The sequence below is a fragment of the Scyliorhinus torazame genome, chromosome 8, assembly GCF_047496885.1.
Source record: "Scyliorhinus torazame isolate Kashiwa2021f chromosome 8, sScyTor2.1, whole genome shotgun sequence".
NCBI classification, from domain to species: Eukaryota; Metazoa; Chordata; class Chondrichthyes; order Carcharhiniformes; family Scyliorhinidae; genus Scyliorhinus; species Scyliorhinus torazame.
Genome location: NC_092714.1, coordinates 114,222,397 through 114,510,754, shown reverse-complemented (window position 1 = coordinate 114,510,754; position 288,358 = coordinate 114,222,397). Strand labels below are relative to the sequence as shown.

The 288,358-nt window shown below is 45.9% G+C and overlaps 4 protein-coding genes across 10 annotated transcripts; 2 read left to right on the top strand and 2 right to left on the bottom strand.

Moving 5' to 3' along the window:
• Positions 1–664: 664 nt before the first annotated feature.
• LOC140428768 (large ribosomal subunit protein P1-like) lies at positions 665–994 on the bottom strand. Of its 2 annotated transcripts, XM_072515465.1 has the most exons (2): positions 924–994; positions 665–848 (listed from the first exon to the last, which is right to left on the bottom strand). In XM_072515465.1, the coding sequence occupies exons 1-2, from the start codon at positions 992–994 to the stop codon at positions 665–667; spliced, it is 255 nt and encodes an 84-aa protein (XP_072371566.1). The 2 variants fall into 2 exon arrangements, with proteins under 2 accessions (XP_072371566.1, XP_072371565.1); XM_072515464.1 differs by having other exon boundaries at positions 665–994.
• A 60,627-nt stretch (positions 995–61,621) lies between these two features.
• On the top strand, positions 61,622–120,304 carry zdhhc23b (zDHHC palmitoyltransferase 23b). The gene is made up of 5 exons (XM_072514055.1): positions 61,622–61,753; positions 69,142–69,299; positions 95,988–96,686; positions 107,730–107,897; positions 116,682–120,304. Exons 2-5 carry the CDS (start codon positions 69,163–69,165, stop codon positions 116,947–116,949), a joined length of 1,272 nt encoding a protein of 423 aa, XP_072370156.1. The 5' UTR covers positions 61,622–61,753; positions 69,142–69,162; the 3' UTR covers positions 116,950–120,304.
• Positions 120,305–125,451: 5,147 nt separating this feature from the next.
• Positions 125,452–211,247, bottom strand: ccdc191 (coiled-coil domain containing 191). 3 transcript variants are annotated; one of them, XM_072514052.1, is made up of 17 exons: positions 211,155–211,247; positions 206,695–206,733; positions 206,467–206,608; positions 188,963–189,118; positions 186,972–187,150; positions 186,438–186,661; positions 179,510–179,678; positions 169,664–169,854; positions 159,419–159,659; positions 157,052–157,554; positions 150,398–150,486; positions 142,599–142,681; positions 139,848–139,949; positions 137,213–137,356; positions 131,914–132,066; positions 126,043–126,197; positions 125,452–125,816 (listed from the first exon to the last, which is right to left on the bottom strand). In XM_072514052.1, the coding sequence occupies exons 1-17, from the start codon at positions 211,239–211,241 to the stop codon at positions 125,678–125,680; spliced, it is 2,796 nt and encodes a 931-aa protein (XP_072370153.1). In that variant the 5' UTR covers positions 211,242–211,247; the 3' UTR covers positions 125,452–125,677. The 3 variants fall into 3 exon arrangements, with proteins under 3 accessions (XP_072370153.1, XP_072370154.1, XP_072370155.1); XM_072514053.1 differs by lacking the exon at positions 211,155–211,247 and adding an exon at positions 211,028–211,150 and having other exon boundaries at positions 125,453–125,816; XM_072514054.1 differs by lacking the exon at positions 211,155–211,247 and adding an exon at positions 211,028–211,149 and having other exon boundaries at positions 125,453–125,816; positions 188,963–189,132.
• A 9,717-nt stretch (positions 211,248–220,964) lies between these two features.
• On the top strand, positions 220,965–282,827 carry qtrt2 (queuine tRNA-ribosyltransferase accessory subunit 2). 4 transcript variants are annotated; one of them, XM_072514057.1, is made up of 9 exons: positions 220,965–221,101; positions 230,082–230,414; positions 231,978–232,033; positions 233,749–233,825; positions 234,499–234,708; positions 256,243–256,442; positions 261,672–261,823; positions 268,954–269,053; positions 279,145–282,827. In XM_072514057.1, exons 2-9 carry the CDS (start codon positions 230,215–230,217, stop codon positions 279,374–279,376), a joined length of 1,227 nt encoding a protein of 408 aa, XP_072370158.1. In that variant the 5' UTR covers positions 220,965–221,101; positions 230,082–230,214; the 3' UTR covers positions 279,377–282,827. The 4 variants fall into 4 exon arrangements, with proteins under 4 accessions (XP_072370158.1, XP_072370159.1, XP_072370160.1 ...); XM_072514058.1 differs by lacking the exon at positions 220,965–221,101 and adding an exon at positions 221,118–221,176; XM_072514059.1 differs by lacking the exon at positions 220,965–221,101 and adding an exon at positions 229,404–229,423.
• Positions 282,828–288,358: the final 5,531 nt, after the last annotated feature.

Below are 288,358 nucleotides of genomic sequence, written 5' to 3'. Positions count from 1 at the left end.
GTATTAAACAGTAGCATTGCCCTCTGTTCTTCACATATCATTGGTTCCTCTACTTCAACGTTTTCTCTCTAAGAATTCCTGTTGTTCAGAGTATTTGATTAATGTGGCAAAGTTGATACATTACCACTTGCGTATCGTGTGAAATAAAAAGCCAACTGCAGCATCTTTGACTTCTGAGAAGAGCTGCATCAGACCAAGAATCAACCTTGAGACCTACTTGTTTGTACTACACAAGATGGTGGATTTCTCCAGCTGTGTTATTCTCTATGCACTACACCAGTGTTTTTCAAACTTTTTTTCCGGGGACCCATTTTTACCAACTGGCCAACCTTCGGGACCCATGCCAGCCGACCTTCGGGACCCACGCCGGCTGACCTTCGCGATCCACGCCAGCCGACCTTCGTGTCCCACCATTCTCTCTTACCTTGTTTGCTGCTGACAAAATGGAGGAATCGCAATCACGCCCAAAGCCTGTGATGGCGACGTTCGGGGGCCGTGACCTGCTCTCTGCCTCCCTTAGGCAGGAAGATTACATAGCATTTTTTAAAAAATCTTCTGCGTCTCTGATTGCGCAAAGTCACAGTCTTCAGCCGCAGCAGCTGGCTTTTATATTCAATTCTTATTTATTTTTTGTAAATTGTAACAATGTTGTTGCACAGCACGTTTAATCAAAGAAACCAAAGCCCATGTCATTGTCAGATTCTTCAGATTCTTCCTGCTTCTTCTCTTTGTTTTTCTCTTCGGCAGGAACAGGGGCAGCGGTGGAAACAACTGCTGCAGCAGCTGGGGCATTGCTACCAGCGCCAGCGTTGCAGATCAGACTATTGACGTCAATATTAGCCAATGCCTTGGCAAAAAGACTAGGCCAGAAAGGCTCAATGGTCACACTAGCTGTTTTAATCAGGGCATTGAGTTTGTCTTCGGTGACAGTGACCTCGTCATCGTGCAGGATGAGCATGCTGTAGATACAGGCAAGTTCCGAGGTGGAGGCCATGGCGCTGGATCTCTGCGGGTGGGTCCGATGGTGCTAGTCGCCGGGGGGGGGGGGGAAACTCAGCCGAAGCTATGTTCAGAAGAACTGAGCACTTCCGAACCGGGCAGAGCAAGCAGCAGCCGGCTTTTAACTGTGCCGGCTGCGAGCAGCCTTTTTACCATATAAAAAAACTGCGGCCGCACTGCGCATGCGTGCCCACTCATCGGTGGCTCGCAGCCGACATAATTAAACGCCGGCTGCTGGGGCTGTTGCGTACGAATTTGCGCAATCCGGAGCGCAGCGACAGACGGCTCCGCGACCCTCCCGACACACGCCCACGACTTTGAAGACCACTGAACTACACTCCTCACTATGGGTAATTCTACCTACAATGAAATAAATTCCAACAGAGATGGAAGCCCTTCAGCATGTCATTTGTGCCAATGATAATTCTTCAGCAGGAGTTACTTAATCCCATTTTGTTGCCATTTGCCAATGTTATTGTGTTCTTCCTTTTGAAATAGTTGTCCAATATCCTTCTGAGTGTTATAGTTGCTGTATCAGTAAACATGTTCTCTGAATGAATATCTTCTAAATTCAAGGAGTTCTTATGGTACAGTGTGTAGCATCCCTGCCTCTAGGTTCAAATCCCACTCCAGGACTTGATGGCCAAGGAAGGTACATTCAAGGTGTTGCCAAACAGGCTGATTATTAACCTGCAAATCTCCAATCCTTCCAATGCAAATATCGCAGGCAGTGGGATGGAAGAGATTCATGGTCAGCCATGCCTGAAGCAAGGTGGCGCCCTCAAGCTGTAGCTTCGGGTTGGTGACCTGTTCCAGGAAAAAACAGCTACGGAAACAGATATAAACATGTGCTTTGCCAAGTTGCTGAAGTCACCCTTCGTCATTTCTAGTGATAAGATCCAGTCTGTGCCCTTGCTATCAATTTGGTGACTATCATTTAATTTCCCTTTTAGAAATTGTCAATAGGCTCCATGTTGATCTTTTATGTTCTAGTTAGAAAAGCACCCATTTTTAAAATAGTAATGATTTGTATCATTCTCGAGCGAATCTTTCCCATAACTCTCACATCGATCTTCTAATGGGCCATCAAGAATTTCAATAGTATTGGGCGACATTGTGGCGTAGTGGTTAGCACTGCTGCCTCACGGCGCTGAGGACCCGGGTTCGATCCCAGCCATGGGTCACTGTTTGTGTGGAGTTTGCACATTCTCCCCGTGTTTCCGTGGGTCTCACCCCCACAACCCAAAGATGTGCAGGATAGGTGGATAGGTGGATTGGTCTGACTAAATTGCCCCGTAATTGGAAAAAAAAATGGGAACTCTAAATTTTTTTAAACACTTTTAAAAAAGAACTTCAACAGTATTGCAATTGTCACTTCACCAATTCATAAAAAGCACTAAAAGCGTTAAGCAGTGATTTGTGTACTTTACTGGGTTTTTGTGGCTTGCATTGTGTGAGCTGAGGCTGGGCGGAGTCAGGAGGACGCTAACATCATGGGGGCAGAGTTTGGTGTCATTTGGGGCAGGGATTGATATCAGTTGGGGCAGGCCGCCATGCCATCAGAGGGCAGGGCGTGACGTGGGAGCACATCAAAGGTGGAGAGCACAGGGCCTCCAAAAGTCTAAATCCACCTCTGGCCGGCCCTCATGTTAATGTACATCAGTAACTCTCACTTATGTTTTACATGAATTATTTAATGACAGTCGTACCTTCCCAGAATAATCTTGTAAAGAATGCCACCATAGAACACGGTTAATTAACAATTTAGTGGAAGCAGACTTGTTCCAATGATATCATACAATATTAATATAGTGAAACAATCACAGGAGATGTGTTTGGGTTCTGCTAAGCTTTCACCTTACAAACTGACTGGGAGTAGTGTCATGTGAGAGTACCTTTAAGAAATGGATGTTTAAGCAATGTACCTTTAAGAAATGGAGCTGATCATATTACTGAAGTGATGTCAGAGGGTGGGGGGAGCTGAGCTCACTTCTGCTTTTTGAGTTTCAGTTTGAGAAGGCAGCTGGGAGTGTCTGTGTGTTTTGCTGCGAGCTGCATGAAGAAACACAGAGCTTGTCTATTGATTTCTGCAATCCAAAGACTATAAATATATTGAATGTAACCTAATGTGCTCCTATTTTTGAAGGTTTGACGTCTTTTAGATGTTTAAAGAAACAGTTTGAAGGATTATTTAGTGTTGTAGTCTTTTGAGGTTATCTTGGAAGTAATGGGTGTTAAGATATTCAATGTTTGTTTTTAAAAGGTTAACTTGAGTTCATAGAATAAACATTGTTTTGTTTTAAAAACCACTTGTCCATTTCTGCTGTATCACACCTGGAGAGTACGCCGTGTGCGTCCCACATCACAATCTATTAAAAGTTGTGGGTCGGTTGAACTCCATGAAACACTTTGGGGTTCTGTAAACCCGGACCCATAATAATTGAGGGCTCAAGGGGGATAAAAACCTATCGATTGGATTGGCTTAACGAACTTAAAGACAGTGAGGGTTGAGCATATTGTGGTTGCTTTTCAGGTGTGGTATTTTAGTTTAAGTAGGGAGTGTGTTGTGGACAATGGCTCTTTCAGAGGCTCAGACGTTTTTGGGGGTGCAGACAGTCACACGTAGTACCTTACGGACAGAGACTAAAAGCAGACTGTTGGATTAGGCAAAAACATTGCAGTTAACATTGCCTGGAAAAATGCGAAAAGGTGAGGTACTTACCGCGGTAGCTGAGCATTTAAATTTGCTTGAGATACATTCTGACTCATCAGAAATAGCAAAGCTCCAGTTGCAGATTAAGCAATTTGAACATGAAAAAGAATTAAAGCAGCTTGAATATGCAATGAGAGAAAAAGAAAAAGAGAGAGGAAAAAGAAACAAAGAAAGAGATAGAGATAGAGAGGAAAAAGAAAAGGAGAGAGAAGAAAGAAACAAAGAAAGAGATAGAGAGGAAAGGGAAAAAGAGAGAGAGTTTGAACTTCATAAAATAGCTATGAAACATGAAAATCAGTTAAAATTGGCAGACGCAAAGGGAAACATACAGTTGGATGAGATTGATGAGGATAGTGAGACAGAGCGTCATAGTCGAAGACGCGGTGGGGATCTATTTAAGTATGTCCAAGCATTGCCAAGGTTTGACGAGAAGGAGGTAGAAGCCTTTTTCATTTCATTTGAGAAGGTAGCTAAACAAATGAAATGGCCACAGGACATGTGGGTATTACTGATTCAAACAAAGCTGGTAGGTAGAGCTAGTGAAGTGTTTGCACCACTACCGGAGGAGGTATCTGGAACGTATGAGGAGGTGAAAAATTCCATCTTAGGTGCATATGAGTTAGTGCCTGAAGCTTACAGACAAAGATTTAGAAATTTAAGGAAAGAATTTGGTCAATCATACATGGAGTTTGAAAGGCTCACAGAGTAATTTTGAGAGGTGGATAAGGGCTTTGAAAATAGACCAAATGTATGAAGCTCTCAGAGAAATTATATTTTTTTCTAGGAGTTTAAAAATTCAATTACTGATATAGTGAGAACTCATGTGGAAGAGCAGAGGGTTAAAACTGCGAGATTAGTAGCAGAAATGGCAGGTGATGGTGAATTAGTTCATAAATCAAGGCTTGGTTTCCGACATCAGTTTCAGCCGGTGAGGGATAGAAACTGAGGACATGAGAAATACTCAAGTGGTAAAGGTAAAGGTGATCTCATGGGAGATAATAAAGAGAGTGTACCTCAGATTAAAAAAGAAATCCAGGAGGGTGGAAGAGAAATGAAAAGTTTCAAATGTTTTCACTGTGATAAACTAGGCCATGTAAAGTCACAGTGTTGGTGGTTGAAGAAAAGCACTGGGAAGGCTGATGTGGTAAAACAGGATAAGACAGTGGGGTTTGTTAGAGTGGTATAGGAAAGCTCAAGGGAAACAAAGGAGGTACAAACGATTGTACAGCCTGTTCAAGAGGTGATTGATAAGAAGGTGCCAGATGTCTTCAAAGAATTTACTTGTGAGGGTAAAGTTTACTCATGTGTATCAGGAGGAGCAGGTAAAGAAGTCACAATTTTAAGAGATACAGTAGCTAGTCAATCTTTAATGGTAAGAGATGAGGAGTTATGTAGTTTGGGAAGAATGTTGCCAGAAAAGGTGGTAATGTGTGGAATTCAGGGTGAGAGGAGTAGCGTTCCATTATATAAGGTAAGGTTTGAAAGTCCAGTGAAGAGTGGTGAAGTGGTAGAAGGAGTAATAGAGAAACTATCTTGTCCAGGAATACAGTTTATCTTGGGTAATGATATAGCTGGATCGCAAGTGGGAGTGATGCCTACTGTGGTTGATAAGCCAATGGAAAATCAGACAACTGAAATGTTGAAGTACGAATATTCTGGGATTTTTCCGGATTGTGTAATAACAAGGTCGCAAAGTCACAGGTTAAGACAAGAGGTGAAATCAAACAGTGAAGATGAAGTTGAAGTGCAATTATCAGAAACAATTTTTGATCAAATAGTTGAAAAAGAACAAGAACAGGTGGAGGATGAGGTGGATATTTTTAGTTCAGGAAAATTGGCGGAGTTACAACAGAAAGATGTAGAAATAAAACGGATATATCAGAAAGCATAAACGGAATAGGAATCTGAGAGTATACCAGAGTGTTATTACCGTAAAAGTGATGTCTTGATGAGAAAATGGAGACCTGTACATATGCAGGTGGATGAAAAGTGGGCAGAAGCTCATCAAGTAGTATTGCCGATAGGGTATAGAAAGGAGGTGTTGCGAGTGGCACATGAGGTACCAGTGGGAGGTCATAAGGGGATAAGGAAAACTCAAGCTAAAATCCAGGAACATTTTTATTGGCCTGGACTACATAAAGATGTCGTTAAATTTTGTCAATCATGTCACACATGTCAAGTGATAGGGAAACCTCAAGCAGTGATAAAACCAGCGCCCTTAATACCCATTCCAGCATTTGAGGAACCTTTTACAAGGGTCCTAATTGATTGTGTGGGACTGCTTCCTAAAACAAAAAGTAGGAATCAATATCTTTTGACTATCATGGATGTGTCTACTATCTTTCCAGAGGCCATTCCAGTACGTAATATTACAGCTAAAAAGATTGTGGAGGAGTTACTTAAATTCTTTACTATATATGGACTACCCACATAAATTCAATCGGATCAAGGGTCAAATTTTACCTCAAAGTTATTCAAAGAAGTTATGGATAGCTGAGGAATAAAACAATTTAAATCAACTGCGTACCATCCAGAATCGCAGGGAGCGTTAGAAAGGTGGCATCAGACAAGAAAGACAATGTTGTGGGTTTATTGTCAAGATTATCCAGAGGATTGGGATAAAGGAATTCCATTCATACTGTTTGCAATTAGGGATGCACCTAATGAGTCAACCAAATTTAGTCCTTTTGAACTAATTTTTGGTCATGAGGTAAGAGGACCACTGAAATTGATTAAAGAAAAATTGGTGGGTGAGAAATTGGAAATTACACTATTGGATTATGTGTCAAATTTTAGGGAACGATTAAATAGAGCAGGTGAATTGGCTAGACAACATTTGAAAGTTGCACAAAATGTGATGAAACGGGTAGCGGACAAGAAATCCACCGTTCGTAGTTTTGCCAGTGGAGATAAAGTTTTAGTGTTGTTAACAGTTGTAGGGGAGCCTTCAAAAGCTAGGTTTTGTGGACTATATCAGATTGAAAGGGAATTAAGTGAGGTGAAGTATGTGGTTAAAAACACCAGATAGAAGGAAGACTCACCGAGTGTGTCATGTGAATATGCTTAAAAGGTACTTTGAAAGGGAAGGAGAGAAAAAGGAGGTTTTAATGATTCTAACTCAAAGTGACGAACCAAATCCAGATGACTGTGAATTTCACATACCTCAAATTAAATTGGAAAATTAGGATGTTCTTAAAAATTGGGATGAATTGTTAAGTTACCTTCCAGAGGAAAAACAAACTGACCTGAAAGAGTTATTGATATCACATGGGCAAGTTTGTAGAGATAAATTGGGAAGTACTAAAATGGCTATACATGATGTAGATGTGGGAAATGTTGTTCCTATCAAACAACACCCATATAGACTTAATCCTTTAAAATTGGCACAGGTTAACAAAGAGATTGAGAGTATGCTTAAAAATGGCATAATTGAAGTGGGTTGCAACCAATGGAGCTCACCTCTAGTGATGGTACCTAAACCAGACGGTACCCAACGGTTGTGTGTGGACTAGGTGAATGCAGTTACAAGAACGGACTCTAATCCTATCCCACGTTTGGAGGATTGCATTGAGGAAGTGGGACAATCCGCTTTTATTTCCAAATTGGATTTACTTAAAGGTTACTGGCAGATACCTTTATCCGAAAGGGCGAAGGAGATTTCAGCTTTTGTGACTCCAGATGGTATGTACCAATGCAAAGTTATGCCATTTGGCATGAGAAACAACCCAGCCACATTTCAACGGTTAACTAATACAGTTGTTTCAGGATTACCCAATTGTGCGGTATACATCGACGATCTGGTCATTTTCAGCCAGACATGGAAAGAACATTTACAACATCTGATGTAGTTATTCGATCGACTTCAGGTGGTGGGTTTGGTGACAAACCTAGCCAGAAGTGAATTTGGAAAGGCCCAAATTACCTTCCTTGAGGAGTTTCCGATACCCTCAAGACGAAGGGAAATAATGCGATTTCTTGGCATGAGTGGATTTGATTGAACCTTTGTGCAAAAGATTTGTAGCGTGGTTGCTCCACTGATGGACTTTCTGATGAAACGTCAAAAATTTCAATGGACAGCGGAGTTTCAACATGCATTTGACTGCCTGAAAGCTGTGGTAACCGATGCTCCTGTATTGGAGAATTGCAAGGGATTCTGTGATCAGATTGATCAGATCTAACTTTAAAGAGAAATCCCGAGGCGTAGATGAATGGATGGATCGTGAGAGACTTTCTTGTTCAAAGAGACTGTCAATCGAGAAGGATTTCGGTTGGAGGAAGAACGGGAAAAAAATGGACTATATTATTGTACCTGTTTGCGTGGGGTTTTTTTTTTGAACTGGTAAAGTGTTTTTACTGTGTGCATTTCTTAATTGATGGTGCAAAGGTGAAAAATGAAACCATCTTGAAGTTGATGGGTTTTTTTTTCTTGGGGGGAGGTGTCATGTGGGAGTACCTTGAAGAAATGGATGTTTAAGCAATGTACCTTTAAGAAATGGAGCTGATCATATTACTGAAGTGATGTCAGAGGGTGGGGGGAGCTGAGCTCACTTCTGCTTTTTGAGTTTCAGTTTGAGAAGGCAGCTGAGAGTGTCTGTGTGTTTTGCTGTGAGCTGCATGAAGAAACACAGAGCTGGTCTGTTGATTTCTGCAATCCAAAGACTATAAATATATTAAATGTAACCTAATGTGCTCCTATTTTTGAAGGTTTAAAGTCTTTTGGATGTTTAAAGGTACAGTCTGTAGGATTATTTAGTGTTGTAGTCTTTTGAGATTATCTTGGAAGTAATGGGTGTTAAGATATTCAATATTTGTTTTTAAAAGGTTAACTTGAGTTCATAGAATAAACATTGTTTTGTTTTAAAAACCACTTATCCATTTCTGCTGTATCACACCTGGAGAGTACGCCGTGTGCTTCCCACACAACAATCTATTAAAAGATGTGGGTCGGTTGAACTCCATGAAACACTTTGGGGTTCTGTAAACCTGGACCCATAACAGTAGCTTGCCATTATGTTGGGCCCTTGTAGAATTGCAGGGAATGCATTGGATGCTATTTATAAGTATTATCAGAAGGCATTTGATAAGATGTCACTATAAGATTTGTTAAGAAAATGAAGGCACCTGGTAATAAAGGAAAAGAGGCCACATAGAAATTTAGCTTTCCGAATCTGAAAAAGGTAAGTAATAAAACTGTTTCAATAAAACCAAAATATTATGGACACTGGAAATCTTATATGAAAACAGAAGATGCTAGAAATCTCAGCAGGACTGGCAGCATCTCTAGAGAGAGTAACAGTTAATGTTTTGAGTCTAATATGACTGTTCATCTTGACCCTGTTATAAAAATGTTTCCACTGGTCGGTGAGTCAGCAATAGGGTGCATGAACTCAAGACGATCACAGCGCCAGATAAGATGGGGAGTGAATGCACCTGCACTTTATTGACCCCATAAACACCACTGAAAAGTAAATTGGATAAGTATTTGAAAAGAAAGTGTATAAAGGCACACATGAAAAGAGAAATGAGGTCTGGATAGATGGCTCCAGAGCATTTGGTCCTCAAATGGTCTTCAATTATATGTTCAATAACTGGAGTTAAAAATCTTCATGTGTAAGTGATGTGGTTTTCTAATCATCTAACCACATGTGCTTGTGGAATGAGATGCCCACTGAAATCGTACCAATGCAAGCATTCTGCCGTACGGTGTAGTAGGAATAAGACATAATCTGTCATTTGTATTTTTATCACTCTCAAAAATAGAGAACAATGAAATAACCCCAACATCTTCACTGGTCCTTTGTACACTCTAAGTAGAATACTAGTACAATTTTGTACATAATTTTCTAGTTTGTTAGCTACAGTGTACAATGAAACACAGTGCTGTGGTTGAATGTGTAGTCACTGCTGGGAAATCAAAGGTTTGTGCTCTAAGCATATTTGTTGTAACAATTTTTGTCTTCTCCATCTGAAAGCATTGCATGCAACATAATTCTATAGTTATACTGCGAGAGGACACCTCAGAGGGCAATGAGGCTATATGGGTAGAGATCAGGAATAAGAAGGGTGCAGTCACAATGTTGGGGGTATACTACAGGCCTCCCAACAGCCAGCGGGAGATAGAGGAGCAGCTAGGTAGACAGATTTTGGAAAAGAGTAAAAACAACAGGGTTGTGGTGATGGGAGACTTCAACTTCCCCAATATTGACTGGGACTCACTTAGTGCCAGGGGCTTAGACGGGGCGGAGTTTGTAAGGAGCATCCAGGAGGGCTTCTTAAAACAATATGTAAACAGTCTAACTAGGGAAGGGGCGGTACTGGACCTGGTATTGGGGAATGAGCCCGGCCAGGTGGTAGATGTTTCAGTAGGGGAGCATTTTGGTAACAGTGACCACAATTCAGTAAGTTTTAAAGTACTGGTGGACAAGATTAAGAGTGGTCCTAGGATGAATGTGCTAAATTGGGGGAAGGCTAATTATAACAATATTAGGCGAGAACTGAAGAACATAGATTGGGGGCGGATGTTTGAGGGCAAATCAACATCTGACATGTGGGAGGCTTTCAAGTGTCAGTTGAAAGGAATACAGGACAGGCATGTTCCTGTGAGGAAGAAAGATAAATACGGCAATTTTCGGGAACCTTGGATTACGAGTGATATTGTAGGCCTCGTCAAAAAGAAAAAGGAGGCATTTGTCAGGGCTAAAAGGCTGGGAACAGACGAAGCCTGTGTGGCATATAAGGAAAGTAGGAAGGAACTTAAGCAAGGAGTCAGGAGGGCTAGAAGGGGTCATGAAAAGTCATTGGCAAATAGGGTTAAGGAAAATCCCAAGGCTTTTTACACGTACATAAAAAGCAAGAGGGTAGCCAGGGAAAGGGTTGGCCCACTGAAGGATAGGCAAGGGAATCTATGTGCGGAGCCAGAGGAAATGGGCGAGGTACTAAATGAATACTTTGCATCAGTATTCACCAAAGAGAAGGAATTGGTAGATGTTGAGTCTGGAGAAGGGGGTGTAGATAGCCTGGGTCACATTGTGATCCAAAAAGACGAGGTGTTGGGTGTCTTAAAAAATATTAAGGTAGATAAGTCCCCAGGGCCTGATGGGATCTACCCCAGAATACTGAAGGAGGCTGGAGAGGAAATTGCTGAGGCCTTGACAGAAATCTTTGGATCCTCGCTGTCTTCAGGGGATGTCCCGGAGGACTGGAGAATAGCCAATGTTGTTCCTCTGTTTAAGAAGGGTAGCAAGGATAATCCCGGGAACTACAGGCCGGTGAGCCTTACTTCAGTGGTAGGGAAATTACTGGAGAGAATTCTTCGAGACAGGATCTACTCCCATTTGGAAGCAAATGGACGTATTAGTGAGAGGCAGCACGGTTTTGTGAAGGGGAGGTCGTGTCTCACTAACTTGATAGAGTTTTTCGAGGAGGTCACTAAGATGATTGATGCAGGTAGGGCAGTAGATGTTGTCTATATGGACTTCAGTAAGGCCTTTGACAAGGTCCCTCATGGTAGACTAGTACAAAAGGTGAAGTCACACGGGATCAGGGGTGAACTGGCAAGGTGGATACAGAACTGGCTAGGCCATAGAAGGCAGAGGGTAGCAATGGAGGGATGCTTTTCTAATTGGAGGGCTGTGACCAGTGGTGTTCCACAGGGATCAGTGTTGGGACCTTTGCTGTTTGTAGTATATATAAATGATTTGGAGGAAAATGTAACTGGTCTGATTAGTAAGTTTGCAGACGACACAAAGGTTGGTGGAATTGCGGATAGCGATGAGGACTGTCTGAGGATACAGCAGGATTTAGATTGTCTGGAGACTTGGGCGGAGAGATGGCAGATGGAGTTTAATCCGGACAAATGTGAGGTAATGCATTTTGGAAGGGCTAATGCAGGTAGGGAATATACAGTGAATGGTAGAACCCTCAAGAGTATTGAAAGTCAAAGAGATCTAGGAGTACAGGTCCACAGGTCATTGAAAGGGGCAACACAGGTGGAGAAGGTAGTCAAGAAGGCATACGGCATGCTTGCCTTCATTGGCCTGGGCATTGAGTATAAGAATTGGCAAGTCATGTTGCAGCTGCATAGAACCTTAGTTAGGCCACACTTGGAGTATAGTGTTCAATTCTGGTCGCCACACTACCAGAAGGATGTGGAGGCTTTAGAGAGGGTGCAGAAGAGATTTACCAGAATGTTGCCTGGTATGGAGGGCATAAGCTATGAGGAGCAATTGAATAAACTCGGTTTGTTCTCACTGGAACGAAGGAGGTTGAGGGGCGACCTGATAGAGGTATACAAAATTATGAGGGGCATAGACAGAGTGGATAGTCAGAGGCTTTTCCCCAGGGTAGAGGGGTCAATTACTAGGGGGCATAGGTTTAAGGTGAGAGGGGCAAGGTTTAGAGTAGATGTACGAGGCAAGTTTTTTACGCAGAGGGTAGTGGGTGCCTGGAACTCGCTACCGGAGGAGGTAGTGGAAGCAGGGACGATAGGGACATTTAAGGGGCATCTTGACAAATATATGAATAGGATGGGAATAGAAGGATACGGACCCAGGAAGTGTAGAAGATTGTAGTTTAGTCGGGCAGTATGGTCGGCACGGGCTTGGAGGGCCGAAGGGCCTGTTCCTGTGCTGTACATTTCTTTGTTCTTTGTTCTTTGTTTAGTTGGTTTATAGGCTGGAAACGATAGATGCTCCTCATTTCTAATTCTTTTAAATGCTACAATTCAGCTAATGCAAACAACCATTTCAGATTCTCTAAGTCTCCAGTGAGGTGTACTACAATTCATGTCTCAGAATTTCTCAAAGCTTTTGTACTTTGTCAGACACCCAACTTCACCCAGACTTCAAGGGATTACTGCATTGTGTTTTGCTCCTAACAAATTTCCACAAACCATGGTGAAGTCATTCAACTACTAGAGCACCAGTATTTTCACAAGATAAAAAAGAAAAGTACTACGGATGCTGAAAATCTGAAAGATGAATTGTGCGATCAGGCAATGTCTGTGGTTAGAAAGAAGAGTTAATGATTCAGTTGGATGGCCTTTCAGCAATTCTGATTTGAGTGCTTTCCACCATTTTCTCTGTTCACAAGATGTGTTGTTTGTTGATAATTTTACAGTAACATTTTATTAATATTTATAACGTAAGAATTTTGTCAAACAAACTGTAAATTGACAGCTTCTTAGATGGGCAGAATATTGTAATATATCAATGAATATCAGAATTTTTCTTATAGTTTAGTGATCCACACTGGATTAACTGAAGAAAAAAAACATGTTCTGAGTAAGTTGCTGCAACAACCTTTTAAAGGTTGAGAGGCTTCCCACCTTTACTACCCTCCCAAGCAGTGCATTCCAGACTCCCACTACCCTCTGGGTGAAAACATTTCCTGTCCCTCATCTTAAAACTATGTCCCCTTGTTATTACCTTTCAACTAAAGGGAACAGCTGCTTCCTATCCGCCCTGTCCATATCTATTATAATCATAGAATTTACAGTGCAGAAGGAGGCCATTCAGCCCATCGAGTCTGCACTAATTCTTGGAAAGAGCACCCTACTTAAGCCCACACCTCCACCCTATCCCCGTAACCCAGTAACCCGACCTAACCTTTTGGACACTAAGGGGCAATTTAGCATGGCCAATCCACCTAACCTGCGCATCTTTGGACTGTGGAAGGAAACCGGAGCACCCGGAGGAAACTCACGCAGACATAGGGAGAAAGTGCAAACCCCACACAGACAGTCACCCGAGACTGGAATTGAACCCAGGACCCTGGAGCTGTGAGGCAGCAGTGTAACCATATCTTATAATCTTATACATCTGATAATCTTATACATCTTATAATCTTATACATCTCAATCAGGTTCCCCTTCAGCCTTCACTATAAAGAAAACAACCCAAGCCTATCCAACCTCTCATCATAACTCAAGTGCTCCATCGCAGGCAACAGCCTCTCCAGTGCAATCATATCCTTTCTATAGTGAGAACTGCACACAGTACTCCAGCTGTGACCTAATCAACGTTTGTACTGCTCCAACATAACCTCCATGCTCTTATAATCTATGTCATGACTGATAAAGGCAAGTATCCCATATGACTTCTTATTAACCTACCCTATTAACCTGTCCTGCCACCTTCAGGTATCTGTACAAGCACCCCAAGATCCTTCTGTTATTCTGATCTTCCTCATGTCCTGCGATTCAATGAGTGCTCCCTTATCTTTTTACTCCTTCCACTTTTCAAGGTTAAATTCAATCTGCCATTGATCTACCCATCTGACCAATCTGCCTATATCTTCTCACAGACCTTCTTCCTCACTATTAACTACCCTGTCAATTTTTGTGTCATCCGCAAACATATTTATCACCCCCCTACATTTTCATCTATATTGTTTATATATATCACAAACAATAAAGGACCTAGCACTGAATCCTATGATATGCCAGTGGACACCGGCCTCTAGGCACACAAATAGGCTTCTACCACCACCCTCTGTCTCCTACCACTAAGCCAATTTTGGATCTAACTAGCCAAGGTACCCTGGATCCCATGCGCTTTTAACTTCTTTATCAGTTGCCCATTTGGGATCTTGTCAAAGGCTTTGCTGAAATCCATACAAACTATATCAACTGCACTACCCTCCTCGACACACCCGATCACTTCCTTGAAAAAGTTTATCAAATTCATTAAGCATGTCTTCCCTCTGACAAAGTCATGCTAACTATCCACTGTAATTTACTCTTTGCCTCCCACAGCAGCTTGGGATATAACCCATCCGGACCTGGGGATTTGTCCACTTTTAAGCCTGCCAAAATTCTGTTACCTCATTACTCCCTATATCAAACTGTTCAAGAACCACACAATCCCTCTCCCAGAATTCTGTATCTACATCCTCCTTCTCCCGAGTGAAGACAGATGTGAAGTATTCATTTACACCCTACCAATGTCCTCTGGCTCCATGCAGAGATTGCCCCCTTGGTCCCTCATGGGCTCTTCTCTTTCCCTGGTTATCCTCTTCCCCTTAATATACTTATAGGATATCTTGGGATTCTCCCTAATTCCACCTGCCTGTGCTTTTTCATGCCTCTTCTTTGCTCTCCTTATTGCTTTCTTAAGTTATCCCTGGATTTTTTATACTCCACTAAGGCCTCTGCTGATTTGCTCTCTTTGTACCTGCTAAAAGCCTCTCTTTTCTTTCTTATGCAGTCCTGAATATTCCCAGACATCCCAGGTTCTCTGGACTTGTTGCTCCTACATTTCACCCTAAAGGGAACTGTTGGGCCTGTACTCTCTCCATTTCCATTTTGAACTGCTCTGCTGTAGATTTTCACACAAGCGGCTGTACCCTGTCTATTTTGGCTAGGTGCAGCCATTTTCTAATAAAATATGTCTTCTCCCAATCCAAAACCGTTTTTTGAAGACCATTGTTTCTCATTTCCATAACAAACTTAAATCATACTGTGCTGTGGTCACTATCACTAAAATGCTCCCCCACTGCTACCTTGAACACCTATCTAGCCTCGTTTTCCAAAATTAGATCCAGCATTTCACTGTCCCTTGTTGGACCTTCTACATACGGACATAAAAAGCTCTTCAAATATCCCCCCCCCCTCCCCCCTCCCCCAGATCCCTTTAGATTATGACAATTCAAATTAATGTTGGGGGAGTTGAAATCCTCCAATATAATTACCCTCACATGTCCAACGAATAACATCTGTGGTGGAAAATGGGGCAGGAATAGAAGACTATCACACATCCATAGGACCACATATCTTTTATTTAATTCATTCATGGGCTGGGAGTAATACTGCAAGACTAACAATTATTGCCTATCCCTAATTACCCTGGCAAAGGCGATGTTGAGTGACAACTCCTTGCATTGAGCAGTCTCTTAGTGTCAGCAATGCAAGCACATCAGTTCCTAAACAGAATGATCCTTCAGCTGGTGATGGTAACATAGCAGAAGTTACACCCAGCGTGGGCATCAGAGAGGAAGATGGACTATTTGTGAATGTATTTATGACTTGCTGCCATTCCACTTTTGCCAAGGGATTGAAAACTCAGGGAAGGCGCCTTCAAATAGAGAATAACAAATTTTGGGTGCAGAAAGAACATAATTCTTTGGAGCAGAGCGTACGAAAATATCCAAGTACTAGATAGTTGTGGATATGGCCAAGGTGTTCAATATAGGATAATCGATTAGAACCTTGGAGCAGTGATTCTGCAAGAGGCATGCTGCACAAAAGATCCTCAGTTTTTGAGAGCATAGATAAAGCATATATATGCTTACAACCTGTTTTCTGAACAATCGAGGTGCATTGGGTCTCAGAATGCAGGAACAAATCAAAGACAATTGTCACCCTTTAACATAGAATTCCTACAGTGCAAAAGGAGGCCATTGAGCCCATTGAGTTGGCAGCGGCCCTCTGAAAGAACACCCTACCTCGGTCCAATCCATATCCTATCCCCGTAATCCCATCTAACCGCTGGACACTAAGGAGCAATTTAACATAGCCAATCCACTCCACCTAACCTGCACAGTGGGCGGAAATCCATGCAGAAATGTGGAGAACATGCAAACTCCACCCAGACAGTCACCCGAGATCAGAATCGATTTCAGGTCCCATGCGTTTTGAGGCAGCAGTGCTAACCACTGTGCCACCATGTGACCATATTTAATCAATGTGAACATATTACATCTAAGATCAACAGAGAACTGTCAATCAAATATTCCCTTGAAGAGTCCAACTTTCCTAAATCCACTGGTGGGCATTTAAATAATTGGCAGCGGCATTCTAGTATGTAGCAGATTGTCGGTTCTAAAATGGTGGGCAAGAACATTGAGTTAATTATGAAGAGAAACCTTTTTTAAAATGAGGGAATTCAAATTTGAACACTGACATAGAACATACAGTGCAGAAGGAGGCCATTCGGCCCATCGAGTCTGCACCGACCCACTTAAGCCCTCACTTCCACCCTATCCCTGTAACCCAATAACCCCTCCCAACCTTTTTGGTCACTAAGGGCAATTTATCATAGCCAATCCACCTAATCTGCACATCTTTGGACTGTGGGAGGAAACCGGAGCACCCGGAGGAAACCCACGCAGACACGGGGAGAATATGCAGACTCCACACAGACAGTGACCCAGCAGGGAATTGAACCTGGGACCCTGGCGCTGTGCAGCCACAATGATTGTGCTACCGTGCTGCCCATTTATTTAAAATATTTAAAATGCATTTATTTAAAATATTGAACCTTATTGTAATATTATTAATTGTAGTAAGTAGTGTGATTTAACTTTGCAAGCTGTACAAATTTAATTAAAGCATCATAAGAATATTGTACTTGCAAAAGATTACATTCAGAAACAAACAATAATTGCAAAGTACTCAACGCAAAATCTACTTTCTCCAAATAAATCTGAACTTCATTTTGTTTGCAAAACTTCCACAGTCTTTGAACAAAATTTTCCTTGATGTATTTAGCATTAACATTGGCTACCACAGGTTTCCTCATTCCTTGATATTCTTCCAAGAGTTGCATCCTTGTAGCATGTTACTCCTCCGCAGCATCTGTTTTGTATGGAATGCCATCTGCATTTCAGTCACACTACAATATTCCTGAATACTATTTGTTCTTTGGCAGATCCCTAGGATACTACAAATGGCACATCAGAAGGTGCTGCAATGTAAATGAGTGACTGTTGAGTCTCATGCTGTGACTATCCATCTAATCTACAGTATAGATCTGATCTCAGCCTCTACATTTCAATGAATATGAATTGAGGAAAAAGTCATGAGAGGAGAGCCATGTACAACAATAGACACCTGGTGATAAGAGCATCCATTGAATCAATGAAGCTGGTGAGTGTAAGTCAGCCATTATCGCAAGAGATCTGGAAAAGAAGAGGTGAAAGTTATGTTATAGTTCTATAATGCTGAGGACCACATTTTGAGAGCTCCTTTCAGTTCTGGACTTCAGGAAAGATTTTTAGCCTTGTAGGGTTGCAGTGCAGGTTCAACAAAGTGATCAGGGGGACTTCCGGTGGCGGGATATAGGTGGAGGTCACACGTTAGGTGGCTCTTGCTAGAGTATCTGGTTTTTGGATTTTTGTGCCAGGGATAGCTTTTGGATGAGTTGTTGTGGGAAGTCAGAAGGAGGTTGGGAAATGTCGAAGTCCCAGAAGAAAGGTACTGGGAAGAGAGGGTTGAGCGGAAGTCCATGAGCGAGTGCTGCTATGAGTCCTGCAGGAGGAAAGATGGCGAGGGCTAAGTTGTTGGGTGGAGCAGCTCCCCTCACGGTGGAATCTCTGACCGAGGTGATGTCGGTGGAGTTTGAGAAGCTGTTTGCTAAGCATTTGGAGGTGCTTCAGAGGGAATTGATGGCTTCGCTTAAAGAGTGGATGGAGTAGGTGATTGCCCCGGTAAAGGCGGCAGTGATGAGAGAAGTTGAAGGGGGTGGAGAAGGCTCTGTCGCATCTCAGTGACAGAAGGCTCTGTCGCATCTCAGTGACCAGTTCACCTCGATGGATGAGGAGCTGTGGAGGGTGGCGGAGGTCAACAAAGGACTCAAAGCCAAGGTGCAGGATCTGGAGAACAGGTCAAAGAGAACAACACTTGAGAATCGTGGGCTTGCCTGAGAGGTGGAGGGCCTGAGGCTGATCGAGTACTTTGCAAAGATGTTTGCTGAGTTGATGGGGGAGGGGGAAGAGCCCTCCCGCTATGGGTTGGACAGGGTGCATCAGTTGCTCAAGCTGAAGCATAAAGCGAATGAGCCACAAGAGCGGTGAAAGTCTGCTTCCACAGCTACCATGTGAAGGAAAAGCTTTTGAGCTGGGCGAAGCGGAGATGAGATGCGAAGTGGGAAGGCATTTGTATATAAATATATCAAAATTTGACGGCGGAGTTAGCAAGAAGATGGGTGGCCTTTGGACGGGTGAAGGCGGCATTATACGGCTGCGGAGTGAGATTGAGTTGAATGACTCACAATTTGAGGGACATTTATTTTGAGACAGTGGAGGAGGCGGAGTCGTTCGTTCAGGCTGAAGGACTGGGACTGCGATGAGATTTGGGGTTTGGAATTGGTTGGTGGGGCAGAGAATGTTTTACTTATTGAGTTTTATTTCTTGCTTTGGAGCTTTGTTTCTGTCTCTTAATGGGGGGAGGGATTATTTACATGTATTTTGTTTTTTTCTTATAGGTGCGGTTCTGTATTGTTTCCTGGTTCGAGGGAGGTGGGGTTTAGGAACGTGGAGCCGAGTTACTGGGGAGGGGAGGAGAGGGGGGTTCTGTCAGGGATCACCCCACTGGCAAATGCAGGTTGGCTAGTGAACGGGAGTGTGGTGGGGGAGAGGCCGTGGTCGTAGGAGCCATTGGGGTCGAGAAGGTTTCAATGGACCTGGAAGGTGTGAATAGTGGGGGAAGTGAATCGATACTGGGTGAGGTGTTTGCAAGAGGAAGTGGATGGGGGGTTTCTCTGAAGGGAGGGGGTGAGGGTTGACTGTAACAAAAGGATGAGGCAGGTCTGGCCAGATGGGTGGGCCTGGGGTAATGGTGATGATGGATAGGAGTGGCGGTGGGGGGAGACATGGAACGTGAGGGGGTTAGGGGGACCGGTGAAGAGTGTCCGAATTTTTGCGCATTTGAAGAGTTTAAAAGCCAATGTGGTGATGCTGCAGGAGACCCATCTGAGGATGTAGGATCAGATGAGGCTAAGGAAGGGGTGGGTGAGTTAGGTGTTTCACTCGGGATTTGATGGTAGGGCTCGGGTGGGTGGCGGTTTAGGTGGGCAAGCGGGTGAGGTTTCAGATGGAGAAGGTGGTGGTGAGTCAGGGGGCAGGTACTTGATTGTAATGGGTGCGTTGGAGGGAAGGCTGATGGTGCTGGTAAGCGTATATGCCTCCAATTGGGGTGATGCGGGATTTGTGAAGATAAGGTGGGTGCCATTCAGGATCGGGATACCCATGAGTTGATAGCGAGGGAGGGGGTTGGAACACAGTACTGGAGCCATGGATGGATAGGTCCCAGCCATGCGTTCTGCCCCCATCAGTTTGGGGGGGAGTGGTTCATGAGGGAGATGGGAGTGTTTGATCCGTGGAAATTTTTACACCTGAGGGATCGGGAGTATTTGCTTTTCTTCCCGGTGCACGAGGTGCTCTCAACGATTGACTTTTTTGTGGTGGGAAAGGTGTTGTTGGCCAGAGTTAAGAGGGCAGAGTATTCAGCAATTGTGATTTCAGATTATGCTCTGCATTAGATGGACGTGATACTGGAGAAGGGGGCATCCCAGAAGCCAGGGTGGAGGATGGATGTGGGGCTCAATTTCATGGGCGAGGTCTCACCTTCGGTGGTTTGAGAGGCTCTGAAGGTGGTGGTAAGGGGGAGGTGATCTTGTTTAAGGCCAAGGTGAATAGGGAGGAGAGGGAGGAATGCCAATGATTGATAGAAAAGGAGGTGGATGGGTGGTACACGGGGGGCCCGGAACCGGGGCTCCTGGCAAAGAGGAAGGAGTTGCAGGTGAGGTTTGGCCTTTTTTCAGTGGGAAAGCAGTGCGTCAGTTGAGAAGGGTGAGGGGGTGTTTACGAGTATGAGGAGAAGGCAGGGTGTATGCTGGTAGGTCAGCTTCATAAGAAGGCCGCGGCGAGAGAGATGGTTCGGGTGCGGGACAAACAGGGGGAGTTGGTGGTGGCTCCGGAACAGATTAATGAGGTGTTTAAAGCCATAGAATTTACACTGCAGAAGGAGGCCATTTGGCCCATCGAGTCTGCACCGACTCTTGGAAGGAGCACCATACTTAAGCCCACACCTCTACCCTATCCCCAGTAACCCCACCTAACTAGTGTTTGAGGAGTTTATAGGAATCTTGTATAAGTCAGAGCCACCAGAGGATGAGCGGGAGATGAGGGAGTTTCTGGGTGGGTTAGAGGGCCCGAGGTTGGATGAGGTGGAGAGGGCAGGGCTGGAAGAGTCGATAGGGGTGGAGGAGGTGAAGGTGGAAATCGGGAGGATGCAGGCAGGGGAGGCAGCGGGGCCAGATAGTTTTCCGGTTGAATTTTATAAAAGATTTAAGGCTAGGCTGGCGCCCTTGATGGTGAGCATGTTCGAGGATGCGGTGGCAGATGGTGTCTTGTGGCAAAAGATGGGGCAGGCCTCCATCTGGTTGTTGCTTAAGATGGACAAGGACCCAGTGGAGTGTTGGTCATACAGGCCCTTATCCCTGCCGAATGAGGATGGCAAGATATTAGCAAAGGTGCTGGCTTTAAGGTTGGAGTGGTGCCTTCCGAAGGTGATTGGGGAGGACCAGACCGGTCCATAAAGGTAAGACAGTTTTCCTCGAATGTGTGGAGGCTGTTGAATGTGGTACCCTTTCTGGAAGAGGGAAAGGAGTCGGAGCTGGTGGCAGCGTTAATGCGGAGAATGCATTTGCTCGGGTGGAGTGGAGTTAGTTGATGGTGGTGTTGGATAAATTTGGGATTTGGGCCGAAGTTTGTGGCATGGGTGCAGTTGCTGTATAAGGAGCCAATGGTGAATGTGTGCATGAATAATATGAATTCAGAGTACTTTGCATTGCACCAGGGTACAAGGCAGGGATGCCCCGTTGTGGAGGGGGAGGGGGGTGGGACGCATGGAGCATAGTGTGTCCTTATATGCTGCTGACTTGTTGAAAATTTCAGAGCCAAGCTCTTCGGTGGGGAGCATAATGGGGTGGCTTCTGATGTTTGGGACATTTTCAGTGTACAAATTGAATTTCGGGAAAAGCGGGTAATTTATGGACTCCTACCTGGGAATGGGAGCAGGGGTGGGAATGGGGCTGCCATTCCGTCTGGCAGCATCTCACTTTAGGTATCTGGGGGTGAAGGTGGCCCAGGATTGGGCAGGTCTTCGGAAGTACAATTTCTCTAACTTTGTGGGGAGGTTGAAGACGGACTTGTTGAGGTGGAATAATCTTCCTGTGTCGTTGGTGGGCCAGGTACAGGCAGTAAAGATGAATATTGTACTGTGATTCTTGTTCCTGTTTCAGTGCCTGCCGGTCTTTTTGCCCAAGGTCTTTTTTAGTGGGCGGGGAAGGTGGCTAGCTTTAGGAAGGTGATATTGTAGAGGGGATGTTGCAGAGGGGGCTTGGCCTCCCAAATTTGATGTATTACTATTGGGCAGCAAATGCACAGAAGATTCAGGTGACTGAGCTAAGGTAAATAAACAAAGTTGAAGTACAGGTCAGTTCTGATATGACCGAATAGCCTTGAAGGGTTGAATGATCTACTCCTGTTCTTATATTCCTGGGACTGAGCACAAAATGGATAGTATAGACACAATTTCACTACATGAGAACAAAGTTCCAGAGCGAGCGCGTTTAGCTGTATGTTTCCCAGAGCTCGCAGCACAGAGAAACGCAACATTATCAAACGGCACTCGGGTTAGATAGGGGGCCCCAGCGGGGAAAGCTGCTCATAGTCCTATTTTCTCCACTGTGGGGCTCCAATCTCTGGAGCCCCTGCGTGATCACTGACCACCCCCCCCACCCCACCCATGCCCCAACTCACTATGAAGGGGTCCCCGGTGTAATGATATGTATGCATGTATATAACTAAAGGGTTAATTATAACATCTAACTGTAACACTACCACGAGAGAGCATGACTAGATCCCACTCTAAGTATCAGATCCCAGAGGATCTTGGTCTCTTTTCAACCCAGGAGTGACTAGACAGCAGTAGTGTACGATAGATAGATCACAGCATAGTTAGTACTTGTAGTTTTGAATCAGTTAATACAATAATGTTTAATTACTTGATTTCTAGTGATAGTTCTGTGGCGTGTTGAACTCAAATATAATGGATCGTTACTTAATAAATTAGTTTGCTTTAAGTTGAAGACTCGAGGTTTCTTCATGATCACACCATCAGACCATCTGCATCAACAGCAACTAGTAACAGGACATATTGCTAGACTCAGTAATATAATATGGTACCAAGATTGGCTACAGAAACTACCTAGTAAGATTAGAAAAAAGTAAAAAATGTTTGCAGCTATTCGGCAACAGAAGCATCATCTCCCGGCAAACCTTTGATGGACAGAAAACAAGCTCCTCGACACCTCAAAATCACCGGTAACTTAAATGTGAACTCGCGTTAGTTTAAACAACAATTTCAGCTTTACTTAGAAGCCTCAGACTTAAATAATGCCACAGATGCTCGTAAAATAACTCTGTTATTAACTATGGCTGGTCCACACGCGATAGAGATCTACAATTCATTTCAGTACACTGCGGGTCAAGACAAAACAAAATATGAAGTAATCCTTGAAAAATTTGATAGCCATTGTCAGATTCAAACCAATTAAACATTTGACCGCTACATATTTAACAAGAGATTGCAAGGAAAAGATGAATCCTTTAACAGCTTTGTAACAGATCTCAAGCTGCTACATTATCCTGTAACTTTTCTGCGCTTAGTGATTTGATGATTCGTGGCCAAATAGTGTTTGGCATCACTGATGAACATTTAAGGGAAAGATTACTAAGGCAAAAAGAATTGACTTTAGAAATCGCAATAGAAATGTGTATGATTCATCAACAATCAAAAAATCAGTACAAAGAGTATTTTCTCTGTGAAAATGGCACGAAAATTTCCCACGAGGCAGAGTGTGAAAAGGCAGTGTCGCAGATGAAGAAGATGCATGTTTCGAATGGCAGCCATCTTGCGCGCACGCATTCCAGTCTTGCACATGCGCACTTCGCTCAGAAATGCGAGAGGGCCAAAAAACGATCTGCGCATGCATGAAGAAGTGTCGTGCGTCATGATGTCAACGCAATGACGTGTTCAAGGTGTGGACACTCCCACTTTCAGAAAAAATGCCCTGCCAGCGAACAATGCTCACAATGTGGCAGATTAAATCATTATGCTGCACAGTGCAGATCCACACTCCCTTTTAAATCTTCCAAACCGATTTCAAGGCAGATTAATGTTGGAAGTGTACAATCAAAAGAAGAAGAGTTAGAGCAAGATTTTTTGACAGATTCAGATAGTTACTCCCTGGAAAATACATTCTTTGTAGGTATTGAAAAATATGAAAACTCCACTGAAGTAACTTAGCCAACCAAATCAATTAATTCCATTACTTCTGATACTGAATGAACACAGTGCTCAAAGTAAATGAATGCTCAATCAATTTTAAGTTGGACACAGGTGCTTCAGCTAACTAGTTATCCAAGCTCGACCTCTCAAGGCTCAAGCAAACTCCTAAAATTCTTCCAGCTGCTTGTAAACTAACAGACTACAATGGCAATGCATTCTCGTCAATGGGATTGTGCTATTTAGTAGTTTCCAACAAGGATATTGAAATTAAACTAAGAGTTGAGATTGTTAAGTCAGATAAATCATCACTCTTAGTGCAGAAGCCTGCAAGGAGCTATGCCTAATACAGCAAATTTATACTGTAACTTTGTCTCATCCTGTTCTACATAAGGATATCCGAAGTGTCCTTGATCAATATCCAGACGTATTCAAAGGCATGGGCACGCTCCCATGTAAGAACAAGATTTTACTTCGAACGAATGCTAAACCTGTCATACATCCACCGAGGAGAATTCCTGCTCCACTAAGAGAAAGGTTGAAGTTGGAATTAGAAAGGCTACAACAACAGGGTATAATATCAAGATTCACTGAACCGACTGACTGGGTCAGTTCGATGGTTTGCATGAAGAAACCATCAGGTGATCTTGCGGATATATGTCGATCACAAGGATCTGAATGAGAACATCATGAGGGAACACTATCCCATCCTAAAATGAGAGGAAATCACCAGCAAGATGGCAAATGCTCGCACCTTCACCAAGTTAAATGCATCGCAAGGTTTCTGGCAAATTCAATTGGAACGCTCAAGCAGAAAGCTCTGCACCTGAAATACACCTTTTGGAAGATTTTGCTATAACAGGATGCCTTTCGGAATAATCTCTGCGTCTGAAATATTCCACCGCATCATGGAACAGATGACTGAGGGAATAGACAGTGTTCGTGTCTACATAGTATTATGGGCCAGAGTTTAGAGAACCCCAAAGTGTATCATGGAATTCACCTGACCCACAACTTTTAATAGATTGTGGTATGGGGAGCACATGACCCACTCTACAGGTGTGGTACAGCAGAAATGGAAAAGTATGTTTTAAAAGCAAAACAATGTTTATTCTATGAATTCAAGTTAAACTTTTTAAAACATAATTCAAATACAACCCCAAAGAATACAACAATAAGTAATGCTCACGCTGTCCTTTTAACATCCAGAAGACTTACAAAAGAAACACCTTTTAACTTAAGCACATCAGGTTAAAGTCACTACTGAAAACATTTATAATTCTGAATTCACCAAATGATCAAGAGATAGTCGTTTCATGGCAGAGAGATCAACAGTACAGCTGCTCTGTCTGGCTTCAGCTCCAACACTGAGAACAAAACTAAAACACACCCTGCAGCAAATAGCCTAAAACGAAAGTAAAAAAAACTGACAGACAGTCCAATAATGTAATTTCTGATTTCTCACACCAATTTTTCCTTAATCAATTTAAGTGGTCCTCTTACCTCATGACCAAAAATTAGTTCAAAAGGACTGAATTTGGTTGATTCATTAGGTGCATCCCTAATTGCAAACAGTACGAATGGAATTCCTTTATCCCAATCCTCTGGATAATCGTGCAGTAAGCCCGCAACATTGTCTTTAATGTCTGATGCCACCTTTCTAACGCTCCTTGAGATTCAAACTTTGGTATCTTTTTCATAAGAACTTGGAGCAGGAGTAGGCCATCTGGCCCCTCGAGCCTGCTCCGCCATTCAATTAGATCATGGCTGATCTTTTGTGGACTCAGCTCCACTTTCCGCCCCGAACACCATAAACCCTTAATCCCTTTATTCTTCAAATAACTATCTATCTTTATCGTAAAAACATTTAATGAAGGAGCCTCAACTGCTTCACTGGGCAAGGAATTCCATAGATTCACAACCCTTTGGGTGAAGAAGTTCCTCCTAAACTCAGTCCTAAATCTACTTCCCCTTATTTTGAGGCTATGCCCCCTAATTCTGCTTTCACCACCAGTGGAAACAACCTGCCCGCATCTATCCTATCTATTCCTTTCATAATTTTATATGTTTCTATAAGATCCCCCTCATCCTTCTAAATTCCAACGAGTACAGTCCCAGTCTACTCAACCTCTCCTCGTAATCCAACCCTTCAGCTCTGGATTAATCAAGTGAATCTCCTCTGCACACCCTCCAGCGCCAGTACGTTCTTTCTCAGGTAAGGAGACCAAAACTGAACACAATACTCCAGGTGTGGCCTCACTAACACCTTATTCAATTGCAGCATTACCTCCCGAGTCTCAAACTCCATCCCTCTTGCAATGAAGGACAAAATTCCATTTGCTTTCTTAATCACCTGTTGCAACTGTAAACCAACTTTTTGCGACTCATGCACTAGCACACACAGGTCTCTCTGCACAGCAACATGTTTTAATATTTTATCATTTAAATAATAATCCCTTTTGCTGTGATTCCTACCAAAATGGATAACCTCACATTTGTCAACATTGTATTCCATCTGCCAGACCCTAGCCCATTCACTTAACTTATCCAAATCCCTCTGCAGACTTTCAGTATCCTCTGCACTTTTTGCTTTAGCACCGATTCTGGATGGTACGCAGTTGATTTAAATTGTTTTATTCCTCAGCTATCCATAACTTCTTTGAATAACCTTGAGGTAAAATTTGATCCTTGATCCGATTGTATTTCTGTGGGTAGTCCATGTCTAGTAAAGAATTTAAGTAACTCCTCCACAATCTTTTTAGCTGTAATATTATGTACTGGAATGGCCTCTGGAAACTTGGTAGACACATCCATTATCGTCAAAAGATATTGATTCCCACTTTTCGTTTTAGGAAGCGGTCCTACGCAATCAATTAGGACCCTTGTAAAAGGTTCCTCAAATGCTGGAATGGGTATTAAGGGCACTGGTTTTATCACTGCTTGAGGTTCGCTATCACTTGACATGTGTGACATGATTGACAAAATTTAACTACATCTTTATGTAGTCCAGGCCAATAAAAATGCTTTTAGATTTTAGCTTGTGTTTTCCTTATTCCCAAATGACCTCCCACTGGTACCTCATGTGCAACTCGCAACACCTCCTTTCTGTACCCTACCGGCAATACTACTTGATGAACTTCTGCCCACTTTTCATCCGCCTGCATATGTAAAGGTCTCCATTTTCTCATCAATACAATACTTTTACAATAATAACACTCTGGTATACACTCAGATTCCTCTTCCATGTATGCTTTCTGTTACATCCATTTTATTTCTATATCTTTTTGTTGTAACTCCGCCAATTTTCCTGAACTAAAAATATCTGTCTCATCCTCCACCTGTTCTTGTTCTTTTTCAACCATCTGATCAAAAATCGTTTCTGATAATTGTACTTCAACTTCAACTTCACTCATTGATTTCTCCTCTTGTTTTAACCTGTGACTTTGCGACCTTGTTACTTCACAATCCGAAAAAATCCCAGGATATTCGTCCTTCAACACTTCAGTTGTCTGATTTTCCACTGGCTGATCCACCACAGTAGGCATCACTCCCATCTGCGATCCAGCTATATCATTGCCCACGATAAACTGTATTCCTGGACAAGATAGTTTCTCTATTACTCCTACTACCACTTCACCACTCTTCATTGGACTTTCCAACCTTTCCTCATATAATTGAACACTACTCCTCTCACCCTGAATTCCACATATTACCACCTTTTCTGGCAACATTCTTCCCAAACTACATAACTCCTCATCTCTTACCATTAAAGATTGACTAGCTCCCGTATCTTTTCAAATTGTGACTTCTTTACCTGCTCCTCCTGATACACATGAGTAAACTTTACCCACACAAGTAAATTCTTTAAAGAGATCTGGCACCTTCTCATCAATCACCTCTTGATCAGGCTGTACAATCTTTTGCATCTCCTTCGCTTCACTTGGACTTTCCTTTACCACTTTAACAAACCCCACTGTCATATCCTGTTTTACCACATCAGTCTTCCCAGTGCTTTTCTTCAACCACCAACACTGTGACTTTACATGGCCTAGTTTATTACAGTGAAAACATTTGAAACTTTTCATTTCTTTTCCACCTTCCTGGATTTCTTTTTAATCTGAGGTACACTCTCTTTATTATCTCCCATCAGATCACCTTTGCCTTTACCACTTGAGTATTTCTCATGCCCCCAGTTTCTATCCCTCACAGGCTGAAACTGATGTCGGAAACCAAGCTTTGATTTATGGACTAATTCATAATCGTTTGCCATTTCTGCTGCTAACCTTGCAGTTTTGACCCTCTGCTCTTCCACATGAATTCTCACTACATCAGGAATTGAACTTTGAAACTCCTCCAAAAGTATAATTTCTCTGAGAGCTTCATATGTTTGGTCTATTTTCAAAGCCCTTATCCACCTATCAAAATTACTCTGTTTGATCCTTTCAAACTCCATGTATGTTTGACCAAATTCTTTTCTTAAATTTCTAAACCTTTGTCTGTAGGCTTCAGGCACTTGTTCATATGCACCTGAGATAGATTTTTTCACCTGCTCATACAACCCAGATACCTCCTCCGGTAGTGATGCAAACACTTCACTAGCCCTACCTACCAGCTTTTTTTGAATCAGTAATACCCACATGTCCTGTGGCCATTTCATTTGTTTAGCCACCTTCTCAAATGAAATGAAAAAGGCTTCTACCTCCTTCTCGTCAAACCTTGGTAATGCTTGGACATATTTAAATAGATTCCCACCAAGCCTTCGACTTTGACGCTCTTTCTCATTATCCTCATCACGATTATCCAACTGTACGTTTCCCTTTATGCCTGCCAATTTTAACTGACTGTCATGTTTCATGGCCATTTTCTGAAGTTCAAACTCTCTCTCTTTATCTTTTTCCCTGATCTGTATCTCCCTTTCTTTTTCTTTTTGTTCTGGTAGGGCTATTCTTTCTGTTTTCCTTTCTTCTCTCTCTTTTTCCTCTCTCTCTCTTTCTCTTTCTTTTTCCTCTCTCTCTCTTTCATATTCAAGCTGCTTTCATTCTCTCTTATGTTCCATTTGTTTAATTTGTAGCTGAATTTTTGCCATTTCCAATGAGTCAAACTGTATCTCAGGCAACTTTAAATGCTTAGCCACCGCCATAATTACCTCATCTTTTCGTATTTTGTCAGGTAATGTTAACTGCAATGTTTTTGCCAAATCCAACAGTCTGCTTTTAGTCTCTGTCCGTAAGGTACTACGTGTGACTGTCTGCACCCCCAAAAACGCCTGAGATTCTGAAAGAGCCATTGTCCACAACACACTCCCTACTTAAACTAAAATACCACACCTGTAAAGCAACCACAATCTGCTCACCCCTCACTGACTTTAAGTTCACTAAGCCAATCCAATAGATAGACTTTTAGCCCCCTCGAGCCCCCAATTTGCTATGGGTCTGGGTTTAGAGAACCCCAAAGTGTATCATGGAGTTCACCTGACCCACAACTTTTACTAGATTGTGGTATGGGGAGCACACGGCCCACTTTACCGGTGTGGTACAGCAGAAATGGAAAAGTATTTTTTAAAGCAGAACAATGTTTATTCTATAAACTCAAGTTAACCATTTTAAAACATACAGTGAACATTTTAGCAACCATTAATTCAAATACAACTCCCAAAGAATACAACACTAAGTAATGATTAAGCTGTCCTTTTAACCTCCATAAGACTTAAAACACCTTTTACCAGGAGCACATCAGGTTAAAGTCACCACTGTTATTAGTTTTAAATCACCAGAATTGATTTACATTCTTTAGATTACAGAGAGAGACTCTAATACTGTCTGGCCGTGACTGCAGCTATCCAGCTCGGAAAACGAAACTAAAACACACCCTGCAGCAAACAGCCTGAAACAAAAGTAAAAAGCTGACAGACAACCCAGCTCCACCCACTCTTTGACTGTAGTAATAAACACCCATTTCTTAAAGGTACTCTCACTACAGATATTTATACACATACCCATTTATAAACACCCATTTCTTAAAGGTACTCTCACAAGACAAACCGGCATATTAAAGTTCCATAACTACGTCTATGGATTACCCACTTTCACTGTGGAGACAGACCGCAGACCATTGGTGCATATTATTCAGAAGGATCTCAACAACATGACTCCACGATTCCAAAGAATTCTAATGAAACTCTGACGATACGATTTCGACCTCATCTACACACCTGGAAAAGATCTGATGATAGCAGATGCGCTATCACGCTCCATCACTTCGCTAAGTGAACCACTGGAATTCATTCAACACATTGAACCTCAGGTACAGCTATGTGCAGACAATATTCCAGCATTGGATGAAAAAATCAACTTAATTCGAGAGGCAATTAAAAAGGATGCATTGCTACAACGTGTCATTCACCACATCAATAATGGGTGGCCGAAAGGGCAATGTCCCCTGTTTCAATGTTCAAGCAGGTTGGACGGTGATAAATGGTCTACTCTGAGACTCGACAGGGTAGTCATTCCACTACGTCTTAGCCCATGATACTAAGTCAGATTCATGAGGGACACCTCGGGATTGAAAAGTGTAAGAGACGGGGTAGACAAGCTGTCTACTGGCCAGGCATAAACCGGGACATCACTGACATGGTTTTGGGATGTGAGACGTGTCAGAAGTTCCAGCCTGCCCAGTGCAAGGAGGCTTTACAGCGACACGAGTTGGAAACCTCTCCTTGGGCCAAAGTAGGCATTGACCTATTTCATTCCAATGGTCGTGACTACATACTAATTATTGACTATTACTTGAACTATCCAGAGGGATTGAAGCTACCTGATCTGACCTTCAAGTCTGTAATAAAAGCAAGCAAAGAAACCTTTTCCCTCGACAGCAATGACTGGGCAGAGTTTGCAAGACTCTACAATTTTAAACTCATAGCATCTAGTCCATGTTACCCAAAGTCGATTGGGAAAGTAGAAAAAGGAGTACATATTGTAAAACAACTTATTAATAAAGCTCTGGAGTCTGTGTCAGACATTCATCTTGCGCTGTTATCATACTGAGCAATTCCTTTATCAACACGTCTGTCACCAGCATAGATGCTAATGAATAAGGATCTGAGAACAACGTTACCTGCGTTGCAGTTTCCAAATCCTGATCATCTTCCAGTGATACACAAAATGCAACAGCTACGTGATCGTCAAAGATTACATTATGATATGCATGCAACCAATCTGGACTCATTATCTCTAGATGACACCGTTAGGATCAAGATACCTAATGGAGGTTGGTCTGCTCCTGCCAGAATCATAAGACAAGCAGCACCCAGATCATATATAGTCAAGACAACTGAAGGTAACATCCTACGTAGAAATCGTAGAGCACTTAAGAAAATACAACCACAGAACATTTTTCCAGACCTACAACTCAACAAAACTATCTTTCAAGATACGCTAGCAACAATCAAATTACCACTAACACGCAAAGAACTGTCAGGACATCAGAATCACCACCTTGTTCACTTAGAAGGTCATCGAGACGATGAATGAAACCTAATAGACTGAACTTGTAAATAATTAACAGTCAATTTGTGTAATCGTTACTCATTTTGCTCTGTGCACAGTTATACATATCATGTTTTTGGTTGTATTATTGTTCTACATTTTCCTTTGTTAAAACAAAAAAGAAATATTAAAAAGGGGGGATGTAATGATATGTATACATATAGATAATTAAAGGGCTAATTATAACATCTAACTGAAAAACTACCACTAGCGGGCACCACTAGATCCCACGAAAAGTATCAGATTCCAGAGGATCTTGGTCTCTTTTCAACCCAGGAGTGATTAGTAAGCAGTAGTGTATGATAGATAGCCCTCAGTATAGTTAATACTTGTAGTTTTGAATCAGTTAATGCAATAATATTTAATTACTTGATTTCTAGTGATAGTTCTGTAGAGTGTCGAACTCAAATATAATAGATTGTTACTTAATAGATTAGTTTGTTTAAGTTGAAGACTCGTGGTTTCTTCATGATCACACCATCAGACCATCTGCATCAACAGCAACTAGTAATGGTACATATTACTAGACCCAGTAATGTAACACCCGGCAACCCCACACCTCCCCCAAAACCCGCACAGGGCAACCTCCTATCCCAAACGCCACCATGCGAAAAATGCCAGCTTGGTACCCTGCCAGTGCCAACCTGGTACCCTGCCAGTACCACTTGGGCACCTTGGAAATACTAGGCTGGCACCCAAGTGGCACTGCCAGAGTGGCACCAGCAGTGCCAGGATACCACCCTACTCAAAGAGCAGGCACCTTGGAGCCTCTGATCCCCTGGGGGACCCGATGAGTGCCATTCTGTCTGGTCCCCGTTTGTGGAGACCAGTACTGAAAAGCGCTAAACCAAAGTCTCCAAGGCAAAGGGGATAGATTCCAACGCCTCGGGTGCTTCGGGAAACTGTCTATTAGAGTGAGGCTGCTGTCCCGCTCTAATATGCAGATTTGCCAAAGGCGAGATTTACATCATGACATCTAATATGATCTCGCGAGGCGGCACGAGCTGGGCAGGTCCCGGGAGCGGGGCCTCCCGGTTTCAGTCAGCCACCTTGCGCTGTGGCGTGCTGCTTTTCGGGCACTGTGTGGTCATTCAATTGCGCCCTATGCCTTTCTGATTGCTGGTAAATGTTATAAATTATAAGTGGTATGAGAGGATTATATTTTGGATTGTTTTTTTAATTAAAGATAAAATGGAGAAATGAAGTGGATCATGTGATCTCCTGTGAGTACTGCCCAACAACACGCCTGTTCGGCTTGGTTAGCATGGGGATCAGAAACCCAGATCATGTATCATGTGCAGGTTGTAACACCCGAAAACAAAGGCAGAAGCAAATATCCTTGTTATTGTAGACTTTCTGCCTCCGAGACTTTGAAGAGGAACAGAGAGAGAGAGGACAGCAGTTTCTACAGTTTGCAGAGCGAAGAGGCTGTCCTCTATGTTAGATACCATCAGAATGCAGGGGAAAGCTCATCCACAAGTCAAAGAGAAGGAACCCGCAACAATTTAAGGACACTGGAAGATTCTACCTGGGAAAGCCAGGAGAAGGAATCACCAGAGTGGGCCTTACTGTTGAAAGTCAACTGAGGAATTCTCAGATGACTGAGGAAAAGTCCTTCAACAGCCACTGGATGTAATAATTCAGGGAAACAGGGAGATGTGAACCCGTTAGAAGTTGCAAGCGACTGGAGTCTTTTACTGGTTGCGTTGAGACATTAATAAATTCTGGGTGGGATTCTCCGTCTAGTGACGCCAGGAATGCGATTTAGCGGAGAATCGCGCGCGAGCTGGAAACCATGGCCGGCACTGGGTGCCCGATGAAATGCCATGCTCCGATGCCTAGACAGCGACGTCAATGTGTTCTACTCTGCACGTACAATAAACGCCGATAGAATATCATTAACGGGCCTGACCCGGTATTCTCCAGGGTTTCCGCAATGCTCCGCTTCGGCCAGGAGGAAATGCAGACGCCGAGGTTCACTTGTGGTTTTAAAAATCGGGAAGAAAGAACCGTGGCTGCTGAAGGAGAGAGGAGGTAGAACATGTTCCCAGGGGCGTGACCGTGGGCTGCCGGTCCTGCTGTAGGCATGGCTGGCTGGAGGGGAACGTCTTACAGAGCCGTGAGGTGTAGTGGGGGGTGATGGGGGTGACCATCGGATGGGCCGTGGTGTCAGGGTGACCCCCGGGACCGGGGTGGTGTCCAGGCATGGACTGCCATTTCTGCAGCCTGCAAAGCAGCCATCTTGCTGTGCACCTCACTGTCCGCCCACTGTAGACCGTAGTTGCGGAGAGTGACACTGGCCGTCTGGATGGCATGGGTAGCACCAGTCATCATACTCCTGCTGGCAGGGATGGAAGCTGTGGCCAGAGGCCTCGCGGTGCCTGGCACCGATGGACCAGGGGTGCAGTGAGGAGGGCAGTGTGCCGGGGAAATGACTGGGGTGGTGTGGAGTTGGGAGAGGAGGGAGGAGGAGAGGCTGGGGGGGAGGGACATGCGGCGGCAGGGGATGCAGTGCTGGCCAGAGCCACCATGTAGCCCATTGGACCTGGCTGGGCACAGGGGTGTGCAACATGCTAACATGTCTGCCTTTCATCCCTCCAGACAATGGACTTCGGAATTCAACCAGGCATGGCTGCCATCATCCTAGCCGCAACCCTGGGGAATGCACTCAGGCTGCCCAGGGGGGAAACCCTGCAGCAGCGGAGCCTGCCCCAGAGGAACAGGAGTGAGCCTTTCGAATGGAGAGCAGGTCGCCCAATAAGCTGAGGAAGAGGTGGGAAGGAGGCACTGCATTACGCCTCGTGTATTGGCAGCGCCTGTCATTCGAGGTCCTGCTGGACTAGGCATGTCTTTGAAGACTCCGGCCGAGCAAGGAGACCATACGGCATATCTGCTCTATCATGGGGCACCTGGAATTGCGGGTTATGGGAGAGGACACCCACTCCTGGTGGCTGTCAAGGTGATGATCGCCTGAACCTTTAAGCCACAGGGTCCTTCCAGATGCCGAGTGGTGACCTGTTTGGGATCTCGCAGACCTCGGTGCATAGATGCATCCATTGTATCTCAGAGACCATGTATGCCTGCTTGGCACAATATATCAACTTAAATGTGGGCCGGGCCCACCAGGATGCCCGGGCAGCGAGATGACTCAGATCCATGAGGTGATCGATGGGAAGCATGTCCCCCTACGGGCACCGACGCACGAGAGCCGGTCTTCACAAACCAAAAGGGGTTCTACTTGATGAACATGCAGCTGGTGTGCGAACACAAGAGGCAAATCATGCACGTCTGCACCTGATATCCGGGCAGTGTGCACGACCCCTTCATCCTGGCACACATGACGGTCCCAACACCTTTGAGGTGCACCCCCGGGTGAGGGTTTGGTTTCTGGGCGACATGGGTTATCTGCTGCGGTCATGGAGGTTACAAACCAACGGGGAGACTCACTACAGCTACCGCGACAAGGGGCCACGACGAGCGATGCATTGGCGTCCTGAAGATGCGATTCAGGTGCCTGGACCACTCTGAGGGGCCCTCTACTATAGCACTAGGAGACATTGCGGTGGCCTGCTACATCCTCCACAACATTTGCCATGATGCCTTTATGAATTCACATCAAGCTGTAGCTTCTCTTTAACTTGGCCATATTTCCCAGTATGCTTTGGGTCAGGACTACACTGGGGATCTCCCTACTGCTGCATACTCCATCCTCCATTGCAGCCATGGATATCAAAGGAGTATCTTCTGCCTGATCCATTGAGGACTTGTTTTGGACTGCATTTTGTCTGATTCATCCCCTCCGACCTTACCGTCATGGATGACCCTGCAAAAGTGTAAGACTCCCGCCTGCATCGCTCTAGGGATCAGTGGAATGCTCCAGCTTCACCGGCAAGGTGGCAATCCAACAGAAGGTCAGTTTATTTGAAACCATGGATATTAGAAGCTTTTGAAGTAAGGTTTTGGAGAAATTAATAATAAGTGAAATGACTCAATGCATTCTATGCACGTTTCAAGCATGAAAGCAACAAACCATTGTCAATTGCCCCAACAGCCTCGGACACACCCATACCTACCGTCACAGCCTCCAAAGTCAGATCGGCCTTCTTTAAAATGAATCCTCGGAAAGCAACGGGTCCTGACCAAGTCCCTGGTCATACACTCAGATCCTGCGTGGACCAATTGCCGGGTGTGTTCGCGGAAATCTTCAACCTCTCCTCACAGTGCCAGAGATCCGGGTTCGATTCCGACCTCGGGTCACTGTCTGTGTGAAGTTTGGACATTCTCCCCGTGTCCGTGTGGTTTTCTCCGGTGCTCCGGTCTCCTCCCACAGTCCAAATGTGCAGGTTAGGTGGATTGACCATGCTAAGGTAGGATTATGGGGGTAGGGTGGGGGATTGTGCCTAGGTAGGATACTCTTTTAGGGGGTCAGTGCAGACTTGATGGGCTAAATGACATCCTTCTGCACTGTAGGGATTCTATGATTCTACGATACTCCATTCTGAGGTTCCCACCTGCTTCAAGAGGACCGGCATCATAACGGTGACAAAGAAGAACCAGGCAACATGCCTCCACGACTACCTTGACATCTATCATGTAGTGCTTCGAGAAGTTAGTAATGAGACATATCAACTCCATATCCCCAGAATGTCTTGATCCACTGTAATTCGCATACCACCACTACCGGCCCACAGCAGATTATATCGCCCTGGCCCTACACTCATCCCTGGAGCATCACAACAACAAGGACTCCTACATCAGACTCCTTCCTATTCATTGACTACAGCTCCACCTTTAACACCATAATCTCAGCCAAGCTCATATCGAGACTCCTTCCTCTGTAACTGATTCCTCGTCTTCTGACCCATAGACCCAATCAGTAAGGATAGATAACAACACCTCCTCCATGATAGTCCTCAATACCGGGACCCCGCAAGGCTATGTACTTAGCCCCTACTATACTCCCTATAAACACATGAAACATTCTTCCAGCCCCCCCCCCCCCCCACCAACTCTCACCCTCACAAAGACACTCTCCATGTCCCATTGATGTCAGCCCATGCCACCTCATGCCCGTATCAACCCAATTGCCCTTTATAGCCACCATGACAACGTATACCCCTGTACCTGCTTCCATGATCCCTCTTATCCTCCATGCCAACCCATTCCCCTGTACCCTCCTCTTATGGTCCTTTATAACCCCTGTACCTTCTCACCACCCCCATGGCCCTTTTTAGCCCGATGCTAACTTTGTACTGACTCATGCCAACCCATGTGCCCAACACACCACTCTTTGGCCTCATACCCATTATTCCAACTCACCGAGGGTGCACCATGGCAGACCTCAAGCCTCATGCAGCGTTGAATCTATGGCAGACTTCACTGTATTTGAAGCATTTCTTTATTTATATTCCTTCAAATACATAAAGCCGAATGACAAATAAAATCAAGTGTACAATCCCTGATAACAACAAAAATTGGCATTCAACCTCACATCAAAGAGTTTATCAACATTTGTTGCTATTAATCAAACTTTGAAATGGAAGGTGCCTTATTGTGATAATGGGTAGTTGTGAACTAGGTGATAAAGCACAAATCCATTCATGGAAGTCTTCAGATTTATGTCAACAAGCAGGGTGAAATAGCAAACATTTTGTAAAACACCTTTTTCAAAGATTTAAAGGGCTGTGCTTTTAAGTGCCTTGACAGCATAACAGCTCCTTTTGATATGTGCTTCTGACAGTTGATTTTTACAGATCTGTCAACAGTTCAATGAGCTTGACAGTAATAAGTATTTTGCACGTTTTATGCACATTTACTTATAGCATTTCCAAAGGACAACTACCTACTTCAAAAGGCATTATAGCTTTCCTGAAGGCGTCCCAGGACCAGTTGAAAAGGGGTAGCTTACCTCTCAAAAGGGGTGCCCTGGCTATCCAAACAAATCCACCAAGTTCAGAATTCTCTTACCTGGCCTAATCTGCACACAGCAGTTTCCATAGTTCTGGCCTACCATTTTAGTGAAGGCAGTTGATGATTTAAATGGTCAACTGCCTCTGTAAACCACACATATACATGTAAAATGTGCCCCACCCCCATTCCCGCGCTGCAAAATTGGGAAGTGCCTTGTTGCAGGGTGGGATTTCCTTTTTCTTAGGCATTTCTACTATTTCTTCCATGACTGAGAACCTGTCCTTGAAAGAAATGGCTCAATGTTTATCCCAAACAAATTTCACTCAATATGGCACCATTAATGTAGAAAAACACCCCAAGATCCTTTCCAAAATCATAAAACCAACAAATATCAAAAGCTGGCCAAAAAAAGGGTGACATTAGGACCAGTGACTAAATGTTTGATCAAAGATGTAGGTTTTAAGGAGGAGTGAGCTGGAATGTTGGAGAGCTGTTGGAAGGGGATTCCAGGTTTTGGTGCAGCAGGCACAATTGCCAATAGCAAAGAGAAGCATAAGAACATAAATATTATGAGAAAGATAAATGTGGAAAGTTACTGTAAAGTAAGATTCAAACTAGTCTCAGCTAAATAAGTAAAAGGTAAAATTAGGGCTAATCTCAAAAGGTTCACCTTCACATAAAGAATGGTCAATATGTGGAAGTGTGCAATGTAGATATGGCAATGAAGCTTAATACTGGAATAATTTTTTAAAACACAATGGTGATAGACTGTAGAATCCTTCAAGGTGGCTGAACTATGATCTTCATCGTCTGTAATTATCTTTTGATCGTGTGAATTCTAAATGGCTAAAAAGAGAACAAATAAAATTCTTACTTAACTTCAATTTTTTTAAATGTACTCGCTCAATATTTGATTTCTTGCTTTATGAAAATATCTCCAGCACAGCTCATTGAAATGGATGGAAACAAAAAAAGAGGTGGAGGTGAATAATGCCAAAACTCTCAATTAGCTTCTCCAGATGAGATTTGGATAAACATCTGGATGAGCATAGCAGAAGGTCAGGGGTTCGGAACAAATAATCAAATGGGCGAGCAGACTTTCAATACAAACATTGCTGGTTTTAGACAACATATGCATTGCCAAGTACTTGAAATATAACTATTCTTAATGTAAAAGTATGTAATCCAGTGTACAATTTTCTTTAAATTAGGTATGTATATTTTTTTAAATGCCAATCGTTGTGGGACAATCTGGCCATGGTCTTTGAATTAAACATTTTTGTCGTAAAATGAAAATCAATGGACTCATTGGAATAACTGTTTCAGTAGTATTTTCAGTACGTGCTAACTCGTGTTATTCAAAACAAACAGTCTAATATAAAACATTAATAATAGAAGGCATACAGAGACAGGAATGCTATTCCCCATGCCCTTCAAGTCAATGTGTCTGCAGTTGCAATTTAGAAGAATTAATAATTGAAAGTTCAAGACAATAAATACATTAAATTCTGATCCTTACCTCCTGTATAAACTGATGATGGAAGGTAACACAACTATTTGCACCATAAAACACTAAAACATCCTGAAATGTTCATAGAAAAAAAACAATATTACAACAAATGGGTGACAGTTTAAGAGTGTTTTCTAAAGCTCGCATTAAAGATGTTTTAAAGAGGCTGTTGAAGGAGTGAAGAATAACAAGGCAGGAGAGCTTAGGGAGAATGATTCAGCTTTAGTAAACTGCCGAATAGGGGCAGAGAAATTAAATTGATGTGAGAGGTTTTGGTGAGAGTCGAATCTTTGATCTTGTTGACGTAGATTTTAAGGAAGCTCCTTTGAAAATAATTAACTTCCACCTTGAAGGAATTTTAAATTACACTTCTAGACAATTGTCTAAAATGCAGCCTGGAATGGAGTCATCAGATTTGTGCACTGGAGAGATGTTCAGTCATTGCGCCTTTAGAACAAGAAATAATAATATTCTCACACCATATCAAGAGAATACCAGCCATCCCAAGATGCATCTTTTTTTGTAGAATGGCATGTGGAATGATTTGTTATTTCAGGCCTGATGAAAGAACCGTGTGCCCCTGAAAGTTGGTGTACTTGAATTTTTCCATAAAAGCTATCAAACTACTCACTTTAGCTGCCGCATGGTTTTGTACTGTTTCAAGAAATGCTGACACAACCTGACAGCAGATTTGACTCTTCAAGGTGTCTCTATACTGTGCGGTCTATGAATGTGATTCTTACAACAATAAGTGAACTTTAATTACAGTTTACTACAGTGGTTATTTTTGTTTCCTGCGTTTGTTACATGTATGCTGTTGGTTATTTGCGTTTTATGATTTTTCTATTTAAAAAGAACAGATAAACAATAAGAATATTAATCGCTATATATTCAATTGGAAATCCCAGTAGTTCAGCATTTACGATGTGAAAGGTCTAGTATTTTATGTTTTAATTTTATCTCTGTATCAGCCATGGTGCATGGCTTAAATATCCATTGAATTGAGGAGCTAATATTTTTAACTGGGGCTAGATATGGAAAGTTGGGAAACAGTTGCCTAACAGAGAATAGATCTGAATCTGTAAATGGTATGGAGTACATACTGTCTCTGTATATCGCCATATTTTATCTGGTAAGCCACCATAATTGCATTTATTAGAAACTTAAACATGTGAATCATCAACATTGTAAGTTAAGATGTGAATATAACATCCCACAGAGCCAGCTACCTAGGATCCCAGTACAGAACTAATTCCACTCAACCCAACTATCCTATGTAATGCTTATATTCCACACAAGGTTTCACCCACTCTAATCTCAACCTGCCATTGTATGCCCCGAGTCTTTACTCTCTTTTGGGCATCTAACCCCTCCTTATGCACACCAGGCTATCTGCTTCAATGAGATATCCATGCGATATCATGTTCCACATTCTCATCATTCTCTGTGTCAAGATTTTCTCCTAAATTCTTTGTTTAATTTATTAGTGGCTATCTTATATTTATGCCTCTTTTTATTCTGGACTCAACCATGAGAATTCACAACTCTACAAGTGGAAACAATTTCCTCATGTTCACCCTATCAAACTCCTGTATAAGTTCTCCAGAGAAAAGAGCCCAATCGAACTTGCTCAATCTTTCCTGTTATTTGCAGCCTCTCAATTCTTCATTTTCTCCTATGCTTCAATATCCTTTTTGCATTTTGGAAGCCAGAAATGCACATAAAACTCCGAGTGAGGTGAGGTTCTAGAAACATTTAACATTACATGAATGGCCTAATCAGCTGCTAACAATGTATGTATCTGAATTCCCAGATCTCTTTGCTCGTTTCTTGCGTCCCATAAAATAAGTGACTTTCTTATTCTTCTTACCAAAATGAAGTACCTCCCACTTTGCTACATTAAATGTTGTAATTTATGCACCTGATCCGAAAGACCCTTTGTCTTTCTCTATGTTGGTGCAGTCTTCCCCTCTATTTGCTGTAGCCCCCACAATTTGATATTAGCTGCAAATTTTAACATCATACCACCCAGTTTCTGAGTCCAGATCGATTATGCACATGGTAAACAACAGTTGTCCCAGCACTAATCTCTGTGGCACACCATTTTGTACCAGTCTGAGAAACGCCTCTTAACCCTTACCTTTTGTCCTGTCTTCTAGCCATCTTTTATTCAACTCTGTGACCTGGGTCCTCATTCCACATGTCCTGACCGTAGTTGAGTCTCACGTGTGACACCTTATTGAAGGTCTTTTGAAAGTCCACTGAATTTCTCCTGTCTACTCTTTCTGTTTCTATTTTTAACATAAAATTCAATAAGATTGGTGTGGTGGCGTGGGCCCTTTAAGGAAGTGGGTCTGACAGAACATGTGACTGGCTCGGGGAAATTTGCGCAGGGCCCTGGGAGCAGTGAGGACCCTGGAGCCAAAGAGACAAGACCCACCCTATTGTGTTTTGTGCCTGTATTCTTACCGGCCTTCGCCTTTCATCAATAAACCCCTTTGTTAATACTGGAAGCCTCCAGATGTGTTTCTCGAGCCACCACACTTGGTTAGACATCACCTTTCTTTTAGATATCCATGTTGACCTTTTACTGCAGTCTCAATCTCCGGATGTTCTAACGTGTCACATTTTAGTGGAAACTCTAGCATATTTTCTATTGCTGATTTTAAACTAACTGGCCTATAGTTCTGTAGATTAATTTATCCCCTTTTCTAAAAGAAAGAAATGACATTTGCTGTTCTCCATTCCTCTGACACTTTTATTTGAGGCACTATCTTTTTTTAATATATCTGAATGAGTTTTATTTCATTTGGCATTTTGCCTCTCTTAGCTGTACTTCATGATAATGGCCTTGAAGGGTGACCTTACTAAAGCTTCAGTAGTACTTACAACACTATCACATTACAACCAAATTTACACTGCAGCTGTTTGATTTTATATTATGGTAGCAATTGTTTTAAATATACTGGGACTGTGTAAATATGTGAAATATTCTGACGCAACTATTTTCCTGAGCAAAGATCTCCCCTCCAAGGTTTGGGCTGAGCTTTGCTCCACAAAATGGTGAGATAATCTGTTTATCCCCGACCCCCACCATACAAAATTATCTGGGACGTTCAGAAGCAATAACCAGTTATATCACAGCACAGTCCAGGAAGGTGTTATCCACTTTACCATAGTTGGTTATTTGCACAGTCTTAAACCAAGTTAATTTCTGAGAGAATTATACAATAGTTGTGGCCTCTGGTATTATACTGCTCTTTCACAGAATTATTTGTGACAGTCAAGTATTATTGCAGCAGTCACTCCATCTAAAATCCAAACTGAATAAATCCATCAGGTGGAAGGAGCAAACAAGCCAATTCTGTGACACTCAAACATCACTGGAAAAAAACAATCAAACCGATAAAATTAGTCATTAGAAAACAAAAGAAAAAACCTACAGATGCTGGAAATCTGGAAAAAAGAATTCTGGATACACTCAGCACGTCAGACGGCATTTGTGGGGAAAGAAAAAGCAAGAATGACCATTTCAGGTTGATGACCTTTCCTCAAAGATGTTGGAGATTTACCAACGTTTAATTGACTGCACAGCCGGGAAAAGAGTTGGGGCTAATGGCATGGGCAGCTTTCGAGATTCCGAATGAAATATTTCATTGATTTATGGAATCAGCGCATCATCATTACTATTACGATCCCAATTGATGTTATAACTGGATGGGAAGATCCCAGAATGGAACCCTGGCTCAAAAGACCATCGGCGGGATTCTCTGTTCGTGAGACTAAGTGTTGACGTCGGGGCAGGAGTCGTGGACTTGCATGACAGCAAAACTGGTGCTTCACCTGGACCGATTCAGCGCTGTTAAGGGGCAAGCACCGGTGCCGCCTGGAACACAATCAATTCCAATGAGAAACTGTGCGGGATTCGCAGGTTTCGCCATTAACACTCAGGAGGCTGACAAGCTGTAGCCGCATATACACACTGCACTCCCCACACTCACCATCCCAGCCACCAAGATGGCAGCGAGGAGAGCAGCACCCCAGTTCACTGATGCCGAGGTGGAGGCGCTCCTAGACGCAGTGGAGGAAATAGAACATAGAACATTACAGCGCAGTACAGGCCCTTCGGCCCTCGATGTTGCGCCGACCTGTGAAACCACTCTAAAGCCCATCTACACTATTCCCTTATTGTCCATATGTCTATCCAATGACCATTTGAATGCCCTTAGTGTTGGCGAGTCCACTACTGTTGAAGGCAGGGCATTCCACGCCCTTACTACTCTCTGAGTAAAGAACCTACCTCTGACATCTGTCCTATATCTATCTCCCCTCAATTTAAAGCTATGTCCCCTCGTGCTAGACATCACCATCCGAGGAAAAAGGCTCTCACTGTCCACCCTATCCAATCCTCTGATCATCTTGTATGCCTCAATTACGTCACCTCTTAACCTTCTTCTCTCCAACGAAAACAGCCTCAAGTCCCTCAGCCTTTCCTCATAAGATCTTCCCTCCATACCAGGCAACATTCTGGTAAATCTCCTCTGCACGCTTTCCAATGCTTCCACATCCTCCCTATAATGCGGCGACCAGAATTGCACGCAATACTCCAAATGCGGCCGCACCAGAGTTTTGTACAGCTGCAACATGACCTCATAGCTCCGAAACTCAATCCCTCTACCAATAAAAGCTAACACACCGTACGCCTTCTTAACAACCCTCTCAACCTGAATGGCAACTTTCAGGGATCTATGTACATGGACACCGAGATCTCTCTGCTCATCCACACTGCCAAGAATCTTACCGTTAGCCCAGTACTCTGTCTTCCTGTTATTCCTTCCAAAATGAATCACCTCACACTTTTCTGCATTAAACTCCATTTGCCACCTCTCAGCCCAGCGCTGCAGCTTATCTATGTCCCTCTGTAACTTGTAACATCCTTCCGCACTGTCCACAACTCCACCGACTTTAGTGTCATCTGCAAATTTACTCACCCATCCTTCTACGCCCTCCTCCAGGTCATTTATAAAAATGACAAACAGCAGTGGCCCCAAAACAGATCCTTGTGGTGCACCACTAGTAACTGGACTCCAGTCTGAACACCACCCTTTGTCTTCTTCCAGCTAGCCAAAACTGCTAAATCTCCCTGAATCCCATGCTTCCGTATTTTCTGCAGTAGCCTACCGTGGGGAACCTTATCAAACACTTTACTGAAATCCATATACACATCAACTGCTTTACCCTCATCCACCTGTTTGGTCACCGTCTCAAAGAACTCAATAAGGTTTGTGAGGCACGACCTACCCTTCACAAAACCGTGTTGACTATGTCTAATCAAATTATTCCTTTCCAGATATTTATACACCCTATCTCTTATCATAGATTATCATAGAATTTACAGTGCAGAAGGAGGCCATTCGGCCCATCGAATCTGCACCGGCTCCTGGAAAGAGCACCCTACCCAAGGTCAACACCTCCACCCTATCCCCATAACCCAGCAACCCCACCCAGCACTAAGGGCAATTTTGGACTCTAAGGGCAATTTATCATGGCCAATCCACCAAACCTGCATATCTTTGGACTGTGGGAGGAAACCGGAGCACCCGGAGGAAACCCACGCACACACTGGGAGGATGTGCAGACTCCGCACAGACAGTGACCCAAGCCGGAATCGAACCTGGGACCCTGGAGCTGTGAAGCAATTGTGCTATCCACAATGCTACCGTGCTGCCCCTAAAACTTTCCAAGATTTTGCCCACAACAGAAGTAAGGCTCGCTGGTCTATAGTTACCGGGGTTGTCTCTACTCCCCTTCTTGAACAGGGGGACAACATTTGCTATCCTCCAGTCTTCTGGCACTATTGCTGGAGACAAAGATGACTGAAAGATCAAAGCCAAAGGCTCAGCAATCTCCTCCCTAGCTTCCCAGAGAATCCTAGGATAAATCCCATCCAGCCCAGGGGACTTATCTATTTTCACACTTTCCAGAATTGTTAACACCTCCTCCTTACGAACCTCAAGCTTTTCTAGTCTAGTAGCCTGAATCTCAGTATTCTCCTTGACAACATTGTCTTTTTCCTGTGTGAATACTGACGAAAAATATTCATTTAGCACCTCTCCTATCTCCTCAGACTCCAAGCACAACTTCCCACTACTGTCCTTGACTGGCCCTGCTCTTACCTGAGTCATTCTTTTATTCCTGACATATCTATAGAAAGCTTTAGGGTTATCCTTGATCCTACCTGCCAAAGACTTCTCATGTCCCCTCCTGGCTCTTCTTAGCTCTCTCTTTAGGTCCTTCCTCGCTAACTTGTAACTCTCGAGCGCCCTAACTGAACCTTCATGTCTCATCTTTACATAAGCCCCCTTCTTCCTCTTGACAAGTGTTTCGACTGCCTTAGTAAACCACGGTTCCCTTGCTCGACCACTTCCTCCCTGCCTGACAGGCACATACTTATCAAGGACACGCAGTAGCTGTTCCTTGAACAAGCTCCACATTTCCATTGTGCCCATCCCCTGCAGTTTTCCTCTCCATCCGATGCATCCTAGGTCTTGCCTCATCGCATCATAATTGCCTTTCCCCCAGATATAACTTTTGTCCTGCGGTATATACCTATCCCTTTCCATCACTAAAGTAAACGTAATCGAATTGTGGTCACTATCACCAAAGTGCTCACCTACCTCCAAATCTAACACCTGTCCTGGTTCATTACCCAGTACCAAATCCAATACGGCCTCGCCTCTCATTGGCCTATCTACATACTGTGTCAGGAAACCCTCCTGCACACATTGGACAAAAACGGACCCATCTAAAGTACTCGATCTATAGCGTTTCCAGTCAATATTTGGAAAGTTAAAGTCCCCCATAACAACTACCCTGTTGCTTTCGCTCCTATCCAGAATCATCTTTGCAATCCTTTCCTCTACATCTCTGGAACTTTTCGGAGGCCTATAGAAAACCCCAAACAGGGTGACCTCTCCTTTCCTGTTTCTAGCCTCAGCCCATACTACCTCAGTAGACTAGTCCTCATCAAACGTTGTTTCTGCCACCGTAATAAAGTCCTTGACTAACAATGCCACCCCTCCCCCTCTTTTACCACCTTCCCTGAGCTTACTGAAATATCTAAACCCCGGCACCTGCAACAACCATTCCTGTCCCTGCTCTATCCATGTCTCCGAAATGGCCACAACATCGAAGTCCCAGTTACCAACCCATGCCGCAAGTTCACCCACCTTATTCAGGATGCTCCTGGCATTGAAGAAGACACACTTTAAACCACCTTCCTGCCTGCCAGTACACTCCTGCAACTTTGAAACCTTACTCATGACCTCACTACTCTCAACCTCCTGTATACTGGAGCTACAATTCAGGTTCCCAAGCCCCTGCTGTACTAGTTGAAACCCTCCCGAAGAGCATGAGCAAATTTCCCCCCCAGGATATTGGTACCCCTCTGGTCCAGGTGTAGACCATCCCATTTGTAGAGGTCCCACCGACCCCAGAATGAGCCCCAATTATCCAGAAATCTGAAACCCTCCCTCCTGCACCATCCCTGTAGCCACTTGTTCAACTCCTCTCTTTCCCTATTCCTCATCTCGCTATCACGTGGCACAGGTAACAACCCAGAGATAATAACTCTGTTAGTCCTAGATCTAAGTTTCCACCCTAGCTCCCTGAATTCCTGCCTTACATCCCTATCCCTTTTCCTACCTATGTCGTTGGTATCTATGTGGACCACGACTTGGGGCTGCTCCCCCTCCCCCTTAAGGATCCCGAAAACACGATCCGAGACATCACGCACCCTGGCACCTGGGAGGCAACACACCAACCGCGAGTCTCTTTCTTTCCCACAGAATCTCCTATCTATCCCCCTAACTATGGAGTCTCCAATGACTAATGCTCTACTCCTCTCCCCCCTTCGCTTCTGAGCAACAGGAACAGACTCTGTGCCAGAGACCTGCACCCCATGGCTTACTTCTGGTAGGTCCCCCCCCCCCCAACAGTATCCAAAGCGGTATGCTTGTTACTAAGGGGAACGACCACAGGGGATCCCTGTACTGACTGACTCCTCCCAGCCCCTCTCACCGTCACCCATCTATCTTTATTCTTCGGAGTAACTACATCCCTGAAGCTTCTATCTATGACCACCTCTGCCTCCCGAATGATCCGAAGTCCGGAGTGGCGGTTGACCCTGTACCCCGGCCTAGGAAGGAGGCTGCCATCCGCCGCTGTACGTCATGCATGGGCGCAGGTGGCAGAGGCGGTCAGTGCCACCAGCAACACCGTCCGGACCAACCTGTGCAGGAAGAAACTGCACGACCTGCTCAAAGTGGCCAGGGTGAGTCGGAAACCCCCATCGCACACAACCGTAATCCGACCCCCGTGCACCCCCACCTCCACCCAGAGGGCATCCGAACCCCCACCTTGCACCACATGCCAGCACCTATAATGGGCACCGTGGTCGGGTGCCCTGGCCTCTGAGGCCACCAGCTACCCACCCCCTGGGCTGCATGTGTCGGGCTGTCTAACACTGTTGTTTCCTATTCCCCCACCCAAAGAGAAGGCCATCCATAATCACCTGGAGCGGGAGAAAACTGGACGGCGACGGCCGGACATGTGGCCCCTGACCAGTTATAACATCATTTTGGATCATAATAGTAATGATGATGCGCTGATTCCACAAATCAATGGAATATTTCATCCCCCCCCCCCAGCAGCACCCCCATATCATCCTCACCCTCACCCCCACCCTCACACCACCCTCACCCCCACCCTCACCCCCACACCACCATCACACCCACACCACCCTCTCCCTTCCCCCACCATCACCTCCTACTATCCTCACCCTCACTCCCATACCACCCTCACCCCCACCCACCCCCACTGCCCGCGGTCTAATCATGTGTCATGTTGTGTGTCATGCAGGACCCTTTGGTGATGGGACGGATCCATCTGGCGTCCCCTGCCCTCAGCCTGAGCCCCCCCCCCCAAGTTGGCAGCACGGTAGCACAGTGGTTAGCACTGTTGCTTCACAGCGCCAACGTCCCAGGTTTGATTCCCGGCTTGGGTCACTGTCTGCGCGGAGTCTGCACGTTCTCCCCGTGTCTGCGTGGGTTTCCTTCGGGTGCTCCGGTTTCCTACCCAAGTCCCGAAGGACGTGCAGATTAGGCAATTTGGACATTCTGAATTCTCCCTCTGTGTACCCAAACAGGCGCTGGAATGTGGCGACTAGCGGCTTTTCACAGTAACTTTATTGCAGCATTAATGTAAACCTACTTGTGACAATAAAGATTATTATTATAAAAAAATGTGTCAAACTGTGATGATGACAGCAGCAAGCACTGCAGCCCTCCACATGAGACCCTAGACACCCTGGAGCTCGAGTGCAGGGATGACTCAACCTTCCTGACACAGCTGTCTCCAACATCCTCCACCAGCCCAGAGACACTCACCTCAGTGGGCACTTTAGAGAAAAGGCTCCTGGGACATTCTCTAGTGCTCACCTCACAGCTGCTCTGGTACTGCAGGTGAAGGTAAGAACACCCAAAGGGGCGGACAGGTTGGAGGACGGGCCCACCCCAGGGACTAGCTGCCATCCAGACTTGTTTCGGGCTTCTGGAATGGTCAGTCCCATCTATAGTGGAGATGTAGTCGCAGAGCCAGGGACTATATGAGGGGTTGTCGGGAAGCCCCAGCACCTGCAGGTGCAGTTGGAGGAGTCCAACCGCGTGCAGCAGCAGGAGGTGATGCCGACCATGTGTGCCACCCAGGCCAACACCGCACAGGTGGCGTCCCCGGTGGAGGCATTAGGGCGAGGGATTTTGCAATGGATCAGCATGTCCAAGGCCTGGGGCATCTGTGCAGGCGCTGGCCGAGGTCCAGGACAGGGCTGCCATCTCACAGGCAGCCATGTGCCAGAGCCGTTTGGAAATTGCACTGGTGCTCCTGAACGTGGCCCAGTCACAGCAGGCCATGGCTGAGAGCGTTGGCAGGATTGCCCAGGCGCTGGCCGATGTGGTGCAGCACAGGGGGAGGTGGCCCAGTTCCAGAGGGAGATGGCGCAGTCACTGGCTGGTGTGACACAGACCCAGAAGGTGATAGTCCACTACCTGTGCTCCATGGCCATGAGCATGAAGACCCTGGTCGAGACCAGAGCGGGCCTCCAGGACTGGCAATGCCAGGTGGTAGGGAAGCCTCAGGGAATAGCTCCGCTCGCACACCCATCAAATGGAGTAGCCTGGGGGCCATCAGGCACCCTGAGGGAAGAGAAGGTGATGGGGCCTGAACCGGAGACTCCCACACCACAGCGCCTCAGACTCCCCCACTCCCCTCCTGTCCCTGGTGCATCTCATGGGCAGTGGGCAGAACAGGGTGACAACACGCCACCTGGGACACCTGAGCAGCAGCCGGGCCCATCCAGGCCCGGTCGCCCCAGAAGCCACCTACCAACGAGGACCCAGGTCGCAGGGCGTGAATCACAGCATGCTGCCTCCACTCCTAAAGTACCATCTGAGGATCCACCTAGACATAGCGTTAGGGCCCATAAGACCAGGCAGTCAGACACCAGTTAAGTTGGCACAGGTGCATGGCACTGTTTAGTTATAGGGGCTAGGGCACAGACTGTGTATATATATGTTTTCACATTAAACACCTGTTAACATTGTTACAACATGCCTTGGTGCTCTGTAAGATGGGTGAGAGGGGTGGGCTGGTCTGGGGGGGGGGCCAGAGAGGGGCTGCGGGGGAGCGGGGGATGGGAGGACATTGTGGGTTTGCTGGACTCCCCATCCTACCACCTTCCTCCCGAACGTCCGCACCACCCACCCTAGAGATCTGATGGGACAGTGTGGTGGAATGGTCAGCTCGCATGCAGGGATCATCCAGGTAGACGGTGGAAAGTGCTACCGTGGGCAGGCGTCAGACGTTGTCAGACAATGTGGAGCACCAGGAGTCATCGCAGAGCAGATCATCATCATCCTCCATCCCATGGACCAGACCCGCTGTTACTGCCAACCCAGGATCCACACCCCGTAGTGCGACAGGTATGTATCACAGTAGGGGTTGCAGGGGGCGGGGGCTGAGGCTGGGGGGAGGTGGAGAGGGTTGGGGGGATATGCGGGTGGTGATGCGGTGTCTGTGGCCCTGGCCAGTGCCCCTCCCTCCAGTCGGTGAACCTGTAACCAATCAGAGCATCCCATGTGCGTTGGCCCTGGCACACACATCGTGCAGCCTCCCATGCCTGCCTGAATCCTATGTCCTACCCATCCTCGCCCTCCCTGCATCCTCCTCATCGCATGAGGCCTGGCATTCATCCTCCTCCTCCAGTACATCGCTCCTCTGCTGCGCAATGTTGCAGAGGATTCAGCAGGCTGCCATGCTGAGGGTGGCCTTCTCAGCGTCATACTGGAGTCCCCCTCCAGAGCGGTCCAGGCACATGAACCTCATCTTCAGAATGCCAAAGCACCGCTCAATCATGCCCCTGGTCACAGCATGGATATTGTTATAGCGAGTCTCGCCGTCCAGATAGGCATCATCAACCATGACCGCAGTGGATAACCCCTGTCGCCCGAGACAACTCCCAGCCTGGGGGATATCTCAAACATGTCAAGAATTGAGTGTGCTAGGATGAAGGCGTTGTGCACACTGCCCAGCTATCAGGCGCAGACGTGCATGATGCACAGCTGACGGTCACATCTCAACTGAACGTTCATTGAGTGAAACCCTTCTAGGTTTGTGTAGAGCATCCTGTCATCTGCAGGTGCTCGTGACTCAAAGCTGGCGAGGTGCCTTCAAACCTTCCATCCTGGACTTCGAAGTCTCTCTTTTGAATTGAGTGCAAGTTGCCAGTAGTTCATGAGGTTAGTAGTAGATTTTTTCTTTTTTTCCTTCGGAGTTATCTTTAGATGTTCGGATCTTCAAAGAATCTTGTTTTTTAGCAGATCTTCAGTCCTGGTACCATGTTATGTTCTTGTGCTTGCCGGTAGGAAAGATGCACAGAAGAACATCTAGTTCTTGACTAGTTTAAAGGGTTTTATTATAAAATAAATGCATGGTTAAGATAACTATAATAAATATATTATAAACTACTAATACTGATAAATTATCCTAGAGCTACTGTAAGTATGACTATCCACTAACACGACTAGCTCCCAACTCCTCGAGGTGCAGAGTCACATGGCACATTTACAGTGCCACCTGCTGGTCGGAGATCGTTTAATCATTATATTCATGATAGCTTCTGCATATTATTACAAGCACCTGTGAATTTAACAGTGTGGGCAACGAGCTATTAGACATAATCACTTTGGACAATGGACTCTGGCTGAGAAAAGAACTTGTCCAGCCATAATCTAATCATGTCTAAATCATGGACCTGGAATCAACTTTCAATGACTAGGCTTGTGTATCTGGCCTCCGGCGACGGGGATGTGCTGGGAAGGATGCACGGAAGGTGGCTCTCCTCCTAGGAAATCAAATTCAGGCATTTTAATTGAAAATAGCTTGCCAGATCCGAGAAAAAAATGCATCCCCTCATCACCCTCTTCAATCTACAGACGAACATACAAAATATTAACTAAAATGCCGAACAACGGCTGCAGCAGAGGTCGCAAGGAAACGAGAGGCAACACGAGCCTGGAGAAACTGGCGAGCGAGACGGCGGACCCACGAGGCGAGGAAGCCCCGGAGAAGGGCCAGCAAGCCACGCAAAGAACTCCCTCTCACCGGTGGGTGGTTGGAGGACGTTCCTCAGCAGAGTGTAGCCATCTGACATGGCCACTTCCAACTAAGCACAGAGCAACTTGCAAAGACTGATGAGTAAAATGGACAAGCCAAGAGTCAGGCAGGTTCTGAGCCTGAAATGCATATCTGTCAGCAAAGTCCATATGGTATTGAAACCCCGTCCCATTAGCATGTTAATCAGGCCGATTAGCAGGTGATGGCCCATCTCCCCCAACACAAAGGATTGGTACTCCAGCTACCGGGACAGTCCCAGACATTTCGGCGCCACTCCCTGTCCAAGGGAAATGCAAACAACAGGGTCAATGACCGCTTGAGACACGCCCAGTCATCCAGATCCCCACCCACTTATTGGCTAAGGAATCGAATGGAGTGATCAGGGATCACCCAATTAGTAAGGTCCAAATTGAAGGACCGCCCAAAAGAGTGCGAAAGCCCCCAAGTATAAAGGAAAGGTTCGCCATATGCTCGCTCTCGTTTGGCCTTGGTACCCCGGTCACAGCCATTGCCAACTGCAGCAACACCAGAAGCAAGTTCAAGTTCAACGCCCACTACCAGAAGGATGAGCCCAGCCGAGCAGCAGTTACCCCTTCGAACCCAAGAGATCCAGAATTGAACAGCCACCACTGTTTCCTGACCTAAGCCGGGTGCCCGAAGTTAAGTACAGGTTGTCTTAGTCGATAGGTGTAGTTAACTAGTAGTATTTATGTTGCACGATTGATTGTCTGTAAATAAAGTACCCTTGACCTTGAGCTAACTAACTGGTGTTTGGCTCTTTGATCGATCGCCTGTTGACACTTGTGGTGGTATCATTTGATACCTGGCAACTCTAAGCATTCGGACATAGACAATATAGAAAGAAGGCAAACTCACTGATTGCTGTAATTGGAACAGAGCCAGAGTAAAGAGCATAGTAAAGAGAAATCGGACAAGAGGATGACATAAGGCTTGGAATCCAGGCAGCGGTCACAGAAGCACTGGCCACCATGCAGGTAGCCACCACTGGCAGGGGCAGAAGAGGGAGGGAAGGTATAGAACAATAGGGGGAAAAAGGGATGGGGAGTGGCTCTAGACTGGCTAAAACAGGCCACACATGGCAACAGAGAACAAGATGTCACTGCAAGCAGCCACTTTGGAGGGTCCCTAAACAAAGGGAAACCCGGAGTGCAGAGGTTCACCCACATGGCATACACATAGTTGGAGGCCATATTAGGTGGCCCCTAACAAAGGGAAATTCTGGAGTGCAAGGATGCTTCCACAAGGTAAGCATGATTGATCCCGCAGAGGGGGTGGGGGACAGAAACCTTTCATCCATCAAAATAGTCACCTGGAACGTCAGGGGACATAATGGCCCAGTGAAAAGATCCAGAGTCTTCGCTCACCTGAATAGTATGAAAGCCGACATAGTCTTCCTCCAAGAGACACACCTGAGGGAGAAGGATCGACTGCGGGAAAGAAATAGCTGGGAGGGTGCAGACATACCACTCTTGCTACGGGATAAGAGCTAGAGGGCTAGCCATACTACTCAGAAAGAGGACAGTGTTTAAGAGGACTGCTATGGACCTGGGGGGCGATACATCATGGTCAGCGATGTCCTTGATGGGGCACCAGTGGTCCTTATTAACATGTACACTCCCAATTGGGAAAACACCGAGTTCATAAAGAAGACAATGGTGGAAATCTCCAACATAGACACACCCCGACTTATCGTGGGTGGGGACTTCAACTGCGTGCAGGACCCACAGATAGACAGGTCAAACCCCAAATCAGGGAAGACCTCCAACATGGCAAAATAACTCAGCACATTTATGGAGCAGATGGGGGCAGTGGACCCATGAAAGTTCACACATCCACGGGAGAAGATCTTCTTCTTCCAGGTACAGAAGGTATACACATGTATAGACTTCTTTGTGGTGGGAAAAATGGTGCTTCCAGGGACAGTAAGAGCGGAATACGCCACGATCATGATCTAGAACCACACTTGACACTACATTGACATGAGGTTGCAGATGGGGCATGCCCAATGCCTCCCATGAAGGTTGGACACGGCCTTCCTTGCCAACAAGGTTTTCTGTGAGAAAATATCACAGGCCAACAGGTATATTACCAATAACCAGAATGGGGAGGTCTCACCTTCAAAGTTCTGGGAGGCACTAAAGGCTGTGATTTGGGGAGGGATTATTGCCTATAATTCAAACGCAACCTGAGCAAAAGTGATATCTTCCCGGTGAACCCGCAAAAGAGAGGGTCAGAGCTGGAGCGGCTGCCATTTAAACAAGCCCAAAACAAATTCTGCTACCTGGAGATCCAAATTGCCCACGACTGGACATGGATTTACAAATGGAATCTGGCTAGCCCATGGAGGAAGTAAAAAGAGAAATCCAAGGATCTCCAAAAAAGTCTTGCAAAGAATGAGAAGCATGGGGGGCCTCGTCCTCCCAAACCTGCAATACTACCACTGGACAGCCACAACGGAAAGAGTGAAGGGATGGGTAAAGGAACCAGAAACTGAATGGGTAATATTGAAGGAAACCTTCTGAACAGAGTTGTCTCTCCGGGCTCAGGCCACGGCAGAGCTCCTGTCCCACCGGCCAAGCACTCTACAAGCCCAGTGGTAATAGCCACACTCCAGATGTGGAACCAACGTGTGGTAAACCACCGTTAGTGTATTATATGTATTGTGGTAAACTGTTACTTTCCAACATGTATTGTGGTAAACCACTGCCTGATGGCTCCGCCTGTGGCTCCTCCCTTCGGGCTCGGTATAAAGGTGGCTGACCTCCGGCCCTGCCCCAGTTCGGGATCAGTGGCCAGAAGGCTTCCTGTTTAGCTTATTAAAGCCACAGTTTTGTTCACTACTCGTCTTGTGTTAATTGATAGCACATCAATTTAATAAGCTAAACTTTTAAGATGAATTCATCACTCAAGCCTGATCACCTGGAGCTGGACCCACAAGCAGCCGACGCCACTGCAACATTCGAGCACTGGCTTACCTCAGATCCTCCACCGATGACGTCACTGACTTCCAAAAGCTTCAAATACTCAACGCATGGGTGAGCCCGCAAGTTTTCCTTATTTTCAGAGCTGCTCCCTCATATACGGAGGCGATAATGCTGCTGAAGGGACAGTACATAAAGGCAGTAAACGAGGTGTACGCCAGGCACCTCCTTGCCACGAGGCGACAACACCCCGGAGAATCACAAGCCGAATTCCTGCGTGCCTTGCGGGAACTCAGCCGGAACTGTGCTTGCCAGGCGGTATCGGCTGTCCAACACACGGAACTGCTGATCAGGGACGCCTATGTCGCGGGCATTAAATCCAATTACATCCACCAGCACTTGATAGAAGGGCGTACACTCGGCCTCCCAGAGACAGTGCAGCTCTCGAACTCGCTGGAAGTGGCTTTCCAGAACATGGAGGCCTACACCTCCGACCACGCGGCACACTCGTGGACGTCGTAGGCGCCGCCATCACCCGACTCGAGTGCGGCGCAAGCCTGTGCCGCGCAGCAGCCCGCCAACTCTGGAAGCCCGAAATGCTACTTTTGCGGCCAGGGTAAGCACCCCAGACAATGCACGGAACGTGATTTGCAACGGGTGTGGGAGGAAGGGCCACTTCTCCAAAGTCTGCCAGGCCCGACCTGTCCCTAAAGTTCCTAGGCCCAGCAGCGCTGCCTGTCGGGACCGCCCCCATCTGCCGCACCTCCCGCCATGTGCGACCCATGGGGGCCGCCATCTTCACCACCATCTTTTATTCCACCTGCCACACGTGACCCATGGGGGCCGCCATTTTGGAACCACTACGCCACCTCCCAGGACCCATGCTCACCCGGTCGTACGCTGGCCACCGCTACCTCCAACCGGCCCACCCACCACCTTCCGAAGCTCGCCTCCATCACACGTGACCAGTATCGACCTCAGCATCTCACGGAATCCACGATGATCGTCCGGATCAACCGGCACGAGGCGGCCTGCCTCTTCGACTCCGGGAGCACAGACAGCTTTATCCACGCACACACGTAAGGCGATGCTCCCTCCCAATTTTACCCACGACCCAGAAAATCTCCCTGGCTTCCGGATCACATTCAGGCATCCGGGGGTACTGTGTTGCGACCCTTTCGGTACAGGCCGTAGGGTACACTAACTTTAAGCTCTACGTCCTCCCCCATCTCTGCGCTGCCCTATTACTGGGGCTCGACTTTCAGTGCCACCTCCAAAGCCTTACCTTAAAGTTCGGTGGACCCCTGCCCCCCCTCACCATCTGTAGCCTCGCGACCCTTAAGGTCGCCCCACCCTCGCTCTTTGCTAACCTCACTCCGGACTGTAAGCCCGTCGCCACTAGGAGCAGACGATACAGTGCCCGGGACAAGGCCTTTATCAGGTTGAAGGTCCAGCGACTCCTACGAGAGGGGATCATTGAGAGTAGTACCAGCCCCTGGAGAGCCCAAGTGGTGGTCGTCAAGACTGGGGAGAAGCAGCGGATGGTCATCGACTACAGTCAGACGATCAACCGGTACACGCAGCTCGATGCGTACCCCCTCCCCCGCATATCTGACATGGTCAATCAGATTGCGCAGTATCGAGTCTTCCCCACAGTTACCACCAGCTCCCTATCCGCCCAGAGGACCGCCAATACACTGCCTTCGAGGCAGATGGCCGCCTCTACCACTTCCTCAGGGTTCCCTTCGGCATCACCAATGGGGTCTCAGTCTTCCAGCGAGAAATGGACCGAATGGTTGACCAGTACAGGCTGCGGGCCACGTTCCCGTACCTAGATAATGTCACTATCTGCGGCCATGACCAGCAGGACCATGACGCAAAACTCCGGCATTTCCTCCACACTGCTAAGCTCCTTAACCTCACATACAATAAGGAGAAATGCGTTTTCCGCACAACCCGCCTAGCCATCCTTGGGTACGTTGTGGAAAACGGAGTCCTCTGGCCCGACCCCATGCATCCCCTTCTGAATCTTCCTCTCTCCCACTGCCCCAAGGCCCTGAAGAGATGCCTGGGGTTCTTCTCTTATTATGCCCACTGGGTCCCCAATTATGCAGACAAGGCTCGTCCACTCATTAAATCCACCATTTTTCCCCTGACGGCTGAAGCCCTCCTGTTCTTCAACCGCATCAAGGCAGATATTGCCAAAGCCGTGATGCACGCTGTCCATTCCGTTCCAGGTGGAGAGCAAATGCGTAGGACTTTGCCCTGGCCGCTACCCTCAAACAGGCGGGCAGGCCCGTGGCTTTCTTCTCCTGTACCCTCCATGCATCCGAAATTCGGCACTCCTCCGTCGAAAAGGAAGACCAAGCCATTGTGGAAGCTGTGCGATATTGGCGGCATTACTTGGCCGGCAGGCGATTCACTCTCCTCACTGACCAACGGTCGGTTGCCAACATGTTTAATAATACACAGCGGGGCAAAATCAAGAACAAGATTCTGAGATGGAGGATCAAACTCTCCACCTACAACTACGATATCTTGTACCGACCTGGGAAGCTCAATGAACCCCCAGATGCCCTATCCTGCAGTACATGTGCCAGCACACAAGTAGACCGACTTCGGGCCCTCCACAATGACCTCTGTCACCTGGGGGTCACCCGTTTTTTTCATTTTATCAAGGCTCGTAATCTGCCTTACTCCATCGAGGGGGTCAGGACCATGACCAGGGACTGCCAGGTCTGCGCGGAGTGCAAACCGCACTTCTATCGGCCCAACAGAGCACACCTGGTAAAGGCCTTCCACCCCTTTGAGTGCCTCAGCATCGACTTCAAAGGGCCCCTCCCCTCCACTGACCGTAATGTGTACTTCCTTAACGTTGTTGACGAGTACTCACGATTCCCCTTTGCCATCCCATGCCCTGACATGACCTCTGCCACCGTCATCAAGGCCCTGCACAGTCTCTTCACCTTGTTCGGTTTACGCACCTACATCCATAGCGATCGGGGTTCCTCCTTCATGAGCGACGAGTTGCGTCAGTTCCTGCTTAGCAAGGGCATCACCTCAAGCAGGACGACCAGCTGCAACCCCCGGAGAAACGGACAGGTGGAGAGGGAGAACGTGACGGTCTGGGAGGCAGTCCTCCTGGGCCTATGGTCTAGAAGTCTCCCAGTCTCCCACTGGCAGGCGGTCCTTCCCGATGTGCTCCACTCCATCTGGTCGCTCCTGTGCACTGCCACCAATGAGACCCCTCACGAACGTATGTTTGCCTTCCCTGGGAAGTCCACCTCAGGGGTCTCGCTCCCATCCTGGCTGACAGTCCCAGGGCCCGTCCTCCTCCGGAAGCATGCGAGGGGTCATAAATTGTATTCCCTCGTCGAGAAGGTCCTGCTCCTCCATGCCAACCCACAATATGCCTACGTGGCACATTGTGGTAAAATGGTGGATTTAATGAGTGGACGGGCCTTGTCCGCATAATTGGGGACCCAGTGGGCATAATGAGAGAAGAACCCCAGGCATCTCTTCAGGGCCTTGGGGCAGTGGGAGAGAGGAAGATTCAGAAGGGGACGCATGGGGTCGGGCCAGAGGACTCCATTTTCCACAACGTACCCAAGGATGGCTAGGCGGGTTGTGCGGAAAACGCATTTCTCCTTATTGTATGTGAGATTAAGGAGCTTAGCAGTGTGGAGGAAATGCCGGAGTTTTGCGTCATGGTCCTGCTGGTCATGGCCGCAGATAGTGACATGGCGGCAGGACACAGGCTCCCTCCGGGATTTGGCACCTGCAGGTTCCCCAGCGACCATCACCACCACCCCTGACCCTACACCATCTCCCTCCACCACTACCCGGCTACTTCGAGATTTGGCACCCGCAGGCCCACTGGCGACCATCACCACCACCCCCGCCCCTACACCGCCCCACCCCTCCACCGACTCAACTACTGGGTGAAGAAGACAACACGCTCCCGGATGTGCAGGTATCGACACCTGTGCAGACACCACAGCCGGGACTGAGGCGATCACGGCAGAAGGTCAAAGCCCCCGATAGACTCGACCTTTAAGTTCACTTCACCCCCGCTGGATTCTTTTTTAACAGGGGGTGAATGTGGTAAACCACTGTTAGTGTATTATATATATTGTGGTAAACTGTTACTGTACTACATGTATTGTGGTAAACCACTGCCTGATGGCTCCGCCTGTGGCTCCTCCCCTCACGCTCGGTATAAAGGTGGTTGACCTCCGGCCCTGCCCCAGTTCGGGATCAATGGCCAGGAGGCTTCCTGTTTAGCTTATTAAAGCCACAGTTTTGTTCACTACTCGTCTTGTGTTAATTGATGGCACATCACAACGAAGACAACACCTTGTTCTGACCAAAATGTCCACTATGACCCCGATCTGCAACAATCGCAGTTTCGCGCCAGCCAAAATTTACGTCACCTTTAAAACGTGGAGACAGGACAGGGGATACTGACAGTTGGTGACTTCTACACAGACAATAAACTGACAACGCTAGAAGAACTGACGGAGAGGTTCCAACTGACCAAGGAGAATGAGTTACATCACATGCAATTCAAAAACTTCCTCCATAGAGAAACTAAGACATACCTACAGGCACCAGGACAATCACGATTAGAACTGTTGGACGTGGGCAAGTTAGAGGTGGGGGGAAACTGTGGGGACTTGCATGGGCGACTGTAGGGAAAGGCATGCTCCCCACTGGACCAGACAAGAGGAAAATAGGAGGAAGAACTTGGGATTGAAATAGGATGGGGTCTCTGGAGCGAAGCACTGAACAGGGCCAACTCCACCTCCACTTGCATGAGGCTAAGTCTAATGCAGTTGAAAGTGTTACAAAGAGCATACTTAACTAGAACCCAAATGAGTAGGTTTTTCTCGGAGGTGGAAAACTAATGTAAATGGTGCCAGGGAGGCCCGACCAACCAATCCCACATATTCTGGGAATGCCACAGATTTGTCAGTTTCTGGACTGCCTTCTTCAAAGCAATGTCCAAGATTGTGGGGGTGAGGGTGGAGCTGTGGTCAAAAGTGGTAGTCTTCGGGGTATCAGACCAGCCAGAACTCTTTATGGGGAGGGGGCCGATCCCGTAGCTTTTGCCTCCCTAATCACCCGCCGAAAGATCCTGCTCAGCTGAAGATCAGCAGCACCATCCAAGGTTGCAGACTGGCTGGCCGACCTGTCGGAATTTTCCCAACTGAAGAAAATCAAATTCAAATCCGGGTGTCGAAAGAGAGCTTCGAAAAGACGTGGAGGCCATTCACCAACTTGTTCCAACAGCCAATAAAGCAATGGGGAGGGGTGACCCACAGAAGAACCACAAACATGAACGAAAGAGAGAAGGGGAGGGGGAAGGGGAGAAAATAGGGAAGCACAAACGTCGACCACACCCTACGTGGTAGGCACCACCACCCTCACCCCAGGATCGAAAGTTTGTAAATACAGAAAGCCAAATAAGAGCGACTTATCACTATGTAATATATGTGTCGCTATATGACCCCACTACGTATGAAAACGAAAAGTCAATAAAGGAAACATGCTATATTAAAAAAAGGAGAAGGGGGGTCAGGGGATTTGGGTTTTGGAGGCTATCTCTAATGTGGGGATTTTGTAAAGTATAATTGGTTTGTATAGATTTGTTTATTTTTATTTTCATTGTGTATAAAAGGAAAAACTAATAAAAACATTTCCAAAAAAAAATGTTTGGGTAACAAGTCAGTTAGTGAGAGGGGATGGACTAAAGCACTTTTGAATCTTAAGAAGCCATTTTCTTCTAGGCCAGGAAACAGAAGAAAGGATAATCATCCTTCAACTGCTTTAAATCACCTCAACACAGTGGGCGCGAATCTCCGGCCCCGTTGGGCTCTCCCTTGAGTGCAAAGCGGCCTGTGAATGCCGGGAAAGCCCTCCAGCGAGCCTCCCGACAGACTAAGCGCCTCGTGTGATTCTCCGGAGCCCTGCGAGATGTCGGAGTCGGTAACCAGCCCCAAATGGGCGTGACCGAATGACGCTTGCGTACGTAGGCCCTAAACCTACTTACGACCTACCTGCGCCGGATCCAACGGCCTCCTTCGATTTACCGGCCTCCTCAGGGAGGCTACAGCCGGGCGCCGATCAGTGCTGGTCCACACAAACAGGCCACCAGAGACCCCAGGGTGGTCAGGGTTAGTACAGGGTGCTCCCTGGCATGTGGGCACTTCGGCACTACCCAGCTGGTGCCTTGGCACTGCCAGCAGGAGCTCCGCCTCGGTTCCAGGGTGGCAGTGAAAGGGTGCCAGAGTGCCAGGGTGGCACTACCATGGGCCAGGGGGTGAGGGGGGCGGCAGGTAAGTAGGGGCCTCCAGGAGGTTGGGGAGGGTGATGCTCCTGGAAGAGAAGGGGTTCTGTAAGGCAACTTGGGGGGGGGGGGGCACCTGAAGAGGGGGGGGGGGGACACCCAGTGACCCCATAGTGTCGCCTAAACCGGTGAGAAACTCCCCAGGACCCAAAAAAGTAACTAAATGTTATTGAATAGCGGTGGGGAACTCACCGTGAGATCCAGTAGGACACCCACTGAAAAACCTGCCACAAATTAACTTAGAAATCTTTTGGAAGAATCGGGCCCAGAATCTACAAGGGACATCGAGCCCAGCCTGAAACTACCTAAGATATCAATCTACAAGATCCTAATGTCACTCACTTTTACTTGGCTGTAAAAAACTATTTAATCTATTATTCCATTTTGTAAATTACTTGAGGCTGTGTGTGTGAACTCTTCAATGGACGTAATTGTGTAAGAGTTAGAGCATTTTTAAAAAAAAAAATCAAGATTGGGTGTTACAATACTATTCTCTTTTAGTTTAATAATCTTACGAGGAAACCTGTCTGCGCGTGCCTTTTATAGTCATTGTACTTAAACAGTAAACTGTCACTGAATTGGCAAGTCTCTTCTTCAAAGAAACACCAGGTGCTGTCGAAAGGAGGTTTGGGAAAAGAGAGAGGTCCTTCTGCACCCCCCTTCTCCCTGGATTAAATGTAGCAGAAACTTATGAACTTCTAAGAGAGTAAGGGACTCTGTTCAAAGCCGGGTATGCGCGGTGGCCGGGAAAGTGCAACAACTGCTCTGTGGTAGAGCAGGAAGTGTCAGAAAGGGCGCGCGGGGTTCCGGAGACGCGCGCTGGAGGCCCGGGAACGCGGACGGGGCGAGCGGGCGCGCGCGGAACCCCAGCAGTATGCAGCGAGAGGCAGCAGCGAAAGAGAGACGCGGAAGTGAATCGGGACCTGTTGACCAAATACTGCAAACCCTGAGTGAATGAAGTGGGGCAGCGGAGAGCCGGCAGGACACAGGTACGTGGGCCGGGGATCGATTGGTATCCAGTGGCAGTCTGTACCGTGATTTAGTGTAACCTTTTTAAACTATGTTACAATAGACAGGCACGTCGCAAATTCAAGTTCAACAAGTCACAGCTAACAATTTTATTGCAAGGTTCATTTTGTGAAGGGCATTTTTCCCGATATAGTTTGCGGAAAGCATTGTAACGGGCATTTGTTTCCGAGAAGTATGTAAGCTCTGCAGGCTTGGAATTGTTACCGTCGTTTATTTTAAAAGATGCACGCAATTGTTAGCAACTGTATTGTCTTCATTGGAGGGAGATTTAAGATCGTCCATTCGCACACTGTGTAGTAACTTTCGTGAAATTTCTGGAGCCAAATTGATTTTCCTCCCTTCATAAATGTTCGAACCAACCCCCGCCCAAACTAGTTTTCACAGAGCCAGAATTCATTTATCTAGGGCAATGGTACTTGTGTTGAATACCTTGTATATTACTTTACAATGCAATTAGATTTTCTGAAGTAAATCCATACGAGTGAGATGCAGAACTTTATTTCCTTGTAGCAAGTGACAGGAATCTTTGGAGCATTTAGCTTCTTGCTACAGTTGGTAAGTATGATGGAATTAATTCTGCATATAACATTTTTTAGAACATGATTGCAAATATTTAGTCTACAGAATACTTTAGTGCAGGTGATCAGAAAATGAATGATATACAAATATTAAAGATTTTTGACAACTATTTACAAGGAGTCTAATAGTATACAGTGTATTTATATATTGCAAAACATTAGGATCTTGCTAGTATTTCAATTAGGTTTTGGGAGTCCAACTTGTTACAACCTGTGCAATATAGATGAGCAATTTGCACTCTCCATGAAGGGCATCGTGTTGGTCAAATTGGTTATGTAAATAAGATTATATATATATTGTCTGATTCAGTTGAACCAATCATGAAGAAATTAATACCTGGTTCTATTTTTATAGTAGAGGAAGAGATCAAACATCAGCAATATAAAGGCAGAACTAAGTCAAGGGAGGAATTTAATGTTTTTAATACAAGACTGAAATAAGCAAAGGCCCCTGGGTGATCCAGTAGAATTGAACCCCGCCAATTTTTTACCATGCCTGATGGACTTGCATCATTGAGTCGGTTTTGAATCTGAAGCTTAGTGCCCCATGTGACTTTGGTGACATACCAGGTAATTTCTTTAACTAGTAGGCATTTGGAACACACTTTGGTGACGTACCAGGTAGTCTCTTTATCCAGTAGGCACTTGGAACACAAGTTGATTTAATTTTTGATGGACAGCTATATGTAATGATATTCACAAGTGTATATTTTTTTATTTTTATAAGGGTCTCCAGTTGCCTGTCATATCCAAGTACGGACAGAGCATGCTGAGGGGTGGCCTGTTTTAAATCTATGAAGTATAGAAGAGATGAGAGACCTGCATTTATATAATGTTCTTCATGACCACCAGATGCCCAAATTGCTTAGCAGCCAATGAAGTTTTGTGTAATCACTGTTATAATGTAGAAAACGCGGCAGTTAATCTGCACCACGCAAACACACACAAACAACAAGATGATAATGACCAGATGATCTGTTTTTTTTGGATGTTGATTGGCTTGCTATAATTCCTCTGCTTAAATAGTGCCATGGTAAGGGAGGGCTTGATGAGATAGATGTCGGGGAGACATTTATGGGAGAATTCAAGTTAGCCATAAATACAAGATGGTCATTAAATCCAATAGGGAATTCAGGAGAAACTTACTCCCGAGTGATTTGAATATTGAACTCCATACAACAAAGAATAGTTCAGGCAAATAGCTTTGATGTATGTAAGGGAACGTGAGATATATACTCGAGGGAGATAGTAATAGCACGTTTTGCTGAACAGGGGTGTTAGGAAGCTTGTGTGAAGCACAAAGATTTGCATGAGTCTGTCGAATGAGCAGTTTCTTTGCTGCACTAAGTGAGGGATTAATTTCAGCCATGTTACTGTGGGGTATGTGAGAACAGAGACTAGTTGAAGAAGGGAGGTCAGGTGGCTTTACCACCATCATTCTTTCTGTTAGAGCTTCAGTGATGGAGCTTCCGAAGTTGAGTAGAAATTTATAAATAGAATTCTATCTTCCTGTATGGTGTAGGCCGGGGAATAGGGGAGGAAAATTACTTGTATAAAGATACGGGTTATCATAGGTGTATTGAGATTCTTTAACACATTGAACTCAAACAAATACTGATTAAATATCGTACTTTCCTGAGGGAACATGATGAACTGTGCTCGATCCTTATTTTTTTCAAATGTGTAGCTGTACAATATGATTTTGTGTGTTTCACTGAAGCCATATTCTGTTGTAAATATAGTAAATACTTGCAAGCTCCAGCTCTGTGATAGCACATGTGTCTGGTCATGAAGGAGAATCATGTTGGAACTTCAGAGAGTGCGACTGGCTCCTAACACACATCTGCCACCACAAGGCTACTTATTTGGACATTTAGAGGATTACTTTTACCTTGGAGCTCAGCCACACATTCCTTTCCATCTTTGGATTGTACTGATTTTCAGAGTACTTGAAAAGTCATTCAAAACTGTGAGTTATCAAAAAGTTTGAGTATAGTGTTGGTAAGCGTCCTAGGAGGAGATACTTTATATTTTGCTTTGGCTTTATTGCTTTTGCTCGAGGGAAGCTAATATGTAGTCTCTCAAACTAACTTGCAACTTAGCTCCTAATTGAAAGCATTCTGGTCTCTAATTTTAGACTGGATATATAACAACGAAAAAGAAAATGTTCCTCTATTTGCTGGATTAGTTTGTGTACCTTGCATAAAAAAGGTGAACTGAGAATTTTTAACAACTCCTGAAATTTATTTTTCTAGGTATTTTATTTCTATTTATAAATGGCAAGTTTGGCAATCTAGCCTTTCCTCGCATACCTTGTAAGCTTTATTTCTGTTCTCCATCCCTGATTACTCCTTTTGAGACTGGAGGGGTAATGGCTCCATGTCACTCTAACCAATGTATCAATTGTAATAATTAAAGAATAAGACACTTGCCTCTTTAAACTTTTTTAATAGTTTCGAATAGCCAGTTATAATGCAATACCTTTTTGCTTAATTTCATAGGGAATCAATTTTGGGTTTAATTTGTTAAGCCAAATGTGAAGTTTCAATAAGGCTGATAGGGTTCTACGAAAAGGAATGTGAAGTGATATGAAAGTTTTTCTGAATGGCCCACATCCAATAAAAAGCTCCACAGGAAGAATGGTTTATGATAAAGATTTCAAAATTCATATTTATTTATTGGAAATATGCATAAGGGCGGCACATTGACACAGTGGTTAGCACTGCTGCCTGACAGTGCCAGGAGCCTGGGTTCAATTCCAGCCTTGGGTGACTGTCTTATGTGGAGTTTGTATGTTCTCCCCGTGTCTGCATGGGTTACCTCCGGGTGCTGCAGTTTCCTCCCGCAGCCTAAAGATGTGCGGGTTAGGTGGATTTGCCATGGTAAATTGCCCATAGTATGCAAAATGTTAGGTGGGAGTATGGGGTTACAGCGATAGGGTGGGGGAGTGGGCCTTGGTGGGGTGCTCATTCAGAGGGTCGGTGTAGATTCGATGGGCCGAATGTCCTCCTTTTGCACTGTAGGGATTCTATATTTTAATTTATTGGTTACTCTTACAAAAGACTTGTTAACATGGATATTACATCAGCTGTGGAGCTAGTTGTTCTATCTGCTTCATTTGACATTGTCAATCAAAAGTGGTTTTAGGTGTTAAAGCTGTGTATTTCTCGAAAAAAAAATATTTTGTAATTTGTCCAATTGCTTTTTTAGTGTTTAACTACACACACTTAATATCACCAGCCAGTGATATGGTTTCATTTAGTGGTTTGCCAATGTGAATGTGTAATGGAGACTGGAGGTGGACTGTCAGTGATCAAAAGCAGATTATTTCTTTTTGAAGCAGAACTAATGGCAGAACTTTGATTAATGCCTTGTGTAATATTCATCCAAATTATTATGGAGCAATGGCAGGTGTTATAAAAATTGATTGAAACTAACTAAAAACTAGGTATTTTGAAACATGTTTAGCATAAGCAGTTGCTGATATCTCGTCTTTCAACTTAGCTGTCAGCTTAGCTGACATTTGGTATCATTCTTGTCTCTAAATTTAGACCGGATATATAATTACAAAAAAAACATCCTTTATTTGCTGGGTTTGTTCACACAGCTTGCACAAAAAGTGAAATTGAAAACTTTAATTAAATATTACATTAAGTGCTTTTTTGTTTAGATTTATCTTGATACCAATTGCAATGCACTTTTCTCTGACTTGTAAGTTTTGATTCTGCAATATTTATGTTGTCCATCCCACGTCTCTAATGAGACTAGGTCTGGAAATGACTCCATGTCACACATTAGTGAGTATATAAAGTGTACTAATTTGAATCCATTTTTTAACAATTAATTATTAGTGTCACCAGAAGGCTAACATTAACACTACAATGAAGTTACTGTGAACATCCTTAGTCGCCATACTCTGGTACACTGAGGAAGAATTCAGAATGTCCAATTCGCCTAACAAGCACATCTTTTGGGACTTGTGGGAGGAAAACGTGCAGACTCTGCACAGACAGTGGTCCAAGCCGGGAATCGAACCCGTGTCCCTGGCGCTGTGAACCAACAGACCTAACCTCTGTACTAATCTCAATCCTACAATGTGTCATGATATTCAGGTAAACATCATGGTACATACATACTGATGGACAGATCAACGGACCAATCAATACACACAACACCACAGCCAGTCACAGGCAAGAGCATACACACTACAAAACAGGGAACACGACACTTCCCGGGCATTCCAGCAGGAGACAGCTCAGGGCACAGAGCTCACAGCAAGCCACTCAGACATCCACCATGTGCTGAGTGCCACTCCAAGATAGTATTAGGAATAGGTCCACAGATTCTAGGGTTATGATCGAACCTCAGTAACCAGTTTACCACTGTAAATAAATGTTAGTGATAAAACTGAGTTGTACTATTTGCAACCGTGTTGGTTCGTCTGTGTAGCAGAGTACCCAACACATCACAATGTAAATTCAAGGTATTTAATTGTCTTGGCTTTAGACGATTGTGCCATGTAAGAGCCATCCTCATTTGACATCACCTGACCCTTTCCTGTCAGTACATTCAGTAAATTTAGTGGAAGACATGTTTCATACTATGTTGGTCTTGGTAGCATTGATTATTTTTCTCAGATTCATCAGGACAAGTTAGATGCATAAATTCAGTATACGATTTGAAAATAATTTTTGGGTGACTCAATTAATTAAATATGTTGCTGTGGTTGAGCATTCATTAACATCCTGTGGTCTGTAGTTGGGTGTCTTCTGCTAAATTTGGAAAATACCTTGATTTCTTAAAAATACTGAATATTCTTGCATCCATCTAAGAAATATTATGGCCATACCACATCTTCTCGATTGGCAGAGCATGGGAGGTCATCTTTGCATTGCCATATTTCAAAATGGATATTATATATGGATGAGCTCATAGGGTCCCAGGTTTGATTCCTGGCTTGGGTCACTTTCTGGTCCGAGTCTGCACGTTCTCCCTGTGTCTGCGTGGGTTTCCTCCGGGTGCTCCAGTTTCCCCACTCAAGTCCCGAAAGATTGCTGTCAGGTAATTTGGACATTTTGAATTCTCCCTCGGTGTACCCGAACAGGCGCCGGAATGTGGCGTCTAGGGCTTTTCACAGTAAGTTCATTGCAGTGTTAATGTAAGCCGACTTGTAGATTACTATTAATAAACCAGGAGTAAATATTTCACTGTGATATGTTTTTCTTTTATCGTTCTTTGAATATATTCTCCCTCTTGTACCTGTCGTGTTATTCACCCTGGGGTAACACAGACTACAACAGGATGCAGTTGGACTGTAAAGCATACACCAAACTTAGACGTTGGTTCAATACGATTTATTGAACTTCTGTTACAATGCACACAGCTTGCTGTGCGTTGACACTCTACTACTCTAAGTGTACTAACTCTAACTAACTAGACCAGACTAGCTCTGATCCACATGTAGAAGGTGCTAACTGATATATACACCCTGACTGTCACTACAGTTGTCACCAGTGGAAAGAGGCGGAGTGCTGATGCCTCGTGTGTTTTATAGTAGGAACTATAGTAGGCTTTCTACTGTCTTGTGATTGGTTGTGTTTTGTCCTGTGTGTTGATTGACTAATCTGGGTGTCTGTCACTGCCTGTCTTTACTTCAAGATGTGCACGGATGCATATCATGACAGTACCCTTCTCTGTTCTCCACAATCCCTTTGGCTCTGCCAAATATTTTAACTATGGGACAATGGTCCCTACCCCAAGATACTTTGAGGATGAATTACTTTGGAAAAAATGGAGGGTTATAACAAAAGTGGGTAATTTTGCTTTATCGGAAACAACAAAATATATTTACACAGCAACTTCAATGTGATGAAACTTCTCAAGGTGCTTCACAGGAGCATCACAGAGTAAAGTCTGGCACTGCACTGCATTATTAGGTCAGATGATCAAAAACTTTGTCAAAGATTTTAAGGAGTGCTTAAAGGAGGAAAGTGAGTGCATTTATATCGCGTCAGGTACAATATTCCCCTTCCACAGAAAAAGCTTTTCCATCCTTCATGGATGGTGTCCCAGGAGTTTCCAGCATCTTAATTCCCTCCTAAATAACCATGAGGTGTCCCAAGTGTTTAGAGCTATGCTAAATCTTCATTATATGTATCTAAGAAATAGTTGATTTGCTGTGTAGCATGCATTTAGTAATGTCCTGTAGCCTGAGAAATCGCTTTTTTTGTGTATGCAGCAAAATCTGTTACATTTAATTTTTTTAGTAAGTTGCCGTGTGCAAAAAAACCTGCTAAATGAACAAATAGTTCCCACCCAGTGAAAAGTCCACACATATATAGTATGAACTTGAGTCTAATTTCCTTAAGATGAGCCACAGTGCATGCCCTAATGGAACATATTTTCCCTTCTAAATCAGACTAGTCTGAGTAAATGGCCAAGCCCCCGGCTACTTGGATGTGGAAGGGCAGAGGTAGCAGACACCCCCACGACTATTTGAAGGTTCCCCTCCAAGCCACCCACCATCCTGATTTGGAAATATATCACCGTTCCTTCACTGTCACTGGGTCAAAATCCTGAATTTCCCTTGCTAACAGCACTGTGTGCCCCTACACCACATGGACTGCAACGGTTCAGGAAGGCAGCTCACCACCACCTTCTCTCAGGCAATTAGGGTTGGGCGATAAATGCTGGTCTAGCCAACGGCATTCATATCACCAAAATGGGATTTGGTTATTATGTATTTCTCAGCATTATTTTTATTGGTTTAGGTGAGTGAGCAAAGGCAGTGAATGATGAAGAAATACTCTAAGACATGTGATGAGGATGGCACTCTCTGCTGCTGTGAGTACATTAATCACCATGGAGAGAAATCTCACATACTGGCCAGCTGCTGTGACTGTGTAGATCTGGACGAGGCCTGCGACAGGTCAGTGATAATGTTATTGATGTCAGTTTTTAATTTTAGGTAATTGATTATACTGGTCTAAAGCAAGCATCTTGCGTCTCTTCCTTTCACGTTCAAAGAAAGTTATGACAAGCCTGATGAGAGTGGATTGCAAATATATTAAATTATGTAGTTAATTTGTCCTGCCTCAGTTTTGAACCAAGTGCTGAGTAGATTTTAAATGAACAATCTTGAATCAGCAGAATTAAAACCTACAAAGGTATTTTATTTGATGGTAAGTAAAGGAAGCACATGATAACAAACTCGGTGGGTTAATTGTGCAATACAATCACTTGCCATTTCCCTTTATGTTCTGTTTGGAAATCTGAATTAAAATTTGCTTACAATTCTTTGTCCTAAATATTTGAAGGTGTCCAAAATAATGGGCATCTAAAATATGGGCCTATGTCTAGAGATGCTTTTTACCAAGCCATAATAATAATAATTGCTTATTGTCACAAGTAAGCTTCAATGAAGTTACTGTGAAAAGCCCCTAGTCGCCACATTCTGGCGCCTGTTCAGGGAGGCTGGTACGGGAATGTTGTTTAACATTTTAATATCAATTTGACCCTTTGAGAATTATATTAAGTACACCACTAGTAGCAATGTTTTGTTGGAATTGAATTAGTTTCAGCCATTTAACCAGAATACAATTACAAACTATGAAATTGAATATTATTTGAGCATAAACTAAAATCCTTGTTAAAGGGGAAAAAGAAGATTTTGTATTTATTAGGCACTGGTTATCACCACCAGATGTCTCTGCTTCAGTGAATAAAGTATTTTTGACATGTAGTCACTGGTGTAATACTGTACAGGAAAAGCAGCACCATATTTTCCCCATCAAACAGCAATGTGATATAATGACTAGATATTCTCTTTTTTTGATGTTTAATGTGACATTCTGGCTAAGTTTGCCGATGATACAAAGATAGGTGGGGGGGCAGGTAGTATGGAGGAGGTGGGGAGGCTGCAGAAAGATTTAGACAGTTTAGGAGAGTGGTCCAAGAAATGGCTGATGAAATTCAACGTGGGCAAGTGCGAGGTCTTGCACTTTGGAAAAAAGAATAGAGGCATGGACTATTTTCTAAACGGTGACAAAATTCATAATGCTGAAGTGCAAAGGGACTTGGGAGTCCTAGTCCAGGATTCTCTAAAGGTAAACTTGCAGGTTGAGTCCGTAATTAAGAAAGCAAATGCAATGTTGTCATTCATCTCAAGAGGCTTGGAATATAAAAGCAGGGATGTACTTCTGAAGCTTTATAAAGCATTAGTTAGGCCCCATTTAGAATACTGTGAGCAATTTTGGGCCCCACACCTCAGGAAGGACATACTGGCACTGGAGCGGGTCCAGCGGAGATTCACACGGATGATCCCAGGAATGGTAGGCCTAACATACGATGAACGTCTGAGGATCCTGGGATTATATTCATTGGAGTTTAGGAGGTTGAGGGGAGATCTAATAGAAACTTACAAGATAATGAATGGCTTAGATAGGGTGGACGTAGGGAAGTTGTTTCCATTAGCAGGGGAGACTAGTACCTGGGGGCACAGCCTTAGAATAAAAGGGAGTCACTTTAGAACAGAGATGAGGAGAAATTTATTCAGCCAGAGAGTGGTGGGTCTGTGGAATTCATTGCCACAGAGAGCGGTGGAGGCCGGGACGTTGAGTGTCTTTAAGAGAATATCTAGTCATTATATCACATTGCTGAATTAAGGGCTTTGGAGAGAGAGCGGGTAAATGGAGTTGAAATCAGTCATGATTGAATGGTGGAGTGGACTCGATGGGCCGAATGGCCTTACTTCCGCTCCTATGTCTTATGGTCTTATTGGGCAATAAATATTGGCAGGATGCTAGGAATACCTCTTCTGTCCAATCTCAAAAAAGTGGACTGAGATTTGTTTTCCCACACAGACCAATGCGGCCTTGGTTAAGAGTCTTATCCGGAAGATGGCACCTCCGACAAGGCAGCACTTCCTGCACTGAAGTGTCAACACAGGTTTCTGATCAAGCTCTGGATTGGGACCTGAACCCAGAATCTTCTGACTCAGGGGAGAGGTGCTATCAACTGAGCCATGGCTTATGGAGCTTTCCTCTTACCCTTAGTGTTAAAGAAGATGCTACAAAGTTTCAAGTCTGTTTGCGGTATTTTCAAGTATAGCAGTGTTTAAGTGGACTGAATCTATTATGTTCAACAGAGTGCTCATAATACCCAATATCTAACGATATGAGTTTGTTAGCATTCAATTTCCTATGGTACACAAGAACAGGTTTTGGGTAAGAACAAGACATTTGATGAAGTATATGGAACAGACTTTACTGAATGAAGCCTTGCATGATCAGCCCAGCTAGACGTTGGAAAAACTTTCAGTTTCCGTATCTTTCAAGCTCTCTGAAAAACTACTAAAGTCCAAGCTCCTTTATAGATCATAATTTTCCTGCCTCAAAGGAAAATGTCATATAAAACCTCATGGCTGATCTATTCACAAATCTGTTTGTGTAAATAGTTGGTATTTACATTCCTCAAACAAGACTTCCTGACACTGTTGTTAAAGAGTTAGAACATAGAACATAGAAAAATACAGCACAGAACAGGCCCTTCGACCCACGATGTTGTGCCGAACCTTTGTCCTAGATTAATCATAGATGATCATAGAATTTACAGTGCAGAAGGTGGCCATTCGGCCCATCGGGTCTGCACCGGCTTTTGGAAAGTGCACCCTACCCAAGGTCAACACCTCCACCCTATCCCCATAACCCAGTAACCCCACCCAACACTAAGGGCAATTTTGGACACTTAAGGGCAATTTATCATGGCCAATCCACCTAACCTGCACATCTTTGGACTGTGGGAGGGAACCGGAGCACCCGGAGGAAACCCACGCACACACGGGGAGGATGTGCAGACTCCGCACAGACAGTGACCCAAGCCGGAATCGAACATGGGACCCTGGAGCTGTGAAGCAATTGTGCTATCCACAATGCTACCGTGCTGCCCTTAAGAACAAATTAATCTACACTATATCATTCTACCGTAATCCATGTACCTATCCAATAGCTGCTTGAAGGTCCCTAAGGGTTTGCAATGAGTGCAGAATTTGGTGCATTTGAGTGCTATAGTGAGAGCTTGGTGACTGAGGGAGTATAAGGGTTCATTTTTATCTAAAGTCTAGTCTTTCTTTTATTTAGTTAATTAACTTAAAAGTTGCTGTTTGGTTTAGAAGAAAGTGAATTTTCAATCAGCTTTAAACCAAGGTTCTACTTGCAGCTGGAGCTTGTTAATTAGGTTAGGCCAGTTTTCAGAGGCTAGATTCACAGTATAAAATGATCCACTACAGTGCAGACTTTGGTGCATTTGAGTGCTATAGTGAGAGTTTGGTGACTGAGGGAGTTCGGTGAGGAGGGAGTAAGGTGCTCCTTTCATTTCATTTCCTACATTTCCTCAAAGAGCGTGAAGGGAGCCGGGAGTTTACAGAGAGTGCAGCTGACTGGGAGCAGAGTCGGAGGGCGGAGTTCCAGTTGGTCCACAGTGCAGCTATATTCTGTAAGGTAAGAGGGGATGGAGGCTAGGCCAGTTGCATGCTCTTCCTGTAGGATGTGGGTGGTGAGGGATACCACCGGTGTCCCCGCTGACTACACCTGCAGGAAGTGCACCCAACTCCAGCTCCTCCAAGACCGTGTTAGGGAACTGGAGCTGGAGCTAGATGAACTTCAGATCATCTGGGAGGCAGAGGGGGTATTGGAGAAGAGTTACAGGGTGATAACCACACCCAAGGTACAGGACAAGAGTAGCTGGGTTACAGTCATGGAAAAGAAAACAAACAGGCAGACAGTGCAGGGATCCCTCGTGGCCGTTCCCCTTCAAAACAAGTATACCGTTTTGGATGCTGTTGGGGGGATGACCTACCGGGGGAAGGCCCTAGCGGCCAGGTCTCTGGCACTGAGTCTGTCTCTGGGGCTCAGAAGGGAAGGGGGGAGAATAGAAAAGCAATAGTAATAGGGGATTCAATGGTTAGGGGAATAGATAGGAGATTCTGTGGTCGTGAGCGAGACTCCCGGAAGGTATGTTGCCTCCCGGGTGCCATGGCCAGCGATGTCTCGGATCATGTCTTCAGGATCCTTAAGGGTGAGGGGGAGCAGCCAGGAGTCGTGGTGCACATTGGTACCAATGACGTAGGTAGGAAAAGGGGTATGGAGGTAATAAATGAGTTTAGGGAGTTAGGCTGGAAGTTAAAAGCCAGGACAGACAGAGTTGTCATCTCTGGTTTGTTGCCGGTGCCACGTGATAGCGAGGCTAGGAATAGGGAGAGAGTGCAGTTGAACACGTGGCTGCAGGAATGGTGTAGGAGGGAGGGCTTCAGGTATTTGGATAATTGGAGCGCATTCTGGGGAAGGTGGGACCTGTACAAGCAGGACGGGTTGCATCTGAACCAGAGGGGCACCAATATCCTGGGAGGGAGGTTTTCTAGTACTCTTCGGGAGGGTTTAAACTAATTTGGCAGGGGAATGGGAACCGGATTTGTAGTTCAGCAACTAAGGTAGCCGATATTCAGGACGCCAAAGCATGTAGTGAGGCAGTGGGGAAGGGAACACTGACAAAGGAGAGTACTTGCAGGCACGGAGATGGGTTGAAGTGTGTATACTTCAACGCAAGAAGCATCAGGAATAAGGTGGGTGAACTTAAGGCATGGATCGGTACTTGGGACTACGATGTGGTGGCCATCACGGAAACTTGGATAGAAGAGGGGCAGAAATGGTTGTTGGAGGTCCCTGGTTATAGATGTTTCAATAAGATTAGGGAGGGTGGTAAAAGAGTTGGGGGGGTGGCATTGCTAATTAGAGATAGTATAACAGCTGCAGAAAGGCAGTTCGAGGAGTATCTGCCTACTGAGGTAGTATGGGTTGAAGTCAGAAATAGGAAAGGAGCAGTCACCTTGTTGGGAGTTTTCTATAGGCCCCCCAATAGAAGCAGAGATGTGGAGGAACAGATTGGGAAACAGATTTTGGAAAGGTGCAGAAGTCACAGGGTAGTAGTCATGGGTGACTTTAACTTCCCAAACATCTTTAGATCAAATAGTTTGGATGGAGTGGTATTTGTGCAGTGTGTCCAGGAAGCTTTTCTAACACAATATGTAGATTGTCCGACCAGAGGGGAGGCCATACTGGACTTGGTACTTGGTAATGAACCAGGGCAAGTGATAGATTTGTTAGTGGGGGAGCATTTTGGAGATAGTGACCACAATTCTGTGACTTTCACTTTAGTAATGGAGAGGGATAGGTGTGTGCAACACGTCAAGGTTTACAATTGGGGGAAGGGTAAATACGATGTTGACAGACAAGAATTGAAGTGCATAAGTTGGAAACATAGGCTGTCAGGGAAGGACACAAGTGAAATGTGGAACTTGTTCAAGGAACAGGTACTACGTGTCCTTGATATGTATGTCACTGTCAGGCAGGGAAGAGATGGTCGAGCGAGGGAACCATGGTTGACAAGAGAGGTTGAATGCCGTGTTAAGAGGACGAAGGAGACGTATGTAAGGCTGAGGAAACAAGGTTCAGACAGGGCGCTGGAGGGATACAAGATAGCAAGGAGGGAACTGAAGAAAGGGATTAGGAGAGCTAAGAGAGGGCATGAACAATCTTTGGCAGGCAGGATCAAGGAAAATCCCAAGGCCTTTTACACACATGTGATAAATATGAGAATGACTAGAGCGAGGGTAGGTCCGGTCAAGGACAGTAGCGGGAGATTGTGTATTGAGTCTGAAGAGATAGGAGAGTTCTTGAACGAGTACTTTTCTTCAGTATTTACAAATGAGAGGGGCCATATTGTTGGAGAGGAGAGTGTGAAATAGACTGGTAAGCTCGAGGAAATACTTGTTAGGAAGGAAGATGTGTTGGGCATTTTGAAAAACTTGAGGATAGACAAGTCCCTCGGGCCTGACTGGATATGTCCAAGGATTCTATGGGAAGCAAGAGATGAAATTGTAGAGCTGTTGGCAATGATCTTTTCGTCCTCACTGTCAACAGGGGTGATACCAGGGGATTGGAGAGTGGCGAATGTCGTGCCCCTGTTCAAAAAAGGGACTAGGGATAACCCTGGGAATTACAGGCCAGTTAGTTTTACTTCGGTGGTAGGCAAAGTAATGGAAAGGATACTGAGGGATAGGATTTCTGAGCATCTGGAAAGACGCTGCTTGATTAGGGACAGTCAGCACGGATTTGTGAGGGGTAGGTCTTGCCTTACAAGTCTTATTGAATTCTTTGAGGAGGTGACCAAGCATGTGGATAAAGGTAAAGCAGTGGATGTAGTGTACATGGATTTTAGTAAGGCATTTGATAAGGTTCCCCGTAGTAGGCTTATGCAGAAAGTAAGGAGGCATGAGATAGTGGGAAATTTGGCCAGGTGGATAACGAACTGGCTAACCGATAGAAGTCAGAGAGTGGTGGTGGATGGCAAATATTCAGCCTGGATCCCAGTTACCAGTGGCGTACCGCAGGGATCAGTTCTGGGTCCTCTGTTGTTTGTCATTTTCATTAATGACTTGGATGAGGGAGTTGAAGGGTGGGTCAGTAAATTTGCAGATGATACGAAGATTGGTGGAGTTGTGGATAGTGAGGAGGGCTGTTGGCGGCTGCAAAGAAACATAGATAGGATGCAGAGCTGGGCTGAGAAGTGGCAGATGGAGTTTAACCCTGAAAAGTGTGAAGTTGTCCGTTTTGGAAGGACAAATATGAATGCGGAATACAGGGTTAACGGTAGGGTTCTTGGCAATGTGGAAGAGCAGAGAGATCTTGTGGTCTATGTTCATACATCTTTGAAAGTTGTCACTCCAGTGGATAGAGCTGTGAAGAAGGCCTATGATGTGCTCGCGTTCATTAACAGAGGGATTGAATTTAAGAGCTGTGAGGTGATGATGCAGCTGTACAAAACCTTGGTAAGGCCACATTTGGAGTACTGTGTACAGTTCTGGTCGCCTCATTTTAGGAAGGATGTGGAAGCTTTGGAAAAGGTGCGAAGGAGATTTACCAGGATGTTGCCTGGGATGGAGAGTAGGTCTTACGAGGAAAGGTTGAGGGTGCCTTTTCTCATTAGAACGGAGAAGGATGAGGGGCGACAAGATAGAGGTTTATAAGATGATCAGGGGAATAGATAGAGTAGATAGTCAGAGACTTTTTCCTCGGGTGGAACAAACCATTACAAGGGGACATAAATTTAAGGTGAATGGTGGAAGATATAGGGGGGATGTCAGAGGTAGGTTCTTTACCCAAAGAGTAGTGGGGGCATGGAATGCACTGCCTGTGGAAATAGTTGAGTCAGAAACATTAGGGACCTTCGAGCAGCTATTGGATAGTTACATGGATCATGGTAGAATGATATAGTGTAGATTAATTTGTTCTTAAGGGCAGCACGGTAGCATTGTGGATAGCACAATTGCTTCACAGCTCCAGGGTCCCAGGTTCGATTCCGGCTTGGGTCACTGTCTGTGCAGAGACTGCACATCCTCCTCGTGTGTGCATGGGTTTCCTCCGGGTGCTCCGGTTTCCTCCCACGGTCCAAAGATGTGCAGGTTAGGTGGATTGGCCATGATAAATTGCCCTTAGTATCCAAACTTGCCCTTCGTGTTGGGTGGGGTTACTGGGTTGTGGGGATAGGGTGGAGGTGTTGATCTTGGGTAGGGTGCTCTTTCCAGGAGCCGGTACGGACTCGCTGGGCCGTGTAGCACTATAGGTTCTATGATAATCTATGATTAATCTAGGACAAACCTTCGGCACAACATAGTGGGCCGAAGGGCCTGTTCTGTGCTGTATTTTTCTATGTTCTATGTTTCCGACTCAACTACTTCCTCAGGCAGTGCATTTCATGCCCCCGTGATTCTCTGGGTAAAGAACCTACCTCTGACATCCCCCCTATATCTTCCACCATTCACCTTAAATTTATGAGCCGTTGTAATGGTTTGTTCCACCCAGGGAAAAAGTCTCTGACTGTCTACTCTATCTATTCCCCTGATCATCTTATAAACCTCTATCAAGTCGCCTCTCATCCTTCTCCGTTCTAATGAGTTGGTTCAGTAACCGTTGTCTTTCGATACTATTGTTCATAGATCCTTCTATCTAACTGTTTCTTACCCTAAACACTAAAGTTACATCTTAATCACCAGTGCGTGACTTTAGTACTGTCACATATTTCATGGTAACAGAGTGGTTACCACTGTTACTTCACAGCGCCAGGGACCTGGGTTTGAATCCCGGCTTGGGCCACTGTCTGTGCGAAGTCTGCACGTTCTCCCCGTGTCTGCGTGGGTTTCTTCCGGGTACCCCGGTTTCCTCCCACAAGTCCCGAAAGACGTACTTGTTAGTTGAATTGGGCATTCTGAATTCTCCCTCCGTGTACCCGAACAGGCGCCAGAGTGTGGCGACTACTGGATTTTCACAGTAACTTCATTGCAGTGCTAATGTAAGCCTACTTGTGACACTAATAAAGATTATTATTTCCTTGTGCCAGCACGTATTTTCTACAATGCTATGATAATGAATGTAGAAAACAAGCTATGCTGCCTTCTGAACTGGCTCCCTCGTGTTTCTCATCTGTATGCTGTCCCTTGGTGCTTTAATCTGAAAACTAATGCTGGTATGCATGTATGCCGATGACCCATCGCTCCATCTCATCGCCACCTCTCTCAACCCCCCATGCTCTTTAAATTGGCAAGCTGCTTGTTTGCCATCCAGTGTGGGATTCCTCCCACAAGTCCCGAAAGATGTGCTTGGTTGGTGAATTGGACATTCTGAATTCTCCCTCTGTGTACCCGAACAGAAAGAGACCTTGTAGCTTACAACTTAGGACAGGATCAGAACATATGTATGGTTAACTGGCCCCCAAGAGCAGTGCTCAAACTTATCCTCCATCCCAGAGAAAAATGTGTTCATTCTTGCTTTAGTCAGATGCATCCTGTGTAAAACATTGAATTGATTCAAACTTAGCTGAGCACATGAAGACGTGGAAGTGACCTTGTGAAGCGCCTCACTCCTCGCCTCACCATCAGGAATGGGACCCAATTCGCCCTCCCATTTCGTCTTCACTTCACGCAATAGAGCAGACTCCATTGAAAGCATGTAGCCGTAGATGTCCGAAATAGTCTCCCTGTCAGATCCAGCCAAATTAAAATCATCTTCAATAGGAAAGAGGGTAGTGCCAAGAGAAAGGAGGCCTTGCTCGAAAAACAGTAAACTTGACAAGAGTGGAACCAAGCAGTGGAATTTTCCGCCAATTCCTTAAAACTAGCAAATCTCCTCTCCACGAACAGGCCCCCAAACCTTCAAGCCGTTCCCCTCCCAAGACTTAAAACGTTGAGTCCAAACCCACTGCTAGAAAAAGTGGCTGTTGCAGATGGGGGATAGTGAAGACACGAAACAGAGCTTGAAATGCTGCCTCGACTGCTTCCAAATTCTCAGGGTGGAGACCACCACTGCTGAATTCAAGGAAAACCTCACCAGAGAGAGACACAACAGTGCAGTAACTATTGCGCGAAGGCCAGAAACAAAAAGGTAATGTCCCCGGTTGGGCTCTCTTGTCTGGGAACCATCATTATTGTCCAAGTTCCACTTGTAACTAGAGAAGGAGCCCAAAACACAAAGTTTCATATTCTCGTACGTGGAGGATACTGGGTCCGTAATATAGAGAAGTAGATCCACGTAAAGGGACAGCCAATGCTCCACCCCTTCCCAACTTATCCCCCTCCACTTAATAGAGGACTTCAGCACCACAGCAAGCAGTTCTTTTGCCAAAGCAAACAGGAGCAGGGGCAGTGGACACACCTGTCTCCTGTCCCTATTCAATGGAAAATAACCAGAGTTCAGGGTATTCGCACAAATAGTAGCAGTGGGGGCCCTTTACAAATCCAGGGAATAAATTTGTGGTCAAAGCTGCACCTCCCAAGAGTCTCAAACAGACACTCCCATTCTATTTATTGTTGTTTCAGCATCCAGGGCACCGAGGAAGGGATCAGAACAACATTTAGCAGGCGACGTATATTGGCCGCCAATTGTTGACTCCTAACAAAGCCTGCTTGATCCTCCAAGATTACTTTGGGAGGAAGGGCTCTATCTGCAGCGCCAACAGTTTGGCAAGTAACTTGACATCTGCTCAAGAGTGGGATAGGTTGGTACGACCCACACTTTGTCCTTCTTAAGAATCAAGGAGATAGAGGCCTGTGGGTGCGTAGATGACGACGAACCATGGGATAAGGAATCATTAAACATGTCCAGAATTAAAAGCCTCAGCTGCTCTGAGAATTTCTTATAAAAATTAAATTGGAAAGCCATCCAGACCAGGGGTTTGCCAGCCTGCATGAAACCAATGAAGTTTGATATTTAATATGGATTTAACGGGGATTCCAATTCATTGCGACTCTCCACCTCCAAAGCTGGGACGGATAGGCAGTCCAAATAGTCAGGCATGACCGATCCCTTCGCTGGAGGCTCCAATCGATAAAGTTCACGATAGAACGAGGGACGTGAACCAGGCTACCGCTCGAATTGTCTAATTTCCTGGGAGGTCACCTACCACTTAAGCTGGTGAACCAAAAGGCGACGTGCCTTCTTCCCGTATTCGTAAAACCTGCCCCTTGAGTGTCGCAGCTGGCCGACTGCTCAACCTGTGGACCATAGCTCGAATTGTGTTTGCAGCTTTTTCCTACTTGCCAATAAATCCGAAGTATGGTTACGTGAGTACTGGTGATCCACCTCAGGAACTGGGTCCACCAGCCTCTGCTGCTCAGCTCTTGCTGCCTTCATCAATTGCGCTTTATAGGAGATTATTTCCCTCCTAAGGACCACCTTAAGTGTCTCCCATAGCGTTGGAGGTGAGATTGACTCCGTTTTATGAAATTCTATATAGTCCTCATTGGCTGTGGACATGTGCTCACAAATTTTCCTTTCCTCCAGCAATGTGTCTAACCTCCATGGTGGATGGTGAGAGGGGCTTGATCCAGCGCCAAACCGACAAGTGCAGGGGATGGTCCGAAATCACAATCGCTGAGAACTTGGGTCTTTCCTTCCTTCTATGGTGGCGACTATCTACCACACAAATATCAATTCGCGACTAAAGCCGATGAACATGCGAGAGAAATGAAAAACCTGTATCACCTTGGTGCAAAAATCACCAAGGATCTACCCCCCCCCCCTCCCCTATTTACTCCATGAAAGACAACAAAGTCCTGACTACCCCAAATGGGAGTCAAGATTTGGGCTTGGAGTGGTCCAGTCTCGGGTCGAGGTCACAGTTTGGGTCCCCACCCAAAATAAGCTGATTCGAGTCTAAATCGAGGTGGAAGGTCAGCAGAGTATTAATAAAGTTGGTATTGTCCAGTTCGGGGCCTAGACATTAACCATAACCACCGGGGTGCCCACCAGAGGGGCACAAACATTAGCATGCCTGCCATTGGGGTCGGCCAAAACCTTTTGTGGCAGAAAACTGAACCCTTTTAGCCATGAATATTGCCGCACCCCTGGGCCTACCATTGAATCCCGAGTGAAAGATCTGTCCTACCCACCCCTTCCGCAGCCTTGTCTGGTCTGTGACCCACAAATGGGTCTCTTGCAAAAACACCACATCAGAGTTTCAACTCTTAAGGTGAGTAAATACTCTCAACCTTTTAAAAAAATATATATATTTTTATTCTCCTTTTTCACATTTTCTCCCAAATTTACACCCACCAACAATAACAAATCTGTCAATCCCCATATCAATAACAACGATCCCATCCTCCCACCAAACCCCAAACATTAACCCACATGTTCACATAAACAAATGGCAAAAGGGAATCCGGAATCACCCATAGTCACCATTAACACACACAGTCTCTCCCCCCACCCCACCAACTAATGTTCGATATCCAGTTCTTGAAAGTGCACAATGAATAATGCCCAAGAATTGTAGGACACCTCCATCCTTCCCCTCAGTTCAAACTTAGCCTTCTCAAGGGTCAAGTATTCCAACAAGTTCCCCCGCCACGCCAGGGCACAGGGCAGAGAGGTTGCTCTCCAACCCATCAGGATCCGTCTTCGGGCGATCAACGAGGCGAAGGCTACAACATCTGACTCGGCGCCCGTTTCCAACCCTGGCTGGTCCGACACCCGAATATGGCCCCCCGGGGGCCCAGTTTCACGTGCACCACTTTAGAAATTACCCTAAAATCCTCCTTCCAGTAATCCTCCAACTTACACACATCTTCTACTCCTTCAAAGAATCGGCTCATCGGCACACCTCGTCAGGTGTGCTCTGTATACCACCTTCAGCTGTATCAGCCTCAACCTCACACACGAGGTGAAGGCGTTCACTCTCCGGAGCACCTCACACCAGAACCCCTCCTCCATATCCTCTCCCAACTCTTCCTCCCACTTTGCTTTGATCCCTTCCAGTAATGCCTTCTCTTCCAAAATAGCTCCGTAAACCGCCAACACTATGCCCTTCTCCAGTCCCCCTGTCGTCAGCACCTCCTTCAGCAATGTGGAGGCCGGCTCCACCGGGAAGTTCTGTATCTCCTTTCTGGCAAAATCTCGAACCTGCATGTATCTAAACATTTCCCTTTGCTCCAGCCCATACTTCGCTTCCAGCTCCTTCAATCCTGCAAACCGACCCCTAAGAAACAAATCTTTTAGCGTCTTAATCCCCTTCTCCTCCCATTTCCGAAAATTTCCATCCCACTTCCCTGGCTCAAATCTGTGGTTCACCTGAATCGGCATTTCCCTTGACCCTGCCCCCAACCCGAAGTGTTGGCAAAACTACCTCCAAATTCTCAATGAAGCTATTATTACCGGACTCCCTGAGAATTTCCCCGGTGCTATCGGGAGCGGTGCTGTTGCTAGTGCTTTCAGTCCCGACCCCCTGCACAAACTCTCCTCTATTCTGATCCACTGGGAATCAACCCCACTGACCCAGCTCCGCACCTTCTCCACATTCGCCGCCCAGTAGTAATACATCAGGTATTACATACATTCGGAAGATCCAAACCCCCTGCCTGCCTTCCCCTCTGTAGCAGCACCTTTCTAACTCTGGCCACCTTCCCTCCCCATATGAACAAAGTAATCATTCCCTCAATCTCTCTGAAAAAAGCCTTTGGCAGGAAAATCGGCAGGCATTGGAAAATAAACAGAAATCGCTGCAATACGTTCATTTTAACCACCTGCACCCGACCTGCCAGTGACAGAGGGAGACCATCCCACCTTGTCAAATCAGCTTTCACTCTCTCTCCCCACCAAACTAGAAATGTTGTACCTGCGGGGCCCCCCCCTCCCCCTTCCCCGGGCAACCTGCACCCCAGTTACCTAAAGTGAGTCCCTGCCCTATGGAATGGCAGCCCCCCCACCCCTGGCCGAGACACCACAAAATACTCATTCTTGTTGAGATTTAGTTTGTACCCAGAGAAAGACCCAAACACCCGAAGCAGCTCCAATATTTTCCCCCTATCGACACACTCGGTTCCGACACTTATAACAGCAAGTCATCGGCATATAAGGACACCCTATGCTCTATCCACCCCCGCACTATCCCTCTCCATACCCTCAAACATCTTAACGCGATGGCCAACGGCTCAATTGCAAGTGCAAACAGCAGGGGGGACAGAGGACATACCTGCCTCGTCCCACGGTGGAGAGAAAAGTATCTCGAGCTGATGTTGTTTGTGCGGACACTCGCCCTTGTCTCCTTATATAGTAGCTTTACCCAGTTCACAAATCTTGGTCCAATTCCAGAACTGCCATCAAGTACCCCCATTCTACCCGGTCAAACTCAGCGTCCAATGCCACAACCACCTCTGTTCCCTTCCCCTCCGCTGGTGCCATAACCATGTTCAATCCCCTTCTAACGTTTGAAAAGAGCTGCCTTTCTCTCACTAACCCCGTCTGATCTTCACCTATCACCTTCGGGAGGCACTCCTCCAGCCTGCCCGCCAGTATCTTCGCCAATACTTTTGCGTCCACATTCAAAAGTGATATGGGCCTATACGACCCACACTCCGTCGGGTCCTTATTTTTTCTTGGCAACAGGGAAATCGATGCCTGCCCCAGTTTGTGGCAACACCCCCTTCCCTATCGCCTCTTTAAACATCCCCACCATCAGGGGTGCCAGCTTATCCTTGAATTTTTTATAATATTCCACCGGAAACCCATCCGGCCCCGCCACCTTCCCTGACTGCATCCTCCCAATCGCATCTTTTATCTCGTGCTCCACTATTGCTTCTTCTAATGTAGCCCTGTCCCCCTCCCGCAACCTTGGGTACTCCAACCCATCTAGAAATTCCTGCATCTCACTGTCTCCCCCAGGTGGCTCTGACCTGTACAACCTCTCAAAAAATTCCTCAAAAACCTTGTTAATCAGATCCGGAGCCACCACCAACTTCCCTCCCCTGTCCCTCACCTGAACAATTTACCTTACCGCTCCCTCCCTCCGGAGCTGACCTGCTAACATACGCCTGATCTCCATGCTTGTAAACTGCACCCCTTGCTTGCCTTAGTTGGCGCACTGCCTTCCTGGTAGATAATCCGTCAAAGCTCGCCTGTAGTTCCTCTTTTCCAACCTCGCTGCGTCCCCATCTTCTGCATAACTCCTATCTACCTCGAACATCTTGTCTATTACCATCTGCCGCTCCAACCTCCCTTTGTCGACCCTGGCCTTAAACGTGATCACCTCACCCCTCACCACTGCCTTTAGGCCTTCGACACCTACATATTCCTCAATTACCTTTTCTATTTTGTCACCGAACCCTTGGTCCCCCAAAAGTCCCACATCTAATTTCCACCCCGGCCTCTGTGCTACCCCCTTCTCCAGTACCATATCCACCCAGTGCGGAGCATGATCTGATACTACAATTGCCGCGTATTCTGACCCCTTAACCCCAGCCAGCAAAGCCTTCCCCAGCACGAAAAGGTCGATCCGCGAGTATACCTTATGGACTGCCGAGAAAAATGAGTACTCCCATTCCCTCGGGTGCAGAAACCTCCAAGGGTCCACCCCTCCCATTTCCACCATTAACCCAGCCAACGCACCCCCCCCCCCCTCCCCCGATGGGACCAGCAGGCGCGGCCGTGACCTGTCCAACCTTGGCTCCTGCACCAAGTTGCAGTTCCCCCCCACTATCAGTTTGGGGATGGCCCCAAACACCTTCTTTCCGAATCCCACATCGTCCCAATTGGGACCATATACACTTAACAGCGCCACTAACCTCCCCTCCAGCACCTCTGTCACAACCACATATCTACCCTCCTGATCTGCCACCACATTCTCCATCTGGAAACGTACTCTTTTGCTGACCATTACCGCTACCCCTCGAGCCCTTCCGTCAAATCCAGAGTGAAACACCTGACTAACCCAGCCCTTTTTAAGTCTCACCTGGTCCTTCACCCTCAGTGAGTCTCCTGCAGCATTGCTACATTGGCTTTCAAACTTTTAAGACGCACAAGCACCCTTGACCTCTTGACCATACCTCCTCACGTTCCACGTGATTACCCTAACTGGGGGTCTATCACCCCCCCCCCCCCCCCCAACCCTTCTTATCCACCATCATACCACCGGGCCCTTCCCCATAAGCCTGACCCGCCCCTATCCATTTTTAACATCAAACCCCTTCTCTACCCCCCCCCCCCCCCCCAGCCCAAAATCTCCTCCTTTCCCCCCCCCCCCCATGTTTCCTCTCGAAAAAAACATCTCCCAGCATCGATTTCCACCCCCCCCCCGCCCTTGCTCGCCTCTTAGGCGCATCGAAACCTGCTAACCAGGCTCCAGTGTCTGCAGCCCTCCTCTGACCTCACCTCCGTTCACTAGCCGACTTTAGTTAGCTTGCACAGGTGCCCCCCCCCCAAGCCCCCGCAAGGTATACCATCCCCTCCCACGCAGTCGCAGAGAAAAAAACAAGCCAACCCATACAATTCACTAAAATAAGATATAACCGTCGCAGCACAGAATGCCAATCAACCCAACCATTAACTTGAACTCTGTAATAATGTGAAGCGAAGTAAATTACAATACACGTCAATGAAAAGAAAGTTATAGCAATTATACATTTTCCAGCTCCCCAATCACAGTCCACAGTCTCTCTTCCAGCTCCGTTCCTCACGTCTGTCCCAAGCCTTCTGCCCTCACGCCTCGGCCGCCTCCCCTGTCTCGAAATAAAGGTCTTTGGTGTTATACGTCACCCTCAGCTTTGCCGGGTATACCATACCAAATCGCACTCCCTTGTGTACAGTGCCGCCTTCACTCGCCCGAACGCCACTCATCTGTTTGCCAACTCCACCGTCAAGTCCTGGTAAATCCGAACTCTAGCCCCACCCCACTGCACCTCGTGCTTCTGTTTCGTCCAGCTTAACACCTCCTTCATGCAGTACTTATGGAAGCAGATAATTACTGCTCTTTGCAGCTCATTCACTTTGGTTTTCGGCCTTAATGACCGATGAGCTCAGTCCAGCTCGTACTGGGAGGGATTCTCACCCTCCCCCATCAACTCTGCCAACTTCTTAGCGAAGTACTCTATTGCTCTTCGGGCAAGCCCACAATTCTCAGATTGTGCCTCCTCGAGCGGTTCTCCAAGTCCTTGAACTTTGCTCGGAGTCCTCTGTTCACCTCCACCACCCTCTGCAGCTCGTCCCCCATCAAGGTAAGCTGGTCACTGTGCTGCGACACGGACTCCTCCACTTCCTTCATCTTCTCGACCTGCTCTCTCACTTCGGCCGATGTCTTTGCCACAGCTACCCTCACCGGGGCGATTGCCTCCTCCACCACTGACTTCAATGCGACCACCAACTCCTTCCTCAAAGCCTCCATGTGCCTCGCAAACTGCTTTTGCAGCTCCACAGCCATCACCTTGGTCATCTTTTCCACCGTAAGCAGTGCGGCCCCACCATGCGGTCCGGCATCCGCCATCTTGTCAGCGCTTTTGCTGGTCCTCTCATTCAACGGCGAGCCCGCATTTCCTCCCTTCTTCGATGCTGCTTTTCGCATCCTTTACCGACTTATTATTTTTCCTTTTTTTCCCCCCTACTCTCCTTCAATCTTTTTTTAAAAAAAAACATTTCCTTCAAGAAAAAGAAAAATCATTTTTTTCACGAACTATCTTTAAAAGATCTTTCTCTTTTTTGTATTCCTCAAGAATTCCCCTGGGACCGGACTTCAGTCTTAAAACATTCTAGGCGGGAGTCACACAATGTGGAACATCTCCACTACATCACACCCTGGCTTCGGGCCTGCCGCCTCGTCCTCTGTTTGGCTCTGCCCCTGCTACTCCGACCGCCGCGCGCTGGGCCCGGCACCTCAGCTCCAGCCACCCGATATGAAAATGGTTACAAACAAAAAATACTAAAATCCCATAAACCTTGCGCTCCGAAAGGGAGCTATATATTTTCATAGCAAACAGAACCTCACATGAAACTAAACCACAAATCTAAACCAGAACTGTAAAAATTGTAAAAATTCAACCCCATCAAAAACTGGAAAATACAAGAACAAACGTAGAACCCCAATAATGCACCAATTCAATATGCCTGTCCCCAGAACCCAAAAACTCAATTACACCGTGCCCAACTTTTTTAACAAAATAGTCTGCCTCCTGGTATGTTGAGTAAATAGTCCTTTCCATCAAAAGTTACTCTTAAGCCAAGCAGGATAGACCACATTGAACCTTTTATACAGGGTAGCCATGGCTCTAATGAACGCAGACCTCTTCTTCGCCAGCTGCGTTCTCAGGTCTTGGGAGAACCTGATGGCGTGGCCTTCCCATTTGAAGTCCTGATGTTCCTTTGCCTATCCCAGGACCCGCTTTTTCTCTTTGAATCTGTGGAACTTCGCTATTGCCACATGCGGTGGATCCTGAGGACAGGGCCTGTACCAAAATGTACAGTGGGCTCGGTCCAACTCAGGAGGGTATGCGAGTCCACCCTCACCCACCATCTTCCCGAATATATCTGTGAAATACTCCGTGGGCACTGGGCCTTCCATCCATTCCGGCAAACCCACAATTCAAATGTTTAGCCTCCTGGACCGATTCGCTAGATCATCTACCTTGGTCTTTAAAGACTTGTTTGTTTGGGCCGCCGAAGATCACCCCGATTCCAGTGAGGCAATCCGATCACTATGGTTTAAGAGGGTCACTTCCATATCTTTTATCGTGGCTCCTGAGCCGCTCGGATGGGGGCCAAGGCGTTTTCCGTTGCTTTCTGGAAGTCCTCCTACACAATCCGTTGGTAATTTTCAAGTTTCTTGGCCAAGGTACTCAAAGCACCTAGGCCGTTAGTGCAATGGCCGGAGCCCCGGAGACTGACTCTGCCATTTTATCTGCCGACACACTCGAGGCCCCCAACTCCGTAGATGAACTTCTACTGTCTACCCTCTTTTCTTTGCCTTTTCTGGGCATTTCAGTCATACAGGATCCGTGTTCCATTAATTATGTGGGCTTTCGAAAGAAAACACCCCCGATACTAAGAAAAAGGGACAAAAAGTACAGTACTCTAGCAGGAGCCACGTCTTGCGTGTAGGACACTGGAAGTCCCAACATGGGTATGCATATTAGTTTGCCACTTGCTACAAAATGATGAGTAACTTAACGTTTGACTGACCTGGTTAATGACACTTTAAACTTTTACAGAGGATCATTTAAAAGAATTGTGACATAACTCAAACTGGCTTGGCTGGCCTCTGCGCATTCTGCGATATCTGCAGCTGGCGATTTTTCGAACTTGTGTATATTCGTTTTGCTTTTAAAGATAACCGTTAAATATAAATTCAATCCCAGAAATTATTTTCATGAAAAGCAAAATGATCAAAGATCCTTCAGTATGCCAGAAAACAGGCTTTTCCTTTAAGAAAATTAGACCAATTATACATTGGACTGGTCTTTGTCAACAAATGTTGTATTCATAAATGGCTTTGTTTTTGACAAGTATCATACTTGAGTTCTATTTATAGACTCCCATGTTTGTCTAATGAAAGTGAAAACCCAGTTAAAAGAAAAATTGCTTCAGCTTGATCCTCTAAATGGCTTTTGACCTCAATGTAGCTGAAGACTTTGTTCTGCTTATGGCGCAAAAGCTAAGCATTTTATATTTGTCTAAGACAAAATAGCTTTCTTCTGTGCGCTTGATAATGTAACCAGAGTATTGCACATCCTATTTCAATGCATTTCTAAGTCCATGGAGGTACCACGATTCATATTGAATTACTAATTCTATTTTGAAATCAGTTTTAACCTATGAATATATGTAAAGTAACATTCCAGGAAAGCAGATGGATTATGCAACATTGATTTTGGTTCTAAAGTGTTACTGTCTCTTTTAGTGCAATGGTGTTCTAAGAACACATTAATGTGTTCCCTTTCAATATAATGATCGCATCTCCATTTCAATAAATAATGACCAACATTTCCATTAAATTGCGTTAATGTATAGTTATAGGAATCTACTGTGGATAATTCAGTCTCCTGTCTTCCATGTTATTGTAGTGAATGAGCCTGGTTTAAGAATGCCTGTACAAATTAATATCAGTGATTTAGCTGGAAACCTTGTTCTGGCTTGAAATAAGGTATTTAAATTGTTCAAGGTTTACTCTCTGACTATGGTGTTGTAGATCTCCCTTAAATAGTTTGAATACATGGAATGGAATCTTTTTTATAAGACTGTCTGACTCGCTGAAATAAAAGAGCGAGAATATTCCTTGGTATTTTATTTATCTTGAATAAAGCTAGCTTTAGCACATTTCAACTGATGAAAGCTAGAGTTTTTAAATTTCCATTGTGTAAATGTATTTATAACTTGCTGAAGTATTATAGACTTGAGCGATTTAAGGGTGCTTTTTGGTACAACTGTCCTGTTACCCACCACATGACTTGTCAATGCAGACTAAAGAAGGATGTGACCTCAACCGTGTTATACTTTATAGTCACGCACTTCTGGATACATTTTCAAACAGAAGATCTCTCGGGAATTTTTTCAGTGTGGATAATATAAAAAGAACGGGAATTGTTCCAAGTGTAAAATGGCAAAGGATCATGGGTGTACATTTTTTTTAAAAAGCCGTCATTGTATATCATCACAGCTCTGATATCATTAGTGATTGGCAGTCAAGGTTGAGTTAAATTTATTTTATTAAGATTAATTGGTAATGGGTTGAAAGGTTATGGAGCACGGGCAGGACGGTGGGGTTGAGGCCAGGATCTGATCAGCCAGGATCACATTGAGTGTATTAGGCTCGGGAAGCTAAATTGCCTATTCCCGCTCCTCGCTCCTGTTCCAGGGAGGAGATGCTCTGGCTGATTTCACAATCCATCTCTTGGTCTGTAACAATGTTCCACGATTGACTTACATCATGACTGAATGGTAGCTCAGCTTTGTTTATACACCTTTGATCCAGATCTTATGATATCTTTACCTAATGAAAATCCATCATGCTCAATCTTTAAAATTTCAATTGGATTTGTAGCCATTTGGGGGAGCCACTTACAGATTTCCACTACTGGAAAATTGCTTCAGAATTTACTCCTAAATGGCCTAGTTTTAATTTTTACATGTTTATATTCTCTCCAGAGGAAAGTTTCTTTGCATTTACTTTGTTGAATTACTTAATTTGAAATGCCGCAATACCCCATACCCAAACAAGCTTTTTAAATAAGAGATTCAAACCGGGTTTATGCAATCTGTCCTCTTAATTCAGTCCTTTAAGCTAAGTTATCATTCTGATGAGCCTGCATTGTAGCTCTTCTGAAGACCAGTATATTTTTCCCTTTGATCAAGTGCCCAAAACTGAACACAGTACTTCAGATGGGGTCTCACCAATGCCCTGTACAACTGAAGCACCACTTCCTTGCCTTTGAATTCCAGCTTCCTTGAGATAAAGTCCAACGTTCCATTAACTTTTATTTAAAAAGTGGTACTTGTACCTTTGCACTAGCTTTTAGCAGTTTGTGAACATGGACATCTAAATCTCTTTGCTCCAACACAACTCAGTTCCTCACCATTCAGATAATATTAGATTGTTTTTCTCAGTTCAAAATTTCATGATTACTTACATTCTCTCACCGAATTCCAGCCAGCTGCATTTAGCCATTCGTATCATCTGCCTCATTCACTTTACTAAAATCTTGCTCCAATCCACAAAATATACTGCATCCCATAACTTGGTGTTATTTGAAAACTTGGATGTACAATTACCTATTAATCCATTCAAGTTGTTACTATACAGGATGAAAAGTTATAGCCCTTGTTCGATGGGAAACATCGCTTGTCATATCCTGCCAATTGGAGTATATCTTCCTTGGGAGGGATTTTCCATCCTGGGATGCCCAGATCGTCTTCCCTGATGGGACAGAGAATCGGGCGTCAGGCAAAAATCGGGATTGACTCCAGGCGGCGACCCGATTGTGATGCTCCAACCCGATGCCCACCGCCCCCCACTCCCTCGCTGCGAGGGGGCTGTAAACTTATTCAATAAGTCTTAATGGCACATTTGCATCCATTTAGTGGGCCCGACACCCTATACTCCGGGCCTCCGCAATTCTCCGGTCCCCTCGGCTGGGAATCAGGTGGGAGAGTATCACGTGTGGCCTCTACCAACGTGGCCCTGGCATGTTGGACCGTGCAGTGGGTGTTACCCCATTGACCCACTGCGAGGCCCATCATGCCATGGCTATGCTGGTAAAGACCATGTGAGCCCAACATAAGGCCCCCCCTCCCCCCTCACAATGCATTGCCTGCCCAACCACCCTTTACCAAACGCCACAGGCCCCCCGAAAAGCCTGTAATAGGGGGACCCCCCACCCCTGTTAAAGGAACTCTTTCTCCCCCCCAGGACTCCTGTAATAGGGGAAACCCCCCCGGGACTCCTGTAATAGGTGAACCCCCACCCCGGGACCCCTGTAATAGGGCCCCCCCCCCCCGGGGGCCCCTGTAACAGGGAGACCTCCCCACCCCCCTTCCCCCGGGATCTCTGTAATAATGAGACCCTCCACCCGGGATGCTTGTAAGAGAGAAATTCCACCCCCCCCCCCCCGGCACCCCTATACCAGGGAGATTCTACCCCCCCCTCATCCCGGGGACCCCTGAAATAGGAAGAGCCTCGCCCCGGGATCCCTGTAATAAGGAGATCCCCCCCCCCCCCCCGTGCTGTAGCGCTTACCCACTTATCCATGTGTCTATTCCTCGAAGACAAACAGCTTTAACCTTTCACAGTTTGTAAAGATTGACCACATCAAAGGGAGGTAAGTACATTCAAAGCACAAGTGCTTCCAATCACTCAAGCCTGTGATTGTGGGTGGCTAGTTTCTGGGGAGGGGTGGCCGGTATTGGGACCTCGCTATTGGTCTGCCTGCTCAAAATGGCAGCCCAATAGTTAGATTCCCTCACAAATCCCTCGTATTCCAGGCCATGCATAAATTTACATGAGCAGGAGTAGGCCATCTGGCCCCTCGAGCCTGCTCCGCCATTCAATAAGATCATTGCTGATCTTTTTGTGGATTCAGCTCCACTGACCTGCCCACACCCCATAATCCTTAATTACTTTACTGTTCAAAAATCTATCTTTGCCGTAAAAACATTCAACGAGTGGACAGCACAGTAGCACAATGGTGCGCACTGTTGCTTCACAGATCCAGGGTTCCAGGTTCGATTCCCGGCTTGGGTCACTGTCTGTGCAGAATCTGCACGTTCTCCCTATGTCTGCGTGGGTTTCCTCCGGATGCTCCAGTTTCTTCCCACTGTCCAAAGATGTGCAGGCTAGATGGATTGGCCATGATAAATTGTCCTTCGTGCCCAAAAGGGTTGGGTGGGGTTGCTGGGTTTACGGGGATTGAGTGGGGGTATGAGCTTAAGTGGGGTGCTCTTTCCAAGGTCCGGTGCAGACTTGATGGGCAGGGAATTCCTGAAATTCTATGAGGTAACCTCAACTACTTCACTGGTCAGGGAATTCCACAGATTCGCAATTCTTTGGGTGAAGAAATGTTTCCTCAACTCAGTCCTAAAGCTGCTCCCCCTTATTTTGAGGTTGTGCCTCCTTGTTTTAGTTTCATCTGCCAATGGAAACAACCTTCCTGCTTCTATCTTATCTATTCCCATCATAATTTTGTATGTTTCTACAAGATCTTCCTCCCCCACCCCCCAATTCTTCCCAATTCCAATGAGTATATCCCAGTCTACCCAGTCCCTCCTCATAAGCCAATCCTCTCAACTCCAGAATCAACCTAGTGAATCTCCTCTGCATCCCCTCCAGTGCCAGTACATACTTTCTCAAGTAAGGAGACTAAAACTGTACACTGTACTCCAGATGTGGCCTCGCCAGCACCCTATATAGCTGCAACATAACCTCCCTGTTTTGACAAAATTTCATTTGCTTTCTTAATTACCTGCTGCACCTGCAAACCAACTCTTTGCAATTCATGCACAAGGACACCCAGGTCCCTCTGCACATCAGCATGCTGCAATTATTTACCATTTAAATAATCGATTTTGCTGTTATTCTTACCAAAATGGATGAGCTTGCATTTACCAACATTCTACTTCATCTGCCAAACCCTTGCCCACTCACTTTGTGTCCTCTGCACACTTTGCTCTACCAGTCATTTAAGTGTAATCTGCGAACTTTGACACATTATACTTGGTCCCCAACTCCAAATCATCTATGTAAATTGTAAACAATTGCGGTCCCAAAACTGATCCCTGAGGCACACCACTAGCCACTGTTTGCCAACCAGAAAAATGACAAGTTATCCCTACTATTTGCTTTCTGTTAGTTTGCCAATCCTCTATCCATGCTAATTCATTACTCATAATGATGTGCACTTTGTATGGCACCTTGTCGGCTACCTTCTGGAAAACCAGATACAACACATCCACAGGTTCCCTGTTGTCTACCGCGTTCGTAATGCCCTTAAAGAATTCTAGTAAATTAGTTTCATGAACCAATGCTGCGTCTGCCCAATGGGACAATTTCTATGCAAATTTATTGCTATTTCTTCCTTGGTGATAGATTGAAGCATTTTCCCACTGCATTTTCCCCACTACAGAAGTTAAGCTAACCGGCCTATAGTTACCTGCCTTCTGTCTACCTCCTTTTTTAAACAGTGGCGTCACATTTGCTTTTTCCAATTTGCCGGAACCGTTCCCGAATCCAGTTGGTAAATTATTACGAGCAAATTTGCTATTTCCCCTGCCATCTGTTTTGGCATACTGGGATGCATTCCATCAGGGCCAGGAGACTTGTCTACCTTTCGCCCCATTCGCTTGCCCAACATTACGATAATGATCGTTTCTAGATTCTCTCCTGCCATAGCCCCCTTGCCATCAATTATTGGCATGTTATTTGTGTCTTCCACTGTGAAGACCGACACAAAATACCTGTTCAATGCCTCGGCCATTTCCTCATTTCCCATTATTAAATCCCCCTTCCCATCCTCTAAAGGACCAATGTTTATCTTAGCTACTCTTTTTTGTTTTATATATTTGCAGAAACTTTGTTATCTGTTTTTAACATTCTGAGCGAGCTTAGTCTCAATTTATCGTACTTTTCTTTATAGCTTTTTCGTGACTTTCTGTTGACCTTTAAAGATTTCCCAATCCTCTAGTTTTTCACTAATCTTTGCCACTTTGTATACATTTTCTTTCAATTTGATACCCTCCATTATTTCTTTTGATATCCATGACTGATTCAGTCCTTCCTTTTCACTGGTATATACTTTTGCTGAGCACTGTGAAAAACCGCTTTAAAAGTCCTCCACTGTTCATTAATTGTCCCACCGTAAAGTCTTTGCTCCCAGTCTATCTTCGCCAACTCCTCCCTCATCCCATTGTAGTCTCCTTTTTTTAAGCACAAGACACTGGTATTGGATTTTACCTTCTCACACTCCATCTGTAATTTAAATTCAACCATACTGTGATCGCTCCTTCTGAGAGGATCCCTAACTATGAGATCATTAATTATTCCTGTCTCATTACACAGGACCAGATCTAGGATAGCTTGCTCACTCATAGGTTCCATTACATACTGTTTGAGGAAATTATTGCAGATACATTCAATGAACTCCTCCTCAAGGCTGCCTTGACTGACCTGGTTTGACCAATCAACATGTAAATTAAAATCCCCCATGATAATTGCCGTACCATTTTTACATGCATCAGTTATTTCTTTATTTGTTGCCGCCCCACCATGATATTATTTGGTGGCCTATAGTCGACGCCTATCAGTGGCCTTTTCTCCTTAATATTTCTCATTTCCACCCAAATAGATTCAGCCTTTTTCTCCATAGAGCCTACATTGTCTCTCACTACCGTCCTGATGTCATCCTTAAATATCAGAGCTCCACCACTTCTCTTACCTTTTTGTCTGTGCTTCCGAATAGTCTCATACCCCTGGATATTTAATTCCCAGTCTTGACCACCCTGCAATCATGTCTCTGTAATGGCCACAAAGTCATATTCATTTGCGATGATTTGTGCTGTCAACTCATTTACCTTTGTTTCGAATGCTATGAGCATTCAGGTAAAGTGCCCTTAAGCTAGTTTTTATACCTTTTTGAATCCTATCACCCCGCCCCCCCCATTAATAACATCTCCTAAGTTCTTCTTCCCTTCAAGCTTTTTTCATTATTTTCCATGTAGTTGAACCCACCTCCCTACTTGCTAACCTGCTGCTTTAATTCCCATTAACCATTATACTTCCTGTAGTTTTACCCTTCCCCTCCCCCACTTGCTAGTTTAAAGACCTTGTGACCACCCCACCCTATTTATCCTTTCGCTTGAACACTGGTACCAAATCGGTTCAGGTGAAGACCTTACCAACGGTCCATATCCCTCCTGTTCCATGGCAAGGAATACTGAATTGCTTGCCAGTTTGCGTTTCCAGGGAAGAGAGGGGGAGGGGGGGTCATAAACCAGTTGTAATTCATATCCAGCGGGAGAACATCGTCTCCCAAACAGAGAATCCTGCCCCTTATCTCTCCTTTCTTTCGCCTACCTCTCAAATTATGTCACAAGATTGCCTCCAATTCTATGAGTTTTTTTCATTTTTGTCAGAGATTTGCAGATAAAGGATTAAGAAAAGGACTTTTTGTTACAACAAAATATTTCTTTTTATAAAGTAAAGGGCATAAATCAGCACAACAAATATTTAGATTAATGTAGTTGCATTCTGATTGTATTCTATTGCAATTGTAGCTACCTTATTCCGTTTTCTTGCCTATTTGGATCCCAGTTCAGCATGAAAATCTTCACCTGCAATTTGGAAAACCATTGGTATTTCCACCATGGACTGGTTGGGCTAAATGTCCTGTTTCTGTACCATATATCCTTTTATAATTCAAGAATTCCAGTTTTTGAGCAATTTCTGTTTGAATATACAACACCCTTTTAACCACTGTTCCCAGCAATACTTAATGTTTTGTTAATGTTCAGTTTGAAATAACATGATGCATAAAATTCATCCACCAGGGAGTCCTAGGATAATCAGGGGTGCGTTGTATTTTATGACAATTGAATTTATTTTTTATTTTAATGATTTAAATCCCGTACCAGCCTCTCCGCACAGGCGCCGGAAGGTGGTGACTAGGGGCTTTTCACAGTAACTTCATTTGAAGCCTACTTGTGACAAGCGATTTTCATTTCATTTCACATAGTGTAATTCATCTATTTTGCTTTGTTTTTTTCAGATATTTGAAGGGTAAATCTGTCAGTTCACAGACCATTGAACGAGTAACAGACACTATTTATGACCGTCTGCGGATCCCATGGCTGTTTGGTGCTGGTGCCAAGAAGATTGATATCACTATTCTGCCGCCTCTTGTTTGCCTTCCAATCTTCCTCCACATCGCAGCCCTTCATATCTTCTTGGCGATTATCATTTTGACGTCCTTACCAATACTTGTGCTCTGGTACTATTACATCACTCACCAGAAGAAAGGGCACACTCTATTTTTTTTAAGTCTTGGCCTGTTTTCTCTGGGTTACATGTACTATTTATTCCTGACTGAAATAATGCCTAAAGGAAACACAAACTTTGTACATCTAAGTGTGCTAACTTGTGGTTTGGTATTGACACTAATATGTTTAGCACAAGTCAAGAAAAATCCAGGCTACATCCCAACTGACAACAGGAGTGCTCAAATCCAAGGTGCTGGGACAAGTAACATTTTGTCATATAGTTTGAATGATGCACACCAAGTTCAGCAGATGAACTGGGACAGTTCCACAAAATGGAATCAATCTGACCAGAATGGCGAGCTTCAGTCAGCACAAAACAAATTCATAAAGAACTGGTGTACAGAATGCAAGATTGCGAGACCACCTCGTTCAGGACATTGTCGAATCTGTGCATCTTGTGTGCAAAGGCTGGACCACCATTGTGTTTGGTAGGTCTAGTATTGATTGGGTTGGGTACAATATTATTCAGCTCACATAGACTGCCTCAAAGTGAAAGTAACGTGAAATGAAGACATAATCATTCCATGATTATGGAATCTAGATATTTGACTGAAATGCTTAATAAAGAAGGGATCAGGTGGGATTTGGGGAAGACCTTCTGTGCCAGTCTGATTTACAGATTTTCTTTGCTTTCATCCATTTGCCTCTTCCTTTTTTAGCTAGATTGGGTACACTGTCATTTCTTTTAATCATAGAATCAGAGAATTTACAGTGCAGAAGGAGGGAATTCGGCCATCAAGTCTGCACCAGCCCTTAACCCCATTTAAGCCCACCCTATCCCTGCAATCCAGTAACCACACCTCCACATTTTTGGACACTAAGGACAGTTTAGCATTGTAGCCAGTTAAAATGGCTAACTCCCGATTTAAAATGGCGAACGGCAAAGGCTGATGGGAAAGTCAGCCAACAGGACACAAATGAGCAGCTGCAGGTTGAGTGTGTATTTACCTCTGGAAAGGCCAGACAAGATCGATACCAGCAACCATCAGCATAACAAAACACCAGCCATCTGCATATTAATGAGCAATCCCTGGGAACAATGAGCAACATTTAGACACATAAAGCAAAACCAGACTCTTTGGCGCCAGCAGAAGCCTACACAATGGGAGGTGAACGACCACCTCAGGACCGCCCATCATAGAACATAGAACAATACAGCGCAGTACAGGCCCTTCGGCCCACGATGTTGCACCGAAACAAAAGCCATCTAACCTACACTATGCCATTATCATCCATATGTTTATCCAATAAACTTTTAAATGCCCTCAATGTTGGCGAGTTCACTACTGTAGCAGGTAGGGCATTCCACGGCCTCACTACTCGATCAGGGAACCGCTCCGGCATTGGAGAAAATCAAACCAAGTGATTGGGACAAAGTCCAACCACTTGGAACCAGGTACAGGGTCCGCCCCGAAAGGCGGGAAGGCCCCTGGGGACTATAAGAATTAAGCCCCAAGTTCAAATTGTTCTTCTTGACCGGGTCACTCATCACCGCGAACCAACCCTTGACAGTGACCGGTCCAGCCGCCGCTGATATCCAGTAAGTCTTACTTCAACGTTCGCTACGAGATAGGCGCTCCTAGCTACCAATCTCTACCAACTTCGAATCCCGCAGGCTCAGAACCCGAACGAAAGGCCATTTGTTTCCCTGACCTGGTGGGCCAGTTCCAAGTTAAGTATTGGCCTGTTAGTCGTAGAAGTAGCTTAGACGTAGAATTTGTACATGAGTAGTGATTACTGTGTATAATAAATGTGCTTTGATTTAAATCTTACTAAGCGGTGTATTGGATTATTGAGCATTACTCGGACTTGAACCACGTGTCGGTATCATAAAGATACCTGGCGACTCGAGCAAAGGTGATAAAACAGAGAAATTAAACTAAGGCAAAAGTTAGCAACACTATTTGGCGGCTCCGCCGGGACCCGATCTAGAAGTGGAAAACCACTCCGGGTGAACCCAGAATTTGAATTAGAGATCCAATTGGAAACAGAAAACCACAAGCGTTCAAGCAGTTCTGATCAATACTCATAATTCGGAAGCGTGTGTATGCATGCGTAACTAACAGGGCGATAAGTTAAAACTGATCGATTTTTTGTTGCGTCAAAACTGTCGGAAGTTTGTATATCGGAAAGTAGCGAAAGCCGTACCCGTATTTACAGCACCGCCTTAACTCCCCTGTTCCAAATTCAAAAGAAGCATTCGTCTAGGAAAGATGGCAATGCAGCGCCTAATGAACCCCGAGGAATTTGCGGCCGCAGCGACCAGTAGCAGCAGAGTGGGACAATGTCCCATTTGGGAGGAAGAGATCAGGAAATATCTCAAAGGGAAAGGATGGCCCCTTAGGAATGAATTCTGTGATAACGAAGAATCAGGTCCCGGAAATATAGGGCATACTTGGTGGGAGAACCTGAGCGAAATCCACAAAAAGAGCTTGGGGAAAGCTCGCAAGCTGATGGCAATCATGTCCTGCTTGGCACAATTGCGAGGCACAGAGGAGGTCGTTGGGACGCTCCGGAAAGAAGTAGAGGGCATACATCGAATGAGTAAGGTCGATGTAAGTGAGGTAGAAAAGGAGAATTTAGACTTGAGAAGGAAATTGGCAGCAAAAGATGGAGAGGTGGATGACGCCAAAAGGGCTCACCAGTCTTGTCTGGCGCACTTAAGCAGCTTCCAGTCTCAATACGAAAAGGCCTATCAGGACACGCAACGTGCAGTCCTGGTAGGAGAAGAAACGGAAAAACAGGTAGAGGCATTACAGAAACAGTGTAGTAACCTCAAGGCAGCATTAAGAGCACTCCATGCTGCCACCACAGAACAAAGACAAAGCACATTAGACCACGCAAAGTGCCGGAAGCAGATTGCAGAGCTGCAATCACTGCTTTCTGTTCAAAAAGGTTTTCAGGAAACCGTTGGAGAAAGATTAGATCAGAAGACGGCCATGATTGGGAAGAGTTGAATGAAACAGCGCAGAGATATGTTCAGGGAACATGTGCGCAGGCAAAGCCACAAAAGAGAAAAGCGCTCCAACCCCCCACACACAGATAGTTCAAGCTCCAATGAACCCAGTAACCACCCACCGCACAGCCACATCGGACGATGCGGAATTTCTATTTTCCACCCCCTTAACAGTGACCCAATTACGGGACGCGTGCGATAAGATCACACCGTTCCTCCCACCTCAGACCCCCACCATTTCTTTGCCACAGTTAAGCATCGGGCGACCGTGTACGGCCTGGATGAGCGAGAGCATGTAAAGCTCACCGTTTTAAGTTTAGACCCGTCAGTAGTAGCAGCCCTTCCCGACCCACAGAACGTAGGAGGAGGCACCCTTGCAGAAATGCATACCGCGATCCTGGATGCGATCGGGTATAACCGGGTTGAACCCGTAGATGGCCTCAACAAATGTAGGCAAAAGAAATCCGAGCACCCCACAGCGTTTGCTGGATGCCTGTGGATTCACTTTGCAGCAGTCTTTGGAAACTTAGACCGTGCCCATTTGTCCCCAGACAACATGGCCAAATGGACCCGCACCCTTATCTCCCAAGCCACAGAAACAGGACAGAAAGCCTGCGCGGGTTATGATCCCTCAGAGGAGGCCCATAACGAGAAGTGGGTAGTGAAAAGATTGTCCCGCGCTTGGGAGCAATCTGTTCAAAGTAAACCCTCTGTTAAGAATACTGAGGAAAAGCAGGCCGGCGCAGATATATGCAGGCAGTAAAGACAACACACCACGACCCTGCATGGGTGAATGAGGGAAAGAACAGCCCCCCACCCAAGTCACAGGCGTGTTACAACTGCGAACAGTTGGGACACTTCGCCAGAGAGTGCAATGCCCCTAAAAAGCCACAGAGAGCCCAGCAGACGGGAACTCTGAGTAAGAAAAAGACAGAGCCCATTCATAGCGTTAGCGCCCGTTCAGATCAGACGGACTTGACCGGAACGGACTGACTGTGTACGGGCTCCCCCAGTTGGGTCTGCGACACCCTTTGGGATAGGTTCGGATGACCGGTAGTTGCAGCAAAAATTTGGGAACAGCCCATTGAATTTCCCTGTTTCAAAAAGACACGTGGCCCACTACAGCCACTATCACCCTCAGCGGCTTTACAGGCCATTGCAGCAGGGACATATCACAGCCCCTGTACCCATTCAAATCGGCAACATCACCACCAAGCACCCCGTGGTTTTAGTTGACCTGCCCCACACAGCAGAACACATTCTGGGAATCGATTTCATGAACTCCCACCACCTTTCATTCGATCCAGTCAACCAGTGTGTCTGGAAGATGGCAAAATCCGCAAGAGCCCCTGCAACGCTCAACATAGGAGAGTACATGAACAAAATTAGTGCATTAGGCAAATTTTGGTTCAACCCGACCACGCTTATACGGACAAGCAGGTTAGGGCAGTTCTGCAAAAGAACAGGGCAGCATTCGCGACCCACAAGCACGACTGTGGACGGATGACTGGCTCCGTACAAGTAACAGGACCTGACCCTAGACCCCAAAAACAATATGGATTTCCCCAAGAGGCAGAGGGAGAAATCTCCCAAGGTAATAGAAAGCTTATTAGAGCAGGGCGTACTTAGATCAGTAGCCTCCACTAATAATGCCCCGATTTGGCCAGTGAGAAAGTCATGGCGACTGACCATCGATTACGGGGAACTCAACAAAGTCACCCCCGCAGCAGCCCCCACCGTAGCAACAAGTCCCGAGACCATGCTCAAGCAGGGACTCAATTCCCGATTCTTTACAGTTTTGGACGTCAGTAATGGATTCTGGTCCATTCCATTGGCAAAGGCGTGCCAGTACAAATTTGCCTTCACCTTTAAAGCACAGCAGTATACGTGGACATGCCTGCCACAAGGCTTCCACAACTCCCCCTCCATTTTCCGCCGACAGCTTGGCTTAGCCAAATTCTCTCGCCCTGAATGTCTCGTTCAGTATGTAGACGACCTACTACTGCAGATAGACACCAAGGCAGAGCACATTGAGCTTCTGTCCGAACTCCTGGAACTCTTACACTCAATCGGTTGTAAAGTCAACCCCAAAAAGGCCCAGATTTTGGAAGAAAAGGTGATATATTTGGGAACAATTATCACACACGGTAAACGCGAGATCGAGCATAAAAGGATTGACTCGATTGCTAAATTGCCGTTTTTAGGACTGGTTGGCTACTGCCGAAACCACATTGACGGTTTCGCCAGCAAGGCAGCACCCCTCTCAGACCTCCTAAAGAAGGGAGCCCCCTGGGAATGGCTATGAGTGCCTGTTTTAAAGAGTCCACAGCATCCGTATGCTGTGGACTCTTTAAAACAGGCACTCATAGCAGCCCCCGCACTACAAGTTCCAGACCCGCTTTCCCCTTACGCCGTAGAGGTAGCGACCACAGACCGCACCCTTTCAGCCGTGCTCCTCCAGGAACGGCACGACCAGTTAAGGCCCGTAGCTTACGCCTCCAGACTTTTAGATGCTGTGGAGCAGGGATTTTCAGCCTGTGAGAGGCACCTGCTCGCAGTATTCTGGGCAGTCCAGTATTTTTAGTACATTACCAGACTGAACCCCATCACAATTCTCACCGAACACACCCCCAGCCAACTTTTACTGGACGGATGACTCCAGGACGGTACAGTTAGTCAGATTCGAGCAGCGCGATGGACCCTTCTCTTGCAGGGACGGGACATCACTGTGAAAAGGACAAAGACGCACACCTACTTAGCCGACAACTTACAGTACCCCGGAACCCCCCATGAATGTGAGATTATCTCTCCACACCACAAGACAGGCCCCTTTATCGCTAAAACACCCCCCCAGAAAGATAGGTAGTTCAAACCAGAGCCCCCAGCACACGGACACGTGTGAGCCCATAAAGATCTATGTGGATGGATCTTCCACAGTCTTGGATGGGAAGCGCATAACAGGTTGCGGTATATATGTCGAGCACGTGCAGGGACGCGCCCTTGAGGAAATATCGTTAAAACTACCCGGACACTAAGGCGCGCAGGCAGCAGAGCTTGCGACCATCGCATATATAATTGAGCACGCAGATTCCTTCCCCAGCCCAGCAGACATATACTCAGACAGCCTCCATGTCTGCAACAGCCTTACAGAATTACTGCCCCTGTGGAAAGCAAGAGGATTTGTTTCCGCAGACGGAAAACCCCTCCCCTCAGCCCCATTGCTCCGTCATATTTTACAGAGAGCCCAGAACAGAACTTATGGGATAATCAAAGTCCGCAGTCACCATCGTTCCTCCACCCCCCTGGAAATGTGAAAGCCGACGCACTGGCTAAAGCAGGTTCCAGGCATGGATATTGCTGGACACCCCCCGAAGGCGCACCAGTGAGTGCAGTTCAGGTCTCACATATAAAGATCAAGGATCTAGTGGAGGCCCAGAAGCAGGACAGCAATCTCAGGGAGATTGTAAAAGGGAAATATCCAGCACCCTATGAGAGGTTTAGAAATGCACTGACTACACATGACGGTGTGGTGTTAAAAGACACCCTTTATCTGGTTCCTGAACACGACAGGAATCAACTAATTTGTTTGTTCCATGACGGTCATCGACATCAGGGAATCATCCCACTACAGCCCATCTCAAGCAGCTTTGTTGGTGGCCGAATTTAAAGGAGGATGTAAACCATTACATCAAAATTGTCTTATCTGTGCCCAGAATAATCCGGACAGATATGCCAAAAAGGCTCAACTCAGCCACACCCGACCCGTTAATGGCCCCTGGACTAACCTCCAGAATGATTTTATAGGACCATTGCCCCCTTGTAGGAATGGCTATAAATATGTACTTGTGGTAATTGACACATTTACGAAATGGGTGGAATAATTCCCAGCCCGCACAAACACTGCAAAAACCACAGCCAAGATTTTGACCCACCACATCTTTACAAGATGGGGACTCCCCCGCAGCATTGAATCCGACCAAGGCTCCCGTTTTACGGGACGTGTCATGCAGAACGTCCTCATGATATTTGGCATCACCCAAAAATTCAACATAACATACCACCCACAGTCGAGTGGTATCGTGGAGCGCATGAATCGGACCCTAAAATCCACCCTCAGAAAAATGGTCCAGCAGAACAACACCACTTGGGACTTAGTCCTCCCTTTTGCGCTGATGTTTTTGCATAACACAATTTCTACTTCCACAGGTTACACCCCACACACTCTCATGAACGGACGTGCCATGAAAGGCACAGAAGTTTTATTAGGTTTGGACTTGACCAGCCCCGAAGTGACAGCCCTCACACACGAGAAAGCAGTAGAACAATTAGTGGAAAATGTTAAACCGGCTCAGCTGGCAGCCGCAGTAAAATTGGGCACCAGAAAGAAACAGAGCAAGGCTTGTTTCGACAAGACAGTGCATGCGACTGAGTACAGTATAGGACAGCAAGTGATGCTCTCTGTATATAACCCCAGCACATTCCTGTCACCAAAATACTCGGGTCCGTATTCCATTGCGGACAAAGTAAGCGCTTCCGTTTATAAGATAAAGTACCCCAACGGTAAGACTGCGTGGTTTCATATAAACCAGCTGAAGGCATATGGAGCACAGTCGAACCACGCACACCACGCCCCGCCCACAGCCAACGTAACTCTACCATCCCCCAACACGTCCAGTCCAGCCACGGACTCGACCTCGACTCCACCCCCAAAATATACACTCCGCCCCGAAACGCTCACAGACTGCAGCAGCAGAGATAGCGACTGTGACTCGGACGATAGCCACAGCACGCCTCCCTACTCGACCCATGCAACAGGCACCACACCCAGCGACTCCGACTACGATCCAAGTGATCCCTTCATGATCACTTTCCTGATCAAACCCCACCACCGACCACTGAACCACACTGACGACCCCGATTTTGTCCCCACACAGCTAGACACCAATTACTGGCACCGAGATAACTCATTCAGACTCGTCCGCAATGACGCGAGCAACCCCAACTCACACCATGCAGCCCTTTCAGCCCTGGTACACTCAGGAGTTTGGCACCCGGGAGAAGAGGACGACCTTGGGTCTGACTCCCAAACCGAGAACCCCTTTGCGACCCTGTTCGCAACCGAGAACTGAGGTGTCCAGATGATGTTTTAAAAGGAACCGCTTGGGAGAAGTGTTGTCCTTTCTGATGGAACCTGCAGAATGTTTTATGTTGTTTGTACGTTTGTTAAATGTTGTATGTCCGACAGGAGAATTTTTTCTCACTGCCCCACGCCTATTCGGCTGAAACCTCTGAGGACTTGCCTACAGAGACTCACCATTGCCAGACACTAGTTCAGCAGAAACCTTTGAGAGCTTGTCTGCAGAGACTGGTTAAGGAACCAGACGCCCGTTCGTAACTGCCCTTCTGGTTCGAAGGTAGAACCACTACGGCAGCCCCACGACGATGACTACATTTCTTGCCCATTCTCGTTGGTTGCTCAGGCAGTGGAGAAACGGATTGGGACCCGCCCTGCATGGGAACCCCCCCTCTGGTCAACTACGCTCGGGTAGGAGCGACATGGCATTGGTAGCCGTCCTACCCGGGGGCTCCATCCAACTCTTACCCGTCGCGGCCCATACGCACCTCATTTTGGCACTTTCAGTTCAAAAAGTTTTGTTTTGTTTAGGTAACCTTTAGGTTGCCAACCACATGCTATTTACATCCAGAAACATTTGGATGGTAAATTGCACAGTCTGCGAGACGGCTCGCACTGGTTCATTATTGGGAAGTGTGTCTTGTCCTAAAATTCGATTTTTGGAAAAAAAATGAGGGAGTCACACATTGTGACCAATTATAAAGGGAGTAATTGGCACTACAGGAAAGCCACACTATCGTACGAGATATTACACAAAGATAGTTACAGACACTATGCTTGTTTCCACAGAGCTCCAGAAGCTCCAGGACCAGAGAAGAGAAGAAAGAAAAGGAAAGAGAAGAGCCATGACGACTTCATATATATGGATCAGCATCATGTTTATGGACTTTTGGTTGCGCGTGAACGCGAACCCCATGACTTCAAGCCCCCCAGCCGTTAATGATTCACTTCCCCGCAGTACCCAGATCCCAGTCACCAACGACACCACATCATCTTGGTGTGCCAGGTTTATAACCTGGTACTCTCTGTCCTATGTAATAGAAACATTACTGGTATTAGCGATACTCTGCTGCTTAGTGCAGACTATGCATCTACGGAGAAGGAGAGCCTACCGCGCTCGAACCCCGGTATACAGGATCAGATCCCCTATGTTCGGATACGACCAGACCCCCGACCCCCGCGATCTATAATTAAGTGCATTCACTTGCATTTATTGTAAATAAAGAAATGTAAAGAACTGTTCATGAGTAAATTGTACGATCCTGAGCTTGACTGCCAAGCCAGGAAGACTGATGTATAAAATGCTATGATTTTGTTTGTATGGTTGAGGAAGTTTGGATGATGAAATGTTTAAGTGTGTGCAGTGTATTAAGAATAGTTAGAGGTTCCCAGTTTATTGTTTTGTAAGGCATGTCCCTGTTTGACATAGCGCCCTTAGAATTGTTAGTAAAAAAAATTTTGCGTAGCTATGGTCAGTGCAGAGGCCATGAAGGAAGTGCCCCCCCAGGTCAGGGAATGGAAAGCAACATAGTTATGTGATCCTTCACGCTTCGCGTTAGGATCACAAGGAGGGTATGTAGCCAGTTAAAATGGCTAACTCCTGATTTAAAATGGCTAACTCCTGATTTAAAATGGCTAACTCCCGATTTAAAATGGCGAACGGCAAAGGCTGATGGGAAAGTCAGCCAACAGGACACACGAGCAGCTGCAGGTTGAGTGTGTATTTACTTCTGGAAAGGCCAGACAAGATCGATACCAGCAACCATCAGCATAACAAAACACCAGCCATCTGCATATTAATGAGCAATCCCCGGGAACAATGAGCAACATTTAGATACATAAAGCAAAACCAGACTCTTTGGCGCCAGCAGAAGCCTACACAATGGGAGGTGAACGACCACCTCAGGACCGCCGATCGATCAGGGAACCGCTCCAGCATTGGAGAAAATCGAACCAAGCGATTGGGACAAAATCCAATCACTTGGAACCAGGTACAGGGTCCGCCCCGAAAGGCGGGAAAGCTGCTGGGGACTATAAGAATTAAGCCCCAAGTTCAAATCGTTCTTCTTGACCGGGTCACTCAGCAACGCGAACCAACCCTTGACAGTGACCGGTCCAGCTGCCGCTGATATCCAGTAAGTCTTACTTCAACGCTCACTACGAGATAGGCGCTCCTAGCTACCAATCTGTACCAACTTCGAATCCCGCAGGCTCAGAACCCGAACGAAAGGCCATTTGTTTCCCTGACCTGGTGGGCCAGTTCCAAGTTAAGTATTGGCCTGTTAGTCGTAGAAGTAGCTTAGACGTAGAATTTGTACATGAGTAGTGATTACTGTGTATAATAAATGTGCTTTGATTTAAATCTTATTAAGCGGTGTATTGGATTATTGATCATTACTCGGACTTAAACCACGTGGCGGTACCTGGCGACTCGAGCAAAGGTAATAAAACAGAGAAATTAAACTAAGGCAAAAGTTAGCAACAGCATGGCCAATCGACCTAACCTGCACATCTTTGGACAGTGGAAGGAAACTGGAACACCTGGAGGAAACCCATGCAGAGACTGGGAGAACGTGCAGAATCCGCACAGACAGTGACCCAAGCTGGGAATTGAACCTAGGACCCTGGAGCTGTGAAGAAACTGTGCTAACCACTGAATCCACCCCATTCCACCCCACCTATTTTCTGCTTTGTATTCTTTCTATTTAAAGAACCTAATCTTGTTTAATTATTTCAAACTACAAACCAATTCAGTTTGCTATAATTGTTAAGGTTCTTGTTACCTGCTGAAGCCCTAAAGTCAGACCTTCCCTTCTTATGATTTGAAATTGTGGCTTCTCACGCATCACCTTGGGTTAAATTCACGCAGCTGTATGTTTTCCATACTGTTGAGCACCGTGTGCTATAAATAATCAATTCTTAGTTAAGTTGCCAGTTGAAAGTTTGCAGAATGTGAAAAATGATCAACGTCCTGATTCTATCTTCAGAAAGTGTAATCTTTTTGAGGCTGTTGGGTATTATCTCTTGGCTAAGAAACATTTTATGCAAGTGTGATTGAGGTCAAAAAGTGAAGTGAATGAAAGTATTGTACTTCACAGTTTCAGGTTACTGCTGCAACTTATCTATATCTTCTGTTTTTAATGTAATATCGTAAATTATTAGGCTTTTGTGCAGTACGTATGGAGTGCTGGAATATTAGAATTTAGGGAAATGATCTGGATGGGATTTTTGGTTTGTGATTTTTCACTAATTTCAGCTAATCACCCTCCGTTTCGTCACAAGTGTCACTTAATTCAAATTTAATTTTCCAAGAAACTATTCTTGGGTTGAATGATTTTTGATTCCTACCATTTTAATTTGTTTATCTCGTTCTCTTTCCAGGATTAACAGTTGTGTAGGTGAAGCCAATCACCGTGCATTTATTCTGACCCTCGTTGTTTTCCTCCTGACCTCCATGTATGGAATCAGTATGACTTTGGACACTATATGCAGAGGGCGAATCATTTTCACAGCTTTATTCTATTGTCCTGGAGTCTACAATGAGCACAGGTAAGAAAAGGGATATCCCTTCTAAATCTGTTGTAGATTTGATTAACACAACTAATTTGGATCCAGTCTTAAATGTTCTGTGGTTTCTAAGTGAAACACAGTATGAAAACTGCTCTCCCTCAATTGCTTCACAATATCTGAAGATGGCTCGTGTGAATAACTTCAACCATCAATCCACTTGATTTCATCTTTCCAGAATATTATTCCCTCTGTTCCCCCAGTGTAACAGCTAGTATTTGCTTAATTTTAATCAGATATTTTGACTGTGGCACCATACCTGGCAATGTGTTCAAACTTTTAATTCCTTTTATGCTAATCATCTTCTGTGTGAGCGAACAATTCCTGGCTTCTGTACAAGACTTGAATCTGTGCCATCTTTGTTTGCTGTGTTGATGTATCTTAAAGTATCGTTTTTGGTTTAGTTTAACCCTCTACATATTTTCTATATTTCATCATGTTCAGTGTGGAGAAACCTTGCTTGCAAACCACTTTTTTAAAAAAATGGAATAGTCCCATTACAGCCAAGTCTACCTCACTGCTCATCCCATTGTGTGGGATTAGCCTCGTCATGGTTCTCTGCACTTAATCTGATCTGAACATTTCCCTTTATAGTTGTAGATAATACAATTATTGTTTCACAAAAACATAAGCAGTCTTAGTGTGAATTCTTCAGAGTTGAATTCGATGAATATGGAAGAAGATGCCATGTTTTCTTTGTCATGTTTCTTGTCTCGTTTGTATAGTTCTGTAGATGAGAAATAATTTAGTCAATTCTGTCATGCCTCTTGCTGCTTGGCCATTCACACATTCTTTCCCTCTCAGGGAATGCATCTACCTCTTATTTTTACCTTGCTGATGATCACATTGATCTTGGTTTACTTCTAATCAGCCCATGTGCAAATCCTATCAGTCTCCCTTGACAGAATTTGATTGCCTCCTTTGAGTCCACAATTCATCCTGGCTTGGTTCCATCAGTAAATATAATTCTCTTTTGATGTACTGTTAGGAATTTAAGTGAGTCACCCTAATGGAAAACACTTAGCAGAAATAATTTTAAATCCAAAAGCTGTTGAAGCACAGCCATGTGATGGTTTGTTAGTACAGTAATACATTGTTTCATGAATAATGACTCGGGAGCTTTGCATCTCTCTCTATGGGTTGAGTTGCTTTTTGAGTGAGAAGGAAAATTGGAAGCTGAGTGACTCTTGCTGTTGTACTCCATGTTAGAAAGGGATCAGTCGGCCATTTGACCATGCATTCAACTGCAGATGACATCTGAAGGGGGAAGAGTCTTGCACGATTTTGTGACCAGCTGAATTGAGCAGTGGGATGGTGCAGGGTTTAATGCTACTGATCTCACCTACAGTTGACATCTGTGTTTCTGGATGGTAGTAAATCTATGGAACCACCTCCGTAAGGAGATGATGGAAGCAGAAATTGTTGCTTCATGCAAATCTGCATTAGGTGGACTTCTTCCAAAAAAATAATGTTTTGCGGCACAGTGTATGAGTAAATTAGACCTATGCTTCCGAAAGATCACCAACATTGAGGTGTTTTGTTACCTGATGTTAGGGTCTGTTGTAAATTTAATTGGTAAGCGATTGTCATGATTAGTCAGCAACTTCATTATCTTTGTGTCATGCAGCTGCCAGATTTTTATCGCCAAGCAATTACTGTGTACCTGAATTAGGGACCAGGGTTCCTGCTCCTGATGGTTATTTAGTTATTTCTCTCCTCCCATTATCGAGAGTGAAGATTAGGGATAGCATTGACCGCATTGGGCTTTGAAACTGGGGGCCAATAGTTGGGCAAAGTACAGGAAAGTTGCTGGCAATTCAACCAAGTGTTCAAAAGAACCGAGAAGGTGAAAGGGGTGAGAATAACAATAAAAGAGACTATATTCCAAGCCTAGACACATATTGCATCAAAGCAAAATCCTATCAATTAATAGCTATGTCCTTTACTATTTTTGTAGTGTTTAACATTTGCTAATTCAAACACTTCTGTGGTTGAACATTGTTCGTACTGAACTTGTGGGGAGAATTTTTGTAGTCACCTACATTGCTGGTGCTGGGAATGGAACATTTACCATTTGGTATTCCAGTTCCTCCATGTTACCTGATCTCGGCTTATATTGCTACGTGGCGTCAAGTTGCTGGCTGTTTGTATCAGAATCTTCTTCCAAATAGTATTTTTAATTTATTTTTTAAATTTTAAAGTACCCAATTCTTTTTTTTTTCCAATTAAGGGGGCAATTTATTGTGGCTAATCCACCTCCACTGCACAGCTTTGGGTTGTGGGGGTGAGACCCATGCAGACACGGGGAGAATGTGCAAACTCCACCAGGCAGTGACCCGGGACCAGGATCGAAGAAGGTCTTCGGCGCCCTGAGGCAGCAGTGCTAAGCACTGCACCGCCATGCTGCCCTACTTCTTCCAAATAGCAGCTTAATTCACACAAGGCTGTTACTGCCCAAAGAGTGATTTGAATTGGTCTTGATGGGGGGGGAAAACTACAGCCCTCAAAGTGAAGGACTAGTATTTAATCTGCACTGCTATCCGTTACCTCATGGGATTTGATTTTAAACAGTGAGGTAAAATAGTTTTGTCCTAATGTTATCTCATAAATAACACATGCCTCCTGGGCCATTATCTTCATTAGTGAAGTACAGTCACTGCTAGCGGGAAGAACAACTCTCTAAGATCACTAAATTTAGTTTCTCGTCAATCGTTACTGCCACACAGCCAAGTTTAAACAATGGATTGTTCCAACTTCATGCACATTGAAAACACACTATTTTTGTACATTTTAATTTATCATAGTTTTGAAATATTTGTGTTTTGATATGAAAGTGTTTGTGATCAGATATAGCATGATATCATCACCAGCATACCCTTTTAGTATAAGTGAGCTGACAAATGTAATTACATATAATCAAGCTTACCAGCCTAATGAAAAAGCCCTCCCAAAATAACAACCCTAAACATCAGCCCATGGTAGGTGAAAGCAAAAACACGAAGTGGATTAGGATTTGAAAGTGCAGAAGTTTGGCAGAACAAGTTATCAGGTGTATTTCATTTGTATTCTAGAAAGAAAATATCCTTGTACTTGGAAATGCATTTTGCAGAGATGGAGCATTTGGACATTAACATCAGGAGATTTCTTGGGAGCGTGGAAACATGTCCCCAGAAATCGGTCTTCCTGCCGATTGTATATCGATTTGTGTTCAAGTATATGCAGTTGGCTCTTGTTCTACCCTTTGCCAACTGACTTAATTGAATATAACAGGCCCTGTCACTTTAAACACCAATGTTTAAATCGAGGAAGCATTTGCCAATTAGTTGGTTGCATTAAAATTAATTTCAAAGTTACCACTTGCAGTGTGTTCAGCACGTCTATGTCTTTTATTTTGAGCAGAAGATATTTTTTTTTAAATAAGTTTAGAGTAACCAATTATTTTTTCCAATTAAGGGGCAATTTAGCGTGGCCAATCCACCTAACTTGCACATCTTTGTGTTGTGGGGGTGAAACCCACGCAAACACAGGGAGAATGTGCAAACTCCACACGTACAGCAACCCGAGGCCAGGTTGAACCCAGGTCCTCAGTGCAGTAGGCAGCAGTGCTAATCACTGCCCCACCATGCCGCCCCAGGCAGAAAATATTGTTGTTTAATGTTCAGCTTCCCGTCTCGGATATATTTCCTTTCTCCAAAGTCTCAGACACCACCACTCACCCAGAACAACTGTGGCTTTCTTATCTTTGAGGATGTTGCTCATCTCCTGATGCCCATTTATTTCAGTCCCCATGCCAATTCTTTGCCTGTGTTCCTCTCATAATCCCAACAGCTGGCTTCCCTTTAAGCTGTTCAACATATTGAAAGGACAAATTGCATTAACATCGGTGAGACCATTAAATGTGATGGAGTCTGTGCTTTATTTGTTAAATTTGCACAATGAAATAAATGATTAGATTATCTAGTTGAGGAATCATTGTTGCCCTGGACACCCAAAGGACATTCCTTTATCTCTTTGAGTGACGGGATCTTTAATGTCTATCTTAAGTGCAGACAGGGTTTATCATCTCATCTGAAGCACAGAACATCCAATACCCCAGCACTCCCTGAATACTGTGCCAGCGTAGATTGTGCTTAAATCTCTGGATTGAAATTTGAACCCTTGACTTTCTAACTACAGGTCAATAGTGTTCCCACTGAACCAAGGCTGATGCCTAGCATGCAAAGAAAGTGATTGTCCACACTTCAGTATACTTTAACCCCAGAATCACAGTGTTGATTTATCATCTACACTATCTGCCTAAGTGCCTGACAGGCCCGAGTATAAGTCGTGCCAGAGTTAGGCTGTTGAAGCTCTGCTAAGACCTTCATCTGTCTCTCTCCAAACACAGAGCTGCTAATTAAAGTCCACATGGGATTTTCCACTTGGTAGGTGTTTGGAGCTTGCTGAAGACCATTGGATTAGAAAATTTAACACATTCTTTTCTTTGTTTTAAGGAAGGCAGCCAATTGTTCAATGAATTTGCTGGCGAGAGCTATGAAAGGAAAAGCAATTTATCAAGATGCACATTGTTTATACTCTTGTCAACATTAACAGAACTAATATCATTGGAAATAAAATCTTGTCTCTGGGCAAGTTTGATTTCAAAGTGCTTTTAATATTGAAACAGTGTGACACTATCCAGGGGAAAGTGTTAGTAACTCAGCTGATCTCTAGATTCTTTTTCCTTCAAGGGAAGCTGTTTTTTTTTAAAAAGCTGCTCCATTCTAAGGTTGGGTATTGGGAATCAGAAGATCTGATTTGACTTGTTTAAAGATGAGAATTTGGTATTGCTTTCCACTTAGATCATGCATCTTGTCAAGCAGTCATTTTACTGCAGATTTTATCACATTTCCATATTCCATTGCAAACATTTAAAAAAACTCATTGCTTAACTGATAGTATTTTATACTAAATGCATCCTGATTCTATTCCAAAATTTAGGTAACAAAACTTCATTACCATTTGCCATGCGAGAGTGCGTCAATTAACATACTGAATGTGCCATACCCAGTACAAGATTTGCAGATATTGTCTCTTCATATTGAATGAATTTGATGACAGTGTGGTTAGGTTGGCATGCTGCTGCTCATCAATTGGTCTTGCCCATGGAACCAACCATTCTGAGCAGGGATCCAAGTTGTCTCAACGAACATGATTCCTACAGACCCACTCCACTGTGTTCCGGGCCTGATGTTGTTTCAAGAATGAACCAAAATGCATAGGCTAATGTAAATCACAGGCAGTTAGAAAATGCAACACCCCCTCCCCCACACACCTGGACACCCCAACTCACAATTGATAAAGTAGCCAGTGATGTGTGCTAGTCAGAGCAGCGATTCTGTGATTTCTGCATAGTTCTTGGAAATATTTTCTTTCCTGGGACTTGTGCAAATTCCCTTTGCAAAACCTGCATTTTGCTGCAAAGGTGGGCAGTCTGAGGCGAGACAAAGAATGAAATCACGCTATATCCGGCTCCCAGATCCACAAGAACTATGCACTAGACCAGCGATTACCTCAGAAAGACAAAAGGAGGAGTAGATGCATGTGTATTCATCTACTCTTCCAAATCCTGCGGTCCTCTGTCCTTGAAATTTAAAACAACTGAGTAAATATGATGCACAACCATAGGAGGAGTGTCCTCTACTGAAAAAGATAAAATTATTTACTACGTCTACACTAGTGATAATCTTTCATTGTTCATACCTCCCTTCAACCTATCAACTCGTGCAATTCCCTGTCCTAACCTTCCAGCTTGTTCCAATTGTAGACAGAGTATTACCTTAAATGGCTTCTCCTCCTTTTAATACTGCCAAGGATGTATCCTTGCATCCCCCCATCCTATTTCTCTTTCACCCCCCCCTCTTTGTGGCATCATGATCAAACATGTCAGGTTCCAGGGGCATGCTTACCACATTCAGCTCTTCCTCACCATGAGTTCTTAGTCCCTCTACTGTTGGATTTGTCACACTGCTTGTCCAGCATCAAGTACTCTGAGCAGAAATTTCAATAAATATTGGGGAGACTGAAATATTGTCACCTGTCCCTGCCACAAAGTCTATTCCATAAACATTGACTCCATTCCCATCCATGACAACTTTCTTGAGGCTGAACCAGACTGCCCACTACCTTGTTGTCACATGCGATGTGCTCACAAATGTTGTATCCATGCTCCTAATATTGCCTGACTTCTGCTGCCTCAGCTCATCTGCTGCCGAAACCTACATTCATGTTTGTGTTACCTCTCAACTTGACCATTTTAGTGCTGTCCTGGCTGGCCTGCCATCTTGCACACTTCATAAACTTGAGTTAGCCAAAGCTCTGCTGCCTGTATCTTCACTCTCACTAAGTGCTGTTCATCCCTGTGCATGTGACTTATATTACAACTCTGCCCAACAGTGCCTGAGTTATAAAATTCCATTCCTTGCCTTCATATCTCACATAAACGCGCCTCTTCCTATTTAGCGTTCCCATGCCCAATAAGCCATTAAGATCTCTGTGCTGCTCCAATTCTGATCTCTTGAAGAAGCCTGATTTTACTCACTCCAGCACTGGCTTCAGCTGCCATGGCCACAAGCTCTGGAATTCCTTCCAAACCTTTCCACCTATCTACTTTTTCTTCCTTGAAGACATTCTTCAAAAACTCACTCTCTTAACAGATTTTTGGTCATCTGTCTTGATATCTCCTCCTGTGGCTCAGTGTCATATTTTGATTACTAATGCTCTTCTGAAATGCCTTGGGCATGTTTAATTAAGATGCTTGATAAATGTAAGCTGTTGTTGTCTATCTACCTGCTCTGTCCTTTCCTGTAACCTGTTCACTCACTTTTGCCCTTCTCTTGTCTTTCTCGTGACCTGTAACCCAAGTTGTTGACTCCACAAGCAAATCTGATGAAATGTAAGTGAAAATAGATGCTCAGCAATATTGTCCTGGTGCTTAGAGTGGGCATCTTTAGTATGATGGCTGATTATCTCTGGAGTAATGTGAAAGGCACACCACAAGACTGTGGGGAGTATTAAAGCACCATTTTCATTCATAGTATACTTCAAAATTAAATGTAAGTGCTTTTACAATGTTTGTTTGAACGTCTGGTATAAATAAGACCAATCAAAAAGTTTCTTTCCACTAATGAAGATACCCAGTATTCACAGGAAATGAAATCACAAAGCAGGCCTACATTCATGGTAATAAATTCTATAATCCATTGACTATCATCTATTTTCCATCTCTGATGGTTAGGTATTGGTTTTAAAGCCATGAAAGATGCGTTGAATAATCAAAAGTAATATTGACCTAGGTCTGTACAATTTTAAAACTCAAACTTGAAAGCAGGGTCAAGCTGTGGCCAGTGGAGAACTGCTACAGTAAAGTTGGCATTTAAGACGACTGACTTCAACTCAACTTATGCACTGCTGAATATTTCATAACACATAGATTTTTTTTTTTTTCAAGCATACTGTTTGTGATTGTGCGCTGTAAGGGTTTCATCAAATTTGGAAAGAAATTACTTTGATCGTATTGACTTGGCTACTGGAAATGACCAGTTACATTAGCTCTTTAGCAATAAAGAAAGTCCTGTTATGAAACCATGCATAAAGCAACAATTATTGTGAAATTGAGATACAAACCTTTGATTCCCTCAACCCCCCATCCTGAAATATCCTGTGTCCCACATCTTCTCTGGTTGGAACGAAGTGTTGTCTCCTCCCTGTAGCTGTAGTTCGTTAACACTATAATATAACAGTGGCAATATGAGATTAAGCAGTAGCTACTGGTAGTACACTCACTGGGAAATCACTCACTTTGCTTCTGATCAATATTTTCCGATATCAGCGTTCCTTTGTTTAGAATCTCATTGCAAAAGGAATTGGACATTTCAGTATTATCCTTGTGAATTAGAGTATCAACGTAAAAACATTTTTAAAAAATCTATTTGAATTTAGGTAGCATCATTTAACATAAAATATCGCAAGGGACTTTACAGAAGTGTTATCGAACAAAATTTGTCACTGGGTCACGGAAGGGGCTTTAAGGAAGATGACCAAAAGTGTGGGCAAAGAGCTAGGTTTAAGGAATCTGTTAAAGGAGGAGAGTTGGAAAGGCGGAGAGGTTTAAAGAGGAAATTCCAGAGCTTTGCACCTGAGCAGCTGTAGGAATGAACGCCAGTATTGGAGTGATTAAAGCCATAGATTATAATACAAGTTACCATAATGCCCATTACGATAAGCTAGATACGGATGAGTGTACCTAATAGTTCCAGTTGAAATGGCTGTCCATCCATGAAAACTAACGTCCCTCAATAACTCTAGGTTCTTGGTGAACTTGAGCACCTTAGTACTGTCAAATCGATGAGCATTTAATTGGTTGTTTCGATAACCTAAAACCCTTCATTGGACTTTCACAACTGGAATGGTGTATGTGGTAGAGTAGGCTTTGTTGTTTTAACAGCTTTTTTATTTTCTATGCTTAATTATGCAAGGTGCAAGTCTGTGTTTTGCACCACAAATCTTAATAACAAAACGCAGAAAATATGTTTAAGCCGAGAATACTATTTATAATGTCATTTGCGTGTTTGTCTTTTGAATTTATTTCCAAACGTAATTTATTTTTTAACCAAAAGTGTTTGCTGTAATCAGTCTTGCTGCTCTGAATATGTTGGCCTGGGCTACTAAAAAAAGAGATGCCAGACACCTACAAATGTTGTAAATTTTATTTTATTTATTTCACAGCACGGCATTGTCATTCACCTGTGTCTGGTATTGCACAATAGTCACTGCAGGGATGGGTTATCTGTTCCTCATCCAGCTCATCAACATCAGTTGCAACATCACAGAAAGAGAAACCCGATTTGCCTTGAGAGACAAAACTGGAAAAAAATACCTCTGTGGACTGATCATAAAAACCGACGAGTACAATCGAGGGCTTATTAACAACTGGAGAGAGTTCCTCAAACTTCAGCCCAGTCATGTGAGGACAGCCATTGAAGATTTGGTGTAATGCTTCTGATTTGTTTCATTCAAATGCTTGCCCATGTACTCCTAGCTCAATGCTTGTGTTAAACCCCTCTTCCACCAAAACAACTAGTTTTTGGAGTAAATTATTTAAATAGCAAATGACCAGAAAGTAAATCTCTCGAACTGGAAAAAATGCATTTTCCATAATGTCTTTCTATGAGGATTGATTTCCATGTGTGGGATATTGTTTATCCAAATTCTCATTTTACAAGCACAAGATCCCAGTGTTACACCAGTTGATGTGCATTTTACTGGTTATGCAACAAACTGTTTTGGTGATGTGATTGTGAGAATCTGACAGGAATGTTTTCAGAAGGCAAAATGCCATTTGTTGGGAGAACTTAAAATGGTGCATGAGATAAGGAGAAAGAAATGAGCATTGAATGCAGTAGATAATGAGGCAGGATGATTAGTGAGGCTGACTGAATAAAGTGAATGTAGTGAAAATCGATGAAAATGAATTGGCAGGTTTTACAGGGGTGGAGGATGGGTGAGTAGACAACTGAAACCTGTGTAGCATGTGAAATCTAGTCTTTGACTCCAATATTTTTAAAATATTGGGTTCATTAAGAATGCAAACTTTAATGAAGATTGTCGCCTCGTGGAGAAAAGCAGTTCAAATTTTTAATTTATGGCGGTTATAATTCTAATAACACTGCTTCAGGAAGTGCGCAGTTAGGTTCATGGTAGTGTATTAAGTGGGAAAGTGCTTTAGATTAAATTCTTAATATTTTGTTTGAGCTTCAATTTTTCCAGAATTAAAAATTTTTAAATCTTATTTTCCAGTAGTATACTTGCTTTATTACAATGTGAATTCAGGCTTGGTGCAATCCAGAACACTCCCATGTAGTGTTGACAAATCAAGTGTTCTGAACCACTTGTAGTTGGTCCCCTCAATTTTGAAGAGAAGGAAGATGTATTTTGCATGCAGCCTGCTTCAGCTGCATAAGCACAAAGTTAGCTGTGAGTGTGCTTGCCTAAAGGATTTTGGTCTCTGTCCAATAGTTGGGTTGACTGTGGTAACTTGTATGATTGCTCTCGAAGTTGTGCTGGAGCTGACTATATAAATGTACAGATTTTCTCTGGTTTCAGTGTTTTGTGGGAAGTGGAACAAGGCATATATACAAAACAAATAACGCTGCGTGTTGGATGTCGGAAATAAAAACAATATTCTGGAAATACTCGGCAGCAAGAGTTGATTTTCAGGTTGATCTTTCATCAGAACACAATCATCGATCTGAAACATTAACTCTATTCCTCTCTCTCCACGTAAGCCACAAGAACTACTCCGCATTCTGTTAATTTAGGTATTATACTACCAATGTTGGATTTACACTAATTTGTCAGTTAGTGTGAATTTGTCACCAGATGTAAATACATTTTTTTAAACTTCCAGCATCGCTAATATTTTAGAAAATGTTGACTGTAAAATTCTCTATTTGAGACTTTCAGTATTTCTGAATGAGTAGATATTCTGTACACTGTCTTATTGTAACTTATTGTGAGGCCTGAAAAGGATTTGTAACTTTTAGAAAACATTACATATAGATTTAAGAAGTTGTTCTTTAATACCAGCTATTTAAAGCACAGTGAATATGTACCTATGCAGTTTTATATTGGTTTAATGTTTCCATTGCAACCTTATTTTATGCATGTGCATTTAACACTGTTGTAGTCACTGACTGTAATAAAATGTTAGTTTAATTTCACTTCTGTTGAAAACAAAAGGAATATTCCATTCTCGCCAGCTGTAAGAAGTTGTAAAATCTCAAACCAAAGTAAGAGCTTAAAAATTGCCAAAAGTTCCAAATTTATGAATGGATTAGAAAAGGCTCGTCAAGTGTTTCGAACCATTAAAACCGTAATTGCCATTTAGCCATGATGGGACAAAAGGTGGCTATAGCTGTTGTTGGCTCTGTGTTGAGCCATCCAGCCAGGCCCATTCCCCTCGCTCTATCCCCATAGCCCTGCAAGGTTATTTATCTCAAGTCCCCAAATAATTTTTAAAAAAAAATCCTTGATCAGCTCTCTGCTTTCACCACTCTTGCGAACAGTAAGTTCCAGGTCATTTACACCACTATTCTACTTGCTTGGTTCTCCTGTCCAGTGTGCAGTGTAGCTTCCTGCCAGCAACCCCCTTGGAACTGGCTGGCATTGGAGTATCAGTGTTGTAGGCTCTTCTGATATCAGGCCAAACAAAAGGCACCAAAGTGCTTTCATTATAAATGCAATTTCCCCCTTTGCTTTGAAGACTTACAATAAGTATGTTGGGCAGCACGGTAGCACAAGTGGATAGCACTGTGGCTTCACAGCGCCAGGGTCCCAGGTTTGATTCCCCGCTGGATCACTGTCTGTGCGGAGTCTGCACGTTCTCCCCGTGTCTGCGTGGGTTTCCTCTGGGTGCTCCGGTATCCTCCCACAGTCCAAAGACGCGCAGGTTAGGTGTAAGGTTAGGAGGTGTTACTGGGTTACGGGGATAAGGTGGAAGTGAGGGCTTAATTGGGTCGGTGCAGACTTGATGGGCCGAACGGCCTCCTTCTGTACTGTATGTTCTATGTTATTTATCCCTGCAGTGAGAATTTGTGCGAATGATGAGGAAAACATGGAAACAATGTTTTTAATGGAATTTTTAAGTAAATAGGATACACTAATGCTCTTCAAAGGTGTGGTTGATCATTTAGCTGTGGTTGTCTCTTGGGTGAAACTATTATGTTGTTTATACTTTCTATTTATAACGTCTTGGCTTTTCAATTGGAAAAATAATTGATTTAAATATCACTTGAGGCCCCTCCAGAAAGAGAACATGTGCTGTTTTGTACGGTAGTACAATTTTTTGTAACTTTTTTCTGGATGTGTTTAACCTCCATTGTTGTAACTCAATTTCTTCATACTTGAGTGATAGCTAAAATGTTAAAAATTATTGGATACAAGTCATCTGAAGTTTTCATCATATGCTTGGTTGTAAAAAAAAAAAGTATATTTTAATCAAACTTTCTCTGGAGCTATAATCTACATTTTTTTTTTTTAAAAGGCTGTATTAGTCTTGGGAAGGCATAATGCCTTAATTAATCTTGACGGGTAGAAACGGGTAGTTAGAGCTCCTGTTGGTCTGCCATATGCCTCAGTGTGATTTCAACTTGTGACATGGATTTTCTGACTATTAATGCTGTCCATTGATGCAACCCTCAACATTTATGTTGTATGGAAACCTGGCATTCAATTTTCACTGATATGTATTGCAAATTATCGTTTGATTAAGTTTTAAATTGCTGTTAATGCATCTTGATTGTGATTTATGGAAAACATTGTATTGCAATTGATTAAATCAGTCTATTATTCCCAGAGAACAGTCCTTGAAGCACCGCAATCCAGAATCGATTTTATCGTTTGTGACTAAAATAGCTATTTGGTAGAAAATAGCCACACAAAAAAAAACCTGTGGGAATGGACATAAAGTGCGTGATCTTACTGAGTAATCTAGCAACAAATGCTGCAATCTCACTCTGGTCATGATGCTTGCCCAAATTAAACTTAACATTCCAACCCATTTACCAATATATGCAGTGTTTCTTTAGTTACAGCAAGACTTTTTACTCCAGCGAGAGGTATAGAATTGGTGGAACCTGCAGGACTATAGGAAAACAAACAGAAAATTTTGGAGGTAATTGAATACCTATTGCACAAGAACACTGCTTAAGATATTTATCTTCAAGCTTCAATTTTATAATGTGTAAAATGTTAGATAAGTCTCTTGGTGCTAGACAATTCCTATTCAAATAAAGAAAACCTGTTTGGGTCAAATACAGTGCACTATGCGCAAGTTATTGTATAAGTTTAGACTGTAACTGGAATTTTTAGAAAATTGTAGCACGTTCGGTAGAATTCCATAAGGGCAATGTAAGTAGATTTGCACAGATTTGGGGCAGCACGGTAGCATAGTGGTTAGCACAATTGCTTCACAGCTCCAGGGTCCCAGGTTCGATTCCGGCTTGGGTCACTGGCTGTGCGGAGTCTGCACATCCTCCCCGTGTGTGCGTGGGTTTCCTCCGGGTGCTCCGGTTTCCTCCCACAGTCCAAAGATGTGCAGGTTAGGTGGATTGGCCATGATAAATTGCCCTTAGTGTCCAAAAATTTCCCTTCGTGTTGGGTGGGGTTACTGGGTTATGGGGATAGGGTGGAGGTGTTGACCTTGGGTAGGGTGCTCTTTCCAAGAGCAGGTGCAGACTCGATGGGCCGAATGGCCTCCTTCTGCACTGTAAATTCTATGATAATCTATGAGATGTGTGCATGTTGTGTTGGTTCTATTAAGATTTTTGAGTTTACTTGTAGATTCAGGTGTCAATTTATATGTATAGAAATGTCTGCTGTGTGATATTACAGATATAGATCTGAGAATCTGACACTGAATGCATGTCAGAAACTGAATCAACTGTGTATATATATATATATATATATATATATATAAATACCATGGGTACAAGAGCAGATCAGAGGCTGGGGATTCTGCAGCGAATAACTCGCCTCCTGACTCCTCAAAGTCTGTGTATCATCTGCAAGGCACAAGTGTGATTCAATACTCCCACTGCCTAGATAAGTACAGCTCCAATAACACTCCCTCGACACCATCCAGGACAAAGCATTCCATCTGTTTGGCACTGGATCCACCACTGTAAACATTCTCTCTCCACCACTGAGGCACAGTGGCAGCAGTATATTCCATCCACAAGATGCACTGCAGAGACTTGAGGTTCATTCGACAGCACCTTCCAAACTCATGACCTCTACCAGCTAGGACAAGGGGAGATGATGTATGGGAACATCACCACCTGAAAGCTCTCCTCCAAGCCCCACACCATCCTGACTTGGAAATATATTGCCATTCCTTTACTGCCACTGGATCAAAATTCTGAATTCCTCCCTAAAAGCAGTGTCTGTGTACCTACACAGCATGGACAGGTGTAGTTCAAGGAAATAGCTCACTACTGCCTTTGTCAGGAGCAACTAATGCTGGCCTGGTCCCATGAACAAAATGGCAAAGCTGATCTAAATGGTTACAAAAAATTCTGGATACTGAAAATACCATCTGTGAAGAGAAACTGAGTTAACACTTAAGTCACTGACCTTTCTTGCATTTTCTTTGGACTTGAACTGTTGTCTCTCTACAGATGCTACTAGACTTGCTGAGTATTTCCTAGCGATTTGTTATGTTATGAACAATTATTTGCCAATGCAGCAGAGGTGAGAGGCCCTTGAGTAGTTGTTAATTGACCACTCGGTGGCACATTGCTGCCTCACAGCTCCAGAGACCTGGGTTCAATTCCGGCCTTGGTTGACTGTGTGTGGAGTTTGCACTTTCTCTCTCTGCCTGAGTGGGTTTCCTCCGGATGCTCCCAGTCCAAAGATGAAATGAAAATCGCTTATTGCCACAAATAGGCTTCAAATGAAGTTACTGTGAAAAGCCCCTAGTCACCACATTCCGGCGCCTGTTCGGGGAGGCCGGTACGGGAATTGAACCGTGCTGCTGGCCTGCCTTGGTCTGCTTTCAAAGCCAGCGATTTAGCCCTGTGCTAAACAGCCCTGTGTTAAACAGCTAAACAGATGTGCAGGTTAGGTGGATTGGCCATGCTAAATTGTCTTTAGCGTCCAAAAGGGTAGGTGGGGTTACTGGGTTACGGGGATAGAGTAGACGTGTAGGCTTAAGTAGGGTGCTCTTTCCAAGGGCTGGTGCAGATTCAATGTTCTGAATGGCCTCCTTCTGCCCTGTAAATTCTATGACTTAAGGGACTCTGCTAGAAGCGAAGTGGGAAGGTTCTCCATAGGCCTTCCTGCCCAGAACTTTCCACCAGTGGCAGGAAGGCTTCTGGTATTAGTCCCAATGCTTGCCCGCCACCTTCCTTGCCTTGTGCAGGGAAGATTCCAGCCATTAGTTACTTTATAATGCTTTGACCTTTTTTATGAAGCACAATTACTGTATCATGGCTTTATTTTAAATAGCACATTAAGGTAACTTCTGTTGCAATGTTAGGTTGCTTCCTAGTGTTTTTTTAATTTAGAGTACCCAATTTTTTTCCAATTTAAGGGGCAATTTAGCATGGCCAATCCACCTAGCCTGCATATCTTTTTGGGTTTTGGGGTGAGACCCCCGCAGGCACAAGGGGACTGTTTCTTCCTAGTGGTTTTGATGTCAAATCAAGGAATTAATACAACTTGTTACAAAACTAACAATTTAACCACTTGACTAACACTTAGTTACCAGCAAACAGCTATACAGTTCCAAAGAATTGACTGATAAAAATGACTATAAATTGATGTAAATTGGTTATTGCATCTATAAATCTCCACAATGATCTTGCGCGCTTCTAACCAGCAGGGTTTGCATAATTTCTGAAGTGCCTAAACCCTAAATTATTTCAGCAAATGTGGCTTTTTAATTAAATGCAATCTTGAGATTTTGATTCTGTAGATTGGAAGGAACAAAACTAGTTTCAATCGGCTGTTTTATTAAATTTACTAATCAGATATGGGTAACCCATTTGGTGTTAGTTCTTTCATTATGCAAGGCTGCTGAATCCTAATTATATGCCCAATAGACTTGATACCAAGGAGTCTATTGTTTATATATATATATATATATTATATTGGCTGTCTCGTGGTGATTTCTGCTATAGGTGTGGTTGAATAAGTCGATTCTTGACCCATCGATGTATCGGCACAAGGGGCAGGATGTCCTACAAGGTAGTGGGATCCGAAACACTGAATTTTCTTTCCTCCTTTACTGTTCCTCTGACTCATTTATGAAGATGTTGTGGCTCAAAATGTGATGCAGCTTAATGGACAAGTTGTCGCCAATTTGAACATTTGATAGCCAGCTCCTCCCATTCATTTATGCCAATGCTGCCACACTTCAAGGAGTATCTGTATGTCTTTGAAGTGCTTTCTTTACACACCCCGGGCATGTTGGCCATTTGGGAGTTGAGCAAACGGCTTGGTTGGGGAAACTTTTTTTGGCAATCCAGACATGGTGTCCAATCTCTTGTAGTTAATTTTTCAGGAGTTTTGCCTGAATGCTTGTGGAGTTAGCATTAAGGACATTTTGTTCCATGATCCTCCCATTGAATCTTCAGGATGCAGAGAAGGCGTTACTGATGGAATTTCTCTCGTGCTCTTTTGGGTGTTGCTACTACACCAGTCCAGGTCTCACTGTAGTACAGGAGTGTGGTGGTAACAACTGCCCTGTTTATTGACTTATCATAGTTTGTGGAAGGCTGAGCCGGCATAGCTTATCCAGTGTTGGATTTCCTTGTCAGTTGTATCTTTTTGAGAAATGTGATTATTAAGATATGGGGTATGAGTGTCTCCTTCAACATATATGGGAGGTGGAATATTTGGCTGACCGCTTGTGGGTCAATGAGTTTTGCTTTTGATACATTTAAAGGAAAGTGAATTGAAGAATTGAGTGAGTGGTTTGCAAATTTATGTTGAGTGGGCAATGATTCTGCAGTCACCCACAAATTGTAGATCAACATTAGATGACAATCGCTGATTGACTATTTTATAAACAAATTCTCCCAAACCTTCAAGAGTTCTTGTTCTTGCAAAACGTTTTTTTAAAGAAAGCTATAAAACACGATTGAAACTTGATTAGTAATGGGAAATTCATGAAGCCAGTCTTTCGCACTGGCATCTAAGCAATAAACAATAAGTTTGTGTAAATGATGATACGTAGGCAAGGGCCAGAATTCTGAAAGTGATTTAAAATATATATTTTAAATGATATGAATTTATTTTTAAAAGATTTACAGAACTGCTTTACTGATCAACTTCCAAACATTTTTGTAACTTTTTAATTAGTTCTGATCCTCTTTTAACTGTTCATGTAATTTTAAAAAGTAAATGATGAGGTAACTTTATTATTTATTCTAGTTAGACTTGGATTGTAGTGAAATGTTAAGGATCCCTTTGCAAGGTGATTAGAATATATGCTTGAGTTCCCATACATTATCGTTAGATTATTTACTTCACATTTTAAAAGAAAATGTTCTCTTAAAATATTTGGTTATTGCAGAGAATATTCAGGGAAAGCTAAACGGCTTAAATGGACTGAATTAATTGTGTGCATCTTAAAGGTACAAACATTGTTTCCTCCATTTAATTTGAGATTATATGTGGAAAGATGCAGCAGTTTGTCATGAGATCTGCTTTAAGGAAGCCTTCGTTGGAACAGTGGATATTGCTGAAATATTGCTTCGCTCCTCCACGTGTGAAGTTACGCTCAATCGTAGCCACTATTATACTGAACCTAATCAGAATTATAACTATATAGAATTTGGTTAAATTATTTTTATTTATTTGCAGCAAGGATGTGTTTTATTTCATGTATTCGCCAAAGTTCAAAATGTGAAACTTGTTTTAATACAATGTTGTGTTTTTAAACAAAGCATCTGAATATTCATCAATAAAAAAATTTCACTGTTCAAATTGTTTTTTTAATTAAATAGTCTTTAATGTTAAGTCAGTAAACCTATAGTATAATATTTGGACTCCACACAAAGTATGCAGAATGTTGTGGGAATGACCCTTCCTGGTGCATTAGAGATACTTTCTGTTGCTCAACTAATTCCAAGACTGAATTTAAATTAAGGAAGAATCTTCTAGCTGATACATTATTTCAGTATGCTATCCAAGATTCTCCTTATACTTTTTTTGGTATTTTATTGATATGTTTGAAAATCGGGGAGAATTTCAGCAACTTTCTTCCTGAGCTGTTGTATGCATTCTTCCTTTTTTATCTCCTCTTTGATGAGTATTGGCAAATTCTTCCACGCTCTGAAAGCTGTCTTGACTATCCTCCTGCCAAGGGGAATACAAGAACAAATTGGGCGTTCAATGCAACAAACTTCGAAGTTACAAGAAAATCATTCTGAAATCAAATTGATTTCAGCATAAGTATTTTAGTAATTAATTTGGAAGTATTCAATCCGTACTGTGGGTTAGACTTACAAACTTAACAAGTTTACAGCTACAAAAAGTTCTACTTTTTAACTGGTATTCCAATAATTAAAGGAGTTGCCTGTACCTTTGATTATATTCAGCACTAATTCTCTCCTTTTCCCATGATGCAATCTTTTCCTCTGTCACATAACCAAACCAGGCAGTAAAAGTGGCTCTTCTTAGAGTTGTAAGATAGTGTTGACATGCTTTCTCTTCCATAATGTTGTAGTAATCTTTGCACTGCAAAAATCATATTTTAGAATCATGCATTCAAATTTTGCACCTTAAGGAAATCTTTTATAATCTTAGCCTACATACATGCTATGAAACTACTGGTCTAGCCAAAACCAGTATTAAAATATCATAGAATATTGTTATGGGCCAGGGCTTAGAAACTCCAAAGTATATTATGAAGTCCACCTGACCTACAACCTTTATGTTGAATTTGATTAGGATGAACACAAGAGCCTTCCCTTCAGGTGTGATTCAACAGTCTTCCTAGACACTTTAATCAAAAGCTTTATTCTAAGAACTGAGTTAACTAAACAAACAGCAAGAATTCTTATCAATTACAAACATAAAGACACCCCATAGCTACAATAATCTAGGTATAACACAATGAATTGCCCCTTAACTGTTCCAATTCAAAAACAAAATCTCAAACCAAAAACCCCTTTTCAAGGGCGTGGACCAGAAATCATGGGGGTAAAGTTATAATGCATATTGTTTTGTTACTTTCCCACTCTAGCTCTGCATTTAGTTGAGATTTTAGATATGGGAATCTTTGGGCTGGATTCTTCCACCCCGTCTATCGTAAGAATACCACCGGCAGGACGCCGACAGTGGAAAAATTCATTGACTTCGGGTGGGATTCTCCGGACGCCGGGTGAACGTGGCCGGAGAATCCTGCCCTTTATTTACCAGTATATGTTTCACTAACTTTATTAACCATCTTAAATTCTAACTTAAATCAGGTAGCGTTTAATCTCGCAGATAATGAATTGAAAGACTAACAAGTTCTTGTTAGTATAAATATTTAATGCATGCTAAACAATTTTCCATTGAATATGTGTTTCATAGTACTGGAAACAAAATGAATTCTAATTTTAAACAGAGAACAATGTTCCATTTGCAAACTGAGAATGTTCTTGAATGAATTTAAGACTACATTTTGGTAGCTTTATAGGGGCTTGTCTATCTTTTTTTCCAAAAGGAAGTATAGCTACCCTCTAAGGGCAGTATTACGTTAGTTTGAACAATCAGATTAAAAAGGGAACTCTCCATACACATTTAAATTTAATGTGATAGGAATTTACAACATGCTAGTAGTATTGGCTCTCCATTCTCAAGCAACTGAGAAGCACTATAAATAACTGACTATGTACACAACATTTTCATGTCTGCAGCAATTATTTCTTATTACTTTCCATTACAAGCTGAATGGCAATTGGGTTATAACTTATCCTTCCATAATTCGCCCATCACAAAATCTAATTGCTTCTTAAATGATTTACTTACAAAGGCTAACCGTACAAAACTAACCATACCAAATTAGTTCTATATGTTGTTTACTCCAAGAAGTTTGTCTTTTCCTAGTTTGAATGTGTCCTGTTGTCACAATAGTTTGAAGTAATTTATTGCATTGTCTTGTCATACCATTTATTATCCTGCCTCTAAGATGTCAGATTTAGCACTCTTACTCTAGTGGGAATTTTTTTTTTTTACCATTTGCCCGTTCACTTGTTGGGTGTCCTCTACAAATTTTTCAAATTTGCATTGAGTTTCTGAATCCAAGTCAATAATATAATTAAAAAATAATAGTCACACTTGGCACCATCCCTTATTCTGGCGGGGCAACTTCAGGACAATACAATATCTGTCCTTTTTTTCTCCTGGAAAATCTCTAAGTAGCATTATTATTTTCACACCAGATTTCCAGCCATTTATTTCCATTTTCAATTTTCTTGGTGAACTCCTTGATCTTACAAACTGTTGCATTTCCTGGATCTTCGATCTTTGCAGTTGAAGACGATCTTATTTATGTTTAGATTATTTGCCTCTTTTGGATTTGGATTTGTTTATTGTCAAGGAAATACATAATAGGGTACACAATGTAAATACCTCGACACTGGCATCGGGTGGAGCACAGGAATGTAGTATTAATTAGGCCAGTCCATAAGGGGGTCGTTTAGGAGTCTGGTAACAGCGGGGGAATAAGCTGTTTTTGAATCTTTGTGCGTGTTCTCAGACTTTTGTGTATCCTGCGCGATGGAAGAAGTTGGAAGATTGAGTAAGCCGGGTGAGAGGGATCTTTGATTATGCTTGCCCGCTTTCCAAAGGTTGAGGGAGGTATGGATAGAGTCAATGGATGGGAGGCGGGTTTGTGTGATGGAGTGGGTGGTGTTCACGACTCTGAAGTTTCTTACGGTCTTGGGCCGAGCAGTTGCCATTCCAGGCAGTGATGCATCCAGATAGGATGCTTTCTATGGTGCACCTGTAAAGGTTGGTAAGAATCAGTGTGGAGATGCCGAATTTCCTTAATTTCTTGAAGTATAGGCGCTGTTGTGCATTCTTGGTGGTAGTGGCGACGTGGGTGGACCAGGACAGATTCTTGGTGATGTGCACCCCTAGGAATTTGAAGCTGTCAACCATCTCCAGCTCAGCGCCGTTGATGCAGACAGGGGTGTGTACAGTATTTTGCTTCCTGAAGTCAATGACCAACTCTTTAGTTTTGCTGGCATTGAAGGGAGAGATTTGTGTCGTTACACTACTCCACTAGGTTCTCTATCTCCCCCCTGAATTCTGATTCGTCGTTGTTCGAGATCCAACCCACTGTGGTTGTGTCGTCAGCAAAATCGTAGATGGAGTTGGATCCAAATTTTGCCACGCAGTCATGTGTGTATAGGGAGCGTCGGGGGCTAAGTATGCAGCCTTGCGGGGCCCCGGTATTGAGGACAATCATGGAGGAGGTGTTGTTGTTTATTCTTATTGATTGTGGTTTATGGGTCAGAAAGTCGAGGATCCAGTTGCAGAGTGAGGAGCCAAGTACTAGGTTTTGGAGCTTTGATATGAGCATGGCTGGGATTATGGTGTTGAAGGTGAAGCTGTAGTCAATAAATAGGAGTCAGATGTAGGAGTCCTTGTTGTTGAGATGCTCCAGAGGGGAGATGACATCTGTGTACCAGTTGTGGTGGTATGCGAATTGCAGTGGATCTAGGCATCCTGGGCATATGGAGTTGATGTGCTTCATAACTAACCTCTCGAAGTACTTCATTATGATTGATGTCAGGGCCACCGGACGGTAGTCATTGAGGCACATTGCCTGGTTCTTCATTGGCATCGGTATGATGGTGGTCTTGAAGCAGGTGGGGACCTCGGAGCGGAGTAGGTTGAAAGTGTCCGCAAAAACATCTGCCAGTTGGTCTGCACAGACTCTGAGGAACCCTGGCTGGACCTGTCTCCTTCCGAGGGTTCACTTTCAGGAAGGCCGATATGACTTCGGAAGCTGTGACAGTGGATATGGGTGTGCCCGGGGCTGCTGGGGTAGTCAACAGCGGATTGATAGTTTCCTGCTCGAACCAAGTATAGAATGCATTTAGTTCATCGGGGACGGGTGCGCTGCCGCTGGAGATGCTGCTCAGCTTCGCTTGGTAGCCGTTATGTTGTTTAGGCATTGCCACAAGTCCTTCAGTCGGGAGTCAATCTCCCGATTAAACCATGGTTTCCAGTTGGGGAATGTACATGCTGCTTTCTTTGGCACGCAGTCATCCACACATTTGCTGATGAAGTCTGACGGTGATGGTATACTCATTTAGGTTGGTCACTGAGTTCTTAAATATGGACCAGTCCACTGTTTCCAAGCAGTCACATTGGAACTCTTCTGTTTCCTCGGACCAGCACTGCACGACCTTAGCTGGATTTTCCCACTTAAGTTTCTGTTTGTATGCCGGGAGAAGGAGCACCTTATGGTCTTATTTTCCAAAGTGGGGTCAGGGAATGGAACGGTGTGCGCCCTTGATTTTTGTGTAGCAGTGATCAAGAGTGTTGTTGCCCCTGGTGGGACGGAAAGTGTGTTGGTGGAATTTTGGCAGTACACTCTTGAGGTTGGCCTTGTTGAAGTTCCCGGCCATGATGAACAAGGCCTCTGGGTGTTTTGTTTCATAGTTGTGGACAGTTCATCCAGCGCCGCCTTCACTTCTGCCTGGGGTGGGATGTAGAACGCTGTGATAATGGCTGAAATGAACACACGTGGAAGGTAGGATGAGCGGCACTTCACGGTCAGGTATTCCAGGTCCGGGGAGCAGCAGGTCACCAGGATCGCCACATCCAAGTACCAGGAGGAGTCGATGAGGCAGCAAATCCCTCTACCGCTTTGCTTTGCCTGATGGTGCAGTGCGGTCCGCCTGGTGAATTGAGAAGCCTTCAGGTTGAATGGCACAGTCCAGTGAGGCAGGGGTGAGCCATGTCTCTGTGAAACAGAGCACATAGCAGTCTCTTACTTCCCTCTGAGAGGTATGTCTAGTGTTAAGTTCGCCCAGCTTGTTACACTTAAGGAAAAAGAGAGCAGTCCATGCTGGCTGATCTCACCAGCACACCATCCCTCCCCACCCTTGTGAAGTGTCCCTTACTTTTACCCTCAAGACTTGGGTAGCCTTCTCCTTTGCTCCAAAGGGAACAACTCCAGCTTCTCCAACCTAGTCTTAGTAGCTAAATTCCCTCTACTCTGGAACAATTATGCTGTATGTCTTCTGCATTGTCTTAATGCCCTTGCTAAAGTCATGAGATCTCAGTTAAAATCCTCTGCATCTGGACGAAAAGTAAACCATCTGCTGCAAATCTGAGACAAAAACTGTTTCAAACAGCATCGGTGGAGCAAACCGACAAAGATAAAGATCCTTTGTTGTCACAAGTAGGCTTACATTAACACTGCAATGAAGTTACCGTGAAAAGCCCCTAGTCGCCATATTCGGTGCCTGTTCGGGTACAAGAGGGAGAATTCAGAATTCTCAGCTGGTACGGGAATTGAACCCGCGCTGCTGGCCTTGTTCTGCATCACAAACCAGATGTCTAGCCCACTGAGCTAAACCAGCATTTTAAAGTTGATATTTCAGGTGAAGAATCCACACCTGAAAACCAGAATGTGTCTCTGATGCTAAAAATAATAAGTGTTTCCAGCACTGTGATAACTATTCCAATAGGGGAGACAGTAGGGTCGTGGTAATGCCACTGGATGAGTAATCTAACGGCCAGTCTAATTCTCAGGTGGGTTTGAATCCTACCATGGCAGTTTGTGTAAAAATGGAATTGAAATGCTGCTCATGAAACTTATCACTGATTGTAAGTGGTTCACTAATGTCCTTTTAGGGAAGAAAATCTGCCATCCGTACCTTGTCTGGCCGACAGATCCACAGCAATGTTGTTGTCAATAAATTGCCCTCTTGAAATGGCTGAGCATTTCAAAGACAATAGGGGATGGGCAATAAATAAATTTAAAGAATTTGTTTCCTATCTCTGGGTGAAGGAGAGCTTTAATTGTTAATGATGTTGAGCCATGCTAACGTGTGACAAATTTCTAAAGTTATTCAGCATTTTAAAACCTAAAAATAGTACATTAAAACCATATACAAGTAATTGCTCTGCATGTTTTGACACATTTTTGGGAACATGTAGGTGTGATTTTTCAGTTCTCTGCTTTGTGATCCTCGTAGTACTGAAAATTGAATCTCCCATTGACTGGATTACGTTTGATTCAAATATTTCAAAAATAATTATACCATTAAATTATAGCTCTGCAAAGTCAAAATTATTAGTTTAAAATTTGAGATTTATTGATGTCCTGAAAAATATATATAAACATTTAAATATCCCTTGATTTTTAATTTCCCTAAGAAAAACAGATTACATTATCAAATATACCACAATATATCCATGAGGTTTTGGTGTAGGATATACCCACCTTTAGCCAATTGTTGAAACACCTTTTAAGAAGAATCCCATGGTACGTTTTTTCAGCTTTGATCCTCTTCTCAGCCAGCGACTCTGTTACATTCTGATGCCAGGTATGTAGGCTTCGGTGTGAGATTGAAGAGGTGTAATAATCTTCTGCTAACTATGTAGTCATAAAAACAAAATGTTCCATGAGTAACAATTTGTATTTGTGTGTCACCTTGAGCATAATAAAACACTCTTGGAGCTTTATGAAGCAATGTTTTGACCCTGAACTATAAGGCATGGTCAAAAGAGTAGGTTTTAAGGCTTCTAAGTCTTCAGGGAGGGAATTTTGAGGCCTAGGCAGCTGAAGATCCAGCCAGGAATGGTGGCGTATTTAAAATCTGGGTGCTTGGGAGATCAAATCTTTATTCGCCATATTTTCACAATTTTCACAATACAAAAGAAAATCAAGAACAACCCCAACAATATATAAAAAGAAACAACCCACCCCTCAGATATCCCCCCCCCCCTCAACAGTCAATGGTAACCAACTCCCAAAGGTGCATGATGAACAAACCCCAACGATTGTAGAACCCCTCCTTCACCACTTCCCCCTCCCCCCACCCTTCCACCCCCCAGCTCAAACTTCACCTTCTCCAGGGTCAAAAAATCCAGCAGGTCCCCTCCCTGCCACGCAGAAGCATAGGGTGAAGAGACCGACCTCCAGCCCAACAGGACCTGCCTATGAGCGATCAGCGAGGCAAAGGCTAAAACATCCGCCCCTGCTCCCGCTCCCAGAACGGTCCGAGACCCTGAATATGGTTTCTAGGGGCCTAAGCTCCCCATCCACATGAAAGACCCCTGGGATTGTGTGAAATATGGTCCAGCATTGAGCAGGACCAAAACATCAATTTAGTTCACAGGACCCTTCCCACATGCTGGCACCCATACTGGCCACCATGGTCGGGTGCCCTGGCCACTGAGGCCACCAGCTACCCACCCCTGAGCTACATGCTTTGGACTGTCTAACGCTGTCATTTTCTGTTACCCTCCCCCCCACCCAAAGGAAAAGGTGGCGGGGGAGCAACAGGGACCCAGGTCATAGGGCAGGAATCAGAGCAGGCCACCTCCACTCCTGATACAGCGTCTAGGGAGCCACTTAGACATACTGTTAGGCCAGAAGGTTAGACACCAGTTAAGTTGGAATGGATGCAGGGCACAGTTTAGTTATAGGGGCTAGGGCACATATCTGTATATACTTGTCAACATTAAACACCTGTTACCACTGTTACAACCTGCCTCGGTGCGCTGTCTGGTGGGTATGAGGTAGGCTGGTCTGGGCCGGCCAGGGAGGGTGTGGGGAATGGACGGATGTTGTGGTTGGCCTGGGTTCCCTACCCTCCCCCTACCACCGTCACCCCAGGGATTCGATGAGACCGTTAACATGGAATGGCTAGGGGTCACTCAAGTTGACAGTGGAAAATGCTACCATGTGCAGGAGTCAGACATTGTTAAACAATGTAGAGCACCAGAGCTCATCAGAGAACGGGTTGTCATCATCCTCCATCCCATGGACCATACCCACTGATAGTGCCAACCCAGGGCCGGCACCCCAGAGCGCAGCAGGTATATATTACGGAGACAGTTGCAAGTCGGGGTGTGGCCGGGTGTGTGTGTGTGTAAAGCGGGGTCCGTGCATCTGGCCAGTCACCCCATCCCGGTGAGTGAACCTGGAGACGATCAGAGTGTCCTGTGCGCATTGGCCCTGGCGCGCACATCGTATGGCCTCCCGTGCCTACCTTGGCCCCATGTCCTGCCTATCCTTGTCCTCCCCCACATCATGCTTGTCGGACGAGGCCTGGTGTTCCTCCTCCTCCAGCCAGGCCATCACGATGCGGGCACCCCTCAGCGTCATACTGGAGGGCCCCTCCAGAGCGGTCCAGGCACCTGAACGGCATCTGTCAGGAACCGTCAAGTGTGCCAGGATGAAGGTGTTGTGTACACTGCCCGGGTATCGGGTGCAGACATGTATGATGCATAGCTCATGGACACACATCAGCTGCACAATCATCGAGTGGAACCCCTTTCGGCCAGTCATCTGCAGGTGATCATAGGGGGACATACATCACTTCGATCGTCCCCTGAATCCGGGGCATCCTGTCGATGGCAGCGAACCCCGCTGCCTGGGCATCCTAGTGGGCTCGGTCCACAGTGAAGTGAATGTTTTGAGCTGCCCCGTGACGGCGCGGATGTACCTGTGCCACGAGTTTGTGAGATCCCAGACAGGTCCGCACTCGCCGCCTAGAAGGACCCCGTTGTGTAAACATTCAGGGCGACCATCACCTTGACGGGCACTGGGCGTGGATGTCTTTCCCCATACGCCCACAGTGCCAGGTGTGCCATCATTTGGCAGCTATGTCGCACTGTCTCTGCTCAGCCGGAGCAAGAGGGTAGCCAGGGAAAAGGTTGGCCCACTGAAGGACAGGGGAGAGAATGTATGTGTGGAGCCAGAGGAAATGGGCGAGGTACTAAATGAATACTTTGCATCAGTATTCACCAAAGAGTAGGAATTGGTAGATGTTGAGTCTGGAGAAGGGTGTGTAGATAGCCTGGTCACATTGAAATCCAAAAAGATGGGGTGTTGGGCGTCTTGAAAAATATTAAGGTGGATATGTCCCAAGGGCCTGATGGGATTTACCCCAGAATACTGAAGTAGGCAAGAGAGGAAATTGCTGAGGCCTTGACAGTAATCTTTGGATCCTCACTGTCTTCAGGTGATGTCCCGGAGGACTGGAAAATAGCCAATGTTGTTCCTTTGTTTAAGGGTAGCACGGATAATCCAGGGAACTACAGGCCGGTGAGCCTTACGAAAGTGGTAGTGAAATTACTGGAGAGAATTCGTCGAGATAGCATCTACTGCCATTTGGAAGCAAGTGGTCGTATTAGCGAGAGGCAGCACGGTTTTGTGAAGGGGAGGTCGTGTCTCACTAGATAGAGTTTTTCGAGGAGATCACAAAGATGATTCATGCAGGTAGGGCAGTGGATGTTGTCTATATGGACTTCAGTAAGGCCTTTGACAAGGTCCCTCATGGCAGACTGGTACAAAAGGTGAAGTCACACGGGATCAGAGGTGAGCTGGCAAGATGGATACAGAACTGGCTAGGTCATAGAAGGCAGAGAGTAGCAATGGAAGGGTGCTTTTCTGATTGGAGGGCTGTGACTAGTGGTGTTCCGCAGGGATCAGTGCTGAGACCTTTGCTGTTCGTAGTATATATATATATGATTTGGAGGAAAATGTAACTGGTCTGATTAGTAAGTTTGCGGATGCCACAAAGGTTGGTGGAATTGCGGATAGCGATGAGGACTGTCAGAGGACACACCAGGATTTAGATTGTTTGGAGACTTGGGCAGCGAGATGGCAGATGTAGTTTAATCTGGACAAATGTGAGGTAATGCATTTTGGAAGATCTAATACAGGTAAGGAATATACAGTGAATGGTAGAACCCTCGAGTATTGACAGTCAAAGAGATCTTGGTTTACAGGTCCACAGGTCACTCTGAAAGGTGGAGAAGGTAGTCAAGAAGGCATACGCATTGCTTGCCTTCATTGGCCGGGGCATTGCGCATAAAAATTGGCAAGTCATGTTGCAGCTGTATAGAACCTTAGTTAGGCCACACTTGGAGTACAGTGTTCAATTCTGGTCGCCACATTACCAGAAGGATGTGGAGGCTTTAGAGAGTGTGCAGAAGAGATTTACCAGGATGTTGCCTGGTATGAAGGGCATTAGCTATGAGGAGAGGTTGAATAAACTTGGTTTGTTCTCACTGGAACGAAGGAGGTTGAGGGGCGACCTGATAGAGATCTACAAAATTATGAGGGGCATAGACAGCGTGGATAGTCAGAGACTTTTTCCCAGGGTAGAGGGGTCAATTACTCGGGGGCATAGGTTTAAGGTGCGAGGGGCAAGGTTTAGATGAGATGTAAGAGTTAAGTTTTTTACACAGAGGGTAGTGGGTGCCTGGAACTTGCTGCCGGAGGAGGTGGTGGAAACAGGGGCGATAGTGACGTTTAAGGGACATCTTGACAAACACATGAATAGGGTGGGAATAGAGGGATACAGACACCGGAATTGTAGATTTTAGTTTAGACGGGTAGCATGGTCGGTGCAGACTTGGAGGACTGAAGGGCGTGTTCCTGTGCTGTACTTTTCTTTGTTCTTGTTCTTTAAAGGCATGCCCCGTCCAGCAGGTCCTCGAATGACAGGCAGTGCCAGTACACACGAGGCCTCATGTGGCGTCTCCTTGGCACCTCCTCATCCTCGGCCTGTTGGGCAGCTGGCCCTCCAGCCTGGATGGCTGTCACCTGTGGCACGCTCCGCTGCTGCAGCTTCCTCCTCCTTGAGCAGAGCCAGCTCGTAAAGCAATAGGACATCCTCAGTGGCGACTAACAGGAGGGCCACCATTGCTGGTTGAATTCCAATATCCATTGTCTGCAGGGGGTGAAAGGCTGCCATTTTAGCATGGTACATACCCGTGTGCCTAACCAGGTCCAACGGGCTACGTGACAACCCTGGTTGGCACTGTAGACTCTGCTCCATCGATACCCAGCATGGTGGGGCCTCTGGCCCTGGCGCCTGTCCTTGATGCCAGGGGTACCATCGGCTGGCACTGCTCTTGCCAGCGGTGCGCTCCGTGGCCCCCACCTGGCGCCCCTGTCGGGGCTACTGTGGGCTCCCCCTCCCCCGCCTGCCCAGCCAGTGTCCGGCCCCGCAGCCCAAAGTCGCTCCTCTCCGTGTCCTACCGCTTCTCTCCCATATTAGCCACAACGCCTGTTTCACGATGTTTAAAAGCACAAGTGAACCGTCCTGTCGGGAACTCGGCCTATCGGAGGAGGAGAATCGCGGAGGCCCCGGAGAATACTGGGTCGGGCCCGCTAATGATATGCAAACGGTGTTTTTACGTGCGTTCCGGAACACATTGGCGCCGCTGTCGAGGTGAAGGAGAATTGTGATTTGTCGTCAAATCAGCACCTGCTGTGATTTTGGCGTCTGAGCCGATTCTCCGTCCAATCGGGTTCACAATTTTGGCATCAGCCAATGGCAAATCCCGCCCGAGAAACTAATATATCTCGGAGATTGAATCTTTTCATGACTATCCCAGGGATCATCTTTGCCGATATGGATGCTGAGTACTGAGCTGCCATTTTTCCTCAATTAGCATTTCCCACCTTCATATCAGGTCTCTCCAGTTCTTCCTCATACCTTAGCGCCTCCAGCACTTGAATGTTTCCTTGTTTATGATTGTCAAAACATAGCAGAAGTTACCTTCATGTTTTGATTGGAGATTTCTACAAGTTTTTTCCAGGGTTCTAAACCCCTCTTTTGTAGAAGAAAATGCTGATGGTGCTTTTCTGCAGCAGACTGGAATTGCCTCTCTTTTTCCAACCTCAGCTGTTTCTCAACTTCTCTCTGTAAGGACATTTGGAAAATCCGTATTATGCGTTTGTAAATCTTCTTTTGCTTTAATTGGTTCAGTTTCATAATTAATGTTAGATTTTACCAATTTAAAGCAATCTTTAAGTTTTGTGGTACTGCTTTAAGACTATATCTACTTAAAAACTACTTTGTTTTGAAATCAATATGAAAGATCACTCATAAAACTTAAAACAAGGAAAACAACTTTCCAGTACAAAGTTTTACGCCCCTCTTCATTTACTTTGCCAGTAAGTAGGGGCAAACAGCACCACCCAGTTGAAGGAACAAACTACTGCAGCTATAGAATCTCATTTTCATTAGAAACATTGAGGTAAATTAGGATTTCAAACGGAATACTTTTTTTATTCATTCATGGGACATGGGCGTCGCAGGCTGTGCCAAAATGTATTGCCCATCCTTAATTGCCCTTGAGGGGGCAGTTGAGAGTCAACCACATTACTGTGGATCTGGAGTCACATGTAGGCCAGACCAGGTAAGGACGGCAGATTTCCTTCCCTAAAGGACATTAGTGAACCAGATGGGTTTTTACAACAATCAACATGATTTCATGGTCATCATTAGACTTTTATTTCACATCTGCAGAGGAGGGATTTGAACCTGGGTCCCCAGAGCATTACTCTAAGTCTCTGGTTTACTAGTCCAGTGACATTGCCACTACGCCACCACCTCCTCTCATAAATGAAATCTTTTATATTTGAGTCTTAAAGATCTTGAACTTTATGATGCAGTATGGTCTATACATTCTGCATGACTTCCATCCAGATAACATCGTCACCAAATCAAGAGCTGCAAAAATAATTTATGTGCATTATAATGCTGCACCCATAACTGTGATGCTCAAGTATCCACAGCTTTTGAAGCAAATTCAACAATCCCTGCCACATAAGTAGCTGTGGCCCAAGATTTTTAAAAAGCCGACTTTCCACCACCTGCGATCATTCAGGAGGGAGGATCATGCTATCAGTACAAAGATGTACAGATTAGGTGGATTGGCCATGCTAAAAGTTCCCCTTAGTGTCCAGGGATGTATAGGTTAGGTGGGGTTATGGGATGGGGTAGGGGAGTGGGCCTAGGTAGGATGCTTTTTCAGAGGATTGGTGCAGACTCGATGGACCAAATGGCCTCCTTCTGCACTGTAGGGATTCTATGGTTCTATGCTATGAAACTCATGGTCACGTTAATACATTGGTAAATTGGTGCTACAGGTCAGCATTGCTGATCCAGGTATTAGTAGATCTTGTGGTCTCCAGCCTCACTCCAAACACGTTTTTTTTTTTCCATACTTAAACCTTTTATCAATTGTGTTTCCATATTGCTTTTTATGAAGCTCGCACCAAATCACCCATCAAATTGTTTGTTAATCTACACTGGCTTCCAGTTAAACAACACTTCTTTAACTGAGATTTTGAAACACTCATTCCTATTTCAAAGCCACTTCCTGGCCTAGTCCCTGTCCATCTTTCTAATCTCCTCCAGCCTTCCAAGTTTTCTGCACTCTAATTTCAAACTTCTTACCCATTGCTGATCATAATTCTTCCACTATTGGTGGCTGTGTCTTTGGACGCCTGGACCCTAAACTTTGAAGTTTCCAATGCCCCCCCCCCCCCCCACACCTCTCTGACATTCCACCTCTCTTGCTTCTTTTAAGACATTGCTTAAAACCCACGTTTTTGACTACTGTCCCAATATCATTCCATTTCATAGAATTTACAGTGCAGTAGTTGCTTGGAGTCATATTTTGTTACATAATGCCTCTGTTATGGGATGTTAAAAACATTACATAAAGACAAGTTGTTGTGCCTCAACCTAGTACCTCTGGATTCCCATTTGGCCTTGTACCTGTCAAACATAGATTGTCTTCAATTACGCTACATAATTGTTTTGATTTAGGGGAGAGTTTACATTTGGGCTTATGTTAATTAATTTGTGAAGAAACTTTGCATTGATTTGGCTGAGGTGAAATAGAGTTGGGCACAATTCGCCAACTGAGCCCAATGGAAACTCCAGGCATATGGTTTAAGTTTCAAATTCTTTATTTTACATGCACAATTTGTGAGTTAAACAGGATTTTACATGGGTCATTCATACTGATATTTTAGAATGAATGCACAGCGGTTTTAGCACTACACTGCAATAAAGTAAGGTGTTCGTAAGGTGCTGTGCTTCACACTAGATTACCATCTAGTATGGAACCAAATTTAAAATGTTCTTTGGCAGTTCATTGGATTTTGGGAATTAACTACATTTTTAAAATGATAAATGAAATAAAATGCTGTTAACAATCCTTCAACGTGAACATAGTGAACTCAGAAAACAAATATGAAACAAACAGCTTTCCACTTAATCGGGAACCTTTCAATTTTATCTAACTAAAACATTATAGGTACAAAAATACACAATTAATTTCAGCACTTTGCATGTGGTTGAATAGAAGGCATTACAAATATTCTTTTAAAATTCAGACCTGTCTTTGCAATCTTTTCTCCTCTCGCTTCTTTTCTAGAGATGCCTGCTTCTCAGCTTGCAGTTGTTTTTCCCGCTCTTTTTGTTCTGCCCTCAGGTGAGCCTTGAATCAACCAAGAAAAATAAAACATTCTGAGGCCAGACAATTTATCAATTTCCAGCTTCTCAAGTTCAAATTTACTGTTTTCAAATATTAACTTGCTATTCCAAAATGCCCACAAATGGATCTTGTTTCTGTTGTCACTTGCACTGTCCCAATACAAAGCTTGCTTGAAAGAAAGTCTGATGATATGCAGACCCCATGATTCACTTTGCAGGATAGTGCGGAGGTAAAAAAATGTTGAGGTTGGATTGTTTTAAACATTTTCTGATGTTAATCTTAATGCTGCTCTGGATTTTATGCAGAATCAAATTTAACAGTGATCTCATGACACATCCTTGCAGTACTACAACATTAGTTAGAAAGTGAACAATTTAGAAAAGGGAGGAGAGTCACTTTTACTGGTTTTGTTATTTATATATGCAGTTGTCAATGGTACATTGTAAAGTCCTACATCAGTAATGGGTCACCAATCATTACCCTTGAAAATTATAGGGAGAACAAAAATATTAAAATGTTCTGTGATGGAACCAAAGTATAATATTTAAGTGTAGCCAGCTTAAATAGCTTTCACAACAGTATTGGGGGTAAAAGCAACACTATCATTTTGGTTGAGCCAGAATCTTTTGCTTATAAGGAAAAGACTCAGATTTATATAGCACCAGTGAAGTACAGCCAAATAAGCATTTTCTAAAGTGTAGTGACTGCTGTAATGTAGGAAACGTGGTAGTAAATTTGCACACCAAATATGTCCAATAAACATCAAATCTGCTCAGGGATAACCATTTATCAGGACACCAGGAGAGACAATAGCATACTAGTGATCCAGACTAATGCTTCGGGAAATGGTTCACTGGTTCAAATCCCGCAGCAACTGGTGGAATTTAAGTTCAATTTATAAATCTGGAATTAAAAAACTAGTCTCCATAATAGTGACCATGAAACCATTGTCAATTATGTGAAATCTCATCTGTTCCTTTAGGAAAGGAAATCTGCCATCCTTACTTAGCCTGGCCTACACGTAACGCCACACCCACAGTAATGTGGCTATTCTTAACTACCCTCTGAAATGGCCTAGCAAACCCTCATGGACAACAAAGCAACACCTACATTTCATGAAATAATAAAGAAACACTGCTCTTATTTAAAATTGTACCTATTACTCATTTAACATCTCATCTAAAGGGCAGCACTCCCTCACTGAAGGGTTAGCCTGGATTCATGCACTTAAGTCGTGGAGTGGGACTTGAACCCACAAGATTCTGACACCAAAGCACTAGTGCTACCAAGTGAATTACAGTCAACACCTATAGATTTACACCCAGTTTTAAATACTAAAAATGCGTTTTTAAAGTATTTTATTAAGCACAAATGTTTAATGATTTCACCAAGAATGGTTTGAAAAACCAAGTCTGCTCTGGTGACTAGGTAGCATGTGAATAAGCACAAGATCCTTTCAACCTTGGAACCTAGATGTTAATTCAGCATGAAGATCTCGAACCCAAATCTTCTCAGGAGCAGCAATCCTGATCAGATTGCCACTTGGCTCAAAAGTCCGCCAACTTGATGCTGTTTTGGATTTCTTCCGGAATCTCTGAGCCCGATGCTTCTCTCGAGAGCTCAATCGAAGCATGGTAGGCAGGACAAATCCCCTTTTTTACAGCACCAGTTTAAATGACCAGTTTGAATGTTAGACAATGGGTGAGTAGGAGGATGAGCAAATTGGTAAGGTGGTTAAATGGATAGGTAGCGAGGTTTAGGTAGGTGGTTAAGGTGGGTGAGGTGGCTGGCGCGGTGGATAATGGATAAGAGGGTACTTGGGTGAGGTGGTAGTCAGGACTGGGAGATGGTTTTGAGGTTTGGGGGAATGGTCAGTGTGAGTGATGGGGGACAGTTGTGAAGTGATGGGGGGCAGTTGCGTAGTGATCCAGATGTTAGACTAAGTTTCAATCTGTCTATCATTTCTTGGATATCTATCCAGGTAAGTATATCATAGCTGGCTGAAGTCTCCATCTCTAATTCAGAGTTGGAGACATTCACAGAAGGACCTGGGGAGCAGGGATGTTGCACATCGGAAGCTGAAAATTCCCAGCAATTCCCACATAGATCAACATGTCAGGGCTTCCACAGGGTCCCGACAGACATCTCTGTCATACATCCAGTCTCCAATGATGCAGAGACTGGAAGATTTGGGCATCTGTTCACTAGCTACACGAGATCCATCAGAATCAGTGCATTATCATAGTTAAATATACATATTTGTTTCGTCTTCACTTTATCTGTTCAAACCCAGCTTAATGCAAGTGGAACTGAAACTGCTTCTGGAATGTTCTGTTTGATCGTGCACCATTTTCATTAGAAGTCTTGATGGTATATTCGTGTACCGAGCATCCATTTTGAACTTAGTTATGGAAAGCAATTATTTATTCAATTCTATCCAATTATCTATTCAATTAATTGTCATTTTTATGCACAGTCATACCATATACATGCTGTTATATTGGTTTTAAAATTATTGCCCAGTAAATTTTCACCGTAAAATCATTTGATTAATAGTTTAAACTATTGAAGAAAACAGGAAAACTAAAAACGTAATAAGCAAAGGGATGGATGTAAATATTAAAAAGTCACAAAAATGTTCTTTTTACTCACAAGTTTCTCTTGCTCCTTTCTTCTTTTGATCTCTTCCAGTTCTTTTCTTCTTTCCATGCGCTGCTTTGCTCGTTCCTCCATTGCTGAAAAATTATTAAGAATATTAGAGGAAGCACGAAAATTAATAATCTATCACTAGTGATTTGGTAATCACTAATAAAATTACACATGGCACAAAGCTGGGTGGGAGAGTGAGCTGTGAGTAGGATGCAGAGATCCTTCAGTGTGATTTGGACAAGTTGAGTGAGTGGGCAAATGAATGGCAGATGCAATATAATTTAGATAAATGCGAGATTATCCACTTTGGCGGCATAAATGGGAAGGCAGACAATTATCTGAATGGTCATAAATTACGAGAGGGGAGTGTGCAACGAGACCTGGGTGTCCTCGTACACCAGTCGCTGAAGGTAAGCATGCAGGTGCAGCAGGCAGTAAAGAAGACCTTCATAGCGAGTTGGCCTTCATAGCGAGAGGATTCGAGTGCAAGAGCAGGGATGTTTTGTTGCAATTATACGGAGCCATGGTGAGGCCACATGGAATATTGTGTGCAGTTTTGGTCTCATCTGAGGAAGGATGTTCTTGCTCTCGAGGGAGTACAATGAAGTTTGACCAGACTGATTCCTGGGATGGCAGAATGGACGTATGAGGAGAGATTGAGTCAGTTAGGATTATATTTGCTGGAGTTCAGAAGAATGAGGGGGGAATTTCATAGAAACCAATAAAATTCTAACAGGACTAGACAGGGTAGATGCAAGAAGGATAGTCCCAATGGTGGGGATTCCATACCAGGGGTCGCCGTTTGAGGATACGGGGCAGACAATTTAGGACTGAGATGAGGAGAAATTTCTTCACCCAGAGAATGGTGAGCCTGTGGAATCCGTTACCACAAAGAAGTTGAGGCCAAAACATTGTATGTTTTCAAGAAGCAGTTATATACAGCACTTGAGGCAAAGGGGGATAAAAGGATATGGGGGGTGGGGGGAAGGCAGGATTGGGCTATTGAGTTGGTTCATCAGCCATGATCATAATGAATGGTGGAGCGGCTTGAAGGGCCGAACGAAATCCACCTGCTCCTATTTTCTATGTATGACATCATACAATACAACTGTTTCCACACTTTTTAAAAATTAAGATCACATACAAAAATATTACTGACTTAATGTGTTTGGGGCGGTACGGTAGCACAGTGGCTAGCACTGTTGCTTCACAGCTCCAGGGTCCCAGGTTCGATTCCTGGCTTGGGTCACTGTCTGTGCAGAGTCTGCACATTCTCACTGTGTATGTGTGGGTTTCCTCCGGGTGCTCCGGTTTCCTCCCACGGTCGAAAGATGTGCGGGTTAGGTGGATTGGCCATGCTAAATTGCACTTTGTGACCAAATAAGGTTAGCTGGGTGTGGTAGTCTGAATTAGAGGTATTACGGTACCCTGTAATGCTGTAAGACCATTGGTGTAGGAGGTACTGTTTTCATTGGTTAAGCCTGTCTGCTGGTTCCGCCCAGTAAGGCGGAGTATAAGAGCCGCTTTCTCTAACTGCGCTGCTGGGGGAAACATCTAGTGTAATAAAGCCTTCAATTGTCTCCAACCTCGCTTCTGGAGTTATTGATCGAGCATCAATTTATCACACTAGATTTTAAAGAATGGAGCTCTGAATCAAGCTGGAGTGTCTGCAACTCAGCCCCCATGCAGTAAACTCAGCGGCAACTTTCAAGCACTAACTGGTGTGTTTCAATGGATATCTCAGGACGGCCACAATTACACCCACGGAGGACCAGAAAATGCAAGTTCTGCACTCGAGGGTGAGCCCAGAGATCTACACTCTCATCGAGGACGCGGACAATTTTGAGGCCGCAATGAATCTGCTGAAAGGACACTATATTCGCCCTGTAAACCAGGTCTACGCCCGACATCTACTAGCGACGAGGCGACAAACCCCTGGGGAGTCGCTGGAGGAGTTCTATTGTGCGCTCCTGGTGTTGGGGAGGAACTGTAACTGCCTGCAAGTTTCGGCCAGAGACCACACAGAACCTTTGATCCGGGACGCATTTGTTGCAGGTATGCTGTCCTCCCAAATCCGCCAGCGATTGCTGGGGAAAGAGACACTAGGCCTCAAGGAGGCACGGGCCCTTGCTAGCTTCCTGGATGTGGCCTCCCGAAACGCCCGCGCTTACGTCCCCAACCGCGCGGCAGCCCCTTGGGCATCGTGGAACCCCCCCCCCCCCCCCCCGCGACCGACTCTGATGCATCCCCCATCAAGCTTGTGCTGCGAGACTGCCAGGCAACCCCGGGGGGCCCCGCTGCTATTTTTGCGGGTAAACCAAGCACCCCCGACAGCGCTGTCCGGCCTGCTCATCCCTCTGCAAAGGATGCGGCAAAAAGGGCCACTTCGTGGCGGTATGCCAGACCCGGGCGGTCGCTGCGGTCTCCGGAGGCAAATCGGGACCGCCACCACAACCCTCTCCACGGGTCAGGTGCGGCCAGCGGGTGCCGCCATCTTCCTCCTTCAGGGCCACGTGTGGCTTCCAGGTGCCGCCATCTTGTCTCTCGGAAACCACGTGTGATGGATCGGCGCCGCCATCTTGTGCACCCCCAGCCATGTGCAACCAGTGGGCGCCGCCATCTTGGCTGGACTCTCAGGACCCCGACTCGGATGACCACACACCGCCCGAGGAGAACATCCAACTTCTGCCACGACTAGCCTCGGTGACCCTGGACCAGTCTCGGCCCGGAACACTCTCGACTGCAACGACGACCGTGCTCATCAATGGGCATGAAACATCCTGTCTGATCGACTCTGGGAGCACAGAGAGCTTCATACACCCCAACATGGTAAGGCGCTGTTCTCTCCCCGTTCACCCAGTTAACCAAAAAGTCTCCCTGGCTTCTGGGTCTCATTTAGTAGAAATCAAGGGGTTCTGCACAGCGAACCTCACGGTCCAGGGAAGGGAGTATAAAAATTACCGGCTCTACGTCCTTCCCCACCTCTGCGCTGCCACACTCCGAGGGTTAGATTTTCAATGCAACCTCCAAAGCTTAACCTTTAAATTCGGCGGCCCTATACATCTCCTCACTGTCTGCAGCCTCGCGACCCTCAAGGTCGATCCGCCTTCCCTGTTTGCGAACCTCACCCCGGATTGCAAACCCGTCGCCACCAGGAGCAGACGGTACAGTGCCCAGGACCGGAACTTTATTAGGTCGGAGGTCCAGCGATTACTGAGGGAAGGTGTCATTGAGGCTAGCAACAGTCTCTGGAGAGCTCAAGTAGTGGTTGTAAAGACCGGGGAGAAGCATAGGATGGTCATCGATTATAGCCAGACCATCAACAGGTATACGCGGCTTGACGCGTACCCTCTCCCCCGCATATCCGATCTGGTCAACAGGATCGCACAATACAAGGTCTTTTCCACGGTGAATCTAAAGTCCGCCTTGCACCAGCTCCCCATCCGCCCTAGCGACCGCAAATACACTGCTTTCGAAGCAGATGGGTGGCTCTACCACTTTCTAAGGGTTCCCTTCGGTGTCACTAATGGAGTCTGTCTTCCAACGAGAGATGGACTGAATGGTTGACCGGTACGGTTTGCGGGCCACGTTTCCGTACCTCGGTAATGTCACCATCTGCGGCCAAGTCCAGCAGGACCACGACACCAACCTCCGAAAATTCCTCCACACCGCAAAAATCCTTAATCTCACATATAACAAGGATAAATGCGTGTTCAGCACTGACTGTCTAGCCATCCTCGGCTACGTAGTGCATGATGGAGTTACAGGCCCAGACCCTGAACGCATGCGCCCACTCATGGAGTTCCCCCTCCCTCACTGCTCCAAGGCCCTGAAACGCTGCCTGGGATTTTTCTCTTATTATGCCCAGTGGGTCCCCAACTATGCGGACAAGGCACCCCCGCTAATCCAATCCACGGTTTTTCCCCTGTCGACAGAGGCCCGCCAGGCCTTCAGCCGCATCAAAGCGGACATCGCAAAGGCCATGATACACGCCATCGACGAGTCCCTCCCCTTCAAAGTGGAGAGCGACGCATCCAACGTAGTTCTGGCGGCCACCCTCAACCGAGCGGGCAGACCCGTGGCCTTCTTTTCACGCACCCTCCACGCTTCAGAAATCCGCCATTCCTCAGTTGAAAAGGAGGCCCAGGCCATAGTAGAAGCTGTGCGGCATTGGAGGCATTACCTGGCCGGCAGGAGATTCACTCTCCTCACTGAACAATGGTCGGTGGCCTTCATTTTCGATAATGCACAGCGGGTCAAGATAAAGAACGACAAGATCTTACGGTGGAGGATTGAACTCTCCACCGACAACTATGAGATCTTATATTGTCCCGGGAAGCTAAACGAGTCTCCTGATGCCCTATCCCGCGGCACATGTGCCAACGCACAAGTGGACCGGCTCCGAGCCCTCCACGAGGACCTCTGCCACCCGGGGGGGGGGAGGTCACTCAATTCTTCCATTTCATTAAAACCTGCAACCTGTCCTACTCCATCGAGGAGGTCAGGACAGCCACCAGGAACTGCCAAGTCTGCGTGGAGTGCAAGCCACACTTCTCCAGGCCAGAGAAAGCGCACCTGACAAAGGCTTCCCGTCCCTTTGAACGCCTCAGTATGGACTTCAAAGGGCCCCTACCCTCCACCGACCGCAACACGTACTTCCTGAACGTGATTGACGAGTACTCCCGGTTCCCATTCGCCATTCCCTACCCCGACATGACCGCAGCCACCGTCATAAAAACCCTCCACAGTATCTTTACGTTGTTCGTTTTCCCCGCCGACATACACAGCGATAGGGGGTCCTCCTTTATGAGCGACGAACTGCGTCAATTCCTGCTCAGTAAGGGCATTGCCCCGAGCAGGACGACCAGTTACAACCCCCGGGGAAATGGACAGGTAGAGAGGGAGAACGGAACCGTCTGGAAGACCGTCCTACTGGCCCTACGGTCCATGAATCTCCCAGTTTCCCTTTGGCAGGAGGTCCTCCCGGATGCCCTCCACTCCATCTGGTCACTGCTGTGTACCACGGCCAACCAAACACCTCACAAACGTCTCCTTGTCTTCCCTAGGAAATCTTCCTCCGGAACCTCGCTCCCAACCTGGCTGGCAGATCCTGGACCCACCCTGCTACGCAAACACGTGCGGGCGCACAAGTCGGACCCATTGGTCGCGAGGGTCCATCTCCTCCATGCTAACGTGGCGTACCCCGACAGCCGACAGGATACGGTCTCCCTACGGGACCTGGCGCCCGCTGGATCCCCACACACCAATCCCACTCTCCCTCCCACCGGCGCACCCCACAGCCGCCCCCTTCCCAGGTGGATCGGTCCTCCCACCGGTCCCGTCTAGGGGTGATGAAGCTGCCGAAGAAGCCAAAGCCACGCTCCCGCAGCCACAGATGCCCGAGCCGGCGCCTGCATCACCACCGAAGCTACGACGATCGCAGAGGACGACCAGGGCCCCCAATCGATTAATTGCTTCATTCTGAACTGTAAATAAATTTTGTAAATAGTTGCGATGTAACGAGGCAAAACCACTGTACTGATGTAGACCGGGTACCTCCATAACCTTAACCTCTACCACTGTGTAATGTGAGGCCACCACCCCCGCCAGACTCTTTTTTTTTTTAACAGGCGGTGAATGTGGTAGTCGGTATTAGAGGTATTACGGTACCCTGTAATGCTGTAAGACCATTGGTGTAGAAGGTACTGTTTTCATTGGTTAAGCCTGCCTGCTGGTTCCGCCCAGTAAGGCGGAGTATAAGAGCCCGTGTCTCCCCAGCAGCTGCCTTTTGTAACTGTGCTGCTGGGGGAAACATCTAGTGTAATAAAGCCTTCAATTGTCTCCAATCTCGCTTCTGGAGTTATTGATCGAGCATCACTGGGGTTACGGAGATGGATGGAGGTGTGGGCTTAAGTAGGATGCTCTTTCCAAGGGTTGGAGCAGATTCGATGGGCCAAATGGCCTCTTTCTGCACTGTAAATTTTATGATTCTATGTACAGTACTCGATTACTGAAACTACAGAAACAATTACATCACCAAATCAGACCATTTGACCTGGCAAGTCCAGGTTGCTGACTAGCTTTCACATGAACACAAATTCTAATTCCGCATGCTTACTAAAGAGCACCTTGTTCTCAACTAAATTGACCATCATTGACAATCATTACTAGATTAATCAGTTCCATCCAAAATTAATTTTTACTGAGTCATACTAAGCCTTTTGTGGTTGGATCCATTGTTTCTATTTTGGCGAGTAATTTCTTCTGTATCGCATGTGTAATCTTTCCATAATCAACGTGGTGTTAGAAAAATAGTCAACCAGCATCTGCTTTGGCAGTCAGGATCTATCAGAGAACGGGCCATTTTCAATCTGGCAATATGTAATGAAATTTTCCCTATGCAGCTAACTTTGGGAGAGTCAAGTGTCTGCCTTCTCTCCTGAAGTTCTCATTTTGCTGCATGCAATTCCATAGCTGCTGCCCTTCAGTATCTTAACCTAGTAGCCATTCATCATAGGGATCTGAGACTGAAATACCAGCAGGCACAGCTGAGAAAAAAACAGCTGAACCAGATGTGACACTTACTCAATGTCCATTCAGGAGAGGAAAGCTTAACAGAAATTGTTCCCTCTCATTTAATCTAATGATATGGAAACCAACTGTAGCATGATTAACTGCTCAGAAATGTATAGAGCATAATTGTTTTCCCTTATTTCGAGTTTGAATTTTAAGCACAACTTACACTTATGTGCTACTAAATAGGATAAAACACTTAAGTCAGTTTCCATGGCTAGATTTTTCCCGGAACACATCACCAGCCTGTCACCAGAAGTTTTAACTTGAGGGGCATCACTCTGCATCAAGCATGACTGATAAAGGGACTTTCCCGCTTGAGGGACTCTCTTGTTTGCCATAGGTGTAGGATTTAGGGCTGTTTAGCACAGGGCTAAATCGCTGGCTTTGAAAGCAGACCAAGGCAGGCCAGCAGCACGGTTCAATTCCCGTAATAGCCTCCCCGAACAGGCGCCGGAATGTGGCGACTAGGGGCTTTTCACAGTAACTTCATTTGAAGCCTACTTGTGACAATAAGCGATTTTCATTTCATTTCATTTACAAGTTGATAATCATGTTGCTGTTATGTTTACGGGGGTTTTACTTTTACTCACAGTATAGGCAAAGAATAATCAGGTTGCCACACTGTAGGTTACTTAACCAGTTGTCAGTTTATTGCAGAGGTCTTGCTTGCTCACAGTCTAAGATGGAAGAGAGGGAAAATCTAATATTGTCACCATGTAATCATGTGACATACTAAAGTAAGTAAGTACAGTTGCCATGGTCCCAGATGACCAGACTGCTTTCCCCTTTGAGGATCACCATACCCCAGGTGAGAGGCAAGGTTGAGAAATAGACCTTTCATGAATAATGTCAGCCGGCACAGGAATTGAACTCAAGTTGTTGGCTTCACTCTGCATCACGGACCAGCTTGTCCAAACAACTGAGCTAAACAGGTGCCCACTGGTTTACAAAGAGACATTGGTTACAAGACATTACAGTTATGAATGCACATTGTGTCATCATGTCTTGGAATGAACCCAGAGCTTCGAATTCGAGGTTGGGAAACTACCCACTGCACCACAAGACCTCCTATAGCACAACTAAATATATTACACGAAGAAAAAAAAGTCAACTAAAGTCGCAGTAATGTATAGCTTGCAGGTGAGCGACAGCAGAGGCAAAGGGCCCACTAAAAGCATATTAAATGACTTGGATCGCTACGACTAGCATTGGAAAGCATTGCATACCTTTGACAATTGGGTGAGGTGAAATCAAATTAGAGTTGCTACAGGCTCTGAAACAACTGAATTCCTCAGCCGACGAAGGATTTGTAAATCTAAGAATTTTAACAAATAATTTATTTTAGTAAATTGTAAAACAGGAGGGAGAAATCTCTCAACAATGGCAACATCATATTGCATCAATGCACAGAATATTCAATTAAATTTTGCATTTTACTAATTAATGAAATTCGATATAACAGATTCCTGGTTCTCAGGTGCAGAAAACACTCAAATACTTTCTGCAATGTAAAGCTGTTCTTCCATACACAGATGCAACTAGATTTTTTAAAGACTTTCTAGAGGACTTTAAAAAAAATATCATCCTCTGAAATTTCTTCAAGTTAATGCACCTAGAATTTGCACTGGGGTTTCACACTGGCAGATCTTAGGGGCCAGTAAAGAGATGACTAAAGAATGCCATTTAAGCATTGCTTCATGTTTTATTGCTGAAATTGTGGTGGGTGATTCTCCCCTATTATAATATTAAAGTTCTGAATGGTATGCAGTCCATCATTTACAACATTTTAACAAGAAGCACAGTTTTAGTAGATCAATATACTTATGGTTGTTGGTTTTGGAGGGGTATGTTTTTGTAATATGCATCTCTGTAAATAAACATTTATACGGTGTGTAAAGATTGGCTCCACTTCTATCCCTTACCATCTGGATATCTGAAATAGGCAATTAGTACCCATTTATATATAAAATGCAAATTCCAAAAATCAACGTTCCAATGGCCTTTAATATGCACCCACTTGACTTCCGGTTGCGGAGCTAAGTCGCACATTTGGCGGCTCCCGCAAAAACTGACTTTTGGGCTCTTTTCAGGGCCCCCAACGGGACTTTTTCGACGTTTCCCGGTGTGGGAAGGAGATTACAACAATTCCCCGATAGTATATGGCTTTTACCAGGAGCGGGGAGACTAAAAAGGTGGTGGTGGACCCGAAGAAGGTGCGAGGGAAGAAGAACAAAATGGCGGCGGGCGGAGGCCAGGCAGCATGGATGCAGCGGGCGCAGGAGCAACAGGAGGGTATCCAGCGCTGCTTCAGAGAGATTAAAGCGGACCTGCTTGAGCCGATGAACGCTTCTATTGATAAGCTGCTGGAGACACAGACGGCCCAGGGGGAGGCGATCCGCGAGGCCCGACAAAAGATCTCCGACAACGAGGATGAGATCTTAGGCCTGGCGGTAAAGGTGGAGGCGCACGAGGTGCTCCACAAGAAATGGCAGGAGCGGTTCAAGGAGATGGAGAATCGGTCGAGGCGGAAGAATCTGCGGATTCTGGGCCTCCCGGAGGGGCCGGACATGGGGGCCTATGTGGTCACCATGTTGAACTCGCTGATGGGAGCGGGGTCCTTCCAGGGGCCCCTGGAGCTGGAAGGGGCCCATAGAGTGCTGGCGAGGAGGCCCAAGGCTAACGAGCCTCTGCGGGCGGTGCTGGTGCGGTTTCATTGGTTCGCTGATCGGGAATGTGTGCTCAGGTGGGCCAAGAGGGAGCGGAGCAGCAGGTGGGAGAACGCGGAGTTTCGAATGTACCAGGACTGGAGTGCGGAGGTGGCGACGAGGAGGGTTGGGTACAATCGAGCGAAGGCGGTGCTGCACAGGAAGGGGGTGAAGTTTGGCATGTTGCAGCCGGCGCGACTGTGGGTCACCTACAAGGACCGGCACCATTATTTTAAGTCTCCGGAGGAGGCGTGGGCCTTTGAAAAGGCCGAGAAGTTGGACACAGATTGAGGGTCGGGATGGGCGTTTGGGGACTGCGGTTGATATGTTACTTTTTGAGGGGGGGTCCTTTGCCCTTGGTTTCTTTTTCTTTGTGTTTTTCTCTTTCTGGTCGGTGAGGGTGGTTAGGGCGGGTTGGGCACTGTTCTGGTTGGGTTGGTCGGGCGGTCTCTTGGAGGGGGGTAAGCAAATGGAACAGGTGTGGTTGGCCGGCGGTGAGTTGGGGCCCCACGGGGGAGGGGGAGGCCTGAGTCGGGGGGGTGAGGGGACTGGGCCTGTTAAAGGAACTGCGTCAGAGGTGGCGGGGCTGGGTAGGTGGAAAGCGCGGGCTTTTTCCCGCACTAAAGACTGGAGGGGGCGGGGCCAGGGCGGGGAAGCGAGGGTTGTTTCCTGCGCTTAGGATGGAAGGGGGAGGGGGGAGAGCAGGGGGAGGGGGAGAGCCTGTGGATGGGGAACGGAAGAGGAGGGTGTGTCACACAATGGGAGGAGTCGAAGGAGAGGCGGGAGTGGCCGGGGTCAGCAGGAGTCAGCTGACTTGCGGAAGTGCAATGGGGGGAGTAAAACAGCTAGGATAGGTCCTAGCTGGGGGCGGGGAATCGAGTTGCTGCTGCTATGATCAAGGGGGAGCTGGAGCGAGTGGGGGGTGTCGTGACGGGGGTCTGCCGCCGTGGGGAACGGGCCGGCGTGGTGCTGGTGCGTGGCTGGCCGAGGGGTTATGGCTAGTCGGCGGGGAGGGGGGAGCGTAGCCCCCTGATCCGGCTGATAACCTGGAATGTAAGGGGTCTGAATGGGCCGGTCAAGCGGGCCCGCGTGTTCGCGCACCTGAAGGGGCTGAAGGTGGATGTGGTTATGCTCCAGGAGACACACCTGAAGGTGGCAGACCAGGTAAGATTGAGGAAAGGGTGGGTAGGTCAGGTGTTTCATTCGGGGCTGGATGCCAAAAATCGAGGGGTGGCGATCTTGGTGGGAAAGAAGGTGTCATTCGAGGTGTCGAGCATTGTGGCAGACAATGGCGGTAGGTACGTAATGGTAAGTGGTAAGCTGCAGGGAGAGAGGGTGGTACTGGTCAATGTGTATGCCCCGAATTGGGACGATGCCGGTTTTATGCGGCGCATGTTGGGTCGGATCCCAGACTTGGAAGTGGGGGGCCTGATAATGGGGGGAGACTTTAACACGGTGCTGGATCCGGCACTGGATCGCTCCAGGTCTAGGAAGGGTAGGAAGCCGGCGGCGGCTAGAGTGCTGAGGGGGTTTATGGACCAGATGGGAGGGGTGGCCCTTGGAGATTTGCAAGGCCGGGGGCTAGGGAATTTTCATTCTTCTCACATGTCCATAAGGCTTATTCCCGAATCGACTTTTTTATTTTGAGCAGGGCGCTGATAGCGAGTAGAGGATACCGAGTATTCGGCGATAGCCATTTCGGACCACGCCCCGCATTGGGTGGACTTAGAGCTGGGGGAAGAGACGGACCAGCGCCCGTTGTGGCGCTTGGAGGTGGGGCTGTTGGCGGACGAGGAGGTATGCGAGCGGGTCCGAGGAAGTATAGAGAAGTACCTGGAGGCCAACGATAACGGGGAGGTCCGAGTAGGGATGGTATGGGAGGCGCTGAAGGTGGTGGTTAGGGGAGAGCTGATCTCCATTAGGGCCCACAAGGAGAGGAGGGAGCGGGGGGGGGGAGAGGGAGAGGCTGGTGGGGGAGATGGTGAGGTTAGACAGGAGGTATGCGGAGGTGCCCGAGGAAGGATTGTTGAGGAAGTGGCGCAGCCTCCAGGCCGAATTCGACCTGGTGACCACCAGGAACGCGGAGGTGCAGTGGAGGAAGGCCCAGGGGGCGATTTACGAGTATGGGGAAAAGGCAAGCCGGATGCTGGCGCATCAGCTTCGGAAGCGGGACGCAGCTAGGGAGATCGGGGGAGTTAAGGACAGGGGAGGGAGTGTGGTGCAGAGTGGGGTTGGCATCAATGGGGTCTTCAGGGACTTTTATGAGGAATTGTACCGGTCCGAGCCCCCACGGGAGGAGGGAGGGATGGGCCACTTCCTGGACCAATTGAGGTTTCTGAAGATGGAGGAGGGACTGGTGGCGGGATTGGGGGCCCCGATTGGGCTGGAGGAGCTGACCAAAGGGATAGGAGGCATGCAGGCGGGGAAGGCACCGGAGCCGGACGGTTTCCCGGTCGAATTCTATAAAAAATATATGGACCTGTTGGGCCCGTTGCTAGTTAGGACCTTCAATGGGGCAAGGGAGGGGGGGGGGGCTTTGCCCCCACCGATGTCCCGGGCACTGATCTCCTTGATCCTGAAGCGGGACAAGGATCCCCTGCAATGTGGGTCTTACAGACTGATTTTGTTGCTAAATGTAGATGCCAAGGTGCTGGCGAAGGTCTTAGCCACGAGGATTGAGGATTGTGTGCCGCAGATCTTCCACGAGGACCAGACGGGGTTCGTGAAGGGGAGGCAGTTGAACGCGAATGTGCAGAGGCTTTTGAACGTTATCATGATGCCGGCGAGGGAGGGGGAGGCGGAGATCGTGGTGGCGATGGACGCTGAGAAAGCCTTCGATAGGGTAGAGTGGGTTTACCTGTGGGAGGTGCTGAAGAGGTTTGGGTTTAGGGAGGGGTTTCTCAGGTTGTCAGGCTGCTGTATGAGGTCCCGATGGCAAGTGTGGCCACAAACAGGAGGAGGTCCGAGTACTTTTGGTTGCACCGGGGAACGAAGCAGGGGTGTCCCCGTCCCCCTGCTCTTCGCACTGGCGATTGAACTCCTGGCTATGGCACTGAGGGAGTCGAGGAACTGGAGGGGATTGGTGCGGGGTGGGGAGGAGCATATTGTGTCGCTCTATGTGGACGACTTGCTGCTATATGTGGCGGACCCGGTGGGGGGAATGCCGGAGGTAATGAGGATCCTTAGTGAATTCGGGGATTTTTCGGGGTACAAGCTCAACATGGGGAAGAGCGAGCTGTTCGTGGTTCACCCAGGGGACCTGAGAGGGGGATTGGCAAGCTCCCACTAAAAAGGGCGGAGAGGAGCTTCAGATATTTGGGGGCCCAGGTGGCCAGGAGCTGGGGGGCCCTGCATAGGCTTAATTTCACAAGGCTGGTGGAGCAAATGGAGGAGGAGTTCAAGAGGTGGGACGCGTTGCCGCTGTCCTTGGTGGGTTGGGTGCAGTCAGTTAAAATGACGGTGCTCCCAAGGATTTTGTTCCTGTTCCAGTGCCTCCCCGTGTTTATCCCGAAGGCCTTCTTTAGGCGGGTCAACAGGAGTAGAATGGGGTTTGTGTGGGCGCGAGGGACTCCGAGGGTGAGAAGGGTGTTCCTGGAGCGGAGTAGAGTTAGTGGGGGGCTGGCGCTGCCCAACCTCTGTGGGTACTACTGGGCCGCCAATGCGACGATGGTGCGCAAGTGGGTGATGGAGGGGGCTGCATGGAAGAGGCTGGAGATGGCGTCTTGTGTGGGTACGAATCTGGGGGCACTGGCAACGGCGCCGCTGCCGTTCCCTCCAAGGAGGTATACCACGAGCCCGGTGGTGGCGGCTGCCCTCAAAATCTGGGGGCAGTGGAGGCGGCACAGGGGGGAAGTTGGGCCTCGGTCTGAACCCCAATACAGGGGAACCACCGGTTTGTCCCAGGGAGAACAGATGGAGGGTTTTTGGGGTGGCACAGGGCAGGGATACGAAGGTTGGGGGACCTGTTTGTGGATGGGAAGTTCGCAAGCCTGGGTGAGCTGGAGGAGAAGTACGGGCTCCCCCCCCGGGGAACACCTTCAGGTACTTACAGGTAAGGGCGTTTGCCAGGCGGCAGATGGTGGAATTCCCACGGCTGCTGCCACACACAGTACAGGAAAGGGTGCTCTCGGGGGAGGGGGGTGGGTGGGAGTGGGGAAGATCTCGGAAACTTACCAGGTGATGCAGGAGGAGGAGGAGACCTTGGTGGTCGAGGTGAGAGGTAAGTGGGAGGAGTTGGGAGAGGGGTTGAGGAGGGGACATGGGCAGATGCCCTAAGGAGTGTGAACTCTTCCTCATCTTGCGCGAGGCTCAGCCTCACACAGTTTAAGGTACTGCACAGGGCACACATGACCGGGACAAGGATGAGCCGGTTCTTTGGGGGTGAGGACAGGTGAGTTAGGTGCTAATCACACCCATATGTTCTGGGCGTGCCCAGCGCTGGAGGAATTTTGGAAGGGGGTAGCGATGACGGTGTCAAGGGTGGTAGGATCCAGGGTCAAACCGGGCTGGGGGCTCGCAATATTTGGAGTCGCAGAGGAGCCGGGAGTGCAGGAGGCGAAAGAGGCCGGTATTCTGCCCTTTGCGTCCCTGGTAGCCCGGCGAAGGATTCTTTTTCAGTGGAAGGATGCGAGGCCCCCAAGTGTGGAATCCTGGATCAATGATATGGTGGGGTTTATTAAATTGGAGTGGGTGAAATCCGCCTTGAGAGGGTCGGTACAAGGGTTCTTTAGGCGGTGTTAACCGTTCTTAGACTTCCTGGCAGAAGGGTAGACATTGGCCAATGGCAGCAGCAACACAGGGGGGGGGGGTTTACTTTATTTTTGTTATTTACACTGGAGGGTCTGAGGGGTGTATATACCTGTTGTGTTAAGTCAATGTTAATGTTAATTTATTATTTATGTACAGGGGGGAGGGGGGTTTGGAGGGTTGCTTTTCTAGACTGTGTTTTGTACTTAACCCTGTTGGGTTCCTTTTTCATTTTGTTATTGATATTTTATGAAAACTTTAATAAAAATTATTTTTTTTTAAAAAAAATATGCACCCACTTGTGTCGTTGAAATATTATGGCACCCATTATATAGGTCAGAGAGGCAATGTACTGTTTACTTGAAAATTTAAAAAAACTTTAATGTTTGGAGTTAAACATGAAGAAATGCTGCCAAAAGATAACATCACCTGGATGTATGTACAGTAGTGCTTTTCATTATAGACTGGGCATTTCCAGATTGTCGGCTTCCATGAGGATTGGGCTCAGTTTGCACCTTTTGTACTGCATTACCAATTGCTGTAGTTATGGCTGATGCCAGTTTTGCCTCTTGTTGCAGTATTGTCAAGTGTTCATTATCCTGTAGCTCTGCAATTGTTCTCTGTTGTTCCTGAAGTTGCTTTTTTTGTTTCTCAATGAGTTGCTGTTGGAACTTGTGGCGATGTTCAAAATTGCCCTGAAAATGCTGGATCATTTTCCCTGCAGTGGGAGAGTTGGGTATTTGACTTCCCTGGTATAAGTTTGAGATTTTACTGGTATCTTGCACATGTGCTCTCTCCTCCGAGCTCAATGTGGCATGCTTGCGAGTAACTTGCCAAGCATACTTTGGGCTTGCAGCTCTGATCTGTTGAGTTTTGCTGATCTCTTTTGCCGGAGAATTGATTGGAGAAGGATCTTGTTTCTTCACTTCTTCCTGTGATTATTTTCGAAGTAGTGTTAAATATATTGTGAAATGTAAAGCTTGTACAAAAAAATGCTTTTTAATATGTATGAGTCATACTGCAAAATACACAGGGTCTGAAATTTCTGAAGCTCCGTGTCATTTGAAGCACACTGGAATGGGATGGTTCCCTGTTCGTATACACCAGCCCTGACCCTCATCCCTGATGATAAGGCATTTGGCATTTGCCATTTATGGCATTCCCTGTATTTCTGCCTTGGCAGGGGGAAGGTGGAGGAGATAGGGGATGTGGAATTTCAGAGAAGCAGGTGATGCTGCACCAGAGGGGGTCAGCGGTCAAGCTGTTTAGGGCTGAAGGTTAAAGATTTTTTTTAATTATCCATTTTGGAGTACTTGCCTAACTAATGGGAATTGATGACTGCAGACTTTAACACTTTGAACAGACAGCAAGTAAGAAGGAATTAGTGGAGACATTGTTCTGCCTTTTTTTGTTGCGGGCAAGCCTTTGTTTATGACTTGTGCCATGGATCTGCCTAGTAACAGCAGTAAAACAAATTTAACAAGGCATGATGGGATCTGACCTGCCCAGCAACGGTAGAAATCTACCTAGCAACAGCAGTAACACAAATATAACAAGGCATGATGGGATGCTATCTGCCCAGCAACAGGTGTCGGGTCTGCCCAGCAACAGGTAGAAATCTGCCTTGCGACAGCAGTAGCCAGCATTCAAAAGGCATGATGGAATATGATTTTAAAAGCAATGAGATGCAGGTGTCTAGACAAATGATATATAGTTGCCATCACGAAGAAGCTGAGTGGCAGTTACACCTAATAGCCACGAATGCCAGTTTTACATTTAACAGCCTGTGAGTCCAGTCCCTGATCTAACAGCCAAGAACCTAGGCTAGCATCCAAGTCTTAGAGCCATGACCGTGTAGAAACCTTTATAAAGGCAGTTTAAATATCTTTGCTCGTCAAAGAAAATATATTTCCCAGACTTGACTAACAGCACTGTATTGTGTGGTAACTAAAATCTGGATTTGACTGCTAGATTTACTTAATTTGGATGTTGTTTGGGGGAAAGGGACGTCTTAGAGAGTTCAGAGGTCATAGATACAGTTTGGAACAAGGGATAGGTTCTACATAAACTGTGTATGTGTTTAGTGATTCATATACTTAATTGTCCTAGAGTACTGTAGTCCTGTTTGTGTGTATTTATCTTTTCTTTAAGTTATTAAATAGTATTTAATAATAGTCACACAATGACTGGGCTGGTTATTCTCACTGTGGTTTCACTTAGCTCCACTCACCATTCCCAAACTAAAAGTATGCACCCCCACAACCTTGTTTCAAGTTGAGATACTCTTGCAGATACAATCAGTGTGGTTCGTGATACTTGGTTATTATGAAGAGAAAAAATGAAGGATTATACACACTTGTGCATTGGCCGTGGCAATTATTTGTGCTTTGTGATGGTATCAGACTAGAAGAAATGATGACGGACACTCACTGACAATTATCAGCAATAATGAAAACAATCTTTTCACACATGAAAATGTTTTAAAAATCTGAGCTTATGGAGCATTTCAACACATTACTGTTAAAATTCTGGCTCAAACATAATATAATATAAATACAAATTGCATCACTGAGCAGACTTCTGATCATTTAAATTACTAAGTTGTAAAACATATTAAAGCTGTAGTAAATTAATTAATTTGCAGTTATTCAATGAAATATAAGATCTAATAATAGTTTCTTCAAAAACTGCAAGTAAAACTGTGTAAACTTAACCCTATTTGGATTAATTTAGTACTTTACACTGGTTTAACTTCATACAAGTGCTAAGAATTAAACAACTAGATTATCCCCTTACCACTTCTTGAGCAAGATCAACTTGCTGTGTCTCACTTATGCATTTTGAGACTCTGCTGGAATCTGCTGACAATTTCCCTGAACATGCTGAGTCCAATAGTGCAACCATCTTTTGTTTTGTCTCCTCTTTTTTTGCCTCCAGCTCTCTCTTTTCTTTCTCAGCTTTACACCATAGTTGCCAGTTTGTGAAGCAGTAACTGAGCCTGTGTTTTCGGTTGCATTCTGTTGCAAGTTGTTTTTTTCTATGGACATTAGAGAGAGTGTGTTTTAATTCTTTCAATTTCATATAAATCTAATCTGGCTTCAATAAAAAGCCTATTTTAAATAAAGGAGCCAAATATTTTAAACAGTTGGGGAAATTACCTTATGGTGCTGTTACCAGTTTTATGGGGTGCTGGGGGAAGAGCAGTAGGGAGAAATATTAATTTAAATTTAAACCAAGCTGTTTTAGTGAAAAAAGCATTTTAATGTGAAACTCTTGATTCACTGCTTGAAATTATTTCCACTATTAATCACTGGTTGTTTACCCCAATGTTGCATTATTCGAAATATCCTCAGAGAACAAACTAATCTATAATTATGCAGCTAGGGGAAATTCTATTAAAAACTGTTACATGCCTGCCACTATACTCTCCTGAAATTCTCATGGAACCAAAATGAAACTACAATGCAATAGCATAAAATTTCAAGTGATGACCATTAATGGGCCCGTAACTTCCTGATTCCCAGTGTTGGGTATAAGAGTATCCAGCAATTGCGCCGGGAACCACCTGACAAAGTCATTAAAATTGCTAAATTAGTTAATACATTAATAGTTACTCTGGAAAAAGTTAAAGGAAATAAAACCGTTTCTAATTTCAGCTTAGCTATCTTACATATCCAGATTGATTCCTTCAGTTCTTGCCCCACACTCACAACCTTCCCCTTCCTCTAATTAAGCACCCACCGCCCCCACTTGACTGGACCTCCCTTGAACCGACCCGCCCTGGCCGGACCAACACACCCGCTACTCTAGGTTTTGATCAAGATAATATAAGGGTGAAAAACTTTAGATATGTAGAGGAAGTAGAAGCATTGGAAATTAAGAAGAAATTTGATGGAACTGCAAAATTAAGAAAGGATAATAAAAGGAAATAAGGAAAAACAATTTGCACTGATCAGTGAGTGTATTGATAACTTAAATAAATATTTAATATCACAAAGAATAAAAGGAAAGTTTCGGAAAGGGTTTTGTGCAAAAGGTTATTAAGACATGGCATGTTCTACCAGGAAATATACTGATATCAGCATGCATAATAACTTTTAAAAGGGAAGTGAACAACTAATTTTAAAAAAGAAATTAAGCTGATAGCTATTTTAAAGACCAGGCACAGGCATGATGGACTAAGTGACCATCCAGTGCGCTTGAAAGCTGTATGGTTTCAATGTCAAGATCAATCAAGATATATTTGGATACATATTATCCATAAATTGGTTTCCAAATAGGTGAACATGTTGGGACTTAGTTATGCACAAGAAGGATGAAGTTATTCATTCTGCAGGTGGCTACATACCTAACCAGTAGAAAGCAAGCTGAGAACAAAGTGGTCACTGGACATGAGTGCCAGTATTATAGTTGAGCATGACTTCCGGTTGTGACCATGGAGTGAGTGGTCACACACAGGGCAGCTCCTACTTAAAAGCACAGAAAGGAGCACTTTTCACCCGATACTGGGTGGAATTTTGATGAAAAGGCGTAGGTGAATGTAGGAGGGAGCATTTTCTGCAGCAGCCACCGTAAGCATGCAGGCAGGGGAAGGACTGATGCAAGCTGGAAGGCCCCAGATGGAGAAACTGATGACGTTTATTAAAGACAAATTCTGCCGGCAGAGGAAGGAAATGCATGAGGATCGCTCAAAAGGCCATCGAAGGAGCTGTGGCACCCTTGAAGAGTTGTTTGGAACAGGTGGAGAAGTGTCTGGAGGTGCAGGGGTTACAGATTCAGGAAATCGAAGGAGTGATCTCAGACCACAGTGATCATATGGTGGCTCTGGAGGCGGAGCTCTTAGGGGACCCGTGTAAAACGTTGAGGGCAAAGGTGGAGGAGCGGGAGAATGCCTTGAGAAGCCAGAACCTGCGAATAGTGGGCCTGCCTGAAGGAGTGGAAGGTGTGAGTGCCACGAGGTACGTCTTGAAGATGCTGGCGGGGCTGGTGGCAGAAGGGATGCTAGATAATGCACCTGAAGAGGATCGAGCGCATAGATCCCTGAGGCAGAAGCCTAGAGCTGGGGAGCTGCCGCGGGCGGTGATCGTGAGACTCCACACATTTGTGGAGAAAGAGAAGATTCTGCGATGGGCCAGGGAGAAGCATACCTGCGACAGAGAAGAGAATAACGTCTGAATTTATAAGGACATTGGAGCCGAGTTGGCAAAGCAGCGGGCAGGCCTCAACAAGGCCAAGGCGGTGCTGTACCGGCAGCAAATCAGGTTTGGGTGGTCTACCCGGCGAAATTATTGGTGACGTTCGGAGCCGGGAGTATTATTTTGAGACCCCAGAAAGGGCCGAAGACTTCATTAAGGAGCATAAACTGGGGGAGAACTGAATGGGCAATGCTTAGGAACCAGGGTGCTGGCACTTTGTAATGGTTGGGAGCATGTTTGAAGTGGGGGTAGGGATTGGGGGATTTTGGTTTTTATTTGGGGGGGGGGGGGTTTGCGGTTTAATTCTGAGATTATAAGGGGTTATAGGCGTGAAGAGTTTATGTGGGGATGGATGTTCCCATACCCCCCTCCTGTTTTATGGGACTGTTTGTGTTTAACATTTGTTTGTTTGCTTTTGAAGAAGGCTGCCTGGAGTTCAGGAGAAGTCCTTGGGTTGGGGAGGGTAAGGTCAGCAGGGAGCTTTCCTCCTTGAGTTGAGGAGTGGAGCGGGGGGTGGGGGGGGGGGGGGGGGGGGGGTTGTAATTGGGAGTTGCCTTTGGGCAGGGTCGGCCACGCTAACAGGTTATGCTGGTGAACGGAAGTGAGGTGGTAGGGGAGAAGACAGAGAGGGGTGGCCGGGAGGAGGGGGGAGGGGAGAAGGGGGCGGTTGTTGCGACGTGGCAGGGGCTGGGAGATGACATGGTCAGGGGCGGAGGAAGGGGCCACCTGGGATGGGCTAGGTATAGGGTGGAATTAAGGGGGCGGAGTTAAATAGGGAAGATGACAGACGGTAGAGGGGATTTGAGGCATGAGCCTCCGGTAAGGCTGGTAACGTGGAACGTCCGGGGACTGAATGGGCCGGTTAAAATCTCATGGGTGTTCACGCACCTCAGGTGCCTGAAAGCAGGGGTGGTCTTTCTGCAGAAGCACGTCCGTGTGAGGGACTAGGTTAGGTTAAGGAAGGGGTGGGTTGGGCAGGTTTTTCACTCGGGGTTTGATTTGAAATCGAGGGGAGTGGCAATTTTAATGAGCAAAAAAATGGGATCTGCGAGTGCGAAGGAGGTGAGGGATCCAGGTGGGAGATATGTGAATGGGATATTGGAAGGGGCACTGGTGGTGTTGGTAAATGTGTATGCCCCAAATTGGGATGATGTCGGTTTTATGAGGGGGCTGCTGGCAGTGATCCCAGATTTGGCCACGCACCAGTTGATCATGGGAGGAGATTTTAACTGTGTTGTGGAGCCGAGGGTGGATAGGTCGTGCCCCAGGTCGATGGGTAGGGTACGAATAGCGAGGGAACTGGGGGAGGGGTTATGGAGAGAATGGGTACGGTGGTCCCATGGCATTTTCAGGACCCTAGGGTGAAGGAAGTATTCCTTCTTTTCACACGTCCATAAGGTGTATTTGAGGATTGATTACTTTGTAGTGAGTCGGGAGATTTTGGTTGGGGTGGAGGGGGCAGAATATGCGGGAATAGTGATCTTGGACCATGCACCCCACTGGATGGAGATTCGGTTTATGGTCTCTCGTTTCAGGTTCTTCCACAAGGGGAAACATCCTTTCCACATCCGCATGATCCCTCCGGATTTTACATGTTTCAATCAAGTCACCTCTTGCATGTCTAAACTCCAGGTCGAGCCTATCCTGTCCAATCTTTTCTCATAAGAAAGCCTGCCCATTCCAGGTATTATTGTAGTAGCTTCTTTGAACCGCTTCCAACATTTACATCCTTCCTTAAATAAGGAGACTAATAGTGTACACAGTACTCTAGGTGTTTTTTTTTTTTTTAGAAAATACAGCACAGAACAGGCCCTTCGGCCCACGATGTTGTGCCGAACCTTTGTCCTAGATTAATCATAGATTATCATTGAATTTACAGTGCAGAAGGAGGCCATTCGGCCCTTTGAGTCTGCACCAGCACTTGGAAAGAGCACCCTACCCAAACTCAACACCTCCACCCAACACCAAGGGCAATTTGGACATTAAGGGCAATTTATCATTGGCCAATTCACCTAACCCGCACATCTTTGGACTGTGGGAGGAAACCGGAGCACCCGGAGGAAACCCACGCAGACACGGGAAGGACGTGCAGACTCCGCACAGACAATGACCCAAGCCGGAATCGAACCTGGGACCATGGATCTGTGAAGCAATTGTGCTATCCACAATGCTACCGTGCTGCCCTTAAGAACAAATAAATCTACACTATATCATTTTACCGTAATCCATGTACCTATCCAACAGCTGCTTGAAGGTCCCTAATGTTTCCGACTCAACTACTTCCACAGGCAGTGCATTCCATGCCCCCACTACTCTCTGGGTAAAGAACCTACCTCTGATATCCCTCCTATATCTTCCACCTTTCACCTTAAATTTATGTCCCCTTGTAATGGTGTGTTCCACCTGGGGAAAAAGTCTCTGACTGTCTACTCTATCTATTCCCCTGATCATCTTATAAACTTCTATCAAGTCGCCCCTCATCCTTCTCCGCTCTAATGAGAAAAGGCCTAGCACCCTCAACCTTTCCTCGTAAGACCTACTCTCCATTCCAGGCAACATCCTAGTAAATCTTCTTTGCACCTTTTCCAGAGCTTCCACATCCTTCCTAAAATGAGGCGACCAGAACTGTACACAGTACTCCAAATGTGGCCTTACCAAAGTTTTGTACAGCTGCATCATCACCTCACGGCTCTTAAATTCAATCCCTCTGTTAATGAACGCGAGCACACCATAGGCCTTCTTCACAGCTCTATCCACTTGAGTGGCAACTTTCAAAGATGTATGAACATAGACCCCAAGGTCTCTCTGCTCCTCCACAATGCCAAGAACTCTACCGTTAACCCTGTATTCCGCATTCATATTTGTCCTTCCAAAATGGACAACCTCACACTTTTCAGGGTTAAACTCCATCTGCCACTTCTCAGCCCAGCTCTGCATCCTATCTATGTCTCTTTGCAGCCGACAACAGCCCTCCTTACTATCCACAACTCCACCAATCTTCGTATCGTCTGCAAATTTACTGACCCACCCTTCAACTCCCTCATCCAAGTCATTAATGAAAATCACAAACAGCAGAGGACCCAGAACTGATCCCTGCGGTACACCACTGGTAACGGGGATCCAGGCTGAATATTTGCCATCCACCACCACTCTCTGACTTCTATCGGTTAGCCAGTTCGTTATCCAACTGGCCAAATTTCCCACTATCCCATGCCTCCTTACTTTGTGCAGAAGCCTACCATGGGGAACTTTATCAAATGCCTTACTAAAATCCATGTACACTACATCCACTGCTTTACCTTCATCCACATGCTTGGTCACCTCCTCAAAGAATTCAATAAGATTTGTAAGGCAAGACCTACCCCTCACAAATCCGTGCTGACTATCCCGAATCAAGCAGTGTCTTTCCAGATGCTCAGAAATCCTATCCTTCAGTACCCTTTCCATTACTTTGCCTACCACCGAAGTAAGACTAACTGGCCTGTAATTCCCAGGGTTATCCCTAGTTCCTTTTTTGAACAGGGGCACGACATTCGCCACTCTCCAATCCCCTGGTACCACCCCTGTGGTCTCACCAATGCCCTGTATAACTGAAGCATTACCTCCCTACTCTTGTGTTCAATTACGGTTGCAATAAATCATATTCTGTTGGCTTTCCCAATCACTTGCTGTGCTGAATTTTAATCTCTTGTGATTCATGCACTAGGACACCCATATCTCTCTGATATGTTTTTTAAATTTTCTTGCCCTTATGGACACTTCCACATTTTCCGACATTATACTCCACTTGCTTGATCTTTGCTCACTCACTTAACCTGTCAATATCACTTTGGAGCCTTCTTATGCTCTATTCACAACTTAGTATCGTACTTATATTTGTGTCGCCAGCAAATTTTGCAACCATACCTTCAGTCCCTTCATCCAAATCAATTATATTAATTGTAAAAGATTGAGGTGCCAGCACTGATCCCTATGGCACATCATTCATCACATTTTGCCAAACAGAAAATAACCCATTTATGTCTACTCTTGGTTAACTTGCTAATCTTCTATCCATGCCTATATGTTAACCCTACACGATGAGCTTTTATTTCCTGCAATAACATTTGATGTGGCACCTTATCAAATGCCTTTTGAAAATGTAAGTACAGTACATCCACCAGGTCCTCTTTATCGACAGCACATGTTACTTCTTTAAAGAACTCCAATAAATTAGTTAAACACAGCAGAATGCCATGTTGAGTCTGGCTGATTATCATGACTTTTTCCAAGTGCCTTGCTATAACATCTTTAATAATAGCTTCTTACATTATCTCTGTGACAGATGTTAAGCTAACTGGCCCATCATCTCCTGCATTCTGTCTCACTCCCTTTTTGAATAAAGGAGCTGTATTCACTTTTCCCCAATATAATGGAACATTCTCTGAATCTAGGAAATGTAAAAATTAAATCTAACGTATCAACTATCTCTCCAGCCATTTCTTTTTAAGACCTTAGGATGGAGTCCATCAGGATCTGGGAACTTGTCAGCCTACAGCTCCAACAATTTGTTCAATAACACTTCCTTGAGTTTCACCCTCCCTTCCATTTCCTAATTTGCAGATTTTTCTGAGACATTACTTATATCCTCTATAGTGAAAACCGATGCAAAGTACCTGTTTAATTCATCTACCATTTCCTTATTTTCCTTTGTTAATTCCCCAGACTCACAAGGACCAATGCTCGCATTGTTAATTATTTTCTTTTTAAAATAGCTATAGAAACTCTTGCTATCTGTTTTTATATTTCTAGCTAGTTTTCTCTCATACTCGGATTTTTCTATCTTTTAATCATTCTTCGCTGTTGATACTGTCTAACTTTTTTAGTTAACAATGGATGGTGAGTCCTCCCCTTGAAATTTTTCTTTCTTGTTGGAATGTATCTATTCAGTATATTCTGAAATATCTCCTTAAATGTCTGCCACTCCATCTCTACTGACTGTCCCTCAATCTAATTTGCTGGTTCACTTTAGCTAGCTCTGCTTTCATGCCCCCATAATTGCCCTATTTATGTTTTAAATACTATAGTCTTGGACCCACTGTTCTCTCCCTCAAACTGAATGTAAAATTCAATCATATAATGATCCCTGCTACCTCTGGGTGCCTTCATTAGGAGGTCATCAATTAACCTGATTTCTTTGCATATCACCAGGTCTAGTATAGCCTGCTCTCTGGTTGGCTCTAGAATGTGTTGTTCTAAGAAACTTTCCCCAAAACATTCCATGAACTCCTCATATAGGCTACCTTTGCCCATTTGATTTTCTCAGTTTATATGCAAACTAAAATCCCCCATGATCATCACTGTACCTTTCTGAGAAGCTCCTATTATTTCTTCCTTTATACTCTGTCCTGCTGTGTATTACTGTTAGGGGCCCTGGAAACTACTCCCACAAGTCACTTCTTGTATTATCATTTGTACTCAAACTGTTTCTACATCCTTGTTTCCTAAACTTAGGGCACCCTCTCTGTTGTGCGAATATCCATTATTAATTACTGAGCTATCCCTCCATCTTTTCCTAGCTTCCTGTCCTTTTTAATTGCCATGTACCCTTCAAGATGCAGGTCCCAATCTGTTATCCTGCAGCAAAGTTTCTAAAATGGCTATCAGATTATACTTTGTGCTATCAGTTCATCTGTTTTGCTTTGAATTCAATGTGCATTCAGATACAGCACCTTTAGTTTTGTCCTTATCTGCTAGTTTAGCCTGAGATTTATATCCTCTATCCCTTCCTGTCTCATTCTGTTTATCATTTCCCATATTGATACCTTTCTCTCTTGCCTTCTCTACTCTTGGATTTACCACAAATTCCGAAATTTTGATCCCTTTTCTTCATTAATTATAAACTCCTCTCTACTTCCCTATTTATGTGGTTCACTAGAACACCAGCCCCAACACAGTTCAGGTGTAGACCGTCCCAAAGGTACAGCTCCCATTTACTCCAGTACTAGTGCCAGTGCCTAGAAACTGAAGATCAGGCATGATCTAGAAGAATGGCAGCGCAGGCATGAGGGGCCATATGGCTTCCTCCTGGTCCTATTTCCTACGTTCCTACCCGACTCCCCAAAAACTCCCATTGACCTGACCATCCCACCAACCTGACCTGACTAGCCTCCAGCATCTAAAGGACTACTCCCCCCCCCCCCCCCCCCAACCCGACCACTCTTCCCTAACATGCTAACCTCAGATCACCTGACCAGATCTGACCTGACTAGCCCCTGACCTGACAACCCTCCCTGACCAGACCAGACTACCCTCACCCACTTGCCATCTCGCTCACCTGCCACATCACCCACCTGTCACCTCACCACCTGCCACCCTACCAAATTGCCTTACTCATCCTACCACTCTATCCAATCATCCATTCACTAACGTTCATCCATCACCTATTTACTAACATTCACACTGAACATTTAAACTTATCTAATGGCAGCTAGTGTCGTAAAAATGAGGTGTGGTTTCAGAACTGATTCCCTCTGCATGGATTCCTGCAGTGGGGGAGTTCTTCCGCATTGTGGATTGGAAGCCGAGCCTTTTTAAACGTACCCAGGTAAGTGGGTAATTTTCAGTCTGATTAATGTTGGACAAAGCGGTTCCGATGCTGATCGGATGATTTGGATCATCACGAATACAAGTGAATGAGTCAAATTCCATTTTTATTACACAGGAATCTGGAATTTTTAATCACTGTTTTCAGTAGAGTTCTATGATTCTACATTTTCCTTGGATACTAAGATAAAGGGTTAGATTTTCCACTAGGCTGCACTGGTTTTCTGAGTGCCATTCACTGAGAAAAGCCAAACTGGCACAAAATATTGCAGAATTTCAAGCGTAAACTATATTCAGTACAAATCGAGTTTACAGCATCTTTTGCTGTAGTTTAAGAAACATTATACTAGAAACTGGACCTGTACACAAAACTGACCATGCGCTCAAGTCAAATTAATTACCATTAACAGGGTTTCACTAATTGTGTCTATTTGTGAGCTTTTGAGGAGGCTTAGGATACGAATAGGCACGTTTGAAAAGCTTTAGAATATATATTTTATTGTACCAAGACGCTGACTGCTGTACACAATATAAATTGTAAATGATTTTGTACATTATTAGTCATTTAAAAAAACAGGAAACTCACAGGTTGTGGACTGGGTATTGATGATTAAACTGCACCAAGTAACCACTCTTTTATATCAAGGAATATTTTTTAAAGTTTTTAAAAATAAATTTAGAGTACACAATTCCAATCAAGGGGCATTTTTGCATGGCCAATCCACCTATCCTCCACATTTTTTTGGGTTGTGGGGGTGAGATCCACACAGGCACGGGGAGAATGTGCAAACTCCACACGGACATTGACCTGGGGCCGGGATCGAACCCTGGTCCACTCCGCCGTGGGGCAGCAGTGCTAACCAATGCACCATCATGCCGTCCAAAATATTTTTTTTAATTGAAAATTATTTTTTAAGTTATAGTCTAAAGCACTATCCTGGTTCATGGCTGATATTACATTTTGCACAATGCAATTAGACTTGAGCGGAAGCTTGAGAAAAAAAACTTCAAAAAGCATCAATTCATCCAAAAAAAGGAAACTCTGCTCTGATGTGATTAATTCTTGAAGAAATAATGATTGGTTTTCCTACTAAACACGCGCAGTAAAATCCCTGTTGCACCATTAAGTGGGTTTATACTACACAAAGTCAACTTGAGAATATTTTCCATCTCATATGCTTGCCTTCTGTAGAATGAATCAGAAACAACCTGGACTACAGATAGCCAGTCTAAAAAAGAATGATTTCTACATAATGCCTACCTTTTTTCCTCTCGTAGCTCCATTTCAGTGCGTTGCACCTCTTGCTCCAGTTTCCTTCCCCATGTATACATTCTCCAGGCCTGGAAAGCTCCGTGCTGACTCTTCCAATCAAATAAGGCCCTGGCTTTACCCATTTTAATCCTGCGTTCCAGAACCAGTTTATACCAAACTGAAAAATGTTTCTGCAAACACTACATTTAAATAGTAAATATTAGTTTACTGACACATCAATAAGGTTTAAAAATAGTAGAGTCCTCTTCAGATCATTATGTCAGATAAGGGTTTAATTCCATGTGGATATGATGTGTTGCAGCTGTAATATTTGGGAGCTGGTGGACAGCTGAGTGATTCACAGCAATCACATCTATAGGAAGTGTCTGCAGCTCAAGAAACTTCGGCCCAGGGTTCTTGAGTTGGGGTCAGGGCGTCAGACACTGTGATGCATCAGTGAGAGTCACAGTCATCCGGACACTTTTTGTTCCAGGAGGCAGTCACACTCTTTAGGGTAAGTAATTTAGATTTGGTCCCTGGTCAAGAACAGGAGGGTTTGACGGCAGGTTATGTAGGTATGGGAATCCTGAAGGAAGCAATGAATGAGTCTCAGCCTTTGCCCTTGTCAAACAGATTCTATGTCCTTCTAATTTGCATGGACAAGAGCACGGACTACAGGAGGATGAACAAACTGACCCCAGCACCATGTACAGGGGGCCACTTAAATTGGGAGAGTTAAAAGGAACATCGTAATTTTGAGGATGGTACAGTTAAAGGGATAGATATTTTCTCTGCAGCCAAAAGCATGAGTCCAAATGACGTGTTGCCTGTCTAGTGCCAGAGTTCAGGACATCTCTTCAGGGCTGGAGAGCAACATGGAGTGGGATGGCAAGAATCCTGCTTTCGTAGACCACATGAGTACTGTTCTGGGCAAGGCGTTTTCAGAACCCCAAAATGTATCATGGAGTTCAACCAACCTCTCCCTTTAATGGATTTGTTGCTTTTCCTAGCACACGGCTTTTCCCCTAGGTATATTACAATTATGGACACGTGGGTTTTTAAACACAAAACACTGTTTATTCCATGAACTCAACTTAACATCTTAAATAAACATTGGATCTCTTAACACCCCTTACTTCAAAGATAACTCAGAAAATATTACAACAGTAAATAATTCCTTAAAATGTTCCTTCAAACTTCCAAGAGACTTAACACCTTTAAACAAAATCACATCAGGTTAAAGGTTTCACTATTATGAGTTTAAATCACCCAAATGATCCAGAGATGGTCTTTTATGGCAGATATCCAGTTCACTGCAAAACACAGACACACACCCAGCTCTTTTCAAAACTGAAAACTAAAAACCTGCAAAACTAAACTGCAAAATGGCTGACCTGACCTCAGCCCCACCCACTCTCTGACATTACTGTTTTCTTTAAGGTACATTGCTTAAACATCCATGTCTTAAAAGTACTCTCACATGACAGTACCAATGACACAGGTACGATTCGGAAGGAGTCCTGCTCAGGGAATATGAGCAGGAAGGAGCAAAATTAAAAAGCAGAACCACAAAGGTAATAATCTCTCAATTGCTACATGACCCTTGAGCAAATTAGCATATGGTAAATAAGATTAGAGAATTCAACGACTGGGAGGGGATAAGTGGATTTCAATCCTTGGGGGCAGCAACACTGGGGAAGGAGGGAACTGTACGATTAGGACAGTCTTCATCTGAGCCACACGAGGACCAGAGTCCTGTCAAATTATATAACTAAGGCGTGGATAGGGCTTTAAACCATACAACAATGAGGCATGTTCATATGAGAGGAGATCTTGGAAAGTTATAGAGAAAAGACAAGGTAGCAATATGGTTAATGATAACCAGAGTCTTATAGGAGGATACAGGGCATACAAACATAAGAGTGCACCAGCAAATAAGGTCAAAGAAGGAAAAATTGGTAAAACACAAAATTAAAAGCTCTTTATCTGAATATTTGCAGGCATTTGTACCAAAACAGATGAATATATAGCACAAATAGAAATAAATGAGTATGACAGGATAGCCATCACAGAAATGTATATGGTGACTAAGAGTGGGACCTGAATATTCAGGGGTATTTTTTGTTTCGGAAAGACCGGGAGAAAGGGAAGAAGGTAGGGTACCTCTGTTAATAAGGATGAAATTAGTACACTTATGAGGAATGATCTTGGTTGGAAGATCAAGATGTGCGAATCAGTTTGGGTGGAGAAGAGAAATAGGGAAGGAAGTCACAGGTGGGAGTTATTTTAAATGCCCTCACATAGTAACTACATTGTAAGACAGAGTACAAATCAAGAAATAATAGACGTTTAAAGAAAGGTCCTGCAATAATCGTGGGAAATTTTAATCTTGATCGAGATTAAATTGGCAAAAGTAGAATGGAGGATGAGCTCATATGGTGTATTCAGGACAATTTCTAAGAACAATACATTCTGGAACCAAATAAAGAGAAGGCTATTTCAGACCTCGTAATATGTATCAATTAATCCTGTTTCAGGACCAATCAAATTGAGAATTAAAAGAAACGTTGTAATATAGAGGGAGTATAGTTAAGGAGATAGATATTTTCTCTGCAGCCAAGAGCATGAGTCCCAAAGGCCGTGTTGCCTATCAAGTGCTACAAGGTTAAGGTAGGACTAGGAAAGAGTTCATATGATGAATAAGATCAGAGAATTGAATATGTGGCTCAATGACTGGTGGGGGGAGAAGCGGGTTTCAATTAATTGGGAACTGCAGCTGTACTGGGGAACGAGGGAGCTGCCCAATTAGGACTTCACAATAAAGGATTCTCTTGGCAAGGCTGATCACAACATTGCCGATTGGGACAATTGCCAACATTGAGCTGAAAGGCATCGGTGGTAAAAGAGGACAATGGCTAGCACAGGGCTGTGAAGCATGATGGTAAAAGATGCCAACAGATTTGTCTATGTGAGAAAACTGTTTCTCAGCAGAATAACCTTTTGTAGGACAACAACTTCACTGATAACACTTTTTGGGAACATCAAGAACAAGGTTCGAATGACGTCTCAAAGCTGAATGTATTGTACAGCACCACCGATATTCACCAGCGATAACCCCGGGAACAACATTTGCTAGACATCAGACCTGAGTTTAAAAACCCACCAGCACCTACCCTTCAGAGTGAATCTGGCCAAGTTCTCTCTAATCGGGTAGTATATCTTTGATTCAAGTGTGAACTCTTAAGCTTATGTAACTGTTTAAATAGAGACATAGCTATAATAAACTTGTAATAATTCAACTGGCAGTGAGTATTCAATTCTGTCTGCATTCGTCAGTTGAGGCCAGCAGAGACACCAACAGACTTCTGGTGACGGCGATGTGCTGAGCAGACACACATCAGGTGGCTCTCCTCGAGACAAGAACTAAATAGGCACTTTTAGACGAATTTTGTCCGAAAATTCAAAGGCAATTTACACAACGGCAAAAAGAAAACAACCACACAAAAATGCCCACAAATGGGAGCTCGAGGGGTCAAAGGGATGGCAGAAGTGGCGGAAAGGGTCACTAGCAACAGGCGGATGAGGTGAAGGGGCCACCACCCAGGAGAGGGAGACCAACGACCCAAGCATCAGCCTCCCCCCCCCCCCCCCCCCCCCCGCCACACCACCTGGAGACAGATGGTAGAACTTCCTCATGAAGGAGCTGACTGCCATGAAACAGGCGATCAGGATAGAAATACAGGTGGCTGTCAAGGTGGTGGTGACAGCGGCTATGGTCACCATGCAAAAGACAATCGATGGCTGGGGAAGAAAGTGGAGGCACAGTAGAGGACAATCCTCAACCTGGACAAGGCCTCGGCAAGAGCAGAGACAGGATCGTCGCCCTGAATGTAGAAGTGAAAAGGTTGGTGGCGGCCCAAAAGAATTTAGAGGGGAGGACCAAGAAAATAGCTCCCGACGACAAAATATTCGGATCGTGGGCCTGCCAGAAGGCAAAGATCCGACGTTGCTCAAATGCGTAACCTAGTCGGGAGAGACAGCTTCCCAATTCGCCAGAGCTCGACAGAGCACACAGTTTTGATTTGATTTATTATTGTCACACGCATGCAGTGAAAAGTATTGTTTCTTGCATGCTGTACAAACAATGCACACCGTACATAGGGAAGGAAGGAGAGACTGCAGAACATAATGTTACAGTTATAGCAAGGTGTAGAGAAAAGATCAACTTAATACGAGGTAGGTCCATTCAAAAGTCTGATGGCAGTAGGGAAGAAACTGATCTTGAGTCGGTTGGTACGTGACCTCAAACTTTGGTATCTTTTTCCTGACGGAAGAAGGTGGATGAGAGTATGTCCGGGATGCGTGGGGTCCTTAATTATACTGGTTGCCTTTCCGAGGCAGCGGGAATTGTAGACAGAGTCGATGGATGGGAGGCTGGTTTGCGTGATGGATTGGGCTACATTCACGACCTTTTGTAATTTCCTGCGGTCTTGGGCAGAGCAGGATCCATACCAGGCTGTGATACAACCAGAAAGAATGCTTTCTATGGTGCATCTATAGAGGTTGGTGAGTGTCGTAGGTGACAAGCCAAATTTCCTTAGCCTTCTGAGAAAGTAGAGTTGTTGGTGGGCTTTCTTAACTATAGTGTTGGCATAGGGGGACCAGGACAGGTTGTTGGTGATCTGGACACCTAAAACCTGAAGCTCTCAACCCTTTCTACTTCGTTCACATTGATGTAGCTCAGGCCGAAACCCAAGGCCCTGGAGCAGCCGAGGGTGATCATCGTGACACTGTACCGATATCAGGATCGAGAGGGGATCCTGCGGTAGGCATCCTAGATGAGAGCGAGCACCTAGGAAGGACTCAAAATCTGAATTTACCAGGACTTGGAGCAGATCTGGCAAAAGGCAGGGCTGAGTTTAACCAGGCGATGTCTGCCTTGTACATCGGGCTGTGATTTGGTATGCTGATCCCAACTCGGCTCTGGGTCACATAACAGAACAAAGAGCACTACTATTTCAACACCCCGGGGGAGGCGAACAAATTTGTGTGAACCAACGTTCCAAGGGGCAGGCGAGGCAATGATCAAGGTTGGTCAGAGGGGGATCGCTAAAGAAACTGAGACTCATTTGACAGTGACTGTGTTGCCTCGCTCTGATCAAAATGACCGGGTCACAGGAAAGAGCGAGGACAGGAGAATGCAGGTGAGGGTATAGGCAGAGAAAGCGGCAGTCGGCGAGCATACGTTAGCGGCTAGAGCAGTCCTGGGAGGGGAGCCACACTAGCAGGGAAGGGACAGCTAGTACGGGAAGACAAACAGCAAGGGGGGGCCGTGGTGCACTTCTCGGCAGGGAGGGAGCGCCTGATCGGGGGGGGGGGGGGGGGGGGGGGGGGGTGGGGGGGGGAGGGGCGACAGGGAAGGGTATGCATAGGGGGAGACAGGGAAAGGGTGACACAGGGAGGGGGGGGGGGAGAACACAAAAGGAACTGAACGGGAAAAAGAGAGTTGGTTTTCGAATTGGCTTCGGCAGGTAAGGTGCAGGCTGAGGAGACAAATGGTGCCGCATTCAGCCACTTTGGAGAGTCCCTAAAGAAAGGGAAACCCTGGAGTGCAGGGGCCCACCCACGTGACGTACTCATAGTTGGTGGCCATGGTGGGTGCCCCCTGGTAAGAACGGTGACCGTGGCCATTTTGAATGGCCCCCTAACAAAGGGAAACCCCAGTATGCAGGGACGCATCCACCAGGTAAGTAGTGTTGATCCCGCAGGAGCGGAAGGACAAAAACCCCCAACCAGGATTATCACCTGGAAGGTCAGGGGACTTAACAGCCCAGTGAAAAGATCCAGAGTCTTCGCCCACTTAAGAAGTTTGCAAGCCGACATAGTCTTCCTGCAGGAGACTCACCTGAGGGAGAAGGACCGATTGCGGGTAAGAAAGGGCTGGGTGGGACAAACATGCCACTTGTGTTACGGGACAAGGGAATAGCCATACTGATTAGCAAAAGGACGAGGTTCACAGCGACAAGGACGGTTACGGACCAAGGGGGAACGGTACGTCATGGTCAGCGGTGCCCTGGACGGGGCATCGGTAGTGCTGGTAAATGTGTACTCGCCCAACTGAGACGACACAGGCTTCTTAAAAAAGACCACGGCGGAAATCCTGACATTGACACACATCAACTGATCATTGTGGGGCGACTTCAATTGTGTACAGGACCTACTTACGGACCGATCGAATCCTAGATTGGGGAAAAGGACAGGCATGGTTAGGGAACTGGGAGCATTCATGGAGCAGATGGGGGCAGTGGACCCATGGAGGTTTCTACACACTGGTGAGAAGGAATTCTCATTCTTTTCATCGGTCCACAAAGCATACTCAAGGATAGAAGTCTTTGCAATGAGGAAAGCGGTGCTTTCAGGAATAGTAAGGGCGGAATACCCCTTCGTATTCCTCTGACCACGCTCCGCATTACGTGGATGTGAGATTGGAGAAGGGCCATGCCCAATGCCCCATGTGGAGGTTGGGCACGGACCTCTTGGCCAATAAGGCCTTCTGCCAGAAAACATCACAGGCCATAGCCAAGAATGTTACTAATAACCAGAACAGGGAAGTCTCACCTTCCACGTTCTGGAAGGCACTGAAGGCTGTGATTAGGTGAGAGATGGTAGTCTACAAGGCGCGCAGAGACAGGGAAGAGAGGGAGGCCAGGCAACAACTGATCGACTCCATTCGGTAGGTCGCAGAAAGTACCCCGAGGCCCCGACCGTTGAGCTTCTGACAGAGAGGAAAAAAGAACAAATGGACTTTAATCTGCTATCCACCAGGAAAGCAGTGCACCAACTCCGCCAGATAAGGGAGATCTTCTTTGAACGCGGAGAAAAAACTGGTCACCTACTGGCTCACCAGCTGAGAAAACAGGCAGCCACGAGAGAGATAGCTCAGGTGAAGAATAGGACAGGCAGAGTGGTAACCGAGCAAAAAGAGGTTAACCGAGCGATCAAGACCTTCTACCGAGGGCTGTACACCTCCAAATCCCCCCGACGAGAACGCGGAGATGAAATGGTTCCTTGATGGACTGGACATGCGGTGGACATGGGGTCCAAGGTGGGGGAAGTGGAGGCACCAATAGGACTGGGAAAGATCATGTGGAGCATCAGCTCTATGCAGGCGGGGAAGGCGCTGGGACCTGACTGGTTCCTGGCGGACTTCCATAAAAGATTCACACCAGCCTTGGCCCCACACTTACGGGATATGTTCACAGGCTCGTTAGCGAGGAGCACTTTACTTCCAACGCCAACACAGGCCACGATATCACCGATACCCAAAAAAGACAAAACCCAACGGAATGCAGTTCATACAGAACCATTTCACTGCTCAACATTGATGCGAAGATACTCGCGAAAGTCCTGGCCAAGAGACTGGAGAACTGCCTACCGGAGGTGATGGCAGAGGACCAGACGGGCTTTGTCAAGGGTAGACAGCTAACTGCGATCATCAGGCGGTTGCTAAATGTAATAATAACCCCATCCAGGGAGAGAACAACAAAGGTGATCGAAACAAAAGAAAAAATGCTGGAAAACCTCAGCAGGTCTGGCAGCATCTGTAAGGAGAGGAAAGAGCTAACGTTTAGAGTCCAGATGACCCTTTGTCAAAGCTTTTTAACCCTTTTAACCAGAGGTGATCGTCTTCCTGGATGCAGAAAAGGCCTTCGACAGAGTCGAGTGGAAGTACCTCTTTGAGGTTTGGGCTAGGGACGAGGTTTACCTCATGGATGAAACACCTGTATAAAGCTCCCAAGGGGAGCCTTCAGACCAACACCATCAGCTCTGAGTACTTCCAGCTGCACAGAGGCACAAGGCAGGGATGCACGCTGTCCCACTCCTATTCGCCCTGGCAATTGAAACCCTGGTGATCACTCTGCGTGACGCGAGAAGCCAGAAGGGCATCCAAAGAGGGGGCAGAGGGCACAGTGTCACTCTATGCGGATGACCTGTTCCTCTACGTCTTGGACCCACAGAACGGCCTGAAAGCAATGACGCAACTCCTGGAGTTCAGAGTCTTCTCGGGCTACAAACTCAACCTGGGCAAGAGCGAGGCATTCCCGGTGAACCTGAAAGGGGGAGGGACAGAGCCGGAGGGACTACCATTCAAACTAGCCCAAAGCAACTTCCGCTACCTGGGGATCCAGATAGCCCATGACTGGACATGGACCCACAAGTGGAATCTGACCAGTCTGGTGGACGAAGTTAAAAAGGACCTACAGAGATGGGATGCACTCCCGTTTTCCCTGGCGGAGTTTCTCTTCCTGTTTAGATAATAATAATCGCTTATTGTCACAAGTAGACTTTAATGAAGTTACTGTGAAAAGCCCCTAGTCGCCACATTCCGGCGCCTGTTCGGGGAGGCCAGTACGGGAATTGAACCCGCGCTGATCCATACCGATCTTCATCCGCAAGACCTTTTTCCACAAGGTGGACAAAATCATCATGGCGTTTGTGTGGAGAACCCAAGGATCCCTAAGTCGACAGTGCAAAGGAGGAAAAATATGGGCAGTCTGGCCCTGCCGAATCAATACTATCACTGGGCAGCTACAGCCGCGAGGGTCAGGGGATGCACGTGAGAACCCAACATGGAATGAGTGTGGCTGGAGGAGTCCTCCTGCAAGGGAAGGAAACTCCGGGCCCTCGTCACGGCTGCGCTCCCAACCCCCCCCCCCCCCCCCCCCCCACCCCACCCCGACAAAGTACACATCCTGCCCAGTGGTGGTAGCCACACTGAAGACATGGAACCAAATGAGGCAGCATTTTGGTTTCACCGAGCTGTCCCCCGTGGCCCCCAACTGCGGCAACCAAATTCCCACCAGCTATGCTCGACGCCACCTTTATAAAATGGAGCCAGGATGGGGGGACGCCAGCAGTCAGGGACTTTTACATAGGGGACAGACTTGCGATTTTGGACAAATTGACGGAAGACTTGGAACTACCGTCAGAACAGGAACTCAGGCACCTTCAAGTTAAACACTTTCTCCACAAGGGGACGGCACATTAGAAGACACAAAATGCACTCAAAGAATGGTAGAAATCAAGAGTCAAAAGAGAGGGGAACTTAAGGCAATCACTTTCACTATTGAAAAAACACTGGGTAAACTAATGAGACAAAAGGATAACAAGTCCCCTGGACCTATTGGCCTCTTTTGGGGTCTTTTAAAAAGTGGCTGTAGGAGTGGCAGATGCATTGGTAGAATTCTTCCTAAATTCCCTGGATTCTGGAAAAAAAAACAGCAGATTGGAAAACCGCAAAGATTATACCTCCATTAAAGAAAGGATGGAGACAGAAAACAGAAAACTATAGGCCAGTTAATCGAATATCTATCATTGGGAAAATCCATTACTTAAGAATTCGTAGCATGATATTTTAAAAATCTTAATATAATTAGGCAGAGTCAAAATAGTTTTGTGAAGGGGAAACATCATTTGCCAAATGTATTAGAGATTTTTGACAATCAAGGGTAGAAAATGAGATACAGTAGATGTAGTGTATTTGGATTTCCAAAAGGCATCCGATAAGGTGCCACCTAAAAGGTTACTACACAAGCTCATGGTGATGGGGGCGATGTACTGTTAACTAAGAAATTAATGAGGAACATTATAATGAAAAGTAAGGGCAATAACTATGTGCTGCAGGATGATTGATTTACTACAGCACTGTCACGAGGATGAGTTACTTATACTTATAAATTTGATGAATACACAGGTGTTTGACTTAACTAGAACTATTGTAATGTTGTTAGCATAGTAACTGGGTCCTTCACCACTCAGGGCCATAGTTTTTATAGATTATTAACTTTCCCTCACCCGAAGCTGGTAAGCTTTAATCCTGGCTTCAACTTGTTGCATCACCCAAAGATGCTCAATCTTGCGATGTTCCTGGTCCTGCTGTTCCTGTAAGTCCATCAGCGCTTGCTTGACTTTTTCATGAACCGACAGTTTGCGTCGTTTCTCTTTTTCCAGATGCTCTCGTTCACTGTAAAACAAAATCAGCACTAAATTATTTGGATAATTTAAAAGAGATTATTTGCTATTTTTAATGACCAAATTGATATAATGTCAAAACATTCAAATGCTTTCCATCAAAAGCACTTACTTTTAGGTGCTGGAAACCTCATGAAGGATTCCTATAGTTACGTATTCTGGTCTTGGCGAAAACCAAGCCTCAGAAGTAGGTTTACAGTTGATTGAAGGCCAGGCTTCACGCTGTTGGTACAATCCCAGTGGATGTTATAACTGGACGGGAAGATCTCAGAAAGGAACCCTGACTCAAAAGACCATGGGTGGGATTCTCCATTGGCTGACGCTAAAATCGGGAAACGCGACTGGGTGGAGAATAGGTTCCAACAGCAAAATTGCGACGGGTGCCGATTTGACGGCAAATTGCAATTCTCCATCACCTCGACAGCAGCGTCAATGCATTCCAGAACGCATGTTCAGTAAATACCGTTTGCATAGCATTAGTGGGCCCGACCCGGTATTCACCAGGTCCTCCGATGGGCCGAGTTGCAGGCTGCATGGTTCACTAGTGCTTTTAGAAATTGTGAAATCGGCGTTGTAGCTAATGAGGGAGGGAGAGAAGGCAGGACACAGAGAGGCGTGACCATTGGCTGCCAGGCCGGACACAGGCTGGGCTGGGGGAGGGGCCATTGCCACTGCCTGCAAGGCAACCATCTTGCTGAGCACCCCACGGACCATCCACCTTGGTCCATGGTTCTGCAGTGTGACACCGGCCTTATGGGTGCTCCCAACACCCTCCTCCCTAAACCGGCCGCCCCCCTCCGCAGGGCATCTGGCAGCCCACCCAGGACAACACCCACTGAAGCCCCTATGGGGCGGGAGGTGGGGACCACGTTGCTGGCATGGGCAGCACCAGTTAACGGTACCTCTGGCACCAGGATGGCCGTCAGCGCCAGAGACCCCCACGGTGCAGGGCAACGACGGGGCCAGGGGCCAGTGTGCGGAGATGAGGGCCCAGTGATAACATGCATTGGCAGAGCCCATTGTGCCAACCGGGGCCATCATGTAGCCCGTTGCACCTGGTTGGGCACAGGAGTACACACCAGACTGGATATTGGAATTCAACCAGTAATGTCATCCTTCCTGCTAGTCGCCGCAGCCCTGGGGGATGCCCTGCGGCTGTACGAGCTGGCCCTGCAGTAGCGGAGAGTGCCGCAGGGGGACAGCCGTCTAAGATGGAGAGCCAGCCACCCAACAAGCCAGGGAGGAGTAGGATGAGGTGCCAAGGAGGCGCTGCATGTGGCCTCGCGTGTACCGGCAGCGCCTGTCATTCGAGGACCTGCCGGACGGGGCATCCGTTGAGTACTCCGGCTGAGCAGGGAGAAATGCAACATATATGCCAGATCATGGCGCAACTGGCACCACGGGGTTATGAGGGAAGACACTCACTTCCGGTGGCCATCAAGGTGATAGTCGGCCTGAACGTTTACATCATGTGGTTCTTCCAGACACCGAGTAGAAATCTGTCCAGGATCTTACAGATCTCGGTGCACAGGTGCATCCGTGCTGTCACGGAGGCCCTATATGCTCAGGCTGCTCAATACATCAATTTTCACGTGGACCGAGCCCATCAGGATGCATGGGGTGGGGGGGGAAGCAACTGGATGCATGTCCCCTTACGAGCACCTGCAGATGGCAGGCCGCTCTGCACAAACCTAAAGGGGTTCCACTCGATGAACGTGCAGCTGATATGTGACCATCAGGTGCACATAAAGCACGTCTGTGCCCGATACCTGGGCAGTGTGTACGTCGCGTTCATCCTGGCACACTTGACGATTGGGAAGGGGGTGGGAGTACACTGGCCAGGGATACTGACCGCATTTCACATCCCCCCCTCCCCCTCCATCCCCTCCGTGATACATACCTGCTGCACTACAGGGTGTGGACCCTGGGTGATCCCTGCATGTGAGCTGGCCATCCCATCACATGGTCCCATCAGATCCCTGGGGTGATGGCAGTGGGGACGTTCCAGTGGTTGGGGGGGGGGGGTTGGTAGGGGAGCCGAGGCCAACCACAATGTCCGCCCATTTCACCCCCCACCACTCTCCGCATCCCCTCTCTGGCCATCCCAGACCAACCCACCCCTCACACCCTTCTGACAGAGCACCAAGACAGGTTGCAACTCTGTGAACAGGTGCTTAATGTGACAACGTATATACAGGTTTGTGCCCTAGCCCCATCACAAAACTGTGCCCTGCACCCATGCCAACTTTTTATTTAAATTAAAAAAAAAAAAAATTTAGAGTACCCAATTCATTTTTACAATTAAGGATTAACGTAACCAATCTACCTACCCTGCACATCTTTGGGCTGTGGGGGAGAGACCCACGCAGACACGGGGAAAATGTGCAAACTCCACACGGACAGTGACCCAGAGTCGGGATCGAACCTGGGACCTCGGCGTCATGATGCAGCAATGCTAACCACTGCGCCACCGGGCTGCCCATTCATGCCAATTTAATTAGTGTCTAACGTTCTGGCCTTACCGGCCCTAACGCTACGTCTTTGTAGATCCCCAGACGATACAGCAGGAGTGTAGGTGGCCTGCTGCGATTCCCACCCTGCGAGCTTGGCCCCGTTGGCGGACGTCATCTGGGTCGACCGGGTTTGGATGGGCCCGGTTGCTGCTCGGGTGTCCCAGGTGGCGTGGTGGCGCCCTGTTCAGTCCACTGCCCGCCAGATGCGCCAGAGACAAGGAGGGGGAAGGGGGTAATCCGAGGTGCTGCGGTGTTCCGACACCTCCCCTGTGGGAATCAACGTCATGGGTCCCATCACCTCTTCCTCCCTCGGGATGCCAATGGCCTCCGGGCTACTCCATGGGACAGAGGTGCAAGCGGAGCTATCCTCTGAGGCTCCCCCGCCTCCTGGCGTTGCCAGTCCTGGATGCCCGCTCTGGTCTCAACTAGGGTCTGCATGCTCGCAGCCATGGAGCACAGGGAGTGGACCATCTCCATCAGGGACTGCGTCACTTTGATTGATTGATTTTTGTCACATGTACCGAAGTACAGTGAAAAGTTTTTTTCTACGACCATGGGAACGTACACAGTACATACAAAGTAGACAAAAGAATAATCGACAGAGTACATTGCCAAATGGTACATCAACAAATAGTGATTGGTTACAGTGCGGAACAAAGGCGGAACAAGGGCCAAACAAGAGCAGCATAGGGCGTCGTGAATAGTGGTCTTACAGGGAACAGATCAGTCCAAGGGAGAGTCGTTGAGGAGTCTAGTAGCTGTGGGGAAGAAGCTGTTCCTATGTCTGGATGTGCTGGTCTTCAGACTTGTGTATCTTCTGCCTGATGGAAGGGTCTGGAAGAGGGCAAAGCCTGGGTGGGAGGGGTCTTTGACAGTGCTGTCTGACTTCCTGAGACACCGGGTGTGAAGACAGAATCAATGAGAGGATGGCAATGGCAGTGATGCATTGGGCTGAGATTACCACACTCTGCAATTTCTTGCGATCTAGGGCCGAGCAGTTGCTGTACCAAGCTGAATGCCCTGTGACTGTGCCACCACCTCCTGGGTCTGTGTCACATCAACCAGTGACTATGCCATCTCTCTCTGGGACTGGGCCACCTCCCTCTGTGTATGCGCCATGTCGGCCAGCGCCTGGGCAATGCCGTCAACCTTCCCAGCCGTGGTCTGCTGTGACTGGCCACGCTCACAAACGCTGCTGCAATTTCCAGGTAGCATCTTCACAATCGATAGGACTGTACGTACCAGAAGCCTGAAACCTGTCTGGACAGAGCTAGTTCCTGGGGTCGACCTGTCCTTCGACCGTCCACCCCCTCGAGAGTTTCCACCGCCACCTGCTGTACCAGATCAGCTGTGTGGTGCGCTTCAGATAGTGTCCCATGAGCCTCTTCATTAAATGCCCAACCGAGGTGAATGTCTCTTGGATGGAGTGTTGGAGACAAATGTGACAGGAAGTCAGTATCATCCTCAGACTCAAGCTCCAGGGTGTCCCGCGTCTCAGGTTGAGGGCTACCGTCCGAGCTGCTCTCGCCGTCGGTGGTCGGTTCACATAGGGGCTCCAGCTGTGGCACTGGCTGGGGGCGGGGGATGCCAGACGGACCCGCCCCATCTCCAGCAGTCCTTGCAAGATACATGACAAGAGCATGATTAGACCACGGGCCGAGGAGAGTTGAAGGCGAGGATGAGGGTGAGGGATGGTGGTGGGGATGGTGTAGGGATGTAGCTGGGGTGATGGTGAGGGTAGCATGGGGCGGTGTTAGGGGGGGGTTGACACGTGTGTCACGGGGAACTGCAACTCAGCAGGTCTCACTTCCTCGCCCGCCGCTGAACTCCACCCCGGCGACCTATCTTTCCTCCAGTCCGCCGACCACGTCCAGGGCCCTCTGCTCTTCCACGGTCAGGTGCCACAGGTCTGGCGGTCCCCCCACTGTCTTCTCCCTCTCCCGGCCATTATGGCGGCCTTCTCCTGGGAGGGGGGTTGCAAACAGAAAACGACAATGTTCGACAGTCCGATGCATGCAGTCCAGGGGGTGGGTAGTTGGTGGCCTCAGTGGCCAGGGTACCCGGCCAGGCGGCTGGTATGGGTGCCAGTACGTGGTGCAGGGTGTGGGGTTCTGCCATCCTGCGGGTTGGGGGGGGCGTCGAGTTTCGGGTGTGTGGGACGCAGGTTAGTGCCAGGGGCACAGTGTTGCCTACTCACCCTGGCTGCCCTGAGGGAGTTGTGCAGTTTTTTCGGGCACTGCTGGACGATCTGGATAGTGTTACTGGTGGCATTGACAGCCTTTGCCACCTGCACCCAGGCACGGCGAATGGTGGCGACTGGCAGCCTCCTTCGCGGGCCAGGGTACAGGGTGTTGATGAAGGTGGAGCTGCTCTGCTTGCTGCCATCTTGTTTGCTGGGCTGGGATGGTGTGTATGGGGATTGAAGTGTGTATATGCGGCTGCAGCTTGTCAGCCTTCTGAGTGTCAATCGCGAAACCGGCAGATCCTGCAACGCTTCTCATTGGAATCAATTGTGTTTGGTCCCCACAACAGATGCAGAATCGGTCCAGGTGCGGCACCAGTTTTGCTGTCGTGGAACTCCGTGAATCCTACGCGGCATCAACACTTAGTCTCAGAAATAGAGAATCCAGTCCCATAACCTCTACGTTTTTTAGAAAACGTGGAGAAACAGAGTCACAGGAATGCCAATTAATGTTTGACAACAGAAAGCATTTATTAACCACGAAAAGCTTGACTATAATACAATACTTCGTCACTCCCATTTATCTTCACAAATGTACACAGGATTTAAAGGGTAACATGGGTTATGAAATATATATTGTGCTATAATAGTCTTGGTCAATACGCAGTCCCTTTAAACCCACAAGTTGACTGTGTTCAGAGACACTCCACTCTGAAATAAAGTGGTCAATGCCACCAATCGAACTTCTGTGGATTTTCTTCAAATCCTCCCAGATGACTGTCACATAAGTGCTTCCAAACTCCATTCTCAAAAGTCTCACTCTAAAATCTTCTTTCAAACAATGCTTTCCCTCAGCTGTTTTCATCAAGGATCCTTGGATTTGTTTGTTGTCACATGCACCGAGGTACAGTAAAAAGTATTTTTCAGCGTGCAGCTCAAACAGATCATTTAGTACATGAAAGGAAAGAAAATACCATCTCCATGTTTTCAACTATCCTTTCAAACAAGGCTCCCTCTCCACTGTTTTAGCAAGGATCCTCCTCCAGGCGTTCCAACTATCCTTTCAGCATTTCTTTGTCTTGAATTGCCACCGCATCCAAACTTCCACCGCACTTGCAATTGCTTCCAATCTGTCTGTTTTTTCCCTACCCAGGTTTGCACTTCCAGCTCTGCATTTAGCTTCGGTGACCAGCACCCTGTTCCAATGGCAGTTCCTCTGTGTTCCTTTGACTTCAAATTTCCTGGGGCTTCTTTTTCATTCCATAGTTTCCAAAACTAACTGTCCTTTAACTTCTGGACTTGCTTTCCTGCTCATTACCCCACGATAAGGCTTTCCTGCTTCAAGCAGAACTGAGAGCTGTTCACACTCTCGCTTTCTATTTCCAATTGCCTGGATCCTGAACACCAAAACTGAAAAGGTCTGCTCCCTAAAAGTGGCTCGTGGTTGCTAAGCAACATCTCATTCTTTCCCTAAGGTCGTGTTTACTTTTCTCATCGTATATTCTCTCAGCGCATGTTTGAACTGAAACCAAAATCTCCATACACGCAAACGCCTTTGTTTAACATGAATCTAACTAGATTCACAAAAACAATAAATGAAACCACCTAAATCTATACCATATTTCTAATATTTAAAACTACCAATATAGATCACTTAAAACTACCTTGACAATGTGGGTCCCCCTGGATGTACCAAGGAGGCAATTTTATTTCATTAAATTCTGCAATGGATTTTTCCACTTAAAAATAAAAGTACATGGAAAGGCAAGGGAGTAAGGTGAAAGAAGCAAAACATTTGCTCTTTTTTTTAAGAATCCTTTGTGTGTACTCTTAACATGAACAGCTTAATAACAGAAATTAAGCATTTTCCAATAACTACTAAAGGAGAGGATATAATTTCCTGAAAACAATATTCTGAATGGAAAAATAAAACCAAATTCTAATTTCAGAGATGCATGTTTTTTAAACTTCATTTTCTCCTTCCTCCAAATAATACATAATTAATTAAAGTATTATAAACACTTGGAGTAGTTACTTTGACTGATTATTAACTTACATTCGCTTTGCTTCACCCATTATGTATCTCTTTTCCATCATTTCTTTCCGTAATTGCACCATTTCTTTTTTAATATGTGCTTCCTCTTTCTTGGCCTGTCGAGCTTTTCTTCTGTCTTCATCTTGTAGCAGCTGCTGAGCTTTAGCATGAGCAAATTTCTTCATGGCTTTCTCCTGCTTCTGTTGCTCCAACTTAGCCTGCCTTTTCAGACGGTTCTCTCTCACCTTTAAATTATAGACTGGAATAATTATTCCTGGAAATCTAAGTCTACATGGTTTCAAGATAATTCTGTTTGTTTTTTAATTTAAGAAAAGAAACATGAAGTCCCCTTAAAAGTAAAAAACGCCCAAAATACTTAAAAGCAGCAGTTTCATTAAAAATATATTCAAATCAATTATATCCTTGTGCAGTAAAAAAAGATGATTCGCTTTTTGTGCTACAGCATATAGGCTGCACATTTCAATTCTCCAGACCAAAATATAAGTTAAGTGATGATTATAACTACAGTACTGTTCTTAACAACCTGGTACACACCTGTTGGTGTCTTGCCTCCATGCTGAGGCAAGGGTCTTTGTACTTTTTCTGCTGTCTTTCTTCATCGATCCCAAGATCCTCAAGGATGCCAGACTCCACCACTTTTGTCTCCAAGAGTTGCTGTAAGAAGGTTTCTGCTGCAGCACTCTCTTTTTCTTGTTCCAAATAACTGTACAATTCTGTAATGATACATGCATTATATGTAATAAATAACTCTTGGATAAGGGGTGACTTTTTGTGGGTAATAAGCCGAAGACAAACATAGACACTGGTCCAAATTATGGCCCAGCAAATGACTGCAATTTATTTCTTTGTGCTTTTCAAATCTTTAGACTTCAGGGGCGTCATTCTCCGACCCCCCGCCGGGTCGGAGAATGGTCGTTGGCCGCCGTGAATCCCGCCCCCGCCCCCGCCGAAGTCTCCGCTCCTGGAGATTGGGCGGGGGCGGGAATCCGGCAGCGCCGGTTGGCGGGACCCCCCGCTGGATTCTCCGGCCCGGATGGGCCGAAGTCCCGCCCAGAAATTGCCTGTCCCGCTGGCGTAAATCAAAGCTGGTATTTACCGGCGGACCAGGCGGCGTGGGCGGGCTCGGGGTCCTGGGGGGGGGGGGCGCGGGGCGATCTGACCCCGGGGGGTGCCCCCTCGGTGGCCTGGCCCGCGATCGGGGCCCACCGATCCGTGGGCGGGCCTGTGCCGTGGGGGCACTCTTTCCCTTCCGCCTCCGCCACGGCCTCCACCATGGCGGAGTCGGAAGAGACTCTCCCCACTGCGCATGCGCGGGAAACTGACAGCGGCCGCTGACGCTCCCGCGCATGCGCCGCATTTCCGCGCCAGCTGGCGGGGAAACAAACGCCATTTCCGCCAGCTGGCGGGGCGGAAATCCCTCCGGCGTCGGCCTAGCCCCTCAATGTTGGGGCTAGGCCGCCAAAGATGCGGAGCATTCCGCACCTTTGGGCCGGCGCGATGACCGTCTGATTGGCGCCGGCTTTGGCGCCAGTCGGCGGACATCCCGCCGTTGGGGGAGAATTTCGCCCCAGGACATCAAACTGCCTTTGTTTTATTGTACTGTCATGTCTATTTTCACTTATCAGTAACTTTGCTTGCATTGTTCTAAATAGCTATATTTTGAAACAAAAGGAATATTCTAACATCTTTTTTTCCAATTGGTATCTTAGTATTATTTTTTGTTCGTTTTGATCTTTCTAATTTCTGGTAAAATACTTTAAAATGCCTGTTTCCTTTTAAAAGATTATTTAGCAGAAGTCTGTTCTTTATTTCTTGGTAATGCCACAATCACATTTACTCATTGAGATTCTTTTTGCTTTATGGGCTGCAAACTGGTTTATCATTGGTGGCCAGACTTGCTTTTTTTTTTTTTTTTTACATTAAACCTTTGCTCTACTGATTCATTAAAGGGTATCTGGAGCTTTTTTTTTCAATCCATCAAAGCCAAGGATGCAACTACATCCAGAATAGATAACTGGAACTAGAAGGGAGCAAAAACTAGGTAAACAGATGTTTTGATGTTATCTGTTTAAAAACAAATACATACAGAGGAGATAGATTTTCAATCCATGCCAATATGTTACCTGTAATCCCTGTGCTTTAATTTTGCACATTAACCTCATGAGGAAATTCATCAAAAACATTCTGAAAATCCAAATACAGCACACTCGTTCACCCTTAGCTATTCTGCTAGTTACGTCCTCCAGAAACTCCAATCACGTTTGACAAACCTACTGGAGTTTTTGGATGGCGAGCCGGCGCCACTGCAGGGATTACCCCTGGGGGAACCATTGTAACTGCCTTTTGTGAAGATAATTCAAAAGGAACTGAATTTGAGTAGAAATAAATTGATAAAGGGGTGTACAAGTATAAACAATAACTTGAAATATATATTTATAGATGAAGCACTTGGTATTTCAATTAAAATCTTTGTGTGTCTGAAAATTTAGAGCTAAAAAAACCAAAGACACAACAAATGGCCTCACCATCAAATTTTTCACATACAGGCATTCTAGAGGTCGTCTGTGATGAGTATGCGCACACCTCTAAGTTACTAATGTAGCGTTCTTGTTCTTCAGTTTCTTCATATTCTAATTCTGGTTTTATCTTGGAATTCATCCATTCATGGAGCAACGCTTGAGCTACATAGAAAGAACTGAAAAACTGTGACAGGCAGTTTATACTGGATATTTTTAGTACAATGCACACTGCTATTGCCATAAACAATTAACTATAAACTTTAATGATCCCCAATTCAAACATGAGAATGGGACATTCTACTTTAAGCTCTAATAAATAATTTTTTTTAAGAAGTGATGCTAAGTAGAGAAATGGCGAACATTGTGCCGCGAGGCATGATGGTAAAAGAGGCTAACCGATTTGTGTGTGTGTGTGAAAACTGCAACTCAGCAAAATGAGTTTTCTGGGGGGAAAACAACAACAACTTGCACATCTGGATTCTTCACTGATAACACTTGGTGTTGAAACAGCGAAAACAAGACTCTCAAGGAAAACTGATGTGTACACACTAAAGAATTGTTTATAACTAAGAACTAAAAACCTTACAAAAAGAAGAAGCTTCCGAGATTTCAGCATTGATAAGCCTGGGATCAACATTTGCAAGAAGAGACCTGAGTTTGAAAACTCAGACCAGAGCACATCCTCCAGAGCGAACTGGCCAATTCTCTCTACTGGTATTTTGAGTTTGAGTTGTGAGTCTTGAAACATATGTAACTGTTCAAACAAGCACATAGCTAAACTCTCAGTGAGTTAAATAAAACTGTATTAAATAAAGTTTGTATTACGTATAATCCACATTACAACTGATTAGTCTGTTTCGTCAGTTGAAACCAGTAGAGGCAACAACAGTGAAGTTTCAATGTTCAACTTCATAAGCATGCCTAATATTTTAATAGATGCAGTTAAATGTTCATTACTCAAAATCTAATAAACTGACTCAAAATATTTTTGGAAAAGTTGTGGAAGGATGAAGTGATTGTGATTTCAAACACCTGTAACATCAACAAAATACACAGTCCATCAAATCACAATCGACAGTTTGTACAATTTATCCCCTTTTATTCCCTCCCTTCCCCCTCCCATTTCACCTTCCCCCGTGACGAAGAACTCCTCAAATAACATCATGAACAGCTCCGACCGCACCTCAAAGCCCTCCTCCGACCCCCTCAATTTGAACTTAATCTCCTCTAGCCGGAAAAGTCATGCAGGTCCACCACCAGCAAGCCACCCCTGGCGGGGTATCTGACCTCCAATTTAACAGGATCCTTCACCGGGCAATCAGAGAGGCGAAGGCCACCACACAACACCCTTCCCCTTCGCAGCTCAGGCACTTTCGACCCAAAGATCACCACCAATGGGTCTGGCCTAACCTCCATCCCACTATCTTAGATAGCGTCCCAAACACCACTTCCCAAAAGCTCTCCAGCTTCTCACAGCTGCAGAACATGTGAACATGATTTGCCAGCCCTGCCTGCACCTCACACCCATCGGCCACCCCCTGGAAGAAGCCACTGATCCTCGCCCGAGTCATGTGAATGCACCACTTTGAACTGAATCAGGTTCATCCTTGCGCAGGAGGAGGTCGAGTTCACCCGCTGCATCACCTCAGACCATAGCCCCCAAACTATTTCCCTCCCTAGCTCCTCCTCCCACTGACTCTTGATCCTCACCACCTGTGCCCCACCCCGCTCCCCTGATCACCCGTATATATCTCCAATCCTGCCTCCCCCCCCCCAGTTGTCAGGAAGCAGCAGGTGCTCCCAACAGTATGTACTCCGGTAGCTTGGGGAACGTCTGCCACTCCTTTCGCGCAAAGTCCCGCGCCTGCATATATCTAAACTCACTTCCCCTCGGCAGCTCAAATCTCCCCTGCAGCTCGTCTAGTCCCACAAACTTCCCCTCCGAGAATATGTCCCTAACCCGCTCCAGCCCCACCTCCCTCCACTTCCCATACATCCCGTCCATCTACCCTGTCTTAAACCTGTGGTTCCCACACAGTGGCGTCAATATCGACATTCTTTCCAGCTTGAAACGCTTCTTCAAATGGTTCCATAATCCTGATTGTTGACTGCACCATCGGACTCCCCCTTTACTTTCCTGGTGCTAACGGCAACAGGGCTATCACCAGGGCCCTCAGACTAGACCCCGTACACGACTCCTCTTCCAACCTGACCCACACCGCCCCCTGATGGAGTCATAACTACATTCTGATGTTGCTGGAGAGCTGCCTACCCTTCACAAAACCAGTTTGATCCTCAGAGACTACCACTGGCACACACGCCTCCATCATACCCACCAACATCTTCACCGGTTCTTTTACGTCTCTATTTAACAAAGAGATGGGCCTGTACGACCCACACTCCAGTGGATGCTTCCGCTTCTTCAGGATCAATGAAATTAATGCCTGAGATGTGTCGCTGGCAACTCCCCTCTCTCCCCCACCTCACTGAACATTCCCAACAGCTGGGGGGCCAACTCTGTTGCAAACACCTTACAAAAGCTGTCTGGCCCCAGGGTCTTCCTCGACTGCATTATCCTGATACTATCTATTACCTCCCTTAGCTCCAGCGGCTCCTCCAATGTCTGTCTCTTCCCCTCCTTCAGCTCTGGGAACTCTTAACCCATTCAAGAATCAGCCCATATCCCCCACCTCTCTACCTGGTCCAACCTCATACAACTTCTCGTAGAACCCCCTAAACACCTCATTTATCTTTTCCGGCTTCCACACCACCTCCCCATTCTCCACCTGCACCCATAAAATTTCCCTAGATGCCGTCCGCTACCACAATTGGTGGGCCAACATACAGTTCGCCTTCTCTCCATATTCATACTGCACCCCCTTTGCCCACCGCCTTGCCCGTCGCCAACTTGTCAAACTGCCCCTTCAACCTCTTGCACTCCGCCAACAACACATTCGTGGGGCTCTGAATATCTCCTATCCACCTCAACTATCTCGTCCAACAGCCACCTGTGGGTCCGAAATTACAATTCCCGCATACCCTGCCCCCACCACCCCCATCAGCACGGCCTGACTCACCACAAAAAAGTAGATTCTAGAATCCACCTTATACATCTGCGAGAAGGAGTATTCTATTCATCCTGGGTTTCTGAACCTCCACGGATCCACCATCCACATACCCTCCATAAACCCTCCCAGCTCCTTCGCCATCCTCAACCTTCCCATTGACTTGGGGCTCGACCTGTCCACTTTCTGCTCCATTACACAGTTGAAATCCCCACCCATAATCAGTTAGTGCGTATCCAAGTCCAGAATCGCCCCAGTAGCACCTTTACAAACCCCACATGGACCCAGATAGGCACGTATACATTAACTAACATACCTTCCTCCACGGGTTTTGCACTTCCCTGAACCCACAAACCCCATTCGCTTGCTCAACAAAATGTCCACCCCCCTTGACTTTGAATCAAACCCCGAGTGAAACCCCACCCATTCCGTCCTCAGCCTCACCTCATCCTTCACCTGGAGATGTGTCTCCTGTAAAAAGAAATCACCTCCGCTCTCAATCCCCTCAGGTGTGCAAGAAACCTGAGACCTCTTAATCGTCCATTTAGTCCCGGACATTCCATGTCACAATTCTTACCGGAAGCTTATGCCTCCATTCCCCTCTATTGTCTGCCATCACCCCCCATCAGCTCTGACTCATCTATCCCATTCTGAACTGGGACCATCCAAAATGCCCCCCTCGCCACCCATGATCATGCTCAACCTCCAAACCCACCATGTCGCATTCGCCCCTCCCCCCCCCCCCCACAATCCTTCCCCCCACCCCCCAACCTGGCCATTCCTCTTGACCTTCTTCCCCACCTCATCTCTGTTCACTAGCATTGCTTATTAGTGTGGCAACACCCGCCCGAAGGCTCCCCCATTGCACGCCCTATCACCCCTACCTCCACCAGTCCCTCCTCAGTCTGCGCAACTAGCCCCTAACACCCTGAATAACGACAATACCATCGACACCATCCATGGGCCCCATCCAACCCACTCCTTACATGAAAAAACCCCCACCAAAATTCACAAACAACCTCCTCCCAAAAACAAAACAACTTCTAAAATCTCCCCCCTTCAACAATATAAAACAGCTATGAACATCCAACGTTTGCGGACTTAATCCTCCCTCACACATTGCCTCTCAGTTCTCCCCCAACCCATGGTCCCTTATCAAGTCATTTGCCTCCTCCAGCATCTCATAATAGTACTCCCAACCATCATAAGCTACCCAGAATCTGGCTGTGTACAACACCCCAAAACAAATCTTCCGCCTGTACAACACTGCCTTGGCCTTGTTGAATCCTACACGCATCTTTGCCAGCTCCGCGCCAATCCACATTAATCCGGAGTCGATTACCCTCCCATTCAGACTCGCTTCGCTCTGGCCCACCTCAGGATCTTCTCCTTGTCCACAAACTTGTGCAACCGCACAAACACCGCCCACGGCGGCTCCCCTGCTCTTGGCTTCTGCCTCAAAGACCTGTGGGCCCGATCCACCTCTGGGACCTTGACCAGCACCTTCTCCTCCACCAACCCGGCCAACATCCTTGAAACGCGGTGCTTATTCCCTCCACACCCTCCGGCAGACCCACAATATGCAATTTCTGTCGTCTGGACCTATTCCTCCCCCTTTACCAGCAGCGACTGGCATAGATCCCTCAGGATCCCCACCTCCGCCTCCAAACATACAATACGGTCACTCTGGTCAGATACCACCTTTTCCACCTCACGTATCGTCGTCATTCCTTGTGCCTCGAGGCACTTCTCCACCCGATCCAACGACCCTCGCAGATGTGCCACTGCTCCCTCAATCGCCCTCGACCAGTCATTGCACATCTTCTTCCTCTGCTATCAAAATTCCTCCTTGATGAAGCTCATCAATTGATCCATCTGAGGCTTTCCCACCGACGACCCTTCTCCCTCAGCCTAAACTGGTGCTGCGCTACAGGTCTCCTCCTACATTTAAAGTAACTATTTGGTTATGAAATGTTTTGGGATGTGAAGATGCTATATAAATGCAAGTTTCTTTCTTTTTGCTTCTTAAAAGCAAAGTGGGCTCAAATAGTTATTTTTCAGTTGAATGGGTCTACAGGGATAGCTCATTGAGAGGGCGGGACGCATGGTCGCTTTCTGCATTGTAGAACATGTAATCTATAAAGCATGTGAGACTCTTACATAGGTTTTCCCAAGTTCTAGTGAATGGTGCTACAAGTTTCAATGTTAACGAATTGAAAAATGAAATCATATGAGTCCAATTTGCTCCGGCAATCAATAGCACTTGCTAAAATTTGATGTTTAAAATGAAAATAATGTTCAGAAGTTGCTGTCAGTGATACCCTGCTCCTCCAAAAACAGCACAATAACAATATCCCATTCAAATATAATGAAATGTGTGAGATTTCTGTACTTTAGCTGGAGTAGAACATAGAACATTACAGCGCAGAACAGGCCCTTCGGCCCTCGATGTTGCGCCGACCTGTGAAACTACTCTAAAGCCCATCTACACTATTCCCTTATCGTCCATATGTCCATCCAATGACCATTTGAATACCCTTAGTTTTGGCGAGTCCACTACTGTTGCAGGCAGGGCATTCCACACCCTTACTACTCTCTGAGTAAAGAACCTACCTCTGACATCTGTCTTATATCTATCTCCCCCCAATTTAAAGCTACGTCCCCTCGTGCTAGACATCACCATCCGAGGAAAAAGGCTCTCACTGTCCACCCTATCCAATCCTCTGATCATCTTGTATGCCTCAATTAAATCACCTCTTAACCTTCTTCTCTCTAACGAAAACAGCCTCAAGTCCCTCAGCCTTTCCTCATAAGATCTTCCCTCCATACCAGGCAACATTCTGGTAAATCTCCTCTGCACCCTTTCCAATGCTTCCACATCCTTCCTATAATGCGGCGACCAGAATTGCACGCAATACTCCAAATGCGGCCGCACCACAGTTTTGTACAGCTGCAACATGACCTCATGGCTCCGAAACTCAATCCCTCTACCAATAAAAGCTAACACGCCGTACGCCTTCTTAACAACCCTCTCAGCCTGAGTGGCAACTTTCAGGGATCTATGTACATGGACACCGAGATCTCTCTGCTCATCCACACTGCCAAGAATCTTACCATTAGCCCAGTACTCTGTCTTCCTGTTATTACTTCCAAAACACATACAAACTCATCAGAAAATGTTAGGGAGTGTCCATTCCAGTCAATTAAGATTGGAAAGTTTGAATTATTGTCAAAAAACCTTTCTGGAACAGAATAAAAGGAAAATACTTTAGAGGTCTTCTGCAAACTGGTCACCCAGTCTGTGTTTGGTCGTCTGAATGTAAAGGACACTCCATTGCGAGTAGCAAATACAGTAGACTAAATTGAAAGAACAAGTAAATCGCTGCTTCAACTAGAAGGTGTGTTTGGGACTTTGAACAGTGAGGAGGGAGATGGAAAAAGAGGAAGGGGGTTACACCTCTACTCAGTCCGCAAGCACTTTCCTGACCTTCTTCTTGCTTGGCACTTTAATTCACCACTTTGCTCTCATGCTCACATTTGTATTCTTGCTCGGCTACAACATTCCAGCAAAGTTCAATGCAAGCTTGAAGAACAGCCTCTCACTTTCCGATTATGTACTTTACAGCCTTCTTGATTGAGTTCAACAACATTCCATGAACTCTGTCCTCCATTTTGATTTTTTTTTTACAATGGCCAATCTGTATCTGTTTTTATGGTTTTACTTTCAGACAGAGCTGTTCATTATTCTGCTGCTAACACCCACTCTGGACCATTGCTTTGTTTCTTTCCTACAGCCATTACCACTCTTTTTGCCTTCAGTTTCATTATATTTTTGTTATTCAATCTCTCCCAGCCTCTATCCTATCCCAGGCATTCCCTTTATCTAGTTGGAACCAGGTAAAACTCATTTCTATCTTCCTTCAGTTCTGAAGAAGTCGTACTTCATTCAAAATGTTGGGCAAAATCAAACGACTGTGCCTGACAGAGGACGCAACCCGGTTGGTAAATCTCGCGAGAGGTCTCTCGTGAGCTTTACCCGGATCGCTATGTTTCATGAGATCTGACGGGATCTCGCAAGACGTCGATATCTGGATCCCGCCATTAATGGGCGGGACCCAATTCTGCATATTAAAGTGTGCAGTAAGCACCCTTTGATATGCACTCGCCAGATCTAACTAGTCCCCAGAATCGAATCCCCTCACCGAGTGGTCCAGCCAGGCGCCATTTATCACTGGTTTCCACAAACGGGGACCAGGTGGAATTGCACTTGGACTCCTGGGCAATCTGAGGCCCGCAGATGATTGGCCTCTGGGCAGGTTGACACCCTGACACTGGATTGGATTGGATTTGTTTTTTGTCACGTGTACCGAGGTACAGTGAAAAGTATTGTTCTGCATGCAGCTCAGACAGATCATTCCGTACATGAAAGGAAAATACATAATAAGGAAAACATAAAATACACAATGTAAATACATAGACATAGATATCGGGTGTAGTACTACTCAGTAGAGAAGATGGGTAAAGAGATCAGATCAGTCCATAAGAGAGTCATTTAGGAATCTGGTAACAGCGGGGAAGAAGATATTTTTGAATTTGTTAGTGCGAGTTCTCAGACTTTTGTATCTCCTGCCCGATGGAAGAAGTTGGAAGAGTAAATAAGCCAGGTGAGAGGGATCTTTGATTATGCTGTCCGCTTTCCCAAGGCAGCGGGAGGTGTAGACAGTCAATAGATGGGAGGCAGATTTTTGTGATGCACTGGGTGGTGTTCATGATTTTCTGTAGTTTCTTACGGTCTTGGGCCGAGCAGTTGCCAAACCAGGCTGTGATAAAGCCAGATAGGATGTTTTCTATGGTGCACCTGTAAAGGTTGGTAAAAGTCAATGTGGACATGCCGAATTTCCTTAATTTCCTGAGGAAGTATAGGTGCTATTGTACATTCTTGGTCGCAGCATCAATATGGGTGAACCAGGACGGATTGTTGGTGATGTTCACACCTAGGAATTTGAAGCTGTGAACCATCTCCACATCAGCCCCGTTGATGCAGACAGGGGTGCGTACGATACTTTGCTTCCTGAAGTCAATAACCAGTTGTTTAGTTTTGCTGACATTGAAATTAAATGAAATGAAAATCGCTTATTGTCACAAGTAGGCTTCAAAATGAAGTTACTGTGAAAAGCCCCTAGTCGCCACATTCCGGCACCTGTTCGGGGAGACTGGTACGGGAATTGAACCGTGCTGCTGGCCTGCCTTGGTCTGCTTTCAAAGCCAGCGACTTTGCCCTGTGCTAAACAGCCCCTGTTGATGGAGATTGCTGTCGTTACACCACTCGACTGGGTTCTCTACCTCCTTCCTGTATTCTGACTCATCGTTGTTCAAGATCCGACCCACTACGATTGTGTCATCAGCAAACTTGTAGGTGGAGTTGGCGCCAAATTTTGCCACGCAGTCGTGTGTGTACAGGAAGTACAGTAGGGAGCTAAGTACGCAGCCTTGCGGGGCCCCATTATTGAGGACTATCGTGGAAGAGGTGTTGTTGTTGTTCATCCTTACTGATTGTGGTCTATGGGTCAAAAAGTCAAGAATCCAGTTGCAGAGTGAGGAGCCAAGTCCTAGATTCTGGAGCTTTGATATGAGCTTGGCTAGGATTATGGTATTGAAGGTGGAGCTGTAGTCAATAAATAGAAGTCTGATGTAGGTGTCCTTGCTATCAAGATGCTCCAGGGATGAGTGTAGAGGCAGGGAGATGGCATCTGCTGTGGGCCGGTTGCGGCGGTATGCAAATTGCAGTGAATCTAGGCATTTTGGGATTATGGAGTTGATGTGCCTCATGAACAACCTCCCGATGCACTTCATTGCAATTGATGTCAAGGCCACCGGATGATAGTGAATGAGGCCTGTTGCCTGTTTCTTCTTTGGCACTGGAAGGTGGTCTTCTTGAAGCAGGTGGGGACCTGGGAACCAGGTGCTGATGCCACCTGGACACCTTGACACTGCCAGCCTGGCATTTTACCTGCGCTAAGGATTTGGCCCAGGGATGCCCTGTCCTTATGAGGTGGGGTCAGGGGGGGGGGGGCTTGAGAACCCCCCAACTGGTAAGTTGGGACATTGGGGGGTTCCAGGGGTCACGTTGGGGGAACGAGAGTTGGGGGCACCAGATCTCTTCCTGCATTAACGAGCGGAGCCTTACCCGCTGAGGCCTGAAAAAATAACAGAGTCCTGTTCAATAGCAGGGTCGTTCTCTGCGCTAAACCTGCTCACAATGGGACTCTGTTTCTCTCTCCGCAGGTGCTGCCAGACCTGCTGAGTTTTTCCATCATGTTCTGTTTTTATTTCTGGGATAGAAAATTAGCTTCACAAGTGTGGAGTCACTTTCCTTCAGATTTAAAATATTGCTGGAGATTTAAAAATAATATTTTAAGGAGCTGTTTCTGTTAGGCATGGAAAGAGACAGGAGCTCCTCGGAGGTACTTTGCAAGCTGAATGAAAATGTCCAAACTGTACGATAGTTTAGACACACTAAAGAGCTGGGTGTTTTCCTAGAAGTAGACACACTGAATTGAAGTGTTATTGGTTCATCAGCTGAAATGGAAATCTGGAAATCTATACCAGGATATACCAAAATCTATGCCAAATCTGCATCAGGAGTATCAGGACCCAAGGGAGAGAGGGTTAGTAGAGGTATGCCTTGTGATAATAACATCCAAGTGACATATGAGTAGTGTTTTCCACTAACAGGATGCTGCCGTCAAGACAACAAGACATTCTGCCTACCAAACAAATGAATGATGCTGTATGTGAATTTCAGTGCCTGAGAGATGCCAGGTACATTAGGCCCTGTACCCCAGCGACTTGCAGGTCATAACAAATGGCACATCCTTTCAACTGTTTGCAATAGGCAGAGTACTGCTGTGCTCAATGCTTGTAAAACTCAGAACACAATGTCTACCATTAGGGCAGCACGGTAGCCTTGTGGATAGCACAATTGCTTCACAGCTCCAGGGTCCCAGGTTCGATTCCGGCTTGGGTCACTGTCTGTGCGGAGTCTGCACATCCTCCCCGTGTGTGCGTGGGTTTCTTCCGGGTGCTCCGGTTTCCTCCCACAGTCCAAAGATGTGCAGGTTAGGTGGATTGGCCATGATAAATTGCCCTTAGTGTTCAAAATTGCCCTTAGTGTTGGGTGGGGTTACTGGGTTATGGGGATAGGGTGGAGGTGTTGGGTATGGTGCTCTTTCCAGGAGCCGGTGCAGACTCGATGGGCCGAATGGCCTCCTTCTGCACTGTAAATTCTATCTATCTATCTATTAGATGTGAGGCTGCAATGAGACAGCATTTGCTGAACAATCCTAGTAAGCAATGAATGATATCAACAACTAATTTAAGGTTATCAGCAGGGCTTGCAATGTAGCTCACTTACACTTGCTAAAAGCTACATTCATATGCAGAGACTGATCTGCAGGCAAAAGGAATATACCAGACAATGCACTTTGTCACAAAAAAATGCTTTGTATCAAATAATGATTTTTAATCTACCAGCTGGAAACACAATTTGAATTTTTCATAAACAGGGATTAAAGGTGACTTTGCCCACAGCCAAAATTGTATCACTGTCCTTCCATATTCCAATGCATTGAGATTAAGACACCATGTCTGCAAGGACTCATTCAGAACACTGACCAGAGAATATGAGTGAACTGCATATCTTGTACCCATTAGCTAGGCATCAAAGCAATCACCCAAGACATTAAACTGGTGGAGATGGACCATAATGTAGGAGCAGAAGTAAGCTATTTGGCCCATCGAGTCTGCTCCGCCATTCAATGAGCTCAACTGATCTGGAATGTGCCTAACTACATTTTCCTACATTCTATTCCTTTCACCAAGCTTTTGCCACTCATTTAGCCTATCTATATCCCTCTGTAGACTCTTTGTGTCATCCTCGCCACTTGCCTTCCCAATGCTTTTTGGGTCGTCCATAAACTTGGCAATAGCACATTCATCTCCCTCATCAAGTCATTAATATATATTGCAAATAAATGTGGCCCAGTACTGATGATCCCTGTGGCACTTCACTAGTTACAGGTTGCCATCCTGAAAATGCCCCTTCTATCCCAACACTCGGTTTTGTATTAGTTAACCAATCCTCTATCCATGCTAATATACAACCCAACACCATGGGCTCTTATTTTATTAAGTAGCACTTTGTGAGGTACCTTATTGAACGCATTTTGGGAACCCATGTCTCTTACATCTACTGGAGCCCCTTTTAAAAAATATCTATGTTTTTATTCAAGGCTTTTTACATATATACACAAAATATCAGAAGAACAACACATCAACCTAAACATCGACTGGTATCCCTTTATCTACCATTAAACTTAATCAAAGTTGAAGCATATTTTCTTCTTTCACTTAGACTAGGTTTAGTGCAATAAAGTTAACTTATTTCTATGTTAAACTAAAAAAAAACAGTACAATTGGTTCGGTTATGATGATAGGATGTAAACAATGAAAACACTCACTGAATTCACAAGCATATCCTATTCACAAAAATCCTGTTACAGTCAAACAAGGAGTGGGAAAAGAGGGAAGCCATTCAACTCTTCCTCACCTGATCATAACAATATATTTGAATAAACAAAAGCATGAGGAACAATAGCTCCCTGATGCATTCACCATGGCAACCTCTCTACCAATTGGAGCCCTTTGCTCATACTGTATAAATTATTGTTCTCTCTGAAATTCTTGTGTCTGTTCTGATGATAGGCAACACGGTAGCATAGTGGTTAGCACAATTGCTTCACAGCTCCAGGGTCCCAGGTTCGATTCCCGTCTTGGGTCACTGTCTGTGCGGAGTCTGCACGTTCTCCCCGTGTGTGCATTGGTTTCCTCCGGGTGCTCCGGTTTCCTCCCACAGTCCAAAGATGTGCAGGTTAGGTGGATTGGCCATGCTAAATTGCCCTTAGTGTTGGGTGGGATGACTGGGTTACGGGGATAGGGTGGGGGTGTGGGTTTGGGTAGGGTGCTCTTTCCAAGAGCTGGTGCAGACTCGATGGGCCGAATGGTCTCCTTCTGCACTGTAAATTCTATGATTCTATGATGATGAGTTAAAGATGAAAAGCTTCAATAGCATGTCTCTTTTTTCAGCAAGACCCAGTTTTTTGGTGCTGGGAAAACTGGCGAAGTATGGCTAGGTGAAAGTGGCCTGATCTAACTACCTGCAATTATAATCTAATTGTAGGGATAATTAATAGACGTTCACAGCTCGGCTTTGGCAGAGTATCAGTGGATAGCTTAATGAGGAAGCAGAAAACCTGGCGACAGTTCAAATTTAAAGGGGTGTGGCTGTTTAATCATAAGTGGCTGCATATGGATAAAATATTGCATATAACGGGGTCAAAAAGAATTTTAAATAGTTGTCATAAAATGTTGAGCTTTAGGTGAAAATTAATTGAAAGGAAATGCAACAAAGAGAAATGAAACTTTGCCTAGTAGACAGATGTTGGAGTGATATAGTATCTGTCTGTTTGATGGAGGCACAATGGACATGCTGCTACAGAAGAACAGCTGATATTTTTGCTCCCTTCATCAGAAGACAGAAGTTCACCTTGCTTGTCAAGAAATGGCACCATGTTTAACTGTCTGCACAGTGCAAAGATGTGTTCTGCCCTCCTGGGAACCTTCTCACCCAGGGACTGTTTTGTGCCCTATCGAGCTCATGCTTCCTTTCCATAGGGAAAGTGATGAATGTGCTGCTCCTTGAAATCACTTTATCTATCATTTCTTTGATGCATCTCTGCACATCTATAGTCATAAGTTACTAGCAGCAGCTGGAAAGATCTGCTGTGTTATGGAATCTCACCCAGAAGTCGCAACAGTAAGGAAAATTTATAACTACTTTAAAATATTTGGGGAATCTGTAATTGTTTTTAAATATGTTTGACAAGAATTTTAAGACTTTGTATCAATTGTAAACGGATCAATTATAACTTTTAGTGAGAAGAAATACAAGTCCATGTGACCTGGTAACCGTTGACCTGAAAGCAGAAGGAAGTTAAAATAGGAAAGCCGCGTGGCAGAAACACATGAGTTAGAAGAGACAAAGAATGGTCAGCAAGTCGAGTCAGAAAGCATGTTTAGAATTCTGTTCCAGTTCCTTTTACCTCTGGATTATTGAATACCCACAATCAGCCATACTGTGCGTAGATAAAAGTGGTTCTGGTAGATTCATGCTACCACAATCAACTGAAGCTGAGGGTTGAGAGGTTCTGGAAAGAAGTATGCTATTGTGTAGAATATTTCACAAGCAGAACCCTGCTTATGTGGAAGCTGCTGCCCGTGAAGAATCGGTTACGTCCTTGAAGGAAGGGACTGGAATACTACCTGAGGAAGCACCTAGCTTGGAAGAACTGTGTGGCTGAAATTGGTGCCATGCTGGCAGAGTGGACTGACTGCCCGTAAAACTCATGAGATCGTATCTTTGTCTATATGCAATTTATAGTTTGTACCGACTGTGATTTGCTGCATAATTTATGTTTAATTTATATCAACTCTGATCTGTGTTAAAGTAAAAGTCACAAAAGTGACTTGTTTGGTAATTTCTTCATTTGGGTGTCATTCAGTAAATTTGGTTTGTTTGATTTACAGATTCCCATAGGGTTCATATCATAGTGACCTTTGTGCTCATCAAAAGAACTATCAGCAGATTAGCCGCCACAAACTTGTGACTCTACCTGCGTGAAGTGCAAATTTCAGAATAGGACATTTTTAACAGACCCAGAAATAAATGCCAATAAATTAACATTGGGGGTTAAGTTATAAAGTGTGTAGTATAGTCACAGCCATTTGATCCTTCAAAAGCTTCTCCTCTTCTAAGGGTAACATTGAAACTCTCTGAAGAATTTCTATCTCATCAAGTACCAGCTGGCAGTAAGACAGTTTTAATAAAACAGGAATGGGAGCGTCCACATGTTGGAAATATTTTGTGACGAGGAATTATGTAATTATAGCACTTTTGCTGATCTGTAATGAAATTTAAATGCATTTAGACCACTTCAAATGGTGAAATTATTACTTCAAGTGGGTAAAACATTTGTTTTCCCTTTGTTTATCTTCTATTACCGTCAAGACCGTGGACCAATGCATTTGTATCAAATCCCTCATTAATTCAGTATTTAATGCAGTTAATGCATGTAATGCAGGATGAAGACCATACTAACATCAGAACAAGACCTGCCTGGATTATGTACATGTGAAGAAAAGCAAAGAACCATGATGGTACTTGCCAAACTATTTTCTAATGTGACCCCATTACAACCCTCCACCAGTTTCTCAAGGACATTTAAGGATAGGCACAAATATTGGCATTGCCAGGGATGCCCACATTTTGAATTTCTAAAAAAACTCTTGAAAATTAACGAGACCTCAAATGCCAGCAAAATCAAAACAGCAATAAAGCAACATATTAACATTCAGTATATAAGACACCCTGAAGGCTTACCTCAAGAAATGAAACATAGATGTCAACGCCTGGGAGACACTTGCGCAGAAGAAGCCTACTTGGAGGAACCTCCTTATTGAAGGGACAAATTCTCCGAGGGCACCCAATGGCAAAAGGATCCCCTGATAAGGAGCCTGAGAAAGGAAAGCAGCGATCTAGAGACAAAGACCGATCACACCTCCTCGAAACACCTGCTAAGGGTGCAGTCGAAGATGTGGCTCAAGGGTCGGGCTCATCGGCCATACAAGAGCCTATATAACCCATGACCAGGAGCACAGAGTTTCCTAGATGGACAATCATACTCGTGGCGAGTGATCACCAAAGGTTAGTTTGCGTATCAATCTCTCCCCATCCCCTTGCTCTGCAGCCTCTCTCCACAAAGCCCTTCCCCCACCCATTCAGCAGCATCTCTACCCAACCCACCTCTACTTACTCACATACCAACCACTCTTCCCAGGCCCTCTCCCTCCACTCATTCAGAGCACCACTTCTCCCCAACCGTACACAATCAGCAGGCCCAATACCCAAATAGCTTCCCTCCCCAGGCATGCCAAACCCTACAAACTATGGCTCTGCTCCCACACCAACCACCCCAAATCGGGCCTGCTCTTGCTGAACCCCATAGTTCCACTAACACCCCTCCAGGTCTTCTGAGCCCTGTGGAGACCTGGGCCGGGATTCTCCGAAATCCCGGCCAAGTGTTCACGCCAGCGTAAACACTGGAGTGGTGCACACCGGCAGCAACGGCCTCCTGGCCCAGCGATTCAGCGGCCCTCAGGGGGCCAGCACAGCGCCAAAGTACTGCACGCAGCTCCGGCGCTGAAAGGCAGCCCTGCACTGCCGGCGTGGGTCCGTGCATGCGCGCGACGGCCGTCTCCGTGCCTGCGCATGCGCGTAGTGGCCGTACCCGCGCCGGCACAGAGCAACATGGCAGAGCCCTACAGCGGACCCGCGCGGAAGAAGGTAGGCCCCCTCCAGATAACGGGCCTGGATGCCGTGGAGGCCCCCCCCAGAATCTGTACCTCCCGCCCCCCCCCCACCAGGACAGCCACCACGGCCGCAGGTCCGAGCTCCCGCCGGGTGGTACCAGTTTGGAACCACGTCGGTGGGACTCCGCTGGTTGACCGTGGCAAATTGCCGCGGGGGCCTCTGTCAGCGGCCCCTGCATCGACTGCTCGGGTGCGATTGGCGCCGATTCTCCGGTCGCCGGAGAATCCCGTCCCGGCATCGGAGCGGCATGGCGGGAATTTCCCGCGTCACCGCCGATTCTCCGACCCGGTGCGGGCTCGGAGAATCCCGGCCCTGGACTCTATTCCCACCTCCCCACGCCAGCCGAACACACTGATTCCTCAAGTGGCCAGCAGTAGACCATCTCCGTCCCATGGGATGAGTGATAGCAGCCAGGTCCGTACTGGCGTGAGGCCGCTCCCAGCCTTGTTACTGGCAAATGTATTCAAGGCTGAGACTCTCTCCTTCCAACTTTGGCTGCAGTGGAAGCGGCAGCTGCAGCCAAGGGGAGGCAGGAGTCAGAAATAAAATTAAAAAGGCGTGATTCCACTATCCAAAAATCAGACTTCTACCGAACAGTGGGAACTTCGCATCCCTGGAAAAAAAAGTTGAAAACAAAAGGCCTGGAATGTTGAAAATTAGGCCGTCATGCAACAAACATAGTGTAGGGAAAGCAAAATTTATAATCCCAAAGAATTGCGCATTCCAACCAATTTATAAAGTTTGGCGCACCTTAAAGACGCCTACCCTGATTGGGAAAGCCATTCATTTTCTCCAACCTATCTAACAGTGCTATTATTAATGAGTAGTTGTTAATCAATCTGGGGCCTATTCATAACATTTCTGCAGCTTTGGTGTAATTTTGGTGACACTTGGCAGAGGGACCTGGGTGTGCTGGTGCACGAGTCGCAAAAAGTTGGTGTGCAGGTGCAACAGGTGATTAAGAAGGCTAATCGAGTTTTGTCTTTCATTGCTAGAGGGATGGAGTTCAAGACTAGTGAGGTTATGCTGCAATTGTATAGGGTGTTGGTGAGGCCGCATCTGGAGTATTGTGTTCAGTTTTGGTCTCCTTTCCTGAGAAAGGACATATTGGCACTGGAGGGAGTGCAGAGGAGATTCACTAGGTTGATCCCAGAGTTCAGGGGATTAGATTATGATGAGAGGTTGAGTAGACTGGAACTGTACTCATTGGAGTTTAGAAGGATGCGGGGGGATCTTATTGAGACATATAAAATTATGAAGGGAATAGATAGGATAGATGCGGGCAGGTTGTTTCCACTGGTCGGGGAAAGCAGAACTAGGGGGCATGGCCTCAAAATAAGGGGAGGTAGATTTAGGACGGAGTGTAGGAGGAACTTCTTCACCCAAAGGGTTGTGAATCTCTGGAATTCCTTGCCCAGTGAAGCAGTTGAGGCTCCTTCTTTAAACGTTTTTAAGAAAAAGATAGATGCCTTTCTGAAGAATAAAGGGATTCGGAGATATGGTGTATGGGCTGGAGAGTGGAGCTGAGTCCACAAAGATCAGCCATGATCTCATTAAATGGCGGAGCAGGCTCGAGGGGCCAGATGGCCTACTCCTGTTCCTAGTTCATATGTTCTTTCACTGGTCCAAAACCAATAACTACCCTGGGCGGGACTTTCCAATCGCGCCTGCCCTGAGACCGGAAATTCTTACCTTTAAATGGTCTGTCAAAGTTTCTGTCCAGCCCGCGACAACATTTGTGGATCCATAAAATTTACTCACTAGCATTTTCGGGACGAGATTGCTTGCAGACTGGATTATGTGATTTTGTAGTTTGACCTCACCATTAGCAAGGTTCCACACAACCTGTAGATTTGGAAACTGGGGCTAAAAGAATTCTGCAACTCTAATTCACTTTTTGTGATTTACATTTCTAGTGTGAGGATCATCATAGGGCCAGACATTCAGGGGTGACTTACCTTCAGTGTAGGCATCATCATGATCATGAAGCTGATCAATTGTCTCCATGGCCATAACATATCCATTGGCTTTTGGACTCATTTTTGACTTTTTTGAGGGAAATACCTCTGCCACAGCACATTCAGATGCTCGTTCCACTCTCTATTAAAAACACATATCATTTTTTTCCAATTTAAGTAATTTGTTAAACCATAACTGATATCATGGATTCAGCTGATTATACTCACTTTAATCCAGTTTTGGATATCATCAGGATCTATGTTTGGCTGCATATAAACATAACAGCATTGTCAATATCAGTACAATAATTTAGTAGAGATTCTGCACACACTGCAAACCAATTGAATCTTGACACCTTTGCAATCGATTTGGTTCACCAGTGCCAAATTTTGTAAAATGAAAGACTTTGAGTAAATGTTTTAACATTGTAAAACTGTATTTTAACTTAACTGATGTCAAATGTTAACAATTTAGAATATAGATGAATATTCTTTATGTGCAATGCAATCATAGATTTTGGATGGTCCTGATGTGTGCTATCAGTGCAAAGAGGAACTGAATCACTAAAATCAAATTTTAATCCATCTTCTTGTTGACACCATAATCTGAAAACATAAAGCACTTAGAGTAAAGACCCATATTGGGTTTCATTTAATTCAAGTGCTTTAATTGTGAAGACTCTGCATTGGCTGGCTCCATTCTGTAATCCGTATGGCAACTGGAAATCTGCCTAGGTGCTCTTCGAGCAATTTTAATCATGCAGTCTTCATTATTATGTTGAGAGCTCTATTTGTTAAATATTTATCCGTGCTCTCCAAGCAATAGAATTCATGGTAACTTGTAATTGAATCTTGTAATTTTAACCAGTGTTGATAGATGTACTCTGATACTGTCGGTAGTGCAGGTGCAAAGATGATTTAGCATCTGTGAAATAATTTTTAAAAATAAGTAAACTAAGTTCCAATGTAAATCATAAGACCATAAGACAGAGGAGCAGAATTAAGCCATTTGGCCCATTGAGTCTGCTCTGCCATTCAATCATGGCTGATATGTTTCTCATCCCCATTCTCCTGCTTTCTCCCCATAACCCCTGATCCCCTTATTAATCAAGAACCTATCTATCTCTGTCTTAAAGACACTCAGTGATTTGGCCTCCACAGCCTTCTACGGCAGAGTTCCACAAATTCACCACCCTCTGGCTGAAGAAATTGTTCCTCATTTCAGTTTTAAAGGATCGTCCCTTCAGTCTGAGGTGGTGCTCTTGGGTTATAGGTTTTCCTACCAGTGCAAACATCCTCTCCATGTCCACTCAATCTGCACCTCTAAGTATCCTGTAAGTTTCAATAAGATCCCCCTCATCCTCCTAAACTCCGAGTATAGACCCAGAGTCTAAGAGTAGTGTTAACATCATGGGGAAAACAGCATTGTTGCTTTTATATCTAATTTAATGAAGCTTGATGGACAATGCCAACCAGAAGGGCAGCACGGTAGCGCAGTGGTTAGCACTGTCACTTCACAGCACCAGGATCCCAGGTTCGATTCTCGGCTGGGTCACTGTCTGTGCGGAGTCTGCACGTTCTTCCCATGTCTGCATGGGTTTCCTCTGGATGCTCCAGTTTCCTCCCACTAGTCCTGAAACACGTGCTGTTAGGTAATTTGGACATTCTGAATTCTCCCTCTGTGTACCCGAACAGGCGTCGGAATGTGGCGACTAGGGGCTTTTCATGGTAACCCATTGCAGTGTTAATGTAAGCCTACTTGTGAAATAAAGATTATTATTAGGAGGATAGTATTTCTAAAATTGTATTGTGTTTCTGGCATATTGGTGACTTCTTGGTCTGTAGATGTTGAAAACAAGTTTGGAAATCTGGGCTTGTATGCACTCTCACAAAGGGAAATGGTCTAGAACCAAGACTGAGTTTACATTGGTTTTCTGGTAACATGTGCTCTACCTTTTGCAATCCCTGACCAACTTTTAGTAGAGAATCTGCATACACTGCAAACCAACTGTATCTTGACACCTTTGCAATCGATTTTAGTTCACTAGCTGTCTCAACATCAATTTAGATAAGCAACAGTATCCTCCAACTGAACATCTGAACCATTGTTTTGGATCTCTATGCATCGATCACTGACATTTGCTCTCTTCCTGGACATTCACAAGCTGAATCAGATCACCTGAAAATGTGGCATGCTGTTTGACCCAATTGCTGAGCTTCACACTACAGGTCTTATTCAGCACCAAGGCCAGCTGTTTCCATTTGCAAAATGGTTGCTGATTTCTGCCTTACCTTATATCTCTGCCACTGAAACCATTATCTGTATTTTATTCATCTATATTCTGTGCTCACTTCCCTTTCCTCCACAAACTTCCAACTTTTCCAAAATAAAATCACTTGTATTTGGACCTCTTGTCCATCGTGCTGATTTGCATTGACTTACACTGGCTTTCTGAAGGTAATAGACTTAATCTTTTCATCCTCATCTTATAATCTCTCCCATGGCTTGCCCCATTTCATTGCTACAATCGCCTTCAAGCTCTTGCATCATGCATTTTTGACTTTTGCCTGTTTGAGTGTGCGTCCCCCCCTTTACTTTGCACCATGGGTTGTCTTCAACACCCTCTCTAAATACTACTACTACTAATAATAATAACCGCTTATTGTCACAAGTAGGCTTCAATGAAGTCACTGTGAAAAGCCCCTAGTTGCCACATTCCGGCACCTGTTCGGAGAGGCTGGAACGGGAATTGAACCCGCGCTGCTGGTCTTGTTCTGCATTACAAGCCAGCTGTCTTAGCCCACTGTGCTAAACCAGTCCGAAAATACTTTGCTACGTTTTGTTCCTTCCTTTCAGAATCTTCCTCAAACGCTATCTTTTTGATGAAACTTTCATCCACATCCCTTCAACACACATTCCCTATATTCCTGACCATTTGTGAGGTTCCTTGAAACTTATTTTATAATGTAAAAGCACTGCATAAATTAACTTCTAATGGAGTGTTTTCCTGGTTCTTTATAGATTAATTTGCATTTTATCAGTATTTTTGCTTCTGAGAATCAATTTGAATCAGATCAGCAATTGTACAAGGCAAGTCTAGTATTGTGACATCTCTCCAACCAGTGAGGAGATATTATAAATATTCTTTCTGATAAGAAATTCAGCACAAGCAGAATATTTTTTTATTTATTCTTTCATGGGATGTAGACATCACAGCCAAAGCCAGCATTTGTTGCCCATCCCCAATTGCCCCGAACTGAGAGGCATTTTAAGAGTCAACCATATTGCTGTGGATCTAGTCACATGTATGCCAGCCAGGTAAGGAGGCAGATTTCCTTCCCTAAAGGATATTAGTGAACCAGATGAGTTTTTAATGATGATTGACGATGGTTTCATTGCCATTATTAATTCCAGATTTTTTTTATTGAATTCAGATTTCACCATCTGCAGTGGGGATTCGAACCCGGGTCCTCTTAAGAGTTCCTCAGAATTCAATTATAAGATGTGGTCAGTTTAGGGAAATTATTAATGCATTTGCATGAGAAAAAGATGTAAAAAGCATGAACCGAACAGCGGCAAGCTGTTATGTGTACCCTGCAGTGCTGCTGCTGGCAGTAATTACTGTTCTCCAATACGCACTAACATATAATTGCTTGCAATCCTATCTATCTTCTGAAAAAGACCTTTATTCATCTAATAGCTGTTCATTTGGAGTCACTATATTAGAGTGTGGTAGCCATGTGACTGCAGTTAGTTCCCCAAACATTTTTTAAAATTCATTTACGGGATGTGGGCATTGCTGGTTAGGCAGCATATATATGCCCATTCCTGGTGTGCCTCATTACCTGAGCCATCCGAACCTCTATGACTCATTAATTCAGTCAATTTTTTATTTTGCCTGAACATCTTGTACCAATTCTCAAGGTGTGTTTCCTCAGAATCGAGCATGGCTCCAAATCCAATATGACAGTAATTTGAAATGCCATTTGACACAAACCAGGTCCCTTCATGGGCTGTCCTGTAACTTCAGGGCCAACTCTCTTCATCACATCAAGACAGGGTAGGTGTGAGATTTCTACAGGGACGTGTAATCAGAGTACCGAGTCTGCTTCCAAATCTCTGAAGATGGAATGAGAGGGAAAAGACAAGGACAATTAAGAGTCAAAATACCGAAAGAGAGGAAAAAAAGAGTTTGACAGGCACGAGTGAAAAAGAGATTTAAAGCACCGCATTATTCCCAACCTCAGCATGTCCCAAAGCGCTTTGCAGCAAAATAGGTAGCTTCGAAGTGCAGACGCTGTCGTGATGTGGGAATTAAAGCTGTTAATTTGTGCACAGCAGTCCCACGAATAGCCATGGGATAAATGGTGTGTTTGGCGATATTCGCTGAGGTATAAATACTGGCCCAGGGAGAACTCCACTGTATTTTTAGAAATCGCGCCATGGGATATTTATGGTCACATGGGAGAGCAGATTGAACCTAGATGGAGAGAACGAGTAGGAAAGAGAGGGGCGACAGAAGGTGAAGGAAAAGCCAGTGGAGAGAATGAGAAAGCTTACGGTCTGTTCTTTAACGCGGTGAGCGGGAAGTTCGGCAGAAAAAGTTCGTTGTTTTTAAGTCTGAACAAACGCAATAACTTCTTTAAAAGTTGATGCGTGACTGAGGTAAACAGTAATGCTGAACTACCTTGAGCCTATGCTTGTTGTGAGTGAACCTCTTCCAGTGGAACAGCTCCGAGCGGCCGCGCTCCATCTCCGGCTCCTGCACCAACATGGCCGCCTCCATGCCGCGCTAGGCATACTGGGAGTTGTAGTTCACAGTTCCCGAAATCCGATCACCGCCCAAGGGTGAAACATGTCAACAACTACAATCCCCATGGGTCATTGTGCCCAATGCCTGGATGCGCCACAGATTCTGTTATCGCCATGGCAACGACCAACGGCTGTTTGCATGAACCGAAAACAAAGCAACAATCATTACACTTAATCCGCAAAGATGCCCATGAGAACAACACATTGGGGATAATCTGTTTTTTATTGAGTTAAAGTGATCTGTATTACATACACTTTAGCTTGGCTCACGGAGTTACATGGTTCTAGTCGGTGATGTTAGCACTGCTGCCTCACAGCTCCAGGGTCTCGGGTTCAATTCCACTGTGTGGAGTTTGCACTTTCGTGTCTGCGTGCGTTTCCTCCGGGTGTTCTGGTTTTCTCCAAAAGTCCAAAGATGTACAGGTGGATTGGTCACTCTCTTGAGGTCTACCAACAAAATAGAAGAAAGGAAAAAAACTTAGGGACAAAGCAAAAAAAGGGCCACTCCTGTAAGGGGCACTGCCCGAACATAACAAAGATCAATGGAAACTTAAAAAACATCAAATAAGAGTGCAATTAAAGTGGTCAATAAAGCCCCCCAACCCCTGTGGTACACATCGGGCACGGATGGCCTTGATGGTGCCCGTGGACACTGTGTGCTCCCTTTCCACGGACAACCGGCCTCTAATGTAGCCGCGGAAGAGGAGCAGACAGTCTGGCCGGACGTCTCCCTCGGTTGCCCGCTACCTGGACCTATAAATGGCACGCTTCGCCAGGCTCAGGAGCAGGTTCACAAGGAGTCCTCCGCCTTCCCTGCCCACTCCGCACCAGGTGACCATAGACCAGGACATGACGGCACGGTAGCACAATGGTTAACACTGTCGCTTCACAGCTCCAGGGTCCCAGGTTCGATTCGTGGCTTGGGTCACTGCCTGTGCGCAGTCTGCACGTTCTCCCGTGTCTGCGTGGGTTTCCTCCGGGTGCTCTGGTTTCCTCCCAGTCTAAAGATGTGCAGGTTAGGTGGATTGGCCATGCTAAATTGCCCTTAGTGTTCATAAAAAGGGTAGGTGGGGTTGCAGGGATAGGGTGGAGGTGTGGGCTTAAGTAGGGTGCTCTTTCCAAGGGCCAGTGCAGACCCGATGGACCGAATGGCTTCCTTCTGTACTATAAATTCTATGATTCTATGAGACTGAAGTGCAAACAAAACTCCAGCAAATGATTGGTAGGAAAACTAAAAAGGGAGTGCAACCTATAACACGTAACATAGACATGGTCCACGGACTCCACAAGGCCGCAAAAAAGGCAGGCTTCTTGGGAGTCCGTGAACCGTTGCAATCGGTAATTGTACGGCACTGCTGCATGCAACACTGTCTACTCCAGGTCCCAAGATTTTGGGGAAGGTCTCCTCCATAGAGGAACCTCCAGTGGGGACCTGCGCCGCCTGAGGGTAACAAGTCATGCCATGGTGTGTCTGGACGACGGGCGAGGATAAGGAGGTGAAGGGTGTGCAGCAGCAGCTCGTACAGAAAACCCATCGTGTGAAAAGGCAAGGAGGGAATTTTCGCGAGGCGGCTAGAATTGTGGGGCACCAGACCCCGAGGGAGGTTTCGGGGCCTACAGGAAACCCTTAGTGCTTAAAGGCATGGAGGGCATTTCCGCGAGGCGGCTATAATTGTGGGGCACCAGCCCCCGAGGGAGGTTTCAGGGCCTGGGGCCAATGTGGAATTCCGTCCGGGCAGGGGTTCGCCCAGACAGGGTGCCACCGCACACCTGCCCGCCCTCCAAACTGGGAGTGCCATTGAGTCCGAGCAAGACCGTTTTGACGGCAATGACCGCGAGCCAAACGTTTAAGGGGCATCTTGACAAATACATGAATAGGATGGGAATAGAGGGATACGGACCCAGGAAGTGTAGAAGATTGTAGTTTAGTCGGGCAGCATGGTCGGCACGGGCTTGGAGGGCCTGTTCCTGTGCTGTACATTTCTTTGTTCTTTGTACCGCCACGTGTTGTGCTAACTCGTGGGTTGTCAACCAGCCCACTCCACCACCCAGTAGGTCCCCGATCCTGGTAACCCTGGTTGCCACAGCTCGACCCACTGCCAGCCACTCAAAATGATATTGGTGGAGGTGCGGATTACTGAGTAGCGGCTCTCTGACGACAGCCACCTCTTCTGACGGGGAGAGCTGCAGTGCGAGGCGACCATGTTCCAGACTTTGAGCAGGTCCTAGTAAAAGACAGACAGCACCTGCAGAGGGTAACAAAGACGCTGCAGATTTATGAACAGGAGCTGCATGTCGTAATACAAGCCATGTACCTGGCGGAAGAAATCCATCGCCAGGGCGCACCATCGTGGAGTGGGCTCAACGTAAAGATATTGCTGCAGGGTCTGAAGGCGGAAGGTCGCCACCTGGGTGCACACCAGCGCCTGGCCGCCCTCCCTAAGCGGGAGACTCAGAACCTCAGCAGCGACCCAGTGCAGTCTCTTGTCCCAGAAGAACTCTACAAGCATTCTCTGGATTTTTGTGACAAAGTCAGGGGGAAGGGTCAAAGTGACCAGCCGGTACCACAACACAGGGGCTATCAACAGGTTTATGACGAGAACTCGACCCCTGTATGACAACACTCAGGGCAGTCCTGTCCAGCGTCTCAAGCGGGTGGTGACCTTGGCCACCAGCTCAGTTAGTCGGCCAGGATTCCTCAGCTGGGCAAAGATGGACTCCCAAGTAGAGAAGGCTGGTCCTGCTCCAGGTGAAAGGCCTGACTTTCTCTGGGAAGGGGTCCATCTGCCACGGACCAACCAGGAGTCCAGAACACTTGGCCCAGTTGATCCTGGCAGAGGATGCGGCGGAGTACACAGTCTGGCACTCTCGCATCCTCCACAGGTCAGCAGGTTTGGTGACATGAGCAGCACATCATCAGCGTAAGCCAAGAGGACCATCCCAATGCCGGCCCATGCAGAAGCAGTCCCGACAACCTGCTCGCAGGAGCCGCAGGAAAGGCTCCACGCAAATAGGATAAAGTTGGCCAGACAAGAGCCAGCCCTGACGCACACCTCTCCCAAAGCTAAGGGGCGCCATTAGGGACCCGTTAACCTTAACGAGACACTCTGCGGCAGTGTGCAGAAGTCGGATCCAGGTGACAAAATGCATCCTGAACCCGGATGCTTGCAGAGTCCTGAATAAATACTTGTGATCCACCCTGTTGAACGCCTTCTCCTGATCAAGGGACAGGAAGCCATTCAGCAGACCAGCCATCTGGAAATGATGGACCAGGCCCCGGACCAGATATTTGTTGTCGTGGATTGTGGGGCCCGCAACCGTGTAGGACTGGTCAGGATGGATCATGTGGACCAGCACGGTGCCAAAGCGCAAACACATCGCCTTGGCGAAAATCTTGTAATCCGTGCAGAGACGGGAGACCGGATGACAGTTCCCCCTCTTTGGAGCAGGGTAAACTCCCCGGTCACGATACTTTCCCCCAGGACCCCCACATAGTCGCTCCCCTGGTGCCCCAAAATGCCCTGAAGAACTCTATGGCCAGCCCGTCCAGCCCTGGGGTTTTTCCCCTGGACAGGCTTTCAAGGGCGCCGGTCAGCTCTCCCAGGCTTACAGGAGTATCAAGCCTCGAGGCGCCCTCCGGGCTGATCTGTGGCAGGTCCTCCCACAAAACTCTACAAGCATCCTTGCTGGATGGATCTGGAGGGAAGAGGGCGCTGTGGAAGCTTTGAATTTAGACCCTAACCTCCTCCAGATTCGAGACGAGGTATCCGTTGTCGGCCAGCAGTGTAAAAAGCTGCTGATGGACCCCGTGCCTTTTTTCCAGCGAGTCGAAGGGGAAGCCGGGTCCATGTCCCTGAGGATCTGGATTTGTGACCTCACATACGCGGCCGAGTACCCGACAAGTTGCAGGTCCTGCAGCGCGCCCTTCTTCTCTCTGTACACCAGCCGAGGGCCGGGTCCTCATCGGGCTGACCGAGACGTGACTCCTTCTCCAAGTCTTCAACCCTGGATTTCCACCTCTTTGTCAACCCCCTCGCATACTCCTGTCAGAAGCATGTGAGTCTTGCCCACGTCCCACCATAGCCTCAAGGAGGGGTAGCCTCCCTGCTTCCTCCCAGCCGGTCCAGAAGCAACGTAACGAGCCCATGAACCGCTCGACCTCCAGCAGCAGGTTATTAAAGTGCCAGTACACGGACCACGACTGAGGGCGAGACAGTACGAGCCCCGCCCAGGTCCGAGCACGGCATCTGCTGCACAGGGGCCGTCGTGACACAGGGCAGGTACACCCTTGAAATGTGGAGGCGGTCGATTCTGGACGCTCCGACCCCAGGCCTCACAAAAGTGAAGACGGTGGAGTCAGGTTGGAGAGTCTGCCAGATGTTCACCAAGTCAAAGAACCCAACCAGGTTCCTTAACTTCACCACTGCACGAGAGCTACACTGGGTACTAAGATGGATCTTTGTCCTGAGGGTGTGTTGCTCTTTTTAGCCTTAGTTTATTAGCTCTGATTATGTCACTTTTGCTCACGAGTCGCCAGGTATCTTTCTGATACCGCCACATGGTTCAAGCTCGAGTTATGATTAATAAGTCAGCACACCGCTTAGTAAGATTGAAATCAACGGTCATTTATTATATACAAGTAATGCTTACACAATAATCCTACTATCTATACAGAAACCTATCACTACTGGCCAATACTTAACCTTAGGAAGGGCCCACCAGGTCAGGGAAACGAATGACTTATCGAATCGGATCTGGCCCGCGGGATTCAAAAAGGCTGATACAGGTCGATGGCTAGGAGTCTTTATCGGGTAGCGATCGCTGGAGTCAAACTTACTGTTTCTTTGTTGATGTTCTTGCGAAGGTCTCGAGCAGGAGAAGCAGGGAGAGAGAGAGCGATCTGAACTTGGCCCCTTACTTTATAGGGCCCAGGGGCTTCCCGCCTCTCGGGGCGGCCCTTGACCCTGAGTCCCAAGTGATTGGACTTGTTCCCAATCACTGGGTTCGATACGTCCAATAACGGGGCGATTCCTCGATCGGGGGGTGGTCGTTCACCTGTCTTTGTTTCGGCCACTGCAGGCGCCGACAGGTCTGGCCCAGCATTCAATTGCTAATATGTTGCAATTGTTCCCGGGGATAGCCGATTAAACTGCAGATGTCTGGGTTGATGTGCTGCTAATGGTCTTGAGTATCGATCTGGGCCGACTTCCCCAGAGCCGAATATGCTATTCTGTCTGCAGCTGTTTGTGTCCTGTTGGCTGCTTTTCCCATCAGCCTTTTTGGTGAGCCATTTTAAATCGGGTTTTGGCCAAATTAATAGGGAATCAGCCATTTTAGGTGGCTACAGGTGCAATTAAAATCCACCCCCCCAGGACGATGCACCCGCCCGAGGCAATGGTGCCAAGATGAGTGGACACTTTCTCGAAGAAAGTGGTCTGCTGCTGGCCAGCCTGGGGAGCATAGATATTCACAAAGTGAAGTACCTCGCCCCCCTCGCGGACCGGCATGTGCAGCAAACGGCCTGCCATAGGCTCCTTGACACCCAAGATCTCCGGCTGAAAAAGTGGGGCGAATAAGATAGTCACCCCGTCTAATCATGAGGTCAAGTGGCTCAAGTAGACCCCCCCCCTTCAGGAGCCATGTGGCTTCGTCTCCCGGTGCGATGTGGGTTTCTTGCAGGATGCACGCCGTATACTTCCCGTCCCGGAGGACCGAGAATTTCTGGAACCTGCGGAGTGTGTCCCTGCTGCCATTAATATTGAGGCTGGCTATGGTCACCTCCATGTCAGTAGTAAAGTGCTACCTTCGCCGTCACCTTTCCAGTGCTCGGAGGGAGCAGAGGTGCGCGTGCTCCCTCAGAAGTCTGGCAAGGAAAGATTAGAGCCAACGTTGATCAGTTGCGTCCACGTCTCCCGCCTCCTTGACATAGGTGTGGGAAGACCGGGGGCGGGATTCTTCAATAATGGGGCTATGTCACCACTCCAGCGTCAAAACGTGGGCGAATCACTTTGGACTTTCCTGAAGAAAGTCCAGAGTGATTCTCCAACATGAAGGGGGCTAGTGGAGCCCCGGAGTAGTCCTCACAGCTCCAGCGGCCGATACGGGACTCTGCACTTCCGGTCGGGGGTCCGCGTATGCACACGGCGCCGGCCGCACCACGCAACATGGCGGAGCCACACCGCGGACGAGCACCAAAAAGACCGGCACCTGCGGATCAGTGGCCCCCGATCGATAGCTGGCCGTCTGTGAACTCCCCCGCCCCCCCCGATGAAGGTTCCCTCCCCCCCCCCCCCCCCCCCCCCCCAACCAGGGCGGCTGTGGACTGGCTGTTGCCAACAGGCAAAATGTGGTTAGAACCACGGCGTCGGGAACTCGACTAGTTTCGTTGGAGAATCGCCGTGAGGGCCTCGTCAATGGCCCCCGATCCTCGATGCGTAGACCGGAGAATCGCGGGAGCGGCATCGGACCGGATGTCGTGTTTGACTCCCATTCTCCGCCCCCGTGCCGACATTTCGGCGCGGAGAATCCCGCCCCAGATGAGCAGCCCCATGTCCAACCACCGTTCGAGGTCTGGCAGGGGTCCGGGGGCAAAGCTCTCCGCACCGGAGGAGGGGTGTCATGATGGTTTTCTCCCCTCCCTCCAATGTGTGGCACCGCTTGCAGGGGGTGGCCTGCACTCAAGAAACCTCCACACTCGCATCGCCAGCCCCCAATTCCCTCAACATTCTGCCCCCAGGTTCGTGCTCTGGGTGTCCTTCGCGCCGGCCTGGGATCACACGCATCACCGCCGCCGCCCCCTTGCTGACCCACGCCGAAACGACGGCGGGCCCAGTACGTGCCGCTGATGTGTCAAGGGGCCTGGGATGAGGAGTGTCCACGGTGCCAGGTATGTCAGTGACCCCGCCAGGCCGGAGTTCTGGGGCGCAGGGTTCTCTAGGCTGACGGGGTCAGAGGTATCTGGAGCTGATCCCCGCCTTGCCTTCTTTTGGGCCTAGCGGCCTGGTGGATGCCCTCCCTCCTCCACGCTGGCAGCTGATTGGCCGGTATGCGCCGGTGCAGAGCCCCCCTGCGAGGTCGGGGTGGTAACATCAACGGAGGGAGAAGGGGCGGTGCCAGTCGCAGGTGCCTTGGTGTCAGTGGTGGCTTTGGAAGCGGGGCAGTTCTTCCGCACGTACCCCATCTTCTTGCAGGTGTGGCACCGCACGCCATCCGCAGACCAGAAAATGCGGACTCGAATCCCCCCTCTAATACATCCTCCGGGGCCACGCGGATGAAAGCCTGGTAGGAGAAGTTGTGCCTGAGGGGGGCGTCCTTCAGGCTGAGAGGGAGCAGCGCCACCTCAGAACGAACCTCCCCCAGTAGTTGGAGGTGGAGGAGAAGCTCCATAGGAAGGTAGGGCGGGACATTGGACAATATGACCCTCTTGGCGGTGGCCTCAAAGGGTCCACCGCCATGTAGGTCTCGCACACTGTGAGCCCTCTCCCGGCCCTCAGAAAGAACACGACCTTCCCGTACATGCGAGAGGCGGCCACAATGGCCGAGGGGCCAATGACCCCGGCCATTGCGCGAACGCACGCCTCTATGGTGACGGTGGGGTGAGCGTAGCACTTTACGCCCAGCTTTCGGGTCAGCAACTGGAAAGGTGGTGGGGCTGTGCGAGTAGTGGAGGCCACCATCCCCGCATAGGTGGCTCTGGACGGCCCCGCCACTGGCGCAGGTGGAGTGGCAATCAGGGCAAGTGCCATGCCCACCCCAATGTGGACTTTGTCGTGTTGGAATTGATTGGAGAAATAAGAGACAGTAGCGGGGTGGGGGGGGGGGGAGTTAGGGGAAGAGAGAGGTAGAACAATGTATTCTCCCCCTAGGAAGGTACATGGAGGAACGAGGCAAGGAACGGAAGAGAGAACAAGGAACACAGTGGGATGAGATTAGCGACACAGAAAGGTGGGGCACCATAGATTGAAGCTGCAGGGTGGGAGGATTGGGGAGTATAAGCAGATCTTCAGCCCGGGAGGGGGCCCAGCAAAAACACAGTCCGTGCTCTCACCCTAGGTTAACCACACCGAGTTAAGTGGTGCTGGTTCACGAGGTCCTCGGCCCAAGTAGGGCTCAGCAAAAACACAGTCCGTGCCCCCACCCTGGAAAGACCGCCCAATGAAATACACCTCCTCTCTGCAGAAAGAAGCTGCTGGAATCTTCAGCCCGGGAGGGCCTCATCAACCGCACTATCCACTCGATCCCCCTGTCCCGGAACAAGCACATCAGATAGAATAAGGAAGGCTTTGTCCTTGCTGAAGTAAATTTATTTCATGTGATACGAGTGTCATAGGCAAGGTCTGTTGTCCATTTCTATTTGTCCTGGGTGACAAGGTGGCACAGTGGTTAACACTGCTACCACAGCACCAGGGACCCGGGTCTAATTCCAGCTTTGGGACACTGTCTGGGTGGATTTCTTCCGAGTGCTCCAGTTTTCTCCCACAGTCTGAAGATGTGTGAATTAGGTGGATTGGCCATGATAACAATTGCTCCTTAATGTCCAGGGATGTGCAGGTTAGGTTATGGGGATAGGGCAGGTGTTGACTCGATGGGCCAAATGGCCTCCTTCTGCACTGTAGGGATTCTATGATTCCTCAAGAGGTGAGCAGTCTTGAACTGCTGCAGCCAAAGTAGTGTAGGTACACCCACAGTATTCTAATGAAGGGAATTCCAGGTTTTTGGCCCAGCGACAGTGGAGGAATGGCGACATAGTTCAAAGTCAGGATCTGATGTGGCTTAGAGGTAAACTTGCAGGTTGCAGTGTTCCTGTGTGCCTGCTACCATTGTCCTTCCAGGTGATAGACCATGCGTTTAGAAGGTATTGTTGAAGGATCCTTGCTGCAGTGCATTTTGTAGATGGTATACACTGTTATAACTGCATTGCAGTGAATGAAGTGATTAGGTGGTGGATGGGGTGCTAATCTAGCAACATGAGGGAAAGTTTTTTTTAAACACAGTGTGGGCTCTAGAATTCACTGCCTGAGTGTGGCAAAGGCAGACTCAATTATGACTTTCAAAAGGGAATTGGTCATTATCTGACGAGGAAAACATTGCAGGGTTCGATGGAAAAGGCAGTGGAGTGGCACTGGCACCATTTCTCTTGCAAAGGACTGGCAGACATGATGGGGTGAATGGCCTCCTTCTGTGCCATTCGAACCAATGGCCCTGCCTCCATTGCACTCTACAGCAGCCCATTCCAGATGCTAACCACTGGCTGAGTGAAGTCTTGCCTCAATCGGTGCTCTCTGTTTCTCAACCCTCTGCCAGTGGAAATGGTTTCTCCCCACCCTCTTGTCTCACTGCTCATGCAGTTGCTTTGTTTGGCCCCTTGTTCCACACTGTAACCAATCAGTGTTTGTCCATGTACCATTCTTTTTTGCCTGTACGTTCCCTGGGCCGCAGAAAAATATTTTTCACTGCACTTCGGTACATGTGACATCAAATCAAATCCGTACCAACACTCCGCATCGATGTCCATCACGTGGTAGGCTGCGCGCGTCCTTCGGAACCACGGCATGCAGAACGCCAACTGCCGCGCATGCTCCCAGGGCTCCATTCACAGGCCGCCGTTGGAAGGAGCGCCGGCTGATGCGCATCCTCCGAGGGTTCCATTCACAGACCGCCGGCTTCTGCGCATGCTCCGAGGGCTCCATTCATGGCTAGCTCGGAAGCCCCCGGATGACGTGACCAGAGCTGATTCTCACATGACAACGGTGGCTTCCGGCCGTTGATGATGAGCTGGGCGATCGGAGTGGTTGTTGGGATATTTTGACGAACCATGTGCAGGTGAGGTGTCTCTTTATTGGTATGGCTACTGGTGCTTCCTGCAGGAGATGTACTTACATCGTCAGGGCTTTAAAAGTAAGCCGAGGGCATGATATATACAGCAGACCCACTTCCAACCCTTCCATCAGGCTGGAGTTTGTTCCCGGATGGTCAGATTGGAAGATGATCATAGTGGAAGTTGGTGAATTTTGCTCGTTGCAGCTCAGTCTGAAGTTCTATATATTGCACAGATCACTGACAAAAAAAACTGAAATAGGAGCACCACATCGGTTTTGAAATCTGCATATTTCCTAAACGTTGCTGCTGTAACACATTGATATAACCAGGTAGATCAGTGTTTGAAAGTAACTGGATAACTAATCTAGAGACCGTAAATTCAAATGCCACTTCTGAAGTTTGAGAACTTGTACTTTGTTAAAAGAAACCAGAACGTAGGAAAAGCTCAACAGGCCTGGTAGCAGAGATATCAGCGAACATGATTAGCCAATAGCGTTCAAAGTCTGCCAAATGGCAAACTTAATCCACGATTGAAAAGAAAGATTCAGACTGTAACTGAAATGTGGTCATTAATTGTTGAGATTGTTATGAATATTAGTTTGAGACTTAATTATTTTCTGCAGTGACTAAAAGGGGTCGAATAGATTTGTCATTTGAATAATTTCCATTGTTTGAGTCTAAAAAGATATTTGTTCTGGTGGATCAGACGAATATGATGCAATCTCGGGTACATAGGAGCCGAAGGCATGTGAAAGTTAATAGTTATTTTATTCATGTTCTCAGGATATCTCAAGCGCTTCACAGCCAATACATTAATTTTGAAGTTTGCAGGCAAATGCAGTAGTCAGTTTGTGCATGACTAGGTTCCCCAAACAGTAATGCGATAAATGACTACTCAGCCTGCTTTTGGTGGTGCTGGTGGAAGCATGATTGTTAGTACAAGGGGTTATGGGGCGAAGGCGGGAGAATGGAGATGAGAAAAATATCAGCCATGATTGGTGGAGCAGACTCGATGGGCTGAATAGCCCAATTCTGCTCCTATGTCTTATGGTTTATGGTATGGAAATTAGCAGAACACTTTGAAAAGCACTAAAGAAATACAATTTCCAACTCCACCTCTTCACTTTTTTCTGAAGTGGACAGAATATTACTGCCGTTGCCTACTTGAGCTCCATTTAATAATGTTCTCATTTCTGCTTGAGCTTTGGAAGAGTTACAGCATTGCAGTCTACAAGTATTCATATTTAGTAATTCGATTTTGAATTAGCTGTTCAAATAGTTACTAACGAGCAGTCCTATCTACACTTTTAAAAACGTTTAAAAAAAAAAAAAATTTTTTTTAGAGTACCCAATTCGTTTTTTCCAATTAAGGGGCAATTTAGCGTGGCCAATCCGCCTAGTGTGCACATCTTTGGGTTGTGGGGGCGAAACCCACTCAAACACAGGGAGAATGTGCAAACTCCACATGGAAGTGACCTAGAGCAGGGATTGAACCTGGGACCTCGGTGCTGTGAGGCCGCAGTGCTATCCACTGCGCCACCATGCTGACCCCCTAACCACACTTCTAGTACAGAATTTGTGTTCCACAAATACCTTACTGTAGAGGCTTGGTCATTTAGCATGTTCAAGATTGAAAAGGACAGAGTTTTTAAAATGTTTTTATTGATTTTCACATTTTTATCTTACACATTCCAGTTCACACTTTAAGTTTACAAGTTTCATCACCGTGCATAGTATTGGGCAAAGCAGCCAAAGAAAAATGAAAAATTACAAGTGAGAGATAAGCCAAAGAAGAGTGAGAAGAAAATAAAAATAATACAAACAAACCAGGATCATTAAACATATTTACATGTCCGTCCCCAAAACGTGGCTGTGCCACCCTGTCTTGCCCAGTGTGTTGATGCTCACCATTGCCTTTTCCTGTTTGCCCTCAGGCCTGTCTCCTGTGGCTATGTCGCTTGTGTTCTGCAGTCTTTTCAATGGGCTTTTCATAGAATCATAGAATTTACAGTGCAGAACGAGGCCATTCGGCCCATCGAGTCTGCATCGTCCCTTGGAAAGAGCACCATTCCTAAGCCGCACCCCCACCCTGTCCCCGTAACCCCACCCAACCTTTTTGGACAGTAAGGGCAATTTAGCATGGCTAACCCACCTAACCTGCACATCTTTGGACTGCGGGAGGAAACCCAAGCAGACGCAGGGAGAAAGTGCAAACTCCGCACAGGCACTAACCCAAGCCGGGAATCGAACCTGGGATCCTGGAACTGTGAAGCAACTATGCTAACCACTGTGCTACCGTGCCCACCTCACTCCTGTTCCCTTGCCGCGCCCCCCCCCCCCCCCCCCCCCCCCCAATCTCTCTTTTCTTTGCGATCCGACTAGTTGCTGGCTATGGGCAGGTCTTGGAACAAGTTGCTGACTGGCTTCCACGTGCTGTGGAAACCCGCTTCCGACCCATGGATGGCGAATTTTATCTTCTCCAGTTGGAGGAATGCCGACAGGTCAGACAGCCAGTCAACAGCTTTGGGGGTGCTGCCGATCGCAAACTGAGCAGCATTCTTTGACGGGCAATTAGGGCGGCAAAATCAAGGGCATCGCCCCGCCCCCTTCCCCATAGAGAGTTCTGGCTGATCTGAAACCCTGAAGACTGCCACTTTTGGGCATGGCTCCACTCTCACCCCCCACAACCTTGGATATTGCCTCAAAGAAGGGTGTCCAGAACCCGACAAGTCTGGGGCAGGCCCAGAGCATGTGGATGTGGTTAGCCGGGTCCCCCTGGCAGTGTTCTCATTTGTCCTCCATGACAGTAAGGGTCTTGAGGGTAATCTAGATTAGTCAGGAAGGTGGAGTTGAGGATTTTCCTAATGGATCAGCCATGATCTCAATAAATGGCGGAGCAGACGGATGGGCCAATTGGCCTATTTCTGCTCCTGCGTCTTTAGGTCTATGGTCTTTGCAGAATAAGCATGTTGTTTGGAGTTGTCAGTAGGAAATCTCATTGCACATAAATTATTGCTGTGCTCTCAGCCAAAGGCTAGAACACTCATTTCATTTTCATTGAGAGCTGCATCCATTATTTTGGTCTGGAGGGTAAATTTTTGCCAGTGATTCTGATTTGGAACTGTTATTTGCAGAAACTGACAGTTAATTATCAAATTTATGCATTAGCAGAAAACAGCTACTGAATTAGATTTCAATATTGTTGTATTACACAGCTGTTGAATTTTAATGATGTCTGGTTAATTTTAAAAGCACTGTTTACTTATTGGAGTATTGAATGTTTTACTATAGGGAATCGTTTAGATCAGGCATTTTCAAAGTGGGGGTCGCGACTCACGGGAGGGTCGCGGAGTCATCCATAGTGGCGTTCCTGATCGCGAGAATTCAGGCGCAAAGGCCACAGCAGCCGGCTTTTAAAAATGCCGGTTCCAAGTGGCTTTAAAAATGACGGCCGTAAAAATGCGGGCACGCTGCGCAAATCCAGAGAGAAACATCGCCTCCCCCTGACGTCAGCGCGCAGAAGATAAAAAAAAAAATTTAAATTCAATCTTTCTGCATCTGTCTTGACCAATACTTTGAGTTAAGTAATTCCTCCTCATCTATGTCTAAAATCATCACATTGTAATTTGCAGACTATCTCCCTAGGTCGTAAACCACCCATTTTAGGAAAGCTTACATTCTGCATCTGCTCTGTAATGTCCTGAGAGAATAATGCCTGTTTCGATGAGGTCATTTCTCATTCTTCGCTACTCTAGACTATAGAATATAAGCCCAGGTTTACCGCACATATTAAATGTACGAGAAAATGGTGGGTCGCGAATGTAGGCCAACTTGGGTCCCAAAGGATGGCTGATTCGTAAAAATGGGTCCCGGGCAAAAAAGTTTGAAAAACAGTGGTTTAGATTGGTTATTACTCTTTTTAAGGGAAAAGTGAATAAGTATTTGAAGTAGTGCAAGATCTAGAAATGTGTGATTAGCCCATTGCTGTAGCAAAGAACCAGCACAAGACAGGTGCCTAATAGCCTCTTGTTTCTGTACTGTAAACCTCTGATGTTCTCTAAGAGCATGGAACAGGTTTGGTTCTGCAGATTTACTTCCAAACGTTCATCTGCACTAAATTTTCACAGAAAATCTGCAACTTCTGATGAATGCTAAGTTTGCCACTTATTAAACTGTCAAACTCAATGTTCTTCCCAATCCACCAAACATTATTGTGTCCCTTTATACAAATAACAAGAAGGACCTGTGACTTCAGATCAATCCAGGACTGGATAAAGAGGAAGAGAAAAGCTTTTATCAAGTCCAAAGGGAGAAATTCAACTATGGCCCTAGAGGAATGTAGGAAATGCAAGAGTGAACTTAAGAAAGCAATTAGAAGAACAAAAAAGGAGCATGAAAAATGACTTGTGAACATGATTAGGGAGAACCCCAAGTCATTTTATACATACATTAAGGGGAAGAGTAGGGCCCATTGGAACCAAGGGACAATCTGTGCATGAAGCCGCAGGACTTTGCTAGGGTGTCAAATGAATACTTCTCATCAGTCCTCATGCAGGGAGAGGGCAACATAGGTACAGAATTCAGGAATTGGGACGGTGAGGACCTTGAGCAGCTTGACATAGGACGTGAGGAGGTATTCGAGACTTTGACCGGCTTAAAAATAGACATGCTCCCAGGCTCGGATGAATTGCATTCCAGGCAGCCGTGGGAGGCGAGGCAGGAAATTACAGGGGCTCTGACACGCGTTTTTAATTCCTCTCTGGTCATGGGGGAGGGGGAGGGAGGGGGGTGGGTGAAGTGACAGAGGACTGTAGAACAGCTAATATTATTCCACTTTTCAAGAAGGGTGGTAGAGATAGATCGGGGAATTAGAGGCCTGTGTAGGGAAACAATTGGAGAAAATTCTGAAGGAGAGAATTAATTTCCACTTGGAAAGGCATGGGTTGGTTAGAGATAGTCAGCATGGTTTTGTGAGGGGGAGGTCATGCCTAACAAATTTGATAACATTTTTTGATAAAGTGACCGAGAGTGTAGATGAAGGAAGTGCAGTTGATGTAGTTTATGTGGATTTTAGCGAAGACTTTAACAAGGTCCCACAAGGACTGATTGAGAAGGTTGAAGCACTTTCAAGGAAACTTGTCGAGATGGATCCGAAACTGGCAATGATATAAGTTAAGTTTGCAGTTGACACCAAGATTGGTGAAGAAGAGGGCGTAGGTTACAGGACGATATAGATAGGTTGGTCAGATGGGCCGAGTAGCAGCAGATGGTATTTAATCCTGATAAGTGCGACGTGATACACTTTGGAAGAAGAAACTGACAATGGAGTATGTAATGAATTGCAGGACACTAGGAAGCTCAGAGGAACAGATGGATCTTGGGGTAATTGTTCACAGATCCCTGAAAGTGGCAGAGCGGGTGAAGAGGGTAGTTAAGGCATATGGGACCCTTGCCTTTATCAGTCATGGCATAGAATACAAGAACAAGGAGGTTTTGCCAGAGCTGTACAGAATGTTGGTTAGGCCACAGCTGGAGTATTGTGTGCAGTTCTGGTCACCTCACCAAAGGAAGGAGGTGATTGCACTGGATGGAGGAGGGGGGGGGGGGGCGGTATGATAGTGGTACAGAGGGGATCCACCAGGTTGTTGCCTGGGACGCATCTGACCTATAAGGAGAGACTAGGTAGGCTTGGATTGTTTTGTTACGCCACAGCTGGAGTACTGCGAGATGTTCTGGTCACCTCACTATAGGAAGGAGGTGATTGCTCTGGAGGGGGTTCAGTGAAGATTAACCAGGATGTTGCCTGGGATGGAGCATCTGAGCTATAAAGAGAGACTAGATAAGCTTAGATTGTTTTCTTTGGAGCAGAGAAGGCTGAGGATGGATATGATTGAGGTGTATAAGATTCTGAGGGCATGGACAGGGTAAATAGGAAGCAGCTGTTCCTCTTGGTTGATGGGGTTAATCACAAGCGGCCATGGTTTTAAGGTGAGGAGCAGGAGATTCCGAGGGGATTTGAGAAAAAGTTATCACTCACAGGGTGGTGAGAATCTGGAATGCACTGGCTGGGAAGGTAGTGGAGGCTTGAAACCTCTCAACCTTTAAAAAGCACTTGGATGAGCATTTGAAACGCCATCATTTTCAAGGATATGGGACAAGTGGTGGTAAGTGGGATTGGAGTGAGATAAGGGTAGTTATTGTTGGTAGACTCGATGAGGTGAAGGGTCTTTTCTGTGCTGTGTGACTCTGACTCTAAGACTTTACAGGTTTATGCAGGCAGTAGCAAAAATACTTGCAAACCTTTCTATCTTTCTCTCCTCCTTAATAGGCTCCTTAAAACCTACTTTGACCAAGTTTTTGGTAATCTGTCCGAATATTTCCTCATGTAACTCAGTGTCACATTTTGTGTGATAATGCTCTTGTAAAGCACCTTGAGGTAGTTTAGTAGTGAAAGAAATTATGTAAATACTAGCTGGTGATTTTTTTTTGTGTATTGCCAGCCCAAAGGTAAACTCAGCAACATTAATGTCACTCTTATCAGAAGCGGATTTTAAATTTGACACCAGAATTTAATTACTTGGGAAGTGATGAATACTCCCAAATTCTATTTCAATGCACTAGAGTACAACAGCAAGAGTAAAGCATAGACGGAGAGAGCTTTCAGTGGGCAATTTTGCAAGATCTTTTAAAACTAACAAATCAAGATAACGGATTGTGGTACTAGACATTACCAAGATTACAAGAGTAAAGGTGAATAGGAAGTGAATCAGAAAATAGTGTACTGGACTTGGATTTCCAGAAGGCATTTGGCAATGTGTCATAGCATAGGTTGCTGCACAAAGTACTGTGAGTAGGGGGTGATACATCAGCATAGATAGCTGTTAGTTAACAGGAAATGGAGTAGGAATAAATTACATTTCGTGTTGGCAAGATGTAGTGAGTGGATTTCCATACAGATCCGTGCTAGGGCCTCAACTATTTATATTCTATGTCAATGACCTGGATGAAGGGATCAAATGCATGGTTGCCAAATTTGCTGATGACACAAAGATACATAGGAGAATAAGCTGTGAAGAAGACATAAGGAGACTGCAAAAGGAGATGGGTAAAGTGAGTAGCCAAAAATTTGACAGATGAAGTATAAATGTGGGAAAATGTGAACTTATTACTTTGGCAGCATATTAATTAACTGTAGAGAGATTGCAGAACTCGGTACAGAGGGATTCGAGTGTCCTGGTACATGAATCTATGCGGGTACAGCAAGCGATTAGGAAGGTAAATGGAATGTTGTAATTTACTGCAAGGGGAACGGAATATAAAAGTAGGGAAGATTTGCTACAGTTGTACAGGCCGTTGTTGAGATCACATCTGGAATACGATGTACAGTTGTGGTCTTTGTAAGAAAAAATATAACTTTTGGGAGGGTTGCAGAGATAGTTCACTTGACTGATTCATGGGATAAAGAGTTATCTTGTGGTGAAAAGCTGGACAGGTTGGGCTTGGACCCATTGGAGTTCAGAATATTGAGAGGTGATATTGAAACATGCAAGATCCTGGAGGGACTTGATAGTGGATGCTGGAAGGGTGTTTCCTTTGTGGGAGAGACTAGAACTCTGGGGCACAGTTTAAAAATAAGGGATCTCCTATCCAAGACCGAGACGAGGATAATTTTTATCACTTGGTTCTGAAACTGTGGAATTCTCTTCCCCCAAAAGCAGTGGAAGCAGGGTGATTGAATATTTTTAAGGCTGAGCTAGGTAGATTCTTGACTGATAAGGGACTGAAAGAGAATAGGGGGTAGATAGGCAAATGGAGTTGAGGCTACAATTAGATCAGCTATGATCTTATCAAAAGGCAGAGCAGGCACAGGGGATTGAAAGGCCTACTCCTGGTCTCGATTGATTTATATGTTATAGTGATTAGGGGACATCACATTTGATTTTACTAATCTGAAAGTTGTTTGTGGAGGGCTTCATGTTACAGATAATCCCTCATTTTTTCTTGGACCGTGGTATTTTATTCCTCCTACAACCTCCAGACTTTTAAAAACCAAGCCTGGTGACTCCTAATCCCGATTTCCAGAGTTACCGCATTCCCCTTTTTAATATCTGCAGCCATGATTCTTTATCCCAGTTTCAAAAGCTTTGTAAAGGTTGCTGAGTTTTACAATATCTGTAATGGAAATTTGTTTCATAGTTTCATTAAAGGAATTGTAATCTAGCTCTTTTGGTTCTAATAGAATGCTGTGAATGTTGCGAGCTTATCCTGGGACGAACGAAGTGCAGTGGCGACTACATCAAATGCAGAAAGACTGATGATGACAAAGTAAATAGAAGAAGAAATAAATGAAATAGATAGATACATTAAGAGTAAAAGAAAAGGCAAAAAGTGAAGCCGAACAAACATAGAACTCAAATATTGATAAAGGATGTGTAAATAAAGAAAAATTAAAGAAAGGAATTGATTATTAATCATGAAAGATGATGCTTCTTGGGGGCTCGGCATTGATGGAGTTTAACTGATGATTGCGGAATAAACTTTAATGTCGGTGAGGTTGACTTAGATTAGATTAAACTTCTTTTCTGACCAAATGATGGACAAAGTTCATAAATTCACAGGAGAAACATAGAGCTGACAACATGGAACTTCCTGAAGTTTGCGCCACTCCAATGGAGCTTTGTGATGATTTGGGTGGGAAATGCAATTCTTGTTGGTGCAGTAGGTTTGCTCTGCTGAAGTGGGAATAAGGCTTTGTCGGGACAGAGCAGGCATCTTACTCTTCACTTGGCCAGGATGGAGGATTCTTGGAGGTGATAGAGACAATTGTCCTGTTCCACGGTGCTGACATCCGTTGCTGATTATAGGCACAGAAAACGCCACTGTCACTTGATAAAATTGGGTGACAATTTTCACGATGTTAGAAAGTATGAATTTACTTTGGATAAAAGTGGTGTATTATTTGTTTCCCTTTATCTTTTCACAGAAGCTGCAACACAATTGTGTACCTTTCATGTTTCATACAAACTTCTGGTAGCCAACATATTTAGCAGTGCCTGCATGCAGTAAAAGATCTACCTATCCAAACTGCACACACATGAGGTGTTTTAACCAGAAAGATGAAATTAATCCTCTCCGGTGTTGTGAATGGATGTCGCCATGGTAAATTGATTGAAGTAGGACGGAATGGCAGCAAAAGCATCAACATTCCTGGTTGTTTGCTTTATACCCGGACAGGCACAGCTCCACATCTGACTCATGATACACTCAGCCTTATAGAAGGAGTTCCTGAACCTGTGCACCTGACATTATCTACACTGTATGTGCAAGTATAAAACACTTTTTTCTTTTGCCCTTGGGTTTAATGCAAATATGGTCAGTACCTGGTGAAATATAACAGTATCCCTCTGTCGAATACAAGTTCCAGCATTCAAAGATCCACGTTGACATGGGTTGGATTAATTCAAGTGTGTACATCAAAAGAAGTTCCTTTGACTTCAGTTATAGAGTGAGTCCGGGAACTCTGTATATGCACTGTGAGACCATTTCTGTTTGCTGCATATTGCCCTGGTGTCCGTGAATGGTGCCAGAAGTCCTGTGCCTAGCTTTATTGTAATGTTGCTTGAGAATACCTGTATTTTCCGCTAACTTTTAAGAATGTTGAAAAGTAAGATGCCAGTTCCTTTTTACTATTTTATATTCGTACTTTTCAAACACTTAAATAAGTTCCTTTTTAAAGGTCATAGTCAGTTGCAATAAAACATTCCATATTCAATTACCTTTTTGGAAACAATTCTTCAAATTGGGTGATAAGTCTAAAAATGCTGTTTGATGATCTGTTACACTAAACCTGACATGAACCGAGGCAAGTATGAGTGTCTCCTAGAGGGAGGTCTCATACCACTTGGGCATAGGATTGGGACTTAACTGAGGTATAATGCCAATTCCGCATCGATGTACACCCAAGATCACTTTATATTGACACCAGTGCGGCATTAAAACTACAGGTCTACTTTTAAATTTGATGAAGTTGATAGGTCTAAAATAAAAAGCAACTGAGCCTGCCTACTTTTTCCCTCCTTACCAGGTGTGTTACTGTTATTGCCTGATCAGGTGGAACCTGAGGAAGGAGCAGTGCTCAGAAATCTAGTGATTTGAAACAAACCTGTTGGACTTTAACCTGGTGTTGTAAGACTTCTTACAGTGCTCACCCCAGTCCAACGCCAGCATCTCCATATCATCTGCTCTAGGAAGGAAGAAGATTTTTGGAGGAACACTTTCTGGAGAAGCCCATGGCTGTATGACCTCAGCTCTTGGCTGCATGGATCAACATAATGCTTATTAAATAAATTATTATAGAATAAAATAGATTATGTTCTTCGTTCAGCACTATAGTTACTATGATTTGTAGGAATGCGAATGCATATGAGCTATGGGTTAATGAGTAAATTATATTTACTGACTCTCCTCTGATTTAATGAGTTAATCTCTCACACTGATTGAAATTGAGAGTTGAAACCTTATTGAGAATGTTGATGGCATTCAAGCCAGTAGATAAAGGAGGCCTCTAACTGGTTGGATACACATTCTGGTCACACGAATGAAGTACAAGTATTTTGATCTGTTGCACCACCCAGTTCATGTTCCTTTATTACATTTCTGCCATAAACCACTGCATGATCAGTCGCAGTCTGTTCACTTGTCTGACAGTTACTTTGAAAGTTATATTTTATAGTGTTTATAAAAAACATCTCACCAAGTTTGCAATGACAAGATTGCGATTTTTAACCACTGCATATTAGCTTACCAAATATCTTAATGTCGTTTATTTCCGGTATTATTCGGTGCATAAATAGTATTTGTTTATTTTTATTCCCCTCAGGGCTGAGCACCACGAAGTTCTGGAGCAGTATAAACAAGGCATCGGAAAATTCATAGGTATTCATTGTGTTTTGTGGGCCAACATGTTATTCCCCGATTCACACCAGAATATGTTTCAGATTGTCCACATCATTTGTACATGTCTAGTTTTGTGATTAGCGTAGCATGGTATTCAGCGGCATCCATAAATACTGTTGGTGCAGGTAAATCTTGTAATAAATAGTAAGAAGTCTTGTAACACCAAGTTAAAGTGCAACAGGTTTGTTTTGAATCACTAGCTTTCGGAGTGCAGCTCCTTCATCAGGTGAGTCAGGTTGTAATAAATAGTTCAGGGGTGGCCAAACCCTGGCTTGTGAGCCGCCATGTGGCTCTTTCACATACATTGTGACTGATTCCTTTTATTCCAGTGCAGTTGCAAAATTCCTTTTGTGGCTCCCGGCCAGTCTTGTAAGCATCATTGCCACTTTTTCCAGCTCCCTAACCCATCCTCTTGCTGTTGATCGCTAACTTGCAGTAGTGTCTGGAAAGCGAGGAAGCAATTTAATATGGATCAGGAATGTAAGAATCTATTTTATTGGAACATAAGTGCCCAAGTTGAAATTTGTTGTTCAGTAGGAGGTTACAACGTCTTTTGAAGTAAAATCAATTCTTTTTTAAACCTTGACCGATTATCAACATTGGAAGAGTAAGTGGTGGGCATGTGCTAGCCCTGATGTGTGTCAATGAAGCAGATTTGATTTTTCCATGATCTGAGTTTTGTGCGAAGTAAGTCTGGTGGATAAGAGAGGAAAAAGCAGGTTGAAGGAATGCTGGAAGGTTAGAAAGGAAAATACTGAAGCTGAATGTTTAGAAGATTAAGAGGTGACTTGTTTGAAACATGCAAGATCCTTAGTGGTCTTGATGGGGTCGATGTGAAGGAGATGTTTCCTCTTGCAGGCAGATCTATTACTAGGGTCCACTTTAAGAATGAGGGTCATCTATTTATGACAGAGATGAGGGGGAAAAAAAAATTCTCAGGGTTGAGAGTCTTTGGAGCTCTTCTTCAAAAGGCGTTGGAAGCAGAGTCTTTGAATATTTTTATGGAAGAGGTAGATAGATCCTTGATAAGCAAGGGTGTGAAATGTTTTTGGGGATAAGCGGGAATGTGGAGTTGAAATTGCAGCCAGGAAGCCATGATCTTATAGAATGGCGGACCATACTCGAGGGGTTGGCCCAAGACGTATGATCGTAAGTAATAAAAATTTGTCTGTAAAGGTTGCCCAGGACTTGCAGCTCTCGAATGTCTGAAGATTATTATATGCAGCTCTGAGGTTCAGAAAGTTTGGCCACCCTTGGAATAGTTAGTTGTTAATGAATCCCCTTGCACTATATAAAAAAAACAATTCAACAATTGTAAATGAGCACATGTAAGAATGCCAGAAATCGGAAATAAAGAGAAACTAAGTCTTGAACCCTAGACTCCCATCTTCAAATGTGCTTTTTCTGCAAATCTGTCTGACACAATATTAATTGTTTTAAGTTTCAATAAATATGTATGTTCCACTTCTATTGTATTCTCCTAATCCCTCTCCAGTTTTACGCCAATGAATTTTAATTTTAAGATTTATGTTGTCACTTAAGTAAAACTTTTGTTTTGGATACGTTTCAACAACACTAGTGCCACTATACAAATTCCAGTGCACTCCCACAATGTTTTTGCTTGGTGGTTTCAGAGTTTACTAATTTGATCAATTTGAAAGAAGTGTTATTTATTTCAGTCTGCTTTATGACAGGTATGCCAGACTCTGTTCTGTACTGTTCTTTACATGACCCAGCCAGTCCATGTCCATCAGGATACAACACAAACAAAGTAAGTTAGCTATTAGTGTAGAAGCACAATTTAGCCGATACTTGACGGTTCTTCGTGCCTTGCTTTTATTTAATTTGTTTTCTAAGCTGTCAGTGGTGCTGATCGTTATTACTACAGTTCGATTTGACTTGAGAACAACATGCTCCTGCCAAAATTGCAGAATGCAGTATTAATGCTCTCTCCTGTTCAAAAGCAATATTTTCATCTATTTAAGAGCCCGTACAATTGGAGTTCCACCATAAATTTACTGCATAGGATTGTTCTGAGATTGATAATTGCTTCAATGCTGAATGGTTGCATGGGGACTGTAAATGGTAAGATTGGCGTCAACACAACTAGGGTGAAGGGTCTCTCATATTTATGGAACAGTACCCAAAAATGAATGACCTCGTTGGGAAGAAAATAGTAAACTGAAGCAGGGTGAGGAGCTGATGGTGGGAAGAAAGTTTGCAACGGTAAATTGCAAATCTGATGTTACTAAATGTAGAAATGTGAAGAAGGTGGAGTCTGCACAATATGATTTAAAATTGTAGTTTTAAAAGTAACCAGTTTTTTATCCCGCAATAATTTGTGAAATTTTTAACATTAAAATCCTGTACAAATCCATTTCTTACATTTTTTTGGTGCCTTATGACTTAATGCCTCTTTTGTTTCTATCATTCCAACGGAAAAGACTGTATCAGTGTGGGGTGGAGGTGGGCGAATTGAAATAACGTTGTCAAAGTTCATGGCAATCCAACAAGCCTTCAGAGCCGATTGGTACCAAAGCATGGCAGATGGAGAACCTCTGCCTCCAGGAGCTTCAAGGAAAAGGATAAAGAAATCAGTGGATCGTACTCTGGGCTTCTTGGATGATTGTCTCAAGGTGCATCAGAATTCAGAGGTAAGACATGACGGCAAGAAGGTCCTTAATGCATCACATCCACAAAGGAAATCTTCCCTTTATAGCAAGATCATAAATGTTTTTATAAGACTTGCAAATAGAAATTTTTCCTCACATTGTAGATTTAAAGCACAACTTTGACAATATTATAATTTCTTTTTTTTAAATTTTAAATATTTTTATTCTCCTTTTTCACATTTTCTCCCGAATTTACACCCACCAACAATAAACAATAATCAGCAACAGATATGTAAATCCCCATAACAATAACAACGATCCCATCCTCTCACCAACCCCCAAACATCAGCCTGTATGTTTACATAAACAAATGATAAAAAGGAATCCGGGATTACCCATAGTTACCCTTAATACACCCCCCCCCCCAACTAATGTTGGATGTTATCCATTTCTTGAAAGTGCATAATGAATAATGCCCATGACTTGTAGAACCTCTCCGCCCTTCCCCTCAGTTCAAACTTAATCTTCTCAAGGGTCAAGTATTCCAACCGGTCCCCCCGCCACGCAAGGGCACAGGCTGGAGAGGCTGCTCTCCATCCCAGCAGGATCCGCCTTCGGGCGATCAACGAGGCAAAGGCTATGATATCTGCCTCCGTACCCGTTTCCAACCCTGGCTGGTCCGACACCCCGCATAGCCTCAAAATAAGGGGAGGTAGATTTAGGACGGAGTGTAAGGGAACTTCTTCACCCAAAGGGTTGTGAACCTCTGGAATTCCTTGCCCAGTGAAGCAGTTGAGGCTCCTTCTTTAAACGTTTTTAAGAAAAAGAAAGATGCCTTTCTAAAGAATAAAGGGATTCGGGGATATGGTGTACGGGCCGGAGAGTGGAGCTGAGTCCACAAAGATCAGCCATGATCTCATTAAATGGCGGAGCAGGCTCGAGGGGCCAGATGGCCTACTCCTGTTCCTAGTTCTTATGTTCTTATATGGCCTCCCGGGGACCCAGGTCCAGTTCCACTTGCGCCACCTTGGAACTTACCCTAAAAACCTCCTTCCAGTAATCCTCTAGCTTTTTACAGGACCAAAACATATGAACGTGATTAGCCCCCCCCCCCCCGGCAACATTCACACACATCTTCTACTCCTTCAAAGAATCGGCTCATCCTCGCCCTCGTGAGGTGTGCTCTGTACCACCTTCAGCTGTATAAGCCCCAACCTCGCACATGAGGTGGAGGCATTTACTCTCCGGAGCACCTCACACCAGACCCCTCCTCTATAACCTCTCCCAACTCTTCCTCCCACTTTGCTTTGATCCCTTCCTGTCCAAAATAGCTCCGTACACTGCTGACACTACCCCCTTCTCCAGTCTCCTTGTCGTCAGCACCCCCTCCAGCAATGTGGAGGCCGGTTCCTCCGGGAAGTATCTCCGTCCTGGCAAAATCTTGAACCTGCATGTATCTAAACATTTCTCCCTGCTCCAGCCCACACTTCGCTTCCAGCTCCCTCAATCCTGCAAACGACCCCTAAGAAACAAATCTTTTAGCGTCGTAATCCCCTTTGTCTTCCCATTTCCGAAAACTTCCATCCCACCTCCCTGGCTCAAATCTGTGGTTTCCCCGGATCAGCATTCCCCTTGACCCTGCCCCCAACCCGAAGTGTTGGCGAAACTGCCTCCAGATTTTTAATGAAGCTATTATTACCGGACTCCCTGAGTATTTCCCCAGAGCTATCTGGAGCGGCGCTGTTGCTAGTGCTTTCAGTCCCGACCCCCTGCACAAACTCTCCTCAATTCTGACCCACTGGGAATCAACCCCTCTGACCCAGCTCCGCACATTCTCCACATTCGCCGCCCAGTAGTAGTACATCAGGTTCGGGAGACCCAAACCCCCTGCCTGCCTTCCCTTCTGTAGCAGCACCTTTCTCACTCTGGCCATCTTCCCTCCCCTTATGAACGAGGTAATCCTTCCGTCAATCTCCCTGAAAAAAGTCTTTGGCAGGGAAATTGGTAGGCATTGAAAAATAAACAGAAATCGCGGCAGCACATTCATTTTAACTGCCTGTACCTGACCCACCAGTGACAGAGGAAGACCATCCCGCCTTGCCAGATCGGCTTTCACTCTCCCCACCAAACTAGTGATGTTGTACCTGCGAAGCCTTCCCCACTCCCGGGCAACCTGCACCCCCAGATACCTAAATTGAATCCCTGCCCGACAGAATGACAGCCCCCCCCCCACCCCCGCCGAGACACCACAAAGTACTCACTCTTGTCCAGGTTCAGCGTGTACCCCGAGAACGACCCAAATACTCGCAGTAGCTCCAATATTCCCCCTATCGACCCACTCGGTTCCGACACGTACAGCAGCAAGTCGGCGGCATATAAGGACACCCTATGCTCTATTCCCCCCCCCCCCCCCTGCACTATTCCTTTTCATGCATCCGAACTTATTAATGCGATGGCCAACACCTCAATCGCAATCGCAAACCGCAGGGGGGACATAGGACACCCCTGCCTCATCCCACGGTGGAGAGAAAAGTATCTTGAGCTGATGTTGTTTGTGCGGATACTCGCCTTCAGCTCCTTATATAATCACTTTACCCAATTCACAAATCTTGGTCCAATCCCAAACCGCTCCAGAACTGCCATCAAGTACCCCCATTCTACCCAATCAAACGCCTTCTTGGCATCCAATGCAACAACTACCTCTGTTTCCTTCCCTTCCCCGGTGCCATAACGACGTTCAAAACCCTCCTAATGTTCGAAAAAAGCTGCCTGCCGCTCACGAACCCCGTCTGATCCTCACCTATCACCTTCAGGAGGCACTCCTCCAGCCTACCCGCCAGTACCTTCACCAATACTTTTGCATCCACATTCAGAAGTGATATGGACCTATACGACCCACACTCCGTCGGATCCTTATCTTTTTTTTAGCAACAGTGAAATCGATGCCTGCCCCAAGGTTTGTGGCAGCACCCACTTCCCTATCGCCTATTCAAACATCCCCACCATCAGGGGTGCCAGCTTATCCTTGAATTTTTTATAATATTCCACCGGAAACCCATCCGGCCCTGCCACCTTCCCCGACTGCATACTCCCAATCGCATCCTTTATCTCCTGCTCCACTATTGCTCCTTCTAATGTAGCCCTGTCCCCCTCCCCTAGCCTCGGGTACTCCAACCCATCTAGAAATTCCTGCATCTCACGGTCTTCCCCGGGTGGCTCTGACCTGTACAACCTCTCATAAAACTCCTCAAAAACCTTGTTAACCAGCTCTGGAGCCACCACCAACTTCCCTGCCCTATCCCTCACCTGAAGAATTTCCCTTGCCGCTGCTTCCCTCCGGAGCTGACCTGCTAACCCGCCTTATCTCCATGTTCATAAACTGCACCCCTTGCTCGTCTCAGTTGGCGCACCGCCTTCCTGGTAGACAGTTGGTCGAAACTCGCCTGTAGTTCCTTCCTCTCTTCCAGCTTCGCTGGGTCCCCATCTTCTGCATAACTCCTATCTACCTCCAACATCTCGTCTATTACCCTCTGCCGCTCCAACCTCTCCTCTTTGTCCACCCTGGCCTTAAACAAAATTACCTCACCCCTCACCACCGCCTTTAGAGCCTCCCAGACCACTGCCTTCGACACCTCACCCATACAGTTGAAACCTACATATTCCTTAATTACCATTTCAATTTTCTCACAGAACACTTGGTTCCCCAAAAGCCCGACATCCAGTTTCCACCCCGGACTACCCCTCCCATGTCCACCCAATGTGGAGTGTGATCTGACACTGCAATTGCCAAGTATTCCGACCCCCCCCCCACACACACAATCAGTCCCAAACACCTTCTTCGCGAATCCCACATCGTCCCAATTGGGACCGCATACACTTACCAGCGCCACTAATCTCCCCTCCAGCGCCCCTGTCACAATCACATATCTACCCCCCTGATCTGCCACCACCTTCTTTCTCCATCTGGAAGCGTACCCTTTTGCTGACTAGCACCGCTACCCCTCAAGCCCTTCCGTCAAATCCAGAGTTAAACACTTGACTAACCCAGCCCTTTAAGTCTCACCTGGTCCTTCACCCTTAATAGTGAGTCTCCTGCAGCATTTCCACATCGGCTTTTAAACTTTTAAGATGCGCAAGCACTCTTGACCGGATCTCCTAGCCCTCTCCCGTTCCACGTGACTATCCTAACTGGGGGTCTCTCACCCCCCCCACCCTTCTTATCATCATACCACCGAGCCCTGCCCCATAAGCCTGACCCGCCCCTGTCCATTGTTAACATCAAACCCCTTCCTCCTTCGCAAGAACCCCCCCCCCCCTACATTTACCCTTGAAAAAACATCTCCCAGCATCAATCCCGTTCTTCCCCCCCCCCCCCCCCCCCACCTCTCGCTCGCCTCGTAGGTCCATTGAAGCCTGCTATCCAGGCTCCAACGTCCGCAGCCCTCCTCTCACCTCACCTCCGTTCTCTAGCTGACTTTAGTTAGCTAGCGCGGGTGTCTTCCCCCGCCAAGATATATCATCCTCTTCCACCCAGTCCCAGAGAAAGAAAAAACAAAACCAACAATCCAACCCATACAATTCACTAAAATAAGATTTAACCGTAGCCACACAGAACGCCAATCCACCCAACCATTAACTTGAACTCTGTTACAATGCAAAGAGAAGTAAATTACAATACACACCTGTAAAAAGAAAGTTGTAGCATTTATACATTTTCCAGCTGCCCAAACACAGTCCACAGTCTCTCTTCCAGTTCCGCTCATCACGTCTGTCCCAAGCCTTCCGCCCTCACGAACGTCTCAGCCGCCTCCGCTGTCTCAAAATAAAAGTCTTTGGCGTTATATGTTACCCTCAGCTTCGCCGGGTACACCATACCAAATCTCACCCCATTCTTGTGCAGTGCTGCCTTCACCCGCCCGAACGCCGCTCATCTTTTTGCCAACTCAACCATCAAGTCCTGATAGATCCGAACTCCACTACCGTCCCGCTGCGTCTCGCGCTTCTGCTTCGCCCAGCTTAACACCTTCTCCTTCATGCAGTACTTATGGAAGCAGATAATTACTGCTCTTGGCGGCTCATTCACCTTGGGCTTCGGCCTTAATGACCGATGAGCTTGGTCCAGCTCGTACTGGGAGAAGTTCTCGTCCTCCCCCATCAGCACCGCCAACTTCTTAGCGAAGTACTCTGTTGGCCTTGAGCCCTCTGTCCCTTCGGGCTAGCCCACAATTCTCAGATTGTGCCGCCTCGAGCGCTTCTCCAAGTCCTTGAGCTTTGCTCGGAGTCCTCTGTTGACCTCCACGACTCTCCGCAGCTCGTCCCCCATCGAGGTGAACTGGTCGCTGTGCTGCGACACGGCTTCCTCCACTTTATCTTCTCGCCCTGCTCTCCCACCTCGGCCAATGTCTTTGCCACCAGCTACCCTCACCGGGGCGATTGCTTCCTCCACCAACGATTTCAATGCGACTGCCATCTTCCTCAAAGCCTCCATATGCCTCGCAAACTGCTTTTCCTGCTCCACCGCCATCACCTCGGTCATCTTTTCCACCGTAAGTAGTGCGGCCCCACCATGCGGTCCGGCATCCGCCATCTTGTCAGCGCTTTTGCTGGCCTTCTCAGTCAACGGCGAACCCGGGTTTTCTTCCTTCTTCCTAGCTGCTTTTCGCATCCTCTAACGACTTATTATTTCTTCTTTCTTTCTTCAGTTCGAAATAACTAAGTAATTATTTTCACAAATTTTTCCCCCAAAAAATTCCAAAGTCAAGAAATCTCTTCCTCCGGGGACCGGACTTCAAACTCCTCAAAGATCCATTTTCAGTGGGAGCCACCCAGTGTGCTCTAGTCCCCCTCTACATCGCATTCTGGACTCAGGCCTGCCATCTCGATTGCCTCGCCTTGTGTCAGGCTCCGCCCACGCATCCGACCTCCGGGTCGATGCCTCCCGCTCCGGCCGCTGGACACTCCCGCGGGGCTCCTCACCGGCTCCAGACCGACCCGACGCCCGTCCCTCAGGCCCCAAAGACCGAAGAAACCCTTCCATGTTCGTGGGAAGAAAGAACCACGGGGAATCCCCTAAAAAAGACCGAAAAATCGCGGACCGGCGAGAGCCTCTACCCGACGCAGCCACTCCGCTCACGAGCGCCACCGGAAGCCGCAAAATTATAATTTCTTGTGTGAACATTAATTTTCAAAATTAATGTTTTTAAATGGCGAGAATCCTACATAAGATGTTTCTGACAACAATGTATATTCCACGAGTAATGATAATGGCTTGACTAATGCAGGCCTTCTCTAAATTTGGCTTAAACATCATATTCAACAATGTCTTATGTGGCATCCTTCTAGTACAGTGACTGTAGGGGGGAGGGGAGAGAGTGTATCTTATGCCTTGATTGCCCAGTGATGCAGAATTCCTGACTTAAAATCGGGGCCTCATTTACATTTTTTTCCTGCATTTCCTGGCCAGCCCTGTCAACAGGAACTCTGGCACTAGAAGACCACAGCCTGTGACCCTTGGGGCTGTGGTGCCAGTCACTGTTTCCAGCAGTGAGGAGAGATTACATTTGGCAGAAGTATGTTAGTTGTTTTCTTGCCGGGGCAAATGATGCACTCTTGCTCGTGAGTCCTGAGGAAACTCGGGCAGCAACTGGCAAATGTAAATTGGAATCCCAGTTTCACTGTGGGAGCCTGATTTAGAATCATAGAATTTACAGTGCAGAAGGAGGCCATTCGGCCCACACCTCCACCCTATCCCCATAAGCCAGTAACCCCACCCAACACTAAGGGCAATTTTGGACACAAAGGGCAATTTAGCATGTCCAATCCACCTAACCTGCACATCTTTGGACTGGGAGGAAGCCGGAGCACCCGGAGGAAACCCACGCGCACGCTGGGAGAATATGCAGACTCCGCACAGACAGTGACCCAAGCCGGGAATCGAACCTGGGACCCTGGCGCTGTGAAGCAATTTGCTAACCACTGTGCTACCATGCTGCCCACGGTAGTTTTAAGCATGTGAATAAACAGTCCCATGTCTCCAAACTAGAACACTTGCAAACCATACAACCTGCCACTGTTAAAATGGCTGCAGATACATATGCAGCAGACATACATGTTCGCTAATATTACATTTTTAGACCAATATGCCTCTCCTGGCTGAAGTAATTTTGTTGAATCTTTAAAATACGCTTATCTTTTAGTTATGGTGGAGGAGTTACTATAGAAACGATGCTTGCTGGTGCTTCTGGTTTGTGAGAGTATGAATCCCATGATTGAAGTGTGTGAAATGGTAAACTTGGCCCACTTAATGTTGCTAAATGGATATATTGTAAAAGTAGCTGTTAATTATATATTTATGAAGCTTTACTGAGTACGACAAAAAAATAAGATACCGGCCCCAATTGAGATAGAGGAAATTATCAAGGGGCTGGAGGGCATGCAGTCGGGCAAAGCTCCGGGGCCGGACGGCGGAATTTTACAAGAAGTTCTCAGAGGTATTGAGCCCACTGCTGGTGAGGACATTTAACAAGGCTAGAGAGAAGGGAATCCTCCCCCCGACAATGTCGCAGGCCTCGATTTCACTTATTCTTAAACGGGAGAAGGATCCTGAGCAGTGTGGGTCATATAGGCCGATCTCGCTTTTGAATGTGGATGTCAAGCTGTTGGCTAAGATATTGGCCACAAGGATAGAAGACTGCATCCCGGGGGTGATAGGGGAAGACCAGACGGGATTCGTTAAGGGCAGGCAACTCCAGGCCAACGTTCATAGGCTTTTAAATGTTATTATGATGCCCTCAGAAAGAGGAGAGACGGAGGTGGTGGTTGCGATGGATGCGGAGAAGGCTTTTGATCGGGTGAAGTGGGAGTACCTGTGCGAGGCGCTGGGAAGATTTGGGTTTGGTGAGGGCTTTATTGGCTGGGTGTGTTGCTCTACCAGGTGTCTAGCGAGCTGGCAGGGGCTGGTTCGGGGTGTTTGGGGAGGGGGGCGAGCACCAGGTCTCGGTCTACGCGGACAATTTGCTTTTGTACATTTCGGACCCGTTGGAGGGGATGTGGGAGATTATGTGGATCTTGGGGGAATTTGGCAGGTTTTCAGGGTATAAACTGAACACTGGGAAGAGCGAGATGTTCGTGATTCAGGCTAGAGGGCAGGAGGAGAGACTGGGAGAGCTGCCACTTAGAATGGTAGGGAAGATCTTTCGCAATCTGGGAATCCACGTAGCTCGGAAATGGGAGGCACTGCATAAGCTTAATCTATCCCGGTTGGTAGAGAAAATGGAAGGGGGCTTTAAAAGATGGGACATGCTCCCGTTATCACTGGCAGGGAGGGTACAGACCATGAAAATGACGATCATCCCCAGATTTCTGTTTGTCTTTCAGTGCCTCCCCATCTTCATCCCTAAGGCCTTATTCAAGGGGGTGAACAAGATCATTTCAGGCTTTGTGTGGGCGAATAAAACTCCACGGGTGAATAAAATGTTGTTGGAGTGTAGTCGGGGGGGGGGGGGGGAGGGTGGGTAGGCGCTGCCGAACTTCTGCAATTACTACTGGGCGGCTAATATAGCCATGATTAGGAAGTGGGTAATGGGGGAGGGTTCGGCATGGGAGCGGTTGGAGGCGGCGTCATGTAAAGGCACCAGTCTGGGAGCATTGGTAATGGCACCTCTGCCGTTCTTGCCGGCCCGATACTCCACAAGTCCAGTGGTAGTGGCGGCACTGAGGATCTGGGGGCAATGGAGGAGGTATAAGGTGGAGGGTGCGTCGGTCTGGAACCCGATTTGTAACAACCGCAGGTTTGTACCGGGCAGGCTAGATTATCATAGAATTTACAGTGCAGAATGAGGCCATTCGGCCCATCGAGTCTGTACCTGCTCTTGGAAAGAGCACCCTACCCAAGGTCAACACCTCCACCCTATCCCCATAACCCAGTAACCCCACCCAACACTAAGGGCAATTTTGGACACTAAGGGCAATTTATCATGGCCAATCCACCTAACCTGCACATCTTTGGACTGTGGGAGGAAACCGGAGCACCCGGAGGAAACTCACGCACACATGGGGAGGATGTGCAGACTCCGCACAGAGAGTGACCCAAGCCGGAATCGAACCTGGGACCCTGGAGCTGTGAAGCAATTGTGCTATCCACAAAGCTACCGTGCTGGTGGTGGGTTCCAGAGCTGGCAGAAGGCAGGAATTCGAAGGATGGGGGATCTGTTTATAGATGGGAGCTTTCCCAGCTTGAAGGTGCTGGAGGATAAATTTAAACTGCCGTCAGGGAATGGTTTTAGATATTTGCAAGTGCGAGACTTCCTGAGGAAACAGGTGTTGGCCTTTCCGCTGCTGCCGCCACGGGGGATACAGGATAGAGTAGTTTCTGGTACCTGGGTGGGGGGAGGGGAAGGTGTTGGATATCTACCAGGAGCTGTTGGAGGGAGGAAACCCCGGTGGAGGAGCTTAAGGGCAAGTGGGAGGACGAGCTAGGAGGAGCGTTAGAGGTGGGTCTATGGGCAGATGCCCCAAGCAGGGTCAATTCCTCATCATGTGCCAGGCTTAGCCTAATACAATTTAAAGTGGTCACCGGGCACACATGGCGGCGAGGATAAGCAAGTTTTTCGGGGTAGAAGATAGGTGCGCGGGAACCCCAGCAAACCTTGTCCACATGTTTTGGGCATGCCAGAAGCTCAGAGGGTTTTGGCAGGGATTTGCAAAGACAATGTCCACGGTTCTAGAAACACGGGTGGTGCCGGGTCCAGAGGTAGCAATCTTTGGAGTGTCAGTGGAGGGACTCGGAAGCCCCCGCCCCGAGTGTAGAGACCTGGGTTAGTGACATGGATGGGTTTCCCCGTGTTGAGAAAATAAAGTTCGCCTTAAGAGGGTCAATGTTGGGGTTCTCTCAGAGGTGGCAGCCGTTTGTCGACTTTCTCGGGGAAAATTAAAATGTCGGCAGAAGCAGCATTCTGAAGGGGAGGTTAAACACAAATAGGTGTTAGATGGTTGCGGTGTCTCAAGATTGGGTCGGGTGGGGAAATGTTTATTTTACCATGTTAATGTTATTGTTTTTGTTATTGTTATAAAAATTTAGCAAATACCTTAATAAAAATATTTGTTTTTAAATGAGATACCTATTGAAAAGAACACTGTACATTTCCTGATATTTGACCACAGTAGGAAATAATTTAGAATGCTAATTAGAAGCAACTTTGTGACAGTAGGGTAAGTCTTAGAGCTAGGGTTTCAGATCTATTGTGGTAGGGTTTCTTTTAAGTTTACGTTTTTGAGTGCGAAACCTATCAGTGAGGGGATGTTAATTCTGGACCACATTGTGTTTAGACAGTCATTATTAGTATGGAGCACTCTTGGGCCAGGGTGGCAAATAAAAGCTTCCCTTTTGCTCCAAAAGTCTCTCCTGATGCACTAGCTTAGAAGAATATTTTATACTGCAGTAGCATGCCAGTTTCTCATTTCCCACACTGATTTAAGGACATTTGTGTGACCCATGGTAAATAGAAAAGAAAATAATCTTTGGAAAACCGCTGGATTTTGAGGTTCTTGATGTGTAACATCCAGACATTGGAAGCTGGTAACCCTAGTACCCTGGACAGTAAACAAACACTTGTGTAGCACTGCTTTGTAAACCAGGTGAGATTAGATTTTTTTTTTTTAAAATACATTTAGAATACCCAATTATTTTTTTTTCCCATTAAGGGGCAATTTAGTATGGCCAATCCACCTACCCTGCACATCTTTGGGTTGTGGGGACGAAACCCACGCAGACACAGGGAGAATGTGCAAACTCCACACGGAGAGTGACCCAGGGCCGGGATCGAATCCGGGTCCTTAGTGCTGTCGGCAGCAGTGCTAACCACTACGCCACCTTACTGCCCAAGGTGAGATAGATTAAAGCCGGTTAGTCATAACAATGTAACTGTACCATAAATCAAACCAGATTGTCCATTGCTATCACAACAAGAACAGCAGATGTGGAAAAAGTCAGCAGGTCTGCCAGCATCTAGCAGGAGAGAAAGAGAGTTAACAATGTGTATTACAATGATTGCTTGTGAATGGAAGCTCTTTTAAACTTTGACATGGAACTCTCTGCCTTTGAGGGTGATGAAAGCTGAGAGAGTCAATAATTTCTAAGGAAATTGGATGGGCACTTGTGGGAAATAAACTTGTAGGGCTACAGAGCTAGAGCAGGAGAATGAGACTGGGTTGCAGTAAAGAGGGTTGACATAGATTCCAATGGTCTGCGACTTGATATTTTCATTGTAACCTATTACTCCGCAATAACTAATGCATCTTAAACTTTCAGCGAACACTTTTTAAAATCGAACTGCAATGAGCGTTTAAAGCAAACAGCTTTAAGGTTGAAATATTTGACTTTTAGTTTAAGTCTCCATCTCAGTTAATGAGGAACACAAAATGGCATTCGGTGGGGGGGGGGGGGAGGAAAATGCAGTAAAGGGAAAATAAAGCAAGATTGAAACTATACAGCAGGCCACCTGGGGAGAGAAAGATTAATATTTCGGGCATATCCTTTCATCAGAATACAAATGCCCTTTAAACTGGAAGAAAAAAGGGTCAGTGCCAGAAGAATTGGAAGTATATCTATGCAGCAGCACTGAAGTTAGAACCTAGATAGGAACAAATGGAATCTCAGGTTTTGAGCTTTTAGCAGCCTTCAAAGAAATCTTCAATCAGTGGACACAATTTGACAAATGTGTGTTTTGGAGTTTTCAGTAAATTGTTTGAGACAAAACAGTAGGAGAAATGGTAATTAGTTTGAACCAGAAGTCAATAACTTGAATGGAGAACATCAGTGTGTTAGCTCACATCGAAAATGGATGTTCACCATGCCAGTTAAATGCTAAAAGTGAGCTAGCAAGCAATTGGCAATTTTTATTGCATGTCTGGTGAGAAGGAACGTAGTGCCGATCTAAGATTTTTACCCATAGCTGCTTTACGTTGGTGGTCGAATAAACACAAGAATAATTATCATTGGGGTTGTTGCGGTGCAAATGGCATTGTGTTTGACCCTGAGAAAACAAGCAGTTAAAAACCACATGACTTGTGGTGCCATCAATTCATACAGTAGTGAGATTTCCCAGCAATGGAAACCCTTTCTTTCACTGAGAAGAATGTGAAAATAACTAAAAATATTGAATTTGCTGATTGATTGCATTTGTATAGTGCCTTTTTTTTTTTAAATAATATTTTATTGAAAATTTTTGGTCAACCAACACAGTACATTGTGCATCCTTTACACAACATTATAACAATACAGATAATAATGACCTTTTTTATTTAAACAAGAACAAAAGAAAACAACAACAAATAAATAAATATTAAATAACAAAAATAAAAAAAACTAGCCCTAATTGGCAACTGCCTTGTCTCAGGCCACACCCCCCCCCCACACCCCCCCCCCCCAAGTTCTGGGCTGCTGCTGCTGCCTTCTTTGTTCTCCCCTATCTATCTTTCCGCAAGATATTCGACGAACGGTTGCCACCGCCTTGTAAACCCTTGAGCCGACCCCCTTAGGACGAACTTAATCCGCTCTAACTTTATGAACCCCGCCATATCATTTATCCAGGTCTCCACCCCCGGGGGCTTGGCTTCTTTCCACATTAGCAATATTCTGCGCCGGGCTACTAGGGACGCAAAGGCCAAAACATCGGCCTCTTTCGCCTCCTGCACTCCCGGCTCTTGTGCAACCCCAAATATAGCCAACCCCCAGCTTGGTTCGACCCGGACTCCTACTACTTTCGAAAGCACCTTTGTCACCCCCATCCAAAACCCCTGTAGTGCCGGGCATGACCAAAACATATGGGTATGATTCGCTGGGCTTCTCGAGCACCTCGCACACCTATCCTCCACCCCAAAAAATTTACTGAGCCGTGTTCCAGTCATATGTGCCCTGTGTAATACCTTAAACTGAATCAGGCTTAGCCTGGCGCACGAGGACGACGAGTTTACCCTGTTTAGGGCATCTGCCCACATCCCCTCCTCAATCTCCTCCCCTAGCTCTTCTTCCCATTTCCCTTTTAGTTCGTCCATCATAGTCTCCCCTTCGTCTCTCATTTCCCTATATATATCCGACACCTTACCGTCCCCCACCCATTTCTTTGAGATGACTCTGTCCTGCACCTCTTGTGTCGGGAGCTGCGGGAATTCCCTCACCTGCTGCCTCGCAAAAGCCCTCAATTGCATGTACCTGAATGCATTCCCTTGGGGCAACCCATATTTCTCGGTCAGCGCTCCCAGACTCGCAAACTTCCCATCCACAAATAGATCTTTCAATTGCGTTATACCTGCTCTTTGCCACATTCCATATCCCCCATCCATTCCCCCCGGGGCAAACCTATGGTTGTTTCTTATCGGGGACCCCCCCAGTGCTCCGGTCTTTCCCCTATGTCGTCTCCACTGTCCCCAAATCTTCAGTGTAGCTACCACCACCGGACTCGTGGTATAGTTCCTTGGTGAGAACGGCAATGGGGCTGTCACCATAGCCTGCAGGCTGGTCCCCCTACAGGACGCCCTCTCTAATCTCTTCCACGCCGCTCCTTCCTCCTCTCCCATCCACTTACTCACCATTGAAATATTAGCGGCCCAATAATACTCACTTAGGCTCGGTAGTGCCAGCCCCCCCCTATCCCTACTACGCTGTAAGAATCCCTTCCTCACTCTCGGAGTCTTCCCGGCCCAAACAAAACCCATAATACTCTTTTCTATCCTTTTGAAAAAAGCCTTCGTGATCACCACCGGGAGACACTGAAACACAAAAAGGAATCTCGGGAGGACCACCATCTTAACTGCCTGCACCCTCCCTGCCATTGACAATGCTACCATGTCCCATCTCTTGAAATCTTCCTCCATCTGTTCCACCAACCGCGTCAAATTTAGCCTGTGCAATGTGCCCCAATTCTTAGCTATCTGGATCCCCAGGTAACGAAAGTCTCTTGTTACCTTCCTCAACGGTAGGTCTTCTATTTCTCTACTCTGCTCCCCTGGATGCACCACAAACAGCTCACTCTTTCCCATGTTCAATTTATACCCTGAAAAATCCCCAAACTCCCCAAGTATCCGCATTATTTCTGGCATCCCCTCCGCTGGATCCGCCACATATAGTAGCAGATCATCCGCATATAAAGATACCCGGTGTTCTTCTCCTCCCCTAAGTATTCCCCTCCATCCCTTGGAACCTCTCAGCGCTATCGCCAGGGGCTCAATCGCCAGTGCAAACAGTAATGGGGACAGAGGACATCCCTGCCTTGTCCCTCTGTGGAGCCGAAAATATGCCGATCCCCGTCCATTCGTGACCACACTCGCCACTGGGGCCCTATACAACAGCTGCACCCATCTAACATACCCCTCTCCGAACCCAAATCTCCTCAACACCTCCCACAGATAATCCCACTCCACTCTATCAAATGCTTTCTCGGCATCCATCGCCACTACTATCTCCGTTTCACCCTCTGGTGGGGCCATCATCATTACGCCTAACAACCTCCGTATGTTCGTGTTCAGCTGTCTCCCCTTCACAAACCCAGTTTGGTCCTCATGAACCACCCCCGGGACACATTCCTCTATTCTCATTGCCATTACCTTGGCCAAGACCTTGGCATCTACATTGAGGAGGGAGATTGGTCTGTAGGACCCGCATTGTAGCGGATCCTTTTCCTTCTTTAAAAGAAGCGATATCGTTGCTTCTGACATAGTCGGGGGCAGTTGTCCCCTTTCCTTTGCCTCGTTGAAGGTCCTCGTCAGTAGCGGGGCGAGCAAGTCCAAATATTTTCTGTAAAATTCAACTGGGAATCCGTCCGGTCCCGGGGCCTTTCCCGTCTGCATGTTCCTAATTCCTTTCACCACTTCTTCTACCGTGATCTGTGCTCCCAATCCCATCCTTTCCTGCTCTTCCACCTTGGGAATTTCCAGCCGATCCAAAAACTCCATCATTCTCTCCCTCCCATCCGGGGGTTGAGCTTCATACAATTTTTTATAAAATGTCTTGAACACTTCATTCACTCTCTCCGCTCCCCGCTCCGTCTCTCCATCTTCGTCTCTCACCCCCCCCTATTTCCCTCGCTGCTCCCCTTTTCCTCAATTGGTGTGCCAGCAATCTGCTCGCCTTCTCTCCATATTCATACTGTACACCCTGCGCCTTCCTCCATTGTGCCTCTGCAGTGCCTGTGGTCAGCAAGTCAAATTCCACATGCAGCCTTTGCCTTTCCCTATACAGTCCCTCCTCCGGTGCTTCCGCATACTGTCTGTCCACCCTCAAAAGTTCTTGCAACAACCGCTCCCGTTCCTTACTCTCCTGCTTCCCTTTATGTGTCCTTATTGATATCAGCTCCCCCCTAACCACCGCCTTCAACGCCTCCCAGACCACTCCCACCTGAACCTCCCCATTGTCATTGAGTTCCAAGTACTTTTCAATGCATCCCCTCACCCTTAAGCACACCCCCTCATCCGCCATTAGTCCCATATCCATTCTCCAGGGTGGACGCCCTCTTGTTTCCTCCCCTATCTCCAAGTCTACCCAGTGTGGGGCATGATCCGAAATGGCTATAGCCGTATATTCCGTTCCCCTCACCCTCGGGATCAATGCCCTACCCAACACAAAAAAGTCTATGCGTGAATAGACTTTATGGACATAGGAGAAAAACGAGAACTCCTTACTCCTAGGTCTACTGAATCTCCACGGGTCCACCCCTCCCATCTGCTCCATAAAATCCTTAAGCACCTTGGCTGCTGCCGGCCTCCTACCAGTCCTGGACTTCGACCTATCCAGCCTTGGTTCCAACACCGTGTTAAAGTCTCCCCCCATTATCAGCTTTCCGGTCTCTAGGTCTGGGATGCGTCCTAGCATTCGCCTCATAAAATTGGCATCGTCCCAATTCGGGGCATACACGTTTACCAACACCACCATCTCTCCCTGTAATTTGCCACTCACCATCACGTATCTGCCCCCGTTATCCGCCACTATAGTCTTTGCCTCGAACATTACCCGCTTCCCCACTAATATAGCCACCCCCCTGTTTTTCGCATCCAGCCCCGAATGGAACACCTGCCCTACCCATCCTTTGCGCAACCTAACCTGATCTATCAGTTTCAGGTGCGTTTCCTGTAACATGACCACATCTGCTTTAAGTTTCTTAAGGTGTGCGAGTACTCGTGCCCTCTTTATCGGCCCGTTAAGCCCCCTCACGTTCCACGTGATCAGCCGAGTTGGGGGGCTTCCCACCCCCCCCCCCCCTTGCCGGTTAGCCATCATCTTTTTCCAGCTTCTCGCCCAGTTCCCACGCGGCTGTATTTCTCCCAGACGGTGCCCCCCCGCCCATCCTTTCCCGCACCCACTCCCCCTTTCCCCAGCAGCAGCAACCCAGTAATTCCCCCCTCCCCCCCCCCCCCCCCCCGCTAGACCCCCCGCTAGCGTAATTACTCCCCCCATGTTGCTCCCAGAAGTCAGCAAACTCTGGCTGACCTCGGCTTCCCCCCGTGATCACGGCTCGCCCCGTGCGGTGCCCCCTCCTTCCTGCTTCTCTATTCCCGCCATAATTATCATAGCGCGGGAACCAAGCCCGCGCCTCTCCCTCGGCCCCGCCTCCCATGGCCAACGCCCCATCTCCTCTCCCTCCCCACCTCCCCCCATCACCACCTGTGGGAGAAAGAAAAGTTACCATACCGCAGGATTAATCATACAATCCCTCTTCGCCCCCCCCCCCCCCCCCCCCCCCCACTCGTCCCACCACTTTGTCCAAACGTTCATTTTCGTAGTCCAATCATTCCAATTTTTCTTCTACAATAAAAGTCCACGCTTCATCCGCCGTCTCAAAGTAGTGGTGCCTCCCTTGATATGTGACCCACAGTCTTGCCGGTTGCAGCATTCCAAACTTTATCTTTTTTTTGTGAAGTACCGCTTTGGCCCGATTAAAGCTCGCCCTCCTTCTCGCCACCTCCGCACTCCAATCTTGATAGACGCGGATCACCGCGTTCTCCCATTTACTACACCGAGTTTTCTTCGCCCATCTAAGGACCATTTCTCTATCCTTAAAACGGAGAAATCTCACCACTATGGCTCTGGGAGCTTCTCCTGCTCTCGGTCCTCGCACCATAACTCGGTATGCTCCCTCCACCTCCAACGGACCCGTCGGGGCCTCCACTCCCATTAACGAGTGCAGCATCGTGCTCACATATGCCCCGACGTCCGCCCCCTCCACACCTTCAGGAAGGCCAAGAATCCTCAAGTTGTTCCTCCTTGCGTTATTTTCCAGTGCCTCCAACCTCTCCACAGATCGTTTCTGGTGTGCCTCCTGTATCTCCGACTTCACCACCAGGCCCTGTATGTCGTTTTCATTCTCTGCTGCTTTCGCCTTCACGACCCGAAGCTCCTGCTCCTGGGTCTTTTGTTCCTCTTTCAGCCCTTCAATCGCCTGTAATATCGGGGCCAACAACTCTTTCTTCATTTCCTTTTTTATCTCCTCCACGCAGCGTTTCAAAAACTCTTGTTGTTCAGGGCCCCATATGAAACTGCCACCTTCCGACGCCATCTTGGTTTCTGCTTGCCTTCCTTGCCGTTGTTCCAAAGGATCCGCTGCAATCCGGCCACTTTCCTCTCCTTTTTCCATCCGTGTCCAGGGGGAACACCCTTCTGGTTTACCGCACGGTGTTTTCAGCCGTTAAAATTGCCGTTGGGGCTCCTATCAAGAGCCCAAAAGTCCGTTTCACAGGGAGCTGCCGAAACGTGCGACTCAGCTGGTCATCGCCGCACCCGGAAGTCCTGTATAGTGCCTTTTAATGTACAGTAATATACTAAGCTGATTCATGGATGGGCAACAGTAAATGTATGACAAGCGCAGAAGAGCGTGATTAGAAGGGTGACAAAAAGTTTGGTTTCAGTTGTCTTGGGAGGTTTTTAAAAGTGTAAGGAGATGTGGGAAGGTGTAAGGAAACGACTTCCAGAAATGTATACCAGATTAGCTGAAGACTGCAACCTGTGATGGAGGAAGGAAGACGGGATGCACAAAGGCTGGAGCTGAAAGAGCAGTGTTTGAGAAGCAATTATAAGGCCCACAAAAATTGCATAGATGGTGTGGAGCACTGCTATGGACAGTTTAAGGGTGAGGATGTTCATTATGCCACAGGAAGTAGTATAGATCAGCAAGATTGATTGGTGAGCAGGCCTTGAGCCACATTTACAGAGCTTCTTTAGCATCAGGATTTGCAGCCATTCTCATCACTTCCTTGCAGAAGGGAATGCCTGTATGTATTCCAAGATGTTTACCTTGTGTTTCACAATGGTGGGCAAACCTGATGACAGAATCTCCCACTCATTTGTGAAGTCTGCTTTCTGTTTTACCGTACGGCTTTCCACCTGTTAAATCAATTTCACCTTCTCGCCGATTGACAACACTTTTAACTTTCTCGCAAGTTTAGCCATATTCGCAGATTTTGCAAGTCCTTTCACAGGATGATCCTGATGTCTTTCCCAGCGCTCCATGATGTCAGGCTCTTGTGTGGTCTAACTCTGCTCTTTTCAGTGCGGTCATAGGACAGCCTTAAACAAGTTCAGCTAATCCAATGCGGAATTTCGGGAGCAGCGTTCTATGGGATTTGCTATTCTGCCAGCAGGAATGGTTGACAACTTCAACAAAAATGGAATTTCATGTCACCGTTTAAATCCATCTAATTTCACTGTAAATCCAGTTCCCTTTTGGAAGTTACTGTTAAATTTGCTTGAACCACACTTTTGGGCAGTGAACAATTTATAGGAACATACAACGTAGGAGCAGGAGTAGGCCATTTGGCCCTGCTCTGCCATTTTCTCTCTGTCCCTCTTTTTTTTCTTTCTCTCTCTCTCTCTCTCTCTCTCTCTCTTCTCTTCCACCCCCCATTGACCCTTGACTCCCTTGTCTATGAAAAATCTATCTAAGTCAGCCTTGAATAAATTCAGTGACCCAGCCTCCACTACTTTCTGGGGCAGAGAGTTCCAAAGATTAATCACTCTCGTATGTCCTTTGATTTCTGGCCCTGGAAACAACAATTTCCCTTTTTATATAGTTTACCAAACCATTCATCATTTTGGATGCCTCTATCAAATCCAGGGGCCGTGCAAGGATAATTGCTGCCATTGGCCAACCTTCAGCATGGCACTGCCACCTCCCCCCTCTTGATTGCTCAAAACATTCATCGCCACAAGAGCAATCAGGAGCTTCCTGATTGGTTGACAGCGTTAAAGTGGTATTTTTTGATTAGCTGGCACCATCCATTCTCATTCTCTCTCTCTCTCTTCCCCCCCCCCCCCTTTCCCTCTGCCGGCATGCTGAACAGGTAACTAACTAATGAACAAAACATTTTCCAGTGAAATTCTTTTTGCATTCATATTACATGACTTTGAATGCTAGAAATTTGGGCTTTGGAAGGTTCGCTGAGCAATGGTGAGATTTTCAATCTTTACAAGTGGGACATTCAAATATATTCTTGACAATCATCTGTGATGTTACTGATCAGGTCCAATTAGAGCTTAGAGCTGATGTCATAAGCAAATATTTGGTTGTTTTCAACCAGTGTTTTGAGACAACTCTAATACCTCCAACAATAATTTCTCATGCATTATCTTCTTGTTAACAGCCCTAATAAAAGAGGGTTGCTAAACGTATCAATCCCCAAAGTGTCCCAATCATTGCTGTTGGCAAATGGCTAATACGTTTATAATATATGAAACTATCACAATACAATCACTTGTGAATTTGCTTTTTGCAGCCTCACCATATAGTGTATTACCTACCTGTGTACAGCCATTTCACAAGGTAGACTACACTGAACCTCACACCATTTACTGTTGAGTGCTGCCTTCACCCGACCAAAGAACGCCTGCCTTCTCGCCAGCTCCGCAGTTAAGACCTGATGTATACGAATAACAGCTTCTTCCCACTTCACCATATGCTTTTGTTTCGCCCAACTCAGGATCTTCTCCTTGACATGGAATTTCTGGAGAAAAATTATGACCGTCCTCACCTGCTCGTTTGTCTTCGGCTTGGGCCTGAGCAACCGATGAGCCCTACTCAGTCAGCCTCGGGCACTCCACCCCCTCAGACAAGCCCGCAATTCTCAAATTCTGCCACCTCGACCTGTTCTCCAGGTGGTCCACCTTGGCTTTAAGTCCTTTGTTGGCTCCAACATCCTCCGTAGCTCCTCGCCATAGAGGTGAACTGGTCACTATGTTGCGACAGAATCTCCTCCAACCCCTTCAACTTCTCTCCTTGCTCCCGTACCTCGCCCGATGTCTTCAACACCGCCACCTTCACATGGGCCATCCCCACCTCCTTCATCGCAGCCATCATCTCCTTATGCATCGCCTCCATTTGTTTGGCGAACTGCCTCAAACTGTTCAGCTATCACCTCGGTCAAAGTCTACTGTGAAGCGTGCGGCCCCGCCCAGCGATTCAGTCTCCACCATCTTTCCTGCTGCTGGGCTGAACCACTCACTCGTCGAACTTCTTGCTCCCTTCTTCCCAGTGGCTTTTTTCTGGGTTTTGACATTCCCCACCTTCCTAATGTCTTCTTGTACCAGCTTATCCAAAGACTGCCCCTGCAATATTTTGGGCATTAAACTCCAAAACCCAGAGTCTCGACCAGGAGCCAACCAACGTGCGACTTCCACCTACATGCTGCCACCGGAAGTCATTTATGTTTCCTCACTATTAACATTCGACAGACTGGCAAAATTTATCCCCCTCATTTTTTTTCGAAGCCTACTATAACATTTCCAACTTTCCAGGCCTCTGGAATCATCCCTGTATCCAAGGAATATTGAAAATTTGTGGCCAGAGGCTCTGTAATTTCCATCCTTGAATGTATTTGATCTAGACCAGCTGACCATTCTACTTGGAGAGCTGCCATTCTTTTAAGTACATCCCCATTATATTTTATCCTATTCAATATCGCTATTGTCTTCTCCTTTGCTGATACATTGGCAGCATCTTCTCTCATAAAGACAGATGCAACGTACTGATTTATTACCCCAGCCATACCCTCGGTCTTCATAAGCAGATCTCCATTTTGTTGTCCTTCACTGCTCTGACATTTCTTTGACTGCACTTTTACGATTTGTATTGAAACAAAAATTTTTAGGTTCTATTTTGTACTATTTGTTCATTTATTCCTATACTATCTCTTTGCCCCTCTTACTCCCTTTTTTTATATCTCCACTGTGCTCTCTATGTTTCCAGATAAGGGAGCTGAATAGAATCAACAGCAGGAGCACAAGCTGATTTGTTTTTTCTTCTTCATTAAGAAAGGAACAACATTTGTAAAATGCCCCCTTTGCTGAGGTAACAGGGCAGCTGGCAGTTTAGTAGCTTTAGGTGAAGGTAGGGGGGAGAAAGGGAGGCCAGTCAAAGGAAACATGAACATTTAATGGTTTTGAAGTAATAAAATGTAGTAGTAATCACAAATTTAATTTATGTTGTAATATTTCATGAGATGCAATGATATTTGTAAAAGTTGTGTTGCAGTAAATTAAAGCAAAGTTGGTATATTTGGTAGGTGTTTGAGTTGAATGTTTATTATTTGTACCAGGCTCTGAAGAACACGGAGATTATAGGTGTAATAGAAGGAGGAGACATTCTTGAAGAAAGGCTGAGGTCCGTTAGAGAAACTGTGAAGCGGCCAGTTGGAGGTTTCCTTTTGGATGGGTTTCAGGGAGACAGCCTACACGATGACCCCAAACTGAACTTAATTTCCTCAGTCATAGGAGAACTGCCTGAAGATAAACCCAGGTAAGGGAAAATGCAAAATTTGGCAATCATTGTGTCTTCATTGAACAGATATTAATAAGCATCAGTCACCAGTACTTTTATTTAAAATCAGTCAAGGGGCATCACCAGCAAACAGATATTGGCATCTCTATGTCATCTTGAATACTTTTTCTAATTCAACATGATTTAGCCTTGCATCCACTCTGCATCAGGCAGTCGAATATTTGAGGAAATATTTCATCATTGGGGACAATTTATTTTCAATGGCTGTGTTTTAGCTACAAAGCTGTACTAAAAATACAGATCTATTGTGGTAAACTTCCTTAGGTCACAAACACATCGATTCTTCTCCATCCTGTGATTCTTAGACGGACCCACAACGTAGTGTCTGTTTTGGGTATTTTTACTTTGAGAATGAGTATCATGCCTTTCTATCTTAGTTTACGTCTCATCTATGTTAAATAAAATGGACCTATGGTCTCTGGAATTTAGAGGAAAACAAATTGATCTCACAGAATTGTTACAGCACAGAAAGAGGCCATTTAACCCATCATGTCTGAACTGGCTCTCCAAACAAGTATCATAACTTAGTGTCATTCCCTTGTGTTTTCCCTGTACATAGTCGATGGATAAGATAATCTACGGATAAGAGGTTGGCCAATTAGGACTCCAATGAGCAGAAGTTTTTTTACTCAGAAGGTTGTGAATCTTTGGGCTGCTCTGTTGCATATGTTTAAGGCTTAGATCGATAAATTTTGGGGCTCCAAGTGAATCAAGGGATATGGGAATAGGGTGGGAAAGAACATTGCTTCCATTCAAGTAATTATCTGATGCCCTCTTAATGCCTCGATTAAACCTGCATCCACCACACTTCTAGGCAATGATTTCCAGACCCGAACCACTCGTGTGAAATTTTTTTTCTCACATCGCATTTGCTTCTTTAGCGAATCACTGTAAATCTGTGCCCTCTCGATCTTGACCTTTTTACGAGCAGGATCGGTTTCTCCCCATCTACTCTGTCCAGCCAGTTCATGATTTTGAGTACCTATCAAATCTCTCAGCCACCTTCTCTTCCTACGAGAACAGTCCCAACTTCCCCAATCTATGCTCATAGCTGAAATTTCTCATTCCTGGAACCATTCTTGTAAATCTCTTCTGCACTCTATCCAATGCATTCACACCCTTTCTGGTGTGGCACTCAGAATTGTACACAATATTCCAGCTGAGGTCTAACTCGTGTCCTGTACATGTTCAACACAACCTCTTTGCTCTTGATCTCTACGCCATTATTAATAAAGCCCATTGAGAGCTCCCTGAATTCTGTATGTTTCAATGAGAGAACTCCATGAGATATTTGCTGAGAGGTTGTTTCCCCTGGCTGGAAAGGCTAGGGGGAATAGTCGATGGATAAGTTAGTCTATGGATAAGAGGTTGGCCAATTAGGATTCAGATGAGCAGAAGTTTCTTCACTCAGAAGGTTGTGAATCTTTTTGATGCTCAGTTGCATAAGGTTAAGGCTTAGACTGATAGATTTTTGGGTTCTAAGAGAATCAAGGGATATGGGGATAAGGTGGGAAAGACAGTTGAGGTAGATGATTAACCATGATCATTGTATTGAATGTAAGAGCAGGAGTGGATATATTTCCTACTCTGGTTCCTGTTTCTTATGTTTGATGAGCACAGGAAACAAACTCTCTATATCTTCACACATCATCTTTGAGCTCAATCGTCAGTCTTGGTGCAAGTTACACCTTTTCTGCTCCGGTTTCTGCTCACTCATTTGCATATCACCACTGGGCAGCTAATCTAGAAGCTCAGGCTAACGTTCTGGGTTCAAATGCCAGCACAACTGCTGGTGGAATTTAAATTCAATTCATAAAAATCATGAATTGATTGCTAATCTCAGTAATAATCATGAAACTTATCAATTGTGATAAATCTATCTGGTTAACTAATGCACTTTAGGGAAGGAAATATGTCATCCTTACTTGGTATGCCCTATGTGGGCCTCCAGAACCACAGCAATGTGGTTTGCTCTGAAATGCCCACTGAAATGACCAAGCAAGCCACTCAATTTAAGAATAATTAGGAAGGGGCAACGAATGCTGGCCTTGCTCGTGACACGGCTCTGGGCGCGCTGACAAAGCCAGCCTTTATTGTCTGTTCCTAATTACCCGTGAACAGCCTATATCTATTGCTGCATTTCTTGTGGTGTATTTACATCCATAGTGCTGTTAGAGAAGGAGTTCCAGGATTTTCACCCACAGACGATGAAGGAACCATCATATGTTTCCAAGTCAGGATGGTGTGTGAGCTCGAAGGAAACGTACAGATGGTGGTTTTTCCATGAGCTTGTTACTCATGTCCTTCTTGGTGGTAGAGGTTGAAAGTTTGGGGGAGGGGGGTGATTCTGTTGAAGAAGCTTTGGCTAGTTGTTGTTGTGCATCCCTGAATTCTAACTATCGCTGTCACTGTGCGTCAGTGGTGGATGGATGTCAATCACGTGAGCTGTTTTGTCCTGGATGGTGCTGGGCTTTTTGTTTATTATTGAAGTGTATGCATTCAGTACTCATCACACTAAAATAAAAACAGAAAATGCTGAAAATACTCAGCAGGACAGGGAGTATTTGTGAAGCGAAAAACAGAGTTAATAATTCAGGTGTGTAACTTGTCATCAGTCTTTGGGCGAAGATGATTGGCCTCCAACAACCACAATCATCTCCCTTTGTGCTAGGTATGACTCCAGTCAGTGAAGAATATTCTCCCGATTTCAATTGACTTCAATTTTGCTAGGCCTCTTTGATGCCACATTCAGTCAAATGCTCCCAAATGAGCAGAAACAACTGCTGTCTATGTTTTATGAACATTGCTCTTGTTTCTATTCACTCTCTGGGTCACGGTCAGATTTCAAAATAGGAATACGATGTGTTACTGCAATTGTACAGGGCATTGGTGAGGCCAGACCTGGAGTATTGTGTGTAGTTTTGGTGTCCTTATCTGATGAGGGATGTTCTTGCGATGTGGAGGAGTGCAGCAAAGGTTTACCAGGCTGATTCTTGGGATGCCAGGACTGTCATATGAGGAGAGAATAATTTGCTTAGGATTATATTAATTGGAGTTTAGAAGAGTGAGAGGGGATCTCATGGAAACTTATAAAATTCTAACAGGGTTAGACGGTAGATTCAGAAAGAATGTTCCCCATTGTGGAGGAGTACAGAACTAGGTGTCATAATTTGAGGATAAGGGGCAAACCTTTTGGGACTGAAGTGAGGATAAATTTCTTCACCCAGAGAGTGGTGCATATGTGGAATTCACTACCACAAAGTAGTTGAGGCCAAAATGTTGTGTGATTTCAAGAAGGAATTAGATATAGCACTTGGGGCTAATGGGTTATTGGGGGCAAGGTGGGGTCAGGTTATTAAATTTGATGATCAGCCATGATAGTGAATGGCTGAGCAGATTTGAAGGACCAAATGGCCTCTTCGTGCTTCCATTTTCTATGTATGTTCTCTGCAGGTGGCATTAGAAGTCAACAAGGTGAAGTAACCTCCATGCCCTTCACCAAATTATTTTAAGAATGATTGATTATGTTATTAGAGAAAAAAGAATTTACCTTTAGCACCTTGCACATCTGGAGATCTCAAAGTGCTTTACAGTCAGTGTTGTACTTTTGAAAGTGTAACATTGTTGTAATGTAGGAAAAGAAATCTTGCATTCAAATAGTGCCGATGGCATCGGGTCACCGCAAAGCATTTACAGGCAATGTAGGAAATGCAGCGTTGCTATTTGTAGGACTTTTCTGTGTGCAATGTAGTAATGACCAGACAAACCCTTTTTCTGTTAGTTGAGGGATAAATATTAGATTTGACATACGGGGAGAGTGACTCTTTCTGACATTGGGCCATGGATGCACCTGAGAAATGAGGCTGCCAATTTCAACAAAGCAATGCCTTACAAACTGTAATAAGCTGGATAACTAATTAAATTATTTTAGTGATGTTGATTGAGGAATAAATATTGGCCTAGGCACAAGAAGGACTCCCTTTTTTTTTCAAGTAGTGTAATGAGATCTGCCTGAGAGGACAGGTGAACCTTGATTGAAAGTCTCACCTGAAAGATGACTCTCTGACAGTGCAGCTCTCCCTGAGAACTGCATAAGGACTTCAGCTTAAGTCAGGCGATGAGGATAGAGTTAGAAAGGAAAAGCAGAGGTTCTAAATATTGGATTTGATTTGGCTCTTTCATAGGAAACTTCTATGATTTTGGTAAGTTGATGATGTGCATGAAATTTGTTAAACTCATTGTTGAATTTTCATTAGAGAAGTTTGTTTATAGGCAAAATTAATCAATGTGAAATATTATTCAGAGTGGTAAATGGTGCAGAGTACATTTCATAATTATTTCAGAAACGGGGTGGGATTCTCAGAGCCCCGCGCTGGGCCGGAGAATCACCGCAACCACGCCACGCCGCCCAGACGTTGCCGTGCAATTCTCCGAGCTACGGAGAATCGGCGCCATGTGTGCCAGCGCGCTTGCGCTTGGTGCGTCCCGGGCCGCTGTCCGCGGCCGGGCCGCTGATTCTCCGGGCCGAGCGGCTGCGCGGAAACGGCAGAGTCACACCGGCGCCATTCACCCCTGGTCGCTGCCGGTGGGAACTCTGCACGAAGGGTCTGGGGGCGGCCTGTGGGGCGGGGAAAAGCGTTCCTTCACCGGGGGGGCCTCCGATGGGGTCTGGCCCGCGATCAGGGCTCACCGAACGACAGGATGGCCTCTTTCTCCCCCTCTTCCCCCCTCCCCCCAACCCCGGGCCTACTTTGTTGCGCTTCCGGCCCGAGAACCCCTGTGCCATGTTGCGTCGGGGTCGGAGAGTTCCGTGAGTCTACCGCGCATGCGCGGGTTGGCGCCGCCCCCATTCCGCACCAGGATGTAAGGCTGGAGCGGCGTGAACCACTCCAGTGCCGTGCTGGCACCCTGTGGGGGCCAGAATCCCTACTGCCCGCGCCCGTTACGCGCCGTTGTGAAACGCGCCGGCGTTCACGACGACGTGGCCACTTAGTCCCGCGATCGGTGAATCGCGCCCATGGATCGAGCGTTTCCAACATTTCTGTTTCTGTATACTTTTAACCATAGTTATTCAACAAAGCTAATCGGATTCTGACAAAATTAGTATTTTGTTGTACCTCATAGCTGTTTAATATTGAAATATTTGTTCAAATTACCACCTCCTCCCCTTCCCTCCCCCAATATTAGGTTGATCCATGGGATTGGAAAGCCAGATGAAGTGCTGGAATGTATATCAAGAGGAGTGGATTTGTTTGAAGGTTTCTTCCCCTATCTGATGACCGAGCAAGGAAGAGCTCTGACGTTCAATTTTAAAGACAACATAGACCCAGAGACGGAAGGTACCAGTTATAGAATGTCAATGCGTTGTGTTAGTGTGCGGTGCATAACAAAAGTGGTCATGGTCTCTATAGTAGTCCATCGATATTATTATTCATAGCTTGGTATAATGTGTTCTCACCTGCCTTGAGCATCACTCTGTGTTGGCATCAGTTACTCCCTGATCGGGTATTCTGTACTTCAACAGCTCCCTATTCTTTTCCCAATAACGTGCCTTAGCCACAACCTCAGAGGAGCACCTCCTACTGTAATGAGGCATAGTATTTAAGAGACCATAAGACATAGGAGCAGAATTAGGCTACTTGGCCCATCGAGTCTGCTCCGCCATTCAATCATGGCTGATATTTTCTCATCCCCATCCTCCTGCCTTCTCCCCATAACCCCTGATCCCCTTATTAATCAAGAACCTATCTATCTCTGTCTTAAAGACACTCAGTGAATTGGCCTCCACCGCCTTCTGCAGCAAAGAGTTCCACAGTTTCACCACCCTCTGGCTGAAAAAGTTCCTCCTCATCTCCGTTTTAAAGGATCGTCCCTTTAATCTGAGATGGTGTCCTCTGGTTCTAGTTTTTCCTACAAGTGGAAACATCCTCTCCACGTCCACTCTATTCAGGCCTCGCAGTATCTTGTACGTTTCAATAAGGTCCCCTCTCATCCTTTTAAACTCCCAATGAGTACAGACCCAGAGTCCTCCAACGTTCCTCATACGACAAGTTCTTCATTCCAGGGATTATTCTTGTGAACTTCCTCTGGACCCTTTCCAAGACCAGCACATCCTTCCTCAGATATGGTGCCCAAAACTGCTCGCAATACTCCAAATGGGGTCTGACCAGAGCCTTATACAGCCTCAGAAGTACATCCCTGGTCTTGTATTCTAGCCCTCTTAACATTGTCATGTGAGAGTACCTTTAAGACATGGATGTTTAAGCAATGTACCTTTAAGAAAACAGTGATGTCATAGAGTGGGTGGAGCACAGCTCAATTCAGCCATTTTGCAGTTTTGGTTTTGCAGTTTGAAAAGTGCCTGGCTGGTTTTGCAGAGAACAGTTTAAAAGTAGAAAGCCAGTTTGAGACAGCAGCTTGAGAAGTTCTGGTTTGCTGTGATCTACTTGAAGGGAGAAAGCCAGGTTTGAGAAAGCAGCGTGGGTATGTCTATGGGTTTCCAGAGAGCTGCATGAAGAAAGCAAGGTGCTGGAGCTGAAGTCACCCAAGCTAAAAATCTCTGCCATAAAACAGAAAATATATATATCCTTTAACCTGATGTGATACTGTTTAAAGGTGTTAAGTCTCTTGGAAGTTTGAAGGAACATTTTAAGGAGTTATTTACTGTTGCAATATTTTCTGAGTTATCTTTGAAGTAAGGGGTGTTAAGAGGTCCAATGTTTATTTAAGATGTTAAGTTGTGTACATGGAATAAACAGTGTTTTGTGTTTAAAAACCCACGTGTCCATAATTGTAATCCCACACCTAGGGAAAAAGCCGCGTGCTCAGAAAAGCAACTAATATATTAAACGGTGAAGTTGGTTGAACTCCATTATACATTTTGGGGTTCTGAAAAGGCCTCGCCTATAACAACATGAAATCTAACGTTGCATTTGCCTTAACTGCCGACTGAACCTGCACATTAACCTTAAGAGAATCGTGAACAAGGACTCCCCAGTCCCTTTGTGCTTCTGCTTTCCGAAGCATTTCCCCATTTAAAAAATAGTCTATGCCTAGATTCCTCCTTCCAAAGTGCATAACCTCACACTTTTCCACATTGTATTTCATTTGCCACTTCATTGCCCATTCTCCTAGCTTGTCCAAGTCCTTCTGCAGCCCCCTTGCTTCCTCAATACTACCTGTCCCTCGACAGATCTTTGTATCATCTGCAAACTTAGCAAAAGTGCCTTCAGTACCTTCTTCCAGATCATTAATGTATATTGTAAACAGTTGTGGTCCCAGCACAGACCCATGAGGCACACCACTAGTCACCGGCTGCCATCCTGAAAAAGACCCCTTTATCCCCACTCTCTGCCATGTGCCAGTCAGCTAATCCTCTCTATGCCAGGAACCTACCCTTAACACCATGGGCTTTTAACTTATTTAACAGTCTCCTATGCGGCACCTTATCAAAGGCCTTCTGGGAATCTAAATAAATCATGTCCACTGATTCTCCTTTGTCTAATTTGCTTGTTACCTCCTCAAAGAACTTTAGCAGATTTGTTAGACATGACCTCCCTTTGACAAAGCCGTGCTGACTCAGCCCTATTTTATCATGCGCTTCCAAGTGCTTCACGATCTCATCTTTAACAACAGACTCTAAAATCTTACCAATGACTGAAGTCAGGCTAACCGGCCTATAATTTCCCATCATCTGCCTCCTTCCCTCCCTTCTTAAACAGTGGTGTTACATTAGCCACCTTCCAGTCCTCTGAGACCCTTCCTGCCTCCAGTGATTCCTGAAAGATCATCACTAATGCCTCCACAAATTCCTCAGCTATCTCTTTTAGGACCCTGGGGTATAGTCCATCCGGTCCAGGTGACTTATCCACCGTCAGACCTTTCAGTTTCCCCAGAACCTTCTCCTTCGTAATTGTCACTGCACTCACATCTGCCCCCTGGTTCTCCTGAAGCTCTGGCATCCCACTGGTGTCTTCCACCGTGAAGACTGATGCAAAGTAATTATTCAGTTCGTTTGCCATTTCTTTGTTTCCTATTATTACTTCTCCAGCCACATTTTCTCGTGGTCCAATGTCTATTTTTGCCTCTCTCTTACCTTTTATATATTGAAAAAATCTCTTCCTATCTTCCTTTATATTACTAGCTAGTTTGCATTCGTACTTCATCTTCTCCCCCCTTATTGTTTTTTTAGTTGTCCTCTGCTCGCTTTTAAAGGCTTCCCAATCCTCTGGTTTCCCACTAATACTCGCCACTTTGTATGCTTTTTCCTTAGCCTTTATGCTGTCCGTGACATCCCTCATCAGCCATAGATGCCTTGTCCTCCCCTTCGCATGTTTCCTCCTCCTTGGGATGAATTTCTGTTCTGCCTCCCTAATAACCCCCAAAAACTCCTGCCATTGCTGTTCCACTGTCTTCCCTGCTAGGCTCCTTCTCCAATCAACTCTGGCCAGCTCCTCCCTCATGTCTTTGTAGTTACCCTTATTTAATTGTAATACAGTTACATCTGATTGGAGCTTCTCCCTCTCAAACTGCAGGGTAAATTCTATCATATTGTGGTCACTGCTCCCTGAGGGTTCCTTCACCTTAAGCTCCCTAATCAAGTCTGCCTCATTACACATCACCAAATCCAGAATTGCCTGTTCCCGAGTAGGCTCGGTCACAAGCTGCTCCAAAAAAACATCTCTTAGACATTCCAGAAATTCCATTTCTTGGGATCCACTACCAACCTGATTTTCCCAGTTCACCTGCATATTGAAGTCCCCCATGATTATTGTAATATTGCCTTTTTTACATGCCTTTTCTATCTCCTGATTCATTTTCTGCCCCACATCCTGACTACTGCTAGGGGGCCTGAACATAACTCCCATCAGGGTCTTTTACCTTTGCGATTCTTCAACTCTACCCACAGAGATTCTATGCCTTCTGATCCTATATCGCTCCTTGCTATCAATTTAACTTCATTCCTTACTAGCAATGCAGCCTCGCCCCCTTTGCCCATCTGCCTGTCCTTTCGATAGGACATATATCCTGTATCATCAGGTGACTCCTAGAAGAACCTGCGCCCCGAAAGCTAATGATTCCAAACAAACCTGTTGGACTTTGACCTGGTGTTGTAAGACGTCTTGCTGTGCCCACCCCAGTCCAAAGCCGACATCGCCACACCTTTATATCACTGTTACCTGTTTCACAGCTGTAAACTTGTTAACAGGCTTGAAGCATATTTTTGATAATAGTTTTATTTAGTAGTGAAACCTATATGTTAACATTTCTTTGTCTGGGCTGGATTTCAAAACAGAAAGTGAGCATAGCTATTCCCTCTTATCCAGGTGTTTTAAATCATTTAGATTTTGGGCAAATGAAACTTGTCAATTTTGATTGGCTGCAGGCTATCTATTATAGATGTGGAGATGCCTGCGTTGGACTGGAGTGAGCACAGTAAGAAGTCTTTCAACACCAGGTTAAAGCCCAACAGGTTGTTTTGAATCACTATCTTTCGGAGCACTGCTCCTTTCTCAGGTGAATGAAGAGTTGGGTTCCAGAAACATCTATATACTCATACTCATGTGTGCGGAACTTGGTTATAAGTTTCTGCTCAGCCATACTACATACCCATGTCGATGATCTGGCACGTCTTGCAGAGATTACCATGGCAGGGTTGTGTGGTGTCGTGGTTGCTGTTCTGAAGGCTGGGTAGTTTCCTGCAAACAATGGTTTGTTGAGGTTGCACGGTTGTTTGAAGGCAAGTAGTGGGAGTGTGGGGATGACCTTGGCAAAATGGTTGTCTTTATCGCTGATGTGTTGAAGGTTGCAAAGAAGATGTCGTAGTTTCTCAGCTCAAGGAAAGTACCGGACGACAAAGGGTATTCTGTCGGTTGTGTCTCGTATTTTTCTTCCGAGGAGGTCGGTGCGGTTTTTTGCTGTGGCGCGTTGGAACTGCTGATCAATGAATCGAGCAGCATATCCCGTTCGTACGAGGGCATCTTTCAGTGTCTGTAGATGCCTGTTACGCTCCTCCTCATTTGAGCAGATCCTGTGTATATGGAGGGCTTGTCCAGAGGCATGGCTTCTTTAATGTGTTTAGGGTGGAAGCTGGAGAAGTGGAGCATCGTGAGGTTATCTGTGGGCTTGTGGTAAAGCAAAGTGCTGAGGTGACCGTCCTTGATGGAGATGAGTGTGTCCAAGAATGCAACCGATTCTGGAGAGTAGTCCATGGTGAGTCAGCTGGTGGGCTGGAACTTGTATGTCGGATATGGCACTCGACTCATTGATCTGCAAGACGTGCCAGATCATCGACATGGGTACCACCATTACACGTGAGAACATCACCCACCAGGTACATGGTACATACTCGTGCGACTCGGCCAATGTTGTCTACCCTCATACGCTGCAAGAAAGGATTTCCCAAAGCGTGGTACATTGGCGAAACCATGCAGACGCTGCGACAACGGATGAACGGACATCGCGCAACAATCGCCAGGAATGTTCAATTCCAGTCAGGGGACGCTTCAGCAGTCAAGGGCATTCAGCCTCTGATCTTCGGGTAAGCGTTCTCCAAGGCGGCCTTCAGGACGCGCGACAATGCAGAATCGCTGAGCTGAAACTTATAGCCAAGTTCCGCACACATGAGTAAGGCCTAAACCGGGACCTTGGATTCATGTCGCATTACATTCACCCCCCACCATCTGGCCTGGGTTTGTGAAATCCTACCAACTGTCGTGGCTAGAGTCAATTCACACCTCTCTCCAGTTGCTCCGTCTGGACCTGTAGACTTAATTACCTGAAAAGACTTGCATTCAAAGTATTGTCTTGCATCTTTGACTTTGTCTATGTTTCTGGAACCCACCTCTTCATTCACCTGAGGAAGGAGCAGTGCTCCGAAAGCTAGTGATTCAAAACAAACCTGTTAGACTTTAACCTGGTGTTGTAAGACTTCTTACTGTATCTATTATAGTTCAGAGGTCTCAGTCACTCCTTTATGCTGTTTGGTTGTTATATTCCACTTCCACATTGTAAATTATTTTTATTCTTTTCACGGGTGTTTGTTGCCCATTCCCAATTGCCTTTCAGAAGGTGGTGGCAAGCTACCTTCTTGAACTACTGCAGCCCATCTGGTGCAGACATAGTGCTGTTAGGAAGGGAGCTGTAATAATGAAGGAACAGTGATATGGTTCCACGTCAGGATGGTGAATGACTTTAAGGGAGCTTTCAGGCAGCAGAGTTCTTGCCCCCTTGTCTTTTTAGGTGGTAGACGTTGCGGGTTTGAAAGCTCCTTTCGAAGGAGTATTGGTGAGTTGCTGCTGTGAATTTTGTATTTAGTGTACACCACCACCACAGTTCATTGGTGGTGGAGGAAGTGAATAATTAAACTAGTGGATGGTGTGCTTTGTCCTGCATGGTGTTAAGGAGCTCGACAGGTGTTGGACTAAAACAAATTACTGCAGATGCTGGAATCTGAAACAAAAACCGAAAATACTGGACAATCTCAGCAGGTTTGACAGCATCGGTGGAGGGAGAAGGGAGCTAACGTTTCAAGTCTGGATGACTTTGTCAAAGCTGGAGAGGACTGGAAATAGGGTCAGATTTATACAGTTGTGGGGGTCATGGAGCGGTGGGGCTGATAGAGGGCCAGCGGTAGGTGGAGATTGACAAAGATGTTGTGGACAGAAAGACAAAAATAATGTAAATGGGGGTGAGGGTGCTGATGGTGGCACATAGAGATTAGAATGTTTGAATGGGAAACCAAGGTGAGCAGTGTGTTAAAGGGCAACTGGGAAGAGGGAACAAATGGCTCAAAAGTGGGGTGGGGGAGGGGGGCAATGGTGAGGAAAAAACAGATCTATGGAAGAAATAAATTGATAGAAATAAAAATAGGGTGAAGGTGGAGGAGAGAGTTCAGTCTGAAGTTGTTGAACTCCAATGTTAAATCCGGGAGGCTATTCGGAAGATAAGGTGCTGTTCCTCCAGTTTGAACTGGGCTTCACTGGAACATTGCAGCAGGCCAAAGATAGACATGTGGACGCGAGAGCAGGATGGTGAGCTGACTGTTGTTGAAGTTGCCTGATCCAGGCAAGTGGAAAATATTCCATAACATTTCTGATTTGTGGCTTGTAAATGGTGGACAGGTTCTGGGGAGTCAGATGGTGACTTACTCTTTCAGCTTATGCTCAAAAACAGGGTTCTAAAGTTTCAAACTTAATTTTTTGCATAACATTCCAAACAGTAATTGTCCACATGTGCCAATGACGAACTATTAAACTGAAATTGCAGTTTACGTTGCTGTGACCTAGTGCAGCTGAATCAAATAACCATGTGAGAAGTCCAGTAACTGATGCAATAACTGATGAAAGCTTTCTTTAACATCATATTTCACCTACTGTTAACTTGAGATGAGAGCTGAGAACAGTACAAGCACATTGTATAATACAAGTTCAAACTAAAACTCTAATAAATGCTTTGGATTATATTTCAGTGCTGGAAAGAAATGGCTGTGGGGATAATGAGATTAGTAACAAGCCCTTGGGCAATGAGGGCAAGATGATTCCTTTTACAACTGACTTGAGAAGTGAACAGTAAGTGTTAATGAATTTTTAATAAACTTGTTAATAAATGTGGTGGAGTATTTCTATATAACCCTTATTTTTCTTTGTATAACAAAACGAGAAATGCATTGCAGGAAAGACTGATCTAATTTCTCTTCTGTGGGCTCCTATGGTACAGTATCTGATCAGTTGTCAGCTCTTTGTAATGAACCAAATGACTTGACAAATTTTACTATGGCAGTGAACATAGGACATTCTTGCTTTTTTATCTAGTTTCCCATTGGATAAAAATAATATCATCAGTGAAACGGACATACTGCAGGAAGAACCCTGTGTCGCAAACATGTTAATTGCAGTATTATTTTCTCTCATTCAATAGTCCACTCCTTAATCTTTTAAACTCAACCAGCCCGTGCCAATCATTTTACCTTTTGTATCGGCTGAAGTGTGTACAGTTTGGTGTACAGTACAGGCAGCGGTTGCACCTTCTTCTGGAGAAGAAAACCCGAGGATAAGCCCTGAATGCATGGAATTGGATTTGCCATCAAGAACTAACTCGTCACCCGACTTTCGGAGCTTCCAGTCGGCATCAACGAATGCCTCATGACTCTCCGTCTACAACTTGCCAAGAACCAGCATATGCCTCAACCCTTGAAGACTATGATGGCTCCAAAGAAAGATCTGGAGGATAAGATCATGCTCCTTGGGGACCTCAACACCAGGGTTGGAAAGAACTCCTAACTCTGGAAAGGAAACCTCGGAAAGAAAAGAGTGGGGAATTGCAACTCCAACGGAGTTCTCCTGCGCACCAAATGTGAGGAATACCAGCTGGTCATCACTTACATATTGTTCTGCCAAAAATACAAGTTCAAGACTTGTTGGAGACATCCACAAAGCACTGGCACATGATTCAACTACATCATCATCCGATTCTAAGACAAAAAGGATGTCCTCGTCATCAAAGGAATGGCCAGTGCAGTCGACTACTGGACAGCAGCACAGGCACATCGCTCCTCTATATTCATTAAACTCCACCAGAAGCAGCGAAAGATGAAGAAACAGCTCAGAAAAAAGATCAACGTTGAATGGCTTCAAGAGCCAAGCACGCTAGTGAACATCCAACAATGTCTTCACCAAAACCTAAAAAGCTTTAATTCTAGTGGAGGAAAACTGGAAAGAGCTGAAGACAGCCATCACCTCGAGCTGTGAAGAAACCATCAGTTACAAGTCAAGATAACACCAAGACTAGTTCAACGAGAACGACTACATCATCCAAGACCTCATCTACCCACAGCCGGCAAATCACATCACCTGCAAGGCAAAGCGGAGAACTCCTCAAACAGCAAAGGCAGAGGTACAAAGAAGAACTAGGAAAAATTAAGAACTAATGGTGGACTGAGAAAGCTAGGGAGTTGTAACTCCTCGCTGACGAGCACAACTCCCGGGGCTTCTTCAATGCCACCAAGGCAATATGTGGACCCAACGGCCCAAGCCTCAAACCGGTGCGGAGTAAGGACCGAACCCTTTTGAGAGTGAAATAACATCAACCTTTGATGCAGTGAACAGTTCACAGTACTCCTAAACTGTATTTCAATCGTAGATGAGGAAGTGTTGGTGGAAATCCCCCAACTCTCCATCAAAGATGGTCTTGGACTCTCACCAAGCGTGGATAAAGTTGAAGCCGCTATTAGAAACATGAAGAAAGGAAAAGCTGCGGGAGTGGATGGGATTCCATCAGAGAAGAGATCAACCATCATCTGTTCCTGAAAATCTGGGGACAGAGAAGAAATGAGTGCTGTCATTACCATCTTCAAGAAAAGAGACAAAGCGGACTATGGAAACTACCGAGGAATCTCACTACTCTCCATTGCCGGCAAGATCATCACCCAAATCCTTGCTAGCCATCTTTTCCCAGTTTCTGAAGAAATCCTTCTGGGAAGCCAGTGTGGCTTCCGACCAAACCGTGGAACAATGGACATTATTTTCACTGCTCAACAAGTTCAATAAAAATGCCAGGAGCAATATCAACCACTCTACATGGCCTTCATTGATCTCACCAAGTCGTTTGACTCAATCAAGCGGCAAGCACTATGGAAGACCCTGTTAAAGGCTGGCTGCCCAGATAAATTCATCAACTTCCTCCAATGGCTCCAATGCAAGATGTTGGCGACAGTCCTCACCGTCAAAATAAGACAGAAACTTTTGAGGTCAAGATTGGGGTCAAGCAAGGATATGCTACGGCCGCCACCATTTTCCACATTTTCGTTGCCACCATCCTTCACGTTGGCAAGAACAAGCTTCCAGTGGCGTGGACGTCGTCTACAGAATGAAAACTTTTCAGCCTCAACTGGTTGAACTCCAAAAAGAAAGCGACTTACTGACATCAGTTATGGAACTTCAATTTCAATATGCGGGTAACACTGCCATTTCTGCTCTCGCGGTAGAGAATTTCCAAGCTCTGCTTGACACCTTTGTGGAAGCGTACCAAAGAATCAGACTCAGCCTCAACCTGAAGAATCAAGTCCTTTACCAACACCAATCCTCCTCCCCCCCCCCCACCTCGGCAAGATCCGGTCTCTCCCTCATCAAGATCAATGGATAAACCCTCGCACACATGGAACGTGGAAGCAACCTTTCATCTAAAGCTGTCATTGACGTGGAAACCCAAAATGGTATCCAATCCGCGCACGACACCCAAGGATGAGAGTCTTTGATGACCCGACATCTGTACTGACACTAAGATCCTCCTGTACAAGCAGTCATCCTCCCAACTCTCCTATATGGCTCAGAAGCCTAAACTGCGTACAGGCGCCATCTCAGGGCTCTGGAGGGTTACCATCAGGGTTACCAGAAGGGGTCTCTGAGATGGATTCTCCACGTCAGCTGGGAGGACAGACTCACTAACACCAGCATCATTGAAGGTGTCAAGAGTACCAGAATCGAAGCCATGATCATCTGAAACCAACTCCGCTGGGCCAGTTATGTGCTAGGATGCCAGAGTTCGGATTGCAAATGCAAATCTTCTTCGCCCAGCTCAAGGAAGGCACCAGAACTAGAGAAGGATAAAGGAAACGCTTCAAAGACACCCTGAAGTCTTACCTCGAAATGCAACATGGATGTCAATGCCTGGGAGACCCTTATTCAGAAGAGGAGGAACTTCCTGATTGAAGGGACTCAAGGGGTGGCACAGTGATTTGCACTGCTGCCTCACCGCGCCAGGGACCCAGGTTCAATTCTGGTCTTGGTTACTGTATGGAGTTTGCACGCTATCCCCATGTCTGCAAGAGTTTCCCCCAGGTACTCCGTTTCTTCCCATAGTCCAAAGATGTGCAGGTTAGGTGGATTGGCCGTGCTGAATTGCACCTTAGGTAATTGGCAATTCTAAATTGCCCCTTGGTGTGCAAAGATATACGGGTTAGGTGGGGTTATGGATTTAGGTCAGGGGCACGCGTAGGGTTCTTTTTCAAAGGGTCGGCAGACTTTATGGACTGAATGGCCTCCATCTGCACTGTCGCGATTCTATGGTTCTAATTCTTCAAAAACACCTAACGGCAAGAAAAAGTCCCGAAAAGGAGCCTGAAAAGGAAGACCAGCAGTCTTTAAGGACCAATCCCACCTCCCTGAAACATCCACCAAATGTGCAGTAGAATATGCAGCCCGAGCCACCCAAGAACCCACAAAACCCATGACCAGGGGACTTCCGGGTGCGGCGATGACCAGCTAAGTCACACGTTTCGGCAGCTCCCGGTGGAAAGGACTTTTGGGCTCTTAATAGGAGCCCCAACGGCAATCTTAACGGCTAAAAACACTGTGCGGTAAACCAGAAGGGAATCCCCCCCCTGGACACGGATGGAAAAAGGAGAGGAAAGTGGCCGGATTGCGGTGGATCCTCTAGAGCAGCGGCCAGGAAGGCAGGCACAAAGCAAGATGGCGTCTGAAGGAGGCAGTTTAATATGGGGCCCTGACCAACAAGAGTTCCTGCGGCGTTGCGTGGAAGAACTCAGAAAGGAGATGAAGAAGGAGCTGTTGGCCCCGATATTACAGGCGATTGAAGGGCTAAAGGAGGAGCAAAAGACTCCGGAGCAGGAGCTTCGGGTCGTGAAGGCAAAGGCTGCTGAGAATGAGGACGACATTCAGGGCCTGGTGGTGAAGACCGGGATGCACGAGGTACAACACAAAAGGTGTGTGGAAAGGCTGGAGGTGCTGGAGAATAATGCGAGGAGGAAGAATTTAAGGATTCTTGGTCTTCCCGAAGGGGCGGACGTCGGGGCATATGTGAGCACGATGCTGCACTCGTTAATGGGATCGGAGGCCCCGACGGGCCCGTTGGAGGTGGAGGGAGCGTATCGAGTTATGGCACGAAGACCAAGGGCTGGAGAAATTCCTCGAGCCATAGTGGTGAGATTTCTCCGATATAAGGACAGAGAGATGGTCCTCAGATGGGCAAAGAAAACTCTGAGCAGTAGGTGGGAGAACGCGGTGATCCACGTATATCAAGATTGGAGTGCGGAGGTGGCGAGAAGGGAGGGCAAGCTTTAATCGGGCCAAGGCGGTGCTGCACAAAAGGAAGGTTAAATTTGGAATGCTGCAGCCGGCAAGACTGTGGGTCACACATTAAGGGAAACACCACTACTTTGAAACGGCAGAAGAGGCGTGGACATTTATTGTCGAGAAGAAACAGGAATAAGCGGGCTAGAAAAAGAACGTTTGGGACAAAGTGGTGGGGCGAATATGTGGGGTGAAGAGGGGGGGAAAGGGGGAAGAGATGATTTCCCAAGTTGTTAATCCTGCGACCCTGTAACTTTTCTCTCTTCCCCATGTCGTGGGGGAGGGAGGATGAGGAGCTGGGGGCGCCGGCCATTGGGGGTGGGGCCAAATGGGAAGCACGGGCTTTGTTCCCGCGCTATGGTAATCATGGCGGAAACAGGGAAGCAGGAAGGAGGGGGCCTCGCACAGTGGGAGCCGAGGTCACGGGGGGAAGCCGAGATCGGCCAGAGTTTGCTGACTTCTGGGAGTAACATGGGGGGTGCAATTACGCTAGTGAGGGATCTAGGGCGGGGGGGTTAACTGGGTTGCTGCTGCTGGGGAGAAGGGGGAGCTGGTATGGGGTGGGGCGGGAGGGCGCCGTTGGGGGGAGATACGGCTACATGGGAACCGGGTGAGGAGCTGGATTGAAAAAGGAGATGGCTAGTCGACAAGGGGGGGGCGGTAAAGAGCCCCCCAACCCGGCTGATCACGTGGAATGTGAGAGGGCTGAACGGGCCGATAAAGAGGGCACGGGTACTCGCACACCTAAAGAAACTTAAGGCAGATGTGGTTATGATGCAGGAGACGCATCTGAAACTGATAGACCAGGTCAGACTATGCAAAGGATGGGCGGGGCAGGTGTTTCATTCGGGGCTAGACGCAAAAAACAGGGGGGTGGCTATACTAGTGGGGAAGCGGGTAATGTTTGAGGCAAAGACCATAGTGGCGGATAATGGGGGCAGATACGTGATGGTGAGTGGCAAATTGCAAGGGAAGGCGGTGGTCTTAGTGAACGTATATGCCCCGAACTGGGATGATGCCAACTTTATGAGGCGCATGTTAGGACGTATCCCGGACCTAGAGGTGGGGAAGTTGGTAATGGGTGGAGATTTTAATACGGGGCTGGACCCAGGGCTGGACAGATCGAGGTCCAGGACCGGAAGGAGGCCGGCTGCAGCTAGGGTGCTTAAGGACTTTATGGAGCAGATGGGAGGAGTAGACCCCTGGAGATTTAGTAGACCTAGGAGTAAGGAGTTTCCGTTTTTCTCCTATGTCCACAAAGTTTATTCACGGATAGACTTTTTTGTTTTGGGAAGGGCACTGATCCCGAAGGGGGCGGGGACGGAGTACACGGCTATAGCTATTTCAGATCACGCTCCACATTGGGTGGACCTGAAGATAGGGGAGGAAAAAGAACAGCGTCCACCCTGGAGAATGGACATGGGATTATTCGCAGATGAGGGTGTGTGTTTAAGGGTGAGGGGGTGTAATGAAAGGTACTTGGAACTCGATGATAATGGGGAGGTCCAGGTGGGAGTGGTTTGGGAGGCGCTGAAGGCAGTGGTTAGAGGGGAGCTGGTATCTATTAGGGCACATAAAGGAAAGCAGGAGGGTAGGGAAAGGGAGCGGTTGTTGAAAGAACTTTGAGGGTGGACAGACAATATGCGGAGGCACCGGAGGAGGGACTGTACAGGGAAAGGCAAAGGCTACATATAGAATTTGACTTGTTGACTACGGGTAATGCAGAGGCACAATGGAGGAAGGCACAGGGTGTACAGTACAAATATGGGGAGAAGGCGAGCAGGTTGCTGGCCCACCAACTGAGGAAAAGGGGAGCAGCGAGGGAGATAGGGGGGGTGAGAGATGAGGAGGGAGAGATGGAGCGGGGAGCGGAGAGAGTGAATGGCGTGTTCAAGGCATTTTATGAAAGATTATATGAAGCTCAGCCCCCGGATGGGAAGGAGAGAATGATGTGCTTTCTGGATCAGCTGGAATTTCCTAAGGTGGAGCAGCAGGAGAGGGCGGGACTGGGAGGACAGATTGAGACGGAGGAAGTAGTGAAAGGGATTGGGAGCATGCAGGCAGGGAAGGCCCCGGGACCAGACGGATTCCCAGTTGAATTCTATAGGAAATATATGGACTTGCTCGCCCCGCTGCTGATGAGAACCTTTAATGAGGCAAAGGAAGGGGGGCAGCCGCCGCCGACTATGTCAGAGGCAACGATATCGCTCCTCCTAAAGAAGGAAAAAGACCCGCTGCAATGCGGGTCCTATAGGCCTATTTACCTCCTGAATGTGGACACTAAGATTCTGGCCAAGGTAATGGCAACGAGGATAGAGGATTGTGTCCCGGGGGTGGTTCATGAGGACCAAACTGGGTTTGTGAAGGGGAGACAGCTGAATACAAATATACGGAGGCTGCTAGGGGTAATGATGATGCCCCCACCAGAGGGGGAAGCGGAGATAGTGGTGGCGATGGATGCCGAGAAAGCATTTGATAGAATGGAGTGGGATTATTTGTGGGAGGTGCTGAGGAGATTTGGCTTTGGACATGGGTATATCAGATGGGTACAGTTGCTGTATAGGGCCCCGATGGCGAGCGTGGTCACGAATGGACGGGGGTCTGATTATTTTCGGCTCCATACAGGGACGAGGCAGGGATATCCTCTGCCCCCGTTATTGTTTGCACTGGCCATTGAGCCCCTGGCCATAGCACTGAGGGGTTCCAGGAAGTGGAGGGGAGTACTCGGGAGGAGAAGAACACCGGGTATCTCTGTAGCGGATGATTTGTTGCTATATGTGGCGGACCCGGCGGAGGGGATGCCAGAGATAATGCGGATACTTGGGGTGTTTAGGGATTTTTCAGGGTATAAATTGAACATGGGGAAAAGTGAGTTGTTTGTGGTGCATCCAGGGGAGCAGAGCAGAGAAATAGAGGATTTACCGTTGAGGAAGGTAACAAGGGACGTTCGGTACTTGGGGATCCAGATAGCCAAGAATTGGGGTACATTACATAGGCTTAACTTAACGCGGTTGGTGGAACAGATGGAGGAGGACTTTAAGAGATGGGACATGGTGTCCCTGTCACTGGCAGGTAGGGTGCAGGCGGTTAAAATGGTGGTCCTCCCGAGATTCCTTTTTGTGTTTCAATGCCTCCCGGTGGTGGTCACGAAGGCTTTTTTCAAAAGAATCGAGAAGAGTATTATGAGTTTTGTGTGGGCCTGGAAGACCCCGAGAGTGAGGAGGGGATTTTTGCAGCGTAGTAGGGACAGTGGGGGGCTGGCACTACCGAGCCTAAGTGAGTACTACTGGGCCGCCAATATTTCAATGGTGTGTAAGTGGATGGGAGAAGAGGAGGGAGCGGCGTGGAAGAGATTGGAGAGGGCGTCCTGCAGGGGGACTAGCCTACAAGCTATGGTGACGGCACCGTTGCCGTTCTCACCGAAGAAATACACCACAAACCCGGTGGTGGTGGCTACATTGAAAATTTGGGGGCAGTTGAGACAGCATAGGGGAAAGACGGGAGCCTCGGTGCGGTCCCCGATAAGAAATAACCATAGGTTTGTTCCGGGGAGAATGGATGGGGGATTTGGAGCATGGCAAAGAGCAGGGGTAGCACAATTGAGAGATCTGTTCGTAGATGGGACGTTTGCGAGTCTGGGAGCGCTGACGGAAAAATATGGGTTGCCCCAAGGGAATGCATTTCGGTATATGCAACTGAGGGCTTTTGCGAGGCAACAGGTGAGGGAATTCCCGCAGTTCCCGACGCAGGAGGTGCAGGATAGAGTGATCTCAGAGACATGGGTGGGGGATGGTAAGGTGTCGGACATATATAGGGAAATGAGGGACAAGGGGGAGAGCATGGTAGATGAGCTGAAAGGGAAATGGGAAGGAGAGCTGAGGGAGGAGATTGAGGAGCGGCTGTGGGCTGATGCCCTACGTAGGGTAAACTCATCGTCCTCGTGTGCCAGGCTAAGCCTGATACAATTTAAGGTGTTACACAGGGCGCATATGACTGGAGCACGGCTCAGTAAATTTTTTGGGATAGAGGATAGGTGTGCGAGATGCTCGAGAAGCCCAGCGAATCACACCCACATGTTCTGGTCATGCCCGGCACTACAGGGGTTTTGGGTGGGGGTGGCAAAGGTGCTTTCGAAGGTGGTGGGGGTCCAGGTCGAACCAAGCTGGGGGTTGGCTATATTTGGGGTTGCAGAAGAGCCGGGAGTGCAGGAGGCGAGCGAGGCTGATGTTTTGGCCTTTGCGTCCCTAGTAGCCCGGCGCAGGATATTGTTAATGTGGAAGGAAGCCAAGCCCCCGGGTGTGGAGACCTGGATAAACGACATGGCAGGGTTTATAAAGTTAGAACGGATTAAGTTTGTACTAAGGGGTTCGGCTCAAGGGTTCACCAGGCGGTGGCAGCCGTTCGTCGACTGCCTCACAGAAAGATAGAGGGAATGGAAAAGAAGAAGACAACAGCAGCAACCCGGGGGGGGGGGGGGGGGGGAGGAGGAATCGGACGGACTCTCAGGGATGTTATTGTATATGTATAGGCACTTGTTTTAGGCAATGTATATTGGACTGTTGGATTGTATCTTTGGAGAATATTTATTTTTGACAAGGCAGTTGCCATTTAGTTTGGTTTTTGTTTCTGTTCATATATTATTTATTTATTTGTTTAAAACTGGCCACTGTTATTTATATTGCTTTATTGTTGTTTAAAAGAAACACTACGTACTGTTGTGTTTGGCCAAAAAATCTTGAATAAAATATATATATTTTTTAAAAGCCCATGACCAGTGACACGCAGTTTCATAGGTGGGCAATCTTACTCATTTGCGAGTGATAACCAAAGAAGATATTTTCTCCCATTCAATTAGATCCCTCATTAACCTAAACTCAACAAAATACAAGCCTATACCAGTGATTTTACTTTTGTAGCCCCTGAAATGTTTACACATGAATTTTCAGTATGTGTGATGGCACATCTGTCAGAATTGGAAGGTCTGCTTTCATTGTGTTTCCTCACAGCCCTCTCCATCTAAATCCCTTACCATGACCAGGTACAATCCACCTGAGCCAGCCCAGGCTAGTGATTAGCTCAGAAACTTTCTGCTCTCTGTGATTCTTAGTGATCATTGTTTGTATCTATTACATCATCTGTCCATTCTGTTTATTTTATGGGATGGAGCTATCTTACTTAATACTGTGAGCTGTTTGCCTTGGAACAGAGAAATGAATTCCTAGCGGATCATTCATTACTAGCAGCTCCACCCAACTACAGAAATGCCTTCTGAATTGCACTTACTTAGTTTGCAGGGATATATAAAACACAAACATGGCATAATTGGGTAGGAAGCAACATATTTCTGCCTCAGTTTATTATTATTAATTGAATAGATGACTTGAAGGAGAATTCATTAAGAAGATATAGTGCCATTTTTATAATTTTGCAGCCCCTAATTAATGTCATTCACCTTCAGTTTTTTGTTACTGCTAAAGTTTATCGCTAATTGTGTGTTATTTAAGACCGACTGATTCCGCGGTTAGTTTTGAGATACCTATTTGCCTGCTGTTTATGTGACTTTTGCCGTTCAGGTTTCGTGGTGACTTCACGCCCTTGTTGGAGGGTTGCTCCTGCTTTTGCTGCAAGAGCCACACGCGTGCCTACCTCTACCATCTTCTCGTGACAAATGAGCTGCTGGCTGGAGTCCTTCTCATGATCCATAATCTCCATCACTACTTTGGATTCTTCCAGTCTATCCGTGATGCCTTGAGAGATGGCAAAATGCAGCAACTTACGGAACTCATTACAAAACAGAAGTTTTAACAATAACATGGTTAATGCATAGTTGACAAAGCAGATGATGGTGGGTGACCTATGTGTATAAGAGTTTTGAAACAGACATCGCTTGCCAACAGATGCTGCAATGAGCTACTATAGTATAAATTATTTTAACATTTGATAATACTATAGTAGTAAACTCTGAAAACTCATAGTGCTCCGCATCCCCATCTCCTCCATCATGTTACATATTAGTCACATTACATTAATGTGTAATAGTTGAAATTGCACACAGGGTTTGAAAGCCATGCTTTGACTCATTAATATTTTCACCATTGTGTGCAGATTATTTTTAAGAAAATGTTTTACTTTGAAATTGTATGAATACAGAAAGTCTAGGACAATTCTGTTTGAACTGACAGTACTCAGCTCTGATGCAGTGAATTTCAATACATACACCACTATGCCCAACAAGCTTGTTAAAATGGATGGACTTTCTAATTTTTTTAATATTCCTGTTTTTAACATTCCTATCTAATTGTGAGGGAACATGGCAGAGATGCTCTGAAAATACTTGACAGAATTGAATTACTTTTAACGAAAACCTGCACTTACTGTTTTAGAATTTACATTTTGAGGCTGAATGTACAATTTATGTGCAGCCAAGTTCTTCATTCTTTACTGCCACCGATGCTAAAGAGACCTGGGGGCCGGGTGGAGAAATTCCAAGTTGCAGCCATTGGATTTGCACCTGTGGGGTGGGTGGGCCCATATGACATCAAGCCACGAGGATCAGTGGGTAACCAGCAAGTCCGCCCAAAGCTTTTACTAAGCAAATCAAAATCCAACGCTGGCTACAAATTCCTCATTCATTTGACTTCAAGCTCCCCATCTATTTGAACCTGGACCTGAGAGTTACCTAACCAATGGCTTTTAAAAGGGCGGCTGAAGGTCCTGCAAAAAAACAACCCCAAAATGTTTTCATATTTATATTTTCATGGAACTGGAAGGAACAGATGTCCTCATGAATCTACACATTTATTGCAGTCATTGCTGGCCTGGAAATGCTCGCCCTGGCAGCTCTCCCTTTTTGGTAAATGATTGAGTCGGAATTTTGTGCAAGTTGAATTTCTCAGCTCGCATCTATTTTTAGTGTCCCAATTTGCTCAAATCTATCTAAGATGTTATTGCACACTCACTAGTAACAGTGAGTTAATTCTGCAGATTATCAATGTACCAACTTAAATAGTTGTATTATACTTCAGTCTTTCTTTCACAATTATTTTAAAAATTAGGTCTGTATAAAACAGCAAAAGGAACCCATTTTATTTGATGCATCAGAATTGGTTACAGGTATTTTAGACTGTGACTTGTAGAATTTCCTTTGCAATTTAAAAGCATTTGATAATTTGAAAGTTAGAAGCTGAAATGCTACATTTTTATTAACACGGGTGTGCATTACCTATTCCGATGCTCATTTCTAACAAGATTGGCTGATCTTTTATGATACTGCTCACAGTAAACGTGACTGTGATGTTGAGCTACCAAGATGGAGGTGCATTTCACCAAGTCTGTCCCTTTAAGGCTACAACTTGGATATTGCCAATGGGAAAATAGTTAACAAAGGTGTATCTTTGAGATTGACTAGAGGCTAGTTGTTGGTTGACATTTCTGTACATTGGCAGCTGGTTATAAATTCTGTTCCCTGTCCTCGGGGAGAAACCTGGTTACCAGGCTTTTATTTTTAAAAACCATGACACCGTGAATGTGCTGAACTATACTCTTCAAATTGTACATTTTTTTCAAATCACATTTTCTAACAGTGGTGACCATCTACTGTTAAGAGCATGGGAATTCTCCCAATGCATATCTTGGCCAACAGTTATCCTTCATACAAAACATCACTTTAAAAAGTGCATTCTTAGCTGTGTACAAATTGGCTGCCATGTTTCCTACATTATAACTGTGACTACACTTTGTTGACTGTATCGGGCAGCACGGTAGCACAAGACCCAGGTTCAATTCCCTGCTGGGTCACTGTCTGTGCGGAGTCTGCACGTTCGCCCCGTGTCTGCGTGGGTTTCTTCCGGGTGCTCCGGTTTCCTCCCACAGTCCAAATTATGCAGGTTAGGTAGATTGGCCATGCTAAATTGCCCTTGGTGTCCAAAAGGTTAGGAGGGGTTATTGGGTTATGGGGATAGGGTAGAAGTGAGGGCTTAAGTGGGTCGGTGCAGGCTCGATGGGCCGAATGGCCTCCTTCTACACTGTATGTTCTATGTAAAGCATTTGATATGCCCTGAGGTCATGAAAGGTGATATATAAATGCAAATCTCTTTTTTTATACTGAACAAACCCCATAAAACATTAGAACAAAGGTATTTCTAGTAACAATATATGGATAGAGGGAAATAGCATTCAACCAAAGGAGAGCTAGGTGGCAGTGTTATACAAGGTTCTCTATTTGGAGTAGAGTGTCATGTTGACGTGTTTATCTCAGAAGGATCGTAATGCATCAAGTAAAGCCTTTTTAATGTTATAAACATCAAGTGTTTCCCCAACTGAGACAGATAAAATACCAAATTAATCGGAAGTTTATGTTTAAAAGCGGTTAAATGTAAGTAAACAAAATACATTGATTAATGTCAATAAAGTAACGTAGATAAAATAGGTGCAAAAAATAGAAATGAAAATAAAACTTATTAAAAGTCAAAAAATATCATTCGACTTTAATGTTCTGAAAAATTAAGCAGCTGTCAAACTATTTTCTGACATATGGCAACCACTAACCCCTTGCCATGTAAGTTCTGGCAGAGAACACTGGTAAATTTCAGTTTTATCTAGACTTCTCAATTCTGAGGGCCACATCCTTCATTGACATGCTGTAATGTCAAGTTAGTAGAAAGTCTGTGATGTGATTATTAGATGTAGCTGTTATTCTCAGAGTGAAAACTTTTCCATTAATTTTAATTGGGTGTTTAGGAATCTTACTGTCAGCATTGGATAACCAATTAACTTATTCAAAACTCTTAAATAAATCTGAGGATTTAATGCAGCCTTAGTGCTGTATTCTTGCAATTCTGACATTAGTTGAATCTACATGGTGAAGTAGCTATGTTGCAACTCACTCATTGACATGTCTCAGTAGTGGAAACGCATGCTCACCATTGACATTTTACAGACACATACCACAATTTCAAAAAATCATGATTGATTATCAGAAAAATGGTATTCATGCAAAGGTTGCTAAGACTAACATGCATTTTTATAGTGTGAAGTTGTTTATTAGTTTTACATTATCATGAACATGCTGTTCTACTTTTAGAAATAAACTAGTTGATGTCCCATGGTGTTACCCATGAACAGAAGAAAATGCCTGTTTTCCTGAACCTACATTATAATTACAGCTATGTGCTCCTGCATTATAACAGTGACTACATTCCAACTGCATCTATGAAACATCCAGAAATGGCACATATAAATGCTTCTTACTATCTCATTGCTTCTTTTCCATACCATAATTGTTCTGGATGATTTGTGCCTGTCCATCATTAGCTTCATTATGATTAGTCAACAACTTCTTGATCGTTGTATGATGTGATCACCAGGATTGAACTCCAATCTTTTTTTTGGTTTAGCCATTCCGTTGAACCCAGTGCAGTGGCATACATACTGGGTGTTCTACTGTTCCCGACCACAATGAATGAGACTGCTGGTTTTATACTTAAATGGTAAAAGATATCACATACACCCCCCCCTCTCCTATTATCCCATCATTAACTTCAGAAGGACCAATACAAAAATTCCCAAGCAAGACTGGGTTACGCTGCACCCTTCTGCTTATCCTTTTTAATTTTTTTAACCTTTCCTTTCTCTGTCATTTTGCTGCCATTAATCTGCTTAATCCCTCTCTTTATTCCTCTGTCAGTTGCTATATTTCATTTGGCTCTAATTTACTTTTACGTAGTGCCGTACGCTTTTTTTTTATGCTGGTGAAGGAGGTCAGTCATTGTGTATGAATTTCACAAGGTGCCAGTTGCAACAATGACATTGCTGCAGTGTGATCGGATTAACATTCCAACAGTTTGTGATACAAATATAGTGTAATGTCGATGGTGAACATAAGACTTTCATTGCCAGACCCACCATTGCAGCAGTTTCTGCCGATTAACTATTCTCTCCCAATCAGCGCATCTCAAGAGTAGTGTACTAAAAGGAAACATTTTTTGTGTAACAATTGAGCTCACGCATTAACTGCAATCAAAACAAAAATGTTGGAAATATTCAGCAGGTCTGACCGCATCTGTGGAGAGAGAAACAGGGTTAACATTGCATACCTGGGGCAAGATTCTCCGACCCCCCGCCGGGTCGGAGAATCGCCGGGGGCTGGCGTGAATCCCGCCCCCGCCGGTTGCCGAATTCTCCGGCACCGGAGATTCGGCGGGGGCGGGAATCACGCCGGTTGGCGGTCCCCCGTGATTCTCCGGCCCGGATGGGCCGAAGTCCCACAGCTAGAATGCCTGTCCGCCGGCGTGGATTAAACCACCTCTCTTACCGGCGGGACAAGGCGGCGCGGGCGGGCTCCGGGGTCCTGGGGAGGGGGGCCGCGGGGCGATCTGGCCCCGGGGGGTGCCCCCATGGTGGCCTGGCCCGCGATTGGGGCCCACCGATCCGCGGGCGGGCCTGTGCCGTGGGGGCACTCTTTTCCTTCCGCCTTCGCCACGGTCTCCACCATGGCGGAGGCGGAAGAGACTCCCTCCACAGCGCATGCGCGGGGATGCCGTGAGCGGCAGCTAACGCTCCCGCGCATGCGCCGCCCGGCAATGTCATTTCTGCGCCAGCTGGCGGGGCACCAAAGGCCTTTTCCGCCAGCTGGCGGGGCGGAAATCAGTCCGGCGCGGGCCTAGCCCCTCAAGGTGAGGGCTTGGCCGGTCAAGGGGCGGAGGATTCCGCACCTTTGGGACGGCGTGATGCCAGACTGATTTGCGCCATTTTTGGCGCCGGTCGGCGGACATCGCGCCGACACTGGAGAATTTTGCCCCTGATCTTTCACTAGAATTAGGAACAGTTAGAAATCATCATCTTCTTGCATGTGACTTGTTGCAGCTTTACAAGTCTAGATCCAAGTGGGACTGCCAAGTCACAGACAGTGTGTTGTCATTTGGATTGCCTTTAATCCTACAGCAAATATTCATAGAACACATCCATTGACTATGTGCTCAGCTGTCCGATCCGGCTGACCACAGCCCCATGCTAGGCTGTCTTTGAATTTCCATTTGTGGTGGATTGTGATATCCATGCATGGGGTTTGTGCATTTTGTTCAGTGTAGACCAATACTTTTGAGGGACATCGAACCTGCAGGCTCTACTGTCAGATCACTCAGCAGATCTTTTTTGGCAATATCGATGTCAGCCTAGTGATCATACCTTTTGTCCTTTTTGTCAAAACCTGCATCACTCGAAGCATTTGCAGAGGTCTAGAAAGAGTTGTGATTTGAGTCATATATTTGGTAGGTTTGAAAAGCTTTCACGGATCGGCAGTTTTAGGTTGGCTTCAATGTGGTCAAACTCAGTTTGCATTCCAGCACACGTCGAAGATGGAATATTAGAGACAATTGGGAGTCATTGTACAGTTGTTTTTTTAATAAACAATTTTATTGAGGTATTTTTGGCATATATATAAAACAATGACATTGTATAGTACCGTGCAAAAGGAAAAGCAGATAACACATAGTGCAAACCACGACTCCATTCTCGCAAGGACCTGCCTAAATCACCCCCTACTCTACACTACCATAGCCCCCGCCCCACCCTGCTGATGATTAATTCTCCACGAAGAAGTCAATGAATGGCTGCCACCTCCGGGCGAACCCCGATAATTAACCTCTCAAGGTGAACTTAACCTTTTCTAGACCAAGAAAGCTCGCCATGTCCGATAGCCATGCTTCGGTCTTCAGGAGCTTTGAGTCCCTCCATGCCAATAGTATTAGTCACTGGGCTACCAAGGCAGCAAAGGCCAAGACGTCAGCCTCCTTCTCCTGGACGGCCTGGTCCTCCGATACCCCAAAGTTTGCCACCTCAGGGCTCATTACCACCCCAGTTTTCAAAACCCGGGACCTGATGTCCGCGAATCCCTGCCAGAACCCCTGAGTCTAGGGCACGACCAGAACATGTGCACGTGATTAGCCGGCCCACCGGTGCATCTGGCACACTTGTCCTCCAGCCCGAAGAATTTACTCATCCGGGCCACCGTCATGTGGGCCACCCGGTGCATAACCTTAAACTGGATCAGACTGAGCCTGGCACATGTTGCAGGCGTGTTTACTCTGCCCAGAACCTCTGCCCAAATACCGTCCTCCATCTCTTTCCCCCCCCCCAGCCCCCCCAAAGCTCCTCTTCCCACTTAAGCTTCAGGTCCTCAGTCTGTGTATCCTCTGCTCCCATTAGTTCTTTGTAAATATCTGAGACTCTACCCTCACCTACCTCTCCCCAAGAAACTGCCCTGTCCTGCCTCCCCTTTGGCGGGAGGCGTGGGATGGACGGCACCAGTCTGTGCACGAAATCCCACACCTGTAAGTATCTAAAGTCATTCTTTCCCACCAGCCCAAACTTCCCCTCCAACGCCCTCATGATCGGAAAGCTCCCTTCCAGGAATAGATCACCCAACCTCACAATCCCCGCCCTCCGCCACAGTCGATACCCACCGTCCATGTTCCCCGGGGCAAATTGGTGATTGCCGCAGATTGGGGTCCACACCGATGCTCTCACTTCCCCTATATGCCTCCTCCACTGGCCCCAAAGCCACCACCACTATAGGGCTGGTGGAGTACCGCGCCAGCGGGAGCAGCAGAGGCGCCGTAACCAGGGCCGCCAAACTGGTGCCCCTGCACAAAGCAGCCTTCATCTGCTCCCAAACCGACCCCGTGCCCACCATCCATTTCCTTATCGCTATGTTGGCCGCCCAGTAGTAGTTACTAAAGTTCAGCAACGCCAGCGCCCCCCTCCCCTCTGTTCCGTTCGAGCATCACCTTCCTCACCCACGGGGACTTTCCTGCCCAGACAAATCCCAGGATAATTTTATTCCGCCTCTTAAAGAAGGACCTCGGGATGAAAATGGGGAGACACTGAAATGTGAAGAAGAATCTCAGGAGAATCGTCACCTTAACAGTCTGCACCCTCCTCACTAGTGACAGCGGGAGCGCATCCCAGCTCCAAACTTCCTCCCTCACTCGTTCCACCAATCGGGACAGGTTGAGCTTATGCAACTTGCCCCAGTCCCGTGCCACCTGTATCCCCAAGTACCTAAAGCTTTCTCCTACCAGCCTGAACGGCAACCTCTTCAGCCGACTCTCCTGCCCCCTCGCCTGAATTACGAACAACTCGCTCTTAGCCATGTTCAATTTATATCCTGAAAACTGGCCAAATTCCCTCAGGATTTCCATGATACCGTCCAACCCCGCCATTTGGTCCGATACGTATAGCAACAGGTAATCCGCATAAAACGAGACTTTAATGTCGTGTCCCCCCCCCCCCCCCCCCCCCCCGCCACTGGACCAGCCCTTTCCAGTCCTTTGAAGCTCTCAGAGCAATTGCCAGCGGCTCTATGGCCAGCGTGAACAGCAGTGGGGAGAGAGGGCAACTCTGTCTTGTCCTGCGGTGTAGTCTGAAGTAATCTGATGTCATCCTGTTCGTCTTTACACTAGCCTCTGGGGCCTGGTATAACAGCCTAACCCAGTCAATGAACCCCTCCCCAAACCCAAACCTTCCCAGCACCTCCCACAGATAGTCCCACTCAACCCGGTCGAAAGCCTTTTCCACATCCATAGCTATCACTATCTGCCTCCCTGCTCTCCGGGGGCATCATGATCACATTAAGCAGCCTTCTTAGATTGGCCGCCAGTTGCCTACCCTTTACGAACCCAGTTTGGTCCTCTGCAATTACGTCCAGTACACAGTCATCAATTCTAGTCACCAAGATCTTGGCCAGTAACTTAGCATCTGCGTTGATCAAAGAGATCGGCCTATAAGACTCGCAGGCCTCCGGGTCTTTATCCCGTTTCAGAATAAGTGAAATAGTGGCCTGCGACATCGTCGGGGGTAGAACCCCTCTGTCTCTTGCCTCGTTAAAACCCCTGACCAGCACCGGCCCCACTATCTCGGCAAACTTTTAGTAAAACTCCACCGGGTACCCATCCGGCCCCGGGGTTTTACCCGACTGCATGACCGTCAGTTGTTGCGCGAGCATTCTGCTGGCCTCTCCATGCTCTTATATCACACCTTTTGCCTTTCTAAGCTGCTCCACAGCCTTGCCTGTAGTCAGCACCCTGAACGTGGCCTGCAGCCTCTGTCATTTCCTGAGTAACTGGCCTTGGGGACTCCGTGTAGCTCCTCTCCGTCCGTAAAATTTCCTGAACCAGTCGGTCCGTTTCTGCCCTGTCTGTCCTGTCCCTATGAGCCTGGATTGAGATCAGCTCCCCTCTCACCATTGCCTTCAGTGCCTCCCAGAGCACTGCTGCTGTGACCTCCGGTATCATTTGCCTGCAGGTAATTCTGCATGCATTTCCTGAGCCTCGCATACCTCCTCATCCGCAAGCAATCCAACTTCCAACCTCCATTGTGGGCGCTGGAAGCTATCCTTACAAATCCGAAGGTCTACCCAATGCGGAACATAGTCCGATATGGTAATTGCCGAATATTCTGCCCCCACCACCCCGGCCAGCAAGTCCCGACTCATGACAAAGAAATCAATTTGGGAATACACCTTATGGACGTGGGAGTAGTACGAAAACTCCCTCGCCAACGGCCGGCTAAATCTCCACGGATCCGCTCCCCCCATTTGCTCCATGAACAATCTCAGTTCCTTTGCCATCGCTGGCAACCTGCCCGTTGTTGAAGATGACCAATCCAGGCTCGGGTCCAGGACTGTGTTAAAAGTCCCCACCCATGATCAGTTTGCGTGAGTCCAAGTCGGGGGTCTTCCCTAGCAACCTCCTGATGAAATCCACATCGTCCCAATTAGGGGCATACACA

Coding starts and splice junctions, on each gene's coding strand:
- LOC140428768 (XM_072515464.1), bottom strand. CDS start 994: ATGGCCTCCACCTCGGAACTTGCCTGTATCTACAGCATGCTCATCCTG.
- zdhhc23b (XM_072514055.1), top strand. CDS start 69,163: ATGATGAAGAAATACTCTAAGACATGTGATGAGGATGGCACTCTCTGC. Junction 96,687..107,729: donor CTGGACCACCATTGTGTTTG/GTAGGTCTAGTA, acceptor TTCTCTTTCCAG/GATTAACAGTTGTGTAGGTG. Junction 107,898..116,681: donor GGAGTCTACAATGAGCACAG/GTAAGAAAAGGG, acceptor TTTATTTCACAG/CACGGCATTGTCATTCACCT.
- ccdc191 (XM_072514052.1), bottom strand. CDS start 211,241: ATGTTGGTGCAGGAGCCGGAGATGGAGCGCGGCCGCTCGGAGCTGTTC. Junction 187,151..188,962: donor TGTATGTGAAAAATTTGATG/GTGAGGCCATTT, acceptor GTATCATTACAG/AATTGTACAGTTATTTGGAA. Junction 132,067..137,212: donor TCTCCAATCAAAACATGAAG/GTAACTTCTGCT, acceptor ATGACTACATAG/TTAGCAGAAGATTATTACAC.
- qtrt2 (XM_072514057.1), top strand. CDS start 230,215: ATGAAATTAATCCTCTCCGGTGTTGTGAATGGATGTCGCCATGGTAAA. Junction 232,034..233,748: donor AGGCATCGGAAAATTCATAG/GTATTCATTGTG, acceptor GCTTTATGACAG/GTATGCCAGACTCTGTTCTG. Junction 233,826..234,498: donor CAGGATACAACACAAACAAA/GTAAGTTAGCTA, acceptor CCAACGGAAAAG/ACTGTATCAGTGTGGGGTGG.